This window comes from Hyperolius riggenbachi, chromosome 4 (assembly GCF_040937935.1).
Source record: "Hyperolius riggenbachi isolate aHypRig1 chromosome 4, aHypRig1.pri, whole genome shotgun sequence".
Taxonomy (NCBI): Eukaryota; Metazoa; Chordata; class Amphibia; order Anura; family Hyperoliidae; genus Hyperolius; species Hyperolius riggenbachi.
Window position 1 is genome coordinate 442,259,722 of NC_090649.1, and position 288,358 is coordinate 442,548,079.

The 288,358-nt window shown below is 47.2% G+C and overlaps 7 protein-coding genes and 1 long non-coding RNA gene across 11 annotated transcripts; 3 read left to right on the forward strand and 5 right to left on the reverse strand.

Annotated features, from left to right (window-relative positions):
* Window positions 1-8,276: 8,276 nt before the first annotated feature.
* Window positions 8,277-21,865, reverse strand: RRP36 (ribosomal RNA processing 36). Of its 2 annotated transcripts, none has more exons than XM_068232611.1 (8): window positions 21,553-21,865; window positions 21,054-21,260; window positions 16,051-16,183; window positions 13,165-13,231; window positions 12,978-13,082; window positions 11,594-11,668; window positions 9,399-9,516; window positions 8,277-8,942 (listed from the first exon to the last, which is right to left on the reverse strand). In XM_068232611.1, the coding sequence occupies exons 2-8, from the start codon at window positions 21,241-21,243 to the stop codon at window positions 8,812-8,814; spliced, it is 819 nt and encodes a 272-aa protein (XP_068088712.1). In that variant the 5' UTR covers window positions 21,244-21,260; window positions 21,553-21,865; the 3' UTR covers window positions 8,277-8,811. The 2 variants fall into 2 exon arrangements, with proteins under 2 accessions (XP_068088712.1, XP_068088711.1); XM_068232610.1 differs by having other exon boundaries at window positions 21,054-21,263; window positions 21,553-21,864.
* Window positions 21,866-37,285: 15,420 nt separating this feature from the next.
* Window positions 37,286-62,253, reverse strand: KLHDC3 (kelch domain containing 3). Its single transcript, XM_068232608.1, has 11 exons — window positions 62,090-62,253; window positions 57,262-57,464; window positions 56,998-57,162; window positions 56,484-56,599; window positions 56,294-56,365; window positions 54,761-54,974; window positions 52,554-52,640; window positions 50,717-50,825; window positions 44,813-44,886; window positions 44,243-44,321; window positions 37,286-37,494 (listed from the first exon to the last, which is right to left on the reverse strand). The coding sequence occupies exons 2-11, from the start codon at window positions 57,413-57,415 to the stop codon at window positions 37,428-37,430; spliced, it is 1,137 nt and encodes a 378-aa protein (XP_068088709.1). The 5' UTR covers window positions 57,416-57,464; window positions 62,090-62,253; the 3' UTR covers window positions 37,286-37,427.
* Window positions 62,254-62,258: 5 nt separating this feature from the next.
* Window positions 62,259-74,156, forward strand: MEA1 (male-enhanced antigen 1). 2 transcript variants are annotated; one of them, XM_068232612.1, is made up of 4 exons: window positions 62,259-62,404; window positions 66,329-66,521; window positions 67,364-67,454; window positions 73,130-74,156. In XM_068232612.1, the coding sequence occupies exons 1-4, from the start codon at window positions 62,334-62,336 to the stop codon at window positions 73,285-73,287; spliced, it is 513 nt and encodes a 170-aa protein (XP_068088713.1). In that variant the 5' UTR covers window positions 62,259-62,333; the 3' UTR covers window positions 73,288-74,156. The 2 variants fall into 2 exon arrangements, with proteins under 2 accessions (XP_068088713.1, XP_068088714.1); XM_068232613.1 differs by lacking the exon at window positions 62,259-62,404 and adding an exon at window positions 62,490-62,826.
* Window positions 74,157-83,321: 9,165 nt separating this feature from the next.
* On the reverse strand, window positions 83,322-120,171 carry PPP2R5D (protein phosphatase 2 regulatory subunit B'delta). 2 transcript variants are annotated; one of them, XM_068232615.1, is made up of 16 exons: window positions 118,445-120,171; window positions 106,852-106,920; window positions 106,088-106,259; window positions 105,777-105,979; window positions 105,533-105,643; window positions 103,494-103,586; window positions 102,580-102,710; window positions 101,841-101,900; window positions 100,108-100,216; window positions 99,516-99,569; window positions 98,645-98,815; window positions 96,047-96,174; window positions 95,852-95,953; window positions 95,549-95,621; window positions 94,655-94,771; window positions 83,322-85,295 (listed from the first exon to the last, which is right to left on the reverse strand). In XM_068232615.1, exons 1-16 carry the CDS (start codon window positions 118,469-118,471, stop codon window positions 85,158-85,160), a joined length of 1,758 nt encoding a protein of 585 aa, XP_068088716.1. In that variant the 5' UTR covers window positions 118,472-120,171; the 3' UTR covers window positions 83,322-85,157. The 2 variants fall into 2 exon arrangements, with proteins under 2 accessions (XP_068088716.1, XP_068088717.1); XM_068232616.1 differs by lacking the exon at window positions 94,655-94,771 and having other exon boundaries at window positions 118,445-120,170.
* Window positions 119,530-147,611, forward strand: PEX6 (peroxisomal biogenesis factor 6). Its single transcript, XM_068232614.1, has 17 exons — window positions 119,530-120,736; window positions 123,144-123,295; window positions 124,507-124,590; window positions 134,931-135,033; window positions 135,108-135,244; window positions 135,369-135,477; window positions 136,076-136,278; window positions 136,458-136,653; window positions 137,734-137,810; window positions 137,897-138,020; window positions 139,685-139,890; window positions 142,800-142,861; window positions 143,380-143,488; window positions 143,628-143,744; window positions 144,221-144,298; window positions 145,515-145,654; window positions 147,248-147,611. The coding sequence occupies exons 1-17, from the start codon at window positions 120,071-120,073 to the stop codon at window positions 147,394-147,396; spliced, it is 2,712 nt and encodes a 903-aa protein (XP_068088715.1). The 5' UTR covers window positions 119,530-120,070; the 3' UTR covers window positions 147,397-147,611.
* A 3,432-nt stretch (window positions 147,612-151,043) lies between these two features.
* LOC137504338 (uncharacterized) lies at window positions 151,044-174,651 on the reverse strand. Its single transcript, XR_011019465.1, has 3 exons — window positions 174,567-174,651; window positions 155,817-155,964; window positions 151,044-151,218 (listed from the first exon to the last, which is right to left on the reverse strand). It is a non-coding gene; the product is annotated as an uncharacterized lncRNA (long non-coding RNA).
* A 10,803-nt stretch (window positions 174,652-185,454) lies between these two features.
* On the forward strand, window positions 185,455-200,205 carry MRPS18A (mitochondrial ribosomal protein S18A). Its single transcript, XM_068232617.1, has 6 exons — window positions 185,455-185,595; window positions 188,011-188,042; window positions 193,968-194,072; window positions 197,865-197,988; window positions 198,808-198,877; window positions 200,023-200,205. Exons 1-6 carry the CDS (start codon window positions 185,487-185,489, stop codon window positions 200,165-200,167), a joined length of 585 nt encoding a protein of 194 aa, XP_068088718.1. The 5' UTR covers window positions 185,455-185,486; the 3' UTR covers window positions 200,168-200,205.
* An 8,088-nt stretch (window positions 200,206-208,293) lies between these two features.
* Window positions 208,294-231,495, reverse strand: RSPH9 (radial spoke head component 9). The gene is made up of 5 exons (XM_068232619.1): window positions 231,209-231,495; window positions 226,406-226,571; window positions 226,197-226,326; window positions 225,050-225,196; window positions 208,294-208,743 (listed from the first exon to the last, which is right to left on the reverse strand). The coding sequence occupies exons 1-5, from the start codon at window positions 231,436-231,438 to the stop codon at window positions 208,583-208,585; spliced, it is 834 nt and encodes a 277-aa protein (XP_068088720.1). The 5' UTR covers window positions 231,439-231,495; the 3' UTR covers window positions 208,294-208,582.
* Window positions 231,496-288,358: the final 56,863 nt, after the last annotated feature.

Below are 288,358 nucleotides of genomic sequence, written 5' to 3' on the forward strand. Positions count from 1 at the left end.
CGCCTGTTACCTTATGAGTGGCGGCCGCTTCCTTCCTTATAGTCCCCCAGGCGCCGCTCTCCTCTTATCGGCAGCATCTTACAGCAGCGCGTATTGCGACTGCTGTAAGGAGGGAAGGAAGCGCGTCAGCGGTTCCCATGGTAACGGCGATACATATCGCCGCTACAGGAAGCCGCTGACGTGCTTCCTTCCCTTCCTTACAGCAGTCGCAATAATCGAATAATCAAAATGAGTGATTCGGATCGCAAAAGGGACAGGGCCAGGAGCGACACGCCCCCTCTCAGCGGGGTCCTGGAAGCAGAGCTGAGATGGATCGCTCTGTTGGAGGGGAGCCAGCCTTGCAGGGAGACAGGTAGATGAGAGAGAGGGGACATGGGTGCCACTGCCAGATATGTGTAGAGCACACATACTGGCTATAATGTGCTGCTGATTATAGGCTGTCTGTTCCGTAGTTGTGCACAGTGAACACATTGGAAACTTTTGGCTCAGCACAGCTCAGTAACTTTGCAGGCACTGTGATTTCAGCGCAATATGATCCTCCTGCACTGCTCTAAACAGCTGCACTTTACTTCTGGGAATGCTTTGGGGAATGCTTTCTTTCACTGTGCGACGTTTGCATTCAAAGTACACAGATGAGCATATAGGTGAAATACATGTAAAGCATATGATTGCAGCATGTGGGTATTGTATGCAAGCAAACATTTCTGCTCTCTGCTCGTCCCTCCTCCACTCCCTGCCCTCTGTCCATCTTCTCCCCTTCTCTGTGTGTCCACCCCCTCCCCTTCTCCTGTCCACAGCAGGGAAAGACCTGTCCTGCTATTCATTTCACCCCCGAATGCTTCTGTAGTAAAATGATCCGAGATTCGGATCAAAGATCCGGATCTTTTCAATGATCCGATTCGAATCATCCGGATCATTGAAAAGATCCGAACTTCCCATCTCTAGTGGTGACTGACAGAAGTGACGGGACCTGGTACTGAAGAGGGAGAAGACTGAGAGCGGCGGCGTGGGAGTGATCCCTGCGGATGGGGCTGGAGGAAGTCCCGGGTATGTATAAAACACTTTTTTTTTCAATAATTATTTTTTATTGAAAATCTTTTACAATACATGAGCAGAGTCATACAACTCCTATACAATACAAATTTTAGTCGGACCTTGAGATACCTTATATACTCACGTATAAGCCTAATTTTTCAGCTCAAAAAATGTGCTGAAAAGTTACCCCCTCGGCTTATATGTGAATCAGTGGAGCAGAACGGATGGTGGAGAAGGTTTTGTTACTAGCAGAGGAGCGAAAATAGTGCACTAGTGATTCTGCTCTTGCCAGCTGTTTTCCTGCTGTGTCTGTGGCCCCATCCCCTGCAATATGGTGTGCAGAGGGCACTGCTCATGACTACGTACAGTATGTCCCCTCCTTGTGGAGCATAGGGTGCAAGGAACATAGCAGTGCAATGATCAGGTATTCTTCCTGTGACACAATTGCTGTGGCTCATATCTATTGACGCCATCTAGTGGTGGCTTGACACACAGCCATATGATCCTTGGAGTACATCTGGCTATGGGGAGGGGAGCTGACTTGTACTGGGGGCACATCTAGCTACTGTGGAGGGGGCTATATTGGGGAGGGGTGCTGAAGTGCTTCTCTGAGCTCCATGACCAAATTGGTCGCTGATTTCTGAAGCACCATCCATCAAAGAAACAGTGACAGACAGCTTCAGATAAGGTACAGTGATCAGAAGTTCAAAGGGTCATTAGCTCTGCAAACCACACTCTGTATTTTAAACAAGATAAAGCAAACTGCAAATATGACAATATGATGCAATGCTAAAACAAAATGCCATATAACTGAAAATAAAAATAGGACTCATTTCTTTGCTACTAATATTCTATTCCTTATCTGTACTACACATACAATTCATTTTATCATAAGTTGTTTTTTTTTCGCTTCAGTGTCACTTTAAAAACCGGGCGTTCGTAAGGGGAGTACCTGCATAACCAAATCTAATAAAACTGCAGGCTGTGAAACAAGTTCCATTGTCTCAAAGGAATACAGGGGTCTACTCACCCATATTTCTAATGAAAGAAAAAAAAAAGAGATCTCAGTCCTGTGCTGGACCTAAACAGTCTGAATTGCTTCATATTTGTACCAAAATTCAAGATGAAGAGTCTACAAGTAATACCTTTTAACCACTTAACCTCCCTGGCGGTATGGACGAGCTGAGTTCGTCCAGGAAAAACATTCAAAAAGCGGTAATGACGAGCTGTGCTCGTCTATGCCGCCAGGGAGATTTCCTGTTTCTCTGCACCACCCGCTGCAATTTTTACTGATCAGAGGGATTCCCCAGGATGGCTGGATGCCTGTCTACATGCTGTGGGTAGCGATCTGTGCTACCCCCAGCGTGCAGAACTAGCATCCAGCCACCCTAGGGAATCCCTGGGCAGCCAGCGGGGCAGAGAATGTGCTGGCTGCGTGCGGGATTCCCCTTTCTCTGAGGGCGGGTGGTCCTCCTGTGTGGGGAGGGGGGATGTCCCCCTTCTGTTCAGGCTGGTCGGGGACTCCTGTGTGTGCAGTGGGGGGGGGGGGGGGAGATTCCCCTTCTATGCGGGCTGGTGGTGGCCTGCAGGGATCCTCCTATGCGGGGCGGGTGTCCCCTTCTATGGGGGCTGGTGGTGGCCTGCGGGGATCTTCCTTCTGTGGGGGGGGGTTGTCCCCTTCCATGGGGGCTGTGGGTGGCCTCTCCCTCCTCTTCCCCCATCCCTCCCTCCCAATCCCCCGTAACCCCCACCCCTCAGTCAGAAGCCCTGATCTACTCACCCCAGGCTGTCTCCTGCGCTGGCCGCGATGGACAACCTCCTCCTCTATCGGCGAAGTCCCAGTCTCTGTCGTTACAGTTACGAGGCTCGGTGACGTCACCAAGCCTCGTAACTGCAATTACAGAGAACACGAGATTTCGCGATGGAGGAGGAAGTGCGCCGCTTCCGCCGCAGGAGAAAGCCCTCAGTTGAGTAGATCAGGGCTTCTGACTGGGGGGGATGGGGATCGGGGGGGCACGGGGGATCAGGAGGGAGGAGGAGGGAGAGGCCACCCACAGCCCCCATAGAAGGGGACACCCCCCCCAGAAGGAGGATCCTTGCAGGCCACCACCAGCCCGTATAGAAGGGGAATCTCCCCCCTACACACACAGGAGTCCCCGACCAGCCTGAACAGAAGGAGGGCATTCCCCCCCGCCCCCCCCCCACAGAATAGACACCCGGCCACAGTCAGGGGGGAGTATGGGGATCGAGGGCAATGGGGGGGCAGATGCACCCGCAAACCTGGCTCCCTATACATCTGACTCCCTAGACCTGGCTGCACATCTGGCTCACTATACACCTGGCAAAACATCTGGCTCCCTATATACCTGGCAAAACATCTGGCTAACTATATACCTAGCAAAACATCTGGCTAACTATACCTGGCTGCACATCTGGCTAACTACACCTGGCTAATACATCTGGCTATGCATCTGGGTCTTATACTCACCATTGGCGTGCTGATCCCTCGTCGCGTACCTCTGATAGCTTCCCCAGTACCTTCTTCCATGTCCCTTGGCGGATTTTGCTTCTCCCTCGGCGATCACGTCTCCCGTCAATCGGCGTTGATGGCACCAGGGTCACACAGCATCATCAACATCTCGCTGCAAACACTTTATTGAATTCAATACAATAACTTGAATTCAATATAAAAAAAAAAAAAATTGGCTGAAAATTATTGGAAATTAATTGAACCACTTTTTGCATGGAAATCCTGAGGAAATAGAACACCAGGGTCTATCTGGACGGATATATCCCAGCTAGCCTGCCTTGCTGCCGCTGAGCCGGGCACACGATCGCCCGCACTCCCGCCGCCTTCCATTAGCCCGGAGATCACAGTTCTCATTCATTGATCTAAGTCACCGTATGAAAGACCGACGGTCACCGAGACGGCTCCGTCCTTCATAAATCCCCTTCTGCCCCATCCACACTTTACTTTCGTTTGCATAGTAATACTAAGCGTGCAGAAGTAACCCCTGAGGGGAACTTGTGGCCAAATAGTAAAATTACATCTGGAAATAAAAATTTCCAGATAATTACTTTTTTTAATGTTAAAATTAGTCCTTTACCTCCCACACTCCCCAATAGCTACACAAAATTTTCTTTGTAAAAAAATAAAAATACAATAAAAAAAAAAAAAAAGCAAATAGTTACCTTAGGGACTAAACTTTTCTAATATGTATGTAGTAAGGTATATTGCTGTTATTTTTTAAATTATGGGCTTGTAATAAGCGATGGATGCAAAACTGAAAAGATGAACCTTTATTTCCAAATAAAATATCAGCACCATACATTGTGATAGGGACATAATTTAAAGGGACTCAGAGCTCTAAATAAAAACGAAATTGGTACTCACCTGGGGCTTTCTGCAGCCCACCGTAGGTCAGGAGGTCCCACGGCGTCCATCTGGCTCTTCTCCCAGGCCTTCGCTCAGAAATGGCTCCCGGCGACACTGGGCCCGAGTGTTGGGCTCCTTCTTCCTGAAACGTCACTTTTGTCGTACCATGGCGGCCGGCGTGACAGTACTGCGCATGTGCGGTTTAAACGCTCGTGCGCAGTACTGTCACGCAGGCATGACGCGAGGCGGCCGGAGTAGTGACGACAGAAGTGACGTTTCAGGAAGAAGTAGCCCGACACCCATTGCCCAGTGTCGCCGGGAGCCATTTCTGAGCGAAGGCCTGGGAGAAGAGCCAGATGGATGCCGTGGGACCTCCTGACCTACGGAGGGCTGCAGAAAGCCCCAGGTGAGTACCAATTTCGTTTTTATTTAGAGCTCGGAGTCCCTTTAAACTGTGTAATAACCGGGACAAATGGGCAAATAAAATACAGGAGTTTTTAATTAAGTAGCATGTATTATTTTCAAACTATAAATGGCCAAAAACTGAGAAATTATGATTTTTTCTCCATTTCTTTCTTAATCTTCCTGTTAAAATGGATTTAGAATACAATAATTCTTAGCAAAATGTACCACCCAAAGAAAGTCTAAACGGTGTCGGAAAAAACAAGATATAGATCATTTCAGTGTGATAAGTAGTGATAAAGTTATTGGCGAATGAATGGGAGGTGAAAGTTGTTCGGATGCACAAGGTGAAACAACACTGTAGGCTGAAGTGGTTAATGGCTAACTGATAATTAAAAATGTAACTTTATCAGTCAGCCATTAAAAGGTATTACTTTTATAAAGCTGTTTTCTACCTACATAATGGTTTTATAGTGATTGGAGTAAACTATTGTACTTAATTCATTATTTTCTGATTGGGGAACACAAGTGGAGAATGGGGGCACAGATACTGGGAAGAGAATGATGAGGATGTGGCTCAGGAGGAAGGAAGGTGGAGGGAGGCAGCATGTTAATCTTACTTTTGGCAGTGGAGCAAAAAACGTGACCATGAAAACTCCATCACACTCTTCCCTGCAGATTATTGGATCTGATGGACTGAGTGCAAGACTTTCACTAACCAATTGTATTGCATCATATAATGGAGCGCGCTCTGTCTAGCTCATTTCTAGTTCAGTCATATAGGGAATTTACACCCGGCACAGGAAATGGCATACACTTCTCTGTAGCGTAGTGACCCCTGACACAGGAAGTTACATCATACACGTCTCTGTAACATGTATAACAATGAGAAGCGCACGCGCGCACACACACACACACGTACGTGATGAGCCTTACGCACCACAGAATTACCCAGATCCTGCCTGTTGGTGTAGTTGGAAGTTGCGTATATGATACATAGGGTTCTGACAGACATGTTTCGTCTTTTTTTAGGAGATCAAGCCAAAAATCAAAGAAAATAATTCTTACTAAAACAATGCATGTTTAGCTGTGCTTAAAGGGAACCTTAACTGTAAAAAACGTACGCATGGCGGACGGCCGACTCCCAGTTGGCAAAAACAAAACTAGCTGGCAGCGGGGGACCAGAGGAGCCATGAGTGACTGCGAGGGCACAGGATGGCTGCAGGGGGCTGGTAGTTGCCCCAGGTAAGTAAACGTTTGTTTTTGTTTTTTTTACAGTTAAAGGGATACTGTAGGGGGGGTCGGAGGAAAAGGAGTTGAACTTACCCGGGGCTTCTAATGGTCCCCCACAGACATCCGATGCCTGCGCAGCCACTCACCGATGCTCTGGCCCCGCCTCCGGTTCACTTCTGGAATTTCAGACTTTAAAGTCTGAAAACCACTGCGCCTGCATTGCTGTGTCCTCGATCCCGCTGATGTCACCAGGAGTATACTGCGTAGGCCCAGTATGGTCTGGGTCTGCGCAGTATGCTCCTGGTGACATCAGCGGGACTGAGGACATGGCAACGCAGGCGCAGTGGTTTTCAGACTTTAAAGTCTGAAATTCCAGAAGTGAACCGGAGGCGGGGCCAGATCATCGGTGAGTGGCTGCGCGGGCACAGGATGTCTGCGGGGGACTGTTAGAAGCCCCGGATAAGTTCAACTCATTTTCCCCCGACCCCCCTACAGTATCCCTTTAAGGCCCCCTTTAAATTGATAATAGCATTTGTAGAAAGGCAGTTATTTCATTTCTCTACAATGGAATGCATTAAAATAATGGAATTTAGTGGCTGTTTATAAGAAAATATGAGTAAATTATGATTCTCCAAAAATGGAATTAGTAATTCAAAACCAGGGGCAAATGAGACTTGAGCTTTCAGCGTCCAGGGGCTAACAGTACGGTGGCGTAGTTGTTAGCGCTCTCGCCTTGCAGTGCTGGGACCCTGGTTCGAATCCCAGCCAGGTCATCATCTGCACGGTGTTTGTATGTTCTCCCCGTCTTTGCGTGTGTTTCCTCTGGGCACTCTGATTTCCTCCCACATCCCAAAATCATACACATAAGTCAATTGGCTTCCCCCTTAAAATTGGCCCTAGACTATGATACATGCACTACACGATACATACATAGACATATGACTATGGTAAGGACTAGATTGTGAGGCCCCTGAGGGACAGTTAGTGTCAAGACAATATACTCTGTACTGTGTAATATGTCATAGGTATACATAGGTAGCTAGAGATAGGTGTAGGCCGGTAAGGTGGCCGCAGCATAGGTAGCCAGGAATAGGTGTACCCAGGATAGGTGCCTGCAACACAGGTAGCCAGGGATATGTGTAGGCAGGATAAGTGCCTGCAGCATAGGTAGCCAAGGATAGGTGTAGGCAGGATAGGTGGCCGCAGCATAGGTAGCCAGTGATAGGTGTAGGCAGGATAGGTGGCCGCAGCATAGGTAGCCAGTGATAGGTGTAGGCAGGATAGGTGCCCTCAGTATAGACAGCCAGGGGGACGCAGCGGCGGGGGTACAAATACTCACTTGCCGGCAGGTCCTGCACGCTGTACTGGCTTCATGCTACTTCCTGTTCTTGTGTTCCATTTCCTTGTTCAGGGAAATGGGAAGCAAGTACAGGAAGTAGAATGAAGGCAGTACAGCATACAGGACCTGTCAGCGAGTATTTATTTATCCCCCGCAGTTGTTTGTGCCCCCGCCGCTACGTCGCCCCGCCCCCCGAAAACCGGTAAAATGAGAATGTGCATGGTATGATTACCACGCACAATCAAACCGCAGTATACAGTCATGCCAGTATACCGCGGCAACCCTACTGCCATATTTATTTCCTTTTAAACAATACCAGTTGCCAGGCAGTCCAGCTGATCCTTTGCCTCTAACATTTACAGCCATAAAAAAGCATGCAGAGCAGATTTTTCTTACAAAAATCTGACAATATTGGCTGCATGCTAGTTTCAGGTCAAACACTACTACAGCCAAAAATGAAATAAATATGGCAGCCTCCATATACCTCTCTCTTCAGGTTCCCTTTAACACAGTTTTGAGCACCGAACGCTTTTATTTGAGAGTTTGATTTGGTTGCATAAACAGTTTGCTCCTGATGCATGCAGTTTTTCTGCAGTACTTTCCTGGGCTGGGGCTGCTCTGTAGGGTGGAGTTTTGGGTGATCCATAGAAGGGGCATTACTGTTTCTCACAAGAGATAGTTGCTGGTTTTACCGTGGGGTGATTGGGTGATCATCTTCAGTGATGGGCATTCAGAGAAGTACAGATTGGCCAATGACACCGTGTTCTCTTCTCTGGGGTGTGGGAGGGTATACTGCACTGTGGAGGGGAGCCACATACATTTCCCAGCTCTATTTACATAGCGATGGTGAAATCCAGAGTTCAAAGCATGCACTCTACGGAAGGAGGCATCTCCGGTCCAATAACATTTTATTATTTACACAAACCGCATAGGAGCAGTTCCACCTCTGATTTGTGATAGGGGAGGGGCACTATTCACACATTGGCCTCAGGCAGACCTCTGAGGAAATATATTTGACCATAAATATTATGGAATGAGGAGGCGATGGCTGGCAGTAGCCCAGCTCCACACAGGAGGACGACACAGCCCACCTCCCACGCAGGAGGCGGCCGCAGCCCAGCCCCCACGCAGGAGGAGGACACAGCCCACCCTCTACACAAAAGGAGGACGCAGCCCACCCCCAACGCAGGAGGAGGTCGCAGCCCACCATCCACATTGCAGAATGTAGTCCTAAACGCTTGCCTCTGCTGGGGGAGGAAACGCTTGCCTCCGCAGGAGGAGGACACAGCCCACCCTCTACACAAAAGGAGGACGCAGCCCACCCCCAACGCAGGAGGAGGTTGCAGCCCACCATCCACATTGCAGAATGTAGTCCTAAACGCTTGCCTCTGCTGGGGAAAGCTGTTCTCAACAGTATGACCATTGCTTATTTTTTTGGAAGTCTGCGGCGATCCTTATTGGAGTTTCGTTTCCTTTTCTTGTTCAGGAAATGCTCCAGTTTCCCCTTCTTCTTCAGCTCCTGATATTTCTCTGCTAGCTCCATCTTCCGAATATCACCTGGAGGACCAGAGAGAAAATGCATTACTTTTGGGAAGTTGCCAGAACACCCAGCAATACATGAGTTTCACAATAAGTCCTTGACTGAAGCATCCAGACTTATATGCACCCCTTCCCTCCTCCGTCCAGTGTGTTCTCCACCCACCCTGACACCAACTCCACCTTCTTCCCCATCCTGTGCGCTCCACCCACCAATACCGAACTCCACCTTCTCCATCTTGTGCGTCCCAGCCACCAACATCACCACCTTCTTTATTCGGAGTGCCCCAACCACCCTGATTCTAACTCTACCTTCCTGTGTGCCTCACCAAAGGACACCAACCCCACCTTTTCCATCTCATGTGCCCCAGCCACTGGCACCAACTTCACCTCCTTCCCCAAGTGGGGTGCCCCACCTACCCTGACACCAACTCTACTCTATTTCCTATCCAAGTATTATATAGAAAGCACACTCACCTTTTTTCAGATAAAATGGTTTCACCCCCTGGCGGGCACGTTCACGTAGCTCTTTCTTGTACTCCAGTTCCTTCTCTCTCAGCTTCTGTTTTTTGTGTGTGGCCTGTTCCTGCTGATCCTGAGAAGACATAAGAGATCATATTACAGCAAATCAGCCATCCTCATAAGCAGTGCCCTCACTATCTACAAGGCTTCAGCCCTGAGAAAGCCGCTCCTCCATCATACCAGAACCAACCCATAGGGATTAATAATCCTGACAAACTTCTGATCTCAAGAAAGACTGTACTTTGCATTAACTTGGGGTTATCTGTATCTCATTCAATATACCCAAATAGGAATGATAACACCACCTCCGAGAAAATTCTGTGAAAAGACTTTAGCGCATCATGGCCTATGTTTCTGAAGTGACCCCTCACCATTCTGCAGGCCACTCATTGTGCAGACCACTAATTTGAAGGGTCCACACTTTGACCCCTCACCAATCTGCAGGCTACACAGCTGAAGACGGATTTCCCCCTTAACCCTCCTGGCGGTCTAATGTATTCCGCCAGGAGGCAGCGCAGCATTTTTTTAAATTTTTTTTTGTTTTAAATCCTGCTACATGATAGCCGCTGCTCAGCGGCATCCCCCCCCCCCCCCTTCGGCGATCTCCGATCAGGAAATCCCGTTCAAAGAACGGGATTTCCTGGAGGGCTTCCCCCGTCGCCATGGCGATGGGGCGGGATGACGTCACTGACGTCAGCGGACGTCTTTGGGAGTCACGATCCACCCCTCAGCGCTGCCTGGCACTGATTGGCCAGGCAGCGCACGGGGTCTGGGGGGGGGGCGCGGCGGAGCGGATAGCGGCGATCGAGCGCAGGCCGGTGGCGATCTGTGTGCTGACGCAGCTAGCAAAGTGCTAGCTGCGTTCAGCAAAAGAAAAATTAAGCAAATTGGCCCAGCAGGGCCTGAGAAAACCTCCTGCGCGGCTTTCCCTGAACTACGTTCAGGGTTACCGCCAGGAAGATTAAAGTGGAATATAACCCAGTATTTCTTCTTTGCTCCAAAAGATTATTTACAGCATATAATATACTAACACAATTTTTTTTAGTAAAACAGCATTTAAATGGTTACATCATAGGACTGACTTTTTCTCCTGCAGGGGCTGCCACATCCCAACTGGTGATTAGCTTATCTTCTGTATACATTCTTTACTTGATACAATTAAGTAAATATTCTCTGACTGTGCAAAAACTTATGCTAATGAGTCCTGGAGTGAAACACAGGTCAGAAATCATGTAATAGAGAGATAGATTCATCCGGCACTACATCTGAAGGTTAAGCAGAAGCTGTTCTTTATTGTATCTGTTGCTGGTCATGCAAAGAAGTCCATAAACATTGCAAATGTATGGATAAAAGACATACCCTTTGGATACTTGCTGTGGGGCAGTGTGGGAGCAGCGGTCCGCCTTTTTTCTTTTTACTTGAAACAGGTCAGAAATCACTGATGGCTGCATTTAAAGAGAACCTGAGGCGGGGCTCTGACAATGCAATCTATGTACAGAGGCTGGGTCTGCCTATACTTCCCAGCCTCTGTTGCTATTTCAATCCCCCCTAAGTTCCCCCTGCGCTCTGCAATCCCCAATAAATCACAGCCGCGCTGTGCTTACATCTGTACTGTCACTCTTCGTGCTCCCCCCGCCTCCTGCATAGCTCCGGTCCCTTCCCTCCAATCAGCGGGGAGGTAAGGGATGCGGGCGGGGACCGGAGCTATGCAGTAGGCCGGGGGGGCGATAGCAGAGAGCAGAGGGGGCTTAGGGGGGATTGAAATAGCAACAGAGGCTGGGCAGTATAGGCAGACCCAGCCTCTGTATGTGGATTGCATTGTAAGAACCCCACCTCGGGTTCTCTTTAAAACAGAATTACAACAGTTATAAATAAAATGCACCAGCAGCTTTCAAAGTAAATAAACTGAACATTGGGAAGTTATAATTTATAAATTAATTATAATACTTGTGCACAAAAGCAAATATGATAATTGTATGGGTTATAAAAAGTAGGAAAACACATTTTTGTTGATTTTTTTTGTCAGAGTTTTAAACCGCTTTAAGTGGCCCCTCATCATTCTGCAGGCCACTGATGTGAAAAAGGCTCTGCCCATGAGGAGACCCCCCCTCAGCATTTTGTCAGGTCCAACCCCTGAAGAGACTTCTTACCATTCTGTACAGCAGCTGTTCCAGCTTCCCTTTCAGTTCCGGTTCTCGAGTTTTGTGTAGCTTCTTTGCCACAACCTGAATACAAAGAAGAAAGGAAATTGGTGACAAGGGACACAGACAAATAACAGGCAGAAAGGAACAGTGACACACACACAGATCAGACAATGACATTTTGGCAGCATCACCAGCACATACACCTTCATATTGATTAGCAGTAGATATGTCTGGCCTTTCTTCCCAAGGAGGAATACCAGTGGCCAACCACATTAGCTCCTTTTCCCTAGTAGTATTGCTTATACCGAGTAGCTATGATTATGTAGCTACTCGGAATTAAAATTAGCCAGTGCTGACCGCGGGAAGGGGTGTCAACTTACCCATGCTGCTGACTGGATCCAATGTGCTCCATGTCACTCCCATACTTCCTCCTTCAAGGAGGAAGCGTGGGAGTGACAAGGAATGCAAGCTGAGAACATTGGATCCAGTCGGCAGCATGGGTAAGTTAACCCCTCTCTTCTGCAGTCAGCGCTGGCTAATTTTAATTCCAAGTAGCTAAGTACTCTATGCTACTCAGTATGAGCAATACTGCTCCCCTGCAAGTATTACTGCAGCCTAGCACTCTGGCCCATCTTCACACTTCTTCCTAAATCAAACCCTACACTAAGCTCACTATACCTGCTAACCCTCAAGATCTTCATTCAATGGCTCTTTACCCAATCAATTGAAAAGACCCAACATATTTCAATGTAGAACATGTGCACTTCCTTTCATCACAAGCTTATCTCCAACATACGGTTAGAGCTACAAAGATGACAGCCATGCCAAGGAATACGCAAAACATGAAAAGCAAATGCACACTCCCAGCTAGCACATTCCTACCTTATATCTGATCAGCAGACGCCTGTTGGCCAATCAGGTGCAATGGTATACACCCTTTGTCTGCCGTATCAAATCTAGCAGGAATTGCATACAATTAGCAGCATTAGGCGGGAGGCTTCGGTCGGATGTAATTGTAGATTATGTCAGTCAGCAGGGACACCGCATGCAGGTACAGCCCCCACTTGGTCCCCTCCCTAACCACTCACCTATCAACCGCATCCTGGAAGCTGCAATAAGAATTTTAAAACCACAAGACACTGGTGTGCTAGCTGGGAGTGTGCATTTTCTTTTTTCGTGTTTTGAAACAGCATTCAGTTCAGAGGCAGTGAGGGTGATTCCCCTGGTGGTGAGAGGTCCAGGGCTCACCTGTATCTCCCTCTGGGTATCGCATGGTAGTTTAGGGGTCCCAATCTGTGGCAGATTCCCGGGACCCCTGACCATCATGTGAACCTGTGTTTTGTGGTTTTAAATGCCAAGGAATATGGCAGCTCTATACACAGTCACGCACCTCGCGCTCTCTCTTCTTAATATCGTCTAGGAATTTGTAGGTCTTCTCAAACACCTCCGGCTTGTATTCACCTGACAGGTCATCAAATCGGGGATCTCTGCGCATCTGTCGGACAATAACCAAATTAATTAGTACCTGGTATCTGGCTGGCCCACCCCTGGATTTTAATATAAACAGATCCTCTCACCGTCTTTGTGACGGGCAGCACCTTCCTTAGAAACGGAACAGGCTTCTTGGAGGACATCTCAACAGGTCTGCAATAAAGAACACAACATGCTGCATTGGTTAGTGTGAGCATTAGGTCTTCGCAACAGATACATATGCAGGTTGATTTGTGGAGCTGATCGTGCCGACACAGTGCAAGTTAATTCTTATTACACAGGCCAAGTCACCATTTCCGCTGCACTTCCTCCCGCTCGCCGATTTCCACCGCCGATCGTTAGATTTATGAATGGGAACAAAGTTCCCATTCATTAATCTCCCCTCTGGGCCACCGTGATCGCAAAGCATCCATTGATGCCTGCATCACTTCCCTAGTTACAATGTAGCAACACATTACTTCCTATAGCGTACTTTACGTATGCGAATAGGAAGTAATGGGTGAGTGGCCAAATAGTAAAATAACACCTACTGAGTTTAGGGAATAAATGTTTTTAATATGCATGTCAAGAGGGCATATTATTAAATTATGGGCTAAAAATTAGTGATGGATGTAAAACTGAAAAAATGCACCTTTATTTCCAAATAAAATATTGTCACCATACATTATACTAGGGATATCATTTTAACCTATCAATAACTGAGACGAATGGGCAAATAAAATGTGTGGATTTTAATTACGGTAACATGCATTATTTTAAAAACTATAATGGCCGAAAACTGAGAAATAATGATTTTTTTTTTCCTTATTACTCTCGTTAAAATGCATTTAGAATAAAATAATTCTTAGCATAATGTACCACCCAAAGAAAGCAAAATTGGTGGCGGAAAAAACAAGGTATAGATCATTTTGTTGTGATAAGTAGTGATAGTTATTGAGGAATGAAAGGGAGAAGCACTGAAACGTGAAAATTCCTCTCGTAGTAACGTAGTAGGGGGCGTATGGTTCTGGCCCTTGTCACTATTGTGCAGCATTCATAGATGGATCAGCTGTTACTAAGGAGCGCACGTTACGATGCCAGGAGAATGTGAGTTTCACTAACTTAAAGAGGAACTGTAACATCAAAATGTCCCCTGGGGGGTACTCACCTCGGGTGGGGGAAGCCTCAGGATCCTAATGAGGCTTGCCACGCCGTCCTCCGTCCCTCGGGGGTCTCGCTGCAGCCCTCCGTACAGCGGCGAAGTAAGCGGTGAAGTAAATATTTACCTTCCCGGCTCCTGCGCAGGCGCTCTGGTGGCTGTCGGCTCCGAAGTAGGCGGAAATACCCGATCGTCGTCGGGTCTGCTCTACTGCGCAGGCGCAAGTCTCCGGTGCCTGCGCAGTAGAGCGGACCCGACGGAGATCGGGTATTTCCGTCTAGTTCCGAGCCGAAAGCAGCCACAGCGCCCCACCCCCCCCCCCCCCTGGAGCCTGCAAAGGTAAATATTGAACTGACAGTCGGGTCTGTCGCCGGCTGTTCGGAGGGCTGCAGCGAGACCCCCGTGGGACAGAGGACGGCGTGGGAAGCCTCATTAGGATCCCGAGGCTTCCCCCACCCAAGGTGAGTACCCCCCAGGGGATCTTTTTGATGTTACAGAGTCTCTTTAATGCATGTAATAAGAATAAACTTGCGCTGTGTCATCGCAATAAGCTTCATGAATCAACCTGATGGTCTGTTTGTCTGTCTCTCCCCCCCCCTCCAAACCAACCTTCCTCCCACTGACTCAAATTCCATATCTCTGCATCTTCCTTCCCAAATCCGGATTATGGCCCCATTTACACTTCCTATTTCCATGCCGTGTCTGTTTCTGAATTGGATGCGGCACCCATACTTCTATGAAGCCTCAGCCAAATCGACTTGAATGTATGGTACAGAACACCACAGCATGCCCTCCAGAACTGCACTGACAAGCGATTCAGACGATATGCTGGTGTCTGAATAGGAAGCATTTCCTTGTGTAGCTTGCATGCGGGAAAACGCTGCATATTTGGCTATAGTAGAAATGGGCCCTATATATCCCTAACGCTGATCCCAACCCACAGCAAACGATTCCCCACCCCCATAACTCCATCTCAAACCCACAGCAGAGGTCTTACCTTCCCCTTATCCATTCATCAATCCCCAGTCTCACCAGCCCCAAAGCAGGGGCCTCTCTACCCCCCCCCCTTCCCCATCCCTAACCTACAGTAGTGGACTTACTACCCCCCCCCCCCATCCTCAACCCACAGCAGGGGTCTTACCATTCCCAACCCACAGTAGAGGGCTTACCTTCTTCCCCCCAATCCACTGCAGAAGTCTTACCAACCCCCCCCCCCCCCCACCACCACCACCATCATTAACCCAAAGCAGATGTCTCAAGCAACCCCCTAGCTCCATCCCAAACTCACAGCAGAGATCTTGACAAATCCCTATAACTCCTTCCCCAACCCTAACTCCTAGAAGTGGTCTTACCAACCCCAGTAGCTACATCTACATCTCCAATGCCGACCACGACCCACAGCAGAGGTCTTGCCCACTCCATACCTTCACCCTAAATCCCTCCTTCCTTCCCTCCCCAACCCAGACCCCCCCCCCCCCCCTCACACAAACTCCAGAGTGAAGCTTGCCATTCTAATCCATCATGCCACACCACAGCCCTAATATAGAACTTATGTCCCGCTCTACCTCAGATTCCTCCCATCTTCCCAGAGTACAGCTTGCCCCTTTCCTTTTACACAACCCATCTCCCCAAGCTTGACCTTCCATACCCCCCCCCCCCCCCCCCCCCCCAGCATAGGGCTCTTCTCTCCTCCCTTGCATCTTAACACCTGCCCTCCAAACCAAACATTGGAGCTTCTCCACAACGGACCTCAGACTCCAGTCCTCTTTCCCCAACTACCATTACACATTTCTCTCCAATTCTGACCTCAACTTTCCCCCAGGATAGGACTCACTGTGATTTGCTGGCCTGTAGTCTCCCCTCTGTTAGGGCCTTGCCAGGCGGACGCTGCATAGCTTTCTGCAATGCTTTCTTCCCCACTGTGTTCTGTAGACGCATCAGCTCCTCGAATGACATGGATGACAGCTCTGGGAGGAAAACAATTTTAATAGAAAAAGGTGAGCAGAGTTACTGGTGTCTGCCTTCAACCCAGGAAATGTCAAATTCTGTAACTTGCAAAAGTACTCATGCCTACCTTCTCCCACAAAAACATTTCCAGCTCTCATTTTTAGCTCTTCCCGTTGGCTGCAGGACCTTAAATAAGCTCTGGAGCAATGATTGTCTGGGTCACATGACCGGAGACGCCCATCTCTAGAGAGCTAAACCAAGAGCAGAATAAGCCAAGAACAAAGTTCTGCTACACATATGGTATCATAAACACTGCATAACTGGATAACAAAAACTTTTATTAGATTTCTAAAATATAACTGCATACAGCAGATTGCCATGGACAATGCCAAGGTCGACAATTATACCAGTCCCCAAAATGCCAGGCAGCACAGACCTCAACAACTTCAGACGTGTGGCTTTAACACCCACCATCATGAAGATCCTTGAACGACTAGTCCTTGCCCACCTTACACGCTCCACCAACGCACTCCTTGACCCACTTCAATTCGCATACATGGCTAACAGGTCCCATAGAGGATGCCGTTAATGTCAGCCTAGCGCACACCACAGAGCACCTTCATAGGCCTGACTCCTATGCCAGAATCCTGCTCCTGGACTTAACAATGGCCTTCAACACGATCTGTCCAGACATCCTGATCAACAACTTGCTGCAGCTCAGTGTTGGCCCCACTCTCTGTGCAGAGGTCAAGAGTTTCGTCTCAGGAAGGACAGAACAGGTCAAGCCTGGTAACTGCTCCTTCATCGTGAGAACTACTGTCTCCACTGCTTTTCCTCCTGTTCACCAATAACTGTACTTCCTCGGTGGACTCCGTTAAGATCATCAAATTTGCTGATGACACAACTATCATCGGTCTCATTGGCAGCAACAAAGAGCATGTTTACAGTAGCCAGAGAATCTGCAATTTGTGCAAGAATAACAACCTCGTTCTCAACACAACAAAGATGTTTGAGCTGATTGTTGATTTCAGAAAGCTCCCCCCAGTCATGTGAGACTGAAGTCTCCAGAGTACCATCTGTTCGATTCCTTGGCACAACCTTATCCACTGACCTATGATGGGGGAAGAATACCTTCAAAATACAAAAGGAGGCTCAGCAGAGACACTTTTTTTATTGCACCAAATTTGGCATGTCTTGGGAGCTGCTGACCAGCTTCTACACTGCTACCACAGAATCTATCCTTTGCTTCTCAGTCATCATCTGGTATGCTGGAGCAACGGCTAGTGACAGTCATAAACTGCACAGAGTCATTAGCAATGCTAAAGGATCCTCGAATTGCCTCTGCCACCTCTCGATCTTCTCCACACTGCTAGGATGAAGAGAGCCAGGATTTCCTGCGACCTCTCCCACCCTGTGAACTCCTCCCATCGGGGCGTTGCTAACGAACTATCCCATCTAGAACTACCAAGTGCAGGAACACAGTCTTCCCCCAGGCAGTTCTTCTGTTAAACGCCAGCTCTCCATCTAACCTCCTAGCTAGAAAAACTACCAGCCACACACTCCACATGCTGCCTTAAGTGTTTCCCTCCTGTAATGTAACACACTATTGCAAGATGCTAATGTGATGGCAATGTTGTTAATGTTTTGTAAATGCAGTGTTCTCCCCAGAATTTTTCTCCAGCCGGGTGGCATGAAAAAGTAGCCGGGTGGAGTAAAATGGGCGTGGCTATGACATGGGGCGGATAATGGGCGTGATCCATCCACCTCGGTACTCATCCCTGCTGATTGCCCGGATTTCTCCATCCTCCTCTGCCAGCCAGTGGTGTGCATGCCAACCACTGTGGGGTGGGTCCACGGCGAGGCAAATTAATTTACATGCAGGGTAATGCTGCAAATAACCCCTAATGGAAACTAGCCTTCATGCAGAATAAAAATTTTGAATCATCGATTATATATTAAAAAACAAAATTCATTGCCCAATAGCTGATTAATCACATGCCTCCAGATTCAAGAATCAAGTAGTCACATGAATCCAGGTAAAAGAATCAAGTATTCCTTTGCATCAAGATAAAATAGCCAATTTTTTATTAAATAGCTAGGTGCCTCAAGATAAAATTAGTAGCCAAGTGTCTCTATATACAAAAATTAAACAGCCATATTCTGTAAGCCACTGGCTAGTGCGATTTATGTCACAGAGATCTGGCTGGTGCTGGGGATCAATTGGCAGCCAGTAACGCTAATTTACTAGTTGGAGGTGTGTGTGGTTAATGCATTCTTTAAAGTGTACCTGAGACTAATCAAAGTGCTGTATTTATACTTACCTGGGGTTTCCTCTAGCCCCCTGTGGACCGTGCGCTCACTGTCCTTATATAGGCATTACAGCACAACTGGGCCACGGAAGGAAGAGACTAGGCCAGCCAGCGGAGGACCAGAGCGGCCCGGAAGGATGGCGTTGGAGCCCACGGACCACAGGTGGCTGGAAGAATCCTCAGGTAAGTATAAATGCAGCACTATGATTAGTCTCAGATTCTGCATGTTGTTCCCCCACCTGCACTGGTTGAAGACCAGATGGCTAGTTTATTGATATAATACGCCATGCTTTTCTGAGAATAGTAAAGCTTCAAGCAGGAAGTCATTTAGCAAATAATAGAGGCGTTCTTAAGGTGTCCATCCATCTAGTGATTTGGATAATTTTATGTAATTAAATTAAAACTGGTGTCACAACAAGCCTGCCCAATCAATGAATCAACAGATTCTGAGCCAAAACCAATATCACAATCGAGCAAGCTGTAAAATTTCAGACCAATGTTGTCGATCAGGTGCGTGAAGGAAAAGGCGTGTAACATCACACATACACCAGCCATGTGCAACATGAATTCGGAACCAGGAGCAGCTGCAGGGGAGCAGATTAACATTTGGATGGGACAGCAATGGAGAGGATGAAGCAGTGTCATAAAGTTGTTCAGTAATCAGTCTGCAGTGTATGGGCAGCCAATAGATCTCTCTCTGATCAGAGAGGGATCTGTATCTTGGTCGATCTGCCCATACAGCATAAAGTGGCAGTGCAGCAGTTAATGAAAATAATATAGTAAATGATAAAACAGTGCAACAGTAAAATACAGTCATACAAGATAAAAAAAACAAATATAAATCACTGAGCAGCCAAACGGCTGAACAGCGGAGAAAGTGCTATGTACAAATAAAGCAATACCAGCCAGAGTGAGGAATGCAGAAAGCATTGTATAAACAAAGTGAGAACGGTGTGCCGTTACCTGCATCAGGCACAGTGAAATGAGAAGCAGAAACGCAATGGAATGTGTGCTTTAAAGAGGAGGGGGGGGTGTGTGTGTGTGTGGGGGGGGGGGGGGGGGGAGTACAGAGAAGAGTGTCTTACCAAAAGATTAATGACACCAGACCTCCACGTGCAACATGAGCAGAGCCATGGGCGCGGGACGGGGCAGAGACAGATGACGTCGCAGCCACTACAGAGGATGAGTGACCCGTTAGGCAGACTGCAGAATACAGCTATGCTGCAAACAGGCTGCGTGCTTGGCTGAACAGAACCTCATGCTATCTAAACAGAGCGTGGCTGGGTGAGATATACTGCACTCCTGTAAATACACGTCTGGCAGATACCTCGGTTCTTGTTTGAACGGAATAGAGGCTTCTGTGCGCCGGACCGATCCTCACTGGTTATTAACCGAGACAACACCGAATCCCACCAGCATCATGACTTACCGCCAGAACTACGACAAGGAGAGCAAGGCTGGAGTCAACCACATTGTGAACACGCTCCTCCATCGCTCAGGTTCGCCATATAGCAGCGCTAGGACCCTCCTTGGTGACACCACACCACGTGACTGAAGTGCGGGTCGGGTCGGCGAGGTCTCCTATTGGCCGGTGGGTGGTGCAGACGCGCATTAATTTGTGGAAGACGCTGACTCCTCCCGCCCAGTACACTGTGAGCTTGAAAAGTGTCCCCTGCTCATGGCTTTGCGGCGGCCATTTTCTTGAGGATCACCGCTCAGAGAGTGTAAATACTCAGAAAAAAGGCGGTGGTGGGGTTTCAAAACAGGCGGGCGGTGGCTCAAAACAGCCGGGCGGCCCGCCCACTTAATAAGTCCTGGGGAGAACACTGAAATGTAACATGAACTTCTGTACAACTGTTAAGATTTGAGTACTTTTGCCTAAGCCATGTGAACCACAAGCAATTCTGAGTACAGCATTGTCGAACTTGGAGAATACATTTTTCTTGATTCTGAACAACTATGAAAACGAGGCCTCTATATAGGGTAAGTGCTGCCTCTATACATGTGCTATGCTTATTATACTGAATAGGATAGCTTCATCCTATATAATAAGTCCCTACATTGTCCTGTGTCTGTTGTGCCTGGTGCGCATGCGTGGCTGTGTGTGCAGGCTTCAGGCAGTGGTCATGGGTAGGTTGCGGTTGTGCATTCGGGGGTCATAGCTGCATGCGGCCAATTGCATAACGCCTGTTAATAAACAGGCAGGCTTTTTTACTAGTGGGTATACAATATAGTCCTTTAACACCCACACACACCAGCAGGAGACACTACCATTAATACAAAAAATCCACCCTACAAAGGGTACCTATTAGGGAGGGGTGGGAATCTATAAGGTGAAAGCGCCGCATGATGTTCAGCTGTCTGCTGTCAGATTTTAGTTACATAATAAAAGTTGTACAGTAGTTATTCAGTAATGCATGTCTGTAGGCGGATTTATGAGCAGAACTGTTTGTTGCTTGTTCTGCTGCGGGCTCAACTTTCCAGAGATGGGTGTGTCCAGTATTACGAAGGCCAATGGCCGTTATGAAAAGTGGAGACAGAGTGAAAGAGAGAAGTCAGACAGTATGTGGACTGGCTATACCTGTGTCAGGTTGGACTGGTTCAACCTCCTGGTCGGAGTCGCTCTCGCTGAAGCTCTCCTCTGTATCCTCATCGGTGGACTCAGCTTGGATTTTGGTTGGTTCAGATATCTCTACAGGGTTGAAGCTCTGCACCCTTTGTTTCGCCTTATTCTGATTCCTCCTCACTGGGGGCTGGGCCGGAAGAGGCATCCTTAGTTCTGGTAATTCTGCTGGTGTAAAACAGAAGTGTCAGCCTCTGGGCATCTTTGCAGTATAAAGTACAATGTGATGTTTGCCAGTGTGAGAAGCTACCCCCTGCTACATGTATAGTATGTGCATTCAGTGATCGGGAGTGACCCCCTGGGAGGAAACACGAGTGCAGAGGAGACAGCACAGGCCGGCATGGAGGGGTCATTAGTGAGGCAGAAGTGAGGTGAAGCAGCTGAGGGAGGGGGAGACTCTGGAGGGATGGATTTGACAATAGAGATGGGGAAAGGTCGCTGTGATGTGGAGATTCACCTCACACTCCTGTGTCGCTTCTACAATTTACACATACGGGATCTTCAGGCAGACATGCGCTTCCGGTCACGTGACAGGGGTGCATACTACTGACGTACTTCCGGTCCCACGGCTGGAATGTCAATTGTCCCCAGGATTGTACGTTTCATTATTGGCGCATTGACTATCGTCATAGGGCCCGGATGGAGTGGGAATTATAGCAGAGCTCCTCCTCAGTGTCAGGGGGATAGAGGGCGTGTCTCTCTCTAGCTAAATCGACAAACCCATCGGGAATTATATCATGAGCAATGCATTGCAATGTGCCTGCTCAGCCATTATCAGACAGCAATAACGTCTCCAGGGAGCTCCGCAGTGACTGGCAGACGCCGTGTGACGGTACATCAGACTGGCGCTGCGTATAACATCACTACAGCAATGGCACATCCCCTGGCACTAGGAAAAGCATATGCAGAGTCCAGGCGCCCCCTACCGATCCCTAATCATAGCGATTGTGACAATCCTGTCTCTTTTTCCACTGGGAACCTTTCGCAACCCACAATTTATGCTGGGAACGCAGGATACTTTTTTTTGTGGTCGATTCTATGCTCGATCAATTTGCCATTCGATTCTCAGCACGATTTGCTTTTACTTGTTTTTCTTATCCTTTTTTCCATTCACTTCTATAAAAAATTGAGCGGAGAACAATCAAGTGGAGAATTGGACATGACGGAATTTTATAAATCAAAGGCCTGTTATGCTATGCTGGGCATACACGGCTTGATTTAGCCACTCAATCAATTACCCGCTCGATTCCGCAGGAGATTCTCATATTTTCCTCTTATTTTTCTTATCTTTTTCTATTGTGTTCAATGAATCAAGCGGCGAAATGATCGGGCTGGAGATCGGACATGTCGAAAATTATCTATCGAGCCATCTAAATGCCTCAAAAAACGAAACGTGTGTTCCCAGCATTATCTTTTTTTTTCCATTCACTTCTATCAGAAATAGAGCTGAAAATAATTGAGCGGAGAATCAAACATGACTGAATTTATCAATTGAATGCATCTATCGGAATGATTCTACCGCAAAAACGAAACGTATGTTCCCAGCATTACACTTGTCGCTTTTGCACAGTTAGGAATGGAGTGCAATTGCACAAAGAATTGCGCAAGCCGGTGATTTCGTCCTGGGAAATATCAAAGTACGGTAATGGGAAAATGAACACTGGTAAATCGTGCTGTTGTGATCGGCAAGAGGTAGTATCTGGTTTTTGAAGTGGATGGAAGACTAGTGGAAAAGGGCCCTTTACCCACTTGCAGCGCTTTTTTGCCACATTTACCGAACTGCAATGCGAAGGGGTCCATACGGTCATAAGAAGAGCATAGACTGCACCGCCTGATGTCCCCATATAATACATAGTTCCCAACAGAAATACGCAAACACATTGCGATATTTGTAAGAATGGAATCACAATTTTATTCCCGAAAATCACGTGGGCGTAAGTGTCATGCGTTGCTCCGGCACTTCCGTTTTATGATGCCTTCATATGGAAAAGGGGCCTTAGAGTTTTGGACAGCAATTTCTGGCAATTTTAGAAGCAGTTTTATTTAACTACTGTACAACTGCTCCACGCCAATGGGCATGGCCGCCGCAGCAGTACCAGGACTGCCTAACGCCAATTGGCGTCAAATCTTAGGGCTGCAGTTTGCAGGAGATCACGCGCAGGCTGCACGCACATCTCCTGCTTGGGGGGGCAGAGCTCCACCCCGCCTTCAGTCTCCGAGCGGCGATCCCCGCTCGGGAGATTGTTAGACGGAGAAACCGGCGTCTTTTTTGTTAGTACAGCGCTGCAATCAGCAGCAGCGATGTACTTGGGACAGCCGTGTGACATGGCTGTCCCCCTGGGGCACTTGAGAACAATCGGCTCTCATAGGCAGAGGCCTATGACAGCTAATCGCCAGGATTGGCCGGCTGGGGGGTGGGAGGGGATTTTGGGGAGAAAAAACAAAAAAAACCAAAAAAAAAAAAAAACCAAAGCAAGCAAAATGTAATAAAAATAATGTAAATATTTTTTTTTTTTAAAAAAAATGTGTGTGTGCGCGTGCGTGCATGTGTGTCAGACCCCACCAACAGAAAGCTCTGTTGGTGGGGTGAAAAGGCAGGGGGGGGGGAAATCACTTGTGTGCTGAGTTGTGCAACCCTGCAGCTATGCCTTAAAGCTGCAGTGGTCTGTTATGTAAAAAAATGGCCTGGTCTTTAGGGGGGGGGGGGGGGGGGGGGGGTTAAAGTGAACCAGAGACACAGCACTCATGTATTTTACCATATATATATATCAGTGGGAACATTAGAGAAGACACCTACCCTGCTCTGTTTCATTCTTCACTGCTCAGCCTGCTTCTAATCAGCCCTGATAGAATTCAGTCTGGCTTTGCTCAGGAATCATTATAGCAGAGTCTGTCTTCTGTGATGTCTTTTCAAGCCCAAGCCTGCCCCCTTCTGGCTCTCCTATAATGACTCAGCTATGATTCCTGAGCAAAGCCATACTGAATGCTGGTAAACAAGGTTTTGCAAAGGCTTTTGCGTAATAAAAATGCTACAAAACGCTTTGTAGCTGTGTTACATTGGTCCTACTCTTGTCCAGCTCCAGTGATACACATAAACCAGCAGTATAATGCTAAGCTATTTTATTGGATCCGGAGACCCAGGAATAAAGATAAAAGTAACAATTTACCTTCTAGCAATATGTTCTAACACAGGGGTCAGGAACCTTTTTGGCTGAAAGAGCCATAAACACCACATACAGTAATTTAAAATGTATTTCCATGAGAGTCATACAGTATTTTTCAAACTGGGACAGTGCCAATGTGCAGCAGAGGACTCATGTCTGTTGCCGTGGCGATGTGTATACAGTTGATCTGCTGGGCAGCAGAAGTCTTCAGCTTCTCTTGGGTTTCAGCAACATCAGCAATTTCCCCGAGAGCCAGACAGGAGAAATACTGACTAACAACTTGTGCAATTAGCTAGCTGACTTGGGGGTTGATTCACTTTGTAGTATAAGATCCCCGCACTTTGGCCCAATAGGCTATCTTTCAAGTGACAGCAGGGCCGGGCCGAGGCATAGGCTGGAGAGGCTCCAGCCTCAGGGTGCAGTGTAGGAGGGGGCGCACAATTCATTCAGCTGTCATTCCTAATTGTGTTTGAAGCAGAAAGAAATAAGAAAAGGGGATACATAGCAGTGACGGCAAGCCAGATAACTAGATATTAAGGTGTTGGGGAGGTTGTGGGCCCTGTGGCCCTTTTAGTCTAATAGCAATCCATGTGTGACAGCTGAGGTGGGAGGGATGGAGGGGCGCACTTTGGTGTCTCAGCCTTGGGTGCTGGAGGACCTTGTCCCTGCTCTGAGTGACAGGCAGCCTATTGGGACAATCAAATTGCGGGGTTCTTGTCCTACAAAGTCACTGGACCTGACAGGGTCCAGGGTGGGACAAATGAAGCAGCTGTTCGTTTTGGGGGTAGCGCGAGTAAGTTAAAAGTGCATGCTACAGCAGTAGCGTGCCTACTTTGAACATTTTACTGCTTACTGCTGTTTGGGCAGTGTAGCTTAGTGAATGAACCCCCACTGATTTGTTTGTGAGCCAGATGTGGCCATCAAAAGAGCCACATCTGGCTCCCGAGCCATAGATTCCCTACCCCTGTTGTAACAGATAGGTCATAGCATCTGAATTCACAGTTGTGGCAATAATGGAATACCAACAGTTGCTTGCAAAGGAATGTAATAGAGAATGACACCTCCAACGTATCTGGAAAGGGTTGGGCCCAAAGAAGCACCAGAAAATCCAGAGGTCAAATCCAAAAACCACAGTAAATCATTAAAGAGAATCTGTACTCTAAAAATTCTTACATTAACCACCCTGGCGTTCTGATTAAATCGCCAGGGTGGCTGCGGGATGGTTTTTTTTAAATAAAAAAAAAACTATTTCATGCAGCCAACTGAAAGTTGGCTGCATGAAAGCCCACTAGAGGGCGCTCCGGAGGCGATCTTCCGATCGCCTCCGGCGCCCATAATAAACAAGGAAGGCCGCAATGAGCGGCCTTCCTTGTTTTGCTTATATCGTCGCCATAGCGACGAGCGGAGTGACGTCATCGACGTCAGCCGACGTCCTGACGTCAGCCGCCTCCGATCCAGCCCTTAGCGCTGGCCGGAACTTTTTGTTCCGGCTGCGCAGGGCTCAGGCGGCTAGGGGGGCCCTCTTTCGCCGCTGCTCGCGGCGAATCGCCGCAGAGCGGCGGCGATCAGGCAGCACACGCGGCTGGCAAAGTGCCGGCTGCGTGTGCTGCTTTTTATTTGATAAAAATCGGCCCAGCAGGGCCTGAGCGGCGACCTCCGGCGGTGTTGGACGAGCTGAGCTCGTCCAGACCGCTCAGGTGGTTAAAAAGCATACCATTCTATTCATTATATTCTCCTGGGCCCCTCTGTGCTGTTTCTGTCACTACCTGCTGCAATTCTGGCTTGTAATTGCAAGTTTTAGGCAGTGTTTACAAACAAAAAACATGGCTGCTAACCAGCATGTGATAGGCTGAGAGAAGCTGTCTGTGACTCATACAGAGCCTGCAGGGAGCGTGGAGAGGGTGTGTATAGCTTCTACCTATCACAAGCAGAGCAGCACATTCCTTCTTGAGCCCGACAAAGCCGTCAAAGGAAAGAAGATTAGATTATATAACAGAGATAATACAGCCACTGTGCAACTAGGAAAGGCTGCAGTAAGACAGACCACATTAGAACAGGTATAGGAACTTATAGGATAGAAGAACGAAGGCTGACAATTTTGTTAGAGTCTCTTTAGGTGCACTTTAAATGACAAATGCGTTAGGCCCAGTTCACATTAGCTTTTAGCTGCAGATCCAGCCGTATAGTTCCGGTTTCCATTCCGCTAAACAGACAAAAAAAAAATAAAAAAAAAAAATGCTGCAGGACCCAATTTCCCGGATTCGCTCAGCAGAACGGAAATGGAAGGTTTTGCAGCACAATAGGAACCTATGAAAACGGATATTTTACAGCACACTGGCTGTAAAAACGGACAGTTTTCCCGTATCCGTACAGCCCGATCCGCAAAAAAACACAGATGTGAACGGTCTGTTGTAAACTGTCTGTTGTAATCAAACTCACATAAACATTTAAGCAAATTCCTTTAACCACTTGCCGACCAGGGGATTTTTCAATGATCGGTGCTGCGTGGGCTCTGCAGCCCGCAGCACCGATCAGGAGTGCAGCAGGGCGATCAGACTACCCCCCTTTTTTCCCCACTAGGGGGATGTCCTGCTGGGGGGGTCTGATCGCCGCCGGCTGCATTTGCTTAGCGGGGGGGAGGGCTCTTCAAAGCCCCCCTCTGCAGCGTTCTCCGCCGTCTCGCCCGCTCCCTCTCTCTGTGAGCTGCGCAGGACGGATTTCCGTCCTGCGCATTGAAGGATAGGCTTCAGCCTATCATATGCCGGCGATCCCCGGCCAATCAGAGGCCGGGAATCGCAGCAGCGCCGTATGATGTAAACAGCAGGGATTTCTTCCCCGCCTGTTTACATTTTGCCGGCGAGTCGCGATCGGCGGCTCTCCGGCTGTTCACGGAGACACCCTCCGTGAACGGACATGGAGCGGCCATTTCCATGGAAATCCTCAGACAACCAGTTTACGCCAATCATCGTTAGCTGGTCGTCAAGAGGTTAAACATTAACCAATGTTAATAAGTAGTAGGCCGGCTGTTGGAGCTCATATATAAAACAGTATTTGTAATCCACAAGGAGCTTCACTCAAAAGTGCAGTAGCAGAAAGATGACATAAACTCGATTATTAGATACAGGGTTGGACAAAATAATGGAAACACCTTGAAAATCAACAAAATATATTTTAATATGGTGTAGGTCCACCTTTTGCGGCAATTTCAGCTTCAATTCTCCAAGGTATTGATTCATACAAAATTGTGAATTGTTTCCAAAGGAATTTTAGCCCATTCTTCAGTTAAAACACCCTCCAGTTCTTTTAGAGAAGATGGCAGCGGAAATCGACTTCTTACTTGAATCTCTAAGAACGACCATAAATGCTCAATAATGTTGAGGTCTGGGGATTGTGGTGGCCAGATGAGATGCTCAACTTAATTAGAATGTTCCTTGTGCCATTTTTTAACAATTCTAGCTGTATGGATTTGGGCATTATCTTGAAAGATGGCATTCCCCTCTGGAAACAGTTTTTGAACCATAGGATGAACTTGGTCACCCAAAATTCCTAAATAGTCTTGGCTGTTAACTCTTCCATCAAGGGAAATCATTGACCTGGCGGATTTCCAAGAAATAGCACCCCAGATTATCAAAGAACCCCCGCCATGTTTTCAACCAGAAGGCAGTCTGGATGAAATGCTTCTTTTGGCTGTCTCCAAATGTACACTCGGCCGGAGGTCGGAAATAAGGTAAACGATGATTCGTCAGAGAAAATCAAATTTTTCCACTGCTCGAGGGACTAATTCTGGTGGTTTCTACACCACTCTAAATGCTTTGAAACATTTGTCTTTGAGAGCAGAGGTTTTCTAATTGCAGTTCTTCCGTGGAATCCAGATTTGGACGACGAACAGTTTTTGTTGAAACTGGGTTCTGTAGCTGTTCATTCAGCTCTGCAGTGATTTTAGGAGCCATGGTCTTGCGAGCTTTTCTAACAATTCGATTTAGAGTCCGACGGTCTCTCTCAGACAACTTCGACTTTCAGCCACAACTGTGCTTTGCTGAGGACGTTTTTCCTTCTCTTTCAAAGGCAGTCATTCGTTTTGGGACAGTACCTTTTGAAATGCCAAGCATTCAGGCAATTTCTGTTACAGTAGCGCCTGTCTAAGTCTAAGAGATATATGAATTATCCTCTTTTGATAGACCTAGACACCCCAGAGCAGATTGTTAGGCCAGTATGGGCTGGTGCACACCAAGGGCTCGATTCACTAAACCGTGAAAACTCAAATATCACACCTTATCAAAGTTAACATGCCTTATCCGAGTAGCATAGTGAGCACTACAAACCTGCAGGGGCTCAGGGCAGGACAAGTGCCATTGCCAAGTAGCAGGCATAAGTTCGTAGCGCTTGCTATGCTACTCTGATAAGGCGTGTTAACTTTGATAAGTTGTGATATCTTTGATAAGGTGTTATATTTGAGTTATCACAGTTTAGTGAATCAAGCCCCAATAGCGGTTCTGTGCGTTTTTTTAAATGCTTGGGGATAGAAAACCGCTTGGCTAAATTTATTTCAATAGCTTGGTGCACACCAGAGCGGCTCGTTTTTCCCCCAAAAGCAAACTCGGGTCCTGCAGCATTTTTGAGATTTCTGAAGCGTTTCTGCCTCAATGTAAAGTATAGGAAAGTGTAAAATTGCTCTGACAAACGCTAGATCAGAGCGTTTTTCAAAGCGTTTTTGTTACAGAAGCTGTTTAGTTACAGCTGTACTGTAACAAAATATACAAAACGCTCCAAAAAACGCTAGGCATATTTAGAAAATGTCACTAAACATGCCTAGAATCGGTCTGAAAAACCGCTAGTGGTTTTTGATGTGCACCAGTCCTACGTTTTTGTCTGCTTTGCATAAGACCCGGGGAGGCTTCACCATGTTAAAGTCACAATCCAACAGGAATCACTCACACACCTGGTCGATGGCAGCAAGACCTACGCAAGCTCAACCCTGGCGTCCTTGCTGACCCACTCCATGCCCTCTCCTCCACTCTCCCCACCCTAACCTGTCCTAATCTTGCTGCAGCTCAGTATCGCCAAACTCTCTCATCAGCCATAGAGAAAGCTGCTCCACCAATATTCCGCCGCAACCGACCCCCTAACCCCCAGCCCTGGCACACTACCCATACTCGCAACCTCCAGAGGAAAGCGCCACTGAACGAAAATTAGACTTAACCAGGATTTCCTACAGTACAAGACCAACCTGCTGCAGTTCCACACTGCCCTTGCTCATGCGAAGCAGGAATACTTTACCAAGCTCATCGGAGCACAAGCTTCCAACCCCCGGCTTCTTTTTGCCACTTTCAACTCCCTGCTTAAACCCACCCCACGTTTCCTCCCTCTCTGCCACAGATTTAGCCACCCACTTCACCAACAAAATTGTCTCCATCCATCAGGAAATATCCAATCTCCAATCTTCACCTCCCAACTAACTCTTCCTCCACCCTATCCTCCACTCACCTCCTTTACTCCTACTACCATTGAGGAAGTCAACCACCTACTGCAACTTCCCATACCACTACCTCCCCCCCTTGACCCCATCCCTTCTAATCTGCTTAAGCCTTACTTCACGGAATTGGCCCCAGTCCTCACTACCCTGTTCAACCTATCCCTATCCACGGGCACCTTACCCTCAGACTTCAAGCAGGCCACTGTACTACCCCTGCTCAAGAAACCCTCCCTCGACCCCTCACTACCCTCCAACTACCGTCCTATCTCCCTCCTCCCCTTTGCCTCAAAACTCCTTGAGTGTCTGGTTCACAAACGCCTGACCCAGTACCTCAATGCCAACTCACTGCTAGACCCACTGCAATCTGGATTTCGGCCTGCCCACTCAACCAAATCGGCTCTCACCAAAGTGGTCAATGACCTTGCCTTAGCTAAATACTGCATTATCCACCTCCTTGATCTTTCAGCAGCTTTTGACACAGTAGATCATCCCCTACTCCTTCAGTCCATGGGCATTCACAATCTCGCCCTGACCTGGCTTTCATCCTACCTCTCCAACCGCTCCTTCACGGCCGCCTTCAATGAGTCCTCATCCACCCCCAACCACCTCTCGGTGGGAGTCCCCCCAAGGCTCGGTCCTTTGACCCCTACACACATCCTCCATTGGCAAGGTTATCTCCTCCATGGGTTTTAACTATCATCTGTATGCAGATGACACCCAGATCTACCTCCACACCCCTGACATATCCACCAATACCATGGACAAGGTCTCCTCCTGCCCATCAGCCATCTCCTCCTGGATGTCCACAAGGTTCCTAAAACTAAATCTAGACAAAACAGACTTTATGATCTTGCCACCCATGAACCTTCCAGATGTGCATGTCACTGTTAACCACACTACCATTTGCCCTACCTCTCAAGCCTGCTGTCTGGGTGTCACCCTGGACTCCGCACTCTCCTTCACTCCCCACATCCAAAACCTCACAAAGTCCTGCAACTTCCACCTTCGTAACATTTGTAAGATTCGCCCTTTCCTGACCTCTGCCACCACCAATCTCCTCATCCATGCCCTCATAATTTCCTGCCTTGACTACTGCAATGCCCTGCTGTCTGGTCCCCCTATGACCCGAACAGCCCCACTGCAGTCCATCATGAATGCGGCAGCCAGAATTATCCACTGCTCCCATCGCTCCACCACGGCGGATCCCCTCCTTGAATCCCTCCACTGGCTTCCTATCCAGTCCAGAATCAGATTCAAGATACTGTGTCTGACCTACAAATCTGTCCACAAAACCTGTCCAACCTACATTTCCGATCTTACTCAGAGGTACACACCTAGCCGCTCACTCCGCTCTTCCAATGAACTTCGCCTAACCGCCCCCCGCATCACCCAGTCCCATGCACGCCTCCAGGACTTCTCAAGAGCTGCTCCAACACTATGGAACTCCCTACCTCCACCCATTAGGGCAGCCCCCTCCTTCAACATCTTCAAGAAAGCCCTCAAAACTCACCTTTTCACTCTGGCCTACTACCCCTCACAAGTCCTCTAAACCTACAGCTGAACTCTGGTCCCCTACCGTTCGTGTCCTTACTTCTCCCTCTAGATTGTAAGCCTTTGGGCAGTGTCCTCCTCCTTGTGTGTCCTACCTGATCATGCACCTCCATTACTGTGAACCCATGCTATGCATCTGGGTGAACCTAACTTGCCTAATCTCCATGCTCCCCTCCAGTGACTGACTAAGCATTACCTTGTACTCATACTGTGCTGCATGATCTGGTCTTTCTTGTATTCATGTAGTCATTTTGCTGTATGTCACCCCTAAATATTGTCTGTAACCTAAACTAATGTCCAGCGCTGCGTAATATGTTGGTGCTTTATCAATACAATAAATAAAGCTCGAATCAGCAGAAGCTGCTATGCAGGCAGATAAACATACCAATAAACTGGATTCACTATCAGCCGGTCAAGTAGCTTGCTTACAGTTCCTTCAGATGAGGTAGAATGAAGCAGCCATGTGAAGTAACGGTCACAGTCTGTCATATTCCTCTTCAGAAAGGATTCAGTCACTGGTGCCAGTAAAGACAGGATTTTTACCTCACAGAAAGCCCAGCAGCTGAGTAAAGCTCTCCTCTTCAGATCTCTATCAGTTATTTTTATGCTATCAGTTCACTCAACCCATTTTCTAGAAAATTCTGTTCTCTGAGCTAAGACTTTCTCTCATTGGCTACAAAATCTCCACAGTATGAAAGCTGCTCTCAGTGTGAACCAGCCCTGAAAGTGATTGAAGCACTTAGTGATTTATGAAATCACAAACACGGTTAGGGCCCATTCATACTGGGGCATTTTTCTGCATCGCTGTGTACAGCGCAGCACTTGTGATTTGTGTCGATTTGTGGAAATTGTAAACATGCTGCATGTCGTATTTCTGGAGTTATCATGATGCGTTTCTCATTCACTGAATGGCAATCGCAAAGTGCAATCACAGCAAAATTGCAATTATTTGACTATACCGTAATGTATCTTGCAATCACAAGTGTGAATGGAAGTCGTGGAAGGTGATCTCACAGGAGCAATTTAGGTAGGGATCACACCTGTGTGCAGGAGCCGCAGACATTTCCCTGCAGCATTTTTTTTTTTTTTTACAGTAGCAGTTGATTACAAAAAACAGGCGTGCGGGAAAGTAGTGCAGGTTTTATTATTTTTTGAATGCTATGCAGAATCGCAAATGGCTCCGGAAACCGCAGCGGCTCCACTGACAATCATTACATGCGTTTTCAAACATCGTCAAAACGCTGCAGATTTTCCCAAGTGTGACCCTGCCTCAGAGTTCCTTAAATCTCAATGGTGACTGGGCAGATAATTTTGGCGCAGAGCTGCTCCAATGATTTGGGTGCCGTAATGTGAATTCCGGCTATAGCGGCACTCCGTGAGTAATTTGGGCACTAGCGATTGCCAGAGCTCAAATTAGAAAAAGAGACCACAGGCGACTCGGAGGGGGAATTGCATTAACGCCAACCGGTAGTTTGCCTCCAGCAGGGTGAGCAGTCTTTCAGCTTTACATTGCACCAGAATTTATTCGCTGCAATTTTGAATGTATGTCAAAGGTGGGTCCTGCAGCATTTTTGGAGCATTTATGCTTCACCATAAAGTAAAGGATCGCTGCAGAATCGCTTCTTAATCTCTGTACAAAGATTTTACCACCCAAAACCACTTGCTGTGCCCAGAAAGCCTGGCGCTAATGAAAATTGCAATTTGTGGCCAGAGCTGCCGTAGCTGAATGGGAAAGGTTCAGGCCTTGGCTTCAGGGAGGGCAGGATCTCATGCACACTCCTCCTTTGTAAGCCACATTTTATCAGTTGCTGGCCACAAAATTACTGCAACTCCGGCACTTCATTTAATACAATAATTAGATTTCCTTGTGGGGAAAATGATCTGAAGGAAGGGCCACACTCGTTTGCGAATTTGAACTAATCACCAGCAAGTTTGCTGCCTTTAATGACAGTACTGCGCATGCGCGGCAGCACAAGATGAGGGGCACCACTTATTGTCAGAACACATGTGCTAACATAAAGGGTGTAGAGCCAACACAAATTGTCACAAATAGCAGCCAGTCACCACCAGCCCGTCCTACAGTCCTGTCCCCTTCATGCTCCCTGCCACGCCTGTCCCATAGCTCCACCTTCAATATAAATGTAGCATACCACCATTTTCACTAGAAAACCCCATCCCTTTCCCACCCCAAATCAGGTTGTTTTGATGACCGGTCGGCGCTGCACCCACCATAGACCATGCATGTTAATTACAGCTATGATAGCACAGGTGGAATTACAATAAAATCATCATAATTCAGATGCCATCAATAGCTGGACCTCAAATTATATGTAAAAAAAAAAATATCAGTAGAGGCATGCATTTGTTATATTCCCCAAGACTACCTAGCACAAATTGGCGTTTTTCAGCTTCTACCGGTGCCCAAATTACATGCAGCCAAAACTTGTTCTGTTCACATACTACAGCTCTGTTAGCGATAATCTTAGTCCAAAACCTCCATTAATGGCTGTGGATTTCCAGCTGATTTGAGAAGAAACACAGCTGTGTCCGTTCTCAGAGCAGAGTAACTCGTGAATCGATCAGAAGGAAAGATGTCCACAGTATACAATTTCATTATGTAAGGCAAATCAATTGGTCCACAAATCAATTGGTCCAATCAGGTACGTAAAAAATTACACAAGGTTGTATTTTCCTAAAACAATTAGATGAAGCATAAGTTTAAAAAACACCTGTATTGCAAAAGGAAGTTACGTACCCCAGTAGTGTGAAGAAAAATGGGCGTGGCCATGACATTGTATGGGCGGAGCTAATGTAATGATGTAACAGCGAGGCATAAGAAAGCAGTGTTTCAGCCATGATGTGGTGAAACGAGGATTCGCATCATGGGTGTGCAGAAACTGTGTGATGCTATTAGTATACCCGCCGTAACCCCAAAGCACCAAATATAGCCAACTATGACCATTAAATAATAAATGCAGCAACAGTTACCCCAGACACCAGAAAATAAATGCAATGTGGGCAACATGTCAGCAGTAAATAACGCATTGTGGACAACATGTCAGCAGTAAATAACGCATTGTGGACAACATGTCAGCAGTAAATAACGCATTGTGGACATCATGTCAGCAGTAAATAACGCATTGTGGACAACATGTCAGCAGTAAATAACGCAATGTGGACAACATGTCAGCAGTAAATAACGTAAATAACGCATTGTGGACAACATGTCAGCAGTAAATAACGCATTGTGGACAACATGTCAGCTGCAAAAAAAAAATAATAATAATTTACTCACCTGACAGAAGTCCTCTCCCGGCGGCGGCGTGCAGCATCACAATTACCTTCCTGGCCTGCAGCCAGCCGAAAGTCCCGCGCTGACGTGAGCAGAGCGGGGGGGAGGTTTAAATAATAAATGCAGCAACAGTTACCCCAAACAGCAGAAAATAAATGCAATGTGGGCAACAGGTCAGCAGTAAATAACGAATTGTGGACAACATATCAGCAGTAAATAACGCATTGTGGACAACATGTCAGCAGTAAATAACGCATTGTGGACAACATGTCAGCAGTAAATAACGCATTGTGGACAACATGTCAGCAGTAAATAACGCATTGTGGACAACGCGACAGCAGTAAATAACGCATTGTGGACAACGCGACAGCAGTAAATAACGCATTGTGGACAACATGTCAGCAGTAAATAACGCATTGTGGACAACATGTCAGCAGTAAATAACGCATTGTGGACAACATGTCAGCAGTAAATAACGCATTGTGGACAACATGTCAGCAGTAAATAACGCATTGTGGACAACATGTCAGCAGTAAATAACGCATTGTGGACAACATGTCAGCAGTAAATAACGCATTGTGGACAACATGTCAGCAGTAAATAACGCATTGTGGACAACATGTCAGCAGTAAATAACGCATTGTGGACAACACATCAGTAGTAAATAACGCCATGTGGACAACATGTCAGCTGCAAAAAAAAATAATAATAATTTACTCACCTGACAGAAGTCCTCTCCCGGCGGCGGCGGCGGCATCACAATTACCTTCCTGGCCTGCAGCCAGCCGAAAGTCCCGCGTTGACGTGAGCAGAGCGGGGTGGGGGGGTTGGGGGCGGTGAAGAGCTTCGGCTCTTCTCTCCGCAGGCATCGGCTCATCCCCTTCACTGAAGAGAATCGGCTCTTAGAGCCGGCACTTCATGAACAACTCATCGCTGCATGAACCACTCATGCAGTGATGGGTTGTTCGCGAAGAGTCGGCTCTTAGAGCCGATTCACTTCAGAGAAGGAGATGAGCCAATGCCTTCACAGTAGCAGACACCGCAGGCGTGCCCATGGAGATGGCCTTGCGTGACATAGGTTCGCCAAGACTGATCTAGACCATCCATAGGCCTTCAACTATTGAGATAAGTGTCAAAATGTGGGCCAGTCAGATGTGTTCATAATGACTTATTCAGGCATCTTCCAAAAAGAATAAAAGACAGAGGGATTTTTGGCCACACTCCTGGTAATCGTCAATCAGTGCAAAGGTCAATCTGCCAAAGCACCGGCAGATCAGGAAAACCTGATGTGTATAGATATGGAGCTTTATGATCATTACTGAATACTGTATTCCCAGCTGATACGTTTTCTGTCACTACATGAGCCAATATTGCTTTTTCTATATAAAATTAGAAGTTCCATCAGATTTTCTGTGGCTACGGGTGCTGGTCATATCTAAATGCATCACGTCTTCCCAAAACATTTACATAAAGCAGTAGTGTCAGGCTGGACTTTACCCCAACATGAGGTGTTAGGATAATCTAGCACAATATTGCTTATGTCCTGCTTATCACGCCATAAACATGCTGAATACACTGATGCTACACAAACCACAATCTTTCACCTTCAGAACTAGTCATCGTCTCACTGAAGCCAATGAGTTACAGAATGCCTGTAAGATTATAACAACTTGGATACCAGTTTAATCACATCATATAAATGTAATAATAGCCTGTACATAGCAACACATCCCCTTCTTCATTTATTGGCTTAGTTGGAGTTCAAATCAGTGCTGGATCCACATCATTGCGTTCACGGTGTACCCTGTGCAGGTACGTTGTGCCCATCGCATTGTCTGCCACATGGGTGTGATCTGTGCCACGCGTAACAATAACCGCGTGGTTGTGGGGAGCTATGGGGGACTGCTCCTCCCCACCTTGTAGAGAGCAGTGTAATATTTACCTGCTCCAGTGCTGCATTGGGTGTCTTCTTCCTCCCAGCAGTCGCATGTTTTAGATCTCTGTCTCCTGATCAGAACATGCATCACGAGCTGAAAGATGGTAACAGTATATGGTTTTAGAGCGTGTGGCTGCTGGGAAGAAGAAACCTGATGCAGCTCTGGAGCAGGTAATTATAACACTTTCATGTAGGGGGAGGGGTTAGTGTGTGTGTGTGTGATTGACCACTCTAGGAAAGGGGAGCCCATGAAGACTTTGCCTGGGTGAGGGGCTGTTATGCTTCTGATACATCACTTCCAGACATTCAGTGACCATGCATGGGGGAGAGGGGGCAAAAAACCAAAACCTTATCTTCTTCACTTCAATAATAATCATGCTAGGGACAATAGTCCTTTTCTAAAACAGAAGTTATTTCACAGTATTCAGCTTCACATGAGCAGGAAGTTACCACCATAATGCATCATGGGTAATAATGCAAACCTTTTGGCCCTCTACAAAAATTTCCAGGGGTTCTGATTCTCCATGACATCACTGGGTTCCTCCCTCATTTTGCATCAGCAGCAGTCAGCCATCTCAGCAGTTCTGAAAACAGTAACTACCCTTACCCAAATCAGAGGACACCATTTTTTTCATTTTGGCCAATTTTCCCCAAAGTCAGTTTCACATAAACAGCAAAACAAATGTGATCGGCAGAAGGGATGTTATGTGTGCTGTACACATAGTGTACTTATAACTCGCTCTCTCTATATATATCAATGTAGAACACATAAAACAAGACCTAAGTGATTTTATTATTGAAATGATACATTTCAGCCTCTGTGCAATATCATATATATAAAAATCTCCCTGAAGATCCAGGAGTAATAACTGACAGTGCAGGTGTATAAAAGGTGGTGCGTGTGGCGTGCCCCCTCCTACCCATGGTACGATGGCAGAGGCCGGCTGATGGTGCTGTTTGTCGTCATTGCAGATAGCTCCCACCTGCAAAAAAAATGTAATAAAAAAATAAGTTGAAGGTGACAGCCTAGTAGTTCCTCCTCCTGATGACTCCTCCCACTTCCATGCATAGGTTTTGAAGGACCCAAAAAGAGGGTAGTACTATAAGGGAAACAGGTGATTATGAAACATGCAAATTTATGTATAATGCATCCAACCTTCAGAAATAAACAACCCGTTATTTACAAATTGCTATAAAAAGGAGAGATTGGTGGTCTCAGAATAAAGACCAGTCATCCTTCTTAATACTAGTGATCCTGTCCATAAAAGAGATACGCAGAGGTTGGCCTCATCGAGCTGTTTAGAAGTATTTATAAGGAAATTCATAACACAGAGAAGAAATATGTTTCGTCAATCACACTTCTTCAGGTGTCAAATATATTTAATCTTTATCAGGTTGTCATTAGGTAAACTGAAGTAGTGTAAGAACTATAATTAGAGAAACACACACACTAACTGTATGCATAAATATATAATGTGCAGTGTGTGTGTTTAATAATCCTAGTATATCTGGTGCTGTTCTGCTGGTGTGCTTTCACCTACTTAGAATGAACTGCTTGTGAACTCTGTGGAATACCTTTGACCTACTTAGAATTAACTGTAAATTAACTAATCAACTGTGATTCAAGACCCTGTGTGCACCTGCAGTCCTAAATTTCAAGTTGGCTCCATTCAAGGCCAACCCCCCCTCACATGGATGAGACGTGTATAGACAGGTCTGTCTCTTGTGACGACCCCGAAACTCACGTGAGTGAAACTTGGTATAGGGGCGCTGTCCCCTATAAATATAGGTCAAGAGAATGTTCAGATAAGACATTTCTGAGATATGCTGTAAGAGAGGTGGTACGTATCTCTTTAATTTATGTACTCCTGATGGCTGAGAAATGTTGCTAGATATTTTCACAATTGCTCTTTTTATTATAACCCTGTTATATGTAATCTTTATATATCCTATGTTTATAATTACAAGAATACATTTATTTTAGAACAAAAAGTGAACTTGTTCTGAGACTCATTTCATTGGGGATATATGTGATACTAAATATATATTGGTGGTAGGACTGTGGTTAAGAACCCATCTGGCCAATCTGAGGAGAACTAACGCTTCACTGAGTTAATATTCTCCATAGTTGGTTACCTATTTTATATAGGAGCTGGCACAGGAGGAGAGTTGCGCACTAGACCATGTAAAAGGAAATGTAATGATCACTGGGCAGTGGTGACAAAAACAATCTGACTGGTACATGAGGCCAAAGAAAGGGTTGAATATTTGGCAAGTGTGGACTAAATGAATCATTGCAGAAAAAAAATAAAACAAATAATACTACAGTCCTGGCATTTTATGACTCTTGGGGTGGTGGTTTCTCAATTATTCTTGATTTTTATACTTATGTGGATATAATTCAATGTAATACAAAACAAATTGGCGACGGTGTGTTGTGTACTATAGAATTAGATGGTGGAAATATAGTAAGCATGACACTTCTTGCAGGTGAATGGTTGGGTCCATATGAACTCTATGACTTCCTAGTGGTAGGAGGAGGTAATTCTAGCAGTGTTCAGAAATAGGAAGGGGAAGTAGGGTGGGTTATGCGTTTTATTGTCTTTTCTCTCCATCTGTCCACCACCCCCGAAACGATCTCTGCAAGCCTTATGTACTCTCTGCCAGCCTCGCCCTCTATATCCTCATCCTCTGGCTAGGATGGAGCACACTTAGCAGAATTGCCAGTGTGGCGTAAAACGCATGTTAACGCACACAATGAAAGAGAAATAGCATTTGTTATACAGCACCTGAGTACCGATACCTGGCGTACATATATTAGGATTAATGCGGACCAGAACTCAGAACTTCTTCTCTGCTCTAAAAGATAAGCAACAGCACAACAACCTTTAAACAAAAACATTCTTTATTACAGCTGATACAAATCCTACAATAAATCTGCAGGGTTTCTTCTTCCTGCTTTCATGGAAGCAGACATATTACAATCCTGTGCTTTCAAATTAGCTTATCTGGATTGGCAGTCTGCTGACACTGGAGAGAGATTAAATTACAATTTGTGATTAGACACAGATGAGGGAGAATTAGACAGGTTAAACTCTCTAAATACATACAGGATGCATTTCTCTGTTTTCCTTCTGTCCTGTGCAAGAGTTCAGGTCCACTTTAAAGAGAGGCTTTGGAATAAAACATGTCTGGCGCAAAGGTTTCCTATTACTTTTCTGAAAGATATGGAGGCGTTTACAGAAAAAAGCTGCTGTGACTGGATGCAATCCTTAAAGAGTCCATCCCTACTGAAAGCTGCCACCACCCACAGTGGCTGAGGAGGGTTCTTAAAGGACAGATGGTGAGATTACGCAGAAACTGACGAAATCTAATTGATTTTGACGAACAGTCCAGGGTCCTAAAAACCCGCTTTTTAAAAAAGGGGTACCATGAGGCCCAATTGGATACCACAATACAAGCCTTGAGAGATATGGATAGAAAACAACTATTGGTGGAAAAACGTAGGGATCACTGCACGCAAAATGAGATGACATTCATTAGCAATTACAGTTTGCAATACAGATCGGTTGAGAGATTTTTTAAAAAGTACTGGCCCATTCTTATTAGCGATCCGGCTCTATCAAGAGCACTTCCTAGTAAACCTATAAGTTTGTATACCGAAGAGCACCGAACCTTCGGGATGCCCTTGTGCCTAGCTGTGTGGATCCACCTACAGGCCGGGGGGCTGGTAACTGGCAACAACCTGGATTTTACCCATGTGGAGGGTGCCAGGGGTGTTGCCTAACGAATAGGAGAGAAAATATTCGGTCTATCACATCTTATCATAATCATAAAACTTTTAAATACGTTTGTCACATGCACCTCAATGTATGTAGTATACGTACTGTGGTGCAGTTGTGGGGCCCAATATGTGGGTAGGACCCCGAGAGATCCAAAAATTTCGGATAGGCGAGCACATCTATAAAATAAAAAAGGGCCATGAAGACCATAGTGTCTCTGCCCATTTTCGAAATAAACATCAATGTAACCCTGCTGGCCTGAAATTTTGCGTGTTGGAGAAGCTGGCCCCAAACTGGAGGGGATGCAATCGACTTAGGGAGCTATCCAAGTTAGAAACAAGGTGGATCCATAGGTTGGGGTCGCTCACACCGAATGGTCTCAACATTGAGGTAGACATCAATTGTTTTATTGCTAATGACTAGAGGTGCAGGTACTGTGAAAGGTGCTTTTATGCTGGAGGTGTGTGCATTGCAAAAGGTGCTTGTACGCTAGAGGCGTATGCATTGCAAAAGGCGCTTTTATACTTCATACTGGAGTTTTTTATAAAGATTCTTAATTTTTTACAAATAATCTTTTCATATTTTATCATTTTTTATTTTGTTAGTTCCTCATATGCGGATTTGGTGCAATAATTGAAAGAATCAGTGGATCTGGTGCAATAATCGAAAGAATTTGGGCTACATTGGACGATATGTGTATGTATGGGGGGGTGGTGATCTGAAACCTAGCCATAAGTGGGAGCAGACATTCTGTTCCCTATGTGGTTTATGCGTTATCCCATGCTATGCAATTTGCATACCTTCGGCGAGCAAGGGCCTGTAGATGGTGGGGAATTTGAGGTAAATTGTATGGCTGCATGGGGTGAACACGTGTGGGGATATGTATAGTGTTTTCCGTATTGCAGCCTTGGGTTTGGGGACATAGTGTTCTGCAACGCAGCTTATAAGCTAGGAGGAACGTCTATATCCGTATGGGGTAGATCTATACAGGGCTATGGAATTTCCGTATTGCTGCCTACGTGTAGAACATATATAGGGAGATAGGTTTTCGTAATGTTGTGCCCAACAGGTTTCCGCCCTCACCGCAGGCCGAGCCAATGACCCACACCCTAGTCGGGGTTACAGCATGGTGGGAGGCGGCATGGGCGGGTACAATCTGCATACTTAAACTGCGTAGCGTGCGGCGTGTTCAGAGCCCCTGATGAGTCACGCCCATAGAGTGACGAAACGCGTAGGGCAGAGCTTCTGAACACGCACGCTTGAGAGGATACACACAGACGGAAGCAGCCGGCGCAACAGGGAGGAAGCCTGGAGAGCGATATGCGGCTGAGACATGCCTTATTTTCTCTAATATCTGGTACGCATATATGTATTAGGGATTTTAACATTATTAAAGAAGGTTTTTACGCTATGTGGAGGTGGATGTCCTTATGTCTTGTAGAGTAAACAGACGGTGATTGTTGATGTGCCTGTACTCAAGCTTATATTTGGTGAGCAGGGAAACGAAGAGGGGAAAGTGTGACCCCCAATCTGCATGTGGTGACAGAAATTCCTTGCACAGTGTGTTTTGATTACACAGGGTGTACTTGTGCTTAAAGGTTCATGCGCTATGTGCACACGTCTCTCTCTCCCATTTAAGTCTCTGAACAGGTGACAACACTGAATGGAAATAAGTGGATGCGCTGCTGTTTCTAAAAGAATCCTTAAAGAGACACTGAAGCGAAAAAAATATGATATAATTAATTGGTTGTGTACTATGAATAATTACTAGAAGATTAGCAGCAAAGAAAATATTCTCATATTTTTATTTTCAGGTATATAGTGTTTTTTCTAACATTGCATCATTCTCTAATATGTGCAGATTACACAACACTCAGCATTCAAAATGATTCTTTCAGAGCAGTCTGAACTAATGACCTCTTCTCTGGCAGAGAAAAAGAAAACAGTTGAGATAATAAAAAAGTCAGATAAAGCCCACTCCACGACTTTGAAAGTCGGAGAGCTTAATGGCTTTTTTGCCTAGAGATAACAACTGGAGTTTCTTAACTCTTCCTGTACTAAAAACAATTAGACTGATGTGTCTGATCTTAATGTTTTATTTCTTAGCTGTACTACACATACAAATAATATAATTTTTTTTTTCGCTTCAGTGTCTCTTTAATGTAACCCAAAATCCCCAGCTGGATATTTCCTCCGCCAACAGCTTTCTGACACTAAACCCTTCAAAACTGAGGGAAACAGCAAATGATTCTCAACTTCTTGAGCGCCTAGTTTACTAATGACTGTCCCATTTTCTAGACGCTAACACCTTATTCAACCCCCTTCAATCTGGATTCTAATTCCACCCACTCCACAGAGACAGCACTCAGTAAGGTCACCTATGACCTCTTCCTGGCCAAATCATACAACCACTATTCCATCCTTCTACTCCTGGACCACCCCCCTTCTGCTCCAAACCCTACACTCAATCGGTATCCGCGACTAATCCCTGACCTGGTTCTCATCCTACCTCTCTGACTACTCCTTCTCTACCTCTCACAACATGTCCACCTGATCAATGATTCAATTTGTTTCAGGTCCAAACTGCTTGAATGCATCAATCAAACATGCTGGGAAATCTTGGTCGAAAATGTTTGATCGGGGGCGCAGCAGTAGCGACATTTGATATTGCGACGACCGATGTACATAATGGCAGAAGAGAACCGGAGTTGTGCCGGCGGACATGTGAGACAGGGGAAGACGACATAATACTTGGGGGCAGCCAGGCAGGCAGCTCAGGCAGCAGCGCTAGGCCAATTCCTGATAGATTTCATGCTGAAATCTCTCAGAATCGGCTTACAGTGTATGGACAGGCAAAATATCTCTCTCTACTCTGAGGTCTCTTAATCGATCTCTCCATACATTGCCTGATGTATGGGCACCTATAAAAAGACACAGAGTAAGGCAGACAGTGGCCCGGGTAAAGTTTGGTCGAGGGTGTGTACACACGTTTAGAGTTGTGTAGGTAATCTACTGGAGCGGAGGGAAACTTTGGCATGTGGTTTGCATTTACTGACTTAGAACCAATAATGAGAAAATGGATAGCATCATTCTAGTCTTTCTGCTCAGCTAAATCAAATAAATGGTGAACAATATGAGCCTGTGCGGATTAGACTTGAGCTAGGCTGGGCTGCCCCCTCAGTAGTAACCTGTGTTAAAGGGAACCCAAGGTTAGAGGGATATGGAGGCTGCCATATTTCCTTGTAAACCATGCCAGCTGCCTGGCAACCCTGTTGATCTTCTGGCATAAGCAGTGTCAGTCAAAACCCTGGAACAAGCATGTGTGGTTAATCCAGTAAAACCTGAGTCAACTGAGTCAGAGTACCTTATCTGCTGCATGGCTGTTTAGGGTCTATGGCTAAAAGTATTAGAGACATTGGATCAGGAGGACTGCCTGGCAACTGATATTGTTGACGAAAAAAATAAATAAATATGGCAGCCTCCATATACCTCTCACCTCGTATCCTTTAAGTATTGAGACCCAATTGTAAGAAGTATAAGAAGATGGAGCTGGTTCAGTTATAGTGAATGTTCTGTCCAGACTCCTATCACCGGCTGAGATTAGTGACTCGTAAGATATTCTCATGTATTGTGTTGTAAAGGTCGCTGTATGTTGGCATCTTCTGAGACCCTCAATCTCTTCTTTTATAACAACTTGTCAATAAAGCTTTGTAAAATTTTGTAATTGAAGTTGGAATCTTGCATAAAATGTAGAGTTTTATTCCCCCTTATTTCTGTAGGGTTTAGGGTCATTTGCAGGATTCCGTAACCCATTTCCAGATTTGTAAAAATCGTTAAAGATCATACACACATTATTCTAAAATTTCTTATTCTAGAGCAGCACCTTCTGCCCAATATTTCCCCCCTCCCACCCTCAGCTCATGATTGGCCAGCTGAAGCCCCTCCCCACCTGATGTCATGAGGCAGGCACGCCTGGTCCAGACCATAATGTAATACTGCCAGCTTACAGATCGTCTTCAGACTCGGACCTGCAAAGAGAGGGGCTATCAGCAACATGCATTGTCACATATATACCTGTCACAATGCAGACACCACTAAAATACACACACACACACACACACACACACACACACACACACACACACACACACACACACCTCCTCCGAGGACAGTCAGTGACATGACTGTGTACTCTGTAAGGTGCTGAAGAAAATGCCAATGCTATATAAATACATAATAATGAGGCAGGACGTTAGACTATGCCTATGGTAGGATTAGACTGTGAGCTCCTCTGAGGACAGTCAGCATGGGTGGAGCTAGTATTCCAGTGTTATTCACTGTGGAATTAAATCATCTCATATGTGTGTATCCAGTCTACACAGTGCTTTCACTGTATACCATAGCATCACCAGCATCTCCATACATACGCTCAAACTATATATTGCCCTCACTGTACAGTCACAGAATAAATGTGATGGTGATTGGTGGACAAAGACAGGGTAGCACAACCACTACTCACTGAAGTCCAGGATGTAGAGATCTGAGTGGTCTGTTAAGTTGAACTCATCATGAGGGTCCTGTTCCTGAGAGGGGCTGGAAAACAAGAAAAGGTGGGATGAAGAAAAACTGAAAATCACAACAAGCCAATCACCTGTCTTTTCATCATTTCTTGTAGTGTCTTGTGGTGCCCCCCGTAACTGATGCACCATTACATTAGCCAAACCAGCTGTCCCCTTCCACTTAAGGCACACCCCTCTGCACTCATTCTCCAATGACACAAATTTACATGTTTAGTTTGCCCCGCCCCTCTACCCCAACCTAAAGTCTGCATTTATCCCACACTAGGGCTCTGAACACAGCGTGTCTTCCATAACAACGTTACCTGTGCTCCTCTTTCACTTTCAATGCCACACCCATAAGCATGCACCAATGCCACACCTGTCGCGTGTATCCATGCACCAATGTCACAACCCTCACCCATGTCCATGCGCCAATACCACAACCCATACCCAAGCACCAATGCCACCATCCCTCACCCATGTATATGCACCAATGCCAACCCCTCACCCTTGTCCATGCGCCAATGCCACACCCATAACCCATGTCCATGTGCCAATGCCACACCCATAACCCATGTGCCAATGCCACACCCATAACCCAATGTCCATGTAGCAATGACACACCAGTCACCCGTGTGTCTGTCACACGACCTCTAATCCCTCTAAGCAATCTATCGGTCCAAGTGCACATTAGATGATCCAACATCAGGGGCCACGATCTATAAACCAGCCAGTTGAGATTTTATTATTATTGATTTTATATAGAGCCAGCATCTTCCAAGGTGCTGTGTAACAACATACAGGGTATACCAATACAAAACAAACAATACAACAGCTAAAACAAGACAATGGTGGATTACCACTAAAGCAGTGAATAAATCCTCTACAGATTTTTACACAGGCGTGGAAGGTATGCACACACAATACACAGCATTAAAAAACAAAAAGGGAAAGAGAGCCCTGGCCAAAAGGCCTCACAGTCTAAAGGTTTAAGGGATAGGACAGTAGGTAAAGGGAAGCTGTGTATGAGATAATAGAAATGGTTGTCAGTGGCCAAAATGTCCTAGGTAGGAGAGTATGCTTGCTTGAAGAGGAGAGTTTACAGGTTTTGCCTAAAAAGGGTAAGTGGGTGAGTGGCACTTGAGTTGAGGTAGGGTGTTCCAGAGGAGGAGAGAGGATTAAGAGAAGTCTTGTAAGAGGTAAAAGAGGTGACCAGAGAGGAAGATGGTTAGTAGAGTGAGAATTGCATGCAGGCTTTATAAAGCAGCAGAGAACTGTTTGGGAGTGAGTTTCTCCATGTGTGTGTTTGGTAAGTTTTAGAGCAGTTGGAGACAGGCCTTGGGGGTGGCAGCTCCAAGGGTTTGGCTGCGCTCACATATGGTGTTAGATGCTGGTTCTGGGGCCCCGGGCAGTGAGAGTTCCTGGGGACCCAGGCTGGCTCATGCACCATTGTTTTTAATTTTATTGTAGTATCCCATGCAGTTTAGTTAGGAGGGGGCAGATGAGAGGGAATATCCTGCACGCTGGTGCCCCCTGCTGGTCATATAGCCATTGTCTATATGCAACTGAAGCCCTCTCCAACGACTTGCTGACTTGCTCAGCTTCTGTTTGATTAATCACTGCAAGCTAGGTGTAACATATGTGTGCACTTCTCATTGGCTTATAAGCAGCCTGCAGGCTTTATAAAGCAGCAGAGAACTGTTTGGGAGTGAGTTTCTCCATGTGTGTGTTTGGTAAGTTGCATGTAGGATGGTATCTGGAAATAAGTTTATTTAGATAAGGAGCTAGGTTGTGGAGAGTGTTGTAAGCGAGAGTAAGGATTTTAAAATTGTATCCTTTATTTAACTGGCAGCCAGTGAAGGGACTGGCAGAAGGGGATAGGGATAGAGAAGCGGAAGGAGAGGTGGACTGTAGCGGGACTAAATGGTTGGCAGGGAGACGGCAGAGAGTTCCAATATAGTTTGTAGTTTGTTTCTAGTTGGGACAAAATTGGGGCATGCACCAGAAGTTTGGTAGTGTCCTATGTGAGAAAAGGGCCAGAGATTTTTTTTTAGTTGGAGGCGACAAGAGGAGGATAATTTGTCAATGTGTGGTTTGAATGAAAGACTTCAGTCCAGTATTATATCTAAGTAGCAAGCCTGGGGTACAAGCGTTATATAGTGCCATCAACAGAAATAGTGATGTCAGACATGAGCATTGAATTGTGAGGAGAGAAGATCATCATTTTGGTCTTGTCCATATTGAGTTTTAGAAAACTGGAGGACATAAAGAACGCGATTGCATTGAGACAGTCAAGGACACACTGTTTAAGTATCCAAATCAGGTGCTGAAAGGTAGTTTTGAGTATCGTCAGCATATAAGCGATATTTGAAGCCAAAAGGAACTGATGAGCTGACCAAGACCATAAGTATAGATAGAGAAAAAGAGAAAAGGAGAGGTCCAAGGACTGAGCCTTGGGGAATTTGAACAGTGAGGGGTCTTGGAGGGGAGGTGGTGTCGGAGAGAGCGACTCTTAATGTGAACCTGAGACCAGGGTAAAGAAAGGTTTTATACATACATGGGATTACCTTCAGCCCCCTCCACGCAGATCGCTCCCTTGCCGCAGTCGAAAGCCTCCTAGATCTTTGGTATTAGCCCCGTTCTCCGTGGCCAATCAGGCATAGTTCGCATGCCCCGCGAGCATTCTGGTCTTGCACAGTACTACTTTGCAGGCGCAGAATGTTCCAAGCCACGGGAGTGCACTTGGCCCCACTGTGCCGACTGGCTGCAGAAAACGGGGGAGGATCTGCAAGGCTTTAGACCGCGGCAAGGGAGTGATCTGCGTGGAGGGGGCTGGAGGAAGCCCCAGGTATGAATAAAAAAAAAAAACTTTTATTTCCCTAGTCTCCGGTACACTTTAAGATCCGATCTGTGAGAGAAGAGGAAAGCCAGGAGAGAGCAAGACCCTGAATATCCACGGATGAGAGAATTTGGAAAAGGAGAAGGAGGTCCACTGTGTCGAAAGCAGAAGAGAGATCTAGGAGGATGAGAATAGAGCAGAGGCCTTTAGATTTAGCAGTTGCCAGGTCGTTGGTTGCTTTGAGTAGGGCAGTTCTGGTTGAGTGGCTGGGGCGGAAACAGAGTTGAGTGGCTGGGATTGGAGGTCGTCAAACAGAGAATTAGTGGTGAGGTGACGGACTAAGTCAGTGTAGACGTGGTGCTCAAGTAGCTTGGAAGAGAAGGGGGAGGAGAGAAATAGGGCGTACTCCCCAAATTTAGACAGATCATGAGTGTGCATACAATCGCTACAATCATTTAACTGTTAACTGCCACCACCCATCAGAGCTTTTGGTAAGGCCTTAAGTTGTCCATTGTCTGAATGTGGTAACCAAGTTGCTGGCCACATACCCCTAAGATTCGATTTGCCCTTTCTGTAAGCTCTGAAGCTTTTTATGAAATACGTTGGGGTTCAGCTGGTATTTGGGGATGATGCATCCTTGCAGCGACCCTCTCAGCTTGGCGCTCTGCGGCGACCCTCTCAGCTCGGCGCTCTGCGGTGGCCCTCTCAGCGCGGCGCTCTGCGGCGGCCCTCTCAGCGCGGCGCTCTGCGGCGGCCCTCTCAGCGCGGCGCTCTGTAGTCACCCCCTCTCAGCGCGGCGCTCTGTAGTCACCCCCTCAGCGCGGCGCTCTGTAGTCACCCCCTCTCAGCGCGGCGCTCTGTAGTCACCCCCTCTCAGCGCGGCGCTCTGTAGTCACCCCCTCTCAGCGCGGCGCTCTGTAGTCACCCTCTCTCAGCTTGGCGCTCTGCGGCAGCCCTCCCAGCTTGGCGCTCTGCGGCAGCCCTCCCAGCTTGGCGCTCTGCGGCAGCCCTCCCAGCTTGGCGCTCTGCGGCAGCCCTCCCAGCTTGGCGCTCTGCGGCAGCCCTCCCAGCTTGGCGCTCTGCGGCAGCCCTCCCAGCTTGGCGCTCTGCGGCAGCCCTCCCAGCTTGGCGCTCTGCGGCAGCCCTCCCAGCTTGGCGCTCTGCGGCAGCCCTCCCAGCTTGGCGCTCTGCGGCAGCCCTCCCAGCTTGGCGCTCTGTGTACTGACTGCTTCCAGATGTGAACCCTGAGAAACTGACAGGAGGATCCATACTGCCGTTCTCCTGTGCTGACGTTTCAACCTCTGGGTCTGAATGCACATAGATGACCCAACAACCTCCAGGATCAATCTTTACCCAGTCAGCTGAGATTCGTTTAAGATCAGAAGGGTGCATACACACATACAATCGCTACAAGCAATTAACGGTATACTGCCACCACCCATCAATATCAGGGATAGGGCCTGCTCAAGGCTATTCGAAGCTTGTAAAGATTTTTTTTTCTTCAAAACAACCTAATCTTTTTAAAAAATAAAAAGTCCTTTATGGTAACGTCCCTTTACAAGCGTTGAATTCTATTCTGGGGTATATTTAGTATAGGTAGATAGCCTTTTGAATAATTTATTTAGAAAGCAAAAGGGTGCATAACAGGATTAATATAGACACATGTTATATTTAAAGAAATGAACAATGTAGCCAGCAGCAGTCAAAATAGAAGTAGGATTAAAAGAGAAAAAAGAATACTTTAAGTTTGAAGAGGCACGAGTCTAGTTTTTTTGGGTTAAAATTCTTAAAGGAAACATCAGGCAAAAATGGTAAAATCCGTTTTACTGACCTGGGGCTTTCTCCAGCCCCTCGCAGTCGTCTGTTCCACGCTGATCACTCCGCTGCAATTCCAAGCTCCCCGCACGCTGTTCAGGCCGACCTCGAGGCCGTCCTTACTGCGGCTTCGTGAAGCGCCGATGTCAATCATGGCCACGTGGTCTGTGGCGTACTGCGCAGGCGCAGTAGTTATCACTAGTATGTGCATTCGATTCATGAAAAGCCAATTTATCCCTTTGCAACATTAGAAAACAATATGGCAATAATCTGCTCTGTCATATCTTAAATACCTCTGGACCTGCTTCTGATATCATGCATTAGAAAATATGGTAAAGTTCATCGTCTCAGCATTCCACATTTACACTTTCACAGTGACCCAATGTCTGGTTCGCTTTAAAATATAAATGGATATTACTTAAACATGTGTGCTCACAGTTGATTACCTCCTGTGGAGAGTCTAGCTCAGCCAGGATGCCCTGCTGCCATCTCTTCCTCCCTTGTCTTTGATTTAATGTAGCTGGGTTCTGAGTAGCTCCTTTTGTTCACACTGTGTTGGGTGGAAGTGTGAACTCAGGAATCACTCTGAAAGACAGCTGTCCTTCAGAAAATAAATATGTCTGTCCTGGCTTAGAAAATTTTAAAAATTACAAAAAAAAAACAAACAAAAAAAAGCCCTCAACAAACAGATGGCGCTTGCCACTAGTGTCCATGCGCCAATGCCCACCCCTCACCCGTGTCCATGCACCAATGCCACACCCCTTCACCGTGTCCATGTGCCAATGCCACACCCCTTCACCCATGCACCCAAGCCACACTCCTCACCCATGTCCATACTCCAATGCCACATCCCGCACCAGTGTTCATGCTCCAATGCCCCACCCCTCACCTATGTCCATGCTCCAATTCCCCACCCTTCACCCATGTGCCAGTGCAACATGCATCTAAGTATACATCCACCAATGTCCCGCTTGCCACCTCTGGACCAGAGACGCTAGTCATCACCAATCCTTCAACATTAATCCTCAACAATGAGACACTCAACCACTGTGTAATTTCCCCCCATCCCCCCCCCCCCCCCCCCCCATTTCACTGAGTGCACTCGTTTCCCTAAGTATCTGCAATGCTCTCCAAGCAGTGATCAGCTGTAGCTCAGGTGGCACCACCAGCTTGGCTTTTAAGGTAGTAGCAATTCAGCGGCTTTTCATACCTTGTGCCTCCAAACAGCAGGATTTTCTCCCCCACAATGCAGCAGCACTGCCGGCGCCTGGCACACGGACCTTTTCCCTGGACCTCCACACGCTGCCAGCGACTTGTTTCTGATACAACAAAACCAGACATGGAAGATGATTAGCAAGCCTGACTCTACTCATCATACATCTCCCTTGTCATTGGCTGACACAGACCAAAAGATGTAAAATAAATTATGGAAATCACTACAGCTATCACTAAACTATGAAGTGAGACCAAAGAAGAAAAAAAGGAAAAAAAAAAACCAAAAAAACAAAAACCACATTACAAGTAGAGAAGGAACCCGCACTGTCACTGTTAGAGAAATACAAAGTGTCACCAAGTACTTCAGTAGAAGGAAGCCTCTGGATGGTCACTAGGCTCCCCATGTCCTGCTCAACCCCACCTATCCAGCACCTGGACCCCATTGTTCATGGCCGTACTCCCCGTGGTGTACTAGCACAACTACAGGGATCAGGAATCAATCCCTCAGGTGACCGTTTTGGGCAGCGTTTGGTGACGAGTTAATGAAACTTTCTCTTGCTTGGAGAGGGTGGAGGACATTGCGCAAGATGGAGTGGGAAGGGTAAATGAAGTGTATTGAATTGTAGGTCACAGCCTCATCTTAAAGGACAACTGAAATGAGAAGAATATGGAAGCTGCCATATTTAGTTCCTTATAAGCAATACCAGTTGCCTGGCAACCCTGCTGGTCTATTTGGCTGTAGTAGTGTCTGAATCACACCAGAAACAAGCCTGAAGCTAATCTTGTCAGATCTGACTATGTCAGAAACACCTGACCTGCTGCATGCTTGTTCAGGGTCTATGGCTAAAAGTATAGAGGCAGAGGATCAGCAGGACAGCCAAGCAACTAATATTATTTAAAAAGAAAATAAATATGGCAGGCTCAATATCCCTCTTCTTACAGTTGTCATTTAATGGTGCATTCGGAATAACAGAATCTAAGTGGTTGCTGTGAGCTGTAGTCCCTTGGAGACTCATAGCTAATGCAGGACTCTGTTTCAGCTTACCTGCTTGCTTGCCTGCCTAACACTTACTTGTTTTGGAAAACTAACTTTTTGTGTCAGAGTTTGCCTGAGGTTTATGCCGACCAACGCTTGGGGGGCTAAGTTCTTGTAGAGGGGAGAGTTTTTAATGCATGGCAGTGGTATGGCTGGTGCAACAGCTCTGTTGCTTGGTTTGATGAGCATCTGCTTACTAATTTTAATTGACAAACTTGTTATTTACTGAGTTAATACATTTTGAAACCCTCTGTACACATTTCTTTGTTATGTACTTGTTGTAATAGATATTTCTGTACCTATATCTCCAATACATCCCCTCCCAATTTCCCCACATTTACTGAAACGCTCGCAACCCTAAAGCGCTCTGTTCTCTTCTTGCCTCTGGGAGGTGTACGTATGAATTGGCTGCCGGGAGACTTGGGCGCAGGACATAGCCGGTATATGGCTAACCCTGCACAAGTTCCCGGCGGCATAAATACTATTCCCCCTCCACGTGGATGGTGGGGAATGATATAATCTGGCTTCCAGCTATTGCTGGAGGCCGAATTATAGTGTTTTAAGAGCAATTTCAGCTCCATCTTCTGACGGCGCTGAAGTTACACACAGCCTATTACAGTCTATGGTGATGCTGGCTGCACCCAAATCTCCGCTCTTCTGGCCGCTTGGTTCGTGTTGCAGTTTTGTACTGCAATGTGCTGCACAGTTCTGGAATAAATGGCACTAAGCTGTCACACCACACAGACAGCGATGGAGCAGGCCAGGAACCTTGGGGCGTAATGGAAACAGCACATACCTGGAGTATACTTCCACAAGTCCTGAAAGTGACGATTCAGACGAGCGTTGTATCCGCCAAACACGTACAGCTCTCCCTGATAGGCAACTGAAAGACACAGAAGACAGAGCGTTACAGAAGCACGAGAGAGAGAGAGAGAGAGAGAGAGAGAGAGAGAGAGAGAGAGAGAGAGAGAGAGAGAGAGAGAGAGTTCCCTGAACTGACTGAGATGGTCACTTCTTTGTGTTCCTGGGACCTCAGCAGCACCTCCGAAGACTTGAAGCAGAAAAACATACATTAGCAAAGACCCTTATCGTTATAACCTATGTAGTTATCCAGTCAACTTGTATCCTAAAATTATGTCAACTGTATTAAAAACACAGTTGCACAGTACAGCTAATGCTTGGGCAGCCATCATGCATTTTATGTCATCAGAAAAAGGGAGTGTTTCTTCCTAGGAGTGCAGCTGCCACAATTCGTCACACAGAAACAGCCTCCGATATTCTCCTCCCCATTCATGTACGTCTGACAGCAGGGAGAGCTGGGAAAGGAGGTGGGGGTGTTGGGCATTTATTAGCTCCATGTCATCACATGATACAGCTCCAGAGCATGTGACTCAATATTTACCATTTCAGGGATTTTTAATTGATAAAGATTCTGTCCTTGGAAGTCACAACAGTGTGGAATATCAACCAGAGCGGAACCCCGGACCCATTCTGAACACAGATCTGCAGATTGTCCTCCTGCCTACTGATTGGACAGTGGCATGAGTTGAGGAGACACACACAGGGCTGTGAAGTCAGAGTTGGAGTCAAAGTAATTTTGGGTACCAGGAGTCAGAGGTTTCCTAAAATGAGGAGTCAGAGTCGGGAGTCAGATGATTTTTGTACCAACTACGCAGCCCTGGTAAGTATTAGACTTAGGAGTCTGAGAAATTTTGGGTACCTGGAGTTGGAGGATTCATAAACTGAGGAGTCGGATGATTAGCTGTCTGAGGTTTACCAGAAAGGGGAGGGCACTCTGAAATTCTGCCAAGTCCCTCAGCTTCTGGCATAGAAGCTATGGGAAGGGTATGGTTGGCCATAGTGAAGAATGCAACGCCTAACTGCAGAGGCAACATATGGCATAGGTTATCAGTACTCCTCTGTCTGTTTTCTTCAAAGTGTACCTGTCACGAGGAGACTAAGAGGATATATACTTACCTGGGGCTTCTTTTAATCAGTCCACCCCTATTCTGCTACTGTCAGCCCCGGTAGCGGACTACTGCACATGTGCTGCCACGAGCCTCCTTGATCATGCTACTGTGGTCGGAAAAGTTCTGGGCCTGCGAAGTTACGAGTCTTACTAGCGGGGCAGGCACAGAGCGTTCTTGACCATAGAAGCACAATCCAGGAAACACGCAGCCAGGGCCACACATGGGCAGTAGCCCCTGAGATCGCAGACTTTAATTTGGTTGCAGCCAGGGCTGTGGAGTTGGAGCACTTTTTGGGTACCTGGGGTCGGAGTCAATAAGTAGTTAAACTAAGCAGTCGGATGATTTTGGTACCATCTCCACAGCCCTGACAAGTATTAGACTAAGGAGTTGAGGAGTCAGAGTAATTTTGGGTACCTGAAGAGTTGGCGCATGGACACGGCCGGGTGATTATGCAGCATTGGCAGGAAAGGGAGGGGCCAGTCATATGACTGCAAGTTGCATAATATGTTAAGTTATAAATACAATAAATAAATAAGTTGTGAAGTGAAGTGGACATAAAGGGGTACTGCAGCCCAAACTGCTGTAAACCACGTGCATCACAAAGTTTGTGGTTACACACAGCTTGGGAGCTACAGTTATCACCAGGAATAGGAAACGCATTGGGTGTATGGCCATCTGCTTGTGCACATCACTGACCATTAATAACCACTGGCAGAAACAGCTGGGTATATGGCTATCACTAGTTACATGGGCTGCCATGTTCCCGAAACCAAATCATTGCTGCTGAAGTGGTGACTGCCAACCGAATGTGCACGCCACATTTCTCTTCCACCAAACTTATTTCCATTCACCGGATTCTGCAGACAAACACCATGATTGCCTCGGGCAGACAAAGTGCCATGCGGCTGCCCAATCAGCTCATCGATGACGCAGCTAAACATGGCAGGCCACCTGGTCACAGAAGCAACACATTTCAGTCACAGCCTGGCATCCTTGTCAGAGAATGGAAGCCCCGCCTACACATCTTACTCACAGGCAGAATGGCTCCGCCTTCCCTCGGGTGGAGAGGTGGACTGGGGTGTGTCCAGCCACTTTTCTGCCATCAGGTCAAAGACTCGGATGCGATTGCAGTAGATCTCATTGTTCGAGTGGAACGGTCCGGAACGGTCTGCGCGGCCCCCGAACACATACATCTTATTAGCGATCACTGTGGCGGAATGGAAGTCTCTCCAGCGAGCAGGCGTGCCCTGTGAGGAAACCATGAGAGACGCTTCACTGAACACACGAGGAACAAACATTATACATGAAAAACTGATCTACAATTGTGTCTGTAGTTCTAGTAAACCAGCATTTCTCCTAGAGTCCCACAATCTGATTTGTCTAACCCAAATCAGGGAGGGGAGGGAGGGGGGGGGGGGGGAGGAGGTGAAAATGACTCAATGTAGAGCAAGGTGACCCAGAGACTGTGGCAGGGCAAGTGTCAAATGTAGTCAAAATAACAATGAATAAAATTGTTGTATTTTTATAATGTTGTAATTTATAAATTAGTCAGTGGTTGCCTATTGCAAAGTTTTTTTCCTTTCTGATTTACTTTCTAAAACTTATCACAGGTGGCAACATCTTTAGTACTGGCAGGCACATCACTGCAGAATGTTCGTTTACCGACAGCCAGTACAAAAGAATGCTCTGGGGAAGGGGGAAGAATTACAAATAATAAACAGCCCAGGCTACACCTCACCAGGAGGGTGGAGTCATATACCAATATACAGCAATATTCAGATATAGAAAGCATTTCTGATATTGAAACCAGGATATTAAATGTAAAAGCGGGTACCCTGAATAATTTACTGGATTCCACCATAAGTTGATACGGGTCCTCTTTAAAAGTGGGATTGTCAGCCATAAAATCAAAAATTCTATTTACCCACTGCTCTATGTTTATTATGCAGTCTACAACCTGACCCTGAAATACAAACATTTCAATATAATCATAAATATTTCTGCTGTAATAAAATCTTATCTCAGTCTGCCTGGCTCAATTTGGTACATTGCCAAGGAGAAGGAACCTTGTTCTCTCCCCTCACTAATTGACTGAGTGCAGTTCAGTGCGATACGAGGCTGAGAAGGGAAATACACCTCCCCTCTATGCAGAAGCTCCTGAAATGGGATCTATGCTTAGCTCACGTGTTTACAAAGCAAGCTAGATATGACAGTGAAGTTTCTAGGAGAAAGAAAAGAGTAAGGGAGGAAATGACATCAGGATTGGCTTCAATTAGAAGTAGTAAAGATGGAAAATGCCTGAAACTGGTTTTTCTTTATTTACTATATAAAATGCACTGAAATCAAAACATGGACAGTACAATACATATGTTATGTAAGTAGTACAAGTATTCATCTACTTATATATTTGTTTTTTTTCCTGGGATAGTATGGCTGTCCCAGCTTCTTTAAATACTCATTATACAGATCTATAAGTTTTTTATTGAACACGCCATAACACAACATTTTGTGTAGCTCAATCACATGGGTGGTAGGTGGGCCCAGTGTGCACAGTCCCCCAGCTTACCTTGGCTTTCACTAGAGTCCAGTTCATAGATTTGGTGTCCAGTTTGTGGATATCATTGGAAAAGCAGTCGGCCTGTTAGGAGAATTAGGAGAACGGATTACAACCCACCAGCCAATGTCCATCGCACCCAACTCTGAAAAATCTATAAAATAAAGAGGGCAACAGGACAAAATCCCATTCTCTTCCTCACCAGCTGTTCGTAGCCTCCAAAGATGTACATGGTCCTGTCCATAACACAGGCAGAGTGGCCATCCCGCGCTCCAGGGACCTGACCAGACACGCATGGCGTTGCCCATTGCTCAGTGCCTAAAACCCAAGTTAGTCTGTTAGTTTGGAGTTCCTGCACAGCTGCGCCACGGGAGTACATTTGAATTTGGCGCCGGTAGACTTGGGCACAGGATCCAGCTGTTATATGGCTGGTCCTGCTTCTGCACAAGTCCGGGCCGAATTAATTACTATTCCCCCTCCAGGCCACCATGGATAGTGGGGGAATGAAATAATTCGGCTTCCAGCGATTGCTGGAAGCCGAATTATTATGATTTTTAAGCAACCTCGGCTCCGTCTTCTGACGGCTCCGACGTTACTCACTGAGCGCCGCTATAGACTGAATCCCTTTATAGTCTATGGCGGCGCTGGCTGCGCCCAAACCTAGCAGCGCTGAAAAGCACTGCTCCGCGCCACGGATATATAACGGAATTCCCTACCCGTGTGAAAAGTGTAGAGGACGTTACAGGCTCCCTCGGTGTCATTCCGTCCGCCCCAGATGTAGATGATGTCATCTATGAGGACTGCCGTGTGCCCATACCTCATGTAGGGGACCTTGGACTGACTGTAGATGACCGGGGGCAGTTTTCTCCAGCGCAGTGACACTGCGAGAGGGAAACAAAATGCTCAGCGCACTGTCCAGAAGTCACATCTGCAAGGGGCACATAATCATCTGCTACATACATACATACATACATACATACCAGCATTGAAAACATGGACATCAATCTGCCTCAGCGTTTCATAATCCTCTTCTGAGCAGTAACCACCAAAGGAGAAGACTCGATGGCCAACGGCCACTGCAGCATGGTTCACCCTTCGCGGACCCCCTTCCAAGTGCACCGTCCAGCGAGGCATCCCCCCACTGCATAACGTAGCCAGGTGGGGTCCTATGTGTCACCAGAGCCTAAAGGGGCAAGTGAGAGATCAGGAGAACATAGATGTTCCAGCCCTAACATTTGATGAGCTTTCAGGTGGTGTCCTGTAGAACAGGGGTCTCAAACTCAATTTACCTGGGTGCCGTAGGAGGCAAAGTCAGGATGAGGCTGGGCCGCATAAGGAATTTCACACAAAAAAAGTCCTCAAAAGGTCATTATTAAGAGTTTTAATTATTTCTTCTGAACATGACGTGTCCGGACTATTTTGCCTATTTTACCTTATAGTTCGCTTCAGTGCTCCCATTACAAGTAATCAGCTGTGTCCCCGCCGCAAAACGAGGGCTGCAGAGCCCCCAAATCCCCCGGGGGGCAATCCGCCGGCATTTCCTGGAATATAAGTGTAGCAGGTGTAAACTTTGCCCTTTTATTGAACGAACTAATGTGTTTGAAAATAGCACGGGTGATGTAGAATATGATATACGATCATTTATTAATTGTAATACGACACGTGTCGTTTATATCATACAGTGCCCGTGCAAGCTCAAGTATATTGGCAAGACAAAAAGGGCCATGAAAGAACGGGTGTTAGAACATCTGGGTAAAATTAGAGGAGGGAAAGCAATAGGAGGTATATATGATCACTATAGAGAATGTCATAATAATGAATTAACAGGTACTTTGGTTAAGGGTATATATAAATTAAAGGTATCCACTAGGAGGGGGGACTTTGACGAACTACTGTACTGTAAGGAAGCGTCCTGGATCTTTAAATTAAAGACTGTGGCACCATTTGGTCTAAATGCAGAACTGGGCATAAAAGCCATACAGCATATTATGGGGAATAATGGACTACTCTCTTTCAACACCCTCAAAAATAATTTTGATCTGCCCAATAAGATGTTTTTCAGATATCTACAAATCCGTTATGCTTATAATAGCCAGTTTGGAGATGGTGGGCCACCACTGATTTCCTGTGATTTGCAGCAAACGCTAATGGTAGATGGCCTAGCTAAACATCTCTCAGTGATCTATTTTGCCCTTATGTACAGTACTACCCATAGCCTCACTAGGTGTCAATCTAGGTGGAATGAAGAGGTTCCTGGGTTAGATGACAAGGACTGGGAGGAAATTTTGGAAAACTTTGTTAAAGTCCCTATATCGGCTAGAGACCGATTGATACAATTTAAATTTCTTCACCGTACATATCTCACACCTATGCGTATGCACAAAATTTCAGCCTCCAATACTCCCAACTGTCCCAGATGCAATACTGATCCAGGAACCTTCTTTCACATGTTTTGGGATTGGCCCCATGTGTACTCCTTTTGGTTTAAGATCAATGATTTAATTAATGAACTCCTCCAAACGAGGCTGATACTCTCTCCTAGGATATACCTATTAGGGCTGCTGGATGATACCCCACCGGGCAAGCACCCCCAATATCTAATTAGAATATTATGTTTTTATGGCCGTAAAGAAATACTTCGAACCTGGAAGTCAGATAAGCCCCCTTCCTTCAATCATTGGAAACATTCTGTCATGAAGACCTTACCTTTATACCGCCTGACATATAAAAGCCGAAACTGCCCTCGCAGATTCGATAAAATATGGGCCCCTTGGTATAACAATGTAGAAGCCCTTCCTACAGGTCCAGAGGACTAAAAATAATACCAATCTAACTCTCCTTCCACTCACAATCTGAGGGTATCTTTTGCTGGCCCTGGTCTCTGGAGGTAGGCACTGGAATCTTAACTTTTCTCTAACCTAACCTTTCCTATCTCTTTGCCCCGCCCCTCTCCTCCTTTTCACTCTCTAACGGTTGGTATAGCTGCAGTAATGCTGACCAATTTAAAGGATTTACACCTGCTAGATGATTCTTCTGTGTTGTATATTAATGGGGTTATTCTTTTAAAGTCTGGTGATTAATATGTAAATGGCACATACCCATTATATAAGATATTCACTGTTATTGCTTTTATGGGATTCTACTTCCTGCGTATACATATAGCATATACCACTGTAGTTCTCTTTATCTACTCTCTTTAGTACCTGCGTGTACTTGTTGTATGTTTTCTCTTGAAACTCAATAAAATTGAATTGTTAAATGCAGAACTGGACCTAACTCCATTTCTGCGGATCCGACGATATGATTGATCGATTGGGATATGTATGAACTCGCAATGAATGGTAGGTGCCATGTGAAATAGGTGTCAAAAAACAGCAAAGAACAATGGGGGTGTGTTTATCCATCTTCACATCCTCGTTATGGACTACCCAGTGCAGACCCTGTGACAAATGGAATGTGGACCCATGAATTAAATAAAACTGCCAATAACCATATTATTGTATGATGTGGAGTATTATCCACCCAAGTACCTGTCATCTATGTGGCATCCAGCTGCCTTTCCCTCTATTATAGTGCGAACTGATGACGCTTCAATGGACCCCTGTAGGACTTAGTATGCCTGCTCTGCGCAAGTGCCGATTTGAGATTGACACATGTATGTATGGCTACCAGCCCACCTAGCTGCCCGTAGATCAAAAGTTATGCTGCGAGTGTGGAGATGGGGCGGGCCTTCAGACTGTTCTTAATCGCATTGCTGTATGTTGAAGCCACACCCTGACGAAGCGTCACACATGACGCGAAACGTCGGTGGGCGGAGCCACGCAGCCTGAGCTTCCAGCCACGCTTCCACGCTGACGATTGCTTGGCATCTGGCGTCCGGCCCTCCCGCTGTTAGCCTCTCTGGAGAAGACAGCTAACCGGACTGTATCCAGAGCGAGGTGATCTAACTACCGGGGTGGAGCAGACGAATAGGACGGCTTTATAACAATCCAGGCTGCCCCATAAGCAGTGAAAGAAACTGATTTACATGCACCGGAGAAGCTAGAGAGACGCAAGCATCTATGTGTGGTGAGACCCACCCTTTCTTTCCCTATATGGATATGTGAACTGCAATTACTCCAGGGATATATATCATGTCAGCCCTAACTCTATGGATACTGAGTAGGGTGATAATTTAATTCCACTAATTGTGGCCATTACCTGGAGTTTGCCGGACTGTGGAAACATTAAGGGGGGCCCCCACAAAAACCATCCATGATTCATATGGCACCAGTATGCAAGCGCGGGATGCCTGGAGTATGCATGTGTGAGACCATCCATGTGCATTATTAAACTGGAATATGTATTATTACTCGCTGCTTCGATGGCTATATTAGCTTTTGCATATGCAATTTTAATTGTTGAATCATGAGTGCTCCTTTCACATGTGTATTAGAGATTTCGTATGTCCTTTTTTGACTAATACATTTTGATACTTTGCACATTAAGGCGGCTGGTAACCCATATTTGTTGTACAATATATTGGGATTTTCTGGAAGGGGCAGAGCTTCAGCTTCAGCTCCGCCCCTCCTGACGTGAATTGCGGCGGATCGCCACCTCTGCCCGCCCCTCTCACTCTTCCCTCACAGAGAGGGGCAGGGAGAGGCGGCAATCCGTGCGCGATTGACGTCAGGAGGGGCAAAGCTACAGCTGGAAGCTCTGCCCCTCAGCGCAGTCATGGATGTTTTGGGGGCTCTGCAGCCCTCGTTTAGCGGCAGGGATGCGGCGGATTACTTGGGAGCACTGAAGCGAACTATAAGGTAAAATAGGCAAAAATAGTTCGCTTCAGTGTCGCTTTTGCCGGCGTGGGCCACAAAATATTGTACCGAGGGCCGCAAATGGCCCGCGGGCCGCAAGTTTGAGACCCCTGCTGTAGAACAACCACACCACCCCAACCGCAGAGAGGGCAACCACCACCCCAACTGCAGAGAGGGCAACCACCACCCCAACCACAGAGAAGGCAACCACAGAGAAGGGAGGGGGTTGAAGGGTCCAGACAGATTTGGGATGAAGGGTGGAGAGGGAAAACATATTTGAGGGGGAGGGGTGTCTGTTCAGATTTGGGATGAAGGATAGACAGAGGAAATATTAGATATTGAGAAGGGAGGATGTTAGAGTCAGGGCACATTTGGAGTAGGGAGAGGAGAAAAGCAGGGGTGTGGGGGAAGGAATCAGGGCTGGGGCACATTTGGGATGAAGGATAGGAGGATGACAGGTATTAGAGGGAGGGGTTAGGGCAAATTTGGGATGAGGTATAGAGAGGGAAAAGCAAACATGTGCGGTAAAGAAATGTGTAACGGAAAATTACCAACAGTGGCAATTCCCTTCTTTTTCCACATTCACAAAAATGTTAATGAGTGCGAGTAAAGGTTGGTAAAAAAAAAAAAAAAAAGTGTGATACCTTAGTGGCAATAGTGAAAAAAGGCATAAAAGATTTGTTAAAAATGCAGTATATGTGTGTAACATTATTTTCTATTGAAAAATGCCAAAGTCCAAAATTCCAAAGCTCAAAATCCTCTAAATTACATGGAATTGGATTGTAAGTGAAAAATGGCGACAGGTGATAACAGATGAAAGAAGGGGGAGGGTAGAAGGAGACAGCAGTCACTGGGAAGGGGGTTAGAGTAGATACTGGGGGAGAAGTGACAGGGCACATATGTGGGGTAAAGGGTAGAAGACAGCAGATATGGGGAGGCCGAGGATATCAGAAGACGCTACTAAGGTACATTGAGGGGAGGGGAAGAACAAGCGGGGTAAATATGGGGTCACCTCCTCCGCTGGGTTCTCCTCTCTCCTTTACTCCATATTCAGCCGCCGTCGGAAGTGATTACAGCTGCTGCCAACCAATACTGGAAGTGATAAGCGCCACCAATCATCGCTCACGCCGTGCTCTCCCCACCTCCAGCACTGTACGCCACCGGTGACCCCGCCCACCCCGGGCCAGACCTTGAATCCCCGCCATCCGCAGCCGGAAGTCAAGTGATGACAGCTCGCCAGCCGCTGCCGGAAGTGGATGTTAACGCGGTTCCGGGTCAAGGTGGGCGGAGCAAGTGAGCTGGAGCTACTGAACTGGAGTGACAGTAGGTGAGAGACTCCCCCCCCCCCATCTCGCCACTAGAGGGGTTACCTTATGGCTTCAGTTATTCACCCCAACCTTCCCCACTTCCGGGCTTAGCACTTGACTTTTGGTAGTGTCTGAAGGTTCAGTCCCCTTGAAAGCTTCTGTATGGGAGTGTTCTCAACTCTACTCTGGAAACCCAAAACAGGAAGAGCCTCAGCTGACATCCAGTCTGATTACCTGTCAGTGACCATGTTGTGTATAACAGGCTGGGAATAGCTTGTCCTCTGTCAGCTCCCTGCTCACCTCTTCCTGTCATGTTATAAAGCTCCTTCCAAGATCTCCTCTTCACTCATTGACCGCGTGGGAGCAGCGAATCATGGGGGGAGATCCCGGGGGAGACATTTTGTAGAGATTTAGATGCTAGTCTACTTTTGAGGACCCAAAGGTAATCCCCGTAGAGGAATGGCCGCTTCTATTTGTAGGAAATAGGAAACCTGGTGGGAGTCACTATCCACAGCACCAATCCAATAGGTTTAGTAAAGTTGTACTAGCGGAGATGGTAGCCGAACGGTGAAGGTCCTGGTGTTCAACTTTAGGGTTATTATTTCCCTGTGTCTCCTTTTTCTTACATACTTGTGGCTGCGATCAAATGTAGTAAGTTTGCTGTGCGCAGGTTGCAACCATTTGTCTGAAGGGATTTCCGCTGGAGCTCATAAAGTAGAATAGCACAGAGATTTTAATAGTAGTAGTAGGCCAGTTTTGAGGAGGATTCTCCATTTTATGGGTATCCATTGTAGAGAGTAAAGGATTGGTGTTATGTGGCAATGGCAGGGTTGTTTTTGGTAACAGTCTTGTGCCAGCATTCTGTACTAGCTGCAGGTGGTGCCGGTCTTTGTTTGGAAGGCCTGCTCAGAGAGCATTGCAGTAGTCCTGCCTTGATGTGATGAAGGCGTGAATTAGGGTGTGGAAGATCTGCTGGAGGTATGAGCTGCTTTATGTTCCTTAGGTAAAAAAGAAAAAAAAAATGTTTCAAAACAGCTGAGATTTGATTCCTCCTGAAGTCTAATTCCAATTAGTATACCCAAGCTACACAATTAGTCTGAGCTGTTCAGGTCTTAAAGGACAACTGAAGTGAGAAGAATCTGGAGGCTGCCATATTTACTTTTAAACAATACGAGTTTCCTGGCAGTCCTTCTGGTCTATAGTAGCAAATATATCGGCACCAAGGGACAATGGAACCGCCGCTGAGAAGAACAATGTCCAAAAGTTCAGAAGTCAGGCATACATCAAAGGTCAGCGCAGGTTTAGAAAGTCATTATATCTAGGGAATGGTAAATTCTTCACCACAATATATCAAATGCTGAGAGGTAGATATCCGCCAAACATCAAAACTAGAAAAGGCTTACCAGCTCCCAACAACCCACATTATAAGGTTGTAAAATGGCTCAGGTCACAGATAACGTCCAGGGAACATCAGACATTGTGAAGATCCAGTGGACATCCGTATGTAAAATGGCCCAGGTCACAGATAACGTCCAGGGAACATCAGACGTCATGAAGATCCAGTGGACATCCGTATGTAAAATGGCTCAGGTCACAGATAACGTCCAGGGAACATCAGACGTTGTGAAGATCCAGTGGACATCCGTATGGAGGTAAAGTTTCAGGAATTTATATAGGAAAACAAAACCGGCAATATCTAAGCGTAACCCGTTTATTTAGATAAAATTTCTTTAAAAGGCAGTAGATATAAAAACGATAACTCACATACGGGGCCCATAAACAGGGAACCCCGGAAGATTAGCGCGCATGTAATGGTCAATCGTAGATCAATAGACAATGGTGCCGCCTGTTACCTTTCCGACCGGATTCGCAGTCTTGCGTCATCCCCTGATGACGCAAGACTGCGAAACCAGTCGGGAAGGTAACAGGCGGCACCTTTGTCTATTGATCTACGATTGACCATTACATGCGCGCTAATCTTCCGGGGTTCCCTGTTTATGGGCCCCGTATGTGAGTTATCGTTTTTATATCTACTGCCTTTTAAAGAAATTTTATCTAAATAAATGGGTTACGCTTAGATATTGCCGTTTTTGTTTTACTATATAAATTCCTGAAACTTTACCTCCATACAGATGTCCACTGGATCTTCACAACGTCTGATGTTCCCTGGACGTTATCTGTGACCTGAGCCATTTTACATACGGATGTCCACTGGATCTTCACAACGCCTGATGTTCCCTGGACGTTATCTGTGACCTGAGCCATTTTACATACGGATGTCCACTGGATCTTCACAACGCCTGATGTTCCCTGGACGTTATCTGTGACCTGAGCCATTTTACAACCTTATAATGTGGGTTGTTGGGAGCTGGTAAGCCTTTTCTAGTTTTGATGTTTGGCGGATATCTACCTCTGAGCATTTGATATATTGTGGTGAAGAATTTACCATTCCCTACATATAATGACTTTCTAAACCTGCGCTGACCTTTGATGTAGTCCTTCTGGTCTATTTGGCTGCAGTAGAGTCTGAATAACTCCAGAAACAAGCATGCAGCTAATCTTGTCAGAGACACTTGATCTGCATTGCTTGTTAAGTGTCTTTGGCTAAAAGTGTTAGAGGCAGAGGATCAGTAGGACAGCCAGGCAACTAGTATTGCTTAAAAAGAAAGAATTATGGCAGCGTCTATATCCCTATTGCTTCACTTGTCCTTTAAGTCCCTATCCTATTTGGTGCTGATTGACCTTTGATGACAAGAACCTCATTTTTGTCACAATTTAGTTTTAACCAGTTATTGTTCATCCACTCCTGCTCAGCTAAGCACACATTTATTTGTGGAGAAATGTCTGTCAAACCAGGTTTGAATGATAATAAATGCAGTGTCCTCAGCATTGTGGTGGTATGTCGGACCATATTTTTGGATGATTTTTTTTTTTTAAGCGGGAGCATGTATATTTTGACCAGCAAAGGGGATAATATCAAGTCGTAGGGCACAATGTATTTTAGTGGTACAGGGTTGGACAAGAAAGTCCTCAGGGATACCATTTGTGTTCTGCCACCCAAGAAAGACTTGAACCTCTGGAGAAAAGGGAGGTTGGAGACAGGTCTGTAGCTGCTCAAACCATCTGGATCTAATGCTAGGTACACACCATACAATTTTCTGTTAGATTCTTCTGTTAGATTTACCTACAACATGGAAAAAAAGCTAACAGAAGAATCTAACAGAAAATTGTATGGTGTGTACCTAGCATAAGGATGGTTTATCGAGAAGTGGTCTGATGATTGCTTCTTTGGGACAGTAGGCAAACCCCCTGCTTTTAAAGAGCAGTTGACTCTTGTGAAATATTGATATAAACAGACCATACAGTCACGTGTAGTCTGGGGAAGGTTTAGGAGGATATTTAAGATCTTTTCTTTGTATTTACATTGAGGCCAGACCCTGGGGGTTTAGGTAGTTTGGCATCAATCATATGGCTTGGCACAGGTTTTAGGTGCTTTAGATGGGACAGATCGTATAGAGGAGACTTTGAGAAGAAATGGGCACATTTCTTACATTGGTCCTGAGAAGATGGTCGCATTCAGATACTATTAACTGTGCGGAATAGCTGGGCAGGTTTATTAGCTGTGCTTTCAATTTACTATTATGAGAATACTAACTTTTCATTGTTCATCACTGCTTGGTACTGACATCTTCTGTAGCACTTTCAAGGGTATATAGTCATGTAACTGACTGCCCTCAGAGGAGCTTACAATCTAATCCTACTATAGTCTAATGTCCTACCATATTATTATTATGTATTCCTAGAGCGCTAGCAACTTTTGCAGTGTCCATTTATTGATGCCAGGCTGGAGCATGCTTCCTATCAGGAGTATATTAGTAGAATAGAGCTGTTGTGTTCAGCAAGCTCCTTCATACTCTGTTGTGTGATTTCTGCTCTTTACACAGAATGGGTCCCGAGAGGATTCTTCCCACTCAGAGTGAGGAGCTGGGGGAGCCCCAGGAGGTGGTACCTGGAGAATGGAGTGCTGGAGAAGAGGAAGATGAGGAGGATGCGCAGAGTGGCTACCAATATCAGCCCCTTAACCAGGAGCCAGAAGACTCAGCCCAGACAGAGAGTGACTTGCAGGAGAGGCTACAGGTAACTTTCTGGTATCCTCCCTCTGAGACCGCTTACCTCTACTTCCTCTGCCATCCAGGAAAGACTTATAACCTCCTTTCACATCTTGGTTCACTGTCTAACTTCTGTGGGAGGTTAGACTGACCTAGGCAGGAGGGATAGGCTCTGGATAGGGGAGACAGGCCTAGGAAGGAGGAGTGGGTTCTGGATAAGGAAGATAGGCTTGATCTTAAAGTGAACCCAGGGCAACAATAAAAAAAAAACCCAGAACGGATAATCACCTAAGAAGAGGGAAGCGTCTGCGTTTCTCTCCATGCACAAACGCTTTGTGGACAAGCGGCTATGGCTTACTCTGCAGGTATTTTTATACTCGTGCAGTCGCAGTACTGCCCTGCTCGTGCTGGTCTGGGGTGATGTGCCTCAGGCAGGAGATAGGGCTGATCTGGAGTGATGGGCCTCATGCTGGAGATATGGCTAGTCTGGAATGATGGGCCTCAGGCAGGAGATAGGGCTGGTCTGGAGTGATGGGCCTCAGGCAGGAGATAGGGCTGGTCTGGAGTGATGGGCCTCAGGCAGGAGATACGGCTGGTCTGGAGTGATGGGCCTCGTACAGAAGACAGGTCAGTTTTGGAGTGATGGGCTTCAGGTAGGAAACAGGTCTGTTTTGAAATGATGGGCCTCAGGAAGTAGATAGGGCTGGACTGGATTGATGGGCCTCAGGCAGTAGATAGGGCTGGACTGGATTGATGGGCCTCAGGCAGTAGATAGGGCTGGACTGGATTGATGGGCCTCAGGCAGGAGAATCAGCTGTAATAGTGTTATTGCAGAGAGTGAAAAGATCTTGGTGTCTCGTCTTGTTTCAGGCAATGCGGCTGCACCTTCCAGACCCGCCAGTGGACAGCGAAGATGAGGAGGACGGCCATGCTGCACCCTCCTCAATTCCAATGGATGCAGGTATGCAGCAAATGGAGTCTCCAGTGATAAATAGAGAGTCTACTGGAGTTGGAGAAGGAAAGGACTGTTGAGGAGACTCCCCTCAGCCTGCAGCAGCTGAAAACCCCAATATTCCTCTGATTGCACCTCTCTCAATAGCTGTGCTTCTCCCTATGTAAGATCATTTCTGCCTCACCATAATAAACAGATTCTTAGGAGGTCTGATAAAACTACAAACTGGAGAAAAGTTTCAGGCTACTTTCACATTGGATAAATAAAGGGGAAATGTTTGCATTGTGCGTTATCAATGTAGTGCAATGCATACCTTGAAGCATACAGAACATACAAATCATGCTTCACTGCAATTGTTAAGGTGCATGTTATCTGGTACCGCACTGCATGCATGCATAATAATTGGAGCTGTTACTATTATATATATCTGACAAAGGGGCAGGGCTGTGGAGTCGGTACAAAAATCCACCAACTCCGACTCCTCAGTTTAGGATTCCACCGACTCCTCGACTCTGACTCCTCTAATTTGCATATTACAATCTTGTTGATTGAAAGTATGTAACATGAAATTCGTCTCCTAAAGAGAGTCTGAAGCGAGAATAAAACTCGCTTCAGCTCTTATATTCAGCAGGGGCATGTGTGCCCCTGCTAAAACGCCGCTATCCCGTGGCTGAACGGGGGTCCCTTACCTCCCAAATATATAATTGGAGGTGTCACGATTATATATTTGATAATGGGATATACCATTATATTATTGGGGGAGGTACTATTTTAAATCTAATAAGGAGATATACTATATCCTGATATGGTAAACTACTTCACCATGTCCATTGGAGTTCACTACAAAGGGATTGCACTGTAATCATATTTATATAGCACTTTTTTCCTGACGGACTCAAAGTGCTTTCAAGCAATTGAAACAGCACCTCGGCAATCCTCAGCGGGTGTGCGAGAACCAACCCCGTGTACCAACAGGGTAAAAGAAGCAAGTGTTGAAGATAATGGTCCACACCACTTCCAGATTAAGAATCAGCTTTATTGAAGATCCATTAAAATGCCGTGTAGCAGCTACAGCCTGCTGTTTCAGGCTACATGCCCTTTTACAAGCCGCTCAGCATGAGTGAGTGGCAGCCACTAGGGGACACCAATAGGCCACATGCTGTGTAAATGTGGACATACTCTTCACAATTTTAACCATCAATATCCAGGAGATTTAATCTGCTAAAAATCGATATTGCAAGCACGATTAGATCGATTGTGCAGGACTGGAAATGTTGTTTGGCAGAAAGCTGGAAGTGCGTCGCTGGTGGCTTTTCTCTATGTCGCAGGGCTCCGCCTCCCCTGCCATTTGACAACTGCTTGAGTTTAAAGGAGAACTGTAGTGAGTGGTATATGGAGGCTGCCATATTTATTTCCTTTTAAGCAATAAGTGAACACCGCTGCATCCCACCAACCTCCACGACAGTGCATGACCTGGTTAGCAAGTCCAGAAGTCACAGTCAAAGAGCAAAGGTCCGCACATGTCAGTGAAGATTTCCTTTATTGTTGGACATATCCAAAAACATCCAGGGCAAGCATCAGATAGCTAACTGATGCTTGCCCTGGATGTTTTTGAATATATCCAACAATAAAGGAAATCTTCACTGACATGTGCGGACCTTTTCTCTTTGATTTTAAGCAATACCAGTTCCCTGGCAGTCCTGCTGATCCTCTGCCTCCAATACTTTTAGCCCTTGACTCTGAACAAGCAGCAGATCAGGTGTTTTCTGACATTTTTGTCAGATTTGACAAGATTAGCTGCATGCTTGTTTCTGGTGTGATTCACACTACTGGAAGCAAATATCTCACCAGGGCTGCCAGGCAACTGGTAATGCTTAAAAGGAAATCAATATGGCAGCCTCCATATACCTCTCACTACAGTTCTCCTTTAAACCTAAGAGGTCCGCGTGTATGCTGCCACACCTCTAGTGTTTGAACGCCAGCTTGTATCACATGACACAGGTAGGAGGAGCTCCGTGGCATGGAGAAATTCCACCGGACACAGAAGCAGGTGTACTGGCCAAACGTGAGAGCTCTGCTGTCGACACCCAGGGAAGAGCACAGATTGGGAGAACTGAGCAGCCAGGAAAGTGGTGGCACATCCACAGATTTGCAAGATAATTCACGCTGAAGTCTATTGGAATTCTGTGTGCAGTGTGTGGGTAACCAGTAGATCCCTCTCTGATCAGATTCTGTCAGAGGTGGATCTATCTGATGGTGATTTGGTTGCCATCTACAAGTGCATGGCCACCTTTAAAGGGGTGCAACAAAATAGAGTGAGGCATTGTTCAATTCAAAAAGGTACCTTTTAATCACCAGGCAAACAGACAGCGGTGTATGCAGTGGGGGTTAACAAGCCTGACAGCTGTTTCGCGTAGTATACGCTTCCTCAGAGGCTACAATAGTACTATGCGAAACAGCTGTCAGGCTTGTTAACCCCCACTGCATACAGCGCTCTGTTTGCCTGGTGATTAAGGCCCCGTTCAGACTGCAGAACGCAGACCGCAACGCATGCGGACCGCAACGCGTACGAACGCACGCCATCCGCGTTCGTATGCGTTGCGTGGCTGATCCCATCACTGAAAAGTGAATGGGACAGCCATGCGTTTTTACAAAAAATGCGTGCAGCATGCGTTTCCGGACCGCACAGGTCCGGAACGCATGCAGTGTGAACATCAGACATTGCACTCTATGCAATGTCTGATGTCGTGCGTGTCGGCCACCTGCACGCGTTTCCAAAACGCGGCTGGAAACGCGTGCAGTGTGAACGGGGCCTAAAAGGTACCTTTTTTGCATTGAACAGTGCCTCACTCTCTTTTTTTGTTGCACATGGATTTGTCTGTTCCTGAGTGCACGTTTTTGTGGGTACATGATCCCAGGGCAGCCCATCTCAATTCCAGCTTCACAATCTAGTGCCGGTTCTTTTTGCTCTACAGATTAGCCACCTTAAAAGGGGTTGTAAAATACAAAATAAAAAAAAAACTGCCTAAAAATAGTGCCTCACATATATACGTAAACCCCTTTTTTTTCTAAAAAATGTTTTTACCTGATTTGTGTGTTAACAGGATTGTGGGTTTTGTTTTAGCTACAGCAACAAGCTTATTTCAAAACAGAAACATTCCATCTCAGATAAGGACACTATGGCCTCAATTCACTAAGCTTTATCAAACACTTTATCGAACGTTTGATAATTTACCCCACGTATAAAATCTAATTTTGAATTCACTAAGATGTTATGGATTTATTGAACATGTTATCGATAAAACATTTGATAAATATATAACACCTTATTACCATTAAATTATCGTAAATAACGTTCGATAAAGTTTTTGATATAGCTTAGTGAATTGAGGCCTTTGATCCCACCTTTGAAAAGTTTACACAGTGATTTAGGTCACATTCACAGTGGGGCGTTATGGTCACGCGTTATGAAGTCTTATAACGCAGCTTACCGCACTGCAATGCTGATCCTATCTGCCGGTCACAGTGCGATGTTAAAGTCGCATTAAAAATATTGCGTTTTGGTAACTCACTGCTTGCAGTGCGTTACCTCTTAACGCAGACACGTTGCGACTTTAACGTTGCATTAAAACACAACATCCCACTGTGAATGCACCCTCAGGGCCCATTCACACTAGAGCATTTTGCCGGCGCTTTTGAAAGCGCTAGTGTAATAAAACCCCATGGCCCCGTTCTTACTTGGGCAATTTGTGCTAATCGACGCAAATCGCGAAACGCAAACATGTAGCCTGCACCATTTTCAGGTGATTTCCCGGCGATCGCGTTGCTGTGCTATAGAAGCGCTAAACGCAATTGCGGAGAAATTGCTGCGCTGTCCAGTGATTTTTTTTCCGCGTGAAATCGTGGAAAAATTGATCCTGCAAAACGCCGGCAAAAATCGCCGGCGTTTTGCGCTTCTAAGAGTGAATGGGGCCTCAAGCATTAAATTTACACTGAGCTGGGTTAAACACAAAAAAAAGTAAAAGGGCAAAAGTGATGTCACTTTTGGCATCACAGAGAAACGGTAAAGATGGAAACTGTGGCATAGTGGTTAGCGCTCTCGCCTTGCAGCGCTGGGTCCCTGGTTCGAATCCCAGCCAGGTCAACATCTGCAAGGAGTTTGTATGTTCTCCCCGTGTCTGTGTGGGTTTTCTCCAGGCATTCTGGTTTCCTCCTATACCCCAAAAATATACAGATAAGTGAATTGGCTTCCCCTAAATCGGCCCTTGACTATTATATATGCACTACACAATACATACATAGACATATGATTATGGTAGGGACTAGATTGTGAGCCCCCTCTGAGGGACAGTTAGTGACAAGACTATATATACTCTGTACAGCGCTGTGTAATATGTCGTCGCGATATAAATACTTAAATAAAACTAGCAGAAATCTTTTTTTCACATCACACTTCTCTGAGTGAGAACACCAGGTTAGGTAAGCTAAATACATAATTTCTTATTGGATGATTTATTTACTTTTTTAAGTTAATATGGAGTTTCATCCCATTGTAAAGTAAACTTGAGTGGAGCTAAAAATGTTTTTTTTTTTATACATAGCAGCCCCTTTTTGTGGGCCCATCTTTAGGTACCCTTTTAGGGAGTCTTGTCCAAGGACTCTTTGCTGAACAGGTTCGGGCTGCAGCCAGTATTCCCACCCTGCTCTCTATCAGAGTTGCTGTCTTTATCCAGCCGCCCTGTGTGTTATGATTAGAGGGTGTCCATACCATATGAGTGCACCATAATGTTATAAAGGGGGGGTGTTGGTGAGGGTTATTATAGAGCGTACCATCATGTGTTATAATTAGGGGGCTTCACTGTTGTATAGTAGTGTGTAAGGCTGAACGATTTCCGGTTTTAAACCAAAAATCGCGATCAGGCCCAAAACGATGTTCAGATCGTCAAAGCGGTGGTTTTTGCCACTGCTGTTACCTGCTCTGCTCCCGGCCATCTCCTCCAGTAAAGTTTCAATTTCATACGGCCGCACTGCATAGCTGCGGGGTGAGCCAAGGTGAAGAGGCAGCGACACGAGACAGTTGCCTAGTAACGCTGGCTGCCAGGAAGTGATGTCACACTTCCTGGTACAGGCCCCACGTTACTATACGAACACTCGGCCAGTGGCGGCGAGGGGGAAATAGAGGGGGCTCTGCCTATATACACGGAAGGGTGGGGGCAATTGGATGACTAACCTTTACTGTGGCACCTATGTACTGGCTAACCTGTACCACAGCACCTATACACTGGCTAACCTGTAGTGCGGTACCCATGCTGGCTAACCTATACTCCGGCACCTAAAGCTGCCTTACCTATACTGGGGCACCTTTAGCTAGCTACCCTTTACTGGGGCACCTTTAGCTAGCTACCCTTTACTGGGGCACCTTTAGCTAGCTACCCTTTACTGGGGCACCTTTAGCTAGCTACCCTTTACTGGGGCACCTATAGCTGGCTAAACTATACTTGGGGCACTTATACGTGGCTACCTATACTGGCGGAACGCATACCATTGGTGTGCTGATCCATCGTTATGCATTGAAAATCTTTCTTTACTGCATGACAGTAAGACCACCCCTCTATATTACATTTAGGGGAGGGGTGATGGTTGTATCAGTCGAGTCACGTGACTCTTCTTCTTGTGTCCTGCAGATCATGTGGAGCTGGTGAAGAGGACGATGGCGGCAGTGAAGTTGCCCTCCTTGTCGGTGCCACTTTGGGCTCAGCAGATTTCGGATGCAGATTGGGAACACGTCGTCCATCAGACCATCCAATCGCGGAGTGCGGCGTCACTGTCCAGCAAGAAATAGCATGTTTACAACGTGTGCGTCCCGCCTGTTTTTGTATATAGTGTGTTTGTAACCAGACCTGCATGTACATACATTGCGTGGTCTGTGCTCATTTACAGATGGTCATGCTAAGGATGCAGGCTTGCAAATATAATGCAAATATTATGCATATATTCAGTATGAGGTCCTTGGATGAGTCTGCCCAATGCTCCAGGGAGGCCAATAGAAGAAAAGAGCTATACAAATGTTAAGATTTCATTTTTGTATAATTTGGCCAGTTCCAAGCTACATAGGATTTGCATAAAGTTTGCAATTATTAGCATTTGATTGTTCATCTGTAGCTGTTATTTTGCCCATGAGGTATCTATAAGGAGGCCTGTGTCTTCAGTGGGAGAGGCACTGAGACAGCCCCTCCCCCACACAGCAGTTTCCAGGCAGTCCTCATGTCATTGGGATAGTATGTATTAGTCTGTTGCAAAAGAAAAATGGGTTTTGGAACAGCACTCATGGACCAATAGTACTGCCGTATGCGTTACCTGTCCTGTGCACTGACAGGGCTAGTTAAGCAATGAAAGGCGGAGGTCTGCACCAATGCTCAAAAAAACCATGCCTTTTATGGCACAAAAATAGTTAAACACATGCTGTAAAGGTAGCTACAGCCTGCTGATTCGAGTCAGTCAGCTCTTTTACAAGTCATTCTGGGACATTTGTCTCCGCACCACCCTGCACATGTAAAGATGCACAATGACACGATCGTCTCTCATAGCAGACAGACCTGGAGGATTATCTGTACCCAATTATTGTTCTTCACTCCACTACATGTCAGATTAGTTACATGATGCTGCTGTGTGTGTTGTGATGGCTCAATAAAGATGTGCATCTCCTGCTGACTGACTTCTTGTGTTTACTGGTCAACCAATGGGACAAGTGTCTACTCTCCTGCTCCACATACCCATTAGAGCATGGTTATTAGCAGCTGAGGGGCTGTCATTGGTTAGTGGATACTTACAATAACTCCTCCCTCTTTTGCACTAAGCCCTGCCGCAACCATAAGTTCAGTGGCCGTAAGACTCCAGTCAGGGCAGGGCTTAGTACTGGATTGGAGGGGCTTACATGGAGGCAGCACTGACATGATTGTTGGTGAAGCGTTCAGTCCATGGAATAATCCCCACTCCCATGCAAATTGTGAGTTGGGCCAATAAGAGGCACTTAGGCCTTGTTCACATTGCGTTCCACTTGCGTGTCCGTCCACCGTCCACTTTTTTTTTTTCAATTCCAGGCGCTTGGGTGGGCGATTCATTTTTGTGGTTAGCGGTTTCTGACACGTTTTCCCCAAGTGTTTTTGGTAATTTACTCCCTGACGCAAGTCAGGACGTGAACGCTTTGACCCGGAAAATAATTAATACAATGTATTCTTAAAAACGTGAACGCAATTGCTCCACAAAGCAATTTTGTGAGTGTTTTGCGTTTTTTCTATACCTTCCATTGAGGCGAAATAGCCTCAATGGCTCAAGCACCGCTTTGCAAAGCGGAACACAAACAAGTAGCTCATATGTGAATGATCTCATACAAAATCATTGTGTAAGCGTTTTCAGGGCAATTTTGAAAAATTGCCTGCGCTTAAAAAATAACAAAACCGCCTGCAGTGTGAAGTCCTTACTGCTAGTTTTCAATGGCCCAATATAAGCTGCATGCAAAGCAGAAGTATTCACATCTTCTAGGTTATCTGTAGTGCAGGAAAGCTCCTCCTTGCTCCACATACCCACCCGCATGGAGAATCTGCCATGTTACCAAAACTGGAGAAGAAACAGACACCTCTTGTGTCATTTCACCTGCAGCTCTCCATTTTTACTCTTTTATGGGAAAATCATAGTTAGAAACCTATGTAAAGAGAAGGCTCTAGAAACCTTAGGGCCCTTCAGTCCACTGCTGTCCCCATTAACCACCCTGGCGTTCTATTAAGATCGCCAGGGCAGCTGCATGAGGGTTTTTTTTAAATAAAAAAAAAAATATTTCATGCAGCCAACTGAAAGTTGGCTGCATGAAAGCCCACTAGATGGCGCTCCGGAGGCGTTCTTCTGATCGCCTCCGGCGCCCAGAATAAACAAGGAAGGCCGCAATGAGCGGCCTTCCTTGTTTTGCTTAGATCGTCGCCATAGCGACGAGCGGAGTGACGTCATGGACGTCAGCCGACGTCCTGACGTCTGCCGCCTCCGATCCAGCCCTTAGCGCTGGCCGGAACTATTTGTTCCGGCTGCGCAGGGCTCAGGCGGCTGGGGGGACCCTCTTTCGCCGCTGCTCGCGGCGGATCGCCGCAGAGCGGCGGCGATCGGGCAGCACACGCGGCTGGCAAAGTGCCGGCTGCGTGTGCTGCTCTTTATTTCATGTAAATCGGCCCAGCAGGGCCTGAGCGGCACCCTCTGGCGGTAATGGACGAGCTGAGCTCGTCCATACCGCTAAGGTGGTTAAAGTTCATTAAAGTTCTGCGCCTTCAGGACTCCGTAAGGCTTCAGTAACACTGCAGTTTCCAAGTGCTTCCGATGATAGGCGGCTCTGTACGGTGCATGCAATCGCATGTGTGCTGGTACACAACCACCCATCTTTAGTGGCACTCTCGTGTATGCAGTACACAATCGCCCATCTGCAGTGGCACTCGCCTGTGTGCAGTACACAGCCGCCCATCTTCAGTGGCACTCGCCTGTGTGCAGTACACAGCCACTCTTCTTCAGTGGCACTCCCGTGTGCAGTACACAGCCATTCATCTTCAGTGGCACTTGCGTGTGTGCAGTACACAACCGCCCATCTTCAGTGGCACTCGCCTGTGTACAGAACACACCCGCCTATCTTCAGCGGCACTCTCGTGTATGCAGTACACAGCCGCCCATCTGCAGTACACAGCCGCCCATCTTCAGTGGCACTCGCCTGTGTGCAGTACACAGCCACTCTTCTTCAGTGGCACTCCCGTGTGCAGTACACAGCCATTCATCTTCAGTAGCACTCGCCTGTGTGCATTACACAGCCGCCCATCTTCAGTGGCACTCGCTTGTGTGCAGTACATAGCCGCCCATCTTCAGTGGCACTCGCTTGTGTGCAGTACACGGCCGCCCATTTTCAGTGGCACTCGCTTGTGTGCAGTACATAGCCGCCCATCTTCAGTGGCACTCACCTGTGTGCAGTATACTGCCGCCCATTTTCAGTGGCACTCACCTGTGTGCAGTACACTGCCGCCCATTTTCAGTGGCACTCACCTGTGTGCAGTACACAGCCGCTAATCTTCAGTAGCATTCGCCTGTGTGCAGTACACAGCCAGTCATCTTCAGTGACACTCGCCTTTGTGCAGTACACAGCCACTCATTTTCAGTAGCACTCGCCTGTGTGCAGTACACAGTAGCCAATCAGTGGCACTTGCCTGTGTACAGTACATAGCCGCCCATCTTCAGTAGCACTCGCCTGTGTGCAGTACACAGCCGCCCATCTTCAGTAGTACTCGCCTGTGTGCAGTATCCAGTAGCCCATCAGTGGCACTCGCCTGTGTACAGTACATAGCCAGTCATCTTCAGTAGCACTTGGACAGTTGGTCAAGTAAGTTCCCCCAGGGGGACAGCATTAAACAGAGGGCATGGAAAGAGGACCAGGGAGATTCTATGGGATCCAAAGCCTTTCCTTTCAATAGGCAGTTATCTAATTTTTTTTTTTTTTAAAGGAACGTTTAAATCTGGAAAAAAATCTGTTTTACTCACCTGGGTCTTCTACCAGCCCCCTGCAGCCATCTTGTGCCCTCGCAGTCTCAATCAGATTCTCCTGCCCCCTGCTACTTTCATTTTCGCTGACAGGCATGGCCACACGTCTGCTTCTTCGCATTCCTGTCTGCAATAGCAGCATATAGGGCGCTATTGCGGACAGGAACACGTAGAAGCGGACACGTGGCCAGACCTGTCTGCGAAAACGAAAGCTGGTGGCGGCAAGGACAGGAGGATCTGATCTAGACTGTGAGGGCACAGGATGGCTGCAGGGGGCTGGTAGAAGCCCCAGGTGAGTAAAACTGATTTTTTTTCAGACTAGAGTATCCTTTTAAGGTCGCTTCCGTATTACTTTAAAGGAGCACCTTCGCAAAACAACATTTATAATAATAATAAGACGTACATTTCTTTCAGGAAAAAAAGAAACAGTGCATTTTACTCTGTGCCACAATAGGTAGTAAAAATCTGACTGGCTTTGGACTAGCCCATCTCCTCATGAGGGATTCTCAATTTCCTTTACTATTTACAAAAGCCCTCCCTAAAAAGCATCTATACAAAGATCGTAGCCTCTGCATTCTATTCACTGCAACTCTGTAGAGGTTACACTCCCCCTCCCCCCCCCCCAATATCTCTCTATAGAAACTTACCCGCCCCATTGCTGAAAAGGTCATCCCTCTCCATAGGATTCTGTCAACCCCCACTATATACCATTCTATAGATGAAATCTCCTTCTCCCATATCGCTCTAGAGGTTGCCCAATCCATTTTCTGTAGAGTTAATTCCATCCACACACAGTGGCCTCAATTCACTAAGATCATGCTGGAGGTAAGGCAAGAGATAACTTGCCACCACACAATGAGACAGTTATCTTATCTCTTCATTCCTTAAGTTACCGCCTCTGTAGTTATTTTCACACACAGTTAATTAACATTCTGTCTTTAAAGAGATGAGAAGGTTCATGCCGCTCTACCCCTAACCATCATACCAGTCGGTGCAGGATCAGGCAAGCCAGGCCATAGTAGTAGAGAAATGCAAAAAAGGGATCCGCAAACCAGAGCAGGATGAGGTAAAAAAGGCTGAAATGTTTATTTGAAAAATCCACAGACAAGGCAATAAAATCACAGGATCAACTAACGTGTATCGGGCCTACCATCTGCCCTTAGTCGTAGTTAAAAGTGAACCTGAACAAGAGGAAATTTATGTGAGACCAGGGAAGGGAAACTCCACCCCCGGGGACACACAAACCGCCTCCTTAAAGAGACATACATCCCCAATGGATACAATGTAGAAATACAATAATAACATATTTTTACATTTTATATGTCATTTTCAATGTTATCACTGACAAACTGTAAAGTTAGATATGGATAGGAAAGGAGAGAGGACAGCAGCAGCAATTCACATAGATTATTGTCTAAACACAATATATATGATTTAAGAGAGGAAAAGTGGGGCCTCAATATGTATAAACCAAACTCAAATCCCATCTCTTGTTTAAACCCTGTGGTGTGCGGGTACCCAACCTATGAATGCAAAAGGGTTCACGCTTTAAAAGCAATCTCTGCAGATCACCACCCCTAACTGGACAAACCACCCGTTCCACCCCCTGAAAAACAAAGAAAGAGAGATCTTTCTCATGTACGGTTTCAAAATGTTTGGAAACCGCAGACTTGCGAAAAGTGTTCCAATTTGCGCCACAGTAGTGTTCGGCTACGCGGGCTCTAAGGTGCCGAGTGGTACATCCCACATATTGTACACGACATGTCATGCAGGAAATAACATAAATCGTGTATTTGGTGTCGCAGTTCACATACTGCTTGATAGGAAAGCTTTTGTTATGTGCAAAAGAAAATATCGAGTTGCTTTTTTTATGACACTGACAATAATTACATGTGGAAAATCCGCAGGGATAGGAACCCACTGTAGCTAGCCAAGTCGGGGTACGGGAGGAGGAGGGGGACCGAAAAAGACTGGGTGAAAGGATGGACCCCAAAGTGCGGGCCCTCCTAGCAGAAAAACGACATCCTTTGTCCAGAATGGTTTTGAGTTTTGTATCCGGATACAGCACAGGAATATACTTTCTAATAATACTTGTAATTTTATTGAACTCAAGGCTGTAGCCGGTGACAAAAGTAACCCGATCCTCTCCGGTCCCCCTCACCACCCTGCTTCTCAATAGATCTGGGCGTGATCTACTGATGCCCCTTTGGCGCCCCACGGCCAACTGTCTTCCAGTGTAGCCTCTTTGTTTAAGTCTGGTCTCCACCAGGTTACACTCCTGTTCAAGATCAACTGGATCCGAACAGTTACGTGCAGCCCTGGTGAATTCCCCCGTGGGGATGGCATTTAAGGTATGTCTTGGGTGACATGAGCTAGCGAGTAGGATGGAGTTTCCCGCTGTGGGTTTCCGAAAGGTACGGGTGGTAACTGTGTGTAATGAGGGGTTTCCTATGAGAGTTAGATCCAAAAAATCAATTTTGATCGGATCCGAGCTCATAGTAAAATTTAAATTAAGATCATTACTGTTGACATAGGTTAGAAAATCACCCAGGAGAGCAGGAGGCCCCCCCACACCAGAAGTAGATCATCAATAAACCTGCCATACCAAATGATATGGGAGGCATAGGGGTTATCATCTCCAAAAATGCGGAGCTCCTCCCACCACCCCATATAGAGGTTCGCAAGGGAGGGGGAAAATTTAGCCCCCATAGAAGCTCCGCATCTCTGGAGATAAAACCCCGAATCAAACATGAAATAATTGTGCGTTAGGAGGTACCCCACCGCCCTCCTGAGGAAAACCTGTAGGGACTCATCAAAGGAAGAATATTTGCGGAGATGAAAATCCATAGCTTCCAAAGCTAGGTCATGGGGAATGGATGAGTAGAGTGATGTGACATCCATAGTCACCCACAGTAACCCGTCCTCCCAAAAAAAGCTATCAAGGCTTGAGAGAACATGACGGGAATCCTGCAGGTAACCCGGAAGTCTGGTGACAAGGGGCTGTAGATGTGCATCGACCCACTCACCCAGACGCTCCCCCACGGAGCCAATTCTGGCCACAATCGGTCGGCCCCGTGGGGCAACGTCCGGTTTATGGATCTTCGGGAGATGGTGGAAAACGGGCACAACCGGGTGCAATGGACACAAAAACTCAGACATACGTTTGGTTAGTACACCCGTGCTGTGCCCGAGGTCCAGCAGCACCCGAAGATCCCGCAGGAAATCCTGTGTAGGGTCCCGGAGCAGGGGCCGATACACACCCACATCCCTCAATTGTCTAATTTTTTGAGATGATAACCCCTATGCCTCCCATATCATTTGGTATGGCAGGTTTATTGATGATCTACTTCTGGTGTGGGGGGGGGGCCTCCTGCTCTCCTGGGTGATTTTCTAACCTATGTCAACAGTAATGATCTTAATTTAAATTTTACTATGAGCTCGGATCCGATCAAAATTGATTTTTTGGATCTTACTCTCATAGGAAACCCCTCATTACACACAGTTACCACCCGTACCTTTCGGAAACCCACAGCGGGAAACTCCATCCTACTCGCTAGCTCATGTCACCCAAGACATACCTTAAATGCCATCCCCACGGGGGAATTCACCAGGGCTGCACGTAATTGTTCGGATCCAGTTGATCTTGAACAGGAGTGTAACCTGGTGGAGACCAGACTTAAACAAAGAGGCTACACTGGAAGACAGTTGGCCGTGGGGCGCCAAAAGGGCATCAGTAGATCACGCCCAGATCTATTGAGAAGCAGGGTGGTGAGGGGGACCGGAGAGGATCGGGTTACTTTTGTCACCGGCTACAGCCTTGAGTTCAATAAAATTACAAGTATTATTAGAAAGTATATTCCTGTGCTGTATCCGGATACAAAACTCAAAACCATTCTGGACAAAGGATGTCGTTTTTCTGCTAGGAGGGCCCGCACTTTGGGGTCCATCCTTTCACCCAGTCTTTTTCGGTCCCCCTCCTCCTCCCGTACCCCGACTTGGCTAGCTACAGTGGGTTCCTATCCCTGCGGGTTTTCCACATGTAATTATTGTCAGTGTCATAAAAAAAGCAACTCGATATTTTCTTTTGCACATAACAAAAGCTTTCCTATCAAGCAGTATGTGAACTGCGACACCAAATACACGATTTATGTTATTTCCTGCATGACATGTCGTGTACAATATGTGGGATGTACCACTCGGCACCTTAGAGCCCGCGTAGCCGAACACTACTGTGGCGCAAATTGGAACACTTTTCGCAAGTCTGCGGTTTCCAAACATTTTGAAACCGTACATGAGAAAGATCTCTCTTTCTTTGTTTTTCAGGGGGTGGAACGGGTGGTTTGTCCAGTTAGGGGTGGTGATCTGCAGAGATTGCTTTTAAAGCGTGAAGCCTTTTGCATTCATAGGTTGGGTACCCGCACACCACAGGGTTTAAACAAGAGATGGGATTTGAGTTTGGTTTATACATATTGAGGCCCCACTTTTCCTCTCTTAAATCATATATATTGTGTTTAGACAATAATCTATGTGAATTGCTGCTGCTGTCCTCTCTCTTTTCCTATCCATATCTAACTTTACAGTTTGTCAGTGATAACATATTTTTACATTTTATATGTCATTTTCAATGTTATTATTGTATTTCTACATTGTATCCATTGGGGATGTATGTCTCTTTAAGGAGGCGGTTTGTGTGTCCCCGGGGGTGGCGTTTCCCTTCCCTGGTCTCACATAAATTTCCTCTTGTTCAGGTTCACTTTTAACTACGACTAAGGGCAGATGGTAGGCCCGATACACGTTAGTTGATCCTGTGATTTTATTGCCTTGTCTGTGGATTTTTCAAATAAACATTTCAGCCTTTTTTACCTCATCCTGCTCTGGTTTGCGGATCCCTTTTTTGCATTTCTCTACTACTATGGCCTGGCTTGCCTGATCCTGCACCGACTGGTATGATGGTTAGGGGTAGAGCGGCATGAACCTTCTCATCTCTTTAAAGACAGAATGTTAATTAACTGTGTGTGAAAATAACTACAGAGGCGGTAACTTAAGGAATGAAGAGATAAGATAACTCTCTCACTGTGTGGTGGCAAGTTATCTCTTGCCTTACCTCCAGCATGATCTTAGTGAATTGAGGCCACTAAACGGGGATCCCTTCACCCCCAAATCCTCTCGGTGCAGCGGGGGAGCGCTTCCTGGTTGGGGCAGGGCTAACCGCCGCAGCCCTGCCCCACGCGCGTCTGTCAGCGCAGATCTCCGCCGCCCCTCTCAGTCTTCCTTCAGTGAGAGGGGCGGGGGAGAGGTGGCGCTGCACCGCTGATAGACGCAACTGGAGGCAGGGCTGCAGCCGTTAGCCCTGCAGCCGTTAGCCCTGCCTCCAGGAGCGACCAAGTCATGCAGGTGTGGGTTTGGGGGTGAAGAGACCCCCGTTTAGCGGCACGATCTCTTTTAACCACCCTGGCGTTCTATTAAGATCGCCAGGGCGGCTGCGGGAGGGTTTTTTTTAAATTAAAAAAAAACTATTCCATGCAGCCAACTGAAAGTTGGCTGCATGAAAGCCCACTAGAGGGCGCTCCCGATCCGTAATTCTGATCGCCTCCGGCGGTCAGAATTAACAAGGAAGGCCGCAATGAGCAGCCTTCCTTGTTTCGCTTACCTCGTCGCCATAGCGACGAGCGGAGTGACGTCATGGACGTCAGCCGCCTCCGATCCAGCCCTTAGCGCTGGCCGGAACTGTTTGTTCTGGCTACGCTGGGCTCGGGCGGCTGGGGGGACCCTCTTTCGCCGCTGCTCGCGGCGATCAGGTAGCACACGCGGCTGGCAAAGTGCCGGCTGCGTGTGCTGCTTTTTATTTCATTAAAATCGGCCCAGCAGGGCCTGAGCGGCACCCTCTGGCGGTAATGGACGAGCTGAGCTCGTCCATACCGCTAAGGTGGTTAAGGGAACCTGAAGTGAGTAAAGTTATTTGAAATAAACACATAATGTAGCTGCAAATGAATATTACATACTAACCTCACCGTCCATTCCTCTTAGAAGCTCACCATTTTCCTCTTACAGTGATCCCTTCCAGTTCTGACAAGAGTTTGTCGGAACTGAAATATACCAGCAGCTGTCAGTTACAACTGAATGTGCAAAGTAATGTCCATGTTTCCCTATGGGGCAAGTGGGTGATATTACAGTTAAACAGTGTGCTGACCAGGAAGTAATGGGGTAATGGCCATTTTTTTAATGGAGGACAGAGAATTCTATTGATAACCGTGGACAAATGGGATGCAGGAGAGGAGAAAGAGATTGAGGAGTAGACTACACAGGAGGCAAGTATGACCTGCGTATGGTTATTTTGACTTTTTAATTTCAGTTCATGTTCTCTTTAACTCTGCAGTTATTTTAAGGATTGAAGAGTTAACTTAAAGACAGAAGAATTAACTTTAGGTTTGCCTGAGGTAAAATGTTTCCTGAATACTACATGCCTCATTACCATGGTGATCGCCATAGAAAACGTTATAAAAGACAGGAGATGAGCTTAGTGAATTGAGGCCATTGTTCTAGAGATCATTCCTTTCCATTGAGACTGCTCCAAAACACACACACACACACACACACACCTCTAGTGAGGTTTCCCCGTCCTCTGCCTGGCAGCGAGCAGTCTCTCTCTGCTGTACTATGCACTCTATCAGATAGTAAGGGACACCATGGTATCCTCTGACAACCACAGGACACTTGGAGGTACCGCCTACAGCAAGATGAATTCTGATTGGTTATGCTGCAGATACAGGAAGGCTTCTCTGTAACTCTTTGTTGTATTTATTCTACATCAGGAATATGATGACATCATTTCCATCAATCATCCAGCATGTTACTGAGAAGGCTGCAGGCCAGTCTCTGGCAGTTGCTGAGTGCAGACCCCTCCCACATTTTGCAAATCATCACAGCCCCACCCCTTCCCATCAAACACTGACATAATCCTGGATGCCGGGACACTGGACCGTTTCAATTTGCTCCGTCACAGGACTGTGCTGAACGGCAGTTCTGGAGCCTGAGGGCAGGGCAGCAGCTGGGGGTCCAGTCATGTGATCGCATGGGGTCTTGTGCTGATGGGGGGAGGCGGGTACCTAAATTACTGGCATGTTTCTGGGCTGGGGGGGGGGATCCTTAGAAAGATATCCTGCAAACCTGGTTGTAAGTTATTACACATGACGGGCACTGGAGAGTCCACCCTGCATTCATCAGCTGACCTGTGTCATATCAGACCATAGTGAGGGTTGCTGAAAGGTCATATCAGTTCATAGTGAAAATCACAGAGGTAAGTTTGTAATCACATGACTGTAGTTGTAACATCTACAGGTAGAGGGAAGCCTGGGTTAGATCAGATCATAGTGATGGGTACAGAGATGTTTATGTGAATTAGTGGGCTGTGTGATTGTAGTTAGAACATCTGGAACTAGAGAGAAGCCTGAAATAACACATCATAGTGAGAAGTATGTGAATTTGTGGCTGTGTGATTGCAATTAAGAGCATATGGAAGTAGAGGGAAGCATGGGACATAATAGATCATAGTGAGAGATGTGTAAATAGCCTTGGACATATCAGATCTCAGTGAGAGGTGTGTGAATTAGTGGCTGTGTAATTGCAGTTAGAGCATCTGGAACTAGAGGGATGCTTGAGCCATATCAGATCAAAGTGAGAGATGTGCAATTTCAGTTGTAGCATATGCAGGTTGAAGCCTGAGACATATCAGATCGTAGTGTGGGGTGCTGAAAGATGTATGAGAATTAGTGGATGTGTGATTGCAGTAGCAGAATCTGCAGCTAGAGGGAACCCTGTGTCGTATCAGATCATAGAGGTGTGTGGATGATGGCTTGGTCTGCGGTAAACAATGCTGTTCCTCTCAATGGCAGGCCAGGTCTGCATTAATATTTCTCGATAATGTCCAGCCCAGGAGCCGCTCAGTATTGGAGACCTCTAGTGGCTGAGGGGTGGTGAAATCTCAGGATCTGGGTGAAGAGAGGGGAGTCATGCTGGGAAGCAGTCAGTCTCCATCAGTTGATAAAGTTCTACTGGTTCCGGGAAGTCCATCTCTATCTACAATATAGAGTTCCGTGTGTAGTGCAGGGGGTTCCAGGAGCCGCAGAAGGTCGGACGCGCAGTCTGTGGGGGTCAGAGGGATTCCTGGTTGCTGATCAGGTACTCTTCCGCCCTCCGGTGAGACTCCAGCGCTCGGATGGTGTAAATGTCCTGCGGAAGGTCTGATTTCTTGCACAGAATCTTCTTCTCCTGGGCAGAGCTGTGCAGCACCTGGTGGAAACAAGAAAACGCCATTTAGAGCTATCTGAGGTGTCCAATCTGTTATTCTACAGTTACTATCTAGCGGAGAAACCTGTGATTGGCTGAGGTGTCCTAAAGGAACAGTCAGGCAAAAAAAAAAAAGTTTCACTTACCTGGGGCTTCTACCAGCCCCATGCAGCCATCCTGGGCCCTCATAGTCACTCACTGCTGCTCCTTTCCCCATCCACCAGCTAGTTTTGTTTTTGCCGACCTCGGGGTTGGCGGGCCACGTGTACATTTGCACGCATTCCTGCTGGTGCATGAACATTAACACATACATTTTTACGCGTTAGTGGTGCAACGGGACCGGAGCAGCAGTGAGTGACTACAAGGGGACACAGGATGGCTGCATGGGGCAGGTAGCAGCCCCAGGTAAGTGACAGGCAAAAAAAAAAAAAATTGTGTCACTTACCTGGGGCTGCTACCTGCCCCATGCAGCCATCATGTGTCCCCGTGTAGTCACTCACTGCTGCTCCGGTCCCGTTGCACCACTAACGCGTAAAAATGTATGTGTTAATGTTCATGCACCAGCAGGAATGCGTGCAAATGTACACGTGGCCCGCCAACCCCGAGGTCGGCAAAAACAAAACTAGCTGGTGGATGGGGAAAGGAGCAGCAGTGAGTGACTATGAGGGCCCAGGATGGCTGCATGGGGCTGGTAGAAGCCCCAGGTAAGTGAAACTTTTTTTTTTGCCTGACTGTTCCTTTAAGGAGGCCATACACTAGTTGATGTGGGCATCAGTCAGATTCCTCTCCAATCATCAGAGAGGGATCCATTTGCTCGAATCCCTCCATACAGATTTACAATAAATGTTTAGAATGTGGGCGCATGCCCCCCCTTGTGGTATTGGGGCAGCTCTTACCCATTCACAGGGCAGTTCCAGAATCTTCTTCTCCAGCTGCACTTCCTCTCGCCGCGCCGAAGTCCGGGGCCACTTGTGTGACGTAACTATACAGGGCAAACACTTGGGGGCGCCATTGTACTTGACATGACTACTAGAGGCCTCTAGTGGTCGACTTTTTTTTTTACATTAGTTACATCACACAGGCACCTGGTGACTGAGGAAGTCGTCACCGCTAGCGACGCCTCGCCGGTCAACCATTTCGGGCTGAAAATCAGTTGATTGGAAGTCGCTGGTGGCATCGATTTCTAGCCTATTCAATCAATCGGATCGATATCAATACAAAAAAACAATAATATACTGTATATACACACATACACAGTTAGGTCCATAAATATTTGGACAGAGGCTCATTTAGGTTCTGTACTTTACCACAATGAATTTTAAATGAAAAAACTCAGATGCAGTTGAAGTGCAGAGATTCATCGTTAATTCAGTGGGGTGAACAAAATAATTGCATAAAAATTGAGGCAACTAAAGCATTTTTTTTATCACAATCCCTTCATTTCAGGGGCTCAAAAGTAATTGGACATTGACTCAAAGGCTATTTCATGGGCAGTTGTGGGCAAAGTCCATTTTTTATGTCATTATCAATTAAAGAGGCACTTTGCGAAAAAGTGTGAAATTTAAAAAATCATACTTACACCTCAATATAAGATGTTCATTCATCCCAGAGTAAAGGAAATCCTTTTGTTTTTTTTAACTTATGTAGCTGCCACTTACTGTCCGCATTATGATCCACCCAATTCTGAACCTCTTGTTGAGGTACTGAGGTTTTGGACTAGTCCATTTCCTCATGGTGGATTCTTAGGACTTCTTTTATTTTCAAAAGCACTCCTTGAATTTGCATATCCAAAGCATACCACATCATCTGTAAAGCACAATGGAGGCAGTATGATGGCTTGGACGTGCATGGCTGCCAGTTGCACTTGGACACTACTGTTTATTGATGATGTGACACAGGACAGAAGCAGCTAAATTAATTCTGATATGTTCTGAGACATACTGTCTGCTCAAATCCAGCTAAATGCAGTCAAATTGATTGAGCGGCATTTCATGATACAGATGGACAATGACCCACAACATACAGCCAAAGCAACTCAGGAGTTTATTAAAGCAAATAAGTTGAAAATTCTTGAATGGCCTAGTCAGTCACCTGATCTTAACCCCATTCAGCATGCCTTACACTTGTTGAAGACTAAACTTTGGACAGAAAGGCCTCCAACAGTTACTGAAAGCCGCTGCAGTAAAGGCCTGGAAGAGCATGAAAAAGGAGGAAACTCAGCATCTGGTGATGCCTAGGAGTTCAAGACTTCAGGCTGTCATTGCCAGAAAATGGGTCTCAACCAGGTATTAGAAATGAACATTTCCAGTTATTTAATATGTTCCATTATGTTTCAGCCCCTGAAAAAAAGGGATTGTGTTAGAAAATGCTTTAGTTGCCCCACGTTTTTATGCAATTGTTTTGTTCACTTACTGAATTAAAGCTGAAAGTCTACACTTCATCTGCATCTGAGTGGTTTCATTAAAAAATTGTGGTTATGTACAAAAATCAGAAAAGAAAAAAAGAAAATTGTCTGTCCAAATATTTATGACATAACTGTGTATATCTATCTAACTAGACTAGTGTATGGCCACCTTTATTGTGGTCACATTGCTGATCTATTAACGTGATAAAGTCTAATCTAAAACTACATATACTCATTCAAATACAGATGTTCCTGGGGCAATAGCTATGGCCACAACTCTCAGCTGCAGCCAAGCCACACATACTGTTGCTATGTGGAGAGGAGGAGGGATTGTGGCACGGTACACAAATTAGCAGCTTCTGGAGGGCTGGGTAAAGAGCAAGAAGCTGCTCTATTTGCTCTATCATGTGCCGTGCCACGCCATTGTTCCACCTCACCTCCCCATGGCAACAGTATGCTTTGTTTGGCTGCAGCTGTGGGATATTTGAATTCCCTAGGGCACATGCCTGTACACTTCTAGATCCTCGGGCAAGATGGCTCCCAATGCCTCCACGCTTTCAGTGTGGTGTGTGTACAAGGCTTAAACAGCAAAAGCGGCTTTCTCTAAGTAAAGTGGAATAGAGAATGCAGTAAAAAGGAGTCAGCTGGTCTCCTCTGCAATGACAGCTGAAAAGCCACATTCACTCTGGTCTCCTCCCCTGGCATTGACAGCGGAAAAGCTGCCTTTACTCTAGTCTCTAATGTAGTTGTCCCTCCTCCCCCCTCCATAGTAACAGGGCATGTCGCCAGCCTGTATAATCCATGCTGTCGACCCTTCCTACACAACAACAGTTGCATACATTTTCTGATGTCATAGTAACACCCATCTTTTGTTTTGGATAAGAGACATTCTGACAACCAGGCAGGTATTATACTATGGAATACTCATGGTGTGTAGCGTGGCTAGCGCTCAACATTCTCGTTTGCAGATGTGATAAATAAAAACTCTTACAACAGGAAGTGGAGGATATCTGGTTGCTAAGGGAACAGGGAAGGGAGATATTTAGCTGCTATGGGAAGGGAGAGGGATTGATTGAAGGGCACTAGTAATAGGTGGATAACGACGGACATACAGTAGATGGACAGAAGGTGTGTGAGTTGAGGAGGGGGGGTCACAATGTGCTTTGGGAGGGTGTCAGTCTCACCTTGCCTCGCTCCTGCTTGAATGGCCACGTGGTATAGCGCCAGCCACACTGATTAGTGCACAGGTGGGTGGGCATGAGCAGAATTTGCTGTTTGTGCTTGCGCACCCAAACGTGCATACGCATGAAAATGTGTGCCAAACCAATCAGCCTTCATCTACAGAAAAAGGCAACCTGCCCTGAGCCTTGGTGCCAATTCCTCTGTCATCTTTGGTACTAGTTACTGAGTCCAGTACTTCTATTCTGTTTGACCTCTAAGCCTGACTCGGCTTGTTTGACTACTCTTGGTCTGCATCCCTTGGTATTGACCCAGCCTGTTATCCTGTTCCTGTCTGCCGCCTGCCCCGACCCAGATTGTTTGTTGCTAAAAATTGTTTTCTACCTGGACTGAATTGGCTTGATTACTCGTTTAAAATTCTTGCAGCCTGCAATCTGACCTGGACCTTCCTGATTGATTTTCTGGAGAACGCAGTAAATTTCAGCTGTTTAAAAGTGCCTACCTGCTATTTATCTGTCTGCAACCCAGGAGCTATGCTAATGAAGTAGTCCTCATAGCTACCGTTGTCTCTCTTCTCCAGGGGGAACCTCAGGCATGGGCCTTGCGGATCGTGGAACAGGGGCATGCTGTGACTAAAAGCCTTAACCCTCTATTCAGAGCATTAGCCAATCACCTGTATGATGATCCTGGAAGAGCTGCCTCTGCAGAAAATGTGCTTTGTTCCTTACACTAAGGCAAGCGGCTTGTAGAAGAATACATATCAGATTTCCACCACTGGGGATCTAACACACAGTGGAATGCCACAGTATCAGTTTTGCTTAAGCTTGTCAGAACCTCTGAAGGAAGAGTTGGCCAGAGTTGGTATTACAGAACTTTTACAGGACTCAATTTATCTGTCAATCCAGATTGATTGCCGGCTCAAAGATAGAAGATTAGAAGGATCTGGTTCATCTGCCACTCCCTAGGTTTTCTCAGGATCCAGCCTTCCATCCGAAGCATCATCCTCGTTAACCAGCAAGATATCTAACACCTATGAGCCAATTCAGTTAGGTCTGGCAAGACCTTCACTCTCCACTGAGGAGTGTAAGCAAGTCAGACCAGAAATCTTTGTCTGAATTGTGGGGCATCTGGTCACTTCTTGCCCTGTGAGATCACAAGGTAAGATGGACTACTCAGAGATTCTTCACATACCAAATACCTCTTCAGCCTCTCATGTACCCTTGTTCTTGTTGTTACAGGGCCCTAAAGGACCAGAAATTAAAGCCATCTTAGATTCAGGGGGCTTGCTCATGCTTTTTAGATTCCACTCTGGCCAGGCAGTTAGCACTGCCAAACCGTCCTAAGAAGCAAGCCCTATCCATTCAATTGGCGGATGGGTCACACATCAACTCTGTGCCTATCATGCAAGAAACCTTGCCTATTCTACTCTCCATTAATACAGAACATGAAGAATAACTCAGATTCTCCAATCTCCCCTGCCATTCTATACATGCCATGGCTACTGGCACACAACTTAAGCATTAACCAGACTACTGGTCAAGTTTCCTTTGACTCAATATTGTCCTTGATATTGCATTCCAAGCTATGGCCAGTAGTTCTGTTTAAATGCAGAGAAGAAGAATTGCCTTCCGGAGGTCTCTCAAAAAGGATACTCTTCCACCGCACCAGATTTATGATTGCCCTATTGAACTTTTGACTGGTGCTAAGATTGCTTTTGGTTGGCTTATATCCACACTCGTTCATGAACTGGCAGTTTTGAAAGACTAGATCAAAAAGAAAAAAAAAGAAGAAAAAAAAAAAGATTTATCAGGCCTTCCACGTCTCCAGCAGGGACAGATCTTCTTTGTAAATAAAAAAAATGAAATACTTTGACCTTGTATAGATTACCAGGCTCTCAACAAAGTTACAGTTACAAAATGCTAGCCATTGGCCACTTATTACGGACTTGTTTCAGAGACTTCGATCTGACAACGTCTTTTCCCAATTAGACCTTACAGGGGGTTACAATTTGGTCCGAATAAGGGAGGGTGATATTTTGAATACATTGTCATGCCATTCGGTTTGTGAAACGCACCAGTCACATTTCAGCATCTCGTCAACAATATATTCAGAGACTTTCTCGGTGTCTTCCTCATGGTCTATCTGGACGATATTCTGATTTTCCCAGCATCCTCGAAGAATAGTAAAACATGTAAAGAAAGTCCTAGGACAGCTACGTGTTCACGGCTTGTATTCAAAGGCAGAGAAATGTGACATTTGAGAAGAGCAACATACATCTTTTGAGTCTCAGCATCTCCCCTAAAGAAATCTCTACGGATCCCAATAAGGTTTCTACATTCTGGATTGACCAGCACCAATCAATATTAAAAAAAAAAAAAAAAAAAAAAGTGATTCAGAGGTTCATAGGTTTGCAAACGTTTTTACAGAAAGTTTATTAAAGAATTTTCCGCCATCATTGCTCCTATAACAACTCATAAAACATCATCAATCCTTCCAGTGGATTCCTGAAGCTCAATCGGCCTCTGATCTGCTTAAAAATAAATTCATCTGGGTTCCCATCTTGAAACATGCTGACCTCTAACTTTCTTTCACTGCGGAGGTAGATGCTTTTGAAACAGGTGTTGGAGAAATTTTGTCACAGCACTATATGAGGAGACTTTCTTCAGCCGAAAATAATTACAGCTTTGGAACCCGTGAGTTATTGGCCATCAAGTGTGCTTTGGAAGAATGGACGTACCTGCTAGAATATGCAAAACATCCTGTCCTGAATTATACAGATCATAAAAAACAAGAACATTTATGTACAGTTCTGCACCTTAATGCAAGACAAGCCAGGTAGGCGTTATTCTTTTCTCCATTTTCTTTTTCATTTTACTTATTGCCCAGGATCAAAGATGTGAAGCTGGATGCGCGGTTGTGCATGTATCCTGAGACAGACTCATTTAAATTATCTGGAACTAAATGATGCAGTACCATCTTGTCCACATAAAACTTCTTACTCTTACAGATTTATTTGATCAGATCAAACAAGCCTCTACATCTTTGCCTGTGCACCTGACCACTGACCTGGTTGGCAAAGATTCCTGCATAGACACCAAGTCTTCGGTCCAGAAGAAGCGTGTACCCTAGTTATGCAGTATCATCATAAGTATACGTTGGCAGGTCATTTTGGATTCTCTAAGACTCTGAAATTGGGGCAGAGAGGTTTCTGGTGGCCAAAAATAAATCCAAGGCGGTAAGAAGGGTTTCTTCATGTTGTATTTGTGCCACGGCAAACGTTCCTAGATTTTGCCCAATTCCTAGATTTTGTCAAGGAGGTCTTTTGAATCCTCTTCCCAGCCCTACCTGCCCTTGGGATAGGATATCCATGGACTTTTTGGTGGACCTACCACTTTCTCAGAGATTCTCAGCTAGCTTTGCCATTGTGGACACTTTCATTAAAAGATCTTGCTGCCATGACTGCGAGGATCTTCATAAGGAAATTGCCAGGTTACACAGAATCCCATCAGATATGGTTTTGGACAGAGGGGTGCAGTTTACATCCAGATTCTGAAAATAACTTTGTCCATTAAATTGAGAATGGTAACCGGAGGATAGCTAGATTTGGATCTGTAGTTTAGCACAAGCGGAAAGAACTAATCAAACTCTTGAACAGTATTTATAATACTTCTAGTCTGCTTCACAGGAGGATTGGTCCACACTTTTTACCCTTGCCCAATTTACATACAATAGTTCTATCCACTCATCCACCAATAGGACACCATTCTTTGCCAAATATGCCTTTCATTCCATTAAAATACTCTACTTCACTATTGAGTCCTCTCTTCCTGAGGTGCAAGAAAGAAAGACTTAACAACATAAAACCGAACTTTGAATTACTGCGACACAAGGCAAGTCATTTTGGTGCGCGCTCTTCCCCGCGCTGCCCCTGACCTGGGCGCCACCATAGACATAATGTTATCAAGTCTATGGCCACGCAGCAGTGTACTTTGGGTGCCAACGATGGCGGGACCCCCAATTACTTCTCCATCTGAGTTGCTACAGGGAATAGTAATTAAAGGCATCTGGAATTGAAGCGGCAGTAGGGAGAGCAGTCAATTGGCTCACCCTGCGCCAAAGTGACCAGGTGGCGAAATGCCATGTACGCATTGTGATGGAATCTTCTTCAGGCACAGAAAGCGTGCTAAGTTGGAAGCAGATAGAAAGAGCAGGTCAAGTCTAGATTTTAAACCTGGAGACTTGGTATTGCTATCAGATTGCCAATCTGAAACTTCACTGTGCCTTTAGGAAACTAGGATTTTGTTTTTCCCAGTTGTGAAGAAAATCAATCCTGTGGCTTTCAAGTTATCTTTCGGACTTCGACATACCAGGTGAAAATAAACTGATGAGAAAAACAATTGAATCTATCCTCCTCCTCCCAAAAATGGCTTTTACATATCCCACAGTTTCGTTTTAATTTTTACAACTAGGTTTTACTGTTTCATTGTCTCTGCTCAATGCCACCTTCATTGAAGTATGCCAGGGCTCAAATCTACGAATTATTGACCCTTGTTATCTCTTTTCTGCTCCAGGAAGCCATTTACTGACAGGAAAGTGTTTTATGGCTGTAATTACTCATCAGTGAGGGTTATGCTATAGTTTGACCCAGTCCAACCCGGACAGAAACTGTCACTTGCATACCTGATGTTTAACTCTTTCAGGCAGAGAAAGAAAAAAGGAACACAGAATAGATATTTGTGTGCTTCTCACTGTACATACACATGTCTATATCATTATGTTACATGTCACCTCGGTTGTCCTTTAAGGGTACACCCAGTCTTCCATGTGTCAAGTTTTAAGGATTTTTTTTCCATACCCATTCAGTAGTAGAAAGACAGCACCCCCACAACTAATTATGGTGGACCTGAAGAATTTTAGGTCAATAAATTATTGGGCAGCAAATTTCAGGCAGGAAACTTAAAGAACCTTGTCAAATGGAAAGGCTTTGGAATGTAAGGGGACTCTTGGGAACCTGTCCAGAATACCAAGACTGGTAAAAGCTTTTTCACCAGACCCACTCTGAGAGCCCTACTACTGGTGGCATTAGGAGACGGCCCTTAAAAAGGGATGGAGTGGGGCAACGTCAAGTCTCACCTTGCCTCACTCCTGCTCCTCGCGGTATAGCGCACGCGCATGCCGCCAGTCACACCTTTATGCACACAGGTGGGAGCACGTGGTTGGCGCAGCTACGTGATGGGCGCACGTGGTTTGCTGTTTGAATTTGCATGCGTGTTTGCGCATGATTTGGTATGCGCACGAAGATGCATGAAAATATCGGCCACAGCAATCAGCCTTTACCTATAAAAGGCAACCTGCCCTGATGCCGATTCCTCTGTCGGCTTTGGTGCCAGTTACAGAGTCCAGTACTTTTATTCTGTTTGACCTCTGATCCTGACCAGACTTGTTTGACTGCTCTCGATTTGCATCCTTTAGTATTGGCCTGCTATCGTGTCCCTGTCTGTCACCTGCCCTAACCCGGGTTGTTTCTTGCACAAGAGCGATTGCTACCTTGACTGATTCTGCTTAATTACTTGTTTATTACTCTTGTAGCCTGCCTTCTGACAAAGACCTCCCTTGACTACGACTACTCTCCTCAACGTGTTGTCACCTATTCTCTCTTTCGAAGCGCTCTGGTAAAGACCCGTGGTCACTTAGATTCAGCGCTCTTGGTCGCCCTCACCTCAGTGGGTCAGTCAACAGGTGGATTACCAAACATAACAGAGGGACAGCCGGTGGTCACCTGCATAGCCTCCGTCTCCATCGTCTTCTTCAGGATCTGAATGTCCTCCGCGGTGGGCGTATCTGTCTCCATGGAGCAGATCAGACTGAGTGGCGGAGGAGTGTTATACATGGCGTACTGCAGAGCATGGCCAGGACACAAGAGGGGTATAGAGAAGGGAGGAAAGAAAGAAATTTGAATTGAAAACCAGGTGAAGGGGGCAGTTTACAGAGGACGAGATGGTAGTGGTAAAGTAAGGAAGAGCAAGCAAGAGATTGAGAGGGGGAGGTACAGAGAAAGAGTAAGTTTTAGATGGGAAAATTGAAAGATAGAGGTAAGAAGAAGGCAGAAAATAAGGAGGAGGCAAAAGATAAGTGTGAAGGCGGAGAGGGAAGGGCATGTAAGGTAAGGGCAAGGCATAAAGGTAAGTGAGAGGGAGAAGGTAAAGGAGCAACAGAAGGAGTGTGGTTGGGTGGGGGTTGTCAGAAGATGGGCAGAGAAAAAAAAGGATAGGACAGATAGAGAGAGAACCCCAGGCAAAGGGGTGGGGAAGAAAAGGAAGAAGGAAGTAAAGGATAGGGAGTGGAGAGAGAGGGGAAAAAAAAAGAGTTGGAGAAATGAAGAAAGAAAAAAAACAGTTTTTATAGAGAAGTCGACATCATAAATACACACAGCAGAATCTGGGGACAGAAGGGGGATGATCATCAGACATACATCAGAAACCTAATTTTCCTCCCACTGAAATAACTCGCATATTTCAATTTTAGGTGAATCTCAAAATGAGATAAACTCAGTATCAATATAGAACTCTACATATGTTGGGAGGAGCCAGGATTTCTGTGCAGCACACCCAGGAAGTTGTGCCTCCACCCACATAAGTTACAAACAAACATGACACCCTTCTGTCCCGCCCACCTGTGGGTTTAATCGTGCCATTTCCTCAATACGATTCCACATTTCAGCTCGTTCTCTTCCTCGCATCTTCACCCTAATGGACAAAAAAATGGTTTGAGTAAATTCTCCTCTGCCCACCACAACCCCCACCCCTGAACACAGGACAGGCAACCTACTCCTATAATAAGAAGGCAGGACTGTCATATGCACAGAGAGCAGCCGCCTTCCCCCATATACACAAAGCAGGACTTTCTGACCTCCCACTCCCCTCCCAAATACACAGGCCCGCCTCCCCCACACATATACACAGCAGGATGGTCGAACCTCTGTTTCTCTGCCTTGTATTGCTGCGTGCATTCATCAAATAACTTCTGGTTCATCTCCATAAACAGCTTCAGCGCATTATAGATCAGCCCATGTATGGTCCTGTAACATATCACATATACAGTATAAACATCTTCCCTATTACATATATGGCTCTCATAGTTCCCTCCCCTCATACAGGACCCATCAACTCACTTGTTCCAGTGGTTCTTGGAGTTACGGTAAAGGGACGGGAACATGATGGGCAGAATCTGGGCGGCATTGTCACTCATCAGGCTGAGGATGTACTCATTGTTCCAGTAATAGAGAGCTCGCTCTGCCACCTGCAGGGCACAAAGTGCATGACATGTGGGAGGAGCCAGATAATTCACAGTTTATACACAGCACTGCTAACTACTGTTTATATTGAACATGACAGAACACCCTGAAAACACACTTGCTCTGTAGGTTTATGGTAGTGTAAGAAGGTAGTGGTGGGGATTTAGTCTATTTGGTAATGATAGTCGGGGTGTCACGGCAAACAGCACAGCGCCAATTATTTTTAATCCAAAATCGATATGAAAAAGACAATATCTTTTTAAAGGGGCACTACAGCGAAAAACTGTAAAATTGAAAATATGTGCAAACATATACAAATAATATTAGTATACATATGCTAGTCCAAAACCTGTCACTTCTGTCAGATTTCTACTACCTACTGTAAGTGACAGCAACATAGGAGAAAAGTAATGTATGGCTCATTTTACTCTGAAAAAAAAATGTACTTCTTATTTGTATATGTTTGCACATATTTTAAATTTCACAGTTTTTCGCTGTAGTGCCCCTCTGAAGTTGGGACAGCCGTCACTCAGGTGTAGAAGTTTACCATCACCTGGAAACTATGACAATTAAATGCTGGGAGAAAGTGAGCAGTCTCCGACCTAGCAGTTAGAGACCGCTAACAGAGTACCCGGCAATGGAACGTGGGGACCGTAGGAGGAACGGGAAGGCTCTATAGGAACCAGAGAGTCTTACCTCTCCTTAGTTGAGTTTTGTTTTTTTATTTTATTTCTTTAGACCAGAGGTGCCCACACTTTTTCGGCTTGTGAGCTACTTTTAAAAATTAGCAAGTCAAAATGATTTACCTATGTACAATTTAAGAGCACAATTGTATATACAGAATAGAAAATATAGTGTGGTCGGGATCTACCATGAAGGCCTTGTGATCTACAGGTAGATCGCAATCTACCCAATGGGCACCCCTGCTTTAGACTTATGCTGGGCATATACGGGTCGATCCGGCGGCCGATTAGCCGCGGGATCGACTCCCGCCGCGACCCCGCGGATCGATTTCCGCTCGTCCCCATCGGCGCTTCTTACCAGCCGCTCGATTGCCCGCTATTGTCCGCTGGCGGGGAATCTATCCGGCAGGTCATCGGACCTGTTGGATATTATCAATCGAGCCATCAGCGGCTCGATTGATAAGGACAAGAGAGTCTGTGTATGCCCAGCATAAGAGCCAGTTTTCACTGTACGCGGTGCTATGTGGCTACATAGCCGCATCACACTTCGGCTGCACTGTAACCAATGCACGGCAATGGAACAGTTTCCATTGCGTACTGGTTTTGCGGAGTGGTGCGATCCGAGAAATTCGCGCACAGCCGCATCCGCCCACCGTCTCCTCCAATACACTTCCGCATCGGGAAATGCAGAAGTGACGCGTAGCTGCATCGGCTCCCATTCCAAATGGAAAAGGGCCCTTAGGAGAAGCAGCAACCACATGGTTTTCTTCTATATTTTTCCATCTAAAAAGAAACATTTTTTATATAATAATCTTATAATGCACCATTTTACTTTGTAAATAATCTAAAATAATTTAAAGGCTAATCTACTCATTTACACAGAACTGAATCTCTGAAGAGACGTTACCATATAGAGATTATATAGTTGCATAGAACTAGGTCAGTGATATGCAAACGTAGCTCTCCACCTGTTAAAGGGAAGGTTCAGGGACAGTTAAAAAAAAATAAATCCAAATCCACTTACCTGGGGCTTCCTCCAGCCCGTGGCAGGCAGGAGGTGCCCTCGGCGACGCTCCGCAGGCTCCCGGTGGTTGACCCGGCCAGGTCAGGCCTCTTCTGCGCTCCATTGTGCGTTCCACGCCGGCATGCTGACGTCATCGGACGTCCTCCGGGCTGTACTGTGCAGGCTCAGCGCCGGCGTGGAACGCACAATGGAGCGCAGAAGAGGCCTGACCTGGCCGCCGGCCTGGCCAGGTTGGGTTGGCCACCGGAGACCACCGGTAACCTGCGGAGCGGCGCCGAGGGCACCTCCTGCCTGCCACGGGCTGGAGGAAGCCACAGGTAAGTGGATTTGGATTTTTTTTTTAACTGTCCCTGAACCTTCCCTTTAAGGAACTACAAGTCCCACAATGCATTGCAGGAGTCTGACAGCAACAGTCATGATTCATAAAGGCAAATGCATTGTGGGACTTGTAGTTCCTTAACAGCTGGAGAGCCAAATTCGCAGATCACTGAACTAGGTTATTCTGAAATAACTTGCAGTCAGTGGACATGAACGAGGGTGCAAGAGGAGGCTGACCTATAGTGCAGTTTCTGGTAACATGTGAGAGTAGGGGAAGGGTTACTGTGCAGTCTATGGCAATGCGCGAAGGTGCAGGAGGGGATACTAGGGGAGGCTGGCCTGTAGTGCAGTCTATGGTAATGAGTGATGGTGGGGGAAGGGTGTGTGGGAGGGGCAGAGGGCAGCCTGACATGGGGGTAATGGCAAAAGAAGGCATGTCCAATGAGTTACCTGGAAGTGTGGGCTGGACACACACTGTGCTATTTGACGGAAGAGCGGTTCCATGACTTTACTGAACTCTGCTGGCTCTATGACATCCAGGATTTCCTCCAGCTCATTCAGAAACATCACTTCCTTTGGACTGTGGGTGCGCGGCCAGAATCGCAGCAATCCCGTGATCACCTGTAAGAGACAGCACAGAATACAGAGTATAGGAGGAGCAGAGCATACAGTATAGGATGGTGGGCAGTACAGAAAGGGGGGCAGGCAGTACACAATACAGGAAGGCGAGCAGTACAAAATGTAGGAAGAGCCGTGCATACAGTATAGAAGGGCAGGCAGTACATGCAGTATAGGGTGGGCTGGTACACACGGTATGGTTAAGGGGGAGGGGATCAGTGTAGAGTACAGGGGGCAGGCAGTACATGTAGCACTGGATGGGACAATACAGAGTATAGGAGGGTGGGTAGTATAGGTTGGGGCAATAAAGTATAAAGGATGAGCAGTACAGGGTATGGGGGGCAGGCAGTACAGAATATAGTAGGGAAGGCAGTACATGCAGTACAGGGGTGGATGGCAGGGGTGGTAGTACATGCAGTATAGTGGGTGAATACAATCAATATGGGGGGGGGGGGGGGTAGTACATACAGTATGGGGGGGGGGGTAGGGTGAATACATGCAATATGGGGGGGGGGGGGGTTGTACATACAGTATGGGGGGGTGAATACATGCAATATGGGGGGTACTGAATGCAGTATAGGTGGGGTGGACAGGACACGCAGTATAGGAGAGCAGGCAGTACATGCAGTATAGGGGGGAGGGCAGTACCTGCAGTATAGTGGGGGGACAGGACACGCAGTGTCGGAGCAGCATATTCACTTACCGGGTCGGTGAGTGTACTATCCTTCTCCAGGAATTGCACCACGCAATAGGCCAGCTGTGGAAGAGATCACCCTGTCAGTTCCACCATCTACACAGGATGAGCCATCAGTCACACTGCAGCTTCCCAGAATGTTACACTTCCTGCTGCTGATGAATACTGACAGTTCATGAAATCCTTCCTACTAAATTTTACCAGAACCTTATAATATTGAATGGCTAAGAACCCCAGCTGCTCTAAGTCTAAATTTCCAGTTGTACACATGAACTGTCTGCTGGTAAGCTGGTATGAGTGGACCAATCCTAAGGAGGGAACCTTGGCAAGATAGGTTGGCAGCATTATGGGAAAACGAAGAGCAACCATTTTAATTGGCAATTTTGATTGCTCTGTGTCATCATACTTGATGCAAGTGTAAGCTCTGAGTGCAAGGGTTTTTGATTTGCTCCAGGGGTTGAAAGGCACTGAAGATGCATACACACACACACAATTTTCAATGAACAATGATTGGCCAATTTTACCACTTCCATGTAATATGAGGGCCAACAGATTTAGAATACAAAGATGTGTTTACTGCGGGGATGCAGCGACGTGTTACCTGAGGGTGGTAGACACTGAGGGATTTAGCCTTGTGTAGCGGTAACAGGACACGGATTAGGAACATCTTGTGTTCTTCTTTCAGAGGAAGGGCAAAACCATTGATGATACTGAAAGAACGAAAATACAGTGTTTTCTGGAAGTGTAAAATTCTTTAGTTATTAAATCTAGCACAGCAGTAAAGAGAGGAGGAGGAAGAGGCCAGCAGGAAGGAGGAGGAGGAAAAGGAAGAAGAGGAGAGTATGAGGAGGAGGAGGAGGAGAAGAGGCCAGCAGGAAGGGGAGGAGGAGGAGAAGAAGAAGAAGGAAGAGGCCAGCATGAAGGGGAGGAGGAGGGAGAGGCCAGCAGGGAGAGGGGGAGGAGGAGGAAGAGGCCAGCAGGAAGAGGAGGTGGAGGAAAAGGCCAGCAGGGAGAGGAGGTGGAGGAAAAGGCCAGCAGGGAGAGGATGTGGAGGATGAAAAGGAAGAAAAGGCCAGCAGGGAAAGGAGGTGGAGGAAAAGGCCAGCAGGGAGAGGAGGTGGAGGATGAAAAGGAAGAAGAGGCCAGCAGAAAGGAGGAGGAGGAGGAGAAGGAAGAAGATGCCAGCAGGGAGAGGAGGTGGAGGAAAAGGCCAGCAGGGAGAGGAGGTGGAGGAAGAGGCCAGCAGGGAGAGGAGGTGGAGGAAGAGGCCAGCAGGGAAAGGAGGTGGAGGAAGAACAAGAGGCCAGCAGGAAGGGGGAGGAGAAGAAGAGGGACGAGGCCAGCATGAAGGGGAGGAGGAGGGAGAGGCCAGCAGGGAGAGGGGGAGGAGGGGGAAGAGGCCAGCAGGGAGAGAAGGTGGAGGAAGAGGCCAGCAGGGAGAGAAGGTGGAGGAAGAGGCCAGCAGGGAGAGAAGGTGGAGGAAGAGGCCAGCAGGGAGAGAAGGTGGAGGAAGAGACCAGCAGGGAGAGAAGGTGGAGGAAGAGGCCAGCAGGAAGGAGGAGGATGAAAAGGAAGAAGAGGCCAGCAGGAAGATGAGGAGAAGGAAGAAGGGGCCAGCAGGGAGAGTAAGAGGAAGAAGAGGAGGCCAGCAGGGAGAGGAGGAGGAGGCGGCCAGCAGGAAGGGGAGGAGGAGGAGAAGAAGAAGAAGGAAGAGGCCAGCATGAAGGGGAGGAGGAGGAGGAGGGAGAGGCCAGCAGGTAGAGGGGGAGGAGGGGGAAGATGCCGACAGGGAGAGGAGGAGGAGGAGGAAAAAGAAGAAGAGGCCAGCAGGGAGAGGAGGTAGAGGAAGAAGAGGCCAGCAGGGAGAGTAAGAGGAAGAAGAGGAGGCCAGCAGGGAGAGGAGGAGGAGGCGGCCAGCAGGAAGGGGAGGAGGAGGAGAAGAAGAAGAAGGAAGAGGCCAGCATGAAGGGGAGGAGGGAGAGGCCAGCAGGTAGAGGGGGAGGAGGGGGAAGATGCCGACAGGGAGAGGAGGAGGAGGAGGAAAAAGAAGAAGAGGCCAGCAGGGAGAGGAGGTAGAGGAAGAAGAGGCCAGCAGGGAGAGAAGAGGAAGCCACAAAAATGCTGCTTAGGATACAAAACACTTACACTGATTGAGACAGTCTGGCCAGCCTGCACTATCAACACAAGATTTTGGTATAGAAAAAGCAGATTGTCTGGCTATGCTCAAGGCCCAGAAAAAGGGCAAACATTACTCCTATTATGTGGTGCGCAAAGACACTGGCCACACATACTGCTCACGGGACCTAGCACAAGACCAGACACTGGAGTACCTACCTTCCCAGTATTTCTAGCAGTTCTGCAATTCCATTGTGATGCTCAGTCTCATAAATGAACCTGAAAATCAAACACAAAACAGGTAAATAGTGGAGAACACCCCCTACTGGCAACAACAGTGCAAGGTACAGCTAAATGACTGCAATGCCAAGATAAGCAGAACACCCCCACCGATAACAATAGTATATTTTAGATCCAGCAAGCCTAACCCTTTGTTTGACGCATAAAGCACTCAGACATGATTTAGGCACAAGAAATGAGCAGAATGGTAAATAAATTCAACCAGCATCTGGAAAATATGTGAATTTCAGATGCATTAGAGGATTTCACCTTTTCCCCTACCAGGATCTATATTATAGAGGCATTGCTGCATCCAATACATCATACAGGCCTGAGAGCAGGCCGTGTACGGATAGGATGTGTGACTTCTGCTATTGCTGATAGTCAATACGTAATTATGCAGCTAGGTACTTTTGCTATTGGAATGCTGATTATAACCCTGTTCATCATGTTTGTGTATTCTTTGTATACATTTACCCAAATTCTGGTCTAGAACTTTAGTTATTTCATAAGGAACATCTATGATACTACAAATACATATTGTTGGTATGACAGTGGCTGAGACCCCATCTGACTGACCGAGGAGAACTGGCAGTTCACTGAGTGTAGTATGAGCCACAGTTGGTTTTCTGATTGAAAGTAATACCATCCCCTCATCATGCGATGACAATGAGCCCACCTGTAGAAGATATTGTTGATGTGGCGTCGGATATACGCTCGGAGCCCCAGAAACTTCCCATATATTCTGTGCAGAATTGTCTTCAGGAAGTCCCGCTCACGCGGATCCTCACTGTCAAACAGATCTAGTAGCTGCAGAAATGGGCAAACAGATCACCTTAATCTCATATACATTAACAAATGTCTCCTTCCTACACCCACCCACCCAGTGACACTCCTCCCCTTCAGGAAGGAAGTGACACTCCTCCCAGCAGCTGCACAGCTACAATCCTCCCAGCAGCAGCACAGCGACAACCCTCCCTTTCCACCAGCCTCACCCCTCCCAGCAGCCACACAGCCTCACCCCTCCCAGCAGCCACACAGCCTCACCCCTCCCAGCAGCCACACAGCGACAAACCTCCCTTTCCACCAGCCTCACCCCTCCCAGCAGTTGCACAGCTACACCCCTCCCAGCAGCTGCACAGCTACAACCCTCCCTTTCCACCAGCCTCACCCCTCCCAGCAGCCACACAGCCTCACCCCTCCCAGCAGCCATACAGCCTCACCCCTCCCAGCAGCCACACAGCTACAACCCTCCCTTTTCACCAGCCTCATCCCTCCCAGCAGCTGCACAGATACAACCCTCCCCTTCCGGCAACCGCACAGTGACAACCCTCCCCTTCCAGCAGCCGCACAGCAACAACCCTCCCCTTCCAGCAGCCACACAGCAACAACCCTCCCCTTCCAGCAGCCACACAGCAATAACCCTACCCTTCAAGCAGCAACACCCCTTCCGGCATCCACACAGCGACAATCCCTCCCTTTCCGGGCAGCCACACAGCAACTAATCTCATTATGCATGGTGCCACCAATTCCTCCTCCAAATACACACACAGCAATGCCACACTTTCCCATATACATAGTGAGAAGTCTTACCGACATCACAAACTTCTGGTCGATGTATTTCTTTGCTATGTTGGGTTGAAAATCTGAAGATTCCAGAAGTCGGAGGAAAAATTCATAAACCAACTGAAAGACGTAAACAGAATATATCACCTGTAGGTTTCTTGCATCTCCCTCTTCCAACATGAGACCTACACCTCCACCACCCCACACTGGGACCAGCTACTCCCTCTCCCTACACAGAAACTGCTAATCCTCCTGCAACATGGGACTGACTCCTCTCCACCACCCTGCACAGGAAATCCTAATCATCCAGCTTCATAAGACTACCCCCCCCCCCCTCACACACACACACACAAATGCTAATCCTCCTGCTTTATTGGACTGATTCCTCCCCCCCACCACACACACACACACACAAATGCTAATCCTCCTGCTTTATTGGACTGATTCCTGCCCCCCCCCTTTATACACACACACAAATGCTAATCCTCCTGCTTTATTGGATTGATTCCTCCCCCACCCCATGTCAGAAAAATGATATCTTATCAAGTTGTCATTGTTTTTATTGTTTTAAGTAACTGCAAGTGTTATAATCAGATACAGTTTACATTTTTATATGATTTCTAGTGTGTATTCAGTAGTAGCCATAGTTAGAAAAAGTATGTATCTACTGTATAATTCATGTAACAGTTTGCATTGGACATGTACACAATTGCCGTTCATGAACTTGACAGCGGTTTTGTAGCTCTCTCTTGAACTCATGTAACTTAGAGGTCAAAGACAGAAGGTCTGCACATATAGTCTAGACATGGTACATCTTGTAGCTCAGGTACTGTGTTGGCTTCAAGCTAAGGTCACCTCTGCAGCTGGGAGGCGCGTGTCTTCACAACATGAATGAGAGACTTCCGTGTATCTTGTGTACCAGCAAAGAACCGGTGTATAAATATGGGCTCAAACGGCTCAGAAGACACACATACAACATACATAGAGGCATCCTATACCGTATGGCTTAAAGCATGAAACTCTTAATCTCAGGGTCGTGGGTTTGAGCCCCCAGTAACGAGAGGTTGGTAAAGAATGATTTTCACTTCATGTACTTCAGATGACCAAAGCGGTTAAATATTTTTTTTTATATTTAAATACTTGTTTAAACCACCTTTTTCTATAATTTTTGTATGTTATTTGTATATAAATACAAGAATACATTTTTATATAAAACAACTCTGGCCTGAGATTCCAGTTATTTCATTGAAGAGACACTGAAGCGAAAAAATATTATGATATAATGAATTGGTTGTGTAGTACGGATAATTACTAGATTAGAAGCAAATAAAATATGCTCATTTTTATTTTCAGTTATATAGGTTTTTTTTTTAATACCTAAATGCATCATTCTGTAATATTTTCAGTTTACATACTACTCAGCATTCTAAATGATTTTACAGAGCAGGCCAGTGAACTTTTGACCTGTCCTCTGCAGAAGAAAAAAAAGAATACACTGCCAGACATTTGAGATAACAAGCTTCAGAAGATAGAGCTCTCTGCGACTTTGAAAGACGTGGAGCTCAATGGCTCTTTTGCATAGATAACTGGATTTTCATAACTCTTGCTGTACTGGAAACAATTTTAGACTTATTTCTCTGCTCCTAATGTTTTATTTCTTAGCTGTACTACACATACAAATCATCATTTTTTTTTTCGCTTCAGTGTCTCTAAGAATATCTTTAATACTATACTACAAATACACATTGTTTGTATGACAGTGGCTAAGAGCCCACCTGACCAGCCCTATAGGAGAACTGATGCTTATTTGAATTTAGTATTTTCTACAGTTGGTTCACCTATTTTATCTATGCACTGACACCTATACAGGAACTGATAATCCTCCTGCTAGATGGGACTGACTCCTCATTTTACAGAAATTGCTATTCTCCCAGTTACAAGAGACTGACTCCTCCCTGCCCCACAGACAAGAACTGTCATTCAAACAGCTGCTTCTCTTCCCAGAAGGTACCAGTCCTGAACCTGACTTTTCTGCGTCTAACTGTTACTGACGGACATTCAGTTACCTGTAAGTGAGGCCAGGCGGCTTCCAGCGTTGGCTCATCCTCCTCCGGATCAAACTCTGCTCCACTCGGATTCGATGAGGGGGGCAGTGGCCGAAATAAGTTCACCGAAAACTGACAGGAGATAAAAATGTCAACAATATAGTATGGGTCTGGGGGAAGAGGGAGGATGGTGGGGCGAGGACAGTGTGGGGCAGGGGGAGGGAGGGCGAGGAGACAGGTGGGGAAGTGTGAGAAGATTGCTCACCATGTGTACAGCCTCTGGATAGATTCCATCAGTCAGCACATCGTGGCTATGGGCGATATACTCTACCATCTCTGTCAGGGCCGCTCGCTTCACTTCCTTATACTTCAGATCACTCAGAGGATCGGAAACAAAGTCAAAGAGGACACAGCACTGTCTGATCTTCTCCACAAACAGAACCTCTCGTTCCTCTCCAGAGGGACATTCTATAGCGAAATGCCACACGAGGGATTGTTACTTATGGGAGGAAAAACTCCAATATGCTCCTGATATTACAGGACAGTCAGGAATGGACACAGTGGAGATAATCTCACCTTTGAGTGGAGCCAGCTTGTGAAGTTCTCTGTTCCTGCTCAGGCTGAACCTGGATGAACTCTGCCTGCGCTCTCTCTTCACCACTTGTCCGCCGCCGCCATACTGAATCTTGTTGAGCTGCGTTGGAGGAGGAGCACTGGGGTTGGGGCGTTTATTTACTCCTTGCTGCACCTGAGTGTAGTAAAAAGTAAGTTTCACATAACAGGATAAGACTTTTCTTAGCAGACACTAGAATAGTAACAGGGCAACCACAAGCATGTACACACCCAGTCTGCCCCACGACAGCATATACACGAGGTGCTCCGTCTCTCCCCCCACAGCCACTACTCGAGGCGCTCCGTCTGTCCTATCACAGCCTCTACATGGGGGCGCTCCCTCTATCCCCCACCACAGCCTCTACGTGGCACTCAGTCTCTCCCATCACAGCCTCTACACGAGGCATTCCCTTTTCTACCACAGCCTCTCTCCCACCACAGCCACTACTCGAGGCGCTCTGTCTCTCCTACCACAGCCTCTACACAGGGCACTCCCTCTCTCCCACACCACAGCCTCTACGAGGCACTCAGTCTCTCCCATCACAGCCTCTACACGAGGCATTCCCTTTTCTACCACAGCCTCTCTCCCACCACAGCCACTACTCGAGGCGCTCGGTCTCTCCTACCACAGCCTCTACACGGGGTGCTCCGTCTCTCCTGCCACAGAGGAGGGCTTTGGGATTAGGAGGCTGTTACTGCCCAAATACTCCTCATAACGTCTCACCCACCTCTTCCGAGCTGCCACCATCCTTGGTGCTCTTCACTGCACTTCTTACCACTGCTGGCTTCACTGGATCCTGGGGAAAGATAAAAAAAAATATTACATAAGTATCTTCAGAACCGCTATTACATAGCACACCGGAACTGTTTGCCAACCAAGAGCAGCCGAAATCGGCGGCCAACCGCCACACTGGAACCGAAGAGAGAGAGTGTGTGTGTGTGTGTGTGTGTGTCTCTGTGTGTGTGTGTGTCTCTGTGTGTGTGTGTGTCTCTGTGTGTGTGTCTGATTGAACGAAACTTGGTATACAGATCCCTTACTACCTGGGATGATATGTTCCGGGGGTCTCGCGTCCCCCCTGCACACCTGGGCGGAGCTACAAACAGCCAATCAGATTCCACCCATTCAAGTGAATGGAGAAAATGGAAAAGGCTGCCATTCTCACAGTAATTGAGCCAGAGCCCCCACACTTGGCACAGTTGGTCACTTGGTGACCGAGGTTACAAATCCAGGGAAAGTGGGCGGAGCATAAAACAGCCAATGACATTTCAGACATTCATTTTAAATGGAAAAATTTAAACTGCAGCCATTCTTACACTGTTAAATCGCAGGATTTTCAAACTTGGCAAACTTGGTCACTGGGTGAATGAGATTAATATTCTGGAAAGTGGGTGGAGCCTACAACAGCCAATCAAAAGTCACCTATTGATTTTCAAGGGTAATGTTAAAACTGCTGCCATTTTTACACTGTTAATGGCAGAGGCTTCAAACTTGCTACAGTCGGTCATTGGGCGACTGGGGTCCAAATTCACTAAAGGGGTGGGGCCACAAACAGCCAATCAGACTTTCTTGGTGGATAAACTGCTTCCATTCACACATTTTTGATGCCAGGAACCTGAAAGCTCACAAACTGGGTCATTGAGTGACTCTGGGTCAAGGTTACAAAAAGTGGGCGGAGCCAAAAAATAAAGTTCACTAGGAAAATATAAACTGCAGCCATTCTTACACTATTACTGGCAGGGTTCTCAAACTTTGCACAGTTGGTCACTGGGTGAATGGGATAAATATTCAAGAGAGTGGGTGGAGCCTACAACAGCCAATTAAAATTCACCTGTTGATTTTCAAAGGGAATATTTACATTGCTACCATTCTTACACTGTTAATAGCAGATGCTTCAAACCTGGTACTGTTAGTCACTGGGTGACTGGGGTTCAAATTCGGAAAGGGGGCGGAGCCACAAACAGCCAATCCAATTTGTTTAATTTCAATGGGAATATACAAATTATTGATACCAAAAGCCCAAAGCTCATAAACTTGGTCATTGAGTGACTGTATGTTAAGGCTAGAAAAAGTGGGTGGAGCCAACTACATTTTATTCCAGGGGAAAATATAAACTGCAGCCATTCTTACACTGTTAATGGCAGGGTTCCCAAACTTGACACAGTGGGCCACTGGGTGACTGGGATTAATATTCAGAAATGTGGGTGGCACCAACAACAGCCAATCAAATTTCACCTATTGATTTTCAATTGTAATATTTACATTGCTACCATTCTTACACTGTTAATGGCAGAGGCCTCTTACCTGATAGGTGACTGGGGTCCAAATTCACTGAAGGGGCGGAGCCACAAACAGCTAATCAGATTTGTTTAATTTCTATGGGAATATACAAATTATTGATGACAAAGACCCCAAAGCACACAAATTTGGTCAATGAGTATTTGTGTGTTAGGGTTAGAAAAAGTGGCCAAAGCTTACACCAGCCAAATACATAGCCTGGCAACGCCGATTCATCAGCTATTATTCATAAAAGTGGATGGAGCCTACAAAAGCCAATCAAAATTAATCTATTGATTTTCAAGGGAAATATTTCATTACTGCCATTCTTGCACTGTTAACTGCACAAGCCCCAAACTGGGTACAGTTATTTATTGGGTGACTGGGGTTCAAATTCAGAAAAGGGGTGGAGACACAAACAGCCCATCAGATTTGTTTCATTTCAATGCAAATTATTGATGCCAAAGACTGCAAAGCTCACAAATTTGGTCCTTGAGTAATTAAGTAATTGTCTGTTACAAAAAGTAGGCATAGCCAACACCAGCCAAATACATACCCAGGCAATGCTGGGTCATCAGTGGGCGGAGACAATTACACATTTCACTGGGAAAATGCAAACTGCAGCCATTCTTACACTGTTAAAGGTAGGGTTCTCAAAATTTGTACAGTTGGTCACTGGGTGACTGGGATTAATATTCATAAAAGAAGGTGGAGCCTACAAAAGCCAATCCAAATTCATTTATTGTTTTCAAGGGGAATATTCAATTGCTGCCATTCTTGCACTGTTAAGGACACAAGCTTAAAACCTGGTACAGTTGGTCATTGGGTGACTGGGGTTCAAAATCATAAAAGAGGGTGGAGCCATAGCCAATAAGATTTGTTTCATTTCAATGAAAATTATTGATGCCAAACAATGCAAAGCTCACAAACTAGGTCATTGAGTCATTGTGTGTTAGGGTTAGAAAAGTGGGCTGAGCCAACACCAGCCAAATACATTCCCGGGCAACGCCGGGCAATCAGCTAATATATAATAATAATATCGGAATCGCATGTAGTGTACAAGAGGCCTAAGGGGGAAAAAAACATCAGGATTGGCTTCAGTCAGTGGTAGTAAAGATGGAAGATGCCTGGAAGAGTTTTCTCTTTATTTACTATATAAAAAACTCACTGAAATCCAAATGTGGACAGTAGAACACATATGTTAAGCAAGTAGAACAAATATTTATCTACTTTTAGGGTTGGTTCACACGGCAAGAGCTTTTTCTAAGCACTTACGATTTTAAAGAGGAACTGAAATATGTAAAAAAAAAAAAAGTTCCACTTACCTGGGGCTTCTGTCAGCCCTCTGCAGCCTCCCTGTGTCCGCGCCATCTCGGAAAAATCCTCCGGTCCCCTGCCGCATCTCACTTTCAGTTTAGTCAACCTTCACATCTATGGCCACTGCGCCTGCGCGGCCTCGGCTGTGCTCCCATTGCCGGGAGTGTCCTACACAAGTGCAGTACAAGAAAACCTCGTACTGCACCTGAGCAGGACGCTCCCAGTGATGGGAACACTGCAGGGGGCTGGCAGAAGCCCTAGGTAAGTGAAACTTTTTTTTACATATTTCAGTTCCGCTTTAAAAATCTTATGTAATGCTATGTGTGTTCTCATTTGAGGGATGTGATTTTGTAAAAAAACCCAAACAAACAACTTATTGAATTGCATTAGCGAGAGCTTTTCAAATCACTTACATGCTTAAAAAGCTCTTGCAGTGTGAACTAAGGCTGTGGAGTCGGTACAAAAATCATTCGACTCTTCAGTTTATGAAACCACTGACACCAACTCCGATTCCAGGTACCCTAAATGGCTCCGACTCCTCGACTGACTCTTTAGTCTAATACTTACCAGGGCTGTGGATTTGATACAATAAATATCCGACTCCACAGCCTTGGTGTGAACAAGGCCTTACGTGTTTTCATTTCCCTGGGATACTATGGCTGTCCCTGCTGCTTTAAAGGGACCCGAGCAGAGGAATAAAAAGAAAATCTGAGCTTACCTGGGGCTTCCTTCAGCCCACCATAGCCTGCAAGGTCCCTCGACGTTCTCTGGATCCCCACCGTGGTCCCGCTGACGGCTGGGTGCGGGACTTGGGCCACAGTAATGCGTAACTGCGCATCCATGCACCCGGCTCAATCATGAGCCAGTCGCCGTAAGCGTCCTGCACAGCGCAGTCTTTTGAGAACCGCGCATGCGCAGGACACTTACGGAGATGTGCGCGTGATCAAGTCGGATGCGCAGACGTGCAGAGGAAGTTCTGAGTTCAGGTCCGCTTTAATGGGTAGTTCTCATTTTCCTGACAGAGTTCAAACCTCCATTTCACACATGCATGGAAACAAAAAGGCTAGGTATCAGAGAAGTTCACATGAAAGGTAGAATCTAAGCTGGTAGTCCCTGCCTAGGCAGACGCGCTGGCATCTTGCCAGTGAGGGGTGATTAGCTGCACTCAGGACCGTACACATGGTCTATGGATTATGGCATTCATATTTTGGTCATATCAGAGATGAAGAAACAATTCCATCTCTTGGAAATTATGACAGTTAAATGCTGGGACAAAAACACATTTACATATGCTTTATTCGTGGATATCATAAGAGGAACCAAAGTTATTTATTTATCATGAAAAGCACTAGACTAGTAGCCAAGCTTGATGTCTTTTGAAAGGGCAAACATTTGTCAATTATGAATCTGGTACCATATTTTTCATGCCGGGTAAAGGCAAAAGAGGGATGGCTCTGATAAGTCATAACAGTGCCATTTCCCTCCAAGAGTGTGGGGACCTGACTTAACAGGTGCAGGGGCAGTATCGCCCTTCTGATTTAAGGTCCTCCAATTTCTGGGGAGCGGTTTAAAAGGAAGTGCAGGGAGCACCCTAAGCGATATCTTGAAATGGAAAACGACCCTGCCAGACTCACTCTTCATCATTATGGGCGACTTTAATCAAGCTAACATTCACTTGGAGATGCCACACTATATACACAGCACATAACATGCCCCACCAGGAATCAGAACACTCTAGACCACTGCTACACAGTCCTCAAGCGTAAATACAAGGGTATACCTCAAGCGGCCCATGGCAACTACACCTGATCCCCACCTACAGAAGGCACCTTGAGACCTCCAAACCAGTCCTCAGAACTGTCAAACAATGGACGACTGAAGCAAAGCAAACACTACAGGCCTGCTTTGACCGGTTGGCCCTTGCATCACCAAATGGCAACCTGGATGAATGGGTAGACGTCACGTCCTACATCAACTTCTGCACGGAAAACGTGCATCCTGTCAAAATCTTATCGAAGGTTTCCCAGTAACAAGCTACATCTGTTACGCAGACCCTAAGAGTCAGCTTACAAGAGTGGGATACAAGAAGAGTTCAAAACGGCCAAAAACACTCAACAGAGAACTGAGAGTGGAAAAAAAAAAGTTCTCTGACAAATTGCAGCTGAGCCTAACCTCAAACAACTTACACAAAATCTGGAAAGGCCTCAAAGCAGCCACAAATATTAAGAGTCTTCCTCAACAAACCACTCCCAGCATCAAGCTATCTGAAGACCTGAACAGGTTCTACTGAAGGTTTGAGGGCAACCAAGTGAGCTCCCCCAGGACTGTGCTCATCACCTGCCCTCTACCCCCTCTTCCCAAACCAGCCCTAGCTCCACTGATGGTGGTGATATTAAAACACCTAAAGGAAACAAACCCAGAAAAGCACCAGGCCCAGATAGCATGTCAAACCTCTGCCTGAAAACCTGTGCAGCCCAGCTGGCCCCAGTCCTTACCTCCCTGTTCACACAGTCTCTAGAACAAAGGGTATCCTCCTGTCTTAAAGGATACCCAAAGTGACATGTGACATGATGAGATAGACGTGTATGTACAGTGCGTAGTACACAAATAACTAGGCTGTGTTCCTTTTTTTCCTTTCTCTGCCTGAAAGAGTTAAATATCAGGTATGTAAGTGGCTGACTCAGTCCTGACTCAGACAGGAAGTGACTACAGTGAGACCCTCACTGATAAGAAATTCCCCTTTTTTATCCCTTTCCTGCTCTCAGAAGCCATTTTCTGCTAGGAAAGTGTTTTATAGTTGGAATTTCTTATCAGTGAGGGCCACACTGTAGTCACTTCCTGTCTGAGTCAGGACTGAGTCAGGCACTTACACACCTGATATTTAACTCTTTCAGGAAGTAAAAAAGGAACCTAGCCTAGTTATTTGTGTTCTAGGCACTGTACATACACGTTTATCTCATCATGTCACATGTCACCTCGGGTATCCTTTAAAGAGTAACTGTCAGGCTGCAAAAGCTAATTTAAACCTCTATTCTCCTGTGTTAAACAGTTTAGAAGGAAGCCAAAAAGGCAATACTGAAGTTAAAAATCTCTTACTGTGATGTGTGCTGAACAGCAAGGCTGTTATTCCCAAGCTCTGTAAGGAGACCGGCAGGACGCATAACAGATACTGCAAAGCATTCTGGGGCTGCTTCTCCCCAGTGCACTACCTTGGGTCATCCCCTTCATTTCCCTATCACGCCCTAAGGCTGCTTTCACAGTGAGAAGTTACAGGCTCATGTTACAGCAGCTTCTAACAGCAGCAGCCTAAACTCACAGCACTGAAAAATCACAGGGCACATGTTCCGTTAGAGTATACTGCATGAGTCCACTATTGTTCCTAGCCACATGGCTAATTAATATTCACTGCACAGTAGTGTTGTTCATTAGGATCTTTTTTGTGAGTGGAATCATCAGGAAGCAGGGAGGATATGACATCACAATTGGCTTCATAGGAGACAGACAAACATGGAACCTGCCATGAGCTGTCAGGAGCATTATTCTCTGCAAATCCTATATAAAAATTCTGTGAAATCCAAATGTGGACAGTAAAATGCATATGTAATGAAAGTAGAGCCAATATTTAGCTACTGATATATGTTTTTTTTTTTTCTGAGACCCTATACCTAACAGCTCCTCTTTAACCCATTCGCGTTCCGTCGTTTTCACTTGAGAAATGTTCACCTCCCATTCATTAGCCTATAACTTTATCACTACTTATCACAATGAACTGATCTATATCTTGTTTTTTCCGCCACCAATTAGGCTTTCTTTGGGGGGTACATTTTGCTAAGAGCCACTTTACTGTAAATGTATTTTAACAGGAAGAATAAGAAAAAAACTGAAAAAATTCATTATTTCTCAGTTTTCAGCCATTATAGTTTTAAAATAATACATGCCTCCATAATTAAAACTCACGTATTGTATTTGCCCATATGTCCCGGTTATTACACCGTTAAAATTATGTCCCTATCACAATGTATGGCGACAATATTTTATTTGGAAATAAAGGTGCATTTTTTCCGTTTTGCATCTATCACTGTTTACAAGTTTAAAATAAAAAAAATATAGAAGTATTTCATCTTTACATTGATATTTAAAAAGTTTAGACCCTTATGTAAATATTTACATGTTTTTTTTTTTTATTGTAATGTTTTTTGTTTTTTTTTTATATTAAACATTTTATTTGGGTAGTTTTGGGAGGGTGGGATGTAAACATGTGATTTATAATGTAAATGTGTGTTTGAATTTTATTTTTTTTACTTTTAGTTTAGTTTTTGGCCACAAGATGGCGGCCATGAGTTTGTTTACATGACGTCACTCTAAGCGTAACACACGCTTAGAGCGACGTATGGAGTACGTTACAGCCAGAAAAAGCAAAGCTTCCGAGAGAAGCTGTCGCTTTTTCAGCGGGGGAGAGGAATCAGTGATCGAGCACCATAGCGCGATACACTGATTGCCTGGCTAACGAACCGCGGGCCAGGAGCGCGCGCAATCGGCCGCGGGAGCGCGCATGGTTCCTGGACGTAGGAACCAAAATAGGTTAAGAAATCTATAATCATACCAATCCTGAGGAAGCCAATAGCCATCGACCTAAATAACTATAGACCAGTTGCTCTAACACCGAATGTAATGAAGGTTTTTCTAGAGCTCTAATCGCCAACAGAGCAAATAGGTCCGTAGAGGATGCCATAATCAGCCTAGAGCACCTTCTAAACCACCTAGACAGGCCAACAACCTATGCCAGAATTCTCCTTCTAGATTTCAACTCAGCATTCAACACCATTACCCCAACATCCTCTTCGACAAGCTTGTTCACCTTAACCTGCTGGACGGTATGGCACGGCTGCGCATAGTTTTTTTTTTGTTTTTTTTTTACAACTAATTTTTTTAAATCGTGTAGCTAGCCTAGCGCTAGCTACATGATGATACCCCCCCCCCCCCCCCCTCCCTTCCGATTCCCACCCACCCTTCTGATCGCTGCCGGCGCCTGTGCCCGTCAGGAAATCCCTGATAGTCCTGATCCACCCCTCAGCGCTGCCTGGCACTGATTGGCCAGGCAGCGCATGGGGTCTGAGGGGGGGGGGGGCCCTATTACGCGGCGGATCGGCGGCGATCGGAGAAACACGCAGCTAGCAAAGTGCTAGCTGCGTGTTCAGAACGCTAGGGCGACTTACGAGGTCAAAATACTGCAAAAAGTTAAATGCTACGAAGGACACCATCCACGCCCCCTCCCATTCATTCCGCCTTGCCCCGCTGTAATACTGACCCCGGTCGGGTTACAACCCCTTCGAACGGGTCATCATTCCCCCCTCAACATGGATGCCACTAGGTCCTCCTCCCGATGCACCCGATGTATAACATGGAGACAGACGGGAGTAATGACGTGGCGGGAGGCCCTAGAGCTGCGCAGCCGCAATCGCATCTATGCAGACTGCGCAGCCGCTGCAGCCATGTTGAGGGGGGAATGATAACCCGACCCATTCGGAGTGGTCGGGACCCGACCGGGGCCAGTATTACAGCGGGGGTTAAGGCGGAATGAATGGGAGGGCGTGGATGGCGTCCTCTGTAGATCAGGAATCTAAAAAGGTATTTAACTTTTTCAGTATTTTGACCTCGTAAGTCCTTTAATGTATACCCCAGCCTCTGCGGCTGGCTGAAAGACTTTTTAACAAACCGGACTCAAGTCATCAAACTTGGCACCTTCTCGTAAGTGCGAGTCACCAACACAGACGCTGACCAGGCGTGCGTCCTGTACCCAATCCTGTTTTCATTGTACACAAACTACTGCACCTCAAAGAACAGTACTGTACTGTCTAAGATATCAAGTTTGCGGATGACACCACCTAATAGACGGGAATGATGAACATAATCCAAACATGATTATGCCTGTTGCCTAGAGATTGCGAACATCTGCAACTAACAACTATCTGCAGCTAACAACCTCGTCCTAAACAAGGCTAAAACCACGGAACTGATCATTGACTTCAGGATAAGCACCCCTGAACTCCCCCCAATCATCTTTCAAGGTACAGAGGTCACCAGAATCCCACATGACCGCTTCCTGGGCACCACCATCTCCAATAACCCAAGGTGGGAGGAAAATACCATGAAATCCCAGAAGAAAGCCCGAACAACAGCTATTCTTTCTGCAGCAAATTGAAAAAAATTTGGAACGTTGCAAGATCTCATGACCTGCTTTTACTCTGCTCTTCCATCATTTTATGGTATGCAAAGGCCTCAGCGAGCAACAGATACAAGCTAAAGAGAATCATAAATTCCGTGGAAAGGATCATTGGTACACCCCCCCCCCCCCCCCCCCACACACACACACACTAAATCTTCTTTTACTCCTCCAGACTGCATTTGAGGGCATTAGGATAGCAAAAGACCCTTCTCACCCCTTCAACTGCCATCTCAAACGTCATCCCTCGGGACGCTGCTACAGGTCCTCCTTACCCACCAAGACTACTAGATACAGAAACTCCTTCTTTCCCCAAGCTGTGCATATTCTTAACCTACACCCCCACCGGCTTCGGTGCACAGTACGCCTTTTTCAATGTATACTGTCGATGTCCTTTGTACTAGCAGTGTCTCCTTTTGTACTACTGCACAACTATAAGTCCTTATCTTGTACTGCTGAGCTTGTCTGTGCCAAAAAGAATTCCATGTACTACCCCTCTGTACTTGGCAAAATAAAATCTGATTCGAATTTACATGTTTCATCTTCCATCTGCCAAGGAACATCTACAGAAGCCAAGCACGGAGATCGTTGTACTGGACTTGCTTTAAAGATATTGAAGCATGAACACGGCTGTAATCGTGGGCCACTGCTCATCCGCAGAAGCTTCTCTCTTGATCGCAATTCCATGGGTGGGAGCACAGAAAGCTCTCAGCTATGGGAGCGTGATTGAGAGTGGTGCATCTGCACAATAGCTTATGATCACATATTTTACTCCTTTTATATTAACTGCTGGCTAAGTTATGTTGATCAAATTTTTCTATAATAATCCTGTCATTTTTTTTTACTTTGTAAATAAAAGATCTAAATCAATGAGTCCTCATCCACCCCCAACCACCTCTCAGTGGGAGTCCACCAAGGCTCAGTCCTTGGCCCCCTACTGTTCTCCCTATACACATCCTCCATTGGCAAGATTATCTCCTCCATGGGTTTTAACTATCATCTGTATTCAGATGACAACCTAGATTTACCTCCACACCACTACCATGGACAAGGTCTCCTCCTGCCTATCAGCCATCTCCTCCTGGATGTCCGCTAGGTTCCTAAAACAAAATCTAGACAAAACAGAATTTATGGTCTTCTCACCCCGGCCACTACCATACGCCCTACCTCGCAAGCCCGCTGTCTGGCAGTCACCTGGGACTCTGCACTCTCCTTCACTGCCCACATCCAAAACTTCACAAAGTCCTTTAACTTCCACCTTCGTAACATCTGCAAGATGCTGGTCCTCTCTTCGGATACACAGGGGTGGGGGCTTTCCCTCTCTCCGGATACACTGGGGTGGGGGGCTGGCCCTCTCTCCGGATACACAGGGGTGGGGGGCTGGCCCTCTCTCCGGATACACAGGGGTGGGGGCTGGCCCTCTCTCCGGATACACAGGGGTGGGGGCTGGCCCTCTCTCCGGATACACAGGGGTGGGGGGCTGGCCCTCTCGCCGGATACACAGGGGTGGGGGCTGGCCCTCTCGCCGGATACACAGGGGTGGGGGCTGGCCCTCTCGCCGGATACACAGGGGTGGGGGCTGGCCCTCTCGCCGGATACACAGGGGTGGGGGCTGGCCCTCTCGCCGGATACACAGGGGTGGGGGCTGGCCCTCTCGCCGGATACACAGGGGTGGGGGCTGGCCCTCTCGCCGGATACACAGGGGTGGGGGCTGGCCCTCTCGCCGGATACACAGGGGTGGGGGCTGGCCCTCTCGCCGGATACACAGGGGTGGGGGCTGGCCCTCTCGCCGGATACACAGGGGTGGGGGCTGGCCCTCTCGCCGGATACACAGGGGTGGGGGCTGGCCCTCTCTCCGGATACACAGGGGTGGGGGCTGGCCCTCTCTCCGGATACACAGGGGTGGGGGCTGGCCCTCTCTCCGGATACACAGGGGTGGGGGCTGGCCCTCTCTCCGGATACACAGGGGTGGGGGCTGGCCCTCTCTCCGGATACACAGGGGTGGGGGCTGGCCCTCTCTCCGGATACACAGGGGTGGGGGCTGGCCCTCTCTCCGGATACACAGGAGTGGGGGCTGGCCCTCTCTCCGGATACACAGGGGTGGGGGCTGGCCCTCTCTCCGGATACACAGGGGTGGGGGCTGGCCCTCTCTCCGGATACACAGGGGTGGGGGCTGGCCCTCTCTCCGGATACACAGGGGTGGGGGCTGGCCCTCTCTCCGGATACACAGGGGTTAGGGCTGGCCCTCTCTCCGGATACACAGGGGTGGGGGCTGGCCCTCTCTCCGGATACACAGGGGTGGGGGCTGGCCCTCTCCGGATACACAAGGGTGGGGGCTGGCCCTCTCTCCGGATACACAGGGTGGGGGCTGACCCTCTCTGTATAAGTACATAGTGTAAGGAATGCTTCTCTCCCTCCCTGAATACACAGTGGGGGCTGCCCCTCTCTGTATAGGGCAGTCTCTCTCTCCCTCTTTATATACACAGCATGGGGGGGCATCTCTCACCTTCTCTTTCTTTGTTTTGTTAGGCATATCTGCGACGTCTTGTCTGACAGTCTACTTAGTGAGAATTCGGTTTAATATTTCTTTAGGCGTCCAGTCCGCTGCCTCTCTCCAGGGTCTCGCTCTTCTGATGGCATTCAGAGTGGTCTCTTTCTCCAGCAGTCTACGATGGCAGTTGGTGGTTTTTCCCAAATCCAAGCTATTACCTTATGTGTCAGTAAAGGAGATTCTGATGTCAGTTAGGTGGTCTCTTGTGGAGTTAATGTTTTCTCTGGTCAGCGAAGTAAAGGCCACAGGCCTTATATAAGTTTGTGGAGGTCTCTTTGCTGCTCTACGGTGCAGAGATTTTTTCCTGCTGGATACAGTGTAGATGAGGTTAGGAGGCGGCAGTAAATATGTTTCTATAGGGTCAGTTTGAGGATCTCAGCAGTGCTGGTCTCTCTGGTATCAGTAGGGTGGTCTCAGCAGTACTTGTCTCTCTGGGGTCAGTTAGGTGATCTCAGCAGTATGTTTGTGGTCAGATATGGAGTCTGCAGCTTACATGGGAGGTGTTAAAGTGGGGGAGAGGCCTCTCAGGCAACTGGAGGAGGGGTCTGGGCTGTCAGGCAGCTGGAGGACTGTAAGGGTCTCTGTTATTAGGTAGGAGGGTGTGGAGTCTGTTAGGCAGGGGAGGGGTTTGTGCTTTTAGGCAGGTTAGAGGGGTCTGTACTGTCAGGCAGGTGGTGGTGGGGGTCTGGGCAGGCAGGTAGGGGGAGAGGTATGTGCTGTCAGGCAGGTGTGTGTATGTGGGGGGGGGGGGGGGGTCTGGGCAGTCAGGCAGGTAGGTGGGGGAGGGGGTCTGTGTTGTCAGGTAGGTGGGGGAGGGGTCTGTGTTGTCAGGTAGGTGGGGGAGGGGTCTGTGTTGTCAGGTAGGTGGGGGAGGGGTCTGTGTTGTCAGGTAGGTGGGGGAGGGGTCTGTGTTGTTAGGCACGTGAAAGGGAGGTATCTGGGCAGTCAAGCAGGTGGGGGAGGGTTCTCTGCTGCTAGGCAGGTGTGGAGGATAAGTCTGGGCAGTCAGGCAGGTGGGGGGAGGGGTCTCTGCTGTCAGGTCCCGCTGTGGGGGTTCTGTTGTAGATTCGGCGTCCCCCGTTATTGGGGAGTCTCCGATATTAATAAGGGGTCTCCTAGAATCAGACAGTGGGGGGAGAGGTTTCCGATGGTCTCCAGGGGGGTCTCCGGCCTCTCCCGGCACTCAGCTCTCTCTCCTTCGGGTCGGCGTTGGACGCATGACGTCAGCGAGAGCGGGAAGACGTAGCAGCGTACGTGTTGCCATGGTAACAGAAGGTTTGCCGCCCCAGCAATTTTTGTCGTCTGCAGAGAATATGTTTCGTCATAATCCCGCCCAGTGACCCTCCCTTATCACGGCAACCGCTCCCAGTCCCGCCTCCTCTGTACTAGAAATTGATTGGCTGCCTCTGGAGCTGAATGACGCCGCGGATGAAAGCCCAGGCATCGCCTACTCGCTTGTTATGTGACGACAATCTGTGGTGAGGCTCCAGAATCATGGCCGCTCCCGGGCAGCGGACACCGGAAGTAACGTCACGGGGTTGCGTTTGACTTTGCTCCCGGTAGTGCGCGGTGTAGTTTCACATGCGGGCGGAACAGGGCTCCCCGGGGGGCCCCCTAATGTTTGTGCGTACCCGAGGCCCCCTTACCCCCCGCCGCCTCCTACTTTACCCACCCTGCGCAGAGGAGGGGCGAAAGCTGAAAGAGGAGGGGCAAGCAAAGGAGGTGGGGGATCAGCCCATGAAGTACACAGATAGGGCAGAGCAGTTGGGGAGGGATTCTGGGTCAGTGGGTGGAGTTGTAGGAGGAGCTATAGACTTCCATGTGTTCCTCCCTGATCTGTGCTCCCCGGTGGTCTCCAGCTTTGCTCGGGGGTCTTCTCCATCAAGGCTGCGTGTGGCTCCGGTAGATGCGGAATCCCTGGTGCGGGCTGGGGTGCTGCAGGAGGTGGGGGGACCCCTGGATAGGGCTGCTGCATTGTGGGTAAGCAAAAACCAGCTACGGGATCTGGGGCTGTACCATCGTGAGTGGGTTTGGCTTTCTGTGCCGGAGCGCGGGGGAGGGAGACAACATTTGGCCATCATAGTGGTGGCAGAGCTGTGGCTGGGGAATCCCCATAAATACAGCAATCTACTGAGCAGCCCCTGGGTCTCTGGAAGGGGAGCCCCTCCTGGCACTGCCCTCATCTCCGCCACACTCAGCTTTAACATGGCGTCTGGAAGCGGCCCAATCACCGAAGTGTCCATAGAGGTGAGAGGGACAGATTAGTGTTATTCGGGAAAGGTCTCATGTATCCAGGCCATTGGCTGTATGAGATATAAGAGGCTTGGTTGTAATGGTTCACGCTGTTCTGAGATCAGGCCTCTGTTGTGTGACCAGGTCTTTGTTGTGTGACCAGGTCGCTGATATCTGACTGGGTTGTTGTCGTTTTTTATAGATCGGGGGCGTCAAACTCAAATACAAAGTGGTCCGAAATTGCACATTTGGATGTAGGCGCAGGCCAACCTCAATGTCTACTGGCCACCTTCCTCCCTTATAAAGTTCCCAAGTGTCTAATGGCCTTCCTACAACCCTTACACAGTTCCCTGATGTTTAGTGGTCCCCCTCCCCTATACAGTTCCCTGGTACTTAATGATCCCCTCCCCTATACAATTCCCTGGTGTCTAGTGGTCCTCCCTCCACTATTTATTTATTGTATTTTTAAAGCGCCAACATATTACGCAGTGCTGGACAATAAGTAGGTATATTTATTTCCCTGGTGTCTAGAGGCCCCCAACCTCCCCTATACAGTCCCCTGGTGTCTAGCGGCCCCAACCTACCCTATACAGTTCCCTGGTGGCTAGAGGCCCCCACCCTCCCCTATACAATACCTTGGAGTCTAGATGCCCATACCCTCCTCTATACAATTCTCTGGTTTCTAGTGCTTTCCCTCTACCTACCCCATATGGCTTCCCTGTTGTTCTAGGGCTTCACCTCCAGTATAGCTTCCCTGGTGTTCTAGAGTGGGCAAAACATAATACAAAGTGGGGAAACCTCTTGAGGGCCAAATTAAATAGCTCTGAGGGCCAGATTTGGCCCGCGGGCCAGAGTTTGACATGTATGGTATATCATAATTGGGAGGTGAGTCTTAAAAATCTCATACAAAAATATATGAATCCTCATACAAGTAGTCCACCACGCTCGAATTGTTACATGTGTTTCAAAAAGAGGATCACGAGAAACAACAATAAAAAATGATATTAGTGTCCAGCTTTATTATATAAAAAATGCAAAATATTCAGATAAAAAGACTTTTGTATAAAAAGGTTTGAAAGACAGAGTAGATCCTCCCAATAGGAATCGTACAGTCTTGACAACTTCAGACATAAATCATTGTACGCTTTGATAGCATTGTAGTTAGGGCAACGACACTCGTTCGTTTCGGGTCAGAGTAGCCCCTTAATCAGGCCTTTGCAAAACAAAAAATCGAAAAACAGACAAATGCACTTATTAATATGTACACAAAATGATGTCATAAAAATGCCCATAGAATTGGGATACAGAAACTTGAAAAAAGAGAGGTGTATTGAAATGGACAAATGATAGTTGCAACCAATACAAACAAAATGACGAGCATCCATTCCACCATTGTCTATAGATAAAACAGTAATCAGACCAAGATGAGCAGTAGGGAGTGATCACAGGTGATATATACTGACCCCACACTTGCTTAGAGAGCACCAATAGGAGACCCATACAATAGTAAGAAAATAAACACCGTATATTCCAGCGTATAAAACGACCCCCCCCAGGGACGGATCAAGACCAAGTTGCGCCTGGGGCAAGGTCAGGTTTTGCGCCTAAACTGCCATTCATTTTGCCGCCTTTTTAAGAATTCAACAAACTGCGCCTGGGGCAAGATACCCGCTTGCCCCCCCCCCCCCCCTAGATCCGTCCCTGCCCCCCCCCCCCCCCCCCACCAACATTTCTAGTTAAAATAGAGTTTGAGATATGCTCGCCGTATAAGACAAGCCCTCTTCCAACTTACACCAAATAAAAATGAAAAAAACTTCATATACTGGTTCTATGTATGAACAGATACTGGTGCTGTACTGTATGTTACCCAGCATATAACAGTACATAGGCGATTGACTGGTTGGATTGGTCAACTCTCCCTAAGTGGATGGGTCGGCTCTCCTTGTCTACCTGTTTATCAGAGCGGTATGGAATAGATGATGCTGTGCCCATAAATCACACCTCTTTCACCCTTCTGGCCCACCCTTGTATCCTATTTACCTCCCTCTCCGCCTCATAGATCTCACACATGTTCGCCTGCACCGCTTTACTACAGTCCTGAGCAGCGAGATCTGAGAGGCGGTATCAGAATTTTCAGAGGTTAAAAAGTAGTCTTATACACTAGAATATACAGTAATATAGTCAGATAGGATAGGTAAAAGTAGTCTTATACACTAGAATATACAGTAATATAGTCAGATAGGATAGGTAAACAGTTGGTCACAAATAGGGCTGTTGTGGTTTGACAATTGCAGGTAGTCAGCATGGTGCAGAAGGTGCCAGATTTGGTACCAGTGATAGTTGTTTGATCAGTGTGTGAACAGTAGTCTGGTGTTTAGGTGAAGATAACGTTTTGTTGATACACTTTCTGTTCTCTGCACAGCGCTTCAGCACTGAGCTCACACAGGGAAGCCGATCTACTCTTGCGGATCCACCATTTGCTCAAGAGGTTTATATAGACATTGTGCGGTCGCCAAACTACAGCAGTGAGGCGTCCTATCAGCAGGCTCTGTACCAGCATTTCCGTACACCCAGGTCTGTGAACCTGTCCTTTTTTTGCTCATCCTTCACTTTTCTCACTATATGAGTTCCTCGCTGGTGTGTCTGAGTAATGTCTCCTTTGAGGTCTCCCTGTGGCCTGGCCCCATTTTCCATCTTCTCCTATCCATATCTCATCCACTATCTCCCTTTCTTTATGTCCCATCCTCCATATATTCTGCTAGCCAGCCGGCTGCAGCCTCCCAATCTACTCTGTAACCACAGACAATCCAATCAAGTGGATACAATTGATGTGTCGGATTACTGGAATGGGGTTTATAGACAGACCAGGAGGGGTTTGGACACGCATACATTTACTACGCACAATTAAACTGTAAACTGCCATCACATCTTTTGATTCGGGAAAAAGTTAACACAACCTAACGTTACCCCTTCCCAATGCTCCCGGCTCTGTGACTCATCCACGTATCCACCTGATATCTCTTCCATGATCTCTTCCTCGTGTTCCCAACTCTGTGTCTCTTCATCCACGTATCCACCTGATATCTCTTCTTCCATGATCTCTTCCCCATGCTCCCAGCTCTGTGACTCATCCACGTATCCACCTGATATCTCTTCCATGATCTTTTCCTCATGTTCCCAACTCTGTGTCTCCTCATCCACTTATCCACCTGATATCTCTTCTTCCATGACTCCTTCCCAATGCTCCCAGCTCTGTGACTCATCCACGTATTCACCTGATATCTCTTCTTCCATGACCTTTTCCTTATGCTCCCAGCTCTGTGTCTCCTCATCCATGTTCCTCCTTCATATCTCTTCATCCATGTCCTTTTTCTTATGCTTCCAGCTCTGTGTCTCTTCATCCATGTTCTTCCCGCATATATTTTCTTCCATGTCCTTTTTCTTATGCTCCCAGCTCTGTGTCTCCTCATCCATGTTCTTCCCGCATATCTTTTCTTCCATGTCCTTTTCCTTATGCTCCCAGCTCTGTGTCTCCTCATCCATGTTCCTCCCTCATATCTCTTCGTCCATGGCCCCTTCCTGATGCTCCCAGCTCTTTGTCTCCTCATCCTTGTTTTTCCCCCCATATCTCTATTTTCATGACTGCTTCCTCATGTATCCTGTTCGTTGTTCCCTTCTCCCTTCCTCAGTTTTCCACTCCTCTTGTCACCTTCCCTATGACCCTTTATGCCATGGCCTTTTTCTTATGCTTTGGAGGTACAAACTGACTTGTGTTTGTGTTTTAGGGCTGTACAAGTCGGAGCTGTTTTGTGTGTATCGAGTCTCTCCCATGCTGAGTTCCTGCACAACAAGTCCAGCATCCCTGTGAGGTAAAGGGACTTTGCTACTTCCAGCTGATGTCATGTCATATCTGTTTGCTGGGTCTGTGTCCCTCCAGCTTCTTCAATGATAGGAAACCGCCCATACTCTATTCCCTCTATGTGTGCAAGAACAAATTCTCCCCGCTCTCCCCAGGCAAATTCTGTGCTAATCTGTTTTGCCTACCATATACAAATTGCAGCTATCTTGTGTCCCATGTAACAAGTGAAACCATATTGTCCCCTTGTGCAGTCTCCTGTCCCCCCTTGTAACTAGTCAAGCCATTTTGCCCCCTTATAGCAAGTGCAGTCTCCAGTTCCCCCCCCCCCCCCCCAATGTAACTAGTCCAGCCATAATGTCCCCCATGTAACAAGTGCAGCCATCATGTCCCCCATATAGCAGGTGCGGCTATCATGTCTGCCATAAAACAAGTGCAGTGATGATGTTCCCTGTATAGCAAGTGTGGCCATCTGGTCTGCCATAAAACAAGTGCAGCTTTCATGTCCCCTGTATAACAAGTGCGCCCATCAAGACCCCTGTATAACAAGTGCGGACATATAACAAAAGCAGCTGTTATGTCCTCCATATAATAAGTGCGGCCATCATGTCCCCCATATAATAAGTGCAGCTTATAGGTCCCTGTGTTGCAAGGCCCTCTGATCTGCCTGCATCACGTCTCTGCTGATTGCACATAGATTTCCTAACATCCAGGGCCACAATCTACACAGCCAGCTAAGATTTAGGTAGATGAGATTGGGGAGGTGCACATGTACATACAATTATTGTGAACACTAAACAGTAAACTGCCACCACATTTCAAGTCTGTGAGATCAGCTGCTAGTAACTAACTAAATCCTTCAAAAGTTATTGTAGAACAAACTTGTTCTATGTAACAATATAATCTCTATATGGTAATCCTCTTCATATGCAAGGTTCAGTTCTGTATATAGACAAGAAACAGGTAGATTAGTCTTCAAATGATTTTAGATCATTTATTTACAAAACTAAAAAGAGTGCATTTCAAAGTTATAATAGAAAAATGTCATGACAAATGAACATAATAAAGCCAGCAGTGAAAATAAGAACGGGAACATAGCAGGAAGTACTTACAGTAGGTATGAGATGGAGACCAGCATAATGGTCTCCTAGTGGACTCATCTAATGGTTGTTTGGTGGCAGAAAAATTGTGCTCACTGCCCCTCTATTTAAACATCTGTGCTCAGATGGGGGAGACAGGGCGCTTCCCAACCCTTGCGTTATTGGGTGGAAACCTTGTACGCTTGGAGGCAAATGACACAGTTATGTTTAACAGGGCTATCTCTCCTCTGGCTTACAAAGTATGCATCATTTGTTAGCAGATTCATAATCTGCTCATTTTATCGTCTCCAAGGACACCGAATTTGACTTTTTTAGTGTTTTATCATAAAGAACTTAAAGTGGTACTGTCATCAAAAAATGTTTTCCCCTAAAACACAATAAAAAATGAATATGGGGCGTGGCTGCCTGGCAATGGAGTGAGACGTGCCCCACAGCAACTCCCAGTGTATTCATCATCAGCCAGTAGGGATGATCAGTGATATGCAACTTTTCCGAGTTGATGCAAATTTAGGCACATAATTATGCAAATATATGCAGTTTGAAAATGGACCAATCAATTTAAACCCAGGTTTAAAAGGATTGGTCCATTTTCAAGCTGCATATATGTGCATAAAAAATTGCATAAACTCGGAAGCTTTAGCATGTCATTGATCATCCCCATCAGCCAGCTGAAAAATCCTTTAGTGCCAGCGTAACACAGACCAGAGGTGAGCACGTTAGACCCGCAGCATGACGTGGAAAGGGCAAAGAGGAGAGCGGTGAACCAGGGCCCAGCAAAAAGCAAGATGGCAGCGGCGATACTCCGGTTGGTAAACAGACCAAGGCTTCGGACAAGATAAAGGATGTGGCTGCTAAACTGCAGTAATACGTATGTAAAACTGCTTCAGGGGCCTGGCCTGAGCATGAGGGCTCCGGTTGTGGTGAGGAGCAACGTGTTCAGGGCTGGGGGGGCAAGCAGCAGTGGCCAACAGAATCTGTCTCCAGTGAAAATAATGTAATAAAAAACTGCTTCATTTTTACAATATTTATGTATAAATTATTTAGTGTTTGCCTATTGTAAATATTTTAAATCCCTGATTTACATTCTGACATTTATTACATGGTGACATTTTTAATGTTGGCAGGTGATATAGCTTCTGCATGCTTTTTTGGCAGTTGGAAACAGCTGTAAACAGCTATTTCCCACAATGCAACAAGGTTCACAGACAAGAAACTGCCAGAAGTACCACAGTCCTCAGAGTTTCTTGTGGGAGAGGTTTCACCACAATATCAGTCATACAGCGCCCCCTGATGGTCTTTTTGTGAAAAGGAATAGATTTCTCATGTAAAAAAGGGGTATCCGCTACTGATTGGGATGAAGTTCAATTCTTGGTCTCTCTTTAAAGAAAACCTGAACTGAAAATAAAAGTCAAAATAAACATACCCAAGTCATACTTACCTCCTGTGTAGTCTACTCCTCAATCTATTTTTCCTCTCCTGCGTCCTGTTTGTCCACTGTGATCAAGGGAATTCTCCGTCCTCCATTTTGAAAATGGCTATTACCCTATAACAGCTTCCTGGTCAGCACACTGTTAAACTGTAACATCGCCCACTTGAGCCATAGGGAAACATGCACACATCAGTTCTCCTCTCAGCTGTAACTACCAACAACTGATACATAACTGACAGCAACTGATATATTTCAGTTCTGACAGTCAGAACTGGAAGGGATCACTGTAAGAAGAAAATGGTGAGCTTCTGAGAGGAACTGATGGCAAGGTAACTATGTAATGTTCATTTGAAGTTACCTCATGTGTTTATTTTAAATAATTTTACTCAGTACAGGTTCTCTTTAAGCAGCTCCCTGGCATGCAGCAATCTCACCTTGTGACCTTGTGGCAGACACTGCTGTAGCTGAGCACACCTTATCTGATACACTCATACCTTCCAACTTTTTGAGATGTGAAAGAGGGACACTTAAAGTAAGTGTCCATGGAAAAAAAAAGATCCCCTTACCTGGGGCTTCCTCCAGCCCGTGGCAGCCATCCTGTGTCCTCGCCGCAGCTCCGGAGGCTCCTGGTCTTCTCCGCTGCAGAACCCGACCTCGCCAGGTCGGGTTCCGTGTCGGTGTCTTCTGCTCTCCACCACGCGGGTCACGTGGTCCAGCCAACGTCATCAGGACGCTGCTGCGCAGGCGCAGTAGTTATGTGCCTTCGCAGTACCGTCCTGATGACGTCAGCCTGACCACATGACCCGCGCGGTGGAGCGTAGAAGACGCCGACCCGGAACCCCGACCTGGTGAGGTCGGGTTCTGCAGCGGAGAAGACCGGGAGCCACCGGAGCTGCGGCGAGGGCACAGGATGGCTGCCACGGGCTGGAGGAAGCCCCAGGTAAGTGGATCTTTTTTTTTTTTCTTTATTCCTTGGATGTTTCCTTTAAAGTGGATACAAGATAAACTTTTACTTATTGAATAATTGTGTTCCTTTCATATAGTTTATAGGGCATTTCTCTAGCCAAATCCTTTTTTTTTTGTTTTAATACTGTAATTCCCTATAAACTACTGTATATACTCGCATATAAGCCAACCCACGTATAAGACAAGATACCCACTTTTCCATTAGGAACCAGGAAAAAGTGATTGACTCCCATATAAGTCACCCCCCAGTATAGCCCCCTCTACAGTAGCCAGAAGTGCCCCCAGTACAAGTCATTCCTTATCCCCATAGCCAGGTGTGCCCCAAGGATGATACTGCTGTGTCTCAAGACGCCACTAGATGGCATCATAGATATGAGACACAGAGATTGCCACATAGGAGGAATACCCAATCATTGCTTGCATGCTCTTCTCCACAGGCTAGGGGACACAGGTAGTCTTGAGCAGAGCACTCTGCACACCATGTTGGAGAGCATGCGGGCACGGACACAGCAAGGAGCCAGCTGGCAAGAGCAGGATGACTAGTGCAAGAATCTTACACTCTTCTGCCAGTAACAAAACCTGCTCCACCATCTGTTCCGCTCCACTGACTCGCATATAAGCCGAGGGGGTAACTGCCCACAGCTTCTCCAGAGTGCCTTGGCACTCTCAGATCCATGTAGCAAGGGCTTATGGGAGCTCAGTCTGGGCAGGAGGAGGAGGTGTTACTAGCCAGAGATTTCAGAGGCAGAGGGAGGAGGGGGGGGGGGGGGAGTGCAGTTTTCACAGGCTGAGGGCTGGAGATACAGATCAGCTTGCCTGTGTGTAATGTGACAAACAGAACATGGAATTGTATTGTATCACAGGAATAAATAATCATAAACTGTTGAAGCTGTTTGCAGCTAGATTTGCTTTGTAAACTATCTAAACTTTAGATTAGATATATAGACAAATTACTTGTTATAGTTAGTTTTTCATCTAGGATTCACTTTAAGCCACACCCCCACCACACCCCTAATCATGCCCCCGGTACAGTCATGAATACCATAAAGATTTCATAAGAAAAATATGTTGTTTTATAACTCAAAGGACACTGGTCCTTTCTATCCTGGTTCATTTTCCTTCATATTAACATTTGAAAATTAGAAATATAGCAATTTAAAGGAGTCATCAGGGAATCTTAAGAAAATAAGTGCTACTTACCGGGGCTTCCTCCAGCCCCAAGCTCCCAGCATGTCCCTCGCCGCAGCTCTGTCTTCAGCCGGTCGCCGCAGCTCCGTCCCGGTCCCCGGCGATGACGTCAGGGCGACCTCCAGGTCGGCCTGTACTGCGTCTGCGTGAGCGGCGCTGTCAATCACCGGCAAGTGGGCCGGAGCGGACTGCGCAGGCACAGAACTACTGCACCTGCGCAGTCCGCTCCGGCCCACGTGGCGGTGATTGACAGCGCTGCTCACGCAGGAGCAGTACAGGCCGACCTGGAGGTCGCCCTGACGTAATTGCCGGGGACCGGGAGCGAGCTGCGGTGAACGGCTGAAGGCAGAGCTGCGGCGAGGGACATGCTGGGAGCTTGGGGCTGGAGGAAGCCCCCGGTAAGTAGCACTCATTTTCTTAAAGATCCCCTGATGACTCCTTTAACGGACGGGAATAACATTTTGAGTCAATCAAACACATTTTTCAGTAGAGAAATACATATATTTACATAGAAAAAGGACAATAGACAAAGTCCTGAAAGAGGGGCAAATGAGGAGGAAAGAGGGACAGATGGACAGGGTTCCCAAAGAGGGACTGTCCCTTCAAAAGAGGGACAGTTGGGAGCTAGGGATATACTGTCTGCTGTCATGACCTGCAATGCTGCCATAGGGGCCCTCACAGCACAGAATGGAGGTTTGAAAGAAGAGATAGGCCTTCTAAGTCAAGATTTGTCTAATATCAGAGATGACACTATTGAATTACAAGGCAAAGTCAGTGAAGTAGAAGATTAAATGGTGCCTGCTCTGCAGGATCTGAAAAGGGTGATTGCACATGCTGTTGCTAATTCTGATAAAAAATATGAATTTAAAGAGAACCAGAGACAAAGCACCCTCATGTATTTTACCATCTATATCAATGGGAACATGACAGTAAACACCTACTCTCCTCTTTGTTTCATTCTCCACTGCTCAGTCTGCCTTTTATCAGCTCTGATAAGACTCCCCGACTGAGGATTCAGTCTAGCTTTGCCCTGGAATGCCGTGCTACAAGGATACATAGCAGGAAAGCAGAGCCACAAGAGGGCAGGCTTGGGCTTGAAAAGACATTACAGAAGACTGACTCGGCAATAATCATTCCCGGGGCAAAGCTAGACTGAATGCTCAGTCGGGGATTCCTATCAGAGCTGATAACAGGCAGACTTAGCAACTGTCATGTGCTTCGTCTCTGGTTCTCTTTAAAGGACAACCGAGGTGACATGTGACATGATGAGATAGACATGTGTATGTGCAGTGCCAAGCAAACAAATAGGCTGTGTTCCTTTTTTTTTTTTTCGGGCTGAAAGAGTTAAATATCAGGTATGCAAGTGAGAGTTTCTGTCCAGGTCAGGAGCGGGTTGGACTGGGTCAGACTATAGCATAACCCTACAGCCATAAAACCCTTTCCTGTCAGTAACTGGCTTCTGAAAGCAGAAGAGAGATAAAAGGGTCAATAGTTCATAGATTTGAGCTCTGTCATACTTCAATGAAGGTGTCATTGAGCAGAGACAATGAAACAGTAAAAATTTAAAAACTACATTTAAATATAAAATAAAACTGGGGTAGCTAAAAAAGTCATTTTTAGAAGAAGGAGGATAGATACAATTGTTTTTCTCATCAGTTCATTTTCACCTCGGATGTCCTTTAAGAATAGACTTCACAGAACAATATTATGTTCATAGGATTCCTTAAAAAAATGTGAGCAATTTTGACCCTGCCTCCTTTATTGAGAACTGGCTCTTACAGAAATCTGGCTATTCTTATTTAACTAAACTATATGCTGTGGAGAGGGTGCTTTGAGTTCCTCCAAGACAAGAGCAGCAATCATTACCCCCATATAACAAGTGCAGCAATGATTCCCCCTCTTTAACAAGTGCAGCCATCATGTCCTTCTATGTAACTAGTCCAGCCATTATGTCTCCCATATAACCATCATTTCTCCCATATAAGTGGTGGCTGAATAGTGTACTGATTAAGGGCTGGTTCAGACGGACGCTTGCAGAGCGTTTACAGCCAGCGTTCAGGGCTTGGTGTTAAACGCTCCCATTCAAGTGAATGGGAGCGTTTGTACCAAGCTTTCAAGCGCGTTTACACAAACGCGGCGTTTGGGTCCCGATTTTCCCTGGCGTTCAAGGAGCCCCTGGAAGCTACATGTAGCTTCTAGGGGAGGTTAACCGCGACGGCTAATGTCCCCCTAGGGGAAGAAAAAACGCGACCGCATCCAACGCTGCTGAACGCGACGCCAGCAAACGCAACGCCTCCAAACGTCCGTCTGAACCAGCCCTAAAGGGATACTGTAGGTGGGTCGGGGGGAAATGAGTTGAAGTTACCCGGGGCTTCTAATGGTCCCCCGCAGGCATCCTGTGCCCGCGCAGCCGCTCACCGATGCTCCGGCTCACTTCTGAAATTTCAGACTTTAGAGTCTGAAAACCACTGCGCCTGTGTTGCCGTGTCCTCGCTTCCCCTGATGTCACCAGGAGCGCACGGCGCAGGCACAGACCATACTAGGCCTGCGCAGTACGCTTCTGGTGACATCAGCGGGAGTGAGGACACGGCAACGCAGGCACAGTGGTTTTCAAACTTTAAAGTCTGAAATTCCAGAAGTGAATCGGAGGCAGGGCCGGAGCATCGGGGAGTGGTTGCGCAGGCACAGGATGTCTGTGGGGGACCATTAGAAGCCCCGGGTAAGTTCAACTCATTTTCCCCTGACCCCCCTACAGTGTTCCTTTAAGGGCGCTGCCTCTGACACATTATTTTATGTGCAGTACTTTCTTTCTACTTTGATACTTTTTTTTTTTTTTTTAATTAGTTATGAAAATTTACATACTATACCATACATTTCCCTTAGGCCTCTTGCACACTGCAAGCGATTCCGATTCAGATTCCGCTTTTTAATCAGTTTTTACATCCGATTCAGATTCCGATTTGCAGTGTGCAGGGAGCAAACTGCAAATCTGAATCTGATATAAAAACTGATTAAAAAGCGGAATCGGAATCACTTGCAGTGTGCAAGAGGCCTTAGAGTGTAAGCCTTTGGCAGGGTCCTCTCTTCCCTAGTGTATTCTACATGATTGTGTGCCCCATCATTGGGCTCTATTTACAAAGGGCAGGTCGGTAAAATAATTGTCTTTGGTAAAATAACTCATACAGTATTTTACACTTTTTTTTTTTCCCAAATTCACTAAGTTTTTCCCTCATGAGGCAGAAGTTCAGTAATTTACCGAACAAACTTTGCCTCAGTTCACTAATCCCTGCTCGGTAAGTGTCACTTACCAGCATGTAGCAGGTCAGCGGGCAGGCAGGCGAGATGTGTGTGGGACTCTGAGGTTTTCCCTACAGTGCAACCCTGTTATCCCTTTAGATGTGCTGCAGCCACCAGGGGGAGCTCTACTGTATGCTACAATTGTCCCCGCAGTGTAATTCGCCGCATCAGTATAAACCACTGCTCCCGCTGTGTAATTAGCAGCCATGTCTCACCCAATCCGGGAAGTCCATGCTGCTTAGAGACCTCCCCTATCCGTCATTCTTTCCCCTAGTGCCGGCTTTTCATGTTGCGTCATTACCGGTGGCCGGCACTAGGGGAAAGAATGACGGATAGGAGAGGTCTCTAAGCAGCGCGGACTTCCCGGGATCGGGTGAGACATGGCTGCTGATTACACAGCGGGGGCAATGGTTTATACTGATGCGGCGAATTACACTGCTGGGACAATCAGGTTATACATGGCTGCGGCTAACTACACAGCGGACGCCAATCAGATTATACTGATGTAGCTAATTACACTGCGGGGGGGGGGGGGGTGGTTACACATGGCTGCTGCTAACTACATAGCACCCAGGCCAATCAGATTGTACTGATGTAGCTAATTACAACTGCGGGCGATAGTAGGGGAGGAAGACATGGCTAAACAGAGGGCACAGGCACAAATGCAGGATGCAGGGGGGGGCGGGGGGGGGGAACAGCTGAGGACACAACAGGACAAGCATAGAACACGGGACAAGCTGGGGACACAGGGGGACAAACAGATTACACAAAAGGGACAAGCATAGCACATAGGGGGACAAGCTGAGGACACAATAGGACAAGCATAGCATATAGGGGGACAAGCTGAGGACACAGGGACAAGCAGAGGACACAGGTAGCACAGCTGAGGACACAACAGGACAAGCATAGCACACGGGGACAAACAGATGACACAGAGGGACAAGCATAGCACATAGGGGGCATGCTTGCTGTGAGAACATCCACAAGATGCCCCTGGACCATAGACACACCAGGTTTACTATATATTTTTTCCCTAGTTTTTGCCCTCTAAGCCTGGGTGCGTCTTATGGTCCGGAGCGTCTTATAGTCTTAAAAATACAGTAGTTCTAAAGGTTTTGGAATCAATAAAATGACAACAGTGCCCACATTTATGCACCTGCCTAATTTTATTTAAACAATTATTACGCACTTTCTGTAAATACAATAAACTTCTTTTCACTTCTCAAATATCGCTGTGTGTGTCTCCTATATGATATATTTAACTGACATTTTTTTAGCGTAACAACCAACGATTTATACAGGAAAATCGTGACAATTAACAAGGTTGCCCAAACTTTCGCATCCCACTGTATATGGTAAAATACAGGAGGGTGCTTCATCTCTGGTTCACTTTAAGGGATGCCTTTTGAACATTTTATTCTTCTGCTTTGCCACACTGAAAGTCCCACCCGATTATCCTTCACTTCAAATTAGCGTGAGAAGCAGGCTGTGTGGCTCTCCCTATTGGCTGCCTGGCTCTCCCCAAAGGCTGTCTGTCAAATCTACCGCACAGAGACAGCATGAGGAGAGCAAGTTATCAGCTGCTGTGAGCTGAATAAAATTACCGAACACTTTTGGCCGGTAAACTTAATGCAGAAATCTTTGTGAATTGCAGTTTCTTGACATTTTTTGAGGCTATTACCGCACAAGTCGGTAATTTACCTCACTAGTCAGTAATGTTTATTTTCTGTGCGGTGATGGGTTTAGTGAATTGGAATGTGGGAAGGTGATCGGTAAAATCAGCTGTTTCCAGCATCACCTAATATGATAATGCTTTGTGAATAGAGCCCATTGTGCTCCTTTTGCATGACCGCCTCGTACTTGTATTACTGGGTCTACCCAACCAGCCCAAAATCACATGATCATGTATTTTGTACCCTATTTACCTTGTATAGCTTTGTCCCATGTTGTATAACAATCTTACGTCCGTCATCCTTTGTATCATTATATGTATTTATTGTCCAGTGCTGCGTATTATGTTGGTGCTTTATAAATACAATAAGTGAATGAATGACACAGCAGACCGGGGTTCAAATTTTGGCTCTTCCTGTTCAGTAAGCTGCACCTATTCAGTAAGGAGTGTCTTGGACAAGACTTCCTAACACTGCTACTGCCTGCTGAGTGCGCTCTTGTGGCTGTCTCACAAGTGCTTTTAGTCCAACAGCAGAAAAGCGCTATACAAATATAGGAATTATTATTATTATTATTATTATAACAAGTACAACCCTCATGTCCTCCATGCACAAGGTAGAACTCCATAAATATAGACTGGAGTACAGCTACAAATTGTCCTCAGACTGTCAGTGTGGATAATGGTTGTGCTTGCCACTGCAGGTGTCCTGACCTCTATTTCACAGTGCGGAGGATCGTTGGAGTGGATGGAGATGACGGGAATGGTGGATACCTTGCTGACACATCTCACACTGCCCTCTATCAGGTGTGTAAAGACGCTGTGTACCACCTTACATTGCCGCACACGCAGCCATCTCATAGTATTCTGATCTCTTGTAGGTGGGGAAGACGCACAGTTATGTCCCCTCATTTCCTTCCCGTGACGGCCATGTCTTCTGGAGTAGTCTGTCTCCTGCGGGTCTCTCGCCGGCTGTAGATGATATTTGCCGACTTCTCCAGCCCTATCTACAGAACAGGTGATTTCTTGCGTTGCCAGAAGTTTGTATTGTCCTCACTGCAGCAATCTTGTTGGTCCTACATGCCAGTTAGTTGCTGTTTTCTCCTATATTCTTTCAAATATTGGTATTGTCCTCACTGCAGCCATGTTCTCGGAGCGGGAGGACGGATCCTCCTCTGTGGTTCGGCAGGCATCGGCAAACAGACGGCGGTGAGAGCCGCATGTAGTCGACTTCATTTACATCTTTACCAAGTACGTGGCTAAGTGGTTAACATACATCCCTGTGTCCGGAGGAGGCAGAGGTAGCAGTGTGCCAGGATCATGGGGAGCAGGGGGAGGAGTGTGCCAGGATCATTGGGGGCAGGGGAGGAGTGTGCCAGGATCATGGGGGGCAGGGGTAGCAGTGTGCCGGGATCATTGGGGGCAGGGGTAGCAGTGTGCTAGGATCATGGGGGGCAGGGATAGCAGTGTGCCGGGATCATTGGGGGCAGGGGGAGGAGTGTTCCAGGATCATGGGGGGCAGGGGTAGCAGTGTCCCGGGATCATTGGGGGCAGGGCTAGGAGTGTGCCAGGATCATAAGGTGCAGGGGGAGGTGCGTGGCAGGATCATGGGGGGGGGGGTATGGGGAAGAGTGTGCTATGCTCATAGTGGCCTGGGGGAGGAGTTTGCCAGGATCATGGTGGGGCAGGGTAATTAGAGTGACAGGACAGGTGTGCAGGGTAATCTGGGTAGAGGTCTGCCACATGCCAGTGACTAGATGGGTTTACTGTTAGCAGTGAGAGGTGGACATGACACGTGAGAACATCCAATAAGGAACTGATGCCCATAATTCTCCTGTGTGCCCAATAGGTTGAGAGTGCGCGTCTCTGCCGGGAGAGCAGTGCTGGGAGTGTGACGCGTCTTCGCACTCTTTTCTCTCGTGCTGCAGACTGTCGTCCTTGTGTTGTACTTCTGTGTCACGTGGATCTTCTTGGGAGGGAAAGAGATGGTTCTGGAGAGGACAGTAGAGTCACTTCCACCCTGTGCAGCCTTCTTCTGGACTCCACTCACAGGTATCCAAACACTTCTTTCTGGTAGAGACAGTCCTCTGCCACTCCTACAGACCTCTTTCTCGCATCTAGAAATGACTTGTTCTGTGCCTGTAGAAATATCCTTCACCTGGACCTATGGGGAATTGCTTGTCCTTGTTTGTGGAGTCTCATGAGATGACATTTCTGCTGTGTATTTCCAGGGATTGGCCCCTGCTGGTTGTAGCGACCTCATGTCGCCCTCGTGACATCCCTCTGGACCTGCAGTCATGCTTTCTCCATGAGGTCACCTTGGAAGCTCCATCAGAAGACCAGCGTATGGCTATGCTCACAGCGCTCAGCGCTCCTCTACCAATCAGCAGGGATGTGAACTTGGCTCAGCTGGCGCGCAGGACTGCGGTGAGTTCTGGTTACAATGTCATTGTGAGCGATAGTTGGCTTGTCATCAAATTTTAGTGATAAGGACAAACAACCACAGCGATAAGTCGTACTATTTCCTTATTCAGCTGATTAATAATCATTTGGTTTGGGTGATGGTCAGGTAATGGTTGAAATATATAATGCATTCTTTAGATTCCAGAGCATCTGCAGTGGTGGCCAAATATCAAGGTTGTAGCCAGGGATCTGGAGACACATGAAATGTCTTCTCTACACTCCAATCCCACCAGGGTAATAGCCAGAGATCTGGAGACACATGAAATGTCTTCTCTAGACTCCAGTCCCACCAGGGTGATAGTGATCTGGAGATGCATGAAATTTCTTCTCTAGACCCCAGTCCCACCAGGGTGATAGTCAGTGATCTAGAGACACATGAAATGTCTTCTCTAGACTCCAGTCCCACCAGGGTGATAGTGATCTGGAGACAGGTGAAATATCTTCTCTAAACTTCAGTATGCTGAAAGTGATGATCAGATATCTATAGACACATGAATGTCCTCTCTCAACTCCATCTGGTCAGATATCTGAAGACACGTTTAATTTCCTTTCTAGACTCTCATGCGCCCAGATGACACTCAGTCTTTGAGGACTGTCATTTATCAGTTCACGTTCTCGTACATCACATTGCAAATTTGTGTTTCTGGAGGCAATCAGTACAGATATTCAGAACTTACCCCTGGATTCACTGTGTCCACTCGCAAATGTGTTTGCGCTTACAAGACCTTTTTTCACTTGAACTGTCGGGAGCGAAACGCGATTGCAACAATAATTGTGCAGCACCACAATTGCAATTAGCAAAAAAATCGAAATGCGCTAATGGAAAAAGTGCCCCGCGATTTACATGTAAATCATGGTGCACTAGCAATCGGCAAAACTCTGGCAATCCGCTTGTTCAAGCAAATTGCGGCTAGTGGAAAAGGGCCCTAAGGCCGGTGCCTGTCTTGTATTGGGCAAAATATGGTTGCTTGCAAAGTGAACGCTTGACTGTGGTAACAGAATGTTCCATCACGTGGTTCTGGAATTTCTTCTCTGTGGTTGCAGGGCTTTGTAGTCGGAGATCTCTGCACATTGCTGGCTAGTGCTGGCCGTTACGCCTGCCGCAGAATCCGCAGCTCATGGTAAGATATCTAAGCTCCTCTACATTACTGCTTTCCTCTTGCTGGAGTCCTGTTCTCACCATGACTCTGGGTATTCTACCTGGCAGTGCGCTCACAGAGATGGAGGAGGAGGGCATCCTAGCTTCCAACTTTCCTATAACGTTGCAGGATTTGGAAAACGCACTAACTGAGATGCAGGATGCCCATTCTCAAGCAATCGGTGCCCCAAAAGTAAGTTTTGTTTGTTTATCTTTGTTTTAAGGTGCGTACACACGCACTATGGAAGCCAACGACGGATCCGTCAGACAGTCCCGCTGGGCGGACTTTCAGCCGACAGTAGTGCGTGTGTACGCACTGTCTGCAGACTGATAAGGCTGTTTCTGAACGATCCGCTCAGCGGATTGTTCATATGAAAGTAGTTGTGGAGCACTCCTCACAGTATAAAGCGGATGTGCCACGGTTTGACCAGCTGCACTCCAGTCATTCAGTTGTAGAATTCAAGAAGACCGGCACCATCCATTCAGTATTCAATATTTCTCTTTTATTAGCTCTTCAAAGGCATAACAGCAATCAAAGCGACGTTTCAGGGCAGCCGCCCCTTTATCAAGCTATGCTGTGCAAGAGACAATCTAACAATGCATCTCACCATATATATACCCCAGCAGCCTGCCAGAATAGCCAATCATATACTCCCATAACCTAACTAGCCAATCATTCCGGTCTCGCCTTATGCGGACCTGATGGGAGACTATTATCCTGGTTCTGCTATTGGAGGATTCAAACTATGTTCTCCTCCACCTCATCCATCTCACCAACGGACACCTCCACTCCGGCGCGCGTCCTACGCTGGAGCCACTCCCACCAGGCCGCCGCTCCGGCGGACCTGATGGGAAACTGGCTAACATGACACGAAGTTGCGGAGATAACTCCGCCTATCGCGTCACCCAGCAACAGACGCCAGCGGCGTTGCTAACACCGCTCTGCACTGTCAGATGTTACTAGGGCGGGCGCCGGCCAAGGCGACCAATGGGAGGAGACCATCCTAGAGCTTTATCCTATACAGCGGATTGTTCAGGTACAGCCTTATCAGTCCGTCGACAGTGTGTACACACGCACTACTGTCGGCTGAAAGTCCGCCCATCGGGAGGGTCTGACGGACCCGTCGTTGGCTTCCGTAGTGCGTGTGTACGCACCTTTAGTCAGGGACTGTTTGTGACTTCTAATGATTGTATTACCTGAATTGTATGTCTGTGTCATCCTCCAAGTCTGTGTCCTACGCTGTCCTTGATTATGGTAATAGGACAGTCATATGGGCAGGCGGATAGGTAATGTTACCTTTTCCAAGGTGCAAGAAATGTTCCATCACCCTCAGTAATCCAGCATCTCGCCATTTCCATACAGTGACAATGGGCTTCTGCATCCACCTTCCCCAGACCCATGTTCTGCTTATTTATCTGTAGTCAGGGCTATGAACCCCTCCGTCCCCCTCTATTCCAGGCCAGGGCTAAAGGCACTTCTTTACCCCTCTACTATTCCAGACGATCCCAGGTGTTGTTTCCCATTTACTTTCAGACTGCATTTATTCCCAGTGTATGAGCCCTTGTTGAAAAACTATTTCTCTCTCTAGCCCAGGCTGAGCTCCCAATTGTCTCTCTCTGCCACAGCTGAGTTCCTCTATTTCTCTCTCTAACCCAGACTGAGCTCTCATTTGTCTGTCTCTCTCTGTCAAAGCTGAGTTGACTTCCTCTATTTTTTTCTCTAACCCAGACTGAGTTCCCACTTGTATTTCTCTGTCACAGCTGAGTTCCTCTATTTCTCTCTTTCTAACCCAGACTAAGTTCCCATTTTTTTCTCTCTACCATGTCTGAGTTCCTTTATTTCTCTCTCTAATCCAGATCCCCTCAGTTCACTGGAAGGATGTTGGGGGATTGCATGAAGCAAAGCGTCAGCTCTTGGACACAGTGCAGCTTCCACTGGAACACCCAGAGATGCTGTCCCTGGGTCTGCGGAGGTCTGGGGTGTTACTATATGGCCCCCCGGGTACTGGGAAGACCCTTCTCGCCAAAGCTGTAGCTACAGAGTGTGCCATGACATTTCTCAGGTAAGAGGACCTGTACGGTCGGTGTGTGTGTCTGTGTGCTCAGTGTGTGTTTGTGTTCATACACTGATGTAGTTTGCTGGTTCCCCTATGTAAACTCCCTTGGACCATTTTTCACACATGGGCCCTTATTCAATTCACTTTTTCCCCTAAATTTTCTCTTTGGAGATGATTTTTTCAGCTCTCTGCAATTGAAAAAGTACTATAAAGTAGGTGAAAAAGTACTGTCATGTTATTTTCTTGCTTGCTGGTGACTTAATAGGCATTATAGAATCAGAATCAAGTTTATTTTGGCAAGTACAATGCGAGTTGAACCTGGAATTGGTTCATAGAGAAGGTGGGGCCGTGAGGGCGTGAGGGGGGGAGAGAAGGGCCGGAGCCCTGTGTGCCGGGCAACCTTTTCATGGCGCCATCTTAACTGTTATAAATCTTTATAAGGTGTGAAAATATCACCTAGGAGAAAACTTAGCAGAAAACGTCACTTGAACAAGGGCCGTGGTTGGGTATGCCAGATTTGTAGATACATAGTAAGAGGTGCCTTGTATTTTGTGCTCCTGCTGTGAGCCTGGTATTGGTATAGGTGGCATAGACCTCAGTGAATGATGTGCTGCACAGCACGACGCTCTGACATTTCTGTGCACAGTGCAGCGTTGTACCATTCAGCCTGGTTGAGAGGAACACAGGTTCCATACGTTTGTGTAAACCACGCAACCATGCAGAGCCCTGCGGAAGTGTCATGTAACATCTTCAAACTCAGAATTGAAAAAGGATCTACTCCTTGGCTGGCTAGAGAAGGATTGGATGTGATATGCAATAACCCAAGACGTGCTTCCAGTGAGTGCACCCACAAAGGGAAAGTTGTGAGATTGTCCCTTATCAAGGTGGTGGCACTCAGAGGTGGGACAAGGTCCTTCAGCACCCAAGGCTGAGACAGCAAAGTGCGCCCCTCCATCCCTCCCACCCCAGCCGTCACACACTGATTGCTATTAGACTAATAGGTGCCCCAGGGCCCCCAACCTCCCCAACACCTTAATCACTAGTTATCTGGCTTGCGGTCACTGTCATGTATCCCCTTTTCTTATTTCTTTCTGCTTCAAACACAATTGGGAATGACAGCTGAATGAATTGTGCGCCCCCTCCTACACTGCGCCCTGAGGCTGGAGCCTCTCCAGCCTCGGCCCGGCCCTGTTGGCACTACCCCCTGGAGTGCGGCACGGGGTGTTTATTGTAGCCTGTTAGAGGCAGTACTGGGCACTATGTGCATTTTCTGATCATTTCTTACAGGGTGCAAGCAAGCAGGGCTGTGGAGTCTGAGTCGTGGACAGTCGGGGCAATTTTGGGTGCCTGGAGTCGGAGTCGGGAAAAAATGCACCGACTCCTAATGAATTTGTAACTGTAATTAAAATAGAAAATATGATAAAATGTTCTATTTCTCAGATAATCGTCATTAAAAATAATGTATATATACAGTAATAGCTGTACTTTGTCCACAAAAATGCAAATAACCAATCAAAATTAGTTACTTGTGCTGCTTCAATAAAGTAGTCCCCGTATTTTTAAGGTCAGATACTGTATACATATCTGATTGTGACTGTATATATGATGTTTACACAGGAATCTCTCATATATACTAAATAACATCTATGCTGTAAGAATAAAGCCTGATGTGTAGCTGTGTCACTAATAGAGATGGTCAATGAGATGGAAATAATTCTGCATTGATGCTGATTTATGCAAATGTATGCACTCCCTTTGCTCATGAAATCAAATAATTTGATATGTTGTTAAAATTTGGTTTGGTGACTACAAATTAAAGGGTACCTGAGACGGATGAAAAGTAAAGTTTTATACATACCTGGGGCTTCCTCCAGCCCCCTTCAGGCCAATCAGTCCCTCGCTGTCCTCCACCACCTGGATCTTCTGCTATGAGTCCTGGTAATTCAGTCAGTCAGCGCAGTCCAGCCACGTGCCGCTCCCACAGCCAGGTACATTCTGCACCTGCGCAATAGTGCTGCACAGGTGTAGTATGCTCCTGGCGGCGGTGTGTGCATGCGCACTACGCCCGACTGGCTCAAGTACCTGGACTCATAGCAGAAGATCCAGGTGGTGGAGAAGGACAACGAGGGACTGATTATCCTGAAGGCGGCTGGAGGAAGCCCCAGGTATTTATAAAACTTTAATTTCATCTGTCTCAGGTTTACTTTGTTACACAATAGTACTATACTCTACATATGCACTCCCCAAAGAGCTGCAGGGAATCCACTGAGAATGTTGTGCACATTGAACACAGCGGTGTTGTCTGTCACCCATAAACCTGGTTCAGATTCTGCATGAAGAATGTGCAATAGAGGAAGAATCTCCTTATTCTCCTGCACAGTACCTGCACATCATTCTTACATGCACCCACACTTACATTGCCTAGGGCCTGATAGATGTTCTTTGTTCCGGTTTGTACCTTTTACAAGTACTCTTACCAAGGACTAGTTTTAGTCTAAAGGGAATAAATATAGTAGTCTACATATCCTTCTCACTTCAGTTGTCTTGTAAAATTCCTAAGCGTTGGCAGTTAGAGACAAATTTCACGTTACATACTGTTAATCAACAAAATTGTAACATGCAAATGAGAGGAGTCGGAGTCGAGGAGTCGGAGTCGGTGGAATCCTAAACTGAGGAGTCGGTGGATTTTTGGACCGACTCCACAGCCCTGCAAGCAAGCACAGTGATCTTTGAGATAAATGTACTGTAGAACAGATGATGCTTCATTCTCAGCAGAGGTTACAGGAGGAGAGTATTCTGGGAAGAGGCAGAGAATTGTGGGATATGGAGGTCAGCAGTCTTAGCAGAGGGTAATGTTGGGAAGCTGCATACATGGCAGCCTCATATACTGCTTTACCTTCATCTCTTCCTATCAGTGTGAAGGGACCAGAGCTCATCAACATGTATGTGGGCCAAAGTGAGGAGAATGTCCGAGAAGGTGAGTGTGACCCTTACATAGCTCACTCCCTGCCCCCCTCCCCTCTGCTCCATTCCCTCAACTCCTCCCCACCACCCCTTCCCTATTCCCCTCCCTTCTGCTCCCTCCCCTCCACCCCTTCCTTATCCCCCCTCCCCTCTGCTCCCTCCCATCCACCCACCCCCTCCCTATAGCTCCTCCCCTCCACTCTTCCCTATACCCCCTTTCCTACCCCCTTTCCCCTCCACCCTTCCCTATCCCCCTCCTCTCTGCTCCCTCCCCTCCAACCCTTCCCTCTCCTCCCTCCACCCCTCCCCTCCACCCTTTTCCTACCTCTCCCCTCTGCTCCCTCCACCCCTTCCCTATCCCCCCTCCCGTCTGCTCCCTCCCTGGCACCCCTTCCCTCTCCCTTCTCCTCTTCTCTCTCCCAATCTTCCTCGGCCTCCCCTCTCCTTCTCTACTCCTGCCTTCCCCTATTCCCTCCTCTCACATTTCACCATATTCTGGTGATGCCTGATGCAGGCTTTGTCACTCCTCAGTCTTCTCCAGGGCTCGGGCCGCTGCCCCCTGTATAATATTCTTTGATGAGTTGGATTCATTGGCCCCTAATCGTGGCAGGAGTGGAGATTCGGGAGGTGTCATGGACCGGTGAGTTGAAACCCTTGGATGTAATATCTCCTAATTCACACAACTTCCTTCCAAGTCAATTCTGTCCTCTATCACATGACTGCATGGGTCACATGGCTACAGGTGTGATTACTTTGCTCTCTCCTCTGTCACATGACAGGGTGGTGTCCCAGCTTCTGGCAGAGATGGATGGATTACACTCGTCACAGGATGTCTTTGTGATTGGAGCCACCAATCGACCGGATCTGCTGGATACGGCTCTGCTACGACCTGGAAGGTGACTCCACTAACCTGTACAGTGCAGTGATATGTTGTGCGACTCCTGCACGTGATTTTTGGGGTTAGATATCCCACACTAGTAATGGAGTGCAGATAGTATACACATGTGTATCAAAGTGAGGATATCACATGCATGTGTTGGATATCATACCTGTAGTGATGTGAGTGTTGATGTCATCACTGTATGTATTGAGGTGTGGGCATTACGTGAGTAAAACATGTGCGGATTGTTGTGTGTGTGTGGGACATCACACGTATGTACTAGGGTGCAGATAGTACACACGTATATCAGAGTGTTGATGTCACAACTGTATGTATCAGGGGTGGGGTTATTACATGTGTGTACTGCAGCGTGAATGTCACACACATGTATCGGGGTGTGGAGAATATATGTACATATCATGTGTGTGGATATCACACGTGTATTGTGCTATAGATATAGACACACGTGTATATCTTGTTCTCTTGGTACAGGTTTGACAAGCTGGTATATGTTGGGGTGAATGAAGATCGGGCTTCTCAGCTGCGGGTCCTGGAAGCCATAACACGCAAGTGAGTGTCTCTACAGCTTTCTGCTCTGTGCAGGATGGGCAGCGTAAAACATTAGATCAATTTATAACCTCAGCAAAAAAAAAAAGTAAAAAAAATTGGCAGCGCTCCTAATCAGGTGCAACTGAAATGAAACCAACAGAGGTGTGCATCGCCCCCTAGGGAAATAAATACACACCTTGAATACAAATCAGATGCAAACTATGCACTAAACCCTAATCTAGATAAATTGGATGCAAACTGATACATGTGAATGCAGCTAGCCACAAGTAGACTTACATATTTTTACAACAGGAGGTAATTGCAGCGCTTCCAAATGCAGGCTATACCTGAGTTGACCAGGTGCATAGATGTGCAGAGCCCAAAACACGAGCAGATTACACAACTTGTATTCAAGACCGATGCAGCAAATAGAGGACGTTAGCTTCCAAAACCAGTTTGCATGCAGATTGTTCAGTACTAGACTATTCCACAGCGGGGATGGGCAGTGTAAAACTGTAGAGCAATTTGTAACCTTGTTCACTTATTTAGCACATAACATTAATCATATAAGATACCCTTGCAAAAACAACCTGGGAACCCCAGCTCCTCGCCAAGTCTCCCCAGCTCCTTACCGGGTCTCCCCAACTCAACAGGTCTTTCCGGCTCCTCACTAGGTCTTCCCGGCTCCTCACTAGGTCTCCCCGGCTCCTTACCAGGTCTCCCCTTTTTCAGACACATAATGTCTTTCTCCATAGCTAGGTGCTTGTTCTCTCCTGGATGCCACAAAGCCAGCAGGTGGCTGCTCTTCATCATAGAACAATCAGATACACCTTGGAGCAAATTAATTGGACATTTTATTGATCCAAGATTGTCTATGCCCAAACATTAAAAGTTATTTAGTTATAAGGTCAACAGCTTACATTTCCATACATGAAAACTGGTGCAACTCTCGTAGAGCCATTGCAATATTGTGTCTGCCCGCCATGAGCCCAACCATAGTTGGGAACTTGTTTTCTCTCCCGGGCAGCACAGAACCTGTGGCTCCTCACTGTGTCTGCCCACCATGAGCCTGTCCATAGTTGAGAACTTGTTTTTTTCTCATGGGACCAGCGGGTCTGGATTACTGCAGATGATCTGAAGTCCGTGGCTTCATAGTTTGGAGCCTGTTGTCTCCTGCAGTCTATAGGAGCTGGGTGAGGTTGTGATGAGATAGCTTTGATCTCTCTCTGTTCTCTAGGTTTTGTCTGGATCCAGCAGTGGAGCTGCCTTTACTGTTAGAATATTGTCCATCCGCTTTGACCGGAGCTGACCTGTATGCGTTGTGCGCGGATGCCATGATGAGCGCCATTAAAGAGAAGGTGCAAAGACTTCAGGGTGGTAAGTATTGGCTGCAAGAGAGATTTTAATATGATATTTGGAATTCTGTCCAGTAAAACCAAAGCAAAATGGTGCTAAAAAATTGGGAAGTGGTGGCTGTTATCAATTCCATGTGTAGATGTACCATTCCTAATGCTGGGACTACACAATGAGCAGATAGATGGCTCGATAAATAATTTCTGAGAGGTCGATCTGATTTTTGATCTTTTTTTCTGTTTGATTTGTATAGAAGTGATAGATAATCGATCAGAAAAATGACCGAAATCAGATCGGACCTGTCGGAAATGATCTATCAAGCCACATATGCCAAAAAAAGCGCATTGTGTATTCCCAGCATTAGGCCAAGGCAAAATGGCACTTCTCCAATTAACTTTTTCTCTGCTGAGTTTTGTCCCAGGAAATATTTTTTATCTTATCTTAAAAAATACCTTTTCAGGACTCAGCACTAAAACAGTACTGTAGTTAAAGTAATATCAAACTTATTTTGAGGAATTTTTGCTTAGTGGGAGCTTTAAATGTATTTTATTGACACGCTTGAAAATATCACCTTGGAGAAAGCTAAAAAGAAAAGTGTATAGGACATGGGCCAATAACGGTTGTAGAACTGGCGGAGTAAAGTGCTGGAGCTAGCTTTTCTGGTGTGAGTTTCCAGCATGTAGAGCAGGGGTCTCAAACTCGCGGCCCGGGGGCCATTTGTGGCCCTTGATACAATATTTTGTGGCCCTCGCCAGCAAAAGCTTCCTTATAGTTCGCTTCAGTGCTCCCAAGTAATCCACCGCATCCCCGCCGCTAAACGAGGGCTGCAGAGCCACCAAATCGCCCGGGGGGGGAGGGGGCTTGGGGCGCGCTATCCGCCTGCATTTCCTGGAAGGGGCAGAGCTTTCAGCATCAGCTCTGCCCCTCCTGACGTCAATCGCCGCACTGATTGCCGCCTCTCCACGCCCCTGAGTGAGAGGGGCGGGCAGAGGCGGCGATGCGCCGCGATTGTGAAATTCCTTATGCGGCCCAGCCTCCTCCTGACTTTGCCTCCTGCGGCCCCCAGGTAAATTGAGTTTGAGACCCCTGATGTAGAGCTTCCAGTATGTGTTAATTATTCCAGTATGCAGGGCTGGATTTCTAGAAAGGCCACAAAAGCCCGGGCCTTGGGCGGTTGCAACCCAAGGGGACACCTGAACATGAAAGAGGGGATGCTTTATATGAAAGAGGAGGCTGAAAATGGGGAGCATCACTGAAAAAGAGCAACTGATGCTCAAGAGAGCTGTTCATGAGAGAGGCTACAGTACGTGGATGATGCACATGGAATGGGAGGGGCGCTGCTGTGCAAGAAAGAGGAGCAACAAAGAGCATAAACTCGGCCTTGCCAGTATGCAGAGCTTCCTGCTTGTGGGTTCTCCAGTATGCAGAACTTCCAGCATACAGAACTGTTCTCATTGCCATTTTTTTGCAGCTTTCGGGAATGAAAGGCAGACAGTGGTTGCTTTGAGGAGCATCACTAGTAGTATCTGTAGATCATGAGGCTCTGTGCAATTTGCTGATGAGGTGTAGCCTGACCTCCATGGTTTCTTTTTTTTTTTTTTCCGTCCCATCTCTTAGGGGAGGATGAGCGCCCCTTGGAGCTTGTCCTTCAGATGGAGCATTTTCTCCAGGCTGCTGCCCGTCTGCAGCCATCAGTATCCGCTCAGGAGCTCCAGCGCTATGAGAAGATCCGGGCGCAGTTCTCTGCCACACCCACCAATGCCTGAAAGGCCTGTTCCCACCATTCTGTGCTGGAGGCATCTTCCCTTCCCATAATGTGTTCATTGAGGATTCAACTACAGCTTACTGAATAATCAACATTTCAGTGTACAAAGTGCACTATTTATTACTTCCAATCAGTTATTTTCTGTAAATATTCTGTCTATGTTTCCCAAAGTAATTGTACATAGACACAAGAAATTAAACTTTCATGTGAAACTTACATTGGATTTGTGTTTTCAATAATTCGTGATCTTATATGATAGAAGAAGAGGATAGGGGAGAAGGAAGGCAAGGAAGATTGGAGGAGGTGGGTTTCTTATGGCTCCCTTATCTAAATTAACACAGGATTGAACTTCATCCCAATCAGATCAATCCCTATCCCACAAGAGATCTTTACCTTTTCTTAAATAGATCATCAGGGATATCTGTATGGCTGATATTGTGGTGAAACCCGACCCACACTGTGATGTCAGGGCCAAGGTCCTGACAGTTTGCTGTCTATGAATCTTATTGCACTGTGGGAAATAAAAACGTTTTCCAACTACCAAGCAGTATTTCCCTCTGTGCATAGAACTCTCAGTAATGAACATTCCGTACAGATCACCAGGCAGAACTAAAGATCTCACCACCAGGGATACATTTCAGAATGTAAATCAAGAAGACACTGACTAAACAAACACTAACTAAATAATTTATAAATGAATATTGTAAACAATAAGCAATTGTATTCATTATGTCATTTTTCACTACAGTTCCCCTTTGAGGCCCTTTTCACACATACAGCATTTTTGTGTTCCATGGTACTCTCCCCACCGCAGCTCGGCACGAGTGCAGTGCAAGTCTATGGGGCCTTACATACTTCCTGTAACAGGATACAGTCCAACAGAAGTAATCCACAGACGCGAGGGCTGCAGAATGTTGCCACATGAACAGTACGGTACCACACTGTCCAGGGGGCAATAGTAGTCAATGGCAATGTGAATAGTCCTGAACAGACATTTGCAGGGAGGCATGCATGTGGAGATTGACAAAAATCCAATGATGTACTTCCTGTCCAGCCATGAGCAATACGAAATTGCACGGTGCGATTTTCCGTGACGCAGGACACGCGTGCAACTAGCCTCACACCAAGTTTTATAAATTGTCTATATTGCATTAAAGTCTGTAAAATCGAGTTTATTATAAATCTCAACACATCCATATCACCAAATTTGTGATGTATGTCGGGGCCAATTCTGGGAACATTTCTCTTTTCTTTTTTTTTTAACTCCCTCCCCCCCAAGGGCATTTTATAACCCTTACCACTTTGCCCAAATGGTTAATTGTAAAAAACAAACTGTTTTGAAAAACACTTATTCTTAGTTGATAAATAATGTTCTCTAATATTCTCTAGTAATTATCTTGATTGAAGAGCTGAGATGTTCACCTCCTGCAGACCCGCCCATAGCCAGGACTTCATATGTTATTATTATTATTTATTAGATTTATATAGCGCCAACATATTACACAGCGCTGTTATAAAGTCAATGCCATATTAAATCAATGAGGTTATTAAGATGACCACTGGGATTTACCTGTTCCTGCCGAGTTAGAATTAGAGTTAGCTAAACCAGAAATTTGGACTTGGTTGGGGGGGGGGGGGGGGGGGGATTTAACTTTAACTTTACATTTTAAATACCTCTAAGTGGTCGGCCTGACACTCCCGACAACCCCTTCCTCAGAGGACTCTGCGCTATGAAAGGGTGAAGAGTGGTTCTGGTCATGCTGCCCTTGGCAGTCACCACAACCACAGTTTTGCGGAATTCCATTTCACATTGAAGTCAATGGCATTGTCTTTTGAAGTTAATTGTAAAGTCCCCATACATGCTATTGTCACCAAATTTGCTGGATATGTAGTAGGAACATGTAAAAAAAAAATCAAGTAGACCTGATATTTCTTCAGAAAATTGATTTTAAAAGTTCACAGAAAATGTTTTTTTAAAGTAGAAAATAAGGGGAAATTAAATTCTGCCGAAACTCTGATTGACCAGACAGAATCCTCACTTGATTACATTATCACAGAACTCCTCATCGCTCCCCTTACCAGACTTCTGGCTCCGCCTCCTCTTATAAAAACCTCCATCCCTCCCTCACTCTTCCCTCCGGTGCTGCTACACCCTCCCTGTCCCTCCCTCACTCTTCCTTTGCATATTGAAGGAACTGATAGAACTATCTTCATACCTCTACCTGTTCCAGTCCCTAGCTAGAATCCATCCAAAGTGTTTCCGGAAAATATTTCAAGAATTTTATCACTTTCTTCTGGATTATTCACTGTAAGCTCAGCATGATGGTAATGTTTGGTCCCACTATTGCTTGAACCACAAGCATTTTCCTGCTCCATACAGTGCAATGCAATTATTATTTAGTATTTATATAGCACCGACATCTTACGCAGCACTGTACAGAATAGATTGTCTTGTCACTAACTGTTCCTCAAAGGAGCTCACAATCTAATCCCCACTATAATCATATGTGTATCATGTAGTGTATGTATTGTAGTCTAAGGCCAATTTAAGGGGAAGCCAATTAACTTATCTGTATGTTTTTGGGATGAGGGAGGAAACATGGGTGCCCGGAGAAAACCCACGCAGACACGGGGAGAACATACAAACTCCTTGCAGATAGTACCCTGGCTGGGATTCGAACCTGGGACCCAGCGCTGCAAGGCAAGAGCGCTAACCACTACGCCACCGTGCTGCAATGGGCCATTTATCCTCCCAGGGCTGTGGAGGAGGAGTCAGAGTCGAGGAGTCGGGGCAATTTTGGGCACCCGGAGTCGGAGTTGTGATTTCATAAACTGAGGAGTCTGGTGATTTTTGTACAAATTCTACAGCCCTGTTAAATATTAGACTAAGGAGTCGAGGAGTCAGAGTCGGGGCCATTTTGGTTACCCGGAGTCAGAGTTGGAGTCGGAGTCGTGGTTTCATAAACTGAGGAGTCGGAGTTGGAGTCGGAAGATTTTTGTACCGACTCCATAGCCCTGGCTCCTGCCACTTTCGCATTGGCAAACTGCTTAGAATAGATCAAAAGAGAATCAGTCGAATATAATATCTGTTGATAGGCGTTTATGGATTGAAAGTCTGATTGGACATGTTGGAAATGTCTGTGTGATGGTGGTGAATCGTTGGCCTATGGCTTTACCAAAAATCGAGCAGCACTCTTGCAGTTGGACTGATGCGCAATAGATTTCTGCTGTTATCTATAGCGACTGAGCATGCCATGTAGTGAAGGAATCACTAGCCAATCAAGTTCCAATGGAATAGGGATTGATCAGTTTGGCATATTGGGTCATAATTGACTCCTGTATGGCCAGTATAAGACTCAAGTTTATCTTAGTAATAGGTTAGTGAGGGCCATGTTAGGATCAGTTAGTGTGAGGTGATATTGGAGTGTGCAATTAGTTATGGGTTATGGCTAGTGTGAATGATCATGTTAGGATAACTTAGTTAGTGTGAAGTGATATTGGAGTTTGGTTGTAAATGGCAGGATTAGTTACGGTCAATGTGAGCGTTTTCGGTTAGGTCCCTGTGTCAGGATTAGTGTGTGGGACATTGAACAGCCCCCCAACCCCCCCAGTTTCTAGGACGCAGCAATAACTCCTCACAGGCTGGCATACATAGAATAAGACTGTATTATTTGGGGTTCAGACACAGGCCGGGGAGGGAACACTGTCCAGGGAGCAGGTCCTCTGTGGGTCTTCTCTTCTGATCTATAGGTGCCAGCTGCAGACATCTCCCCGTGGTCTGGCCGACACCTCCTCCGGGAAATGTGGGCACCGGGCAGTCACTCTGCGGAGGAAACGCATCATGCTGTAACAACCATTTAATAACAATGATACACGATACCCTGAAAATAACAGAAAACAGACCACCACTCCAGCCTATTACCCCTCCCACCCCTAGTGCGCCACATGTCGTCCCTCTGCCCTTTTCATCCATAGCAATAGAACAAGCCGCTAGACAAGCGGAGCCTAATGACAAATCTGTACAGCATTGTGCCCCAAACCATCGCTCGAGGGACCTGTGTACTCACCTTTACAGCTACAGGACAGTTGTGACTGTACAGAAGGTATCATCACTTACAGTCAGCAGAGGGCCAGAACCTATAATGGGGCCATACATTGGGATGCGAAAGTTTGAGCAACCTTGTTAATAGTCATGATTTTCCTGTATAAATAGTTGGTTGTTACGATAAAAAATGTCAGTTAAATATATCATATTAGCGGACCCGTGGCGTAGCATACGCCGCATAAGAGGGTAGCGGGCAGGAAGGGGGTATTGGGCACAGCGGCGGGGAGGGGGGTCGGACCCCCCCTCCCTCACCTGAGTCCCCCATCCGCGCTCCCCTCCAGCTTAAGCTCAGCAGTAGCCGCCGCTATTAGTAAGAGGCAGTGGGCGGGGATGACTCACCTCTTCCGCGTTCCAGCGTGTGTTCCACTGTTGTCACTTCCTGCAATGCCCACTGTATTGTAAGTGGACGGCATTGCAGGAAGTGATGACAGTGGAACGCACGCTGGAAAACTGAAGCGGTGAGTCATCCTCGCCCAGTGCCTCTTACTAATAGCGGCGGCTGCTGCTGAACTTAAGCTAGAGGGGGAGTGCAAATGGGGGACCCAGGTGATGGAGGGGGGTCCGACCTCCCCCCCCCCCCCCTGCCGCTGTGCCCCATACCCCCTTCCTGCTCGCTACCCCCTCCAGCTCGGCGGCAAGTGTAGGACCGCCCCTGGGGGCAGGGCGCTACTTCTTCTTCTTGCTTGGACCGGCCTCTTCTTGCTTGGACCGGCCCTTGGGGCAGGGCGCTACTTCTTCTTGCTTGAAGGTTGAGGCACTTAGCCTATTATATATAGATAGATAGATAAGAGACACACACAATGATATTTGAGAAGTGAAATGGAGTTTATTGGATTTACAGAAAGTGTGCAATAATGGTTTAAACAAAATTAGGCAGGTGCATAAATTTGGGCACCACAAAAAAAGAAATGAAATCAATATTTCGTAGATCCTCCTTTTGCAGAAATTACAGCCTCTAAACGCTTCCTGTAGGTTCCAATGAGAGTCTGGATTCTGGTTGAAGGTATTTTGGACCATTCCTCTTTACAAAACATCTCTAGTTCATTCAGGTTTGATGGCTTCCGAGCATGGACAGCTCTCTTTAACTCACACCACAGATTTTCAATTATATTCAGGTCTGGGAACTGAGATGGCCATTTCAGAACGTTGAAAGACCCAGCCCCGGCGCAACTTCAGCTTTGTCACTGATTCCTGGACATTGGTCTCCAGAATCTGCTGATACTGAGTGGAATCCATGCATCCCTCAACTTTGACAAGATTTGCAGTCCCTGTACTGGCCACACAGCCCCACAGCATGATAGAACCACAACCATATTTTAGTTTAGGTAGCAGGTGTTTTTCTTGGAATGCTGTGTTGTTTTTCCTCCATGCATAACGCCCCTTGTTATGCCCAAATAACTCAATTTTAGTTTCATCAGTCCACAGCACCTTATTCCAAAATGAAGCTGGCTTGTCCAAATGTGCTTTAGCATACCTCAAGCGGCTCTGTTTGTGCTGCTTGTGGAGAAAAGGCTTCCTCTGCATTACTCTCGCATACAGCATCTCCTTGTGTAAAGTGCGCCGAATGGTTGAACAATGCACAGTAACTCCATCTGTAGCAAAATGATGTTGTAGGTCTTTGGTGCTGGTCTGTGGGTTGACTCTGACTGTTCTCACCATTCGTCGCTTCTCTCTAGCCGAGATTTTACTTGGTCTGCCACTTCGAGCCTTAACTTGAACTGAGCCTGTGGTCTTCTGTTTCCTCAATATGTGGAAACAGACAGCTGAAATCTCTGAGACCGCTTTCTGTATCCTTCCCCTAAACCATGATGGTGAACAATCTTTGTCTTCAGGTCATTTGAGTGTTGTTTTGAGACCCCAATGTTGCTACTCTTCAGAGAAAATTAAAGGAGGAGGGAAACTTACAATTGACTCCCTTAAATACTCTTTCTCATAATTGGATTCACCTGTGTTTGTAGGTCAGGGGTCACTGAGCTTACCAAGTTAATTTGAGTTCCAATAATTAGTTCTAAAGGTTTTGGTATCAATAAAATAACAGTGCCCAAATTTATGCACCTGCCTAATTTTATTTAAACAATTATTGTTCACTTTCTGTAAATCCAATAAACTTCATTTCACTTCTCAAATATCACTGTGTGTGTCTCCTATATGATATATTTAACTGACATTTTATATCGTAACAACCAACGATTTATACAGGAAAATCATGACGATTAACAAGGTTGCCCAAACTTTCGCATCCCACTGTATCTATAGCGCTCTGGATTGGTGAAGTTTTAAATATCTCCACATTTATAGACGGACAATAAAATTACAAAATTATTTACTTCTTTGTGTTTTTTCCTCAGTGACAGAAACCGCTGATTTTTTTCCTCTACTAGGGAGGGTGAGGTGGTCAAGCAGGTCACAGTATGGCCGGGGAGAGTCAGGTGGTCAGGCAGGGTTCCGGCTGTGCGCAGCCAAAGCCATTGTTCTCTTTTCCCCTCTCTACCCCTGTGCCATCTCTCTACCCCATTTACAGGCGTCTGTACAGAACTTGCCACCTGAGGGACTTAGCCCTGATCCTTGCAGCAAGGACAGCCCAACCGTGAAGCTGACAGAATCACATGATTCAGGGCAGCAGACTGTAGAGGACAGCATCAGCTTTACACTCAGCGGAGCTTTTTTTACTCTCCCCCTCAGCTCTGCTGCCTCTGACTCACAGAGGGGATGGGGCGCATCCTCACAAGTTTGCTTAGAACCCGCCCTGTCTGTGAAGTAACAGTACTTGTGCGTGTGTTTGCATCCTAATGATTAAACATCTGAACATTGCAAGTTGCATGCTAGTTTTTTTTGTATTTTGCTAGATAAACAGATTTAAATCAGTAATTCACGCTCTGTATTATTGCTCAGACATGTAAGCACACTTCATAATGAGTACGGGGAGTACCTGGTTAACGAACCAGATAGGGACTGCAAGCTCATTCTTAACCTGAATCCATTTGGAACACTGTTCCATTTCTGTCCTTTGTGCCTCCTCTGGGGACACTACCTCCCCCCCCCCCCCCATTGCCTTCAATGTTCTCCTCTGTGCCACCTCTGCTCCCCTGTGTCTCCTATGTGCTTCCACTGTGTCCTGTTGTGTATTCAGTGTCCCCCTTTGGGCACCTGTGCCAGCCAATGTCCCCTTCTGTCCCCATGTACCACCTTCTGTCCTCCTGGGCCATCATCTCTCCCACATGCCTCTTTCTGCCCCCTCTGTACCTCCTTTCATCCCCCAGTGCCATTTTCTGTCCCTTTTGCCACCTTCCACTCCCTTTTACCTCATATGGTCTTACTGTACCACTTTCTGCCCCCCTCTGTACCTTCTTTCATCCCCCAGTGCCTCTTTCTGCCCCCCATGCCACCTTCCACCCCCGTAGCTCCTATAGTCCCACTGTGCCTCTTTGTCTCCTATGCCACCTTTCTGTCCCCATGCCACTTCTTCGACCTCCTGTGCTCTCCCAGCCTAATTTATATTGCAGAGCAAGGCGCTATTACCTCCTAGCCGAGTCCAATGCTGTGCGTCTATCCACTCTGCTTATGGCTCCCTCTAGTGCTGACATCTTGTGCATGTTGCATGTTTACACTCAACTTACCAGAAAAGATACTGGGTACTTGAGTGAGCAGGAGACGGAGAGAGGAGGGTGCGTGGCGTTGGACTCAGCTGGGAGGTGAGAGCAGCACTGCTTCTGCTGCGCCTTGCTCTGCAATATAGATTAGGGCCATTTGTATGCCGGACGTTCATACCTCAGGGACTATCTGTACACTAAAATTTAAGGTAAGTATTATATATAGTAGTATAGTAGTATTATATTAGTATTATATATAGGTAAGTATTATAGTGAAGGGCTAATTTATAGGTTAGGAAATTGAGATGGGGGTCAGCAGGGGGTGAAGCACATGGTCGGGGTGAGGTTAAAGTTAGGCACAGGGAAAAAGGTTGAGATTAGGGTTAGGCAGAGGGCAAGGGGTGAGGTTGGGGCTATGCACAGGGTAGGGGGTTGAGGTTAGGGTAAGGCACAGGGAAGGGGTTAGGTAAGAGTTAATCACAGGGCAGGGGTTAGGTTTAGGCACAGGGCAAGGAGTGAAGTTACGGTTAGGCACAGGGCTGGGGAGGGGGATAGGGTAAAGTTCGGGGAGCTTGGTAGGGGTTAGGGTAAAGTGCTGAAGAGGTTAGGCACATTATGCGGGTTCCATATACTTTAGGTTGATGGGAGAAGATTGGGTTAGGGAGATATTTGCACCAGAAGCCAACATACCACATTCTCTCCTCCTCCTCCCATTACTCTATTTACCGCTTACGTGGCCTTTGCAACTTTGGTGCGTTTCATCCTCTTCCTCCTCATCAGGGTGACTTGAGGCCTCTTTAATCCGGCAATGAAGAGAAGAAGCCGCGGACGGGATTTGGTGAGCCAACTCCGGAGGAGAGTCCCTTTAGGTAGCCTGAAGATCCATGGAAACAAATATGGAGATCAGCCTAAAAATTCCCATCAGTAGATATACTGTCCATACATACAGTGCCTTGCAAAAGTATTCACCCCCTTGGCATTTTTCATGTTTTGTTGCCTCACAGCCTGGAATTAAAATGGATCGTTTGAGAGTTTGCACCATTTCATTGACAGAACAAGCCTACAACTTTGAAGATGTATAATTTGGTTTATTGTGTAGCAAGCAAGTGGGACAAAATAACTGAAAACTTCAGTGCGCATAACTTTAGACCCCCCCCCATGTCAATACCTTTTGCGGAAATTACAGTTGCAAGATGCTTTGGAGAAGTCACCATGAGCTTTTGCCCATTCCTCAAGGCGAAACTGCTCCAGCTCCTTCATGTTGAATGTTTTCACTTGTGAACAGCAATCTCTAAGTCTGACCACAGATTCTCTATTGGATTGAGGTCTGGACTTTGACTAGGTCATTCCAACACATTTAAAAGTTTCTCCTTAAACCACTCAAGTGTTGCTTTAGCAGCATGCTTTGGGTCATAATCATGCTGTAAGGGAAACATCTGTCTCCATCCATCTTTTCCTCAATTCAAATCAGTTTCCAGTCCCTGCTGTTAAAAAACATCCCCACAGCATTATGCTGTCACCACCATGCTTCACTGTGGCAATAGTGTTCTTGGGGTGATGGAATGTGCTGGGTTTGCACCAGATATGGCATTTCCCTTGGTGGACATCAATTTACATTTTAGTCTTATCTGACCAGAGCACTTTCCTCCTTAAAGGATACCACAACTGAAAAAAAGAAAAGAGGTGCGGTGGCTGGGGGTTTAGTTGGGGGGAATTAGATACTTACCGCCTCTCTTGTTCCCCGCTGTCAGCTGCCGGTCTTCTCCAATAGATGCCGGTGTCCGGGCGACTCTGCGGACCTCTAACCCGGACATACTGCGCCCACGCATGCGCAGTATGCCCGTTATTCACCGCTTCTGCCGACACGTAATTTTGGCAGAAGCAAGTTCACTCCCCCGGCTCCCTTCCGTGGAGCGCAAGATGCTATGAAGGAGGAGTAGTGAACTTGGTTCTGCTGAAATTATGCGCCGGCAGAAGCGGTGAAGAACGGACATACTGCGAAAGCACGGCGCAGTATGTCCAGGTTAGAGGTCAGGAGAGTCACCTGGACACTGGCATCTATTGGGGAAGACTGGCGGCTGATGGCGGGGAACAAGAGAGGCGGTAAGAATCTAATTTTCCCTCCCTAGCCACCACACCTTTATTTTTTTTTTCAGTTGTGGTATCCTTTAAATTTGAGGAGTCGCCCACACGCCTTTTGGCAAACTCAAAAGTGCCTTAACCACTTGCCGACCGCGCACTCATAACGCACATCGGCAAAGTGGCAGCTGCAGGACCAGCGACGCAGTTCTGCGTCGCCGGCTGCAGGCTAATTAATCAGAAAGCAGCCGCTCGCGCGAGCGGCTGCTTCCTGTCAATTTACGGCGGGGGGCTCCGTGAATAGCCTGCGGGCCGCCGATCGCGGCTCGCAGGCTAAATGTAAACACAAGCGGAAATAATCCGCTTTGTTTACATTGTACGGCGCTGCTGCGCAGCAGCGCTGTAAGGCAGATCGGCGATCCCCGGCCAATCAGCGGCCGGGGATCGCCGCCATGTGACGGGACATCCTGTCACAGGCTGCACAGGACGGATAGCGTCCTGTGCAGCCCCGATCACCAGGGCTGCCAGGTAGGAGAGGGGGAAGCGGAATTTCGCCGCGGAGGGGGGCTTTGAGGTGCCCCCGCCAGCCACACGCAGGCAGCAGAGATCGGATCCCCCCAGCACATCATCCCCCTAGTGGGGAAAAAGTGGGGTGATCTGATCTCTCTGCCTGGTGTTTGATCTGTGCTGGGGGCTGTAGAGCCCACCCAGCACAGATCACATAATTCAACGCTGGTCCTTAAGGGGGGGTAAAGGGGGGGTCCTCAAGTGGTTAATGCTAAGTAATTTTTTTTTGGGGCCACTATTTCATTAAGCCGAGGTTTATGAGGCTTATTGTGGTCCTATGGACGGATTCTCCAGTCTCTGGTGTGGAACTCTGCAACTCCTGCAGGGTTACCTTTGGTCTCAATGCTGGCGGTGGATTTCATTTCACTAATTATACTGTATGACTTTTGAAGGTGATTGGTGCACCAGGACTTTTTAGGGGCTTCATGGCAAAGGGGGTGAATAAATATGCACATGCCAATATTTTTTTTTTCTTATTTAAGTTCATCAGCTTAGACTATTTTGTGCAAATCCATCACATGAAACAAGATTAAGAAACATTAAAATTACAGGTTTGAATGTAACAAAATAGGTACAGTGTCAAAGGGGGTGAATACCTGTGCTAGGATGGACAAGAGAAGCCATACTGTGCAGCCTCCATACATACAGAATAAGAGCAGATACTGAGAATTACACCCAGCCTACAGGACAAGAGAAGCCATACTGTGCAGCCTCCATACATACAAAATAAGAGCAGATACTGACAATTACACCCCGGAACACAGGACAAGAGAAGTCATACTGTGCAGCCTCCAAACATACAAAATAAGAGCAGATACTGGGAATTACACCCAGCATACAGCGCAAGAGAAGTCATACTGTGCAGCCTCCATACATACAGAATAAGAGCAGATACTGAGAATTATACCCAGTATACATGACAGAGGAAGTCATACTGTGCAGCCTCCATACATACAGAATAAGAGCAGATACTGGGAATTACACCCAGCCTACAGGACAAGAGAAGTCATACTGTGCAGCCTCCATACATACAGAATAAGAGCAGATACTGAGAATTAAACCCGCCATACAGGACAAGAGAAGCCATACTGTGCAGCCTCCATACATACAGAATAAGAGCAGATACTGAGAATTACACCCTGCATACAGGACAAGAGAAGTCATACTGTGCAGCCTCCATACATACAGAATAAGAGCAGATACTGAGAATTATACCCAGTATACATGACAGAGGAAGTCATACTGTGCAGCCTCCATACATACAGAATAAGAGCAGATACTGAGAATTACACCCAGCATACAGGACAAGAGAAGCCATACTGTGCAGCCTCCATACATACAGAATAAGAGCAGATACTGAGAATTACACCCGGCATACAGGACAAGAGAAGTCATACTGTGCAGCCTCCATACATACAGAATAAGAGCAGATACTGAGAATTACACCCAGCATACACGACAGAGGAAGTCATACTGTGCAGCCTCCATACATACAGAATAAGAGCAGATACTGAAAATTACACCTGGCATACAGGACAAGAGAAGCCATACTGTGCAGCCTCCATACATACAGAATAAGAGCAGATACTGAGAATTACACCCTGCATACAGGACAAGAGAAGTCATACTGTGCAGCCTCCATACATACAGAATAAGAGCAGATACTGAGAATTACACCCGGCATACAGGACAAGAGAAGTCATACTGTGCAGCCTCCATACATACAGAATAAGAGCAGATACTGAGAATTACACCCAGCATACACGACAGAGGAAGTCATACTGTGCAGCCTCCATACATACAGAATAAGAGCAGATACTGAGAATTACACCTGGCATACAGGACAAGAGAAGCCATACTGTGCAGCCTCCATACATACAGAATAAGAGCAGATACTGAGAATTACACCCTGCATACAGGACAAGAGAAGTCATACTGTACAGCCTCCATACATACAGAATAAGAGCAGATACTGAGAATTAAACCCGCCATACAGGACAAGAGAAGCCATACTGTGCAGCCTCCATACATACAGAATAAGAGCAGATACTGAGAATTACACCCTGCATACAGGACAAGAGAAGTCATACTGTGCAGCCTCCATACATACAGAATAAGAGCAGATACTGAGAATTATACCCAGTATACATGACAGAGGAAGTCATACTGTGCAGCCTCCATACATACAGAATAAGAGCAGATACTGAGAATTACACCCAGCATACAGGACAAGAGAAGCCATACTGTGCAGCCTCCATACATACAGAATAAGAGCAGATACTGAGAATTACACCCGGCATACAGGACAAGAGAAGTCATACTGTGCAGCCTCCATACATACAGAATAAGAGCAGATACTGAGAATTACACCCAGCATACACGACAGAGGAAGTCATACTGTGCAGCCTCCATACATACAGAATAAGAGCAGATACTGAGAATTACACCTGGCATACAGGACAAGAGAAGCCATACTGTGCAGCCTCCATACATACAGAATAAGAGCAGATACTGAGAATTACACCCTGCATACAGGACAAGAGAAGTCATACTGTGCAGCCTCCATACATACAGAATAAGAGCAGATACTGAGAATTATACCCAGTATACATGACAGAGGAAGTCATACTGTGCAGCCTCCATACATACAGAATAAGAGCAGATACTGAGAATTACACCCAGCATACAGGACAAGAGAAGCCATACTGTGCAGCCTCCATACATACAGAATAAGAGCAGATACTGAGAATTACACCCAGCATACAGGACAAGAGAAGCCATACTGTGCAGCCTCCATACATACAGAATAAGAGCAGATACTGAGAATTACACCCGGCATACAGGACAAGAGAAGTCATACTGTGCAGCCTCCATACATACAGAATAAGAGCAGATACTGAGAATTACACCCAGCATACATGACAGAGGAAGTCATACTGTGCAGCCTCCATACATACAGAATAAGAGCAGATACTGAGAATTACACCTGGCATACAGGACAAGAGAAGCCATACTGTGCAGCCTCCATACATACAGAATAAGAGCAGATACTGAGAATTACACCCGGCATACAGGACAAGAGAAGTCATACTGTGCAGCCTCCATACATACAGAATAAGAGCAGATACTGAGAATTACACCCGCCATACAGGACAAGAGAAGCCATACTGTGCAGCCTCCATACATACAGAATAAGAGCAGATACTGAGAATTACACCCAGCCTACAGGACAAGAGAAGTCATACTGTACAGCCTCCATACATACAGAATAAGAGCAGATACTGAGAATTACGCCCAGCATACAGGACAAGAGAAGCCATACTGTGCATCCTCAGAGTTATACTAGCCTTGCCCCAGCTATAGATGCCGGTGAAAAGCAGGGAGAAGTCCCATGGAGTTTCCTTTTTGCTTTATTTACTACCTTCAAAGCCCCACTTTCCTTAGCACTGAGCCTGCTGCCCAGACACCCCATGGTCTGGCGGGACACTGGGTAATAACTAATAAGGGACCAGTTTATTGTGCGATCTGACTACCACATACTTAGAGTGAACAGATAAACATCCCCATTCCAGCCATCTGTAGAGGGGTTAATCAACTTCGGGTTCTTCTGCTTAACTGTGGTAGGTATGATGGGAAGCTGGGTTATGTAAGGTCTTACTTAAATGTTCTGCTGTGGATGACGGTACGACCCGTGTCAGCTGTGCAGCCCTGCCACAAGCCCTGGCCAATACTATAAAGAGAATGTGTGAGTATGAACAGAGGAATGACCAATGGCAAGAAGTCAGATGACTAAAAGAGCTGAAGGATGCTAAACCTCCTTCCAGCGTCTCTTCAAGCAAGCTGAGGATCCCAATAAACAACACAAGAGACAGACAGTAATCAAGACCGAACCTCCAGGGAAGACCCCCCAAAATTCTTCTAGCAAAATACAGAGAATAAAATAATGCCACAAACCTGACATGACGGATTAGATGCAATTTTCTCAGCCCACAGCAAGCTACTAGTAAAAACAAGTGCTATCAAAATTATTGTGTTTTCTTGCATACTTGTGGCTTAAAATGCATTTTATGACAAGGTGTGCCTCGACACTTCAACGGAGGGATGGAGGAGGATGGGGGAATCCTCGTAAGGATCCAGAGTCTTCCTTTCCCCTCCAGAGGCAAGTATCCCCCAGAAGGATTTTTTTTTTAGGTTACAGATTCTCTTTAAGTATATATAGGCAGAACCTCCCCTTAAGTGTATATAGGCAGATCCCCTTTTTGTGGGTATAGGCAGATCCCCCCTTAATGTATATAGGCAGATCCCCCCTTTAGTGTATATAGGCAGATCCCCCCTTTAGTGTATATAGGCAGATCCCCCCTTTAGTGTATATAGACAGATCCCCCCTTTAGTGTATATAGGCAGATCCCCCCCTTTAGTATATATAGGCAGATCCCCCCCTTTAGTGTATATAGGCAGATCCGCCCTTTAGTATATATATATATATATATATATATATATATATATATATATATATATATCAGATTCCCCCTTTAGTATATATAGGCAGATCCCCCCCCCCCCCTTTAGTGTATATAGGCAGATCCCCTTTTTGTGGGTATAGGCAGATCCCCCCTTAATGTATATAGGCAGATCTTCCCTTTAGTATATATAGGCAGAGTGCCCCCTTTAGTGTATATAGGCAGATCCCCTTTTAGTGTATATAGACAGATCCCCCCTTTAGTGTATACAGAGTGATCCCCCCTTTAGTGTATATAGGCTAGCAGATCTTTTAGTGTATATAGGCAGATCCTCCCCCCTTTAGTGTATCTAAACATATCCCCCTTTAGCGTAGGGTGGCAGTTGGGGAACCTTACTTTTCTACTGGGAAAAGAAGATGGCCAGTAGTCAGGACAGGAGTGACAAGTCCAGAGCAGCATCTCCGGAGCAGCCTGCATCTCCCACTGAAGCAGGCTGAGCCATGCAATCCAACATCGCCTGTGAGTGAGGGGCGGAGCTACTGGTTCACACACACTCCACAATAGGCAGCAGGAGTTTCCTGGAGTCTTCGCCCCCATCACCCCCAGCGGCATCAGGGGGCGGAGCTACGACTAAAAGCAGTCATAGACCCGGCCGGAGCCCGCAGCCAGGTAGAAATGTGGCCAGGGCCAGTTAAATGCACATGTGCCCCCGTGGAAGCCGGCGCTCTGAGCGACCGCTCCGGTCAAAGGCCGGCCATGCAAAAAGCTCCAAATCAGACATTATGTATCCACTATCACTGCACCCTCAGTTAAGTGGGAATTATTGCTAGAGATGGCCTGAACGGTTTGCTGGCGAACGGTTCCTGGCGAACTTCCGTGGTTCACGATCGTGGCGAACCAGGAACTTTTCCGGAAGTTCGGTTCGCCCCCATAGTGCATCATGAGTGTCAACTTTGATGCTCTACATCACAGTCAGCAGGCACATTGTAGCCAATTAGGCATCCCTCCTGGAGCCCCACCCCCCCTTATAAAAGGCAGGCAGCATCAGGCTGTGGACTCACTCGTGTGCCTGCAGTAATTAGTGAAGGGCAGGCCCGGCCCTAGCCCATTTGCCGCCTGAGGCAAGCTTTAAAGAAATCGCTGCCGCCCCCCCCCCCCAAGCCGTGGGTGTGGGGGGGCCGCCCAAGCTGGAGGGGATAGCGGGCAGGAAGGGGGTATTGGGCCTAACGGCGGGGAGGGGGGTCGGACCCCCCCTCCCTCGCCTGGGTCCCCCGTCCTCCGCTCCCCTCCAGCTTGTTGCGTCGCTGGCTGCAGCTATAAGAGGCAACGGGCGGGGATCACTCACCTCTTCCTCCTTCCAGCCTGCGCTCCACTGACGTCACTTCCTGCTACGCCGCAGGAAGTGACGTCAGCGGAGCGCACGCTGGAACGAGGAAGAGGTGAGGGATCCCCGCCCGTTGCCTCTTATAGCTGCAGCCAGCATGTGCCGCCCCCCCAGAAGTGCCGCCTGAGGCAAACGTTTCACCCCGCCTCATGGGCGGGCCGGCCCTGGTGAAGGGATAGCTGCTGCAGACTCTCTGTAATATACGAGGCAGCTGCGGCGAACAGCACCGCCGCTGCAGCTGTCTCCATGCGGCCATCCATCCGTCCGGCGTCCAGGACGCCGAGGACGGAGCCTCCTCACTTGCTGGGGGTCGCTTTAGCGCGCGGGCGCGTGCGTGGTCGGGACCTTTATGCGGGGAGGAAGCCGATCAGCTGACCTGCTGGTCAGCTGATCGCAGAGGAGACTCACGGCGCCCAGGATTGGCTGATGAGATGGGGGCGTGCCAGTGAGGTCTCCTCTGCTTCATAAGCCTCCGGGCTTCAGAATGACTTTGTCTGTTGTCGTGAATACTTGCGTGTTAGCGCGCAGACCTTAGGCTAGTTCCCTGGTGTTGATACTAAGGATTTCACACCTAGTCTAGGATTTTGCTGTATTGCTATTGTTATTGTAGACTAGTTCCCGGGTGTTGATGCCACGGATTTCACACCCAGACTAGGATATTACTACTGTATTGATCTCCTGTGTATGACTCTTAGCTATTCCCTCTGACTCTGATCCTGCCTTCTGATCCTGTACTTTCGCCTATCTGCCTACCTGTTGCTGAACCTCTGCCTGATTACCGTTTACTCTCTTGTCTCACGATTCTGTACCGATACGTACCTCTCTGTTGCCGACCCTTGCCTGCCTGACCATTCCACTCGCCAGTGGGCCCTCGCCACTGGTGAGGTGTTTACTACGCCAGCTCCGCTGGCCAAGCAACTCTGCTAGGCTATAGTTCAGCCTTATTACCTGCTCTCTAGGTATCTGTCATTTTAGTGTTACCGTATTTAGTAAGCTGTAGTACAGTCTGACTCACCCGCCCCTCGGGTGTTCATTTGCCTGCAGTATATTGTGAACCACCCGCTCCTCGGGAGATTCAGCCTCTTCAGTATTGTTTCTCCAGCTTGCTGGAGCCTGTACGCTAGTGCACGCTTCGTGTACTGATAGTACCTCCATAGCCCCTCTGGTGAGGTTTCTTCAAACTATTAAAGTTACGGTTGCACCCAAACACTTACACTTTAGGTGTCCAGAGGTCAGCCATACTTGTATTATTGGTGATTCTGCAGATCACTAATAATCAGGTATACATCTGTATTGTTGGTGATACTGCAGATCATCAATAACAACTCTCTGTGTGCTGACACCAACTGTTACACTCTCATAGGGAAAGCTTAGTCAGGCTCTTGTAGGCTTGTTAGCTTGCTCCTGGCTGATTGCTATTGCTAAAAAAGCACCTCTCAACAGCTCTTTTGAGAGCTGTTCTTGTGATCTTTTTTTTTTTTTTTGTGTGTGTAGCCCACTTGCATTATATACAGCCCTGTCAGTCAGTGTCACTGTGCGTGACATGTGCACATGTAATACCCATCACTGCATATACCTATTACCTGTTGTGTTCACTTCAGTGCACCCACCTACCTACTAGAGCGCACGCAGTGTCACTGTGCCTATCCGGTACCTGTCTGTGTGTGACAGGTGCACATGTAATACCCATCACTGCATATAACTACTACCTGTTGTTCACTTCAGTGCACCCACCTACCTACGTGAGCACACGCAGTGTGATATACCACTCCGTGCATACCTGTTAACTGCACCTGTGTGACTGACTGCACATTGTATTAGTCAAGTCAGTGCATACCTTTCACTTCATCCCCCCCCCCCCAATATGGACAAAACAAAAGGCAGAGGCAGGCCACCTGGCAGGTCTGTTCGAGGTTGCGCTGTCGTGATTTCGTTCGGCCCGCGACCAAAGTACAGTGTTCAGAAGAAGGCACGTGCCATCAACCCCCAATATTGTCAGGACGTAGTTGATTATTCAGCACAGAACACCTCATCTTTCTCAGCTTCCACACGGAAGCGTGACATCTTCCTCCTCCTGCTCTGATTCTGGCACCCCACTTAACACTCAGTCGGCCGCCACTACCAAAGTGCCATCACCCCAGGGCTTAGCGGTGTGGACATTTTTTTGTGTGTCTGCCTCAGATGAGAGGAATGCCATCTGTACTCTCTGCCACCGAAAATTGAGCCGTAGAAAGACCAAGACCCGCGTAAGGACAACTACCTTACAAAGGCACATGATTACAAAGCACAAACTGCAATGTGATGACCACCTGAGGGAAAGCAGCACACAACAGCAAATCCACACACCGCAGTGGAAGATATGCAATTATTTCTCAAAAAAGGCGATGTTTGTGGTGCGTTACACAGTGAGTTTGGTGTGTCAGTGAGAAGCAGTACTCTAATTACACTCCCTGATTGATGTATACACATGCAAGAGGGTTTAAAACACTTTAGGCCTGCAATTTAGCATTCAATGTGATTTCGGCCCTTAAAACACTTCTTTGCGTCAAATCCAGATTTTTCCCCGGGACTTTTGGCGTGTATCCCACTTCGCCATGTCCCCCTCCAGGTGTTAGACCCCTTGAAAAATCTTTTCCATCACTTTTGTGGCCAGCATACATTTTTTTAGTCATACAAGTTCGCCTCCTCATTAAAGTCTATTGCGGTTTGCGAAAGGTCGTGCGAACCAAACTTTCGCGGGAGGTTCGCGAACCAAAAATTGGGACATCTCTAATTATTGCCTTTAGAACTTGAATTTACATTGTGTTCTGCTGGACAAGGTCTAATTTCTTGCCTGTACACCATAATTTGGTATGATTCCTTGCCTGCAACCACCCCTCTCGTGGATAAATGGAAATCCAGCCTCTCATTGGGATCTGAGGAGGATTGGTCGGAGATTTTTTTCAGACATGGCCAGAGTGTCCAATAATATAAATATTAAGAAAAGGCCTTTCAAAATCTTTTGAGTGGTACCCGACCCCTAAAAAGATCTCCAAAATCTTCCTCACCCAGCTTATGTTTTCATTGTGCCTCTTTGGATGCAGACACTGAACATTGCTGGACAAATGTGTTGCCTTTTTCTGTATGGCTATTGCAAAATTCTGAAAAGGCCCCTTACCTCCACTCCTGGCCCTCATAGATAAAATCTGGTGGCTTTACCATATGAAGAACAACTACTCACTGCAATCTAGACTTCATGTATTTACCCAGATTTGGGCTTCTTGGATTATGAGATATCCCTTAGGCCAACTGATTTGCCCATGATAGAACACCTGCCTCGATATACCTCCTACATACCTGCTTGTTGCTCCTTGGTTATGATGTTGCTGTTATTAGCTGCAATGTTATATCTGTTTATGTAATTTTGCCCTGGTCTACACTTGTCGAATCATACTGGTCTGGTTTATAATATTTTATTCTGCCTGTTGTAAAACTGTTATTCTCCTGTTTTGCAAAAACTTAAATACCAATTTAAAGTTAACGAAAAAATTCTGACTGACAATAAAGTTCTCTGGTTAAAAAATACATCATGAATTAACTTTGTGTATACTGCGTGTGTATCTTTAAAACTATGATGCTCTAATAACAGTGTAAAAATTCAGTAATTCTGCCTTAATCATTGAATATAATAACTTAATTTCTGTACTTATTAAGAATATTGGAGGATTTACCAGAAATGTTGGCGCGTACCTAGAAATCCCCGGGCCCCCCTGCAAAAAAAAAAATCCTCCCCCCCTCCCCCAGGGACTTTTGGGGCAGGAGGGGTCGCAGCATAAGAGGAAGTGTGGCAGATCAGTGGGGAGGGGGGAAATGCCCCCCTCCTCCCTCACCTCGGGCTCTCCTCTCAGTGCTCCCCTCCTGCAAACATTGGTGGCGGCGGGCAGGCGGCAGCAGCAGCAGTGGCGGTGGCGGCAGGATGATACATTACCTCCTTCTCGCTGGAGGACTTCCGTTCTCTAAGAGCAACTTCCTGTTTACACAGGAAGTTGCAAGAAGCTCTTAGAACGGAAGTCCTATAGCGAGAAGGAGGTAATGTATCATCCTACAGCCAACGCCGCTGCTGCCGCCTGCCCGCTGCCACCAATGTTTGCAGGAGGGGAGCACTGAGAGGAGAGCCCGAGGTAAGGGAGGTTTTGGGGGGGAATTTCCCCCCTCCCCACTGATCTGCCACACTCTCCTCTTATGCTGCGACCCCTCCTGCCCCCAAAAGTCCCTGAGCGGGCCCTGGGGGGGCCCCGGGCCCCCCCGCGACGGCAGGGGTCGCACCCCTATTGGTACGCCAGTGGTTGGTAGAGTTCCATTCTCCTATTCTGTACATTTCTAGTTAATCCCACTTGCCTCAGGATGTCCCCTAGATATCTGAAATCAGGGTTGGGACTGTCAAAGCTCTGGATGCCATCACCCCAGATGTCAAAAGCAGAAACCATTACTCAAAATGTCAAATGCAGAAACAATTACCCCAAATGTCAAATGCAGAAAGCGTTACCACACATGTGAAATGTACAAACTGTTATGCCACATATTGCAAATGCAGAAAGCATTACCACATATGTGAAATTCAGAAACTGTTACCACAGATGTGACATGCAGAAACTGTTACCACAGATGTGACATGCAGAAAATGCTACCACAGATGTGACATGTAGATCTGTATATGAAATACGACAAATGTTACTGCAGACATAAAGGCACGTCCCCCCCCCCCCCCCCCCCGTTGGGTGTTGGTGGGGTGGGATGGATAAATGCTGGGTGCAGGTAGGGTGGGAGGAAGGGATGTGTGAATAGAGGCCCTTGTGGCAGCCATGTATGAATAGAAGCCCCTGTGGCAGCCATGTATGAATAGAAGCCCCTGTGGCAGCCATGTATGAATAGAGACCCCTGTAGCAGCCATTATGAATAGAGGCCCCCTGTAGCGGCCATGTATGAACAGAGGCCCTTGTGGCAGCCATTATGAATAGAGGCCCCTGTAGCAGCCGTGTATGAATAGAGGCCCCTGTGGCAGCCATGTATGAATAGAGGCTCTTGTGGCAGCCATGTATGAATAGAGGCTCTTGTGGCAGCCATGTATGAATAGAGACCCCGGTGGCACCCGTGTATAAATAGAGGCCCCTGTGGTAGCCATGTATAAATAGATGCCCCTGTGGTAGCCATGTATAAATAGAGGCCCCTGTGGTAGCCATGTATAAATAGAGGCCCCTGTGGCAGCCATAAATGAATAAAGGCCCTGTGGCAGCCATGTATGAATAGAGGCCCTGTGGGCCATGGCAGCCATGTATGGGTAGAGACCCCTGTGGCAGCATTTATGAATAGAGGCCCATGTGGCAGCCATTATGAATAGAGGCCCCTGTGGCAGCCATGTATGAATAGAGGCCCCTGTGGCAGCCATTATAAGTAAAGGCCCCATGGCAGCCATCTGTGAATAGAGGCCCATGTAACAGTCATGTATGAATAGAGGTCCCTGTGGCAGTCATGTGGGAATAGAGGGCCACTGTGGCAGCCATGTATGAATAGAGGCCCCTGTGGCAGCCATGTATGAATAGAGGCCTCTGTGGCAGCCATGTATGAATAGAGGCCCCTGTGGCAGCCATGTATGAATAGAGGCCTCTGTGGCAGCCATGTATGAATAGAGGCCCCTGTGGCAGCCATGTATGAATAGAGACCCCAGTGGCAGCTGTGTATGAATAGAGGCCCCTTTGGTAGCCATGTACAGTGCTGCTCATCAGGATTCCGGATATCCGTGTAACCCGGATATCCAAACTTTTTTACGCTATCTGATTCGGGTTCGGATTCCGTATTGTAAAAAAAATCCAGCTAGCTATCTGCGGATAATTGGGCACATAACGCGGATATCTGTGGATATTGTGGATCTCCGGATCCGAAATACTGTAACTAAGGAGATGACGTCCTAGAGCCAATCAGAGGGCTCCCAGCAGAAGCCCTAGCAACCAATCACAGAGGGGAGCCCTGGCCAGCCCCACCTGACCTCATTGAGCCAATCAGAGGGTTCCCAGCCTAAACCCTGGCACACAATCATAGAAAGGAACACTGGCCAGCCCCCCTGTATAATAAGGAGGGCTGCCATGATGAGACATATCGTCTTAGCTTGCTGAATGCTCACTGAGAGACATGCTCCAGTGCTGGTGGCTTAGCAAGGGCTGTACACAGTTATAAACCTAAAGCTGTTGAGTGATGAATAACCCCTTCACTACTATAACTACACTATTGTTAAATCCTTAATTAGCTTGATTGATGTCATACTGTGACAGTCAGAGTGTGTGCTCCAGTGCTGCTGGGCCTAGCAAGGGCTGTACACAGTGATAAGCTGTTCAGTGAATAACCCCTTCACTACTATCACTACACTATTGTTAAATCGTTAATTAGCTTGATTGATGTCATTGTATGACAGTCAGAGTGTGTGCTCCAGTGCTGCTGGCCTAGCAGTGATAACCCCTTCACTATCACTACACTATTGTTAAATCATTAGTTAGCTGGATGTCATTTGTGTGACAGTCAGAGAGTGTGCTGCAGGCAGGTGCTATGTGTCTGTGTGTGTGCTGTGCACAGACTAGGCCAGCTGCTGCCTGCTGGCCAGCTATTAGACTTAGGTATAGGTTAGGGATTAGGGGATAGGATTACTGTGTTATTGTGTAGTTAGTACTGTAGTACTGCAGTCAGTGCTAGTATTTGTTAGAGTAGTAGTACTACTGTGTTAGCTTTCTACAGAACTGCTGTGCTGTGAGCAGTGCCAGTGTGACAGTTAGTGTGCACTAGTGTCTTCTCCTCTGCTGTCTGACTGCCACTCGGCACTTGGCACATGTCACTTGCCAAGTGTCACTTGCCACGTTTCACGTGACACGTGGCAAGTGCCACGTGCCAAGTGACACGTGCCATGTGACCTGTGCTAAGTGCCAATTGCCACGTCCGACATGCTCCTGGCACACATTACACCTGCTGCTGCTGCATTGCCCTGCTCCTGCTGCCTGTGCAGCTCCCACCGCCAGGCCAGGACTCAATTGCTGCATAATTTTTTGGAGGTGTCTTGGCTGAAAACTCATGTCCCAGTTGTGCGGTTGGCTTTGGACACAATGTGGGCTGCACGACCGCTGTCTGGAACCTAGACCTAATGTTAATTGACAGCCACTTTTTTTTGTTTTTTGGGGGGGATTTTAAGTCCCCACATCATCAATTAGTGTTCCTTACTTTCAAAATTGCTGAAGATGGTGCTTTGACATCGGACAAGACCAAGTTAGTATACAGAAAAGTATATATCTACACAAATGAATATTAAATTCACATGCACCATGTCAAGAAAAATCATTTACTAACACACAAGGAGGATTGACTCTTGGGTGCATGTGAAAAAGTAGAAAAATCTTTATTATATCAACTGCAATTATCAAAGTTTAAAAAACCAATAAGGTATAAATATAATTGTAAACGGTCATCTATGCTAACATCAGTACAATTGAACCAATCGACCACTCAAGAGGCAGAGAGGGGCTGCAGTCCCCTATGCCAAGTGAATACAGTTCTACCTGGACCAGTTAATCGGTGAATAGCTCCACAGCATTTGCATGGTAGATCCAAAAATAGAAAACATGAAGCCAGAGGGAGTCCAATTGTAATCCCACATGAAAAAAACAGTATAGTGCCAGGAGACAGTGGGTGCAAAGTCCACTAGTGGATTTCAACAAGGGAAGCTGAAATCTTTCCAGCCAGGACCAAATGTGTGATGGTAGATGTATACACAACAACAGAGTAAGCCATGCAGAGATTAGTTGCACATGTAGCAATGAAGTCTCATTCAAGCAATGGAACGAGGGTGGGGACCTCCTGCCCTGCGTAGCAATGTCCACTGATGCTCCCACTCGCAGAACACAAGGGAAAGTGTTTGGGTTTGGAGGTTCCTCTAATGCAAAGGCAATGGCAGTAAAAGTTCATGCAGGCAAAGCGTGAGTTAGTGCAAATGCTGTGGAGCTATTCACCGATTAACTGGTCCAGGTAGAACTGTATTCACTTGGCATGGTTTTTTAAACTTTGATAATTGCAGTTGATATAATAAAGATTTTTCTACTTTTTCACATGCACCCAAGAGTCAATCCTCCTTGTGTGTTAGTAAATCAATTAGTGTTCCCCTTTACAAAATAATGCTACATGCCTCATATACCCTAAAAAAAGTTTCTAAAGCAATTTAAAGGCCACTTCCGGTTTGCTATCCGGATATCCGAATCCGCCGGATACTAGGGTCGGATATCCAATTCAGATTCTGATCGGAAAATTTTGAACGTGGATATCCGACCCGGATCAAATAACGGGTTATCCGGATCCGAATTTTGAAAAGGGGTATCCGAGCAGCACTAGCCATGTATGAATAGAGGCCCCTGTGGCAGCCATTTTGAATAGAGGCCCTGTGGTAACCATGTATGAATGGAGGCCCCTGTGGCAGCCATGTATGAATAGAGGCCCCTGCGGTGGCCATTTTGAATAGAGGCCCTGTGGTAACCATGTATGAATAGAGGCCCCCGTAGCAGTCATGTATGATGAATAGAGGCCCTTGTGGCAGCCATGTATGAATAAAGGCCCCTGTGGCAGCCATGTATGAATAGAGGCCCCTGTGGCAGCCATTATGAATAGACGCCCCTCTGGCAGCCATGTATGAATAGAGGCCCCTGTGGCAGCCATGTATGAATTGAGGCCACTGTGGCAGTCATGTATGAATAGAGGCCCCTGTGGCAGCCATGTATGAATAGAGGCCCTGTGGCAGCCATGTATGAATAGAGGCCCTGTGGCAGCCATGTATGAATAGAGGTCCCTGTGGCAGCCATGTATGAATAGAGGCCCCTGTGGCAGCCATGTATGAATAGAGGCCCCTGTGGCAGCCATGTATGAATAGAGGCCCCTGTGGCAGCCATGTATGAATAGAGGCCCCTGTGGCAGCCATGTATGAATAGAGGCCCCTGTGGCAGCCATGTATGAATAGAGGCCCCTGTGGCGGCAATTATGAATAGCGGCCCCTGTGACAGTCATGTGGTAATAGAGGACCCTGTGGCTGCAATTATGGATAGAGGTTCCTGTAGCAGTATATTGAATGATTGCCTCAGTATACCCCCCTTAGTGTATAGTGGTCCCCGGGGTCCCTGCAGAGAATTCAGCAGTTGAGTGACTCACCTGTCTGACCGGGGCCCTCCTCCATCAGTCTGTGTGCTCCCCGTCTTCATCCCTGCTGGTTGCATCACCTTAGTGACCCCGTGACATGTTAGCTGAGTTACATTCAGACTGAGTGAGGAGCATGCCGATCCCACAGGTGAATCTCTCCGCTGCTGAATTCTCTGCATGGGCTCCAGGGACCACTATACAGCTGAAAGGAAGGGTGGGGGACTTCTGGAGGTCCGCTAGCCAGCAGAGACAAACAGGCCTAATTCTACATATAATGGGAAAGGGGTTAGGAGGGCACCATGTCATTGATTGTTGCCCAGGACCCCATTTACCCTAGAACCAGCGCCAATGCCAATCAGATACTTACTGCTTGTCTGTATATAATAATCACCCACACTAGACATGAAGCTCTCCACCATGCACATATCAATATCAGCCCACTACACACCACCATTGTTATATGCAAGACAGACATACAACCATCAGTGCATCAGATACACACAAACTGTACATGTACACATACTACACACACACTGTAAATACATAAACACAAACACTGCACACATGTACACACAGACTGTATACACACACACACACACACACACACACACACTGTACATATATAAACACAAACACTGCACACACTGTACATATATAAACACAAACACTGCACACATGTACACACAGACTGTACATACACACGCACACTGTACATATATAAACACAAACACTGCACACATGTACACACAGACTGTATACACACACACAATGCACATATATAAACACAAATACTGCACCCATGTACACACAGACTGTACACACAGACTGTACACACACACACACACACACACACACACACACACACACACACACACACACACTGTACATATATAAACACTGCACACTGCACACATGTACACACAAACACACTCTGTACATACATATATATATATATATATATATATATATATATATATATATATATATATATACAAACACTGCACACATGTACACACAGACTGTACACACACACTGTACATATATAAACACAAACACTGCACACATGTACACACAGACTGTACATACACACACACACACACACTGTACATATATAAACACAAACACTGCACACATGTACACACAGACTGTATACACACACACACACACACTGTACATATATAAACACAAACACTGCACACATGTACACAAAGACTGCACACACACACACACACACACACACACACACACACACACACACACACACACACACACACACACAATGTACATATATAAACACAAACACTGCACACACGTGCACACAGACTGTACACACACACCACACACACTAAACACATAAACACACCCACACTGTACATATATATACACTGCACACATATACACACAGACTGTACACACACACTGCACACATAAACACACACACACTGTATATATATAAACATAAACACTGCGCACATATACACACAGACTCTACACACACACACACCACACACGCTGTACATATATAAACACAAACACTGCACACATATACACACAGACTGTACACACGCTGCACACATGTACGCACTATACACACAGACTGTACACACACACATATATATATTTTCTCACAGATCTTTAATTACCACCATAGTGTAGGTAACTGTGAACAATCTCTCTCTCTGTTTGTTACCCTGCTGCTATATAAGGGATGGTAATCCCAGTGCTAATAAGCAGAAGAAAGCCTAGAAGAAGTGCTGCAGCAGCTGTGGCCGGCAGAGTTTCCACACTCACCAATTAGATCCACACATTGGACTCCTCTCCCTCCTGACGCTGAGCTCTGAGCTGCCTCCCTCATCTGTGCCACTAGAAGCTTCATCTGGACAAAGAGAGGGGTCAGGACCTCACCCGGCCTGTCCACTCAGCAAAGCCCCGCCAATCCCTGAGCCCATCTGCCTGTCACCGAGGTTCCCCTATACACCAGAGTCCCTGTACACCACTGTCACCGAGTATCCCCTATACACCAGCATCCCTGTACACTACTGTTACCGAGTAGCCCCTATACACCAGCATCCCTGTACACTACTGTTACTGAGTATCCCCTATACACCACCATCCCTGTACACTACTGTCACCGAGTGTCCCCTATACACCAGCATCCCTGTACACTACTGTCACCGAGTGTCCCCTATACACCAGAGTCCCTGTACACTGCTGTCACCGTGTCCCCCCAATACACCAGAGTTCCTGTACACTACTGTCACCAAGTATCCCCTATACACCAGCATCCCTGTACACTACTGTCACCGAGTGCCCCCTATACACCAGAGTCCCTGTACACTGCTGTCACCGAGTGTCCCCTATACACTAGAGTCGCTGTACACTACTGTCACCGAGTATCCCCTATACACCAGCATCCCTGTACACTACTGTCACAGAGTGCCTCCTATACACCAGAGTCCCTGTACACTGCTGTCACCGAGTATCCCCTATACACCAGAGTCCCTGTACACTGCTGTCACCGAGTATCCCCTATACACCAGCGTCCCTGTACACTACTGTCACTGAGTGTCCCCTATACACCAGCGTCCCTGTACACTGCTGTCACCGAGTATCCCCTATACACCAGAGTCCCTGTACACTGCTGTCACCGAGTATCCCCTATACACCAGAGTCCCTGTACACTGCTGTCACCGAGTGTCCTCTATACACCAGAGTCCCTGTACACTGCTGTCACCGAGTGTCCTCTATACACCAGAGTCCCTGTACACTGCTGTCACCGAGTATCCCCTATACACCAGAGTCCCTGTACACTGCTGTCACCGAGTGTCCCCTATACACCAGAGTCCCTGTACACTGCTTTCACCGAGTGTTCCCTTTACACCAGAGTCCCTGTACACCACTGTCACCGAGTGTCCCCTATACACCAGAGTCCCTGTACACCACTGTCACCGAGTGTTCCCTTTACACCAGAGTCCCTGTACACCACTGTCACCGAGTGTCCCCTATACACCAGCGTCCCTGTACACTGCTGTCACCGAGTGTCCCCTATACACTAGAGTCGCTGTACACTACTGTCACCGAGTGTTCCCTATACACCAGAGTCCCTGTACACTGTTGTCACCGAGTATCCCCTATACACCAGAGTCCCTGTACACCACTGTCGCCGAGTGTCCCCTATACACCAGAGTCCCTGTACACCACTGTCACCGAGTGTCCCCTGTACACCAGCGTCCCTGTACACCACTGTCACCGAGTGTCTCCTATACACCAGAGTCCCTGTACACCACTGTCACCGAGTGTCCCCTATACACCAGCATCCCAGTACACTGCTGTCACCGAGTGTCTCCTATACACTAGAGTTGCTGTACACTACTGTCACCGAGTGCCTCCTATACACTAGAGTCCCTGTACACTGCTGTCACTGAGTGTCCCTTATACACTAGAGTCCCTGTACACTGCTGTCACAGTGTCCCCCTATACACCAGAGTTCCTGTACACTTCTGTCACCGAGTGTCCCCTATACACCAGAGTCCCTGTACACTGCTGTCACCGAGTATCCCCTATACACCAGAGTCCCTGTACACTGCTGTCACCGAGTATCCCCTATACACCAGAGTCCCTGTACACTGCTGTCACCGAGTGTCCCCTATACACCAGAGTCCCTGTACACTGCTTTCACCGAGTGTTCCCTTTACACCAGAGTCCCTGTACACCACTGTCACCGAGTGTCCCCTATACACCAGAGTCCCTGTACACCACTGTCACCGAGTGTTCCCTTTACACCAGCGTCCCTGTACACTGCTGTCACCGAGTGTCTCCTATACACCAGAGTTCCTGTACACCACTGTCACCGAGTGTCCCCTATACACCAGCATCCCAGTACACTACTGTCACCGAGTGTCCCCTATACACTAGAGTTGCTGTACACTACTGTCACCGAGTGCCTCCTATACACTAGAGTCCCTGTACACTGCTGTCACTGAGTGTCCCCTATACACTAGAGTCCCTGTACACTGCTGTCACCGTGTCCCCCCAATACACCAGAGTTCCTGTACACTACTGTCACCGAGTATCCCCTATACACCAGCATCCCTGTACACTACTGTCACCGAGTATCCCCTATACACCAGCATCCCTGTACACTACTGTTACCGAGTATCCCCTATACACCAGTATCCCTGTACACTACTGTTACTGAGTATCCCCTATACACCAGAGTCCCTGTACACTGCTGTCACCGTGTCCCCCCAATACACCAGAGTTCCTGTACACTACTGTCACCGAGTATCCCCTATACACCAGCATCCCTGTACACTACTGTCACCGAGTGCCCCCAATACACTAGAGTCCCTGTACACTGCTGTCACTGAGTGTCCCCTATACACTAGAGTCGCTGTACACTACTGTCACAGAGTGTCTCCTATACACTAGAGTCCCTGTACACTACTGTCACAGAGTGCCTCCTATACACCAGAGTCCCTGTACACTGCTGTCACCGAGTATCCCCTGTACACCAGAGTCCCTGTACACTGCTGTCACCGAGTATCCCCTATACACCAGAGTCCCTGTACACTGCTGTCACCGAGTATCCCCTATACACCAGAGTCCCTGTACACTGCTGTCACCGAGTATCCCCTATACACCAGAGTCCCTGTACACTGCTGTCACTGAGTGTCCCCTATACACCAGAGTCCCTGTACACTGCTGTCACCGAGTATCCCCTATACACCAGAGTCCCTGTACACTGCTGTCACCGAGTATCCCCTATACACCAGAGTCCCTGTACACTGCTGTCACCGAGTGTCCCCTATACACCAGAGTCCCTGTACACTGCTTTCACCGAGTGTTCCCTTTACACCAGAGTCCCTGTACACCACTGTCACCGAGTGTCCCCTATACACCAGAGTCCCTGTACACCACTGTCACCGAGTGTTCCCTTTACACCAGAGTCCCTGTACACCACTGTCACCGAGTGTCCCCTATACACCAGCGTCCCTGTACACTGCTGTCACCGAGTGTCCCCTATACACTAGAGTCGCTGTACACTACTGTCACCGAGTGTTCCCTATACACCAGAGTCCCTGTACACTGTTGTCACCGAGTATCCCCTATACACCAGAGTCCCTGTACACCACTGTCGCCGAGTGTCCCCTATACACCAGAGTCCCTGTACACCACTGTCACCGAGTGTCCCCTGTACACCAGCGTCCCTGTACACCACTGTCACCGAGTGTCTCCTATACACCAGAGTCCCTGTACACCACTGTCACCGAGTGTCCCCTATACACCAGCATCCCAGTACACTGCTGTCACCGAGTGTCCCCTATACACTAGAGTTGCTGTACACTACTGTCACCGAGTGCCTCCTATACACTAGAGTCCCTGTACACTGCTGTCACTGAGTGTCCCCTATACACTAGAGTCCCTGTACACTGCTGTCACAGTGTCCCCCCAATACACCAGAGTTCCTGTACACTTCTGTCACCAAGTGTTCCCTATACACCAGAGTCCCTGTACACTTCTGTCACAGAGTGCCTTCTATACACCAAAGTCCCTGTATACCACTGTCACCGAGTGTCCCCTATACACCAGCGTCCCTGTACACTGCTGTCACCGAGTGTCCCCTATACACTAGAGTCGCTGTACACTACTGTCACCGAGTGTTCCCTATACACCAGAGTCCCTGTACACTGTTGTCACCGAGTATCCCCTATACACCAGAGTCCCTGTACACCACTGTCGCCGAGTGTCCCCTATACACCAGAGTCCCTGTACACCACTGTCACCGAGTGTCCCCTGTACACCAGCGTCCCTGTACACCACTGTCACCGAGTGTCTCCTATACACCAGAGTCCCTGTACACCACTGTCACCGAGTGTCCCCTATACACCAGCATCCCAGTACACTGCTGTCACCGAGTGTCCCCTATACACTAGAGTTGCTGTACACTACTGTCACCGAGTGCCTCCTATACACTAGAGTCCCTGTACACTGCTGTCACTGAGTGTCCCCTATACACTAGAGTCCCTGTACACTGCTGTCACAGTGTCCCCCCAATACACCAGAGTTCCTGTACACTTCTGTCACCAAGTGTTCCCTATACACCAGAGTCCCTGTACACTTCTGTCACAGAGTGCCTTCTATACACCAAAGTCCCTGTATACCACTGTCACCGAGTGTCCCCTATACACCAGCGTCCCTGTACACTGCTGTCACCGAGTGTCCCCTATACACTAGAGTCGCTGTACACTACTGTCACCGAGTGTTCCCTATACACCAGAGTCCCTGTACACTGTTGTCACCGAGTATCCCCTATACACCAGAGTCCCTGTACACCACTGTCGCCGAGTGTCCCCTATACACCAGAGTCCCTGTACACCACTGTCACCGAGTGTCCCCTGTACACCAGCGTCCATGTACACCACTGTCACCGAGTGTCTCCTATACACCAGAGTCCCTGTACACCACTGTCACCGAGTGTCCCCTATACACCAGCATCCCAGTACACTGCTGTCACCGAGTGTCCCCTATACACTAGAGTTGCTGTACACTACTGTCACCGAGTGCCTCCTATACACTAGAGTCCCTGTACACTGCTGTCACTGAGTGTCCCCTATACACTAGAGTCCCTGTACACTGCTGTCACAGTGTCCCCCCAATACACCAGAGTTCCTGTACACTTCTGTCACCAAGTGTTCCCTATACACCAGAGTCCCTGTACACTTCTGTCACAGAGTGCCTTCTATACACCAAAGTCCCTGTATACCACTGTCACCGAGTGTCCCCTATACACTAGAGTCGCTGTACACTATTGTCACTGTGTATCTCTTATACACCACTGTCTCTGTACACTGCTGTAATTCAGTATCCTCTATACACCACTGCCCATGTACACTGCTGTCACAGAGTGTCCCCTATACACCACCGTCCCTGTACACTGCTGTCACCGTGTGTCCTCTATACACCAGAGTCCCTGTACACTACTGTCACCGTGTGTCCCCTATACACCATGTATAATACAAAGCATCCACGCCCCGTGCTCTGTGCCAATCTCTGCATATGGACAGAGAGGGACAGAGGGAGAACTACTAGAAACCAGGGATTTCTTTATTAGGTGTGGTGACTCCAGGGAACTGTCTGGCAACAATAGAAGGACTCCTTAACTTAGGCAAAAACCAATAGCAATTCGGCTAGCTGGTGCACACTGCAGTGTCTTGAAGGTACATCACACCTGCAAAACCACAAGTAGACACAGAAGAAAGACACGGCATGCAGGAGCTGTTGTAGCAACAAGCTGTATTGGAGTAGACGGATACACTACAATTCGGGTGGAGCCCTTCCTCAGGTGTGGGAACTGTATAGGGGAGGGAGGCCACTAGACACCAGGGACCTACAGTGGGATGTGAAAGTTTGGGCAACCTTGTTAATCGCCATGATTTTCCTGTATAAATTGTTGGTTATTACGATAAAAAAAATGTTAGTTAAATATATCATATAGGAGACACACAGTGATATTTGAGAAGTGAAATTAAGTTTATTGGATTTACAGAAAGTGCGCAATAATAGTTTAAACAAAATTAGGCAGGTGCATAAATTTAGGCACCACAAAAAAAAGACATGAAATCAATATTTAGTAGATCCTCATTTTGCAGAAATTACAGCCTCTAAATGCTTCCTGTAGGTTCCAATGAGAGTCTGGATTCTAGATGAGGGTATTTTGGACCATTCCTCTTTACAAAACATCTCTAGTTCATTCAGGTTTGATGGCTTCCGAGCATGGACAGCTCTCTTTAACTCACACCACAGATTTTCAATTATATTCAGGTCTGGGACTAAGATGGCCATTCCAGAACATTGTACTTTTTCCTCTGCATGAATGCCTTAGTGGATTTTGAGCAGTGTTTAGGGTTGTTGTCTTGTTGAAATATCCAGCCCCAGCGCAGCTTCAGCTTTGTCACTGATTCCTGGACATTGGTCTCCAGAATCTGCTGATACTGAATGGAATCCATGCGTTCCTCAACTTTGACAAGATTCCCAGTCCCTGCACTGGCCACACAGCCCCACAGCATAATGGAACCACCACCATATTTTACTGTAGGTAGCAGGTGTTTTTCTTGGAATGCTGTTTTTTTTTTTCCTCCATGAATAACGTCCCTTGTTATGCCCAAATAACTCAATTTTAGTTTCATCAGTCCACAGCACCTTATTCCAAAATTAAGCTGGCTTGTCCAGATGTGCTTTAGCATACCTCAAGCAGCTCTGTTTGTACTGTGAGCGGAGAAAAGGCTTCCTCTGCATCACTCTCGCATACAGTATCTCCTTGTGTAAAGTGCGCCGAATGGTTGAACGATGCACAGAAACTCCATCTGCAGCAAGATGATATTGTAGGTCTTTGGTGCTGGTCTGTGGGTTGAATCTGACTGTTCTCACCATTCGGCATTCTATCTGAGATTTTTCTTGGTCTGTCACTTCGAGCCTTAACCTGAACTGAGCCTGTGGTTTTCCATTTACTCAATATGTTCCTAACTGTGGAAACAGACAGCTGAAATCTCTGAGACAGCTTTCTGTATCTTTCCCCTAAACCATGATGGTGAACAATCTTTGTCTTCAGGTCATTTGAGAGTTGTTTTGAGACCCCCATGTTGCTACTCTTCAGAGAAAATTAAACGAGAAGGGAAACTTACAACTGACCCCCTTAAATACTCTTTCTCATAATTAAATTCACCTATGTATGTAGGTCAGGGGTCACTAAGCTTACTAAGCCAATTTGAATTCCAATAATTAGTTCTAAAGATTTTGGAATCAATAAAATGACAACAGTGCTCAAATGTATGCACCTGCCTAATTTTGTTTAAACAATTATTGCACACTTTCTGTAAATCCAATAAACTTCATTTCACTTCTCAAATATCACTGTAAGTCTCCTAGATGATATATTTAACTGACATTTTTTATCGTAACAACCAATAACTTATACAGGAAAATCATGATGAGTAACAAGGTTGCCCAAATTTCGCATCCCACTGTGTGTATATATATATATATATATATATATATATATATATATATATATATATATATGGCACTGTACACCAGGGAACTTTATGGAGGGGCACTAGACATCTGGGAACTTTATAGGGGAGGGAGGGGAGTACGAGACACCGTGGTACTGTATAGGGGAAGGGAGGCAATTACTGTAGACACCAGGGACCTATATAGGTGAGGGGCATTATACACCAGGGAACTGTATAGGGGAGGAAAGTGGACATGCTGCATGTAAAATTAGGGCGTGGCTAAAGATGTGACAGGGGTTGTGAAGGTACATGCAGGGCAAGGTAGCCATCTTAGCTAGTAGATCTTCTGTGGACTCCATTTTGTCCACACATTTTGTCTACTGTAATGCCATCACATGTAAAATGTATACATTTGCATTTAATTTCCTTCAAATAGAACTGACAACTCGTTCTATTGCTATGCGGGGGGCCTCAGAGGAACAAAGGAGCGGTGGGGTGGGGGGAGCAGTGCCTTCAAAGTTTGGCTGTCCGTCAGGTGAGTAGATCCGCTGGGTGGATCGCTTTCGGTCGAGGGCCATGTACATCGTCTTAGGCGGTCTTTATCGGCCGCCTGAGCTTACTTTAATCAAATGTGTATAGGGGCCTTAATTGCTTGTGGAAATATGCGTGTAATCCAAAGCAAATTTCCCCATAAAGATTAACCTGCTGGGCGGTCTGGACGAGCTCAGCTCGTCCAGTACCGCCGGAGCCTGCCGCTCAGGCCCTGCTGGGCCGATTTGGCTCAAATAAAAAGCATGACACACGCAGCCGGCACATTGCCAGCCGCGTGTGCTGCCTGATCGCCACCGCTCTGCGGCGATCCGCCGCGAGCAGCGGCGAAAGAGGGTCCCCCCAGCCGCCTGAGCCCAGCGTAGCCGGAACAAAAAGTTCCGGCCAGCGCTAAGGGCTGGATCGGAGGCGGCTGACGTCAGGACGTCGATGACGTCACTCCGCTCGTCGCTATGGCGACGATGTAAGCAAAACAAGGAAGGCTGCTCATTGCGGCCTTCCTTGTTTATTCTGGGCGCCGGAGGCGATCGGAAGAACACCTCCGGAGCGCCCTCTAGTGGGCTTTCATGCAGCCAACTTTCAGTTGGCTGCATGAAATAGTTTTTTTTTTATTAAAAAAAAACCCTCCCGCAGCCTCCCTGGCGATCTTAATAGAACGCCAGGCAGGTTAATGGAAACTCAGATGATTTGTTCCATAATCCAAAAAACATTTATAGAAAAAATATTTCATATAAAGCATTGTACTGTACTATAACTAAAAGTATCATTGCTATCTGTTGGTTCACCCCTGCCTTTTTTCGTGTTGCTTTAAAGGGAAGGTCCGAGGACTTTAAAAATAAAAAAATCCACTTACCTGGGGCTTCTTCCAGCCCCTGGCATCTGTCCTGTGCTCTCGCTGCAGCTTTGGTGGCTCTTGGTCTCCTCCGGTGGAGAAGCCAACTTCGCCAGGTAGGCTTCCGCTTCGGCTTCTTCTGCGCTTTATCTCACTGGTTGTGCTGACGTCATCTGGACTGTACAGTGCAGGTGCAGAACTACTGCACCTGCGCAGTACAGTCAGGATGATGTCAGTACGACTCTGAGAGCCAGTCGCGCAGGCGCAGTGGACATCCTGCGCCGGAGGGGACCCCGGGCCATTGGCGATGAGCTGAGCTGCACCGAGGGCACAGGATGGCTGACAGGGGCTGGAGGAAGTCCTAGGTAAGTGGATTTTTTTATTTTTAAATTGCTTGGATGTGTCCTTTAAAAAGGAACTTATTCAATGAGAATTGCTTTTGCCTACTGTAAAGGATTTCATGGAAATGTGATATTGTACAGTCCCTACACTCAAATTAAAGTGTACCTGAGAGGACTTGAAAGAAAAAAAAATCATACATACCTGGGGCTTCTTCCAGGCCCCTTCAGCCTGATCCATCCCTTGCCACTGTCCTTCGCCTTCTGGATCCTACGCTACGGTCCCGGTAAGTTCGGCCAGTTGGCGCATGTGCAGTAAGCCCCGACTCGCAAAGTTACCGGGAGCCACAGCGGATGATCCAGAAGGCAGAGGACGATGGCGAGGGAGCGATCAAGACGAAGGCATAGCTCCCAACTGTCCCTCTTTTGAGGGCCAGTCCCTCTTTGGGAGCCCTGTCCCTCCTCATTTGTCCCTCTTTCAGGATTTTGTCCCTCTATGTAAATATATATATTTCTCTACTAAAAAATGTGTTTGATTGACTCTAAACTTTATTCCCATCCTTTAAATTGATATATTACTAATTTTAAAATGTTACTATGAAGGAAAATGAACCAGGTAAGAGAGGACCAGTGTGGTTTGAATTATAAAACACCATATTTTTCTTATGAAATCTTTGTTATGCGTGACTAGTGGCATGATGAGGGCGTGATCAGGGGTGTGGCAAGGGCATGGCTTAAAGGGAAGGTTCAGGGAGGGAGGTAAAAAAATGAAAATCAATATCCACTTACCTGGGGCTTCCTCCAGACCGTGGCAGGCAGGAGGTGCCCTCGCCGCCGCTCCGCAGGCTCCCGGTGGTCTCCGGTGGCCGACCCGACCTGGCCAGGCCGGCTGCCAGGTCGGGCTCTGCTGCGCTCCAAGGCCTGGCACTTCTGCGTCCCACGCGGGCGCGCTGACGTCATCGGACGTCCGCCGGGCTGTACTGCGCAGGTACACGGGCTGGAGGAAGCCCCAGGTAAGTGGATATTGATTTTTATTTTTTTACCTCCCTCCCTGAACCTTCCCTTTAAGTATCCTTCTTTCTCATCTTAAAAAGTTGGGAGGTATGCCGAAGGGGCCTGGAGGAAGCCCCAAGTATGTATGAATTATTGCTTGTTATCTCAGGTTCACAATCCTGCAGCGTCACAGGGAGATGAAACATCGGCTCAGTTCTGATGCACTTATACATTCTGTGCTTGTATATCATGACATTGCTTGCATATCAAGTCAAAATTTCATTAAATAATGAGCTTGTCTTGCAAAGCACTCTTAAACCAAGTTACTTACAATCCAAGGTTTTACTGTATCCCTCAGGAGATGGTGATACATTTCAGCCTATGAAATGTGTGCTCTTAGGAGCAGAGTGTAATTCTTGCAAAGGTTGCTACTCTTCAAGTAAATAGCCTAGCATCCTTCCACACCAGGAATTAGATATACTGTAATTCGGGTCTCCCTGCGCTGAACTGAGTGTTGCCAATATGTACTCCCTGACATAAGTGAGTATTCGCTTCCCTTACTCCATGCTCCAAAAGTTGGGAATAATGTTATAATTCACACCATTATATCCTCAGGCAGTCAAAGTGCCCCCCATAAATTCTGTCTCTCTTATTTGTTATAGAACAACACCCACACTGCTGGTAGCCCCTCCCCCGCGGAGCAGAGTAATGAGCTGGCATTATGGTCATCTCGTCTCTCTGCTTGTCTCCCCAGGTCCTCAGGAAAGTCACATAACTGTGGGGCGGGTGAGGGGGAGACACCGAGAAGAGGGATACGGGTGAGGAGAGCAGAATGATGACGACACAATCAGCAGGGCTCCTCCCTCACGTCCAGCTGTTCTGGCAAGACTCACTCACTAGTGCCCACTTCCAAGATGACGAGGAAAAGAGAAGAAGTGACGCGAAAAGGCGAAGCCGCGAAAGAGGAAGTGACGTAGCGGGGAAAATGGCAGCGCCCGCCGTGTTTCTCAGCAGGCTGCTCCGGGTCGGGTTGGGGCTCCTCGGGCGGCCGGGATGGGGTGCAGCGGGTATGCAGAGCCGGGGTCTGCGGCAGGGTGAGTCACCTCCTGCTAGAGCGTGCATGTGGGTTCCGGCTGCTGTCACAGAGGGAGGTCTATCCTTCAGGTCATGACATGCCAGGGGGCATTGCCACTACTACCACCCAGTTATTGTACACTCGTCCTGCTACTGCCCCTTAGTTATTACACTACACCCCCTGCTACTGTCTCACAATAATTACTACCCCCGTCCTGCTAGTGCTCCCTAATTATCCCCTCTTCTTCCTCTCAGTTATTACACCAACTGTCTCCTCCCTAATACCCCCTGCTACTGCCCTTTAATTATTACACTCCCTGCTACTGCCGAAGGCCCCCCCCCCCCCAATTACACCCCCCTGCTACTGCCCCCTCCCATTAACTTCTACTCCTGCCCTGCAAATGCCTCCCAATTGTACCCTCTTATGCCTCCCAGTTATTACTCCTACTGTCGCCCCCCAAATACCCCCTGCTACAGCCCCTCAATTATTACATCCCCTGCTACTGCCCCCTCCCAATAACTACCTCTGCCCTGCTACTGACCCCCAAATGTCACCTCTTTTACCTCCCTGTTATTACCCCCTGCTACTGCCCTCCAATTATTACACCACCTGCTTCTGCCCCCACCCAGTAATTACCACCTCTGCTACTGCCCCCCCCAATTATCCATCCTGCTACTTCCTCACAGTTATTACCCAGCCTACTGCTACTGCCCCACCAGTTATTACGGAGCAGTGCTTTTCAGCGCTGCTAGCTTTGGGCGCAGCCAGCGCCGCCATAGACTGTAATAGGAATCAGTCTATAGCGGCGCTCAGTGAGGAAGGTCGGCTCCGTCAGAAGACGGAGCCGAAGTTGTTTAAAAAACACAATAATTCGGCCTCCAGCAATCGCTGGAAGCCGAATTATTTCATTCCCCCACTATCCATGTCGGCCTGGAGGGGGAATAGTAATTAAAACGCCCCGGACTTGTGCAGAAGCAGGACCAGCCATTTAACAGCTGGATCCTGCGCCCAAGTCTACCAGCGCCGTATTCAAATGTACGCAGTTATTACCCCCCAGCTGATGCCCCCCAAATACCCACCTGCTACTGCCCCCAACTTTTACACCCTGTTATACTGTCCTCCATATTGCCTGGGGTTGTTTGGGAGTGCTTGACAGATGCAGGCCCTGCAGGAATGGTACCATATTGTAGTGTTGTCCGGATCATGAACGATTCGGATCTTTGATCCGAATCTATTTTATGAGTCGATCATCCAAATCATCAAAATGAGTGATTCGGATCGCAAAAGGGGTGGGGCCAGAAGCGACACGCCCCCCTCTCAGCGGGCAGCGGGGTCCTGGAAGCAGAGCTGAGATGGATCGCTCTGTTGGATGGGAGTTAGCCTTGCAGGGACAGCAGGTAGATGAGAGAGGGGACATGGGTGCCACTGCCAGATATGTGTAGAGCACACATACTGGCTATAACGTGCTGCTCATTACAGGCTGTCTGTTCGTAGTTGTGCACAGTGAACACATTGGAAGCTTTTGGCTCAGCACAGCTCAGTAACTTTGCAGGCACTGTGATTGCTGTGTAATTTGATCCTCCTGCACTCGGCACTAAACAACTGCACTTTACTTCTGGGAATGCTTTATTTCACTGTGCGCGACTTTTGCTTTCAAAGTACACAGATGAGCATATAGGTGAAATACATGTAAAACATATGATTGCAGCATGTGGGTATTGTGTGCAAACAAACATTTCTGCTCTCTGCTCGTCCCTCCCCCCTTCTCTGTCCACTCCCTGCCCTCTGTCCATCTTCTCCCCTTCTCTGTGTGTCCACCCCCCTCTCCTTCTCCTGTCCACAGCAGGGAAAGACCTGTCCTGCTAGTCATTTCACCCTGAATGCTTCGGTAGTAAAATGATCCGAGATTCGGATCAAAGATCCGGATCTTTTCAATGATCCGATTCGAATCATCCGGATCATTGGAAAGATCCGAACTTCCCATCTCTACCATATTGGTATTGTACAGGGATTCCTGTCCTAACCTGAAGGGGCCATTGTCATTCATCAGATATTTATCAGCACAGGAATACCAGGGAATCCTGACACCCCTCCACTCAGGACTCCTGCAGTGGCCACGCTCCCTGGTGACATCATATCTACTGCCAGGGATAGACAGCTGTCCGGTGTGGAAGAAGCTTGTTATTGAAATTGCGGCTTGAAAATTGACTAAATGCCATGATAGCAGTATTTGCTGGATGAGTTTCCAAACTACATAAATTTGCATGAAGCCAGAATTATTTGCATGTCATTAACCATCCCCAGTAGTCAGATCTTAGCCTTTCTGAAGTGTTTATTTTTATTATTAAAGGCTTTTGTTTTAATTATTCTGCTGCTCTGTGTAGGGAGTTTTTTGCTGTCTGTGCATTTACAGTGTGTTTCTGTCTGTTTCTAGTGGTGGAGAAGAAGGAAGGCGGAGTCACAGTGGTGAGTACTGACAGTTCTCTGTCTTGTGCTTATACCGGTATGTGCCTCCTATATCAGATGTGTATTGCAGGGCAGGTAAGTATGGAGTACACAACATCACATCCTCTCTCCATCAGCAATGCGCAGGACATGTTCTTCCTGGTGGCACAATTTGTAGCGCAATCAGCATCGCAGGCTTACCACTCACATTGCTATATTTGGTCATGGAGCAGCAACTGACTGGTAATTCTGGGTATTGCCATCTCTATATCCTTGCAGCATGTCAGCACTGGAGGCCGTGACTATCATCTATATGACAGAATTGTTGCAATGGCTGCTATATACGGCTCTATTCCTGTGTGTCCTCTCCGCTCCTCTGTAATCTGCCTGTGTGACATCCTCATGATGTGAGCTCTTTGTCATCTTATAGCTGGGATGTATCTCTGTTAGATCGTATTGGTGTATCATCTCTCCCTGTGTGAACTCTCTTATGCTAAGTATACACAATGCAATTTCCCGTCAGATCGACGGGTGGAAGAATAATTTCTGACATGTCCGATCTGCTCCTGAGCCATAACTGGACTGATTTTTAGATCAGTACTGCGCAAAATTGATCCCAATTATTGATCTGGAGCAGATTGAACATGTCAGACATTCTCGTTTTGATCCGTCGATATGAGGGGAAATTGCATTGTGTCAACCAGGCATCACTGATGTGATATAAACACCAGGGCTGTGGAGTCGGTACAAAAATCTTCCAACTCCGACTCCTAAGTTTATGAAACCACGACTCCAACTCCGGGTAACCAAAATGGCCCCAACTCCTTAGTCTAATATTTAACAGGGCTGTGGATTTTGTACAAAAATCACCCGACTCCGAAGCTTATGAAACCACGACTCCGACTCCAACTGGGACTCCAGGTGCCCAAAATTACTCCGACTCCAACTCCGACTCTACAGCCCTGATAAACACAATTATAATCTCATTGGTGGATTCCAGTAGACCTGGTGGTTTATTCTCTTTGCTGACTGCCGGGATTTCCAGACGGAAGATATAGTTGTGGGATGGGAGTTTTCCTAGTTAAGGTAAAGCTAATGTATGGTTGTGACTGTGTAAGGAAGGTTCTTGCAATTTGCGTAATGGTTACAGTATCTTACAGAAGTGAGTACGTCCCTCACATTTCTGTAAATATATTATTATATCTTTTAATGGGACAACACTGAAGAAATTATAATTTTATACAATGTAAAGGTGCCCATAAATCTACCAATTTTGTGGCTGATCGACTACACAATTAGATCATTTTATTGAATCGAATGAAAATCAGTGTCACATATGCCTAAATCCATGAGTTAATCAATTTTGGGCCAAAATAAGTAGAATATACCGATCAGGAATGTGGGAAAGATCTCGGTTGAAAGTGCTGGATCAGGTTTGCGGTGGTAACGATGTTTGGTATTATGATGAATGGGACGGATCCCTGGTCGCTGTCTCCCCAAGTGTACCCCCAGTTACTGTGCAGTGTTAAATCTCACCTGTCCCACTGCTGCAACTCCCGGCCACATCTGCCGCCACCCCCATGTGGCACTAGGCACGTGTGACGCCACAAACGCACCACATGATACACACCCCACACGGTGGTGCTCGAGGGGACAGTGGATGAGTCTGGAAGTCACAGCATGACGATGAGATTTTACAATGCACAGGCTACCTGGCAGACATTTAAAACATTTTTTAGTGGGGACTGCAGTTTGGAGGTGAAAATGGCGTCACAAGGCTCATTCCTAAAAGATTTAATGCTGAAATCGATCAAGAATAGGCCTGCGGTGTATGGGCAGGCAACACATTCTTCTTCGATCAGAGAGATGTTTCTTGCTCGATCTGCCCATACATCGCTAGATGTATAGGCACCTTAAAGTGAATGTTTACCGTTTAAAAAAAGAAAAAGTCAGATACTCACCTAAGGAGAGGGAAGGCTCGGTCCTAATGAGCCTTCCCTCTCCTCTCCCGGTGCCCGGTCCCGCGCAGGATCCCCCGTGGCAGTATTCGACCAGTTCGGTCAAATACTGCCACTTCCGCATGCCGAAGGGAGCTTTCGGAAGCCTTCGGGAGCACTCGGGCTCCCGATGACGCGGCCACTCCATACTACGCATGCGCGAGTGCCCCCTGACGCGCTTGCGCGTACGTAGTATGGAGCGGCCCGTCTTCGGAAGCCCGAGTGCTCCCGAAGACCTCCGAAGTCCCTGCGGCGGACGCGAACGGGGGAGCCAGCGTGGCGCCGGGAGAGGAGAGGGAAGGCTCATTAGGACCGAGCCTTCCCTCTCCTTAGGTGAGTATCTGACTTTTTTTTTTTATTTATTAACGGTACCCATTGGCTTTAAGGGGAATTGAAGATGGCATAACCGGCCCAGATAAACATAACTGGCTCAGTCGCATCCGTTGGGGGTCTTCTGCGCATGCATAGAAGACCCTGACGGACGCTGTGACGAATATTACGGAAAGTCATGCGCAAAATCGCCATCGATTTTCGCATGGCCCCGCACAGTTACTGTCAGCCCTGGGTGGAATAACAAATACCTTTCTTTGCTCTTCTTCTGAGAGCATTGCAGGAGTACAGTAGCCCTCCCCCACATCCTGTGTCAGGAAAGAATGTCACAAGTGGCTCACCCCCCCTGCCGAGAAGCCATTTGGCCACACAGCTCATCTTTCCCCAAAAGAAAAAACCTCCTCAAACTAGTTGAGATTCAAAATTCCCTCCAAACTCAGAGGCTCAAACAAAGGAATCCTTAATGTATTAATAATTCAAGATGGGTTTGGCACAGAAAGACAACAAACACATTTCCTAATACCCAGAAATCAGTTCTATCACTCACATGATTTATAATTTTCTAGCTATCAGGAATCAATAGAGAAACCACTTTATCCGGCCTGCGTAGAGCGAATGCGACAGACTAGGCGTGTATAGCCTCGTTTAATAGAGAGTCGCAAGCTGCTTATAAAAAGTCTCGGATTTGCGGTACGCCAATCTGGGGCAGAATTACACAAATTATTAATAAATTGGTACATTTCGTGCTCTGAGTCTGAGGGTGGCAACCTGGCTTCCAGGAGATAACCCTGCCTTAAACACACCTACTTTCCAGGTAGTGACAGCCCCAAACTCAGGTCCAATAAAAGGGGGGCGGGACCAAACCTGCTCAGTTCTCCAAATTCCATCGACTAAGGAACGTCGATGCAGGCGCTGAGGAGAGCCAGCGCCTGCAGTGTTCAAAGACTTAACCTGAATGCCTACCTTTAAACTGGACTATTTTCTTCATGTTTCAAATGGACTGCTCAGCTAACTAAGTAAGATCTTATCCCTTTTATTTTTTTAAGCTCTGTGTTTGTGTTAATAGGTGTATATAACTGTATGTAATGCATTTTTGTTATTAAACGTTTAAAAATCGTTTAGCGGTTATGACCTGTTGCTGAACATACACAATCGTACCTATTCTCCTGAAATCGCTACCCTGTGTTTAATAGAAGTATACACTTATAACCCGTATGCGAGAACCCGGCCCAGATATAACGATCTGACCCAGGTTCCTGCATACTGCTAAGGGTTAATAGAGCGTTCTCGAAGTCCTAGTATAATTACAGTAGCGGGCTGTGTAACTCGCTTGGTGGCAGATCTTTGAATTGTATGTGTGTGGTGAATCGGTTGGTATCAGAACGCTCCCTTCACGAGTCAGTTCATCAAATTGCGAACGCGGGTTACCCTTCGTGATGAACAAATGACCGTGTGTGAGGATTTCTGACGCTGATCGACTGACCCACCCGCAGACCGGCCTAGCGGTCTGTGACAGACGCGACTGAGCCAGTTACCGGGGCTGATTCTGGCTGAACGGCAGACCGCGGGAGGACGGCAAGGGACTCACGCGTGCTTATGGGGCTGGAGGAAGCCCCAGGTAAGTATAACATTTTTAGGTTATGCCGTCTCTGGTACACTTTAAAGGGAACCTGAAGTGAGACCTATGAAGGCTGCCATATTTATTTCCTCTTAAAGAGAATCTGTATTGTTAAAATCGCACAAAAGTAAACATACCAGTGCGTTAGGGGACATCTCCTATTCCCCTCTGTCACAATATTGCCGCTCCCCACCACATTAAAAGTGGTCAGAATCAGAATAATTTATTTCGCCAAGTACAACGGGGGTTGTACCCGGAATTGTTTTTGGCTCATACAGGGTCGGTTATGGTACAAACACCTACATGCGATCTTCAACACATACAATCATATACAGTAGTACAAAGTAAACATATACCTGTGTGTACAAACAGCACATAACTATAGTGAAGGACGCGTGGGGAAGTCTGGAGTGCCTGCCAACTACCGACGGCGCTCACTCGCTCCACAGCAGCTCCAGATGCCCCGCAGTGTGTCCTTGAAAAGAGTGGATAGAGAAAGAGAGAGAAGGGATAGCTAAAAAGAGAATGAGGAAAGAAGTCAAAAACACTTTTAAAAAGTTTGTTTGTAAACAAACAAAATGGCCACCAAAACAGGAAGTAGGTTGATGTACAGTATGTCCACACATAGAAAATACATCCATACACAAGCAGGCTGTATACAGCATTCCTTTTGAATCTCAAGAGATCATTTGTGTGTTTCTTTCCCCCTGCAGCTATTATCCACTGAAGAGTTACAAGCTGATTATTTCTTCCTGCAGACAGCTCTGCCCGGTGTCTGTAATTCCTCAGCGTGGGCTGGTGCACACCAAGTGGGATTTCTCGCGTTTTTACAGCTGCTTGCGGCTGTGGATACGTTAGGGTAATGTATTTCAATGGGGTGGTTCACACCAGAGCGGGAGGCGTTTTGCTGAAACGCATGCTCCCGAGCTGAGGCATTTTTTGGATTGTGAAGGCGTTTCTGCCTCCAATGTTAAGTATAGGAAGAACGCAAACCGCTCTGAAAAACGCCAGTTCAGAGCGGTTTTGCAGGCGTTTTTGTTACAGAAGCTGTTCAGTAACAGCTTTACTGTAACAATATATGAAATCTACTACACCAAAAACGCTACCCAAAAACGCAAAACTCTAGGTGAAACGCTTCATAAAAATAAGAAAAAGCGTTTCAAAAACTGCTAGCGGTTTTTGGTGTGCACCAGGCCTATGTGGCTCCTTTCACAACAGAGGAGGATTTATCCAGCTTGTAAAAGATAAGAGAGCAGAGAAAAGCTGGCTAATGTAAAACACACGCACACGCGCGCGCATAGAGGGGGTCTGGAGGGGGGCGTGCATCACAGATCCACAACAATGAAGTTGGCAGCCTTCCAGACACAGGGCGACAAGTCCGGGGAAAGATAAGCTGATTTATTACGGAGATGGTGATAGTAGAAAGTGCTGCAGTAAGCCAGAGCACATTAGAACAGGTTTAGGCACTTGTAGGATGGTAGAAAACAGGATGAAATTTTTGTTACAGTCATTTTAATCAATACCAGGTGCCTGGCAGCCCTGCTGATCTTTCTGGCATTAGTAGTGTCCAATTAACACACCTGAAACAAGCATGCAACTAATCTTGTCAGATTTTTGTCAGAAACATCTGATCTGCATGCTTGTTCAGGGTCTATGGCTACAAGTATTAGAGACAAATGTTGAGCAGGACAGCCAGGCAATTTGCTTTGTTCTTCAGGCACCCTTTAAAACTTGTATAACCAAGCAAATTTGTTGATCCCATCAAAATAACTCAACACACCGCTATTAATGTCTAAACTGCTGGCAACAAAAGTGAGTACACCCCATACATGAAGAATGTCAAAATTCTGCCCAATTAGACTTTTTCTCTCCCTTGATTTATGTTCCATGTTCTGGTGCGACCTGTCTCTCTATAACCAAGCGCAAACTCAAGTAACTGGTCTGTCTGCACATATTATACTCCCTGTAACCTCTGTGCTGATTCTGTTACCTGTTTTATAGGTTGAAGGACATGTTCTAGAAAATGAACCGACTTTATGCCCCCCAAACCCCTCTGGCCAGTGTCCGATCTGCCGCTGGAACCTCAAACACAAGTATGACTACATGGTAAGATATCTATTCTACTCCTCTGGGTCACACATAGGTATAGACAGACCAATCACTGGGGGAGCCTCTTCTTCAGCCTTCAGGGTGGTGGCAGATGAGAGGTACAGTAAAATATTGTTATAGTAAACTCCAAAGGAAAAGTGGTTTACTATATCAGAAATTGTCCTAGAAATGGCCCAGCATGCCTTGGTACATTCTCTGCTGCAAAGGATCAACTCACTCCTCCCACTGAAGGTACAGTACAAGCACTTGCACCAACAACTGAAACAAGAGGAATATGCTGCCATATTTATTTCCTTTTAAGGGCTATTTCACAGTCACGTTATAAAAAGTAATAACGCAGACTAACGCACAGCAGCACAAAGTATGTGTGACATTCACAGTGCTCTTGTTGCGTTGTGCGTAACGTGTAGCAATATGTAGAAAGTGCTGCATGCTGTGCGTTCTCTGCGTTATTAGCTACGTTGGACTGTTTGCACATGCTCAGTAATGTTTTTGATATATTTTTTTTTTAAATGTGACGCATGCGCCTTTTTCGTTCTATCAGTATGCAACGAAAACGGCGCACCGCGAGACACAACGCAGGGCAATTTAACATCACACTTCAAAAGTGACATGCGTTGTGTTAGGGGCACGTTGTGCGACCATAACGTCGCATAAAACGCAACGTCCTAGTGTGGAAGAGCCCTAAACCATTCCAGTTGCCTGGCAGATCTGCTGGTCCAGTTGGCTGAAGTAGTGTCTGAGCCATGATTAAAAAAAACAATCAGACGACAAAAGAACGATCAGACATGTTGGAAATAATCGATCTGGCAGGTAAATCTGCCAGAAAAGTGTATGGTGTGTACACCAAGCAGGGATCAGGCAGAGAGCCTTGAAACTTGCACCTTTATTGCTGTCAGGATCTTCTCACTGACCCTACCGTAACGTCCAGGTAAAGGTCCCAGCACACCTCCTGGCTATAGGTCGGCCCTGGCCACAGATGTTTAAAGGTTACATGTAGAAACCATAGAAGGCAAAGGCCAGCCTATCTCAATAGGGCCCATTCCCACTCTGAAAACGCTGGCGCTTTTGCTAGCGTTTTGCTCAGGCGATTAAAATGAAAAAAAATCGCCATTCACACTTGACGATTTTTTTTCACGATTGCGTTTAGCGCTTCTATAGCACTAAACGCAAATGCAGGGAAATCGCCTGAAAATGGTTCAGGATACAAATTTGCGTTTGGCGATTTGCATTCATCGCCGCCAATTAATGCAAATAGCCCAAGTGAGAACGGGCCCATAGGGTATTATTGCACTAGCGCTTTAAAAAGTGCTAGCGCTTGAGCACTTTGCCGAAATCGACGGCAAAACGCTCTAGTGTGAATGGGCCCTTATAGTCTTAAAGGACAACTGAAGTGAGAGGGATATGGTGGCTACTATTTCCATTTAAGCATTAACAGTTGCCTGGCTATCCTGCTGATCTTTTGCCTCTTACACTTTTAGCCATAGACCCTGAACAAGCGTGCAGCAGATCAGGTGTTAATGACATTATTGTCATATCTGACAAGATTAGCTGTATGCTTCAGACACTTCCACAGCCAAATAGATCAGCAGTGCTGCCATGTAAGTGGTATTGTTTAAAAGGAAACAAATATGGCAGCCTCCATATTCTTCGCACTTCAGTTGTCCTTTAAACTACTAGGGGCGTTGCAGACTTCTTGAACATGGGAGGAGGAACTTTTTCGCTGTCATGTCTTTTTCGCTGAAGCAGATTCGCCAACTTTATTTCAGTACAATCAAGATGCACAGAAATTTCTCTCAAAGTGGATACCAAATGTTACTATTTTAGCTTGTGATATTCCAGAGAAACAATATAACCCATTTTCCGCATTTGCCAGAATTAAAGAGAACTCGAGGTGGGTTCTAAGAATCCTATTAGCACACAGAGGCTGGGTCTGCATATAATGCCCAGCCTCTGTTGCTATATTGGCCTCAATTCACGGAGCTTTATCAAACACTTTATCAAGCGTTTGATAATTTGCCTCATGGGTAAAATCTAATTTTGAATTCACTAAGGTGTTATATATTTATTGAACTTTTTTTGGTAAAACATTCGATAAATATATAACACCTTAGTGAATTCAAAATTAGGTTTTACCCATGAAGTAAATTATCAAACGTTTGATAAAGTGTTTGATAAAGCTCCATGAATTGAGGCCACTGTCTCCCCCCATGCCACCCTCTGCGCTCTGCTGTCCCCCATAAATCAAACGCCGTGCTAGCGACACCGCTAACAGGCTGTTTACATCTGCACTATCACTCTCGACGATCCCCGCCTCCTCTGTCGTCGCTCCCCGCCTGCGTCCTTTCCCTCTCCGCTGATTGGGGGGAAGGGACGCAGGCGGGGAGCGGAGATATAGAGGAGGCGGGGGAGCGGCGAGAGTAAGACTTCAGAGGTAAACAGCCTGCTATCGACACGCTGCGTGTCGCTAGCATGGCATTTGATTTATGGGGGACAGCAGAGTGCAGGGGGAGGGGGCCTGGGGGGAAACAGTATAGCGACAGAGGCTGGGCATCATATGCAGACCCAGCCTCTGTGTGCTAATAGGATTCTTAGAACCCACCTCGGGTTCTCTTTAAATATGACTAAAAAGCTACACTTTTTTTTTTTTTTTCCTTTTTTTAACTTAGGATTTGTATGTCACATTTTCTGTGTCATTTGAGCTTTAAAGAGACTCTGTAACAAAAAAACCCTCTGGGGGATACTTACCTCGCGAGGGGGAAGCCCCAGGGTCCCAGTGAGGTTTCCCCCGTCCTCTGTAGCAGCAGGGAGTCCAGTGCTCGCTCAGCCAAAAGTCCCTCGAGAAATTCTGGCAAGTGTTGCGCCTGACAATAACCTATCTGTCTGTAAAGTTCCTTTGATGCTCTGTTTCAGTCCGGATCCTGGACACGCCTCTTGTCCCAGTCCCTGACACGCCTCTTGTCCCAGCCCCCAACATGCCTCTGGCATTTCAGATTGTATAGAAGGGTCATGGGTTGTTATTGACGATGCTGTAGTTTAGCTGTCATCAGATGTATCCAGACTGACAGGGTTTACAGTAACAGGGCTGAGTGGCGGAGGAGGATCAAATGTCACTTATGTGAGTGCGGAGGATGGTAGTCAGGCAGAGCTGGTGAGAGCCATAGGACGGAATCGCACTCCACATCTTTCTAATGTAGTTAAAGTGGATCTGAGATAAACTTTTACTCATTGCATGATTGTGTTCCTTTCATATCGTTTATAGGACATTCCTCAAGCCAAATACTTTTTTGTTTTGTTTTAATACTCTAATTCCCTATAAACTAAACAAGCCTCGCCCACAGCTTTTTAGAGTGCCTTGGCATTGTAGCAAGGGCTTATGGGAGCTCAGTCTGGGCAGGAGGAGGTTACTAGCCAGAGAATTCAGAGGCAGAGGGGAGGAGGGAGGAGGAGAGGGGACTGAATTTGTCACACACAGGTAAGCTGATAGCATCTCCAGCCCTCAGCCTGTGACAAACAGAACATGGCTGCACTCATTGTATCACAGGGATAAATAATCATAAACTATTGAAGCTGTTTGCAGCTAGATTTGCTGTGTAAACTATCTAAACTTTAGATAAGATATATAGACCAGTTACTTGTTATAGTTAGTTTTTCATCCTGGATCAGCTTTAAGAAGATCTGTCAGCATTATATACTGTATATGACGGAAAAATCACTGAACTCGCCAGACTCCTGGCAGCAATCTACAGCCGATATCCTCCAGACAAATGTCTTTTCTGTTCTCCACAGGATGTCCTAGTCCTAAGTCAGTTCATCCGATCGGACGGGGGGATGTTACCACGCCGGTTGACTGGGCTCTGCACAGAGGAGCACAAGAAAGTGTCGGCCTGTGTGAAAATGGCTCACCGAGCGGGTAAGAGCAGACTTTGCCTTACTGATGTACTCTGATTGGGCGAGAGCTTATTTCAGTCACTTTCCATGACACTGCAACAGTATGAAATCAGAGTAAACCTTGGGACCACACGTAGGTACTACACTGGTCCCAGACAGTCCACCATGCCCACCACATCTGCTTCAATTAAATTCTGCACAGTAAACAAAATTGCCACCTAACAGCCTGCTTCACAATTCCACACAAACAAAGTGGCCACCCCACAGCCTGTTCCACAACTCTACACAACATACAAACTGTCCACTCCACAGCCTGTTCCACAACTCCACCCAACATACAAATTGGCCACTGCACAGCTTGCTTCACCACTCCACACAACATACAAAATGGCCACTCTAAAGCTTGCTTCACCACTCCACACAACATACAAATTGGCCACTCCACAGCTTGCTTCACCTCTCCACAGAACATACAAAATGGCTACCTGACAGCCTGCTTCACAGCTTCCCACAAAAACAAAATGGCCACTCCACAGCCTGCTTCACAATTTCACACAACTAACAAAATGCTTGCTTGTATTGGAGTGTAGACCTTATACTACATGTTCTGGACAGATGCTGGGCTCTGGTGCACAATACAAGCCAGCATTGTGAGGCTGTAAAGTCTCTATTTTGTGCATTAGGTGACCATCCAGCTGTGCGTTATGGGAGACTCCTACTGTGGCCGGAAGTGATTATAGGGACAATACTGTATCAAATATTTTAGTTCTATTGAGAAAGATGATGTAGTGGAGGACTATGTGAGCAGATATCATAGAAACATTTTATCTTCTGTTTCCAGGCCTTTTACCCAGTCACAGGCCGAAACTGCCAGAGGGACACGTGCCCAAACCGAAATTCCAACTGAACAGGTGAGTGTGGCCTTCTGGCTGGCTGTTGTGTGCACCCTAATGGCTGGCTGGCTCAAGACAGGATAAAAGAGCTTTGGAAATTTGGGCGCACTATGCACCGCCAACATCCGTAATTTGAATTATGGCTGTAGCGGTGCTCAGACAGTAATTTAGACTCAAGCCCAAATTACTATAAAACAGCGTAATTCGGCCACCAGCAATAGCTGTAAGCTAAATTACGTCTTTCCCCTGAGTCCAGTGTGGCCTGGAGAGGGAATAGTAATTAAAGCTGCAGGCACATTTGCATGGGCAGGGTGAGACGCTTTTCGGCTTTAGCCTGCGCCCAAATTTCCCAGCCCCTTAATTACATGAATGCTGGCTGCCTTGAGCGTCCCAATGGCTGGCTGGCTGCCTTGAGCGTCCCAATGGCTGGCTGGCTGCCTTGAGCGTCCCAATGGCTGGCTGGCTGCCTTGAGCGTCCCAATGGCTGGCTGGCTGCCTTGAGCGTCCCAATGGCTGGCTGGCTGCCTTGAGCGTCCCGCTGGCTGGCTGCCGAGCGCGTCCCGCTGGCTGGCTGCCGAGCGCGTCCCGCTGGCTGGCTGCCGAGCGCGTCCCGCTGGCTGGCTGCCGAGCGCGTCCCGCTGGCTGGCTGCCGAGCGCGTCCCGCTGGCTGGCTGCCGAGCGCGTCCCGCTGGCTGGCTGCCGAGCGCGTCCCGCTGGCTGGCTGCCGAGCGCTTCCCGATGGCTGGCTGGATGCCATGCACCTCCCGATGGCTGGCTGGATGCCATGCACCTCCCGATGGCTGGCTGGATGCCATGCACCTCCCAATGGCTGGCTGGATGCCATGCACCTCCCAATGGCTGGCTGGATGCCATGCACCTCCCAATGGCTGGCTGGATGCCATGCACCTCCCAATGGCTGGCTGGATGCCATGCACCTCCCAATGGCTGGCTGGATGCCATGCACCTCCCAATGGCTGGCTGGATGCCATGCACCTCCCAATGGCTGGCTGGATGCCATGCACCTCCCAATGGCTGGCTGGATATCATGCGTGTACCAATGGCTGGTGGGAGAGTCTCTTGGGAATCTTGTGGACTGTCACTGCTGCATCATGTCTCTCCGCCCTCTTCTCTCCTTGTATTTATATCTGTGATCCTCCCATTAGGTATCTGACCCGCTGGTCTGTGTCCAGCGCTCGTCCCATCTACAAGAAAGGACTGAAGTGGAATAAGGTGAAGATGCCAGTGGGTGACCCCATAATGAAGAACAATGTTCGCTATGGCAGTCGGCCTTTAACTTTCATGCAGTGAATGCTCTTATATAATAAATGTTTTCTTTTTTTTCCCCCTTTAGTTGTCTCTTGTGTGCTGGTCTGGTTGATAACGTGTGTGTGTGTGTGTGTGCGTGCGTGCAGGAGCGTAACTAGGCCCCACCGGGCCCCCCTGCAGATTTTCAGAGCGGGCCCCCCCCTGGGGCCCGCTCGGAGTTTTGTGGGTGCTGGAGGGGTGGCAGCATGAGGGGAAAGCCTTGCCCACAGTCGGCGGGGAGAGGGGTAGTTCCCCCCCTCTCCCTCACCTCGGGGCTCTCCCCTCTGTGCTCCCCTCCAGCTCGTAAGTGTGTGGGGCTGTGGTGGGCAGCGAGCGGCTGGCAGATACATACCTGCTTCCGTGCGTTCCATCGCAGACTTCTCGCTCTAGCGGCTGACGTCACTTCCGGAAGTGACGTCAGCCGCTAGAGCGAGAAGTCTCCGATGGAACGCATGGAAGCAGGTATGTATCTGCCCGCCGCTGCCCACCACAGCCCCACACACTTACGAGCTGGAGGGGAGCACAGAGGGGAGAGCCCCGAGGTGAGGGAGAGGGGGGAACTACCCCTCTCCCCGCCGACTGTGGGCAAGGCTTTCCCCTCATGCTGCCACCCCTCCAGCACCCACAAAACGGCCCCGAGCGGGCCCCAGGGGCTGCAGGGCCTATTGCTACGCCCGTGCGTGCGTGCGTGCGTGCGTGCGTGTAATGGCTGCTGGCTCCTCAGGTGAAGATCTCTTGTCCATTCAGTTGTCCCTGTGAGCTGTCCTGGTCAGGAGGTCACATTGCACTCCAGCAACAGGCAGGATATAATGGGCGATAGTAAGGGGAACATTCTATAATGGTTTCTCCCCTTCCCTCACTTTACTGGGGGGAGGGGGGGTCTCATCCTCTGTGCTGGTCTGGTTGGGAAGCCATGTGCTCCAACCGCAAGCAGAATGTAATGGGGGGGGATGGGGTATTACTTTTTACCAGCTTTGGTGGTTGCTGGACTCCCTATCTCAGTGATGATTCCTGGCCTGGAGTTAGTGCTCTATACAGATATAAAGGAGCAGAGATCTTCCTCTAATACACAGGTAGTGGAGGTCTGGAAAACCTGGGAACTTCCAGAAAGAGGGAAAGCAGAGGAGAGACCAGGACCCCCTAATGGTGTACTATGTTTTTTGCAGATGGTATAAATAAGACCAATGAAAGTGCAGATGTATACGTCCTGGAATGTTTAGGTCACTTTCTAGAAAAAGTGTAATTAGGGTCACCAAGGAGGGGGGAAGGGGGAGGCCCAAACTGATAACCACTCGCATAAGGGAATCGTAATGTCAGAGGAAGGCAAGTATGAAAAAACTCATTAAAAAGTAAGAGGAACTTACCTTAGGTTGACACACAGTTTAGGGTAAAAAAGCAGTTTATTTGTAAAAACAGAAAAAAAAACACCAGACAACACGTTTCACGATTTTTTTCGGGTCAGTAAATAGTGATAGTGTCTTTGGGCACGGCTTGGACCATCTGTAGCCGTGTGATAACTAACTCTATCCCCCCCGTCCTCTCCTTGCTGAATAGTGCAGGACAATCTGCTGTAGGTGGTGCTCTCTTTGCATGCCTACAGCAGTGGCTGTGTTTCCTGGAGAGTGGCTGGCTAAGTGGCGCCCAGTGACGCCACCAGCTCCACCCACAACATGTTGCCCGGACTTTGGCTTATCCGGCCGCTCATCAGGACTCCGCCATTACAGTAAGCAAGCAAACATCAGCGGTCTGCCTACACAGATTGTCCTGCACTATTCAGCAAAGAGGGAAGGACAGGAATGGCCATGCCTTGGCACCCAGACACTAGCCACGCTAAGGTGGACATGGACTTCTATGGGGATAATAGGATAACAGAGGCGCCAACAGTATAAAAAAAAACACTAAAAGAACTTAAAAACCCATCTTGGTAATAGAGGAGGCAGTGGTGGACTCACCTCCTCCAAGCAGAACACACGACTGGATGTTCAGTCAAAACAATTTTATTGGATACTCCAAATAAGGTGCAACGCGTTTCGTGGGATACAAACCCGCTTCATCAGGCAATAACAGATAGGAGTAAACAGCATCTGCCAGTATCATCAACACTCAGCGCCTCTGATGGACTTTTATGGCTCTATCAGTCACAAGCAGCAGCCTCAGGAGGGTGAAAGCCTCACAGAGGCGATGATGATGGGTAATCATGCATACAAAGTCTACTACAGTACATGCTTTCTGCTGTTTACTGGCATATGCTGCAAAATTCTGGCCTATGCATATTTCTCTGCTAAACAGCTTATTGCTGGCTTGATATTGAACTCTAATTGCTCTTTGCCTGACATTCTTCAAATGCTATATCCGCGTCCTAAGTGAAATGGGACTGAGTTCATATAGGAAATATTCCATTGAATAGACAGAATGTAACGATTGGTGTCAGCAAGAACAGATTTTCTGATTATTGGTGATCTGCAGTATCACCAATAATACAGATACTATACCTGATTATGTGGTGATCTGCAGAATCATCAATAATGCTGGTATAGCGAGACACAGGACAACCAGATGTAAAGATAGGTGTTTGGTGTAACAGTAATACAGATAGAGATACCAACTCCCCCAGAGAAGCTGGTAGAGGGAGATATCTCTATAGAACACAGGGATCAGCACTCCAGCAAGCTGGAGATGCAGATGAACTAGTAATCAATCTACCCGAGGAGCGGGTGGTGCACAGTAAGACAACGTATACTGATCACCCGTGGGGCGGGTGATTCAGACTGTACTGCAGCAGGTGATCACCTGAGGGGCAGGAGATCAAGACTGTACTGCAGCTCCTAATCACCTGAGGAGCAGGTGATGAGGACAGTACCGTAGTAACTAGTCACCTGAGGAGCAGGTGATTAAGACTGTACTGCAGCTACTGGTCACCTGAGGAGCAGATGATTAAGATTGTACTGCAGCTACTGGTCACCTGAGGAGCAGGTGATTAAGACTGTACTGCAGCTACTGGTCACCTGAGGAGCAGGTGATTAAGCTGTACAGAGAATCCCTCACCAGGGACTTGGCTCACTGGTGAGGGCAGGAGAGTCAGACAAGCAGATTCGGCAACAAATGGACAGATACGGTACAAAGACAGAAGGATTAAATCAGAGTAGTGTTCAGGCTGAGTCGGCAACAGGATCAGATAGGCAGAAGCACAGAATCAGTAAGCAGAAGAGTAGTCAAGGCTAGCAGAAGGTCATAACAAATAATACAATTCAATTAGTACTTTAGTTATCAACAGAATCTGACTAAGGCCCAGTGCACACTGAGCGGTTTTTGGAGCGATCCGCCGGCCGCATCCGCCTGGAAAAATGCTTGGCTAATGTATTGCAATGGGATGGTGCACACCGGCGGTTTGAGGTTTTTGCCAAGCCGCAAACGCGCCTCCTGCTGCGCGTTTGCGGTCTGCTAAAAAACCTCAAACCGCCGGTGTGCACCACACATTGAAATACAATAGCCAAGCGTTTTCACTGGCTGATGCGGCTGGTGGATCGCAAACAAAATCCGCTTGGTGTGCACCCGGCCAAATATCTGCTCTCTGCTCCCAAAACCGCTAGCGTTTTGACGATCTGCTAGCGGTTTTGGTGTGCACTGGGCCTAAGTGTGGATCCCCAGCTCCTGCTGGTTCTAGCACACTTTGGGATCTGACTAAGGTCTGAGTGCTAACACGTAGCATTCGCAACAGCAGACGAGGAGCTACTGACAGGCAGGTCCTATATATACTGAGAGTGCCCCACTGCGCCGCCCCAGTCACTCAGCCAATCAGGAGCACTGCTGGAGTCAGCTGACACCCCTTCTATTCGCATAAAGGTCCTGGCGTGTGCGCGCGTAGCCCTCAGTCTATGTGCAACTGAAGGACTAGGCAAAACTCCACCATGTAACTGCGCGGCGAAGGCCGCCGGCTGAGACAGCCGCCATGCCGCTCACCGCTGTGGCGGCATCTCCACTATCTATTACACAGAACATTAGTGTTTCATGGCATCCCAGGATTGAATGTGTTTTGTATGCGGTTATGTGCTATGAGTGAATACAGCCAGCCAGCCAGCTGTTTTGTGACGTTTATACAGAATAAAGATAGATTATGTGTTTAACATTAACCACTTGATGACCCACCCTTTACCCCCCCTTAAGGACCAGCGCTGTTTTGAGTGATCTGTGCTGGGCGGGCTCTGCAGCCCCCAGCACAGATCAGGTTGCAGGCAGAGAGATCAGATTGCCCCCCTTTTTTCCCCCCTATGGGGATGATGTGCAGGGGGGGTCTGATCTCTCCTGCCTGCCTGGGTGTTGCGGGGGGGGGCACCTCAAAGCCCCCCTCTGCGGCGAAATCCTCCCCCTCCCTCTCCTACCTGGCCCCCCCCCGGCGATCGAGGCTGCACAGGACGCTATCCGTCCTGTGCAGCCAGTGACGGGACGTCCCCTGTCACATGGCGGCCATCCCCGGCTGCTGATTGGCCGGGGATCGCCGATCTGCCTTACGGCGCTGCTGCGCAGCAGCGCCGTACAATGTAAACAAAGCGGATTATTTCCGCTTGTGTTTACATTTAGCCTGCGAGCCGCCATCGGCGGCCCGCAGGCTATTCACGGAGCCCCCCGCCGTGATTTGACAGGAAGCAGCCGCTCGCGCGAGCGGCTGCTTCCTAATTAATCAGCCTGCAGCTGGCGACGCAGTACTGCGTTGCTGGTCCTGCAGCTGCCACTTTGCCGACGCACGGTATAAGCGTGCGGTCGGCAAGTGGTTAAATAAGACATTTTTCAAGGGGCCCTATAGCAAAACTTTCATTGGGCCCTCAGATGTAGAACCTCTTAACCACCCTGGCGTTCTGATTAAATCGCCAGGGTGGCTGCGGGGAGGGGTTTTTTTAAATAAAAAAAAAACTATTTCATGCAGCCAACTGAAAGTTGGCTGCATGAAAGCCCACTAGAGGGCGCTCCGGAGGCGTTCTTCCGATCGCCTCCGGCGCCCAGAATAAACAAGGAAGGCCGCAATGAGCGGCCTTCCTTGTTTTGCTTACATCGTCGCCATAGCGACGAGCGGAGTGACGTCATCGACGTCAGCCGACGTCCTGACGTCAGCCGCCTCCGATCCAGCCCTTAGCGCTGGCCGGAACTTTTTGTTCCGGCTACGCTGGGCTCAGGCGGCTAGGGGGACCCTCTTTCGCCGCTGCTCGCGGCGGATCGCCGCAGAGCGGCGGCGATCAGGCAGCACACGCGGCTGGCAAAGTGCCGGCTGCGTGTGCTGCTTTTTATTTGACGAAAATCGGCCCAGCAGGGCCTGAGCGGCAGCCTCTGGCGGTGTTGGACGAGCTGAGCTCGTCCAGACCGCTCAGCAGGTTAAAGGAAATATCCAAGCTCCAAAAAAAATCCACTTACCTGGAACTTCCTCCAGCCCCTGGCTGCCATCCTGTGCCCTCGCCGCAGCTCAGGTGGCTCCCAGTCCCTCGTCGGGTCGGCTTCTTGTGTGCTGCGGCGCAGGTCACGTGGTCTGGCTAAAGTCATCAGGTCTGTACTGCGCAGGTGCAGTAGCTCTGCGCCGGCGCAGTACATACCTGATGACGTCAGCCGGACCACGTGACCCGCACCGTGGAGCGCACAAGAAGCCGACCCGGCGAGGTCTGCTTCTGCAGCATAGGACACCGGGAGCCACTTGAGCTGCGGCGAGGGCATAGTATGGCAGCCAGTGGCTGGAGGAAGCCCCAGGTAAGTGGTTTTTTTTTGTTTGTTTTTTTACAGCTTGGACCTTCCCTTTAAGCAATGCCACCTGCCCCTATTCTATGGATATGAGTTTATTGGGCAATTTACATTTTCATTCAATCAGCACTGCACAAAGTTCCTAAGGACTGAAATAAAGTAAGTGGGTGGAGAAACACAAGAAAGTTAATAGTGAATACATTAAGAGCTACCTGGGCTCTTGTTCCAACATTTCAGCATACCAATCAAAATATCATACAAAAAACACCCCCTCTGCTCCAGGGTCCCATAGCAATTGCTTTGGCTATTGCTACGCCCTTGGTTTGCTGGTTACAGTACAAATGTACCTTCCAGATTGCTGTTGGCATGTTTATGGAACTAAGTATACAGCACAAAGTGGAGCCTTCCCATCCAGTTATAGTGGCCACATTCAGGCATTGCACCTGATATTTTAGGGTGTCCACCAGAGGCTACTCCATTAAATCTTTACAAACAATTTGGTCCACAAATAACTGTTTTATGTTTTAGTCCGTTATGTGATTGAGTTTGACAGCCCTGTCTGGATCACCACCACACTGCACACTAGCAGTTCCCTACTGTAGGTGAAGACCCTATTAAGGCCTATTCGTAATCGGGAGATTAGTGGGCGTTTACCACTAATCGCTGGCGATCGCTATCGCTTTTTAAAGCGCTAGTGCAATAAAAAGTATATGGCGGTGATCTCTCTGCTGCATTCGCTGGCGATTCGCGTTTACCAGCAAATGCATACACACTACATGCATCGCTTTCTTACGATTTTTGAATGATCGCAATTAGTGTTAAGGAAACGCTAATCCCAACTGCTCAAAAATTGTGAGAAAGTACAGTGAAAAATAAGTTTATCACGTACAAAATGCAGCGCAAAAAGGCTAGTGCTAATCGCTAGCGTTTTGCGATTGTAAGTGTGAATGGGCCCTTGGGCTGCTTTCAGATGGATAGCTGAACTGTGTGTTCATCAGGCTGTTCAGCGTCCCATCTGCCACCAACGAGCGCCATATAGAAGCAATTTGAAGGACAAATGTAGCGAGAGGGATTTGGAGGCTGCCATATTTATTCCCTTTTAAGCAGGCAATACCAGTCGCCTAGCTGTCCTGCTGATCCTCTGCTTCTAGTACTTTAAGCCATAGACCCTGAACAAGCATGCACCGGATCAGGAGGGGGGACAGGGACATTCATGTTCCCATATTCATGAAATCTGTATCTTCTTAAAGTGCAATAAAACGCAAAAATGCAAGATTATCCCTACTAGTAGGGTTGAGCTTCCGAATTCCAGCATTTCCAATCACTAATCGGCTTTCCAGAGCGGAAAGTGATATTTACAGTGTGGAAATCAGAATTCTGCGGAATGCTGCATTTCCAGGAACGGTATTCTAAGTGCCAAGACTCTTTTAGGCCAATAACAAGACTTGGAATTATTAGGCATTCTGAAAATTCGGAAGTGTACTGAAGTTAGCATTCAGAATTGCGAATTACAAGTAAATAGCGTATATCCTCTAAATATAGAGTAGACATTAACATAACAAACTTTATTAACAATAACAAAAAAACTATTCTGCAGAATTCAGAAAGTTATGTGTTGGAATATTAAATCCTGCATTCTTTTTTTCCCTTCAGCTCCCACCCAGCAAGAAAAGAATATGTTTTACTTTTATATACTTTTTCTATTCCTAAGTGTTAAAATGTAAAAATTTTAGATAAGACGAAAAATGATCTCCTGGAAGAAACCTCGTGTGGACAGGTGTGCATGGACTGGTGTGAGAGATATGAAGGGGTTACACATCCATGGGTGTAATATATGTGTATATTAGTCAGGTGGACGTCTGACATTTAGGCCGGGTGCACACCAGAGGAGTTTTTCTGAGCGTTTTGAGTTTTTGAAACCTCCTGCTAATGTTATCCTATGTGTCTATGCACACTGGAGCGATTAAGTTTTGTAAAAACAAAACCCATAGCATTATATTGGGAAGAGCTTTTGAAACCTCTAGCGTTTAGGGAGCGTTTCTGGTGTGTCTCAGACCTCAGACGTAAGATTACAATCATACATTTTCCCAGAAACCCCTGAGGATTTCCCAGACCTGATGCGTTGAGGACTCACTGCTGCTTGGGGGGGGGGGGGCTTGAAGCTGCTGCTCCAGGGGGGTGGGGAACCTCCGCTTCTCCCAGCGGCACTCTGCGGTGACAGTCAGGCTACATATACTGACATGAGACAGTGGCATGCTTATCAGTCCGTCTTGCATGCAAATTTTATGGAAGTGGTCTAATCAAAATCCACAGGAAATGCGATTGGCACAACGCTGCATATAATTTGCATTTCATTTGCAGGCATATTTAGCATCTCATTCTCTATAAAAGTGACCTACAGTAACAAGTAGAATCAGAAGAATAATTTATTGATGAAGTAATACAGGCAGAGTGCTGTGCCACAGCAGAGAGAGATGTGTACTGCCGGCACTGCTGTCATCAGGCATGGCAGACAATCTGATATCTCAGCATGGCTGAGCCTCAGTACAGCTGCTGTCCTGCACTGTGTCATGTGACATCACCGAGAATGCTATTATTGTCACTAGACGTCATGTGATGTCACAAAATATGTCACCGAGGATGCCAGAATGCTTCCCTCCTGTAACCTCCTTTGCAGTGACTCTGGCCAATGGGGGTTCAGATCATGAAGGGAAGGTCGATGCTGCGTTCACCGGTTCCAATGTACAGATAGCCATGCTGTGGGGTGAGTGGAACGTGGTAGAAAGTCATTCCCAGCCACAGGAGGCTGCGCAGTATCACCACACTGTTCCCCTGCTCAAAGTGCAGACTCCAGCACCCTGTGAGGAGATAAAGAGGTTAGCAAGAGCAAAGACACACAATGCAACTCACCCACGCCTTCCAATCACCTTCCATCCCTCACCGGGACATACGGGGACTCTATAATAGAGGTGACAGTGACAGAATAGACCACGTGACACACACGTCTGACCCAACACATGGTGGCATAAAGTATCCTTACACCTTCTATCCTTGGACCTCTTCTCCATCTACACTCATGGCCTGTGAGCTTAATAAGCTCTTTTGGTTTTCAGTATCACCTCTATGCTGATGACACCCAAATCTATTTCTTAGCCCTGGCCTCTCCACACTATTATCTTGAGTCCCTGCTGTCTCTACATTCATGCCATCCCTTTCCTCAAACTTCACATGAGGAAAACAGAGATTGTGATTCCGAGAAAGCATGGGAGTGATGTGGAACGGAAGTGGAGCTGTTCAGATCCAGGTAGTGGCTTGAGTAAGTTAGCCCCCCTCTCCCGCAGTCAGTGCTGGCTAATTTAAATTTCTATTCTGAGTAGCTATGTGTGACAATCCAGCCCCGCGATCCCGTTGAGATCTGTTCCCGTTAGCGTATGCAGGAAGTACGGGCGCAGACGGACAACGAGACCGGTTGCTGGATCGTCAGAGGGAAGAAGAAAGAAAAGGCGACAGAGCATGCCAATCCCATCTAATCTGCTCCCGTTAGCATACGCAGGAAGTACGGTGAACAGACTGACAAAGATTGGTCGCGCAGCTGCCGACAATATGTAATGCAACAAACATCCACCAATCCCGTATTACTAGGCCACTTTTGCCATGCAGGTCTCATGCACTAGAGACTGCTGGAGGTAAATTCACTGTGTGCGTAGTAAACGGTTAAGATCGGTTGGAGGTGCCCATACATGTACAATTCTGATTGTATATACAATCTGTAAACTAAAAATATCGATTTTGCGCTGGAAATCGGGTAAATACACTGCCACCACTCTTCCAGTTCAGGGAGGAAAGAGACTCCTGCAGTCACAATACGGTAGCCAGCCCAATCACGTTCAACACGCTCCAGTCACCGTTCGGGGAATAGTCACTTCCGACGGTTTAAAGACTGTGAGCAATGTGACGTTAAAGAAAGGTTACTGGGTCCCTATATGATGCAATCTCGAATTGTGTTTACAATCGAGAAACAAAAGTTATCGATTTCGCACAGGAAATCTGGTACTAGCTACTCCTGGAAGGAAGAAACGGTTATTTACAACCTAGCTAGCAAATCAACAATTTATAAGCAAATCATAAAACAATGCGGTAGTATGACTGACTCTTCAGAGGGCAGATTCGTTATAGCAGCAATGAGATGACCAGAAAAGGCACAAGACTGAACGATAAAATCGTTACTTTATTTCTAAACTACATACACACAGCTTATTTTAGAACAGATTGATCTGACAGATAGAAGGGAAGAAAAGAAACAGAATGTCTTAATATACAGTTCAAATACCGTTATTGGTAGTCCATGCGACAATCGCAAGTCTTTGGCGAAAGTCCCAAAATGGCGGTTGCCATGCGGCCAACAGGCCTTTGTTAGAAATAGTTCCAAGATGGAGGTTTTGGCCCGTGTCCTTGCGGGCTGCCAGGATGTTACTAGGCATCAGATTGAAGGTAAAGGACCTGGACTTTTGGGTCATGTCAGTTTTGTTCCTCACTGTAGGTGGGAGGAGTTATGACACATACAAGTCCAGCCTTGCAATTTGAATAAGGCAGTGCCCCCTTAGGCAGGGAGAGGTTTTGGGCCAATTCATATTTTGCCCGCTCTCAGCATGCCCGTAGGTAATATCAAGAACCTGAATGAATATTCACAATCAGCGTAAGTGTGTGAATCTGCTAATACCAAACACGAGGAGTCTGGATCGCTAACAGCACCGTCCCCCCCTTTCACCTTACTGGCACTGGTTCCGAAAGATCCAGAGGGCTGAAAATCTCTCAGGACCAGTGTCATGTGGAATCGAATAAACTCCGTGAATTTGAGGGAACTGCGATCTTGGGAACACCAGAAATATTACCTAACTGTGCCTATTTATTAAATATAGTTTCTACAGTTTGTTGAATCTTTAGGTGCCGCCAGATGGCGTGATAAGGATCATTCCTATCTCCTTTCAACTCAGGCCACAAGGCTCCTGCTGGGTCGGTTCCTATCAGTCTGGAGGAGGACAGTGTAGGGGTGAGATTTCTCCCTTTCTGCCTGGTTGGGGGTCCCTGAATGCCCAGGAAACACTTTGTCACATGGAGGTGAGAAAGCTGTAATTAGAAGCTACCAAAGAGCCAGGGTTTGGTAGCAGCCAGAGTATAAGAGAAAAAATAAGGGGATTTTAAGCCAACAACTGTCAGTTTGGTTGGTTTGCGAAGAACTGGCGTTCGTAACCCCATGACGCATTCGATATGTCATATCGATGGCGTCACATCTCCTCCCCTTCCAAGATTGGGGAAGGATAGGTTAGCAGGACCTTGACTGAAGCAATACCAACTTGCTACTTGGGCTCATTACAGCGGGAAAGCCTGGGTTCCACATGACCTTGGGGGTTGCCCTTTTTGTGTTGGTCAGTGGTTTAGCCAGGAGGCTACCGGGCTTGGCAAACTCCCTGTAGTATCCCGCTGTTCCCAGAGAGGCCTGTACCTCTGTCATGACAATCTGATCTGCGTCTGGTTCAACGGTCAGATTGTCAGCTGACAGCTGTCCTAGTACCAGGGACGAGTGATCGCAGTGTTGCTCCCAAGTCGGGGGGAACACAGGGATGTCACCTGGGTACGTGACTGTACAACCGTGCTTGCTCTTCCACAGGTCGTTCCACGCCTGGGGAAAGGTGGCTTGGGCATTCATCATACCAAAAGACATCCGCATCGAGGCGTTTAAGTCCAAGGGCAGGGTGAATGTGGATTCCAGGCACGCCTCCGGCACGGTTGGAATCTGCCAGTATCCGTAGCTCCGATCCATGATCGTTAGGTAGTTGGCGGATGCCAGCCAATCCAACAGATCACCGAGGGGAGTCACGGGATACGCATCAGTTACTGGGATGTCGTCCGGCATCCTATAGGCCTCACAGAACATGGTGGTCTGTGAGCTAGAGGATTTGCGGAGGACAGCCATCTGCAACATCTCCTCATACTTCATCTTTACTTTTGCTTGCACCTCCAGAGAGGCGCTGTGGGGGACCTGCCGTAAGGGCTTGTGAGTCCCCGGGTCCCTTCTGTGAACTGCCGTATCCTGCCCAGGGTTTTTGCGAAGATTTCGCTGTGGGAGCGCAGTGCGCTTCAGCGAGGCCTTCTGGGAGTACGAGAGGTGGGAGGTGACTTTCACATCATCCGCCAATCCTCGTGTGGGAGCCATCAAGCCTGACAGGGGACCTGTGTCTGCCTGTTCTAATTGGCCATACTCTCCCAGAACTAACTGGGTTTTGTCTGACTGGGCTTCGAACGGATCCACATGGACCGTGCTTTCACCTGGGGTGTCAGTTACATGGGGAATGGGTTCACTGGAGTAGTTACCATTCTCCCTGTACACCTGTAGTGGAGCTTCCACTGCTGGTGGCTTAGTGGGCTGGCCACTAAGTACACCCAGGTTGGAGTCGCTCTGTAGTATCCTCATGGATGTGGGACTACAAATCTCAGCCAGCTGCCTAGTGCGATCTGAGGGCAGCTGCTGAAAACCAAACTCTCTGGGGTCAGAGCTGACAGGATTGCCTGCGGGCTCTGAGCTCAGGTTACCAACAGTACTGGGTGTGTCTGTCTGCACAGGTACACCACAATAAGCATCACCTTTTGGGGAAATCAAAATCACGTCAATATTGACATTGGTCTGGGGGTCAGAGATATCAGGGGAAGTCGAGACTTCTCCAGATAGTCCTGAGTCCAGACTACCGGTGACACTGAAGGCGTCACCCAGCGTACTCTCACAAACATGCACAACATTATCAAAAGCATTTGCATAACATGACATGTCATTTTTAGCATGAGTTTCACCCGCTTGAAAGTCAGAATTTTCAGAGGGAATCCCTGCTGTCAGCTCTGAGTTCATGCGGCTGGCTATAGGGTATGTAATGGCCAAAGAATGTACAGTGTTTCTATCACAATTATCACTGACACATGCAATTTCATAGTAATAACAGGTGCAGAAAGAGATAAAAGACAGTCAGTTGCTGGTACATGTAAATCTGAGGATACCTCCCGCCCAGCGGCGTTAGGTACAGTAGCAATAGCAGGTAAGGGTTTGACATCTCCCTGTTTTCCCAAAGGCTTGTACAGTACCTGGTGGTCAGGGAGTCCTGTTGGGAACTCCTGCATATCAGCAGAAAATTCCGAAGGGCACACACGCGTGCCTAGATCAGTGCCAAGCACAGGAGGAGAGGGAATCTCGGCAACAGCCCGCTCTGGACAACCCACCCCCCATCCGGCCTTCTCGGGACCTGGGATAACAGGGTTGTGGTGGTTGGGCTTGACTTCAGTCAGGGTGAGGAGCTTTTGTGGGAGAATATCTTCCTCTGTGGCAAGATTGGAACAGACCAAGGAAACATCTGCTTCTGGAGCACTGGAGCAAAAGATGATCTGGTCGTCCACTGGAGCACTGTGACGATTTCCGGAACCGTAGAGCATCTCTGACACGCTGACAGGCAGTGCAGAGGGTGATGCAGGTGACGGATCAGGGTTGCTAGCCATCTTCGGGCTAGGGACTGTCGTTCTATTCCTCTTGGGACAGAAGAACTGTATGTGGCCAGTCAAGCCACAAAGATTACACGTGCGAATGGCAGGTGTGTCAGACTGGGATGCAGCAATAGCAGCAGCTGCAGGTCTCGGTGGCGCAATGCTCACTGGACCAGGAGGAGCGAATGCAGTTGGCTTACCTCCTTCCAAGTCTTGGGACAGTGTTCTGTGACTGTCCAGCACCAGGGTTCTCTGGCTGTCAGGTACAGGAGCCTGGTGGTACGCCCTCTCAGAGGTGCGCACAGGAAAGTCTTGTTCCGTGCCCTCTCCCATGGCAGGAAGATTTGCTGTGGGGGTCACGGGTAGAGGTTTGCATCTCTCCACCGAAACACATAGTGAAGAGTGCTGATTCGATTGGGTTAGCTGGGCCAACTCCAATTCACGCTGGAGCCGTAGCTCTTTGTCCTGGAGATCCCACTGGCGCAGACGCTCTTGGTGCTCCTGGTATATGCTCAGATCCTCGCCGGTCAGGTTTGCCAACCACTCCGGGGGTATCAGGACTGTAGGGAATAGAGGCATTAAGCAAGGTGGCGACAAGGATTCCATCTCTGGGGTAATGCCACCAGCTCAGCCTTGTTTGTGCTGCAAGCAGCAATGCCGTGCGATTTGCAGAGGGCTTGCAAGTCAGGAACAAACCAATTCTGGTGAACCTGAACTGTATCAGACATTCAGAAGAGAAGAGTACAAGAAAGAGAAGGATATAGCAAAGAAAAAGTTAGGAAATGTAGACCAATCTATTCGCTATCAATGTGTACCGTTTTGTGCCCAGAACTTCGGTTCTGCAAGACAGGATACTTAGTGACCACTGTCTTATTATTCTGGATGCAAAGACTGAGTTTGTCAGATCTTTGCGCCCTGATTTCCCAAAAGCTGGCTGTGCCTGGTTTTGGGGTGTGCTATCCCACCACTGCCACCAATGTGACAATCCAGCCCCGCGATCCCGTTGAGATCTGTTCCCGTTAGTGTATGCAGGAAGTACGGGCGCAGACGGACAACGAGACCGGTTGCTGGATCGTCAGAGGGAAGAAGAAAGAAAAGGCGACAGAGCGTGCCAATCCCGTCTAATCTGCTCCCGTTAGCATACGCAGGAAGTACGGTGAACAGACTGACAAAGATTGGTCGCGCAGCTGCCGACAATATGTAATGGGACAAACATCCACCAATCCCGTATTACTAGGCCACTGTTGCCATGCAGGTCTCATGTACTAGAGACTGCTGGAGGTAAATTCACTGTGTGCGTAGTAAACGGTTAAGATCGGTTGGAGGTGCCCATACATGTACAATTCTGATTGTATATACAAATCTGTAAACTAAAAATATCGATTTTGCGCTGGAAATCGGGTAAATACACTGCCACCACTCTTCCAGTTCAGGGAGGAAAGAGACTCCCGCAGTCACAATACGGTAGCCAGCCCAATCACGTTCAACACGCTCCAGTCACCATTCGGGGAATAGTCACTTCCGACGGTTTAAAGACTGTCGGCAATGTGACGTTAAAGAAAAGTTACTGGGTCCTTATATGATGCAATCTCGAATTGTGTTTACAATCGAGAAACGAAAGTTATCGATTTCGCACAGGAAATCTGGTACTAGCTACTCCTGGAAGGAAGAAACGGTTATTTACAACCTAGCTAGCAAATCAACAATTTATAAGCAAATCATAAAACAATGCGGTAGTATGACTGACTCTTCAGAGGGCAGATTCGTTATAGCAGCAATCAGATGACCAGAAAAGGCACAAGACTGAACGATAAAATCGTTCGTTTATTTCTAAACTACATACACACAGCTTATTTTAGAACAGATTGATCTGACAGAGAGAAGGGAAGAAAATAAACAGAATGTCTTAATATACAGTTCAAATACCGTTATTGGTAGTCCATGCGGCAATCGCAAGTCTTTGGCGAAAGTCCCAAAATGGCGGTTGCCATGCGGCTAACAGGCCTTTGTTAGAAATAGTTCCAAGATGGAGGTTTTGGCCCGTGTCCTTGCGGGCTGCCAGGATGTTACTAGGCCAGGGGCCCCAACCGTCCCGATTTCGTCGGGACTGTCACGGGTTGGGGGAGGGGTCCCGCTGTCCCGGGATACCCCCCCTTGTGTCCCGGCAGGCAGCGGAGGTGAAGAAAGGATCGAGGCGCCAGCCGGCGGTGTGTTGTGTGGGATGCGGGTCTGGTATAAGATTGTCCGTCGCTTCCTCCGCATGTGGCCCCCAGTGTCCCCCTGTATGCAGAGATAACAGCGCAGCGGAGCAGGCAGTCTTACCATTCCTCCTCGTACCGGGCATCTCTCTTGCTTCCATCTACTTCCTGTGACGTCACAGGAAGCAGGAAGCAGAGAAGAGATGCCCGGTACGCGAGGAGGAATGGTAAGACTGCCCGCTCCGCTGCGCTGTTATTTCTGCATACAGGGGGACACTGGGGGCCACATGCGGAGGAAGGGACGGACAATCTTATACCAGACCCGCATCCCACACAACACACCGCCGGCTGGCGCCTCGATCCTCTTTTTCCCCTCCACACCCATGGGCACCCTCACCCTTCTCTCCAAATTTTTTTTTAATAAATGACCTATTATTCATTTATGCAGATTTATATATATATATATATATATATATATATATATATATATATATCTATATATATATCTATATATCTATCTAGGGGTGTGTCAGGGGGTGTGGTTGGGGGTGTGGCTTAAGTGTCCCGGTTTATCATCTCAAAAAGTTGGGAGGTATGCTAGGCATCAGATTGAAGGTAAAGGACCTGGACTTTTGGATCATGTCAGTTTTGTTCCTCACTGTAGGAGTTATGACACATACAAGTCCAGCCTTGCAATTTGAATAAGGCAGTGCCCCCTTAGGCAGGGAGAGGTTTTGGGCCAATTCATATTTTGCCCGCTCTCAGCATGCTCGTAGGTAATATCAAGAACCCGAATGAATATTCACAATCAGCGTAAGTGTGTGAATCTGCTAATACCAAACACGAGGAGTCTGGATCGCTAACAGCACCGTCCCCCCCTTTCACCTTACTGGCACTGGTTCCGAAAGATCCAGAGGGCTGAAAATCTCTCAGGACCAGTGTCATGTGGAATCGAATAGTCACTTCCGACGGTTTAAAGACTGTGAGCAATGTGACGTTAAAGAAAGGTTACTGGGTCCCTATATGATGCAATCTTGAATTGTGTTTACAATCGAGAAACAAAAGTTATCGATTTCGCACAGGAAATCTGGTACTAGCTACTCCTGGAAGGAAGAAACGGTTATTTACAACCTAGCTAGCAAATCAACAATTTATAAGCAAATCATAAAACAATGCGGTAGTATGACTGACTCTTCAGAGGGCAGATTCGTTATAGCAGCAATGAGATGACCAGAAAAGGCACAAGACTGAACGATAAAATCGTTACTTTATTTCTAAACTACATACACACAGCTTATTTTAGAACAGATTGATCTGACAGATAGAAGGGAAGAAAAGAAACAGAATGTCTTAATATACAGTTCAAATACCGTTATTGGTAGTCCATGCGACAATCGCAAGTCTTTGGCGAAAGTCCCAAAATGGCGGTTGCCATGCGGCCAACAGGCCTTTGTTAGAAATAGTTCCAAGATGGAGGTTTTGGCCCGTGTCCTTGCGGGCTGCCAGGATGTTACTAGGCATCAGATTGAAGGTAAAGGACTTGGACTTTTGGGTCATGTCAGTTTTGTTCCTCACTGTAGGTGGGAGGAGTTATGACACATACAAGTCCAGCCTTGCAATTTGAATAAGGCAGTGCCCCCTTAGGCAGGGAGAGGTTTTGGGCCAATTCATATTTTGCCCGCTCTCAGCATGCCCGTAGGTAATATCAAGAACCTGAATGAATATTCACAATCAGCGTAAGTGTGTGAATCTGCTAATACCAAACACGAGGAGTCTGGATCGCCAACAGCACCGTCCCCCCCTTTCACCTTACTGGCACTGGTTCCGAAAGATCCAGAGGGCTGAAAATCTCTCAGGACCAGTGTCATGTGGAATCGAATAAACTCCGTGAATTTGAGGGAACTGCGATCTTGGGAACACCAGAAATATTACCAAACTGTGCCTATTTATTAAATATAGTTTCTACAGTTTGTTGAATCTTTGGGTGCCGCCAGATGGCGTGATAAGGATCATTCTTGTCTCCTTTCAACTCAGGCCACAAGGCAGCTAAGTGTCGGACTCCTGCTGGGTCGGTTCCTACCAGTCTGGAGAAGGACAGTGTAGGGGTGAGATTTCTCCCTTTCTGCCTGGTTGGGGGTCCCTGAATGCCCAGGAAACACTTTGTCACATGGAGGTGAGAAAGCTGTAATTAGAAGTTACCAAAGAGCCAGGGTTTGGTAGCAGCCAGAGTGTAAGAGAACAAATAAAGGGATTTTAAACCAACAACTGTCAGTTTGGTTGGTTTGCGAAGAACTGGTGTTCGTAACCCCATGACGCATTCGATATGTCATATCGATGGCGTCACACTATGTACTTGTAGCTACTCAGTATGAGCAACCCTAATTGTGATGATCCCCTACCTGCATGATTGTTACAGGCGTGACTGTTGGCTGTTAGGCATGGGCTTTCCTGTCCAGATGGACTCGAATTTGGAATTCAAATGAAGTCTAATGTCTTCAGGTGTGACCGCGGGATAGGGGGGTTAACTTACACACAAGTCTTCGGGACATCAGCACTTCATTATGCATCATAGGTGTAATGAAAACCGTGTTGCATGACTCACTACCGCACTTCCTTTTTCAAGCCTGAATGAGGAAACACGGAAGTGAGTGGTGGAACGCGGCTTTCATTATGCCTATGACACGTAATGGAATGCAGACGAAGACTTTTGGGTAAGTTAACCTCCCCATCCAGCAGTCACATCTGAAGTCATTAGACTTCATTTGAATTCGGAATTCAAGTCCGTCTGGACTCGAAAGCCCATGCCTATAAATGGCTGCATGACCACATGCTTTTCTAGGAGTATGTATGGAAGTAAATTAATCAATATGGCAACCAGGGAACTAGGATATATTAACAGGAGATATACTGTAGATGACAGCACTCAGGTTGCTGTCACTTCTGGTTTCCTAGAATATCATCTCAGAGTAGAGGACAATCCTAACTGTCCCCTCTCTGATTTCCAGAGGTATCTCATTGACTGAGTGCCCAGCACCAGGCTGAGGTTCTCATGCCCGTAGTATGAGTTTGTTTCAGGTGACTATGCTGTCTGTATAGGTGTTCCCATCCTCTGACTCTTCGGCAATCACTAAGGGCCTCATGTCCATAAGTATTTGATAGGCAGTGAAAAGCCTCTCAAACTCTCACAACTGCTTGCTGAGCACACAGTTCAACTGCCCGTGGAAATGAGCCCTTAATGGTGGATTTATTCAGCTGATTGCTACTTGATTTCCTTCCAGTAGGCACTTCTTTGCTCTCCCAGTTTATAGCGTAGCAGGCAGGCTGCTATGTACAGAATTTGTGGCAAGGTAAGACTATGTATTCTGTAAATTGCTGCAGAAGATTTTGGCGCTTTATAAATAATAATAATACAGTAATTATTTGTCGTAACACGTGACATATCACGCCGTGTCACTATTTATTAACATTAATTGCTAAAGCCATGTGTGAAACATCAATTATCCCCTTACCACTCTCAAAGGGATTAGGAGGGTAAGGCACAGTCAGGTGCTGATAGTTATATTCACTTAATTGCTCATCAGTGTGAGTGAGCACCTGAATAAAGCAAAAGTGTGTGCAACTGGCTGGTCTGGAGAATTCAGTTGTATTACCACAATGCAGAGGAGGAATGAAATCAGCTATGATCTCATGAATCTGGGAAAAGTTATGAGGCCATTACAAAACAATTTGAAGTCTATCATTCTACAGAGAGGAAGATTATTTACAGGCGGGAAACATTCAGTACAATGATCCAACAAATTCATCCTGAGGTCAGACCATGCAATGCCCCAGCTAATTCACCCTGAGGTCAGACCATGCAATGCCCCAGCTAATTCACCCTGAGGTCAGACCATGCAATGCCCCAGCTAATTCACCCTGAGGTCAGACCATGCAATGCCCCAGCTAATTCACCCTGAGGTCAGACCATGCAATGTCCCAGCTAATTCACCCTGAGGTCAGACCATGCAATGCCTCAGCTAATTCACCCTGAGGTCAGACCATGCAATGCCCCAGCTAATTTACCCTGAGGTCAGACCATGCAATGCCCCAGCTAATTCACCCTGAGGTCAGACCATGCAATGCCCCAGCTAATTTACCCTGAAGTCAGACCATGCAATGCCCCAGCTAATTCACCCTGAGGTCAGACCATGCAATGCCCCAGGTAATTCACCCTGAGGTCAGACCATGCAATGCCCCAGCTAATTCACCCTGAGGTCAGACCATGCAATGCCCCAGCTAATTCACCCTGAGGTCAGACCATGCAATGCCCCAGCTAATTTACCCTGAGGTCAGACCATGCAATGCCCCAGCTAATTCACCCTGAGGTCAGACCATGCAATGCCCCAGATAATTCACCCTGAGGTCAGACCATGCAATGCCCTAGCTAATTCACCCTGAGGTCAGACCATGCAATGTCCCAGATAATTTACACTGAGGTCAGACCATGCGATGCCCCAGCTAATTCACCCTGAGGTCAGACCATGCAATGCCCCAGCTAATTCACCCTGAGGTAAGACCATGCAATGCCCCAGCTAATTCACCCTGAGGTCAGACCATGCGATGCCCCAGCTAATTCACCCTGAGGTCAGACCATGCAATGCCCCAGCTAATTTACCCTGAGGTCAGACCATGCGATGCCCCAGCTAATTCACCCTGAGGTCAGACCATGCAATGCCCCAGCTAATTCACCCTGAGGTCAGACCATGCGATGCCCCAGCTAATTCACCCTGAGGTCAGACCATGCAATGCTCTGACCAATTCACCCTGAGGACAGACCATGCAATGCTCTGACTAATTCACCCCGAGGTCAGACTGTATGATGCTCAGTGCGGCTTTTTTGGAAGGCTGGCAGGAGAAAGGAGCACAGGCACCTGCAGGGATGAATGTAACACTTGGGGGGGTGGGGGGGGGGGGAGCGGCAGGCAATTGGCAGAGATGGTGTCGTTAAGCAGATTCCTGATAGATGTCATGCTAAAATCCACCGGGAATCGGTCTGTGGTGTATGCGCAGGCAACAGATCTCTTTCTGATCAGATTTGATCAGCGTTAGATCGGTGTCATGGTCCTTCTGCTCATACATTGCTTGATGCATGGGCACCTTAAGTTTTTGTTTCTTTGAAATCTCGATTAGGGTTTGCTTTTACCTGATGCCTGTAAACCTCAGTGAACTCAAGCAATTAGTGAGTTGAATGGGTCAATGTGACAGACTGATAAATTCCTACAGAAACAATTACAGTACTTCTACTTACTGATATTCAAAGTGGTTCTACAAGCTATGGGGACACTCCATTTTGGCTTTATCTTGTTTAATAAATGATGATGTAGTGGAGGGTTTTACATCTGGGGTTAGATTCGTACCCGTTGAGCTACCGATACATAAAACCTTAGGGGCTCAATTCACTTTTGAGTAAAAAAAAACATTAGGTCGGTAAAATACTGCATTCGGTATTTTAGACTTTTTCTTCCAAATTCACTACGATTTTCAAACATGTAGAAGTAGTTTGGTAAATTACTAAAAAACAAGGACAGTGGTTTGTCTGTTGGCTGCCGTGGAGCTCTGCAGAAAATGAGCAGAGGAGGCTCCTGCTAAGGTGAGCTTGTTTTGTGGTCTCTGGTATTTCACATCTATAAACTGGCGCTGTGATAATTGTCTTTGCTGTTTCGGAGTGATAACGCAATCTTGGTGTAGGGCCCATTATCCGGCCCCTGAGACGTGGAAACTTCTCCCAGAACGTTATTTTCTTTGAAATGAGAAGCAGATTGTGTTTTCTTTGTGGCACCTGCCAAGGGCCGGCCGTGCAGCGCCCCAGGGCATAGGAAGGGTGTGGAGGAGGCACAGCAGATTCAGCTAATCACTTGCAGAGAAATGGTTTGTTCCTGTGACACAGTGAGGGAGGCTGTGGAGTCCGGCACCTGTCTGTACGCTACATTACGGAGGCTGAGATAAATACAGCAGAACCAGAGGCTGAGAAACATTCCTACTGAAAGAGAACTTATCCTGCCCTCCACAACATGCCATCACTGACTGCAGTGTCTGCACCAATAGCCTCCCAATTACCCTCAGCCTGGAGTCTGACCTCAGTTAAATACCAGCAAAACCCGCCAGCCAGCAGAGTCACACCTGGAACAAGCATGCAGCCAGCAGTGTAACACACGGAACAAGCATGCAGTCTGCTGAGTCACATCCGTAACAAGCATGCGGCCAGCAGAGTCACACTTGGAACAAGCATGCAGCCAGCTGTCACACCTGGAACAAGCATGCAGCCAACAGTGTAACTCACGGAACAAGCATGCAGTCTGTAGTCACATCCGTAACAAGCATGCAGTCTTTAGTCACATCCGTAACAAGCATTCAGCCAGCAGAGTCACACTTGGAACAAGCATGCAGCCAGTGGAGTCAAACCTGTAACAAGCATGCAGCCAGTGGAGTCACAGCTGGAACAAGCATGCATTCAACGGAGTCACACCTGGAACAAGCGTGCATAGTGACTGAGGCAGTATAATGGACAGGGAAGCAGCATTTGATAATAGGACTTGAGGATGGCTGTCTCCATGGATTTGGTACAAACTTTGAAATGCTGGAGGAGGTTAGCAGAGACAACTCTTCTAGACAATAATGTCACTCTCATGATCATGTATCTGTTTGCTTGTATAACTGCTATGTTGTATGTTGTATAACCTTGTGCTACCTCTCTGTCTGACATCTCTGGTTAACACTGTATGTATCCCTATTTATTGTCCAGCACTGTGGAATATGTTGGCGCTATAGAAATACAATAAATAATCATTTGTCTCCTGCGTGTGTCACCTTCCGGGGCTCTCCCCTTTTTTACAGAACACTCCCTTAAAAGGCACAAGATGTGATTGAACACAGTGGCTCATATGCAATTTACTTTTTCACCTGAGTTTTCTCCTAGGTGATATTTTCTTAAAGTGGATCCGAGGTGAACTTTTACTCATTGCATAATTGTGTTCCTTTCCTATTGTTTATAGGGCATTCCTCAGGCCAAATACTTTTTTGTTTTTGTTTTAACCACTTTACCCCCAGCGGTACGAATTTCTCCGCCCCTTTTTTCCCTCCTAAAAAACCAGGGACGGAGAAATCCGTACCTTCCGCGCTACCGCCGCTGTCCGCGTTCCCGCCGCTCGTGCGCGCGCACCCGCCGCTCGTGCACGTCGCCGCCCGCTCGCCCGGAGATCAATGAACGGGAAAATCCATTCCCGTTCGTTGATCTAGCCCCCGCAATGATCTGCTGCTTCTTTCAGAAACAGCGAGATCATTGTGCGTCTCCCAGCCTCCTACTGCTTCCTGTAAGCGTCCTTCCGGATGCTTACAGGTCGCATGTAAACAAACACTCTGTGGCCATCTTATGGCCAAATAGTAAACTACACCCTAAAAGCATTTTACATATACAAACATTACATTTACACAATAAATTAACTCATTACCTCCCACACTCCCCAATTATTTTATTTTTTTTGTAATAAAAAAAAAAAAAAAAATACAATAAAAAAAACAAACATAAATAGTTACCTTAGGGACTGAACTTTTTAAATATTTATGTCAAGAGGGTATAACACTGTTACTTTATAAACTGCGGGCTTGTAATTAGGGATGGATGCAAAACTGAAAAAAATGCACCTTTATTTCCAAATGAAATATTGTCGCCAAACATTGTGATAGGGACATAATTTAAATGGTTTTATAACCGGGACATATGGGTTAATACATTTCATGGGTTTTAATTACAGTAGCATGCTTTATTTAAAAACTATAATGGCCGAAAACTGAAAAATAATATTTTTTCCCACATTTTTTCCTATTTCCCCATTAAAACACATTTAGAATAAAATAATTCTTGGCATAATGTCCCACCTAAAGAAAGCCTAATTGGTGGCAAAAAAAAACAAGATATAGTTCATTTCATTGGGATAAGTAATAATAAAGTTATAGACGAATGAATGGAAGGAGCGCTGAAAGGTGAAAATTGCTCTGGTGGTCAGGGGGTAAAACCCCTCAGTGGTGAAGTGGTTAATGCTCTAATTCCCTATAAACGTAATAAGCCACTCCCACAGGTTTTCAGAGAGCCAAGGCACTTTCAGACAGTAGCAAGGGCTCATGGGAGCTCAGTCTGGGCAGGAGGAGGGGGAGGTATTACTAGTCAGAGATTTCAGAGGCAGAGGGGAGGATGAGGGGGGATTAGTTTTCTTTGCTCAAGATACAGATAAGCCTGCTTCTGTGTAATGTTTACAAACAACATGGCGGCTGTCATTGTATCACAGGAAGAAATATTCTTATTCTATTAAAGCTGTTTGCAGCTAAATTTGCTGTGTAAACTATCTAAACTTTAGATAAAATATATATACAAGTTACTTGTTATAGTTAGTTTTTCAACTCGGATCCGATTATTGCAAATAAAATGCATTTTTAATCACAAGTAAGCAAGAAAGTACTGAAAATAATTTTGATAGTAGTCTTTCAACTCATTTTTGGTACTTTTTCAATTCCAAATTGCTGAAAAGTTATTTTAAATACAAGTTGAAAAATGATCCCCTAGGACAGGGGTCTGCAACCCGCGGCTCTGGAGCCGCATGCGGCTCTTTTTCACCTTCACCGCGGCTCCGGTGTCAGTGGCTGCGGCGCGCGTGACGTGTGCTGTCGCTGGCCGGCAGCCTATCAGAGAGGCCGCCGGACCAGTGCAGTGCAGGGCTTCGGGCGGCCATTTTCCCGTAGCCCTGCAGTGTAATGCAGGCAGGACGTGACGTCGGGAAGGAAGAGGATCGTGGGAGTTGCGTGCCACAAGGTCGGGTACCGGAGGTCAGGACAGGAGGAGATCGTGACAGGAGGTCTTCTGACTAGGTGAGTAAATGTTTTTTTCCTTTCAGATCTGCTGAAGGATTGTGCATATGGGGGTCAGATCTGCTGAAGGATTGTGCATATGGGGGTCAGATCTGCTGAAGGATTGTGCATATGGGGGTCATATCTGCTAACGATTTGTGCATATGGGGGTCATATCTGCTAACGATTTGTGCATATGGGGGTCATATCTGCTAACGATTTGTGCATATGGGGGTCATATCTGCTAACGATTTGTGCATATGGGGGTCATATCTGCTAACGATTTGTGCATATGGGGGTCATATCTGCGAACGATTTGTGCATATGGGGGTCATATCTGCTGAAGGATTGTGCAAATGGGGGTTATATCTGCTAACGATTTGTGCATATGGGGGTCATATCTGCTAACAATTTGTTTTATAATGGTTTTGTGGCTCCCAGTTTTTTTCTCTTTTCGGAAACGGGTCCAAGTGGCTCTTTATGTCTTAAAGGTTGCAGACCCCTGCCCTAGGAGAAAACTCAGGAGAAACAGTGAATTGCATATGGGCCAGTGTCTGTCGCTTACCTTTAGGGATATCATGCTCCAGAGAGTCCAGGAAGTCTATGGATGGTTGGAGATCTGCTTTCTCCAGCAGCGATCGGGTCTTGGGGGTGACGGTTGGGGTGAAATGGAAAAACGAACAAAGCTTCTTGGCGTCGCTCACTGTAAGGCCTGCAGAGAAGCAGAGATGCAGGATGTGACTAACAATAACTATGCATTCTTTTGACCGCTATGGCCTGATATGACCCAGGCAAGGCCTGCAGAGGAGCAGAGATGGGCAGGGATGTAATGCACAGAGGCCACTAACAATACCTGTGCTTGCTACCTTCACTATGGCCTGATATGATCCAAGCAAGGTCTGAAGAGGAGCAGAAATGGGCAGAAATGTGGTGAACTGAGACCACTAACAATAACTGTGCATGTTACCTCCACTGGCTTAACATAACCCAGACAAGGCCTGCAGAGGAGCAGAGATGGGCATCACTGGCCCTGCCTGGAGTCGTCTGTCAACTGCTGTTCTCTAACCCCCCTCCCCCCACATTGCAACGCTGTTAGCCTGCAGGCCAACTATGCGTCTGTACAGCCTCTGCCCAGCAATGTTGCCTGAGGGATCAGGTACCTGTCTCCGTCTGGCTACATCCTTCTAGCACATGTACAGTCCTTTTATCTGGGTCTGTACTGGCAGCCAGACCCTGCTGGAACCACCAGGCACACTCTTATGTCTACACCAGCCTTCCTGCCTACTACATACACCGGTCACACCTGGTGAACTTCTTCAGGGCTTCCTCCTCACCACTCACCATGCCTCCATCATCAGACTCACCCTTACACTTTCCTCTCTAGAAAGGTGTATTGTTCTTGACAACCATCTACCTGTCCCTCACTGCAGCCACTGCTTCCACACGTCCCGGATCATAGGACAAGACCTCTGATTGTTTGGGCCTTGGTTTCCTGCTGTCTCATGTATTTGTGTATGTGATGAAACATGATCACACTTGGTGCAATGCTGAGGAACATGTGGGCAGTATAGATAGAAAGACAATCTTACTGAAGTGAGGAGAACAGAGCTAAGGTCTTTTCTTCTACAGATAATGTTCTGCTATACCTCTGGGGGTTCAGGGGCAGAAAGAGGTGCCAACGGTGCAGTCTAACATAATGTTGTTATATTTACCTCGGAAACAAGGATTCACTTTAATCTGCCCCAGAGGGTTTCTGACAAAGGCTCCTCGTGGCACCACAGCTGCCTCCTTGTCAATCATAGCAATGGTGGCCACCAGCCGGGTCTCTTCCTTGATGTGATTCTGATGGAGACAGAAGATGGCTCATATTGGTCATGCACAATTAAACTCATCCAAAATTGTAGATGAAAGCCACACTTACCGTCACCTCCTCCTCATAAGCTGCCTCCCCCTCGCCCACCTTCTTGCGCACAGTGTGCTCATATTCATGAGACGGATCACCGATGAAGCGGCCTTTAATAACCTTTGCCTCAGCGATGATAGCCTCAGTGGCAGGGGGCAGAAGGCACCAGTCCATACAGTTCAGGCTGCAGAAAACATGATGAGAAGATGGTGAGAGGGAACAGGAGCTGCGGGATGTGGTGTACAAGTCTATATACACAACAGGCACTTCCTATTAATACCCTCACAACAACCCCTTCATCACAACTTTTCCTTGCTAAAACTGTTGCAATAAAATTCCAGAGCTGAAAATTGTGCCTGTCTCTTCCTGACTCACTATGACTATGAGTTGCTCCCAGGCCAAGTGCCACCATCATTAGTTGTGACAATGGTGACAGGATTAGTGGGCCCTGGCCAATGGGAGCAGAGCAGTAAAGAAGGAAGGAGCAGACACTATTTATATCAGAGACCTGAATCTCACTCCATAAACAGCTGGACACACTGAAATGATCTCCTCCTCACCAGGGCCGGATTTGTACTTTTCAGTGCCCTAGGCCTGCTGTCACCAAGCGCCCCCCCCCCCCCCCCCAAAAAAAAAATTTGTCCAACACTCTGACTAGCGATCATTGGTTTGAATGGGCTCATCTCAGTTGTGCTGCTCTGCCTCCCATTCAACAAATAATTCCTGTAATTTGCGCTCCTGCCCGAATGTGCACAGCACGCGATAGTGTTCTGGGCATGCATACTTGAGAAATGACGCTGATGTATGACCGGTACTTGTCAAGAATGCATAACACTGTACCGGCCTCAGTTGCTGTGCACATCTGGGCAGGAGCGAGATATTACAGGGAGCGCGAGTGGCCAGAGCATGCGCTGCTTCTTTGTCCTCTGTGCGACTGGCTGCAGTCAGAGCCACATACAGGTGACAGGGAGCGAGAGTGGCCAGAGCATGCGCTGCTTCTTTGTCCTCTGTGCGACTGGCTGCAGTCGGAGCCACCAACAGGTGGCAGAGCAGTGCAATGGAGAGAAGCCCATCCAAAACAGAGAACAGGTAAGTAGAAAACATCCTGTCAAGACCCACTTTGGATGTTCTGTTGTAATTACAGTGGACCTGAACTCAGAACTTCCTCTCTGCTCTAAAAGATACGCAACAACATAACCTTTCAATAAAAACATTTTTGTTACAGCTGATACAAACCCTGCAATAAATCTGCAGTGTGTCTACTTCCTGCTTTTATGGAAGCAGACATATTTTTAACATCCTGTGCTTTCAAATGAGCTTAGCTGTTGTGGCAGTCAGGTGACACAGTGTAGAGAGCAAATTACAACTTGTGACACAAAGGAGGGGGAATTAGACAGGCTCTCGAAATACATACAGGGTACATTTCTCTGTTTTCCCTCTGTCCTGTGCAAGAGTTCAGCTCCACTTTAAAGCATCTGAATGACATTTATTTATATTTGCTGAAAAATCTATGCATCTCTTTTGAATGCTGAATGTACATATGGTGGTGTGCTCTAACAAATTGACAGTATACGGGGACAAAGTCTGAAGAAGGCTTATTTAAATTGCCTTTAAAACGTTTTTTTTAGGGTAAATGAGGCATGTAGCATCATGTTTTTTTAATGATGTGGGGACTTAAAATCCCTCTCTCTCTCTCAGATGGGAAATCCGAGTTTGCTCCGATAGTGCTATTCAGATTTTAAAAAAATATCCGAATTGCTATTCAAAGTTCGGATAGTGGAAAAAGTTCAGATTATCTGGGTAGTTCGGATACCCAAATATTGGATGAGCACCACTGCTCAGGTGTATTTAAAATGACAGTTTAGCAATGAAAGGGAAAAAAACAGCATTTTTTATCCTGCAGTCTCATAGATGGTAGGAGCTGGAAGACAGAAAATGAGTCAGGAAAGAGTTAACTAAGGAAGAGAAGCGACCACTGCTAAAACAGTCATAAATTAGGACTAGCTAAATTAACAACTGCTGGGGTCAGTGTCAAAGTTGTAAAAGTGGTGAAGAAACTGCAGAGCTCTCTGATGTTTGGGAATGCCTGCATTAAAACTCAGCGGAACTTAGTTCTATCTGCTTTGTAATGTAAATCCCTGGTATTTCTCACATCGATCTGTAAGTCTATCATACAAAGAAAGGAATGGATTATCAGGTGACCGTTATGATTGATCCTGATTGTTTTAACACATCAGGAAGTGAGAGAGAGATGCAGGGATTGGGGAACTCTGGAATTCAGCTGTTAGTGCAGAGCAGGGCGCTGGCTGGCTGCGCTGCGGGACCAGAAGAGATGATTTACTTTGACATATGACCTCTTCTCTCTCCAAGTCATGCCACCCTTCTTATCTTATCTAATTTTATCGCCCTAGGCCGTGGCCTTTCTGGCCTTTCCAGAAATCCGGCCCTGCTCCTCACCAGAGCCTGGTCTCAAACTCAATTTACCTGGGGGCCGCAGGAGGCAAAGTCAGGATGAGGCTGGGCCACATAAGGAATTTCACCATCGCGGCGCATCGCCGCCTCTGCCCGCCCCTCTCACTCTTCCTTCACAGAGAGGGGCAGGGAGAGGCGGCGATTGATGTCAGGAGGGGCAGAGCTGAAGCTGAAAGCTCTGCCCCTTCCAGGAAATTCCGGCGGATTGCCCCCCGGGCGATTTGGGGGCTCTGCAGCCCTCGTTTAGCGGCGGGGATGCGGCGGATTACTTGGGAGCACTGAAGCGAACTATAAGGAAGCTTTTGCCGGCGAAGGCCACAAAATATTGTATCGAGGGCCGCAAATAGGGTTGCCAGGTGTCCGGTTTTACACCGGACAGTCCGGTTTTTGTGCGCTGTGTCCGGTGCAAAAAGGCATGCTAAACCGGACAATTAAGTTGTCCGGTTTAGAGCCCCCCCCCCCCCCCCCCGCAGCGCAGGAGGAGAACAGCGCAGCAGAGAGAGAGCTGGGAGCAGCGGTGGAGAAGGGGGGCAATCTCCCCCCCCCTTCCCTCACCTTAGGGTGCTCTCTCTCCCCCGCTGTCTCCTCCAATATGATGTGCAGGCTGGCGAGTGGCTGCAGGCGGAACTTACCTCTGTGTCGCTCCAGCGCCGGAAGTTCGGGTCCCGCAGCCGCTGAGATTCGACTCAAAAAAGATCCGGATCAAAGATCCGAATCATTCATGAGCCGGACAACACTAATCAGTCTGAATAGTGTTGTCCGGCTCATGAATGATTCGAATCTTTGATCCGGATCTTTTTTGAGTCGAATCTCAGCGGCTACGGGACCCGAACTTCCGGCGCCTGCGACACAGAGGTAAGTTCCGCCCGCAGCCACTCGCCAGCCTGCACATCATATTGGAGGAGACAGCGGGGGAGAGAGAGCACCCTAAGGTGAGGGAAGGGGGGGGAGATTGCCCCCCTTCTCCACCGCTGCTCCCAGCTCTCTCTCTGCTGCACTGTTCTCCTCCTGCGGGGGGGGGGGGGGGGGGGCACCTGGCTACCTAACCTATTCTGGGCACATATAGCCCCTGGCTACCTATTCTGGGCACATATAGCCCCTGGCTACCTATTCTGGGCACATATACCCCCTGGCTACCTATTCCGGGCACATATAGCCCCTGGCTACCTATTCCGGGCACATATAGCCCCTGGCTACCTATTCTAGGCACATATAGCCCCTGGCTACCTATTCTGGGCACATATAGCCCCTGGCTACCTATTCTGGGCACATATAGCTCCTGGCTACCTATTCTGGGCACATATACCCCCTGGCTACCTATTCTGGGCACATATACCCCCTGGCTACATATACTGGGACATATATACCCCTGCCTACGTATACTGGGACATTTACACCCCTGCCTACATATACTGGGACATATATACCCCCTGGCTACATATACTGGGCACATATATCCTTGGCTACATATACTGGGAACACTGGCTGTTTGTCATTATGTGCATTTAGTGGTGAAAAGCTGTCTCTTTTGTGCATTTACTGGTGAAAAGCTGTCTCTTATTATGTGCATTTACTGGTGAAAAGCTGTGTCTTATTATGTGCATTTACTGGTGAAAAGCTGTCTCTTGTGCATTTACTGGGGAAAAGCTGTCTCTTATGTGCATTTACTGGCGAAAAGGTGTCTCTTATAATGTGCATTTACTGGTGAAAAGCTGTCTCTTATGTGCAGTTACTGGTGAAAAACTGTCTCTTATGTGCACTGGACCAGTACTACTGGTGAGGACAGTTAGTGACATGGCTATGTACTCTGTAATGTGCTGCAGAAGATGTCAGTGCGATATAAATACTATAATTTTTTTTTTAAAAAAGCCCATTGCTTAGCCCCACTCTACATAAAAGTGCGCTTCTGACTCCGCCCCTAACTCCACCCCTAACTCCACCCCCTGTCCGGTTTTCTCCATCAGCCGACCTGGCAACCCTAGCCGCAAATGGCCCACGTGCCGCGAGTTTGAAACCCCTGCTCTATGTACACTACCACTACCCTCTGGCTCTGCACAGTAATGATGGGGAGCAAGCACAGTGATGATGGGGGAGGGGCAGAGTGATGATAGGGAGCGGGCAATTGATATTTTTTTTTTGGGGGGGGGGGCAGAGTTTCCATGTGGAGGAGTAGAGTGATGATGGCATGGCAAGGGGTAGGGTAATGATAGGGAATTATTATGGGGTAGGGTAGCACAGTGATGATGGGGAGGGGCAGAGTTATTATGGGGGAGGTGCAGGGTTGATTATGGGATGAGAGAAGGGTTGACATACACATTGTAGAGCAAGAGGGATGAGTATTATCATCACCTGTAGAAGGTCTGCACTCCCCGTAGCTCCTCCTCCCCGGGGTTCCCCCGGCACAGGAAGTAATCCCCCCGGGTCCCCAGGATCTTGCCCCAGTATTGGATTTTTTGCAGCTTCATGTTCCTCTGCAGTAATAGCAGGGATGTCCTGAGGGCAGCGCTCTGCTCGGGAGTCAGCCCTAGTCCGGAGCCCGAAACCATCTCCAACGCAGCCAGCAACCCGTCCGCATCCATCTCCGCAGCGTCCCGTATCCAGGAAGTGTTCTCACCGTCACCAAGGCAACGGCGCGCGTCTCCAGGAACTCACGTCACACACCGGCAACCCAACACACTGCGTCCACAGCAACCGGGGCGGGGCGCCCACAGCCTGAGAGCGGGAAATAGAGATGGGAAGTTCGGATCTTTTCAATGATCCGGATGATTCGAATCGGATCATTGAAGAGATCCGGATCTTTGATCCGAATCTCGGATCATTTTACTACCGGAAGCATTCGGGGGTGAAATGAACAGCAGGACAGGTCTGTGGACAGGAGAAGGGGAGGGGGGTGGACACACAGAGAAGGGGAGAACATAGACAGAGGGCAGGGAGTGGACAGAGGAGGGACGAGCAGAGAGGAGAAATGTTTGCACGTAATACCCACATGCTGAAGTCATATGCTTTACATATATTTCACCTATATGCTCATCTGTACACTTTGAAAGAAAAGGTCGCACAGTGAAAGAAAGCATTCCCAGAAGATAAGTGCAGCTGTTTAGTGCCGAGTGCAGGAGGATTATATTGCCTTTCAATCACACTGTCTGCAAAGTTACTGAGCTGTGCTGAGCCAAAAGCTTCCAATGTGTTCACTGTGCAGCACCACGGAACAGCCAGCCTATAATGAGCAGCACATTTCAGCCAGTATGTGTGCTCTACACATATCTGGCAGTGGCACCCATGTCCCCTCTCTCTCATCTACCTGTCCCTGCAAGGCTGCCTCCCATCCAACAGAGCGATCCCTGCTTCCAGGACCCCGCTGCCCGCTGAGAGGGGGCGTGTCGCTCCTGGCCCCGCCCCTTTTGCGATTCGAATCGTTCATTTTGATGATTCGGATGATCGACTCATAAAATAGATTCGGATCAAAGATCCGAATCGTTCATGATCCGGACAACACTAGCGGGAAACAACACAGAGAGGTCTGAGAGAAGAGGCACTGATCACCTTACTGATTATAAGGAAAGGGTAACCCTCCCCTCCCCCCACACCACCAAGTCATATTCTGCTACGGGGGTCCCCTTAGTCATGCTGCTGTATGTGGGAGGGATTATAGATTCCTAGACTATTGCTCAGCAGGTGAGATATGAGCAGAGAGGCTCCAGCTGTGAGGGTGCATTCTCTTTTGGCTGCATCTCAGAAACCCCATAAGCGCAGTAGAAAATGTGCTGCTACAATTAGGTCCATAATATTCGGACAGACAATAACCCCCCATCAATTTTGGATCAGTACATTGCCACAACAAATTTTAAATGAAACAACTCAGGTGCAGGTGAAGTGCAGACTTTTCAGCTTTAACCACTTAACGGAGTTATCAGACGAATCTTAACAAAATAAGTGCTACTTACCCGGGGCTTCCTCCAGCCCCAAGCTCCCAGCATGTCCCGCGCCGCAGCTCTGCCGTCAGCCGTTCGCCGCCGCTGCCTCCCGGTCCCCGACGATGATTTAAGGCCGGCCTCCAGGTCGGCCTGTACTGCACCTGTGCGAGCGGCGATGTCAATCACCGCCACGTGGATCGGAGCGGACTGGGCAGGCGCAGTAGTTCTGCCCTGCCAGCCAGGTGACCACCAAAACAGGGCATAGATTTCAATTATCTTGGTCCTAAAGTAGTTAAAGTAAACCTGTAGGAAGAAAAAGAGTCTCTGGGGTCCTTACTTCGGGAGGGGGGAACATACCTCCCAACTTTTTAAAATAAGACCGAGTGATGCTTTAAATCAGTGGGGTGAACACAATGATTGCATAAAATGTGAGGCAACTAAAGCATTTTTAACTCAATCTCTTCATTTCAGGGGCTCAAAAGTAATTGGACAAATTAAATGACTGGAAATAAAATGTTTATTGTGTGGTGCCGATCCTTTGTGAACTACAGATTGCTTTGACCCTATGGTACAAGGGTGAGGATCTGGGCACACACTCTTTTACTGTTGAGAATTAAGTGGGTGCTCCTGGATACATGCTTTCACAAAAAACAAAACACAGGCTGCTACTTATTATGTCACAGGGTAGGTGATCTCAGCTTGTGTGAGATTTGACATAGACGACGCCCCTGTGAGGGAGGGTAGCTGATGACAAACACCCATGATCTAAAACCTCCTACTAAGCTCTCAAAAGTAATGGCTGCCACCTATATAACCCTAGTTATGAAAAGAGAAGGGTGAAAAGCATGCACTGAAATGCTCATATGCAAGGGCGTAGCAATAGGGGTTGCAGAGGTAGCGACCGCATCGGGGCCCTTGGGCCAGAGGGGCCCCCGAAGGGCCCACCCTCAACTACACTATTAGCTCTCTATTGGTCCTGTGCTCATAATAATCACTTCTATAGATACTTTGAATAGTGGAAATCATTAACAAGCTATTTCTCATCCCCTTCTTGCACCTCTGACACTGTAGTTGCCATTGGCAGGTTTTGGTGCGCTGTATCAATCGTTATGTATAGAGTGCTTGGGGGGCCCCACTGTAAAACTCGCATCGGGGCCCGCAGCTCCTTAGCTACGCCACTGCTCATATGCTTGAAGGAGTGTTTATTTATCTTTGTATGTGTCAGAGTGGTGCAACTACATATTTTGAATTAAAATATAATTTTGGTTTGGGTCCGCTTTAATGAGGGCATCAGGTGACTGACTTGGCCATTCAAGATTTTTCTTCTTTGCTTTAATAATGACATAATGACGGACTTGCCCACACTTGCTTATGAAACAGCCTTTGAGTTAATTGTCCAATAACTTTTGAGCCCCTGAAATGAAGGTATTGTGTTTAAAAAAATGCTTTAATTTCATTTAAAATTCAAAAGAACCAAAATTAGAAAAAACTTGTCTCTGTCCAAATATTTATGGACTTAACTGTATGTGTGGAGTCTGGGCGGAGCAGTGCTTTTCAGCGCTGCTAGATGTGGGCGCAGCCGGCGCTTCCGCAGACTATAATAGGTATCACTCCTATTGCAGCGCTCAGTGAGTAACGTCGGCTCCGTCAATAGACGGAGCCGAGGTTGCTTAAAAACGCTGTAATTCGGCCTCCAGCAATCGCTGGAAGCCGTATTATTTCATTCACCCACTATCCATGGCGGCCTGGAGGGGGAATAGTAATTAAAATGGCCCGGACTTGTGCAGCAGCAGGATCAGCCATATACCGCTGTATCCTGCGCCCAAGTCTACCGGCGCCGATTTCAAATGTACTCAGTCTGGGGACCAGCCAGCTGGCTACAATAGGGGCCACCTTGGCAATTGTCCCAGCAATTACAGTCAGGAGGTCTAGCCACCAGGGCTGCCAAATCTTCCCTTTAAGGGCTTGTTCACACTATGAGCGCTTTTGTTTTTCTTTAAAGCGCTGGCAAATTTTAAAAGCGCCTGTGTAATGTTGCTCTATGTGAGTGTTCTCACATGAGCGATGAGCTTTCTTTCCGAACACAAACGCGGCTCCTGCACCATTTCCTGACCATTTGTGCTTCAATAAAAGGTATAGGGAATTTGCAAAGCGCTTTGAAAAGCAATTTGGTAAGCACTTTAAAAAAAAAATACATTGTAATTATTCAGTTCCAGGTCAAAGAGTTTTCTTCCCGATTGTCGTTGGAGTAAAGAAAACAATCGGCAAACAAAAGCGCATAGAAAAGCGCAAATCGCTCTCAGCGTTTTCTAAGCACTAAAGATTTGAAAAAGCTCTTGCTAATGCAATGCTATTGGGGATTTTTATAAAACCACATCGCTCCAGTGGGATCACACCTATTGCATTACATTAGCAAGAGCTTTTCAAATCGCAAAATGCTCAGAAAGCCGCTCCTAGTGGGTTCCAGGCCTGGAAGTGCAGGGAAAAGTGCTTACAGATCGTTCAGCACTTGCGATTGCGCTGGCGATTTATAATGTGAACAAGGCCTAAATACTGACACCTCTAAGTTATACAGGCTCTGAGGCTATTCACACATAATCAGTGCCTAAACTGCATATGAACAGCCACAAATCCTGTATAACTCATATGTGTCTATATTGAAAGGGATGAGTTGGCAACACTGCGAGCCACTCACCCAGCCCAGACACTTAATAGTTAATTGTTAGCCAGGGACAAATCCAGAAAACACAGCCAGGGGGTCTAGCAACCCAGCATGGCCTGTTCCAGGGCCCCCGAGTGCTGATTGGCCACCCCATGTCTCCCCCTGGCATCTCCCCTTCTCTCAGTGGGAACCCTTCTCTGTCAGTTCGTGGCTCTGTGCGCTTCCCGTCTTCATCCTCCCAGTGACGCCTCTCCTCCATGACCCGGCATGTTATTACGTTATAGCATGCTGTGGGCTACAGAGAAGATGCAGCTAGCGGTGGATGAAGACAGGAGGATCACTAGACCACCAGGAAATACAGTAGAAGGATGGAAGGGGGGGGGGGGGCACACTAGACCACTAAGGAAAACTATGGGAGACCACTAGGCTGGCAGAGAATACTGTGGGGGGATCGGGGAACTACCAACCTACTGTATATGGGGATGAGGTGGGGGCTATTTGGCTATATTATGGGGGGACTACTAGACTACCAGCAAACACTGTGGGGGAATGGGGGACCATTAGACTATCGGAATGGGTGACTTCCTTTTGTCCTGTAAAACTCTGACAATTCTGACAAGTTGAGTTATGTGCTGTTATTTCTCTTTAGTGATTTCCGGTAAACATCTGCCATTTTGTGGAAAACGTCCCAGAAAGGAATTTTGATTAATTGACGGATGTGAGTGTAATCTGTGCTCTGTCGGTAACGTGTGTTAAACTCGGGATGGTATTAATCTGCTCATGCCCTCTGCATTCTACATTAATCAATTCACAGCAGGAAGTGCAACTCTGTTCCGTCAGTGAGAAAATGATAAATGACCTGTGAGAATTGGACCATTATATGGCTGCCAGTTCTCTCTGCTGCTCAGTGTGGAACGTTTCACCACGTTCCGACCCAACACATGGCCCAGAATTAAACACATGGAACCCCCAGGGGCTCCAGCCAGCCAAAAATAATGTGGAGCGCAGAGCAAAGTGGAATAATGGAGAGTAAGGAATAATATGGAGCAGAAGATTACATGGATGAGAGGATAATATGGAGTAGAAGATAATGTGGAGGAGAGAATAATATCCAGTGTTCTCCCCAGAAATTATTTCCAGCCAGGTGCCATGAAAAAGTAGCTGGGTGGGGCAAAATGAGAGAATGCAGGGCCGGTACTTCTGTGCGCAACTCTGCTTACAGCATAGAAGGAGGTTAGCTGATAACAGCTCACCAAAACTAGCTGGGTGGAGCAGCACCTGGCTAAAGAGCATGGGGAGAACACTGATATGGAGTCAAAGATAATGTGGAGGAAATGATAAAATGGAGTAGAGGATAAGGTGAAGGTATGGCAACTGCCTTTATACTGGCTGTGGCTGACGTTAGATTTGGCCGCACAGATAACTGTGATGTGTGTGACTACGAAGCCCTCATCACATGTGATGTTACCTCCTGATCTGGCACACGCTTTACATACATGTGATGTTACCTACCATTCAGGGCCAGTTCTAGACTTTCTGCTGCCTGAAGGAAACTTTGGAGGATGCACTAAATCAACACCTCTCCTGGTTATGATGTAATTGGGAAGGGCGGCAGGTGCCACCGGTCAAATGAGAACGAGGATGCGTGGATAAGAAGTGTAGTGTGTGTACCAGGATGGTGGACGGGAGAGGAGGCAGGTGACAGGTGGCTCATACTGTTTGTCCAAACGCCTCCCCCTAGATTTTGCCGCCTGATTCACGTTTTTCATGTGCCTTCATGGTAGGTCCGCCCCTGTTCCGGTCTGGCACATGCTGTGCATACATGTGATGTTATGTCCTGGTCAGGTACACGCTCTGCATACATGTGATGTTATGTCCTGGTCAGGCACACGCTCTGCATACATGTGATGTTATATCCTGGTCAGGCACACGCTCTGCATACATGTGATGTTATGTCCTAGTCTGCATACATGTGATGTTATGTCCTGGTCAGGCACACACTCTGCATACATGTGATGTTATATCCTGGTCAGGCACACACTCTGCATACATGTGATGTTATGTCCTAGTCTGCATACATGTGATGTTATGTCCTGGTCAGGCACACACTCTGCATACATGTGATGTTATATCCTGGTCAGGCACACACTCTGCATACATGTGATGTTACCTCCTGGACTTGCTCTGTATATATGCAGTGTTATGTCCTGGCCTGGAACATGCTCTTCATACATGGTTGTTATGGTCTGGTTTGGCACTCACTCTGCATCCATGTAAGGATATCAGAGCCAAAATAATTTAGTACAAACAGGAGGTTTTGGCTCATACAGGTTCTGGAAGGATGGGGGATGATGTCCGAAAGCCAAGAGCCGAGGCTGCCATACTATGGTGCCACCAGTCGCACTTTGCATCATCTATTACCCCTAAGGAGTCATCGATTAGTGCAAAGGTGGGTGGGCTGGCACATGCTCCACATACATCTGATGTTACTGGCACACATGCTCTGCATGCATGTAATGTTATGTCCTGGTCTGGCACATGCTCCACATACATCTGATGTTACCTCCTGGTCTGGCACATGCTCTGCATATATGTGATGTTACCTCCTGGTCTGGCACACACTCTGCATACATGTAATGATATGTCCTAGTCTGCATACATGTGATGATATGTCTTGGTTTGGAACGCACTCTACATACATGTAATATGTTCTGGTCTGGCACAAGCTCTGCATACATGTAATGATATGTCCTGGTCTGGCACATGCTCTGCATACATGTAATGTTGTGTCCTGGTCTGGCAGGTGCTCTGCATACATGTAATGTTGTGTCCTGGTCTGGCACAAGCTCTGCATACCTGTAATGATATGTCCTGGTCTGGCACATGCTCTGCATACATGTAATGTTATGTCCTGTCCTGGCACTGCTCAACATACATGTAATATGTTCTGGTCTGGCACAAGCTCTGCATACATGTAATGATATGACCTGGTCTGGCACATGCTCTGCATACATGTAATGTTGTGTCCTGGTCTGGCAGGTGCTCTGCATACATGTGATGATATGTCTTGGTTTGGAACACACTCTACATACATGTAATATGTTCTGGTCTGGCACAAGCTCTGCATACATGTAATGATATGTCCTGGTCTGGCACATGCTCTGCATACATGTAATGTTGTGTCCTGGTCTGGCACATGCTCTGCATACATGTAATGTTGTGTCCTGGTCTGGCACATGCTCTGCATACATGTAATGTTATGTTCTGGTCTGGCACAAGCTCTGCATACATGTAATGTTGTGTCCTGGTCTGGCAGGTGCTCTGCATACATGTAATGATATGCCCTGGTCTGGCACATGCTCTGCATACATGTAATGTTATGTCCTGTCCTGGCACTGCTCAACATACATGTAATATGTTCTGGTCTGGCGCAAGCTCTGCATACATGTAATGATATGTCCTGGTCTGGCACATGCTCTGCATACATGTAATGATATGTCCTGGTCTGGCACATGCTCTGCATACATGTAATGTTATGTCCTGTCCTGGCACTGCTCAACATACATGTAATATGTTCTGGTCTGGCGCAAGCTCTGCATACATGTAATGTTATGTCCTGGTCTGGCACATGCTCTGCATACATGTAATGTTATGTCCTGGTCTGGCACATGCTCTGCATACATGTAATGTTGTGTCCTGGTCTGGCACATGCTCTGCATACATGTAATGTTATGTCCTGGTCTGGCATATGCTCTGCATACATGTAATGTTGTGTCCTGGTCTGGCACATGCTCTGCATACATGTAATGTTGTGTCCTGGTCTGACACCTGCTCTGCATACATGTACTGCTGTGTCCTGGTCTGACACATTCTCTGCATACATGTAATGTTGTGTCCTGGTCTGGCACATGCTCTGCATACTTGTAATGTTATGTCCTGTCTTGACACATGCTCTGCATACATGTAATGTTATGTCCTGTTCTGGCATATGCTCTGTATATATGTAATGTTATGTCCTGACACATGCTCTGCATACATGTAATGTTATGTCCTGTTTTGGCACATGCTCTGCATACATGTAATGTTATGTCCTGGTCTGGCACATGCTCTTCATACATGTAACATTATGTCCTGACACATGCTCTGCATACATGTAATGTTATGTCCTGGTCTGGCACATGCACTGCATCCATGTAATGTTATGTCCTGTCCTGACACATGCTCTGCATACATGTAATGTTGTGTCCTGGTCTGACACATGCTCTGCATACATGTAATGTTATGTCCTGTCCTGGCACATGCTCTGCATACATGTAATGTTATGTCCTGTCCTGACACATGCTCTGCATACATGTAATGTTGTGTCCTGGTCTGACACATGCTCTGCATACATGTAATGTTATGTCCTTTCCTGACACATGCTCTGCATACATGTAATGTTATGTCCTGTCCTGACACATGGGGCTCGATTCACAAAGCGGTGATAACCCAGTTAAAGACTTTAGGCGTGATAACCATTTTTATCATGCCTAAACTCAGTTTAGGCATGATAAGTTTAGGCATGATAAGTTTAGATCCCGCGCAAAGTCCCGCACGCAAAGCAGTGCCATTAAACGCTATGCAAAGTGCACCAAACTTTGCTAGCGCAAAACTTTTGATCAGCTGTGCACTGCGGTGCTAACCCAGTTTGTGCTTAAACTTATCACGCCTAAAAACTTATCACACCTAAACTTATCATGCCTAAACTTATCACGCCTAAAAACTTATCACGCCTAAACTTATCACGCCTAAACTTATCATGCCTAAACAGAGTTTAGGCGTGATAAAGGGCTTTTCACTAGTGTGCTAACTGTTAGCACCGCTTTGTGAATCAGGCCCATGTTTTGTATACATGTAATGTTATGTCCCGGTCTGTCACATGCTCTGTATACATGTAATGTTATGTCCCGGTCTGTCACATGCTCTGCATACATGTAATGTTATGTCCTGGTCTGGCATGTGATCTGCATACATGTAATTTTATGTCCTGTCCTGACACATGCTCTGCATACATGTAATGTTATGTCCTGGTCTGGCACATGCTCTGCATATATGCAATGTTATGTCCTGGTCTGGCACTGGCACATGCTCTGCATACATGTAATGTTGTGTCCTGGTTTGGCACATGCTCTGCATATATGTACTGTTGTGTCCTGGTCTGACACCTGCTCTGCATATATGTACTGTTGTGTCCTGGTCTGACACCTGCTCTGCATATATGTACTGTTGTGTCCTGGTCTGACACCTGCTCTGCATACATGTACTGCTGTGTCCTGGTCTGACACATGCTCTGCATACATGTAATGTTGTGTCCTGGTCTGGCACATGCTCTGCATACATGTAATGCTATGTCCTGTCCTGACACATGCTCTGCATACATGTAATGTTATGTCCTGTCCTGACACATGCTCTGCATACATGTAATGTTATGTCCTGTCCTGACACATGCTCTGCATACATGTAATGTTATGTCCTGTTCTGGCATATGCTCTGCATATATGTAATGTTATGTCCTGACACATGCTCTGCATACATGTAATGTTATGTCCTGGTCTGGCACATGCTCTTCATACATGTAATGTTATGTCCTGGTCTGGCACATGCTCTTCATACATGTAATGTTATGTCCTGGTCTGGCACATGCTCTGCATACATGTAATGTTATGTCCTGGTCTGGCACATGTTCTGCATCCATGTAATGTTATGTCCTGTCCTGACACATGCTCTGCATACATGTAATGTTATGTCCTTTCCTGACACATGCTCTGCACACATGTAATGTTATGTCCTGTTCTGGCATATGCTCTGCATACATGTAATGTTATGTCCTGGTCTGGCACATGCTCTGCATACATGTAATGTTATGTCCTGGTCTGGCACATGCTCTGCATCCATGTAATGTTATATCCTGTCCTGACAAATGCTCTGCATACATGTAATGTTATGTCCTTTCCTGACACATGCTCTGCACACATGTAATGTTATGTCCTGACACATGCTCTGCATACATGTTCTGTCCTGTCCTGACACATGCTCTGCATACATGTAATGTTGTGTCCTGGTCTGACACATGCTCTGCATACATGTAATGCTGTGTCCTGTCCTGACACATGCTCTGCATACATGTAATGTTATGTCCTGTTCTGGCATATGCTCTGCATATATGTAATGTTATGTCCTGACACATGCTCTGCATACATGTTCTGTCCTGTCCTGACACATGCTCTGCATACATGTAATGTTGTGTCCTGGTCTGACACATGCTCTGCATACATGTAATGCTGTGTCCTGTCCTGACACATGCTCTGCATACATGTAATGTCTAATACTTATGTTGGGTCCCAGCTGCTCCTCACTATGAGACATGAGGGACTTGTGCAGCCTTAGGACTGGTCCGGAGCCCTCTGCAGCGCCTCTCCCTCCTCCTGTCGGGGGAACCTCCCCTTGTGCTTTTACATGCGAATGGCCTAAGGCTTTGCTTTGCTTTGCATCCAACAACAATTGTGAAACTGGAAATTGAGCCTAAATAATGAATGAATAAAGTACGTGGGGGCAGTGCCGGGACCACCAAATCCCACCTGTTATTCATCATACGCCTTTTCTGTGTCACGCCAAATGGCAGGAGAGACATCTGGTGACCTATTTCCATAGCTGGCACACTTCTCCGGGGTGTGTCTTCATCATGTGTACACTCATTTCTGTGTGTTACTGCCTGAATCACACTATACAATTCTATGGCCCAGTACAGAATGCTTACATTCATATTCATTTCTTCACAGAATTCAGCCACTCTCACCAGCGAGTGAAAGTGGTTGCAGAGGGCACACTCCTCCCCCCCCCCCTGCTACCATATACCCTGCAGTACCTGCATATGCTCTGCAGTACCCCCATCCCCTCCCTGTCTGCCATATCACCTGCAGTGCCCACTCTCCCACTCCCCCACTCCCTATGGGCCCCGGCTGCCATATCCCCTGCAGTACCCCCTCCCCTGCCATACCCCCCCCCCTGCTGCCATATCCCCTGCAGTACCCCCTCCACTGCCATATCCCATGCAGTACAAGGCTGCCCTGTCCCCCAACCCCTCCTCCCCTGCCATATCCCCTGCAGTACCCCCTCCCCTGCCATATCCCATGCAGTACCCCCCCCCCCCCCCCCCGCCATATCACCTGCAGTACCCCCTCCCTTGCCATATCCCATGCAGTACCCCCCCCCCCCCGCTTATATATCCCCCAACTTTAAACATTAATAGAAAAGCCTGTGTATATCTTAGCACCGATGTGCTGGTATGTGTAAGAGAACAGTGCCAGCAAGGGGAGAAAAAGTTACATAAGACCTTGTGGTTCTCCACAAAATTGCACTTAAAGCAACAGCAGGGGAATAGGATTTTTGCATGATGGACAGCGTACAGAAGGCCATGGAGGCGGGACCTGAGAGTGAGAAATGGTGGCACTGCTTGTCACCTCTGCCCATTGGCAGAATTCTCTGCCATCAAAACAGCAGGAGACTACATTGCTAGCTGGCATCATGAACCGGATGACTTTCTTGGATGAGCGCCACACATAAAGGTGCCTAGAAGTAGCGTGGCGACATCAGCCCCAAGGATGGAGGACCTACGACAGAGCGTGGGTCAGCGAGAGCAGAAGCAGTGTGTGGCCTCTGGTCAGCTATTGCCAGAGAGGCCGCATTGCTAGCTGGCAGCATGAGCTGGGTGGAGTGCAACAATGTTACGCAGAAGTGTCCATACAAGCTGCAACAATGGGGTACTGAAAATCAGCAGCAGGAGGAGGTGTAGGCCCTGCGATGGAGCATGGACCGCATTGTTAGTAGGCAGCATGAGCTGGGTGGACTGCATCAACAATGCCACCAGAAGCGTTCATACACATATCAAAAATATTACAGTACAATTAGGATGGCCAGACCACTGTGACAGCACTACGGCTTTAGTCTAATTTGCAGGAAGCTGTAGAAAGGTAGACAATATTGCTAGTTTGCTCCTTGAACGGAATGCTGCCCATCAATCTTACAATACCTAGCTATAAATTAGGCAAAGTCAACAGTACCTATCAGTGTGGCAGTGCTGGGAGTATTCATTTGCAGTTGCCCAGCCTCCTAGATCAGCAGAAAGTAGATAGCTAGCTGCGTGGCAAGCATGACATTAGTGATGATGAATGCCACCCCTCTGCACTGCGCTTACTAGCAGAGAAATTAAACCGAGGCAGGCTCAGCTGAAAGGGTGTTAGTTTTGGAAACAGTAAATTCGGGCGCCTGAGGCTAGTGGACAAATCGGGCGCCGCCATTCACTCCTATAATAAATATCGTTTAATGGGCGCCCGATAGGAAAAAAGGGCGCCCGGAGACTTAATGTTTTATTACTGCTTCTCATGATTACACATTATTTAATGATTTATACATTTTTAAATATTATTTTTAAACGAAAAACAGTACAATATTTTTTTTCAAACATTATTTTTAAACGAAAAACAGTACAATTTTTTTTTACATTATTTTTAAACGAAAAAACCAACAGGGGGGTCTTAGGTTTAGGCACCAACAGGGGGGTCTTAGGTTTAGGCACCAACAGGGGGGGGTCTTAGGTTTAGGCACCAACAGGGGGGGTTTTAGGTTTAGGCACCAACAGGGGGGGGTCTTAGGTTTAGGCACCAACAGGGGGGGGTCTTAGGTTTAGGCACCAACAGGGGGTCTTAGGTTTAGGCACCAAAAGGGGGGTCTTAGGTTTAGGCACCAACAGGGGGGTCTTAGGTTTAGGCACCAACAGGGGGGTCTTAGGTTTAGGCACCAACAGGGGGGTCTTAGGTTTAGGCACCAACAGGGGGGTCTTAGGTTTAGGCACTAACAGGGGGGTCTAGGGGTTAGGGGTAGGTACAGGGAGGGTTACTTAGGCACCAACAGGGGGGGGTCTTAGGTTTAGGCATCAACAGGGGGGTCTAGGGGTAGGTACAGGGAGGGTTACTTAGTAATTTATTTTTTTTAACGTTATTATACGTTTCAGTATTTAAACGAAAGATTAACGTTTTTACAATTGCCGATTTAATGCACATTATTTAATGATTTATAACTTTAACCAGTTCACCCCCAAGGGTTTTTATCCTAACGGACCAGAGCAATTTTCAGTTGTCAGCGCTCCTCCCTTTTATTCCCTAATAACTTTATTACTACTTATCACAAGAAAATGATCTATACCTCGTTTTTTTCGCCACCAATTAGGCTTTCTGTGGATAGTACATTTTGCTAAGAATTTTTTTATTCTAAATGCATTTTAATGAGAAAAACAGAAAAAAAAAAGAAAAAAAATCATTATTTCTCAGTGTTCAGCCTTTATAGTTTTAAAATTAAACATTCTCCTGTGGATAAAACAAACACGTTTTATTTGCCCAGTGGTCCCGATAATTAAACCGTTTAGATTATCTCCCTACCACAATGTATGGCGACAGTATATTATTTTGAAATATAAGTGGTTATTTTTCTGTTTGTTCTGGCCATAATTACAAGCCCCTATGTAATAAATTAAAATTAATTTTCCCCCATAAAATATAGAATAAAAAAAGCTGAGTCCCTAAGGCAACTATTTATTTATTTTTTTAAGCTGATTTTTTTTTTTTACAAGTGTTTTTTTTTGGGGGGAGGGTTGGAAGTGTAATTTTATTAATGATGTGTATATACTTGAAAATGTATGTGTTTTGTAGGTGTAATATACTTTTTGGCCACAAGATGGCGCTGGTGAACACTCATAGGACGTGTTCACTTTTTTTTTTTTTTTTTTTTACACACTTTATTAAACTGTTACATTTCCTGTTTATGTGAATGGACGTAGCCGCTGTTCGCGGTCACGTCCATTCACTCCAGGCACTGCGATTGGGTAGAGGACTGTTCAGTCCTCTTCCCCAATCGCCCAGCACGGGATCCCGACGGTAATGGCGGCGGTAGCGGCGGACACACGGCGGTAGCAGCGGCGGGAATGCGCGACGTATTAAAACGTCATGTTGCTGTTAATAGCGGTAAGCATGACGTTTTAATACGTTAGGATGGCGGTAAATGGTTAAAAAACATTAATTTTAAACGAAATACAGTACAATACATTTTTAAACGTTATCCATGCTTATCGTTCAAAACCCGGCACCCTTTTTTCCCAGCGCCCCTTTTTAACGTACGTGTTAGTTTTAGCCACAGACTCAGCAAAGGAGTTTTGTGGCTCACAGAGGCATCTTGATTGGCCAGTGAGTCCATGTGTCAGTCAATCAGTGATCTCTGCAGTGGGGGGGGGAATGATAGCTGCCAGTAACCCACCTTTCGTTTATTTTCAAAAAGGTGAGGCGATTGACATTTTCAGGGGACAGTCGTGGTCAGTTGTCCGGGACCCCTTCATCAGCGGAACTGAAGGTTCTTTTGGACTGAATGCCGGGCGTGAAAGAAGCTTGATGGCATATTGTGTCAACTGAGGGCATATTTCAAGCCTGTTGACCCAAAACTGAATAGCGCCACTGCTGTCTGTACAAGACTCTACCTTATAACCGCAGCCATCACCACCAACGTGACCTCCAGCCAGGAGAGAGCCAACGTAATTGTGCACTTCATCAGTTCTCAATGGTTATGCCCCCAACACTTCACTTGCTTGGGATGGTTGCGCTAGGTTTTGCCAAGCATCCAGAAAATCACCCCTGCCTTGGTCTAAAGTGTTGCATATGTGTGGCCTGCTGCCACTACTGTGACACCATTTGGAAGTAATACAAGCGCTGGTGTAAGCCAACAGGATGTCCCCTTATGACGGCGGAAGGCCAAAACCTGGTCGGGAAGAAGAATGGGCACTACTTGACTTTACTTACTGGTGATGTACGAGCATTGAGCACCTTACTGGCATTAGGTGCAATACTCTACTGGCGATTATTGCAATATTATGAATGCATTTTTATGGAAGTGGGTCCACGATTTGATTGCTACTGTGCTGCCTCTACAGGAAGATATGGTGGTGGCAGTGTCCCCCTGTGTGGGTTGTGGTGGGGGAAACTGCTCGCACAGCTAGTTGCATGGTACTCTGCATGGGAGGGGGGGGGGTGGAGGGGTCACCTTTTCTTTCTGTTGTGCCATGTTGGGTCGGATCTGAGACATTTTTCCTTTGTGTGGAGGTCTCTGAACCACTTGCTGAGATGCTTAACTAGATTTCTGGGTTTATTGAGGAATATGCAGTTATACTGTGTTGTTATTCCCTTTTTCAAGAAAATGGGATTTATAGAAAACACGCAAACATTTAGAAAGGCATCAATGATTTAGAAATGCAACAGAATTCACAATTCTTACTTTTAATTATGTGCGAAACTCTCATGTATAAGAAAATATCTGAAGAGGGGAGTTGGTATTGAGGTGATAAAGTGGGGAAGGGTTTGATGCAATTTAGAGATCATCAAGTGACTGTTTGGATAGTGGTGGTGTCTGTGTCCTGCAGGGGGTGCTGTGTCCACTGAATGTGTCTCCTCAGTGTGTCTGGATAGAGGTGGTATCTTTGTCCTGCAGGTGGCGCTGTGTCCCATGATTTGAGTCTCCTCTGTTCGCCCTGATGTAGCAGATTTGGTTGAGGTTACTGTCGGTCATTCTGCCCCTCACATCTGGCAGGTGGGGGGCTGCGTTGACATTTCTGGAGATGAGTCTTTTGCAGGCAGACAGCAGATCTCTGTGTTTGCAGTTGTTGTTGTTGATCGGAGTGTCCGCACCTGTGTGACACTCCGTGACTGACATCATTATCTGCATTTCATTTCCTCCATATCTGCAGAACTCTATGTAGCCAGGGACAGATCCTGCAGGAGCGGAACCACACTCTACAGATAGACCCAAACCGTACCACTGAACTTGCACTGTACATTCAGACCCAAACTGCACAACCAGATCCAAACCAGACAACCAGAACCAAACTGCAGAACCAAATCACACCACCAATCCCAAACCGCCTAACGAGAACCTAACCGCACAACCGGAACAAAAATGCCCAACCAGACCCAAACCACACAACCAGAAACATACCACACAACCAGAACCAAACTGCTTAACCAGAACCAAACTGCTTAACCAGAACCAAACTGCTTAACCAGAACCAAATTGCTTAACCAGAACCGAACTGCACAACCAGACTCAAACCACACAACCGGAACCAAACCAGAACCAAACCGCACGCCCGGAACCAAACTGCCCAACCAGAACCATACCGCACAACCAGAACCAAAGTGCTTAACCAGTCCCAAACCGCCAAACCAGAACCAAACCGCACAACTGGAACCAAACTGCCCAACCAGATCCAAACCACTCAACCAGAACCATACTGCGCAACCAGAACCAAACTGCTTAACCAGAACCAAACCGCATAACCGAAACCAAACCGCACAACCAGACTCAAACCACACAACCGGAACCAAACCGCACAACCATACCCAAACCGCACAACCAGACCCAAACCACAGAACCAGACACAAACTGCACAACCAGACACAAACCAAACTACACAACCAGAACCAAACTGTACAACAAGACCCAAATCGCACAACCTGAACCAAACTGCATAACCAGACACAAACCGCACAACCAGAACCAAGCTGCACAGTCGACCCAAACCAAAATGCACAACCAGACCCAAACCGAACTGCACGACCGGAACCAAACAGCACAACCAGATCAAAAACCACACAATTAGATCTAAACTGCTCAACCATACCCGAACCGCAGAACAGGATCCACATTGACCATTCAGACCCAAACCGTACAACCAAAATAAAAGCAAACAATCAGACCCAAACCGCACACTCAGAACTAAACCTTGAAACCAGAACCAAACCAAACAACCAGATCCAAACTGCACAACCATGTCAGAGTCACATTAGAGTTAAGGGTCGTACACACTATAGATGGACTTCACTCGACGGGGATCAAGACCCGATCCCTCGGGCGGCATTGTTGGGTTGAGGCTGTACAGACACATCGCTAGCCAGAAGGCTAACAACATGTTCTGTTGCAATGCTGGGGGGAGCCAATGGCGCAGATGTGACGTCCCGTGGCGGGCAGGGTGAGTGGAGAGAACAAAGCTATCGTCTGTTGCTCGGCTGAATTTGTCCACTTGCAGGATCGCTGGCTGGGGCTGCTGTACACACACCAGATTATCGACAGAGGCGGTCGTTATCATCCGGTTTAATCTGGTGTGTACAAACCATAAAAGTCCCCACAAAAAAATGAGCAACATTGTGCAAATGACATTACCCCGGTGAATGGCCTTTCCAACAACGCTGTTCACGCACAATTATGCCGTTTGTATACTGTGCACGCAAGCGGAAGTGACATTCCATGTGACATGCGCACATGATCTGGAACAATGTCACCTGAACGACTTGCACGCATTGATCCGCCGATTGGATAGGGCTAAATACCCGATATTAGTCGCTGGTTGTCCTTTGGCTACATTTTTCACAGCGATTGTCATCCAATACGGCGAAATCTGTCATTCGTTGGATGCTTTAAAGAGACACTGAAGCGAAAAAAAATATATGATCTAGTGAATTGGTTGTGTACTATGAACAATTACTAGAAGATTAGCAGCAAAGAAAATATTCTCATACTTTTAGTTTCAGGTATATAGTGTTTTTTCTAACATTGCATCATTCTATAATATGTGCAGATTACACAACACTCAGCATTCAAAATGATTCTTTCAGAGCAGTCTGTGAAGTAATGACCTCTCCTCTGGCAGAGGAAAAGTAAACAGTTCAATTACAGTTGAGATAATAAAAGTCAGCTAACAGCCCTCTCCACACTAACTTAGTCGGAGAGCTTAATAGCTTTTTTGCATAGAGATAACAACTGGAGTTTCTCAACTCTTCCTGTACTGGAAACAATTAGACTGATATATCTGATCTTAATGTTTTATTTCTTAAGGCCCATACACACGTCGGATTTTAGCGAACGACCCGTCGTTTGAACGTTCCGTCATTCGGACGTTTTTGCGTCAAATCCGACGTGTGTACAGACTATCCGCCGGGCGGATCGCTGGTAACCAGTCTTATCACCCGAACGATAGTCTGTACACACGTCGGATTTGACGCGAAAACGTCCGAACGACGGAACGTTCAAACGACGGGTCGTTCGCTAAAATCCGACGTGTGTATGGGCCTTTAGCTGTACTACACATACAAATCATAATATCATAATTTTTTTTTCGCTTCAGTGTCTCTTAAGGCTGCTTACACACTAAGACGTTACAGGCGCACGTTAGTGCGCCTGTAACGCTCCACCAACGCACAGCAATGTAACACAAGTGGGCTGTTCACACAGCCCACGTTGCGTTACATGTAACGCTGCACGTTCTCCGGAAAGTGCAGCATGCTACGGCGTTACAGCGGCTATAGCCGCGTTAGACTGTTTGCACATGCGCAGTGGGGGGCGGAGAGGAGGCGGGGAGAGCCAGCTACAGTAGCCGCGCACATGGCTACTTAATATTCACTGCACTGGCGGCAGCTGATTGGCCGGCGGGACCACGTGATGTGGAGTGTCTCGCTCCGCATCACGTGGTCCCGCCAGCCAATCAGCGCCACTCTGGGAGACATTATAGGAATCGAGCCGCCTAACGCGGCTCACTCTACCGTCCTCACTTGCAGCACCATACGTTGTGTTAGGTGCACGTTATGCGACCTTAACGTAGCACCTAACGCAACGTCTTGGTGTGCAAGTAGCCTTAAACGACTTTTATCTAACGTGTGTGTAAGGCTTTATATGAGAGTCACAAACATTATTCCCATTTACTGCTAGACACACTTCACACCATCCCAGCATTAGAGGCCGCTAATTATAACTGCCAGGGACATGCAGCCTGATTCATATATCTGTAGCTCCAAATAGATCCTTCCTGTCCAGAGAGCTATGATTTCTCCACAAGGACTTGGCAGAGGAGCTCACACTCTAACAGCAACAAGTGTCCTGGGCTACATCACACTGTATGCTGCCACCTGAGTTATATCAGAACACAGAGAGAGTGAGGCCTCTTTTCCATGGACAGTTGAACTGTGTGCTCAGCAAGCAGTTACCAGGTAGCAGTGAGCAGTTACCAGGCAGCAGTGTGCAGTTGTGAGAGTTTGAGAGACATTTCACTGCCTATCAACAGTCCGTGGAAAAGAGGCGTAACTGAGAGTGCATGCAGCTGCTGTACTGACTGCCCTGGCTTTACTGGGAAGTTCCTGCTACGGCCCGGGTGTGTGCATGTAATATTCAGCAGCCCTTGCTATGATGTGATATGACCCAGGTGTAGGGCTCAGGGATTCAGGATGTGTGTCCAGCAAGCCTGTAGCGTGTGTAGCAGTCCTTGCTATGGTGTGATATGACCCTGGTGTAGGGCTCACTGATTCAGGTTGTGTGTCCTGCAGACGTGTAGCATGCGCAGCAGTCCTTGCTATGGTGTGATATGACCCAGGTGTAGGGCTCACTGATTCAGGTTGTGTGTCCTGCAGACGAGTAGCATGCGCAGCAGTCCTTGCTATGGTGTGATATGACCCAGGTGTAGGGCTCACTGATTCAGGTTGTGTGTCCTGCAGACGTGTAGCATGCACAGCAGTCCTTGCTATGGTGTGATGTAGCCCAAGTGAGGTAGCATAGCAGACAACGGGGTCGATTCACTAAACCGTGCTATTTTATAGCACACATGTTAGGAAATAGAGCGCATGTACGTGCGTGTTAATTATTACGTGCGTGTTCATTTTAGCTCGTGTGGGTTTCTTTTCGCACGTACCAGCATAACGCCGAACGCCGGTAATTACGGCACAGCGCGCGTTATGTAGATAGTTGTGCCGCGTTATGTAGATAGTTGTGCCACGTTAATGTGTTAGTGCGCGTAAAACTTTAGCACGGTTTAGTGAATCAACCCCAATGTGTGCTGCAGGCCTGTAGTGTGTGCAGCAGCTCTTGCTATGGTGTGATATGACCTAGGTCAGTGATGGCTAACCTTGGCACTCCAGCTGTGGTGGAACTACAAGCCCCATCAGGCATTGCAATACTCTGACAGCTCTAAGCATAACTCAAGGAGGCAGAGGCATGATGGGATTTGTAGTTTTGTCACAGCTGGAGTGCCGACGTTAGCCATCACTGACCCAGATGATGGGCTCAGGGATTCAGACTGTGTGTTCTGCATGCATGTAGCATGTGCAGAAGCTCTTGCTATGGTGTGATATGACCCAGGTGTGATGCTCAGGGATTCAGGCAGTGTGTTCTGCAGTTGTATAGCAGCTCTTGCTATGGTGTGATATGACCCAGGTGATAGGCTCGGGGATTCAGAGTGTGTTCTGCAGGCATGTAGCATGTGTAGCAGCCCTTGCTATGGTGTAATATGACCCAGGTGTGATGCTCAGGGATTCAGACTGTGTGTTCTGCAGTTGTATAGCAGCTCTTGGTGTGGTGTGATATGACCCAGATATGGAGGGCTTAGGCTGTGTGTTGTGAAGGCGTGTAGCGTGTGCAGCAGCCCTTGCTATGGTGTGATATGACCCAGGTGTGATGCTCAGGGTTTCAGGCTGTGTGTTCTGTAGTTGTATAGCAGCTCTTGGTATGGTGTGATATGACCCAGGTGATAGGCTCAGGGATTCAGACTGTGTGTTCTGCAGGCATGTAGCATGTGCAGAAGCTCTTGCTATGGTGTGATATGACCCAGGTGTGATGCTCAGGGATTCAGGCAGTGTGTTCTGCAGTTGTATAGCAGCTCTTGCTATGGTGTGATATGACCCAGGTGATAGGCTCGGGGATTCAGAGTGTGTTCTGCAGGCATGTAGCATGTGTAGCAGCCCTTGCTATGGTGTGATATGACCCAGGTGTGATGCTCAGGGATTCAGGCTGTGTGTTCTGCAGTTGTATAGCAGCTCTTGGTATGGTGTGATATGACCCAGATATGGAGGGCTTAGGCTGTATGTTGTGAAGGCGTGTAGCGTGTGCAGCAGCCCTTGCTATGGTGTGATATGACCCAGGTGTGATGCTCAGGGTTTCAGGCTGTGTGTTCTGCAGTTGCATAGAAGCTCTTGGTATGGTGTGATATGACCCAGATATGGAGGGCAAGGCTGTGTGTTGTGAAGGCGTGTAGCGTGTGCAGCAGCCCTTGCTATGGTGTGATATGACCCAGGTGTGATGCTCAGGGTTTCAGGCTGTGTGTTCTGCAGTTGCATAGAAGCTCTTGGTATGGTGTGATATGACCCAGATATGGAGGGCTTAGGCTGTGTGTTGTGAAGGCGTGTAGCGTGTGCAGCAGCCCTTGCTATGGTGTGATATGACCCAGGTGTGATGCTCAGGGTTTCAGGCTGTGTGTTCTGCAGTTGCATAGAAGCTCTTGGTATGGTGTGATATGACCCAGATATGGAGGGCTTAGGCTGTGTGTTGTGAAGGCGTGTAGCGTGTGCGGCAGCCCTTGCTATGGTGTGATATGACCCAGGTGTGATGCTCAGGGTTTCAGGCTGTGTGTTCTGCAGTTGCATAGAAGCTCTTGGTATGGTGTGATATGACCCAGATATGGAGGGCTTAGGCTGTGTGTTGTGAAGGTGTGTAGCGTGTGCAGCAGCCCTTGCTATGGTGTGATATGACCCAGGTGTGATGCTCAGGGTTTCAGGCTGTGTGTTCTGCAGTTGCATAGAAGCTCTTGGTATGGTGTGATATGACCCAGATATGGAGGGCTTAGGCTGTGTGTTGTGAAGGCGTGTAGCGTGTGCAGCAGCCCTTGCTATGGTGTGATATGACCCAGGTGTGATGCTCAGGGTTTCAGGCTGTGTGTTCTGCAGTTGCATAGAAGCTCTTGGTATGGTGTGATATGACCCAGATATGGAGGGCTTAGGCTGTGTGTTGTGAAGGCGTGTAGCGTATGCAGCAGCCCTTGCTATGGTGTGATATGACCCAGGTGTGATGCTCAGGGTTTCAGGCTGTGTGTTCTGCAGTTACATAGAAGCTCTTGGTATGGTGTGATATGACCCAGATATGGAGGGCTTAGGCTGTGTGTTGTGAAGGCGTGTAGTGTGTGCAGCAGCCCTTGCTATGGTGTGATATGACCCAGGTGTGATGCTCAGGGTTTCAGGCTGTGTGTTCTGCAGTTGCATAGAAGCTCTTGGTATGGTGTGATATGACCCAGATATGGAGGGCTTAGGCTGTGTGTTGTGAAGGCGTTTAGCGTATGCAGCAGCCCTTGCTATGGTGTGATATGACCCAGGTGTGATGCTCAGGGTTTCAGGCTGTGTGTTCTGCAGTTGCATAGAAGCTCTTGGTATGGTGTGATATGACCCAGATATGGAGGGCTTAGGCTGTGTGTTATGAAGGCGTGTAGCGTGTGCAGCAGCCCTTGCTATGGTGTGATATGACCCAGGTGTGATGCTCAGGGTTTCAGGCTGTGTGTTCTGCAGTTGCATAGAAGCTCTTGGTATGGTGTAATATGACCCAGATATGGAGGGCTTAGGCTGTGTGTTGTGAAGGCGTGTAGGGTGCGCAGGTTGTGTAACATTACACAAGAACATGCTGTGTGTTTTCTCCAATGGCAGACCTGCGGCCGGTGTCAGGCGAGGTAACGGTGGGGGACGGTAATTCCAGACGCCCCTGATCCCCCCACTTTACTGCTGCAGTTTCCTTCCACAGGAAGTGGCCCTCACAGGCGATTAACTCTTCCAGTGCCTGACTGCAGGGCTGTGCGAGCTGCAAATTCCCAACGGGCTTCATGGAGGGGAGAAAACTCGCTGCTTATTATTATTATTATGCGTTTATGTAGCCTAATCCCCCAGGCTCCAATCACATCACAGCCTGTCCCTCCGTCACAATCTCCCATCCTCATTGGTCTCTGGTGTGCAAGGAAACCGGGGGACCTGGTGGAAACCCTCCCAAACATACAGCAAACTCTATGAGCATGGAAATAGACCCTGAGCCCCGCTGCTGACCACTGAGCCACTGTTATCAGTCTCTTCTACCCTCTGAGTTTACTGGAGAATGTTCCGGTGAGTCCCATTTGTAAAACTGAAACCGCACCTATAAAGGTGAGAAGCACGCACAGGTGTGCGACATCCTGGACGGTTTTCTTTTTTTTTTTTGCATCACATATTCGAAAAACGTTTTCCCTGTACGATTCTGCATTTTCATAATGCGATTTTGTAATTACAGCAAAATGCAATAGAATTAGCAGCATGGGGTATGTGGACAAAATCAAAGCGCCACCTGGTGTTTTACCGCAGAGGAAGCGCAAATTTACAATCAGGAATTTTCTACAGGATCGCATGTGGTAACGTGCAGCCGGTTGACTATAATATGTGGGGCGGAGCACGTTTCACACTATTGCGGTGAGTGTGCACCCTACAGAAAACTGTGATTCTACAACATCTCTTAGTGTGTTTGTGTGTGTGTCAGACACTCATCTGTGCGTTTGTGACCCCTCCGACGTCTGCAGACAATCAGAAACGTTATACACGGGTGCCCCTGACCACCATTTGCTGCAAATATCTTATCTTTTCTTTCCATATATGTGAGACGTTCCCCAATCATCTGTATGTGTGTGACCCCTCCACGATCTGCAGACAGTGGCAAACGTGATACATGGCATCTGCAATCAGCCAATCAGAGATGAGGCATCCTGCTGGAGCTCTGCATAACAATGTATTGCATTCAACAATATTTTGAAAGCGCTATTGTGGCGATACTAGTCAAGGTTAGAAACATATAATAAAAAAACAATGAAAATAAAAACAGTTATTAAAAAACAGCTTTCACTGCTCAGTGTACTAAATGAAATATTGTCCTTTGTCACAGGTGCGCTTCCATGTCAGCCGCGGCAGACTGTTAGCAAAATTTTCCAATATACAAGATAGCGCTCAGCTGTGTCCTGTTTCCACCACCATACACCCCGTGTGGGATTGAACTCACCCAGCAAATTTGACCACTATTAGACTGGTCAATGAGCGTCCAGCAATGTGCGACTCCAGCACTTTGGGGTTGCCAACTCCTCTTAAAACACGGTGTCCTGAATGATGTATGTTGGTTGATGCGTACCTGATTTGGGTGCCTTTACATAACTTCTGTGCCAGCAGGATTGTAGGAAGTTACGTTAAAACCAAGCACACCATTGTTTTTCTTGTGAAATTCCCAATAAGTTTGATGTGTCACATGACAATTTTCCTGCTCTGGTCTCTGCTATAAACACCTGACAGGAAGTGATGAGGAGTGGGCGGGAGCGCTATCTTGTATATTGGAAAATGTATTGCATTGCATCACAGCAATATACAGATGTATATATATTTACGGTGTAACTGCATTTCATTGGCCCATTTTTAGGCTGCATAAATTTGCATTGAAAGCTTGCATCGCTCTGCATCAGCTTGGAATTATTTGCATAACATTGACCATCCCTAGTTTTCTAAATATAATAGTAACAATGATAACTGGATAAAGTTTAAGCAGTCTTACCATGTTCTTTAGGAATTGTTAGTTCAACCAGAAGATAGAAAGTTCTGGAGTCAATAGTCCAAAATAATGTCCAGGTCCAAACGGGCTCGTAGAAAGAACAGTCATGAAATGGATCAGCATTAAAGGACAACTGTAGCAGGGCTGCCCAAATCCGGAAGACATCCGGATAGTTTTATCCGGATATCTCCCAGTTACCTGTGCGGAGTGGGAGGGGGGTCAATCTTACCTGTCTGACATCTTCTTCGGTCCATCCCTCGGTGCCTCCCACGATGCAGTCCAAGCGGTGGTCACGTGATTACAAACACTTCCTCCTCCCGGGTTGAAGGAGGAAGTGTTTGTAATCACGTGACGCTCGTGGAGCGCATCGTGGGAGGCGCCGAGGGACGGACGAAGAAGACGTCAGACAGGTAAGATTGACCCCCCGCCCACCCCGCACAGGTTTACTGGGAGATATCCGGATAGCAACTATCCGGGTATCTCCCGGATCCGGATTTGAGTAGCCCTAAACTGTACTGAGAGGTGTATATGGAGGCTGCCATATTTATTTCCTTTTAAGCAATACCAGTTGCCTGGCTATCCTGCAGATCCTCAGCCTCTGAGCCTTTTAGCCATAGACCCTGAACAAGCAGCAGATCAGATGTTTCTGACATTATTGTCAGATCTGACAAGATTAGCTGCATACTTGTTTCAGATGTTATGCCGGGCATACACGCACGTTTTATGCGCCGGATCGATCCAGAGGCTCTTCCGCGCGGATCGATTGCCGCTCGTCCCAGCCAGCGCTTCCTTATAAGCCGCTCTATTCCCTGCCATTGTCGGCCGGCGGGGATCGAGCGGGCGGGGGTCGAGCGGCATGATCGGGCCAGCTGAATATTATCAGCTGGCCGGATCAGCTGGTCGATACACGGTACAGAAATGTACCGTGTATCCCCAGTATTAGACACCACTACAGCCAAATAGATAAGCAGGACTGGCAGGCAACTGGTATTTTAAAATAAATATGGCAGCTTCCATATACTTCTCACTTCAGTTTCCCTTTAAAGGACACTGACATCCTGTGTGTCCAGACATTTAAGCTTCTCTCTGCTGGAGGGTGGAGATTGTAATGAGAGATGGGCAGACTCTGTCACATGATCCAGTTCCACCCTTTTTATTAGAGAGAGAAATCAGTTTGCAATATGAAGACACATCATAACTCTCTGACTATATATCCGCCCATGAACATGACACCAAATTATGACTTAACATGATCTCTCGAATTCATACATATCAAACACTGTGTAGTTATTATGTTTTATAAAAGGGAAACCATAACTCTGTAGCAAAAGGTGCTATCCGTAAGTTTGTTTTTTTGTTTTTTTTACAAAGCTTTATTGTCAAAATCTAAGAAATGGTCCAAGCAATTAATTGCCAATATACATTTGTAAGGAAATGTACCAATAGCAATGACAGTAGCTATAAAGTGATCTATGACTTTCTTATCAGTGATCTTGTGATTTCCCTATCTGAGAATGCCTGAGCGGTCATTATGTGGAAAAACCAGACCTGCTATGAAGAAGTAATAGGTTTATGGCTTAGACCTGCCAGGGAGGTTTTGCAACCCTGCCTAGTGCAAAGTGTAAACACTTTGCTGAAACTTTCTATAGACACATTTTCTTTTTAAAGCAAAACTCAACTTAAGGGGATCTCTGGAGCAAGCTTTAGTGCGTGTACTTTTGTGTGACTTGCCCAGCTGGCGCAGGCGAATCCGTCACACCCTCCTCCTGCATTGCTGGAAGAATCTCGTCATTCGCTTGTAGCCGGCATCCTGTCCAAATCATAGCATGCCAATTCTGCATACAAAATGTATGCAGGAAGTGACTACATTATCACATATCATGTACATTATCTATACATTGTAAGGACTATAGGAAGTAGAATCTTAAGCCCCATCTACACTATGGGACATTGCAGTGATCCGGCGGCTCGATTAGCCGTCGGATCGCCTCTTCCGCGTGCCCGCCGCGTCCCCGCTCGCCGCGCGTGTGCCGCATTTGATTCCCCGCCGGCGCCGCTTATCTTCCGCTTGATTCCCTGCCATTGTCCCCTCGCGGGGAGTGAGCAGGGAATTGGCGGTGCGGAGATCCGTCCTGTTGGATCTTATTCAGCCGCATCAGCGGCTCGATTGATAAGGAGCATCGCGGCCGCGTCTACTCGTGTAGATGCGGCTTAAGATCTTCCCAGCTGTGGTCCTGTAGATAATCATATTCACCTTCATTATAAAACGTATATGCTGGATTTTTGTTGTCACGGCAAATTCCAACTCTCCTGGCGCTGGTTTCACTGGTACTTCTATAAAGTGACATTACACACCGGTAGCTGTGACTGCAATCAGGGCCGACACTTCTATAAGGGCAAACTAGGCAATCACCCACATTCCAGGGTTGGCTGATGGCTTCTCAGGTCTAGCCTCAATCGATAGTGCTCCCACTGCAGAGTATTAGAGGAAGCACTTACTTGTCCAGCTGACACGCTCCTACAGGCTGTGTGCTTCCTCGTGGGTGGCTCTTCACCATGACCCGGCGGTGCTATGTGAGTACGTACATGTCGCGGGGTCACAGAGATCAGGCACCTGCAGAAATGAAGACCGAAGGACACAGAGCACATGCCAGCTGGACAGGTGAGTGTGCTCCTCTGCTGCAAATACTCCTCAGGGGAGCACTATCAATAGGAGGTGAGACCTGCGGGGCCGTTAGCTGGCTACAGGGCCCCTGGGGATACTATCAATAGGAGGTGAGACCTGCGGGGCCATTAGCTGGCTACAAGGCCCCTGGGGATAACCTAACACAGGGGGGGGGGGGCGCGGTGTTGGGAAGAAACAAAGGGGCCCCTATCTTGGGAGAGAGGGAACTTTGCTTCTGGGGTGCATCTGCAGTGGGGTGTGATGGGGGGGGGGGGGGGGGGTGGTTGCAGGTCAGGGGATCCCCATGTAGTTTTTGGGTACTTATCCGTTAGCCGGGCGCATCCTCTAGGTGGTGACAAAACTCCACCAGAGTTACATCTTTCCCTACTATCCATGTCGGCCTGGAGGGGGAATAGTAATTAGCGCCACCTGCTGGATGCGCCCGGCTAACGGATAAGTACCAGTTTTTGTCTAGGGCCTCATTTTTGCTAAAACCGTCCCTGGGTGCAATATAACTAGAGTTTGCGGTTTGCAAAGAAATGTGATTTGTGTGAGTGTGATATCCTGCTTCCAGCACTAGGGGGCAGTATGAGCACACTGGGCTTGTCAATGGGCTTCTCCCTAATGCCGAGTTCCTGGAAGAAATATTTCTGTTCTCTAATTCTGGTCTCACATCAAACACTCCTCCGACTAACCCATGTCTGTATAAATTACAGACAAATAAAGATTCCTGTAATTCTGTGAATTGTGACGATGATTCCAGGATAGAATAACTGGGGGAAGAGAGAATTGTATAAAGCAAAGTTGTAACATATATATCACCCAAACCAATCACGCCTTACATAACATTACCGGACGTGTGCAACCAACAGTATAGTCTGATCTGTCATGTGACACAGCAATGTTTTACCGTTCTCTAGTGAAGCCAGTAATGCAATAATCTGCATAATATGTACAATATGTGGCTGTGGAGCCTGGAGGGCTGATGCTTCCATGTGAGGAGCAGCCTATTCACTTAAAGCACACCTGAAGTAAGAGGGATATGGACATATTCATTTCCTTTTAAACAAGGCACAATGGGGTTGACTCACTATAACAAATAGCGAGCGTTTCCTCCTGTAACTCTCGCTATCTCCTATTGCTCCCCTTACTGCACGCTTAGCGTGCCTTATCAGAGTTAACGTGCCTTATCGGAGTTAACGTATCTTATCAGAGTTAGAGTGCCTTATCAGAATAGCATAGCGAGCGCTACAAACTTATGCCAGCCAGTGAATGCCTACAACCATCCTTGTAACCTCAGCACCCAAATGACCAATAGTTGTAACCAATCATCTACAACCATTCATTACTATGTAGTAGGTGCTAGCCGCGTTGGGGTGAGCGATTATACCTAATAAAGACGTCTGTCTATTTGGCATCTGCCGATCACGGTGCCCAATGGACCTAATCCTCAATTTAGGGTTAAGCCAATTAACTTATCTCTGTTTGTGGGAGGAAACCAGAGTGTCTGAAGGAAACCCACACAAACATGGATCGATCTTACAAATTCCGGATAGTGCCCTGCATTGCCCATGTGATAGGTTGGGTGTAAGTTGGCCAGACTTTCCATGCGTGTCCACATGCCCAGTTCTCAGTAATAAAGACTTAGATAAATCTGTGAGAGCCAACATGCAATATATTATTTGTCTTGTCATGATGACATAAGCATGAAGAAGAGATTGGGGTGATGGTGAAGTTGATGTTATTGTGAAATTGGTGTGATGGTGGGGTTGTGGTGTGATGGTGAGGTTTGCTCGATTGTTAAATTGGTGCAATAGTGAGACTGGCATGATAGTGTGGTTGGCCTGATGGTGAGATTGGGTCGATGATGTGATTGGCATGATGTTGAGGTTGGTGCAATGATGATATTAGAATGATGGTGATATTGGCTTGATGGTGAGGTTAGGGTGATGATGAGATTGGTACAATGGTAATATTGGCATGATGGTAAGGCTGGTACAATGGGGATATTGGCATGATGGTGATATTGGCATTATGGTGAGATTGAGGTGATGATGAGATTGACATGATGGTGAGGTTGGCACAATGGTGATATTGGCATGATGGTGAAGTTGGTACAATGGTGATATTGGCAGGATGTGGCCCAGCTGTTCCGGCATTTCCTGTAAGAGCTGATGACAGACCCAATAATCGTTTTCTGGAGAGTATTCAGTCCGCTTAATGGTGCAGCGACGCGCTGGAGCCAGTGAGGAGTTAATAGCGGACTGGTCTGGTTGGGACACCGGCCAGCTTGCATTGCGGCTTAAACTCTTCTCTATAAAATCCCACCCTGGCAGCAGCAGCCACTATTAATGGGGATTATTGTGCAATAAAAATTGTCAAAGGAGAAATAAAGCAGAGAGACAGATTTATCTGGCTGGCTGGGGATTGCAGCTATGCTGCTTCTGGCTGGTTACACAGCGTTATATTCCCTCTCCAGATACAACAAATAAGGCCTGCCAAGCCCCCAGCAGCAGCCAGGCCATTTCATCTTACTGCAGATTCATCGCCGGAAATTCTCAGATCTACACCGCTTGAAAGCAGAAGTTACAGGACTGTGGAGGAACTCTACTGAGGACAGGAACTGGCTACAAATACTGTGACTGTTCCTCACCCCCATGCACCATGTCACATGATCACGGAATCAGTGTAGTGAGAGCTGTAGTGATGTCATTCAGGTGGGCTCTGAAACAAAACAAACAAATCCAGGCAGCTAAACCTGGTGTGTTACCCAAGATAGAGTGCTGCTCTAGGTATTAAAGAAATAATACTCACGAGACTGGGTTGCCACAGACAACCACTAGTAGTAATGCAGTGAATTTTCTCTTTAGGTGTTGATCCTTAAAGGATATTCGAGGCGAGCGATAAAATCTATCTTTACTTACTCTGGGCTTCTTCCAGCCTCTAGAAGTCATTTGTGTCCCTCACCGCAGCTCTGGTCTTCTCCAGGGTCCCACTGGCAGCTTCTAAGGATCGCCGACCCCCCCCATGGGTCAAAGTCTTGTTCACATGCACGGGCATGCCCACGTCATTGGGAGCGTACTGCGCAGGAGAGGATGCTGTTGGACGGGTATTGCCACGCGTGGATGAAGATGAGCAGCCCATCCAGCATCCGGGACAGGTAAATATAAAAACGCTCTCTGCACCACTCTGCAGGACCTCAGTAGGCAGAGTGCCTCTTTCAGGCTAATGGTGGCCACTAATGATCCAATAGTTTTCATATAATCTTACCATTTTTATGTAATATAAAAGAACTGCCTAAATTATCCATTCAATATATTCACTAGATTTACCTTTATACAACATAATTTGGTAAGATTGGATGAAAAAGATTGGATCATTAGAGGCCACCTTTTTAAAGATAATAAAGGTATTTGTCCAATTACATGAGTTGCCATTTTATAGGAGGTAATATCACCTTCCTGCTAAAACAAGGCAGGCCTTGTTTGTTGTATCTGGCACATCTTAATTTATATAGTCATTCAGGTGGGGGGGATGGGATACCCCCAGTCATCATTTCTTTTCTGACCATGTATCACTTCCTGCCATCATGACCTCCATCCATCATCGTCTCCAGCTTTCATCACCTCCATCCATCTATACTGTGGGGCTACCAATACTGGGGGGGGGGTAAAATTACCTATATTGGGGGCTAATCTGGCTACCTATACTGTTGGGCCACCTATACTGGTGGGCTAATCTGACCTATATTGGGGGGCTAATCTAGCTACCTATACTGTGGGGCTACCTATACTGGAGGCTAATCTGACTACCTATACTGGTGGCTAATCTGGCTACCTATACTGAGGGCTAATCTGACTACCTATACTGTGAGGTTACCTATACTGGGGGGCTAATCTGACCTATCTTGGGGGGCTAATCTGGCTACCTATACGGGGGGCTAATGTGACTACCCATACTGTGAGGCTACCTATACTAGGGGACTAATATGGTCACTTATTCTTTGGAGCTACCTATACCAGGGGACTTTTATAGCCACCTCTACTGGTGGGCTACCTATACTGGGAAGGGGGGGGGGAGGTGGTATCTGGCTACCTATACTGGGGGGGGGGGGGTTAATATGATTACCTATACTTTGGGGATACCTATACTGGGGGTCTAATCTGGCTACCTATGCTGTGGGGCTACCTATACTGGGGGCTAATCTGACTACCTATACTGTGGGGCTACCTATACCGGGGGGGGGGGGGTAATCTGACTACCTATAGTGGGAGGCTACATATACTGAGTGGGTAATCTGGCCACCTTTACTGGGAGATTCTTATACTGGGTCCTACCTAATACTAGGAGGTACCGCTTTCTAACCACGAAAAAGGATTCCCCCAGAACTCCAACCACTGACAGTCGTAGCACCAGGAAGTCAACACTAGATCCCACAGGGGTGTACAATCAGATGCAAAGAATAGAAAAAGCTGGGTCTTCCAGAAATGGAAGGAGTATGGTACAACTGTAAACCTACCAAGACAAGGCCATCCACCTAAACTCACAGGCTGAACAAGGAGAGTGCTGATCAGAAATGCAGTCAAGAGGCCCATGGTGACTCTGGACGAGCTACAGAGATCTACAGCGCAGGTGGGAGACTCTGTCCATAGAGTCTGCACTTTTTATTTTCTTTGCACCAGCTCATATTATGCTTCACTCTTTGGTTGCATCTTATCACCACATGGTCCTAATAGCCTTATATTTTTTGGTTTTAGATTTATCTTTACATGTGGAGGCCTGATGAAGGGTCTATCCCGAAACAAGTCGACGTTGTCGCCTCAATATTTACATTTGCACTAATCTTGAAGTTTATCACTGCTGTATGTTTGCCATTCTTTCCTATGGAAAATGTTCCTTGAAGGATACTTTTTATGAATATTTTTGCACAAGTGTTGTCTTCAATAATTGTGTATATATATATATTTTTCAAGTTTCTTCAATGTTCTTGATATACATATCCTTGTATTGGAATAAAATATAGACTCTGTCCATAGGACAGCTATTAGTCGTGCACTGCACAAAGTTGGCCTTTATGGAAGAGTGGCAAGAAGAAAGGCATTGTTAACAGAAAGCATAAGGAGTCCCTTTTGCAGTTTGCCACAAGCCATGTGGGGGACACAGCAACCATGTGAAGAAGGTGCTCGGGTCAGATGAGCCAAAAATGGAACTTTTTGGCCAAAATGCAAAACGCTATGTGTGGCGGAAAACTAACACTGCACATCACTCTGAACACACCATCCCCACTGTCAAATATGGTGGTGGCAGTATCATGCTCGGGGGTGCTTCTCTTCAGCAGGGACAGGGAAGCTGGTCAGAGTTGATGGGAAGATGGATAGAGCCAAATACAGGGCAAACTTGGAAGAAAACCTCTTGGAGACTGCAAAAGACTTGAGACTGGGGCGGATGTTCACCTTCCAGCAGGACAATGACCCTAAACATAAAGCCAGGGCAACAATGGAATGGTTCAAAACAAAACATATCTATGTGTTAGAATGGCCCAGTCAAAGTCCAGATCTAAATCCAATCGAGAATCTGTGGCAAGATCTGAAAACTGCTGTTCACAAACGCTGTCCTCTTTAATCTGACTGAGCTGGAGCTGTTTTGCATAGAAGAATGGGCAAGGATTTCAGTTTCTAGATGTGCAAAGCTGGTAGAGACATACCCTAAAACCTAGGTTCTCAACGTGTGGTACACGTACCCCAGGGGGTACTTTTGATGGTTCCAAGGGGTACTCGGGCTTGATAAACTTAACCAAGAATAACACATTTAGAGTTTTAGAAAATGATAAATCTAAATTAAACAACACCAAATTAGTGTTTTAGCTAATTAAAAGCAATAGCAAATGCTTGGAAATTGTTTAGAACCAATTATCATGTACTACGATGAAATATATATTTGTCAAGGGGTACTTGTGGTAATGTTTACTATGCTAGGGGGTACTTGGCGAGTATAGGGCTTTAAAAGGGGTACATACCAATAAAATGTTGAGAAACACTGCCCTAAAAGACTGGCAGCTGTAATTGCAGCAAACGGTGGTTCCACAAAGTATTGACTCAGGGGGCCGAATAATTACGCACACCCCACTTTGCAGTTATTTATTTGTAAAAAATGTTTGGAATGATGTATGATTTTCGATCCACTTCTCACGTGTACGCCACTTTGTATTGGTCTTTCACGCAGCATTCCAATACAATTGATGCATGTTTGTGGCAGTAATGTGACAAAATGTGGAAAACTTCAAGGGGGCCGAATACTTTTACAACCCACTGTGTATATATATATATATATATATATATATATATATATATATATATATATATATATATATATATATATATATGTATATATATATATATATATATATAGCCCTATGGTTTCTAGCTATGCCCCTGGTTGCTGTAAATATTTTGTTAATATATGCAGCTTGGAAGTCGACCAGTTAAATGCAGTAGCTGGTGATTTTGATTGGTCAGTTTCCAAGCTGCGTACATTTGCATATAAATTATCAGGGGCGTAGCAATAAGGGGTGCAGAGGTTGCGACCGCATCGGGGCCCTTGGGCCAGAGGGGTCCCTCCTTCCCTCAACTGCAGTATTAGCTCTCTATAATCATTAACACGCTGTTCCCCATCCCCTTCTTGCACCTCTGACTCCGTGGATGTCTTTGGCAGGTTTTGGTGCTCCACATCAATTGTTAGGTATAGAGTACTTGGGGGCCCCATGTAAAACTTGCATCGGGGCCCACAGCTCCTTAGCTATGCCACTGCAAATTATTATTATTTATATAGCGCATACATCTTCCGCAGCGTTTTACAGAGTACATAAAGTCTTGTCACTAAATGTCCCTCAAAGGAGGTCTCAATCTAATCCTACCAAATAAACATAAAATGTAACATCTCATTGTCCATCAGTATTGAAGAGCCGAATGCTTTGTAATTGAGGTTTTCTCTGCCGCCTGGCTGTAAAGGGGAAGGATTAAGTAAATGAGGCCCGTCTCGTATCATCTCCCCAATCCCTTGTCCAATCCATCACTGACAGAAGAAGAAGTTCTGAATGAGGAATATTCCATTTACTGCTTCACTCAAGAGACCTTCCAACATAACAAACATCTTCAGAGTCCCACCCTGTACATGGAATCGTTATTCTAAACTTTCTGCTGATTCCTATGAAAGTCAATCTGGCGGCCAGCTGATGTCTCTACAAATGGTTCCATAAATCCCTTATTTCAAGCTTGGCCGTCTCCTGCAGGCTCTTCCGACATTCATGGACCTGTACTCTCTGGTGGACCATCTTCTTTGTTCCGGACGGTTCCGGCTGTGCGGGTGACACACATTTTCCAGCCACATGTTCCTCCTCCGGAGAAGACACAACTCACCTACTTCAAACAGCTACATTGTAACAAGGCTGGTGACTTTTTTGGAGTCTGTGAAATATGTCTGTCAGATGGGAATCCGACTCTCATACCACAACTGCTAAAATCTGAGCTACACAATTTCACTTTGAAAATCTGTAGAAAATAATACCAGTGGGAAAGAGGTGGGGAGAGATGGGGGTGGTGGAAAACCCTCCTGAGCTGTTTGATGTTTGATATATGGTCCAGTGCCTGATTCAGACAACATGCACCATCTTCAAAGAGGCACCACTGAACTCCACCACACACAGTCAGATGGAAAGTCATCCCTTCTATGGTCAGATGAGATGACGAACGCTCTGCCCAACTAAGGAATTTATAGAATCGTGTCTATTTTTTCCTGGTGAAACACAAATTTCCATACATAAATGTACATGCTATGTCTGACCAATGTGTGGCCATCCCCAGAAGTCACATTTGGTCAGGGCCTCATGTCTATAAATCTATATTTAGACTGTACCTTCATAAAACATGCTTCATTAGATGAGATTGCCAGCTTATGCTCCAACCACGTTTGTCTCCATTCAGAGAACTGTCAGGAATATGATCTGTAAAAGCATCTGAAAGACAGTTTACTTCACTGCAGTATAAGTAAGGGTGCCAAGACAGGTCCTCTTTGTGCAGGTACAAATATGAAAATGAGAAAACCATTAGATATAGCAAAGGATGAGGGGATTTAGATATACAGTATTATTCACTTTGCAGTATGGTGAATTATCAATCAGGAGTAGGTGCACAAGAGGCAATGCTAAGCTCTGCCACTGGGGAACACAGGAGGGGGGGCATGGAGAGGGAGAAGTGAAGCCAAACCCCCCTTCCCCACATAATTCAGAAAACTCTGCTGTGCACTGAGAGGAGGTGGGCTATATTAGAGTGAGTGTCGTTGTGTGTCACCTCTCTCGTAGTGTGCGAAGGGTTACTGATTTTGTACTTCTCTCACAGTGTCATCTGGGGCAGTCCTCCTCCCCTCCATACCTCCCTAGATACTACACTGACAACATCTTATTTCTCAGATTAGGACAGATAGGGATGACAAGAAGCATTAGGTCATACACGGAAACAAGGTACAAGATCATACAATGGGAAGACGGTCTTAGAGACCACATCATCGAGTTCAAGTCCATCGGTAGGCCTTCAAGGTAATTAGTGCATGATCAACTAGGATACACTAGGGGGGAGGACCCTGCAAAAATCTTACAATCTACAGGGAGGGCTTGGGGACACACTAGGTAGGGTGGTCAGCAGAGAGATTTAGGGCATATCCATCTGTTGGGGGGGAGGGGGGAGAGGTATTTTGAGGGCCTGCTTGAAGGTGTTAAAGGAGGGGATGAGCCGGATGGGGGGGGGGGGGGGATCATGGTACAGCTCCTTATTACTTATTGGGGATATGGCAGAATTTGAGGCCTTCTGTTAGACAGCAATGATACCATTGCGTGACCCTCCTTTTGCCCCAGTCCCATGAAGACTGCTGTGAAGGGTGGTCATTACAATGACTCTGCTCAGGGGTTACACACAATTCATGCTATTGTGGATGATGACACAACAGACTTGGTATATATGCTGATCACAGCCTGAAGTCCTGGTTAGAAGTATGGAATCCAGTCTCTGCATATGGAAGTGATTTACAACCCCTTCTGTAGGGGGACAGATGGAATCTCTCGTGCCAGTGTGGTTGTCACCCTACACAACTTAGCAGTCTTGGGCAGAGTGATGACCACATGTCATAGACTTGTCTGACTTGGACTGGAAATAAAACCACAATGACTCCAGCTCACCACAACCCCACCGGCCAATGTTAATGGGAAGTATGTGTGGTATGCTGTACAGACATGCCAGTGGCCAGATCCAATGCTTTGCCACGTGGGGTTGGCGGTCAGGGCTTGGCAATACTTGGGGTAGAGAGGACGGTGACCACAGACTCTTCTCTTTGGACCTCAGGAACATTCCTAGACTCACTGTTTAACCTTATTGTAACATCACATGATGTGGTCTGGTCACCATATGTCTATGTATAGTGGAGTCAATTATATGCATAAAATTCACTCTTAAAACATAACTCTGCAAAGTACAGGTCACACCGACATTATATTTAAGGAATGTAATTGCATTAAAATGGACCTCTGCTCACAACCAGGTTATATGTTGCAACAGATAAATACAAAGCAAAAGGATTACTGAAATAATACTACTCAACGCTCAAGAAAATTGTGCTCTAAGCTCCCTCTAGTAGTTGACCACACGATTACTGCCAAGGCATGGGGCACATACTGTATGCTCTGCCAAAAAAGCTTTCGAAATACCTCCAATCAGGGGCGTAACTAGAAATCACTGGGCCCCCCTGCAAAAGTTTGGATGGGGCCCCTCTCCCTGCACACTGAATAGGGACTGTCTACAAATATTTGTCTACAAAGCTTTGTATGATTATCAGTGGCTGAGCAGATGCAGTCATTAGAACAATTGTGCAGAGAGCAGAAAGTTTTTTTCTCTTATTGTCCTTAGCTGTCACTCTCTCATTACGGGTCCTCCTGTGGCTTCTGGGCCCTGCGGCTGCATCCCTTGCAGGGTCTATTGTTACGCCCCTGCCTCCAATCAATGGTAACGCTCACCATTCAATGACAAATATAAAGGTTCCTTATGGGTAGGGAATGGCTAGAGAACTATAACAACTTATTACCATTCCACAAGGAAATTTCCTAGAAGCATTGTCAGAAATTGCCCTCTTCTGTTGGAAAACCCAGGTGCTTTACATCAGATCCTGCACTGAGTTGGCTAGAGGGCTGAGGTACGTGCCAACAGGAACATCTCCAATAAACTGGAGTAGGAGGACTGGAGCCCTACAAGAAAAGGAAAGATGAATTTTGGTGAAATCCAGGAATAGTTTACAAGATATTATCTGTCTTTTCAAGAAGATTGATTCCAAATATACTAAAAAGGGACAGAGCAAATATGTGCTAAGGAGGAAGAGCAAGAAGATGGAATCCCACCAACAAGTTCTCCACTATCTACAGAGCACACTGGCCAGCTTGGCTCTTCTCATATGTGGTCACAGTCAGTTAATGGTTGTGTGGGTAGCACTGGAGGTTCACTGCTTTATTCGCAAACCCATGTCTCCTTCCCTAATGTCTCCAACCCCCTACCTTTAGATTGTAAGTTAACAGGGCAGGGTCCTCCTCCTAGTGTTTCTTATTTTAGTGTAATTTATCATATGAACATGTACCAGTATTGGTGATGCCTCAAACCCCACATCAACTATGTATGTATTTGTATTGCTAGATGTCAAATTTTGAATGTCTCATGTATCTATTCTCCCCACTATTTGCTTTGTACTATGTAAAGCAATATGAAAGATACTGGCTATATATAAATAATAATAATACAAAATAGTGTAATCATCATTATTGCTATTTTTTTTTTTATAGAATTAATAATAAATAATATAGTAAATGTATTTTCTGAATAATTATGTTTCCACCCAGGATGAAGAAGACCAATTTGAAAGAAAACTTATATTTGGTCATATTTAAGATTCAGAAGACATAAAATTTATCATGGGTATGAAAAGCCTGTATCTCTGCACAGGGGTCTAGTCCTGGGAAAAGAATTGAGTGGACTCACCTGGAGAACCTCTGCGGCGCGCCAAAATGGGCGTGGTCAAGCACACCGTGGGCGTGGTCATGGGTGGGGCCAAATATACATGACCTTAGCAGTGATGTAAAAGGTCTGCCAAGGAAGTTTGAGCTCTGCTGTAGTGTATCCCCCAAAAATTGATGTATTCTGACAGCATTTCACCAAAAAGACACATAATCTGGTAGAAGTTGCTCCAAAATACAGATAATATGGAAGTGGTTCCCCCAAAATAGACAATGTGGCAGCAGCAGTTCCACCAACATACACATAATTTGGAAGCAGTTCCCCAAAATACGCGAAACCTGGCAGCGGATCACCCAAAATACACGTAACATCCAAAATACATATAATCTGGCAGTAGTGGTCCCCCAAACATACACAATCTGGCAGCAGTTCCCCAAAATACACGTAATCTGGCAGCAGCCGTTCCCCTAATATACACATAATCTGGCAGCTGTTCCCCAAAATACATAACAGCGATTCCACAAACATGCAGATAATCTGACAGCAGTTCCCCCAAAATAGGTACCCCCAGTTAGCCAGGTCTATAGGTGTCCCCAGTATAAGTAGCCATGAGTATAGTAGTCCCCAGTATATGTAGCCAGAGGTATAGTTGCCTAGTATATGTAGCCAGGGGTATATGTGCCCAGTACATGTAGCCAGGGGTATATGTGCCCAGTATATATAGCCAGGGGTATATGTGCCCAGTATATGTAGCCAGTGGGATATGTCCCCAGTATATGTAGGCAGGGGTATATGTCCCTAGTATATGTAGGCAGGGGTATATGTCCCCAGTATATGTAGGCAGGGGTATATGTCCCCAGTATATGTAGGCAGGTGTATATGTCCCCAGTATATGTAGCGAGGGGTATATATGCCCAGTATATGTAGGCAGGGGTATATATGCCCAGTTTATGTAGGCAGGTGTATATGTCCCCAGTATATGTAGCGAGGGGTATATATGCCCAGTATATGTAGGCAGGGGTATATATGCCCAGTATATGTAGGCAGGTGTATATGTCCCCAGTATATGTAGGCAGGGGTATATGTCCCCAGTATATGTAGGCAGGTGTATATGTACCCAGTATATGTAGGCAGGGGTATATATGCCCAGTATATGTAGGCAGGTGTATATGTCCCCAGTATATGTAGGCAGGTGTATATGTCCCCAGTATATGTAGGCAGGTGCATATGTCCCAAGTATATGTAGGCAGGTGTATATGTCCCCAGTATATGTAGGCAGGTGTATATGTAGGCAGGGGTATATGTCCCCAGTATATGTAGGCAGGTGTATATGTCCCCAGTATATGTAGGCAGGTGTATATGTCCCCAGTATATGTAGGCAGGGGTATATATGCCCAGTATATGTAGGCAGGGGTATATATGCCCAGTATATGTAGGCAGGTGTATATGTCCCCAGTATATGTAGGCAGGTGTATATGTGGCCAGTATATGTAGTCAGGGGTATATGTCCCCAGTATATGTAGGCAGGTGTATATGTCCCCAGTATATGTAGGCAGGGGTATATATGCCCAGTATATGTAGGCAGGTGTATATGTCCCCAGTATATGTAGGCAGGTGTATATGTCCCCAGTATATGTAGGCAGGTGTATATGTCCCCAGTATATGTAGGCAGGTGTATATGTCCCCAGTATATATAGGCAGGGGTATATGTAGCCAGGTGTGCCCCCACCTGGAGGGAGCAGAGCAGAGAAGGCGAGCTGTGGGGATGGGCGGACATCTCTCCCCCATCCCTCACCTTTGTGCTCCCCTTCCTGCCTCTCCCCTCCGGCGTTTTTAAGTGTCGGCCCAGCGGCGAAAGTGGGCGGAGACTTACCTCGTTCCAGTCGCATGGGACGCTCTGCTCTGTGTGCGGCTAGAAGACCAGACTAGCCGCACATAGAGCGGAGCGTCCCATGCGACTGGAACGCAGAAAGTCTCCGCCCACTTTCGCCGCCGGGCCCGACACTTAAAAACGCTGGAGGGGAGAGGCAGGAAGGGGAGCATAAAGGTGAGGGGTGGGGGAGATGTCCGCCCATCCCCGCTGTCCCCATAGCTCGCCTTCCCTGCTCTGCCCCCCTCCACACAAGCCAGGGTGAACGGCGTTCACTTTGAAGAAAAAGTGGGTGGACGCCGTTCACCCGCGTTCACGCAGGACTCGACCCCTGTCTCTGCACCCTTTAATCTTGGGCCTCCTGGATCTCTAGTATCCCTTGATCTTTAGGCCCTGTAGATCTCTGTACCCCCTAGGTCAATGATCTCCTGGATCTCTGGAGGCACCCTGGGTCTCTGGCTCATTGCTCTCTCGAGGCGTGTAGATATCTGTCCATCTGGGTCAGTATTCTCCTGGATCTCTGGCCCATGGATCTCCTTGGTCTCTCCTTTATCTTGGAGCCTCCTGGATCTCTGGGCCTCCTTGATCTCTGGGCCCCCTAGATCTCTAGCCCATGGATCTTTTGGCCCCTTTAGTCTCTAGACCCCTTGGATGCTAAGCCCCCTGGGTCTCTGGACTTACAGGGCCTCTGTGCCCCTTGGGTCTCTGGCCTCATGGGTCTCTGGTATTATTATTTATTATGATTATAAAGTGCCAACATATTACGCAGCGCTGCACAATAGATAAATGGGTTAACAAACAAGGTAGAACATACGGAAACTCACAACAAATGATCTAAACCAGGGGTCTCAAACTCAATTTACCTGGGGGCCGCAGGAGGAAAAGTCAGGATGAGGCTGGGCCGCATAAGGGATTTCACAAAAAGTCAATCAGCAGCTCCCGCCATCCAGACCCCCCCCCCCCCCCCGCCCCTTGCATTGATTTTTATTTCAAAATCAAATTCACACTGAAGCTATTTTGCCTATTTTACCTTATAGTTCGCTTCAGTACTCCTATTACAAGTAATCCACCCTGTCCCCGCCGCTAAATGAGGGCTGCAGAGCCCCCAAATCGCCCGGGGGGGGCAATCCGCCGGCATTTCCTGGAAGGGGCAGATCTTTCAGCTTCAGCTCTGCCCCTCCTGACGTCAATCGCTGCACGGATCGCTGCCTCTCCCCGCCCCTCTCTGTGAAGGAAGAGTGAGAGGGGCGGGGAGAGGCAGCGATCCGTGCGGCGATTGACGTCAGGAGGGGCAGAGCTGAAGCTGAAAGCTCTGCCCCTTCTGGGAAATGCCGGCGGATTGCCCCCCCGGGCGATTTGGGGGCACTGCAGCCCTCGTTTAGCGGCGGGGATGCAGCAGATTACTTGGGAGCACTGAAGCGAACTATAAGGAAACTTTTGCCGGCGAGGGCCACAAAATATTGTATCGAGGGCCGCAAATGGCCCGCGGGCCGCGAGTTTGAGACCCCTGATCTAAACCCACAGCTGAACTCTGGTCCCCTACCTTTCGTGTCCTTACCTCTCCCTCTAGATTGTGAGCATTTGGGCAGGGTCCTCCTCCTTTTGTGTCCTACCTAATCATGCACCTCCATTACTGTAAACCCATGCTATGCATCTGAGTGAACCTAACTTGCCTAATCTCCATGCTCCATCCAGTGACTAAGCATTACCTTGTACTCATACTGTGGCCTTTCTTGTATTCATGTATTGTCATTTTGCTGTATGTCACCCCTAAATATTGTCTGTAACCTAAACTAATGTCCAGCGCTGCGTAATATGTTGGCGCTTTATAAATACAATAAATAATAATAACAAAACAAGATCATGCAAATGATTTGATAACAATACAGTGTCATAGGTCAAAATAAAGACTGTTCTAGTCCACAAGAGGGGTGATTGTCAGTAAGATTGCATAATCAAGCTGTAAACACTAGGGAGGAGGGCCCTGCCAGAGGGTTACAATCTAAAGGTGGGGGTGGAGACAATAGGTGCATCTTTTGAGAGGGTGTCTAACAGAACATCAGTGGGTTGCAAAAGTATTCGGCCCCCTTGAAGTTTTCCACATTTTGTCACATTACTGCCACAAACATGCATCAATTTTATTGGAATTCCACGTGAAAGACCAATACAAAGTGGTGTATATGTGAGAAGTGGATCGAAAATCATACATCATTCCAAACATTTTTTACAAATAAATAACTGCAAAGTGGGGTGTGCGTAATTATTCGGCCCCCTGAGTCAATACTTTGTAGAACCACCTTTTGCTGCAATTACAGCTGCCAGTCTTTTAGGTATGTCTCTACCAGCTTTGCACATCTAGAAACTGAAATCCTTGCCCATTCTTCTATGCAAAACAGCTCCAGCTCAGTCAGATTAAAGAGGACAGCGTTTGTGAACAGCAGTTTTCAGATCTTGCCACAGATTCTCGATTGGATTTAGATCTGGACTTTGACTGGGCCATTCTAACACATAGATATGTTTTGTTTTAAACCATTCTATTGTTGCCCTGGCTTTATGTTTAGGGTCATTGTCCTGCTGGAAGGTGAACCTCCGTCCCAGTCTCAAGTCTTTTGCAGTCACCAAGAGGTTTTCTTCCAAGTTTGCCCTGTATTTGGCTCCATCCATCTTCCCATCAACTCTGACCAGCTTCCCTGTCCCTGCTGAAGAGATGCACCCCCCGAGCATGATGCTGCCACCACCATATTTGACAGTGGGGATGGTGTGTTCAGAGTGATGTGCAGTGTTAGTTTTCTGCCACACATAGCGTTTTGCATTTTGGCCAAAAAGTTCCATTTTGGTCTCATCTGTCCAGAGCACCTTCTTCCACATGGTTGCTGTGTCCCCCACATGGCTTGTGGCAAACTGCAAACGGGACTTCTTATGCTTTTTGTTAACAATGCCTTTCTTCTTGCCACTCTTCCATAATGGCCAACTTTGTACAGTGCATGACTAATAGTTGTCCTATGGACAGAGTCTCCCACCTGAGCTGTAGATCTCTGCAGCTCGTCCAGAGTCACCATGGGCCTCTTGACTGCATTTCTGATCAGCGCTCTCCTTGTTCGGCCTGTGAGTTTAGGTGGATGGACTTGTCTTGGTAGGTGTACAGTTGTGCCATACTCCATACTCGCTTGAACAGTGCTTCGTGGGATGTTCAAGGCTTTGGAAATCTTTTTGTATCCTAAGCCTGCTTTAAAGAGACTCTGAAGCGAGAATAAATCTCGCTTCAGAGCTCAAAGTTAGCAGGGGCACGTGTGCCCCTGCTAAACCGCCGCTATCGTGCCGCACAAAGGGGGTCCCTTCACCCCCAAACCCACCTCAGCACGACTTGGTCGTGCATTTGGTCGCTCCTGGAGGCAGGGCTAACGGCTGCAGCCCTGCCTCCAGTCGCGTCTGTCAGCGGCGCATCGCCGCCTCTCCCCCGCCCCTCTCAGTGAAAATTCTCGCTTCAGACCTCAGAGTTTGCAGTGGCATGTGTGCCCCTGCTAAAACGCCGCTATAGCGCGGCTTAACGGGGGTCCCTTCACCCCCAAATCCCCCGCATTACGGAGGTGGATTTGGGGGTGAAGGGACCCCCGTTAAGCCGCGCTATAGCGGCGTTTTAGCAGGGGCACACATGCCACTGCTAACTCTGAGGTCTGAAGCGAGATTTATTCTCGCTTCAGTCTCTCTTTAAGTGTCTCAATAACTTGATCCCTGACCTGTCTGGTGTGTTCTTTGGACTTCACGGTGTTGTTGCTCCCAATATTCTCTTAGACAACCTCTGAGGCCGTCACAGAGCAGCTGTATTTGTACTGACATTAGATTACACACAGGTGCACTGTATTTAGTCATTAGCACTCATCAGGCAATGTCTATAGGCAACTGACTGCACTCAGATCAAAGGGGGCCGAATAATTATGCACACACCACTTTGCAGTTATTTATTTGTAAAAAATGTTTGGAATCATGTATGATTTTCGTTCCACTTCTCATGTGTACACCACTAAAATTGATTCATGTTTGTGGCAGTAATATATCAAAATGTGGAAAACTTAAGGAGGCCGAATACTTTTGCAACTCACTGTATTATGGTGCTGGTGTAGGGGGGTATGCGAGCATGAAGAGGTGAGTCTTGAGAGCTTGTTTGAAGGTATTAAAGGTGGGGTCGAGTCTGACGGCTGGTGGGAGCGAGTTCCAGAGAGTAGGGGCAGCCCTGGTGAAGTCCTGCAATCGTGCATGTGACTGAGTGATGCGTGGTGCGACTAGGCATAGGTCATTGGAGGATCGGAGGGGGCGGGCTGGTATGTGCCTGTGGACCAGATCAGAGATGTAGGTCGGGCAGGTCTGGTGCACTGATTTGTAGGCCAAGCACAGGATTTTGAAATTGATCCTAAAGCTGATGGGGAGCCAGTGTAGGGCTGTACAGAGCGGAGTTGTAGAGGCGCTGCGCTGAGAAGAATGTATCAGTGTGGCTTCCGCATTCATTACCAATTGAAGTGGGGCAGTACGGTTAGAGGGGAGGCCAGACAAAAGAGAATTGCAGTAGTCTAGGCGCCGCGGGAGATGACAAGGGCGTGGATAAGGAGTTTAGTGGTGTCGGGACAGGTAGGAGCGGATCTTGGAGATGTTGCGGAGGTGGAAGTTGCAGGATCTGGCAATACCTTGGATGTGGGGTGTAAAGGAAAGTTCAGAGTCCAGAGTAATGCCTAGACAGTGGGCTTGGGATGTAGGGCGGATGGTAGTATTTTCGATAATGACGTGCAGAATTGGGAGGGGTGCAGCTGTGCGGGGTGGGAATATTAGAAGCTCAGTCTTGTCCAAATTAAGCTTCAGGTACCTGGCAGCCATCCAGGAGGAAATGGATGTGAGGCAGGCAGAGACTTTGTCCATGGTAGAGGAGAGAACTGGGGTGTGGAGATATATCTGGGTGTCATCGGCATACAGGTGGTAATTGAAACCCATGGAGATGATTTTGCCAATTGAGGCAGTATAGAGTGAGAACAGTAATGATCCTAGGACGGAACCTTGAGGAACACCAACTGAGAGGGGTGTAGGAGTGGATGAGGAGCCTTCTTGGTCTTTGGTCTTCCTGGATCTCTAGGCCTCCTGGTTCTCTTGGCCCTGTGTCTCTGAGCCTTCTTGATCTCTGGGCCTCCTGGGTAGCTTGGCCCCCTCGGTCTCTGGGCACCCTGGGTCACTTGGCCCCTTGGGTTTATGGGTTTCCTGGATCTTTGGCCCCCCTGTGCCTTCTGGATGCATGGACCCCCTGGACCTCTGGCTCCTGGATCTCCTATGCACTCTCATGTGTCCTGCTTATATCAGCAGGATTTCCATTCTTACTGAATGGGAATAAGAGAAAGTGATTTTTTTCCCAGGTCTTTTTTCTGACCACTTTGTTATAATTATGTTTATGAGACACTTGCAGAGATTCGCCCTTTCCACACTTCATGTTTTCCCGTTGTTAATTTGATTGCTGTATTTGGCTCTTCTCGATGCTGTTTATGTATTGGTGGTGTGTGTAGCGTGCGGACGGCGCACATAGCTCTTCCCATCATCCTTCATATGTTTAGTCTTGGTGACAATCCAACACTCCTGTCCTCTGTATACATTTCCTGACACGTGTTTACAGCCTGTGACATCTTCCTGCCACCCACTTCTCCGTATTAACCCTTTCTTCACCTAGCAGTAGGCGCTTTTTACTAAACCCGACCCAGGATTTAAAGGGAACCTGAAGTGAGAGGAATATAAAGGTGGCCATCTTCATTCCCTTATAAACAATGCCAGTTGCCTGGCAACCATGCTAAACTTTTGGCTATTGGCTTTTTGAGTCACACATCTGTGGCAAGCATGTAGCCAGTGTAGTCACACCAGAGTCACATCATCTGATCTGCATGATTATTCTGGGCCAGTGACTTATAGTAGAGGCAGAACATTAGCACAGAAGCCAGGTAACTGGCATTGTTTATTAGAGAATGAAGATGGCAGCCTCTGTATTCCTGTCCACCCCCTGCCATAGTCTTCCCTGCCCTCTCCCTGCCTCAGTTCTTCACTGCCCATCCCCTGCCATAGTCCTCCCCTGCCCTCTGCCTGCCACAGTTCTTCACTGCCCACCCCCCTGCCATAGTCTTCCCTGCCCTCTCCCTGCCACATTTCTACACTGCCAATCCCCCTGCCATAGTCCTCCCCTGCCCTCTCCCTGCCACAGTTCTACACTGCCAATCCCCCTGCCATAGTCCTCCCCTGCCCTCTCCCTGCCACAGTTCTACACTGCCCATCCCCCTGCCATAGTCTTACCATGTCCACCACCTGCCAACGGGCAGCACGGTGGTGTAGTGGTTAGCGCTCTCACCTTGCAGCGCTGGGTCCCCAGTTCAAATCGAGTTTGTATGTTCTACCATTGTCTGCCTGGGTTTCCTCCCACATCCCAAAAACGTACAGATTAAATTTGCCCTAGACTATGATACATACACTACACATGATACGTACATAGACATATGACTATGGTAGGGATTAGATTGTGAGCCCCTCAGAGACAGTAAAGTGACAAGACAATATACTCTGTATAGTGCTGTGGAAGATGTCAGAGCTATATAAACACTAAATAATAATAATCCTACCCTGCCCTGCCCTGCCCACTCCCTTTCACTCCTAAACTGCCCACCCCCTGCCATAGTCCTACCCTCTCCACCACCTGCCATAATCCTGCCCTGCCAACGCCCTGCCAGTCCATCACCTGCCATAGCCCTACCTTTCTCACTCCCTGACAAATTCCTACCTTGTCCACCCGCTGCCAAAGACCTATCCTACCCACCACCTCTCATAGTCTTACATTGCCCTCTCCCTGCCATAGTCCTACCCTGTCCACCCCTTCCATAGTCCTACCTTGTCCATCACTGGCCCCATAGTCCTACCCTTCCCACCCCCTGCCATAGTTTTATCCTGTCCACCACCTTCCATAGTCCTACCCTGCCCACTTCCAGCCATCCCACCCTGACACCCCACCACCACAGCCCTACCATACCCACCCCCTGCCAACGTCCCTCCCCCATAGTTAAACACTGCCCGGGGCGGGCAGTAGTCCCATAGTTCTACGCTTCCCACCCCCTGCCATAGGCATACACTGCCACCATTGTCTCAGCAGCAGCTGTGGGCAATATGGCTGATGTGACATGGGGTATAAGGCCTTCAGAGTGACATTGTCTCACTACCAGCTGTGGAGAATCAGGGACATTGATCTGGTACACATGTTTTTCTACAGTTCCAGGCTCTGTGGGCAAACAGGTTGGATCTGGAATGGTTAAAGGCTTGAATGAATTATTCACATCTTGACATCTGGGAAAAGTTTTTGGATAAATGATCTTAGGTTTACGGGGAGGCGGCCAGGAGATCTTGTGGTTTCCATTAGTGAAACATGGAAGAGTGGTCCGGTGGCCGAGACATGTGAGAAGTTACAGTGAGTTCTCTGACTGACAATGTGCAAACATGAGAGGTTCACGTGGAGCCTGACCTCACAGTGCCATGGCTACCTGCTCAGTCTGGTGAAGAAAGGACTTCAGTGGCGGCTCCAGCTTCAGATTTTTGGGGGGGCTCAAAGGGGGCATGAGGGCTGGCAGGCCGGGCTTGGGGGGGGGGAATTGGCGAAAAATTGGGCGTGGTCATGATGTCAGGTGGGCGGGGCTAACTGTAATGTAGTTGTACCAGCTAACGTAGTTACATGGAAAAAAAAATGAAGTAAACGCACATAATGACAGGTAGCCTTTCACCAGTAAATGCACATAAGAATCAGCTTTTCACCAGTTAATGCACATAATGACAGACTGCGTTTCTGCAGTAAATGCACATAAGAGCCTGCTTTTCACCAGTTAATGCACATAATGACAGACAGCATTTCCGCAGTAAATGCATGTAATGATAGACAGTTTCCCCATTAAATGCACATAAGAGACAGCTTTTCACCAGTTAATTCACATAATGATAGACTGCGTTTCCGCAGTAAATGCACATAAGGGACAGCTTTTCACCAGTTAATGCACATAATGACAGACAGCATTTCCCCAGTAAATGCACATAAGAGACAGCTTTTCACCAGTTAATGCACATGACAGACAGCCTTTCACCAGTTAATGCCCATAAGAGACAGCTTTTCACCAGTAAATGCACATAAGAGACAGCTTTTCACCAGCTAACGCACGTAATGACAGACAGCTTTTCACCAGTAAATGCACGTAATGAGAGACAGCTTTTCACCAGTAAATGCACGTAATGACAGACAGCTTTTCACCAGTAAATGCATGTAATAACAGACAGCGTTTCCCCATTAAATGCACATAAGAGACAGCTTTTCACCAGTAAATGCACGTAATGACAGACAGCGTTTCTGCAGTAAATGCACATAAAGAGACAGCTTTTCGCCAGTTAATGTACGTAATGACAGACAGAGTTTCCCCATTAAATGCACATAAGAGACAGCTTTTCACCAGTTAATGCACATAATGACAGACAGCGTTTCCCCAGTAAATGCATGTAATGAGAGACAGCGTTTCACCAGTTAAAGCACATAATGACAGACAGCCAGTGTCCCCAGTATATGTAGCTAGGCGTATAGCTGTCCCCAGTATATGTAGTCAGGCTAGTGATGGTGGGCTGGGGGCCCCAGGGCACCTCAGGCCTGGCCGGTGGTGGGCTGGAGGCCTGAGACCTGGCTGGTGGTGGTGGGCTGGGGGCCCCAGGGCAGCTAAGGCCTGGCTGGTGGTGGTAGGCTGGGGGCCCCAGGGCAGCTAAGGCCTGGCTGGTGGTGGTAGGCTGGGGGCCCCAGGGCAGCTAAGGCCTGGCTGGTGGTGGTAGGCTGGGGGGCCCCAGGGCAGCTAAGGCCTGGCTGGTGGTGGTAGGCTGGGGGGCCCCAGGGCAGCTAAGGCCTGGCTGGTGGTGGGAGGCTGGGGGCCCCAAGGCAGCTAAGGCCTGGCTGGTGGTGGGAGGGTGGGGGCCCCAGGGCAGCTAAGGCCTGGCTGGTGGTGGGAGGCTGGGGGCCCCAGGGCAGCTAAGGGCTGGCTGGTGGTGGGAGGCTGGGGGCCCCAGGGCAGCTAAGGGCTGGCTGGTGGTGGGAGGCTGGGGGCCCCAGGGCAGCTAAGGGCTGGCTGGTGGTGGGTGGCTGGGGGCCCCAGGGCAGCTAAGGCCTGGCTGGTGGTGGGAGGCTGGGGGCCCCAGGGCAGCTAAGGCCTGGCTGGTGGTGGTCGGATGGGGGGCCCCAGGGCAGCTCAGGCCTGGCTGGTGGTGGTGGGATGGAGGGCCCCAGGGCAGCTCAGGCCTGGCTGGTGGGATGGAGGGCCCCAGGGCAGCTCAGGCCTGGTGGGAAGGCCTCAGGCCTGGCTGGTGGGATGGGGGGCCCCAGCCCCCAGGGCAGCTCAGGCCTGGCTGGTGGTGGTGGGATGGGGGGCCCCAGGGCAGCTCAGGCCTGGCTGGTGATGGTGGGAGGGGGGGCCCAAGGGCAGCTCAGGCCTGGCTGGTGGACTGGTAGGTGGGCTGGGGCCCCAGAGTCAGGCCTGGGGGTTGTTGGTGGTGGTGCTGCTGGTGCTAGGCTCAGGAGGCCTGGGGGGGGCTGCAGCAGAAAGACAATTTGGCAGTTGACTGGGAGAGGACAGCCACCGCCCACCGCACCCACCTTTTCGCGGAGTTCCGACTTCAAGTCCTGCTCCTGCTGCCTGGCTAGCCTGGCTGTCAGGTCCAGAGTCCAGCCCCGCTGCCGCTGTCCGTGTGTCGGTGCCTGGGTGTCCGTGTCTGTGTCACACACAGGCAGTGTGACTAGCCCGCCCCGCAGAGAGAGTCTGACTGTGACGCAGTCACACTTTTATAACGCCGCTGTACGCGGCGCCGGCGAGTCGCCACCACCACGTTACCCCTGGGGCGGGCCGCTCTGTGTGACTCACTCAGCTGAGCCTGCGCCCGGCCCAGGGACAGAAGAACGGAAGCGGACATGTCGGCTGGCCAGGGTGGGTGGGTCCGTGGGATCGCTGCTGGGGTGGGTGCCAGCCCAAGCCCTTGCCCAGTCGCCCTCCTCCCAGAGTCCCAGACTCCCAGGCAGCCCTCGGCTCCACTCACTGCAGTGCAGCCAGAGAGTGACGACGAGCCAGGTCGGGTCGGACACAGCCGGCGGCGGCGGGGGGGCTTTGAGGGGGGCTAATGAGTTGCCAGCTGGGGCTTAAGCCTGGGTAAGCCCCAGCGTGGCGCCGCCACTGAAGGACTTGCCTCAGAAAGGAAATCCCTCACCCTTTAAAATGCCCTATAAATCCATGTATTCATACCTCACATCCAAAACTGCTCCAAAACACAGTGAGAAGACATAAATACAAATTCTACTACTTTATGGATAAAAACTTGTTTTATAAACTGACTGTGACTCAGTCATCTACAGTCGGAGAAAATATCCTTCATGATTCCTTTTGGTAAAAAGATAAGTACAGTATATATTGTACCCTCTGTCTTCAGAAATGCTCTCAAATGTTTGTGAAACATACGGACAATGAGCTATCCAGTAGAGGTATAATTTTAGCACCTCTTGATTTTTAATTTGCAGCCGATTTCCTGACTCCTTAAAGAGAATCTGTACTCTAATATTCTTACAATAAAAAGCATACCATTCTATTCCTTATGTTCTCCTGTGCCCCTCTGTGCTGTTTCTGCCACTCCCTGCTGCAATCCTGGTTTGTAATTAACAGTTTTAGGCAGTGTTTACAAACAAAAGACTGGCTTCTAACCAGAGTATCATAGGCTGAGAACAGCTTACTGTGTAACTCATGCAGAGCTTGGAGGGGGCGTGTAAAGCTTCTGCCAATGGAAAGCAGTGCTGCACATTCCACACATTCCAGCCTCAGCCCGACAGACACGACAGAGGAAAGGAGATAAGATGTATTACAGAGACAGTGCAAGTATTAAAGGCTGCAATAAGACAGACCACATTAGAACAGGTATAGGAACTTATAGGATAGAAGAAATAAGGCTCAAAATTTTGTTACAGAGTCTCTTTAAGATTACGCTGTCAAAATTTTCATGTATAATAATTTATATCGGGAGACATTTCTGTAGGAATGACGACTTCCCATCAGCTGCTCCCAGACAGGCACAGTTTTGTAACACGCAAAACAACAATTTACTGAGATTATAGAAGTCCACAAGACAGAGGAACCTTCCAGCTTCTGAGCACCATCAAGTGTAATAAAGCCTGTATGTAGTTGGTTGGGGCCTTCCTCTCATCTCTCCTCTCTGATCTCACTTCTCCTGTGATCACACACCTGTCCCCACACCCACAGAGGGTCCACCACGCCATTGCAGATCTCTCAGGAGACAACACAGGACAGTCGGGACACCTGGGATACGTTACAAAGGCCTGGATGGAAATTAAAGTGAAGGGGGGAGGAGGGGGGTCAAGTACAGAACAATACCGGGAGGGTATGTGGGGTGTTTATGTTCTCAGATCAAAAAGGAAAACATAATATGAAGGGAAACATATACATGAAAATAAGAATTCTCCAGCTCCATTGCATACTTCTCTGAGTGGAAAGTGGAACATGTGGTCATCAGATGTTCATTTCTCATTGTTCAGTTTGTGCATTTGTGTGCGTTGAGTACACAGTATTCATATGATAATCTCAGCTAGATGCTCCAATCTTCTCGTTACATGGGTGACACATGTTCCAAGAGTGACATCACTGGCCACCAATGGCATATGACAGGTCCATCCTTATGCCTCCTTATGGGGAGTTCCCACTGGAGACAGATTTGCCAATCCAATCCGCCTATGTACAAATAACATTGGGGCACATGCACTAAACATTGGTAAAGTTGCCATGAGCAGAAAGCGCATGGAAATTTAACCATTACCCACTATTGCTTTCTGACAATGTAGCCAGCCCCGGGCCACCCATGAGGCTGGGTGAGGCAGGTTCCTTAGGCGGTGGAAGTGGGGGGGGGGGGGGCGCGGTGCCCGCCTGGCCGTTGGTGGGTGGGGGGCTGCAGAGCTGGGGAGGGTAGCAGCCAGGAAGGAGGAGCAGCAAGCACAGCGGTTGGAAGGGGGGTCAGAGCCCCCCCACCTGGGCCTCCCATGTCCCCGCTCAGATGGATTAACGGAAAAATTGCCATGTACTCTCTGTGCACAGCAGAGGAGCCCTAATACATGCTTGCAGTGAGGGAGGAGCTCTGACACATGCTCCCAGTGAGGGAGGAGCTGCCAGTGAGTGAGGAGCCGTGACACATGCTCCCAGTGAAGAAGGAGCCCTGATAAATGATTCTAGTGAGAGAGGAGCCCTGATACATGTTCCCAGCTGGGGAGGAGCCCTGATACATGCTGCCAGTGAGAAAGGAGCCCTGATGTATGCTGCTAGTGAGGGAGGAGCCCTGATACATGTTCTCAGCTGGGGAGGAGCCCTGATACATGCTGCCAGTGAGGGAGGAGCCCTGATACATGCTGCCAGTGAGGGAGGATCCCTGATACATGCTCCCAGGGAGGGAGGAGCCCTGATACATGCTCCCAGGGAGGGAGGAACCCTGATACATGCTGCCAGTGAGGGAGGAGCCCTGATACATGCTCCCAGTGAGGGAGAATGACACTGGTACTGCTGCTGGTCACACTTGTTGGACCTGGTGGTTCTGGTACTGCTGCTGGCCAAAGTGGTTCTGGAATGCTCCCAGTGAGGGAGGAGCTGCCAGTGAGTGAGGAGCCGTGACACATGCTCCCAGTGAAGAAGGAACCCTGATAAATGATTCTAGTGAGAAAGGAGCCCTGATACATGTTCCCAGCTGGGGAGGAGCCCTGATACATGCTGCCAGTGAGGGAGGAGCCCTGATACATGCTGCCAGTGAGAGAGGAGCCCTGATGTATGCTGCCAGTGAGGGAGGAGCCCTGATACATGTTCTCAGCTGGGGAGGAGCCCTGATACATGCTGCCAGTGAGGGAGGAGCCCTGATACATGCTCCCAGTGAGGGAGGAGCCCTGATACGTGCTGCCAGTGAGGGAGGAGCCCTGATACATGCTCCCAGTGAAGGAGGAGCCCTGATAAGGCTCCCAGTGAGGGAGGAGCCCTGATACATGCTGCCAGTGAGGGAGGAGCCCTGATACATGCTGCCAGTGAGGGAGGAGCCCTGATACATGCTCCCAGGGAGGGAGGAGCCCTGATACATGCTCCCAGTGAGGAAGGAACCCTGATACATGCTGCCAGTGAGGGTGGAGCCCTGATACATGCTCCCAGTGAGGGAGAAGCCCTGACACTGGTACTGCTGCTGGTCACACTTGTTGGACCTGGTGATTCTGGTACTGCTGCTGGCCCCGGTGGTTCTGGCATGCTCCCAGTGAGGGAGGAGCTGCCAGTGAGTGAGGAGCCGTGACACATGCTCCCAATGAAGGAGCTCTGATAAATGATTCTAGTGAGAGAGGAGCCCTGATACACGTTCCCAGCTGGGGAGAAGCCCTGATACATGCTGCCAGTGAGAGAGGAGCCCTGATGTATGCTGCCAGTGAGGGAGGAGCCCTGATACATGTTCTCAGCTGGGGAGGAGCCCTGATACATGCTGCCAGTGAGGGAGGAGCCCTGATACATGCTCCCAGTAAGGGAGGAGCCCTGATACATGCTGCCAGTGAGGGAGGAGCCCTGATACATGCTGCCAGTGAGGGAGGAGCCCTGATACATGCTGCCAGTGAGGGAAGAGCCCTGATACTTGCTCCCAGTGAGGGATGAGCCCTGATACGTGCTGCCAGTGAGGGAGGAGCCCTGATACATGCTCCCAGTGAGGGAGGAGCCCTGATACAGGCTCCCAGTGAGGGAGGAGCCCTGATACATGCTGCCAGTGAGGGAGGAGCCCTGATACATGCTGCCAGTGAGGGAGGAGCCCTGACACATGCTCCCAGGGAGGGAGGAGCCCTGATACATGCTCCCAGTGAGGGAGAAGCCCTGACACTGGAACTGCTGCTGGTCACACTTGTTGGACCTGGTAGTTCTGGTACTGCTGCTGGCCCCGGTGGTTCTATAGTGGCAATATTTTACAAAGTCTTCTACAGAAAGGACTTATGAGGGACTGACTGTTTTTTTTAGGGCTTTGCAATGGGGAACTGTTACCTTTCACCAGTACTGGTACCGTGTCTGGAACCATGTCAACCACCAGAAAATGCAGAAGGTAAATCTAAATAAGGATGATTCTGATTCTGCGCAGGGTGAGCTGAATGACGGCTCACCCTGCTGCCGCTAAACTCCCCAGTGGCGTTAAATACTCTTTCGTAATTTGTGGTCTGGCCATCACCGGAGCCCGAATTACCCTTACGCACCCCACACAGTATAACATTACTGCCATGGGCACTTAATTTTGGTGCTCGCGCTGAGTGCCATCTGCTGAAACCACTCGCTTCAATGATTCTATGTATTGGCTCTATAGAGCCAGAGTCCACTATCAGAGTTCTGGGGGATTCTAGGTTGTGCTCAGTATCTTAGTTGATGTTGTTCCTGGAATATGTGGATCCACTCCTCCAGCTTAGGAATTACCACCCCGAGTGTTTCTACCACTACTAGGATCACTTTGGCCTTCACTTTCCCCATCCTCTATAGTTCTTCTTTTAGGCCCTGATACTTATCCAGCTATTTATACTCCTCTTCCTGATGTTGCCATTACTTGGCACCAGTCTCCATCACCAGTGCTTTCTTCTGGTCCTTGTCTACAACCATGATGTGTGGTTGATTGACCAGTACCTGTTTATAGTCAATTTGGATCTGGAAGTTCCATAGGATTGTAGCCCTGTTATTCTGTGAAATCTCCCATCTGGACTTTGAAGGCTGTAATCCCTTAATGGTGTAAATTTTCCTGTACACGATGACAGCTATTCCTGTTTCTATGAATCGGGTGCCTGTTGCCATGATCAGTCCCTCAGTGTTGTCACTAAGTCCAGCCCTTTCCAGCCACTGGTAGGATGTCAGCCACCCATCAATGGTACAGCCCATGCAGGGTCTTCTCTTGCCATGGCACTTCCTATGTTTGGTCTGCCTTCCATGTCTGCTGCTTTCTTAGACATTCTCTTAAGTAATTTATCTTTGGATGCTACCTTACTTATGTACTGTATATACTCCAGGATGCTCTGAGTTTCATCCAGTACATTGGTTCTGACACTTACCAGACCTTGCCCGCCCCCTTTCCAGTTGGTGTGTAGTCTCTGTGTATTAGACTTGGGATGGAACCCTCCATGACCCCATTTAGCCAGCTTACTATGCTTGCAGGCAATTTGATGACTTGCAGGGCATGTATATTGAGGCCTTGGATCTTGTTTTTCCATTGAATTAGCTCCTTAGGACCTGTCTTCTCCTTTGGAGCTACTTGGATTTTGCTGTATCTCTTGCTGCCTCATCATGGAAGCCATGTGACTGTGGTTTGTCAGTGTACTTGTAGCTGATCTGTATGGCAGTTGTGTGTGCTGCCGGTAGCTCTACATCATCAGTCTACACTGCTTTCAATCTTGTTACTATTATCTGGCCACGCTTCTCCAATCCAAATTACAATTTTGTGTCTTTGCTGTAAGTCTGAGTCAGGTCCATCAGTGAGTGGGTGTCTTGATTGCTCTTGGCATACAGTTTGATGTCATCTATGTATAGTATGTGGCTGATGGTAGTTCCACTCTTGAATCGAATGCAAAATAGCAGGGACGGATCTGGGGGGGGGCAAGCGGTTATCTTGCCCCAGGCGCAGTTTGTTGAATTCTTAAAAAGGCTGCAAAATGAATGGCAGTTTAGGCGCCAAAACCTGACCTTTAGGCGCCAAAACCTGACCTTGCCCCAGGCGCAACTTGGTCTTGATCCGTCCCTGCAAAATAGCGACAGGCACTACAGTAACATGCTTTCAATGCTGCCCAGTTGGCAGTTCCAGGGTTTTGGGTACCTTGGTGTATGCCCTAATGACACCTGCTCAGGACAGAAAGATAATTATTTGACTGAAGTGGTTCGAGGCTATTTAAAACAGCAGCAGGGACAGAGCATCACCTTGGTATATGCTGCACTTGATGGCGTCTTGTGCTAGCTGTCTTGAGTTCACTTTGAATGGTGTCTTCCATCATCTCATTGAGTTCTTCAGGAGGGCTCTTAGTCTCCTGATAACCTCATAAAGCCATGTGTGACACATTGAGTCATAGTCTATCTTGTAGTCATTCCAGGCTTTGTTCAGGTATTCTTGTCTTGTCCATGTATGATTTGTTCCGGTAGCCTACTTTTCATTAGTCTATCCTGGCTCCTCAACATCTGATCGTGTTAATCTAGGCGACCTCCCACCTTGCAGGACTCTTAATTTGTGTAACTCGTATATTTAAGGTAGGTATTTTGGAGCATTAGGGAGTTAGGAGCTTATGGCCGATCACATTGTCCTTAGTTTATGGTGGGAATAAATTGTAGTCTGCAGAGTACATTCTGACTAGTGTCCAGATTTCTGCCCCATCAGACGTAAGATATCTCCAGTGACCCCGGGAGGTGAAAGATTTGTGTTTTATGTAGTTTGGAGTGTGCAGAATATTTCACTGGCCAGACTGTTATGTTATCAGGCTTTTTTTTTTATTTCCTGGAAGACATTCGGTGATAGTTTCCAGAGAATAGAGCGAACATCTCTTCATCTTGCTAACACAATGGACTTATTCTTGACAGAATGATAGACATTCATAAGATCAGAGCTCAAACTGGGTTCACCGTGTCACCATGCTATCCATTTGCTATACAAAAATGATTGTACTTTCCCACATTGTGATATATTGGGTGAGATTTCTGCCGCCCCAGCCGCTCCCTCTCTGGAGTGTCAGATGGCCCTGTGGCCAAAGTTTCTGGAAGTTCCATCCA

Bases quoted from the DNA above. Each gene is read 5' to 3' on its own strand.
- PEX6 (XM_068232614.1), top strand. From the start codon at position 120,071: ATGCGGGCGGAACAGGGCTCCCCGGGGGGCCCCCTAATGTTTGTGCGT. The intron at 124,591-134,930 runs GTAAAGGGACTT...TTGCCACTGCAG, and splicing joins AAGTCCAGCATCCCTGTGAG to GTGTCCTGACCTCTATTTCA. The intron at 135,478-136,075 runs GTACGTGGCTAA...TGTGCCCAATAG, and splicing joins TTCATTTACATCTTTACCAA to GTTGAGAGTGCGCGTCTCTG.
- KLHDC3 (XM_068232608.1), bottom strand. From the start codon at position 57,415: ATGCCTCGCTGGACGGTGCACTTGGAAGGGGGTCCGCGAAGGGTGAAC. The intron at 56,600-56,997 runs GTAGGGAATTCC...CTTGGGTTTTAG, and splicing joins CCTCTACACTTTTCACACGG to GCACTGAGCAATGGGCAACG. The intron at 44,887-50,716 runs GTATGAAAAGCC...CTTGTTTTCCAG, and splicing joins CTGCTGTTTGGAGGCACAAG to CCCCTCTCAGGAACAGGACC.
- PPP2R5D (XM_068232615.1), bottom strand. From the start codon at position 118,471: ATGCCTAACAAAACAAAGAAAGAGAAG. The intron at 102,711-103,493 runs GTAAGACTTCTC...CCATTTCTGCAG, and splicing joins ACCAGAAGTTTGTGATGTCG to CTACTAGATCTGTTTGACAG. The intron at 96,175-98,644 runs GTAACTCATTGG...TGTGCCCTGCAG, and splicing joins TGTCCAGCCCACACTTCCAG to GTGGCAGAGCGAGCTCTCTA.
- MEA1 (XM_068232612.1), top strand. From the start codon at position 62,334: ATGTTAACGCGGTTCCGGGTCAAGGTGGGCGGAGCAAGTGAGCTGGAG. The intron at 62,405-66,328 runs GTGAGAGACTCC...CTCTTTACACAG, and splicing joins CTGAACTGGAGTGACAGTAG to AATGGGTCCCGAGAGGATTC. The intron at 66,522-67,363 runs GTAACTTTCTGG...GTCTTGTTTCAG, and splicing joins ACTTGCAGGAGAGGCTACAG to GCAATGCGGCTGCACCTTCC.
- RSPH9 (XM_068232619.1), bottom strand. From the start codon at position 231,438: ATGGATGCGGACGGGTTGCTGGCTGCGTTGGAGATGGTTTCGGGCTCC. The intron at 226,572-231,208 runs GTGATGATAATA...TGTTTTCTGCAG, and splicing joins GGAGTGCAGACCTTCTACAG to CCTGAACTGTATGGACTGGT. The intron at 225,197-226,196 runs GTAAATATAACA...GCTTCTCTGCAG, and splicing joins AGTGAATCCTTGTTTCCGAG to GCCTTACAGTGAGCGACGCC.
- RRP36 (XM_068232611.1), bottom strand. From the start codon at position 21,243: ATGCCTCTTCCGGCCCAGCCCCCAGTGAGGAGGAATCAGAATAAGGCG. The intron at 16,184-21,053 runs GTATAGCCAGTC...TTTTCCTCCCAG, and splicing joins ACCAGTCCAACCTGACACAG to AGCTGTCATCCATGTCATTC. The intron at 13,083-13,164 runs GTGAGAGGATCT...ATTGTCCGACAG, and splicing joins TGCTGCCCGTCACAAAGACG to ATGCGCAGAGATCCCCGATT.
- MRPS18A (XM_068232617.1), top strand. From the start codon at position 185,487: ATGGCAGCGCCCGCCGTGTTTCTCAGCAGGCTGCTCCGGGTCGGGTTG. The intron at 194,073-197,864 runs GTAAGATATCTA...TGTTCTCCACAG, and splicing joins AACACAAGTATGACTACATG to GATGTCCTAGTCCTAAGTCA. The intron at 197,989-198,807 runs GTAAGAGCAGAC...TTCTGTTTCCAG, and splicing joins GAAAATGGCTCACCGAGCGG to GCCTTTTACCCAGTCACAGG.